Genomic DNA, 286,513 nt, shown 5'->3' with positions numbered 1-286,513 from the left:
TTTGCTCTCGCTGGGTCTGTGAGATGGTCAAGCTGATCCGGGGGTGTGGGATAGTCAGGCTGATGGCAGTGCCTTTCCCAAGTGCTCCCTATCAATTTGCTCTCTCTGTTTTTCTGCCTTTCAGTCTGTGGTGACATTCACGGTCAGTTCTTTGACCTAATGAAGCTGTTTGATGTGGGTGGACCACCTAGCAGCACTCAGTATCTCTTCCTTGGAGACTACGTGGATCGTGGCTACTTCAGCATTGAGGTGAGTTACGGAGTCTGTGTGCCTGGCCGCCGAGCAGCTGGCGAGAGGCTGTAGACCATCCTGTTCAAAATCTGAATGGGTATTGATCTTGCATTCGACCATAGCCCTGTTATTTCTGTACCTGGGATGGAGCTTTCAATATCAGTTCAAATAGAATGCATACATTGGAGCACTGATTCAGCTCATTGTACTGCAGGCTGGCAGTGACTTGCCGCAATGTCAACTACCCAATGGCTTTATGTTTGGGGACTGAAGGAAAGGGCAGGAGGGTCAAGCTTGGAGCAAAGTTCAGATGCTGGGATCCCGTCAAAGAAGTAATTTATCTTTCCTGCTTCAGATTCTGAGTGACCTGCTGTGTATTTCCAGTATTTTAAAAGAACTGGATGACCTGGATTCAGCAAATGAGTCAGCCTTCAAGATGATCATATTTAACAAAAACTACAAGCTGGTGACTTTGAAGCTGTTGGATTGTCATAAAAAACCCAACTGATGTGTTCATGACCTTTCGGGAAGGAAACCTGCTGTCCCTCCCCGGTCTTGCCTGCACATGACTCCAACGCGACCCGTTGTCTGACTTGGCCCAGCAAGCCCCTCCTTTGTATTCAGTTCATGAAGGCTGATCACCACCACCTTCTCTGGGCCCAATCATGGGGAATAAATCCTGGCCACATCCCGAGAATGAAGAGAAGAAAGTGAGTCTGATGGAGCAATCGGGCTGTTCAATCAGGGTTTGCCAATTAGCAGAACAAGGGCAGTCAAATCAATCAGTATTATATCGGCTCTTTCACATTGGGAGGAATAATTACTCAACACATGATGAACTAGGCAGCGGGAGTGATGGTAGATCTAGCGCTCACCATGTCCAGCCATTGCAGAGTAACAAGGTCAGGCAGCAGACGAAAGAAAGGAAGCAGACAGGTCAGGCAGCAGACGAAAGAAAGGAAGCAGACAGGTCAGGCAGCAGACGGAAGAAAGGAAGCAGACAGGTCAGGCAGCAGACGGAAGGAAGAAAACAAGCAGACGGGTCAGGCAGCAGACGGAAGGAAACAAGCAGACGGGTCAGGCAGCAGACGGAAGAAAACAAGCAGACAGGTCAGGCAACAGACGGAAGAAAACAAGCAGACGGAAGGAAGGAAGCAGACAGGTCAGGCAGCAGACGGAAGAAAACAAGCAGACGGAAGGAAGGAAGCAGACAGGTCAGGCAGCAGACGGAAGGAAAGAAGCAGACAGGTCAGGCAGCAGACGGAAGGAAGGAAACAAGCAGACGGGTCAGGCAGCAGACGGAAGGAAACAAGCAGACGGGTCAGGCAGCAGACGGAAGGAAACAAGCAGACGGGTCAGGCAGCAGACGGAAGGAAACAAGCAGACGGGTCAGGCAGCTGACGGAAGGAAACAAGCAGACAGGTCAGGCAGCAGACGGAAGGAAGGAAGGAGACAGGTCAGACAACAGACGGAAAGAAGGAAGCAGACGGGTCAGGCAGCAGACGGACTGAAACAAGCAGACGGGTCAGGCAACAGACGGAAGGAAACAAGCAGACGGGTCAGGCAGCAGACGGAAGGAAACAAGCAGACGGGTCAGGCAACAGACGGAAAGAAACAAGCAGACACGTCAGGCAACAGACGGAAGAAAACAAGCAGACAGGTCAGGCAACAGACGGAAGAAAACAAGCAGACAGAAGGAAGGAAGCAGACAGGTCAGGCAGCAGATGGATGGAAACAAGCAGACGGGTCAGGCAGCAGACGGAAGGAAACTAGCGGACGGGTCAGGCAGCAGACGGAAGGAAGGAAACAAGCAGACGGGTCAGGCAACAGACGGAAAGAAACAAGCAGACAGGTCAGGCAACAGACGGAAGAAAACAAGCAGACGGAAGGAAGGAAGCAGACAGGTCAGGCAGCAGATGGATGGAAACAAGCAGACGGGTCAGGCAGCAGACGGAAGGAAACTAGCGGACGGGTCAGGCAGAGATGGAAGGAAGGAAGCAGACAGGTCAGGCAGAGACGGAAGGAAGGAAGCAGACAGGTCAGGCAGCAGATGGATGGAAACAAGCAGACGGGTCAGGCAGCAGATGGATGGAAACAAGCAGACGGGTCAGGCAGCAGATGGATGGAAACAAGCAGACGGGTCAGGCAGCAGACGGAAGGAAACTAGCGGACGGGTCAGGCAGAGATGGAAGGAAGGAAGCAGACAGGTCAGGCAGAGACGGAAGGAAGGAAGCAGACAGGTCAGGCAGCAGATGGATGGAAACAAGCAGACGGGTCAGGCAGCAGATGGATGGAAACAAGCAGACGGGTCAGGCAGAGATGGAAGGAAGGAAGCAGACGGGTCAGGCAGCAGATGGATGGAAACAAACAGACGGGTCAGGCAGAGATGGAAGGAAGGAAGCAGACAGGTCAGGCTGAGACGGAAGGAAGGAAGCAGACATGTCAGGCAGAGACGGAAGGAAGGAAGCAGACAGGTCAGGCAGCAGATGGATGGAAACAAGCAGACGGATATTAGAATATTAGATATTAGAATATTACAGCGCAGTACAGGCCCTTCGGCCCTCGATGTTGCTCCGACCTGTGAAACCATCTGACCGACACTATTCCATTTTCATCCATATATCTATCCAATGACCACTTAAATGCCCTTAAAGTTGGCGAATCTACTACTGCTGCAGGCAAGGGCGTTCCACGCCCTTACTACTCTCTGAGTAAAGAAACTACCTCTGACATCTGTCCTATATCTATCACCCCTCAACTTAAAGCTATGTCCCCTCGTGTTTGCCATCACCATCCGAGGAAAAAGACCTCTCACTATCCACCCTATCTAACCCTCTGATTATCTTATATGTCTCTATTAAGTCACCTCTCCTCCTCCTTCTCTCCAACGAAAACAACCTCAAGTCCCTCAGCCTTTCCTCGTAAGACCTTCCTCCATACCAGGCAACATCCTAGTAAATCTCCTCTGCACCCTTTCCATAGCTTCCACATCCTTCCTATAATGCGGTGACCAGAACTGCACGCAATACTCCAGGTGCAGTCTCACCAGAGTTTTGTACAGCTGCAGCATGACCTCTTGGCTCCGAAACTCGATCCCCCTACTAATAAAAGCTAACACACCATATGCCTTCTTAACAGCCCTATTAACCTGGTTAGCAACCTTCAGGGATTTATGCACCTGGACACCAAGATCTCTCTGTTCATCTACACTACCAAGAATCTTCCCATTAGCCCAGCACTCTGCATTCCTGTTACTCCTTCCAAAGTGAATCACCTCACACTTTTCCGCATTAAACTCCATTTGCCATCTCTCAGCCCAGCTCTGCAGCCTATCTATGTCCCTCTGTACCCTACAACATCCTTCGGCACTATCCACAACTCCACCGACCTTAGTGTCATCTGCAAATTTACTAACCCACCCTTCTACACCCTCTTCCAGGTCATTTATAAAATGACAAACAGCAGTGGCTCCAAAACAGATCCTTGCGGTACACCACTAGTAACTAAACTCCAGGATGAACATTTGCCATCAACCACCACCCTCTGTCTTCTTTCAGCTAGCCAATTTCTGATCCAAAGCTCTAAATCACCTTCAACCCCATACTTCCGTATTTTCTGCAATAGCCTACCATGGGGAACCTTATCAAACGCCTTACTGAAATCCATATACACCACATCCACTGCTTTACCCTCATCCACCTGTTTGGTCACCTTCTCGAAAAACTCAATAAGGTTTGTGGAGGCACGACCTACCCGTCACAAAACCGTGCTGACTATCTCTAATGAACTTATTCTTTTCAAGATGATTATAAATCCTGTCCTCTTATAACCTTTTCCAACATTTTACCCACAACCGAAGTAAGGCTCACAGGTCTATAATTACCAGGGCTGTCTCTACTCCCTTCTTGAACAAGGGGACAACATTTGCTATCCTCCAGTCTTCCGGCACTATACCTGTCGACAATGACGACATAAAGATCAAGGACAAAGGCTCTGCAATCTCCTCCCTGGCTTCCCAGAGAATCCTAGGATAAATCCCATCTGGCCCAGGGGACTTATCTATTTTCACACTTTCCAAAATTGCTAACACCTCCTCCTTGTGAACCTCAATCCCATCTAGCCTCGTAGCCTGAATCTCAGTATTCTCAACAACATTTTCTTTCTCTACTGTAAATACTGACGCAAAATATTCATTTAACACTTCCCCTATCTCCTCTGATTCACACACAACTTCCCACTACTATCCTTGATTGGCCCTAATCTAACTCTAGTCATTCTTTTATTCCTGATATACCTATAGACAGCCTTAGGGTTTTCCTTGATCCTATCCGCCAATGACTTCTCGTGTCCTCTCCTTGCTCTTCTTAGCTCTCCCTTTAGATCCTTCCTGGCTAGCTTGTAGCTCTCAAGCGCCCTAACTGAGCCTTCACGTCTCATCCTAACATAAGCCGCCTTCTTCCTCTTGACAAGCGCTTCAACTTCTTTAGTAAACCACGGCTCCCTTGCCCGACAACTTCCTCCCTGCCTGACAGGTACATACTTAACAAGGACACGCAGTAGCTGCTCCTTGAATAAGCTCCACATTTCGATTGTGCCCATCCCCTGCAGTTTCCTTCCCCATCCTACGCATCCTAAATCTTGCCTAATCGCATCATAATTTCCTTTCCCCCAGCTATAATTCTTGCCCTGCGGTATAACCTGTCCCTGCCATCGCTAAGGTAAACCTAACCGAATTGTGATCACTGTCACCAAAGTGCTCACCGACATCTAAATCTAACACCTGGCCGGGTTCATTACCCAGTACCAAATCCAATGTGGCATCGCCCCTGGTTGGCCTGTCTGCATACTGTGTCAGAAAAACCCTCCTGCACACACTGGACAAAAACTGACCCATCTAAAGTACTCGAACTATAGTATTTCCAGTCGATATTTGGAAAGTTAAAGTCCCCCATAACAACTACCCTGTTACTCTCGCCCCTGCAAGTTCCCCTCAGCAGACGGAAGGAAACAAGCAGACGGGTCAGGCAGCAGACGAAGGAAACAAGCAGACAGGTCAGGCAGAGACGGAAGGAAGGAAGCAGACAGGTCAGGCAGCAGATGGATGGAAACAAGCAGACGGGTCAGGCAGCAGATGGATGGAAACAAGCAGACGGGTCAGGCAGCAGACGGAAGGAAACTAGCGGATGGGTCAGGCAGAGATGGAAGGAAGGAAGCAGACAGGTCAGGCAGAGACGGAAGGAAGCAGACAGGTCAGGCAGCAGATGGATGGAAACAAGCAGACGGGTCAGGCAGAGATGGAAGGAAGGAAGCAGACGGGTCAGGCAGAGACGGAAGGAAGGAAGCAGACAGGTCAGGCAGCAGATGGATGGAAACAAGCAGACGGGTCAGGCAGCAGATGGAAGGAAACAAGCAGACGGGTCAGGCAGCAGACGGAAGGAAACTAGTGGACGGGTCAGGCAGAGATGGAAGGAAGGAAGCAGACAGGTCAGGCAGAGACGGAAGGAAGGAAGCAGACAGGTCAGGCAGAGACGGAAGGAAGGAAGCAGACAGGTCAGGCAGAGATGGAAGGAAGGAAGCAGACAGGTCAGGCAGAGACGGAAGGAAGGAAGCAGACAGGTCAGGCAGAGACGGAAGGAAGGAAGCAGACAGGTCAGGCAGAGATGGAAGGAAGGAAGCAGACAGGTCAGGCAGAGATGGAAGGAAGGAAGCAGACAGGTCAGGCAGAGACGGAAGGAAGGAAGCAGACAGGTCAGGCAGCAGATGGATGGAAAGAAGCAGACGGGTCAGGCAGCAGATGGATGGAAACAAGCAGACGGGTCAGGCAGCAGACGGAAGGAAACTAGCGGACGGGTCAGGCAGCAGATGGATGGAAACAAGCAGACGGGTCAGGCAGCAGATGGATGGAAACAAGCAGACGGGTCAGGCAGCAGATGGATGGAAACAAGCAGACGGGTCAGGCAGCAGACGGAAGGAAACTAGCGGACGGGTCAGGCAGCAGACGGAAGGAAACAAGCAGACGGGTCAGGCAGCAGACGAAGGAAGGAAGCAGACGGAAGGAAGGAAGCAGACGGGTCAGGCAGCAGACGGAAGGAAGGAAGCAGACGGGTCAGGCAGCAGACGGAAGGAAGGAAGCAGACGGGTCAGGCAGCAGACGGAAGGAAGGAAGCAGACGGGTCAGGCAGCAGACGGAAGGAAGGAAGCAGACGGGTCAGGCAGCAGACGGAAGGAAGGAAGCAGACGGTGAAATTACAGAGGTGTTACGGATCAAATTTTGAATCTAAAATAAGCTGCTTCTGCCCATTAGGAAATAAAGTATTTCTGTTGTTTGCGACATCAAACTCTGCTCTGTGCCTGTTGTCAGGATAGCAGCATTGAACTGAAGGAGCATGTTCTTCATCTCTCATCAGATCAGTGTTAGTTGTTCACTTTGCCCAATTCACCACTTCCTACTTTCAATGTCGTATCTGTATGTTCATGTATTGAAATTGATGAGATCAATTTGATTTTGGTGATTCAAATGTGTTTTTGGTCAGTTGGGTGTCAAATGTGCAGCAACTATCAACAGGCTGAATAATCTCCAAACCAGACAACTAAGGCATCTGCAGGATTTTTGCTGACCTTGATGTAGAATGTTGGGGTACTGTCCATTTCTGGAGAACCTGGGCACAGGTTTTTAAGTATTTTTTTTCATGGGATGTGAGCATCATTGGCACTGCCACCATTTATTGCCCATCTCTAATTGCTCTTGAGAAGGTGGTGTTAAGCTGCCTTCTTGAACCACCGCAGTCCATTTGGGGTAGGTACACCCACAGTGCTATGAGGAAGGGAGCTCCAGGATTTTGACCCAGTGATAGTGAAAGAACGCCGCTATCGTTCCAAGTCAGGATGGTGTGTGGCTTCGAGGGGAACTTGCAGGTGGTAGTGTTCCCTTGCGTCTGTTGCCCTTGTCCTTCTAGTTGGTAAAGGTCGCGGGTTTGAAGGTGTGGTCCAAGCCTTGGTGCATTGCTGCAGTGCATCTTGCAAATGGTACACACTGCTGCCACTGTGTGTTGGTGGTGGAGGAGTGAATGTTCAAGGTAGTAGCTGGACTGTCGATCAAAGTGGGCTGCACAACAGATTGGCGTGAGGCAAAGCTTTTGTTTATCTCAAGAAGTGGGGGTCATCATTGCCCATCCCTGTTTTGCCCTGCAAAAGTGTTGGTGGGCCTTGATAAATGGCTGTGTGGTTTAATAGTGCAGAAGGGGCTGATTCACACTGTGCTTGGTGGGGGAAAGAGGTGTGATAGCTGCTGGGGTGTTTCCCTCCTGCTTGTCCCAATTTGATCACTTGTAGTTATTGGGAACTGCATGGATCGAAGGGTGAAGGATGCTGATGAGCCAGATCTTGTGGATGAGCTGTGGACATTGACCAGTCATTATCAGTACCTAATATAGGTGTTTGATAGACCCTATCAGCCACTCAGTTTCAATCTTCTATTGCTGGGCAAGCCAGCTCAGCCCAGACAGCCTGCTTATCTTTTGCACTTTGGGAGGTGCTTAAGAATTGTCCACCCAGTACATGGCAATAGCAGGTCAGACTCCTCATTCAGCATTGAAAGGACTCTGGAAGATGTGACAACGAGCATGACCCAGGGGAAAGTCGGGAACGGAGTGCCACGGTCCCCGTGAGCACAGTCATGATCACGATCCGCCAGCAAGTGATCGACCCACCAGCTCGAGGGGCACAACTATAGTGCCTCCTGTCACCTCAACAGTCGGCACTGAACCTGGGACATAAACAGCGAGCATCCTAACTTGCATCTAGTGTCGAATCGAACATCTGAACAAGGCTATATGTATTTCTATGGGACAAAGCAGCAAACTATTGGGGAGAGGGGCTGCAGACTGACAGTGTTAGGGAGCTGTATTAACATCAGCACAGATACAGTCAGTAACACGGGTCTTTCGGGGAGAGAGGGGTTACTGAGAGACAATGTGAGGGAGCTGGATTAACATCAGCACAGATACAGTCAGTAACACAGGTCTTTCGGGGAGAGAGGGGTTACTCAGTGACAATGTGAGGGAGCTGGATTAACATCAGCACAGATACAGTCAGTAACACAGGTCTTTCGGGGAGAGAGGGGTTACTGAGTGACAATGTGAGGGAGCTGGATTAACATCAGCACAGATACAGTCAGTAACACAGGTCTTTCGGGGAGAGAGGGGATACTGAGTGACAATGTGAGGGAGCTGTATTAACATCAGCACAGATACAGTCAGTAACACAGGTCTTTCGGGGAGAGAGGGGTTACTGAGTGACAGTGTTAGGGAGCTGGATTAACATCAGCACAGATACAGTCAGTAACACAGGTCTTTCGGGGAGAGAGGGGTTACTGAGTGACAATGTGAGGGAGCTGGATTAACATCAGCACAGATACAGTCAGTAACACAGGTCTTTCGGGGAGAGAGGGGTTACTCAGTGACAATGTGAGGGAGCTGGATTAACATCAGCACAGATACAGTCAGTAACACAGGTCTTTCGGGGAGAGAGGGGTTACTCAGTGACAATGTGAGGGAGCTGGATTAACATCAGCACAGATACAGTCAGTAACACAGGTCTTTCGGGGAGAGAGGGGTTACTCAGTGACAATGTGAGGGAGCTGGATTAACATCAGCACAGATACAGTCAGTAACACAGGTCTTTCGGGGAGAGAGGGGTTACTGAGTGACAGTGTTAGGGAGCTGGATTAACATCAGTAGAGATACAGTCAGTAACACAGGTCTTTCGGGGAGAGAGGGGTTACTGAGTGACAATGTGAGGGAGCTGTATTAACATCAGTAGAGATACAGTCAGTAACACAGGTCTTTCGGGGAGAGAGGGGTTACTGAGTGACAATGTGAGGGAGCTGGATTAACATCAGCACAGATACAGTCAGTAACACAGGTCTTTCGGGGAGAGAGGGGTTACTGAGTGACAATGTGAGGGAGCTGGATTAACATCAGCACAGATACAGTCAGTAACACAGGTCTTTCGGGGAGAGAGGGGTTACTGAGTGACAATGTGAGGGAGCTGTATTAACATCAGCACAGATACAGTCAGTAACACAGGTCTTTCGGGGAGAGAGGGGTTACTGAGTGACAATGTGAGGGAGCTGGATTAACATCAGCACAGATACAGTCAGTAACACGGGTCTTTCGGGGAGAGAGGGGTTACTGAGTGACAATGTGAGGGAGCTGTATTAACATCAGCACAGATACAGTCAGTAACACGGGTCTTTCGGGGAGAGAGGGGGTTACTGAGTGACAATGTGAGGGAGCTGTATTAACATCAGCACAGATATAGTCAGTAACACAGGTCTTTCGGGGAGAGAGGGGTTACTGAGTGACAGTGTTAGGGAGCTGTATTAACATCAGCACAGATACAGTCAGTAACACGGGTCTTTCGGGAGAGAGGGGTTACTGAGTGACAATGTGAGGGAGCTGGATTAACATCAGCACAGATACAGTCAGTAACACAGGTCTTTCGGGGAGAGAGGGGTTACTGAGTGACAATGTGAGGGAGCTGGATAACATCAGCACAGATACAGTCAGTAACACGGGTCTTTCGGGGAGAGAGGGGTTACTGAGTGACAATGTGAGGGAGCTGTATAACATCAGCACAGATACAGTCAGTAACACGGGTCTTTCGGGGAGAGAGGGGTTACTGAGTGACACTGTGAGGGAGCTGGATTAACATCAGCACAGATACAGTCAGTAACACAGGTCTTTCGGGGAGAGAGAGAGGGGTTACTGAGTGACAATGTGAGGGAGCTGTATTAACATCAGCACAGATACAGTCAGTAACACGGGTCTTTCGGGGAGAGAGGGGTTACTGAGTGACAATGTGAGGGAGCTGTATTAACATCAGCACAGATACAGTCAGTAACACAGGTCTTTCGGGGAGAGAGGGGGTTACTGAGTGACAATGTTGAGGGAGCTGTATTAACATCAGCACAGATACAGTCAGTAACACAGGTCTTTCGGGGAGAGAGGGGTTACTGAGTGACAGTGTTAGGGAGCTGGATTAACATCAGCACAGATACAGTCAGTAACACAGGTCTTTCGGGGAGAGAGGGGTTACTGAGTGACAATGTGAGGGAGCTGTATTAACATCAGCACAGATACAGTCAGTAACACAGGTCTTTCGGGGAGAGAGGGGTTACTGAGTGACAATGTGAGGGAGCTGTATTAACATCAGCACAGATACAGTCAGTAACACAGGTCTTTCGGGGAGAGAGGGGTTACTGAGTGACAATGTGAGGGAGCTGGATTAACATCAGCACAGATACAGTCAGTAACACGGGTCTTTCGGGCAGAGAGGGGTTACTGAGTGACAATGTGAGGGAGCTGTATTAACATCAGCACAGATACAGTCAGTAACACAGGTCTTTCGGGGAGAGAGGGGTTACTGAGTGACAATGTGAGGGAGCTGGATTAACATCAGCACAGATACAGTCAGTAAACACGGGTCTTTCGGGCAGAGAGGGGTTACTGAGTGACAATGTGAGGGAGCTGGATTAACATCAGCACAGATACAGTCAGTAACACAGGTCTTTCGGGGAGAGAGGGGTTACTGAGAGACAATGTGAGGGAGCTGTATTAACATCAGCACAGATACAGTCAGTAACACAGGTCTTTCGGGGAGAGAGGGGTTACTGAGTGGACAATGTGAGGGAGCTGGATTAACATCAGCACAGATACAGTCAGTAACACAGGTCTTTCGGGGAGAGAGGGGTTACTGAGTGACAGTGTTAGGGAGCTGTATTAACATCAGCACAGATACAGTCAGTAACACAGGTCTTTCGGGGAGAGAGGGGTTACTGAGTGACAGTGTTAGGGAGCTGGATTAACATCAGCACAGATACAGTCAGTAACACAGGTCTTTCGGAGAGAGAGGGGTTACTGAGTGACAATGTGAGGGAGCTGGATTAACATCAGCACAGATACAGTCAGTAACACAGGTCTTTCGGGGAGAGAGGGGTTACTGAGTGACAATGTGAGGGAGCTGGATTAACATCAGCACAGATACAGTCAGTAACACAGGTCTTTCGGGGAGAGAGGGGTTACTGAGTGACAATGTGAGGGAGCTGGATTAACATCAGCACAGATACAGTCAGTAACTCAGGTCTTTCGGGGAGAGAGGGGTTACTGAGTGACAATGTGAGGGAGCTGTATTAACATCAGCACAGATACAGTCAGTAACACAGGTCTTTCGGGGAGAGAGGGGTTACTGAGTGACAATGTGAGGGAGCTGGATTAACATCAGCACAGATACAGTCAGTAACACAGGTCTTTCGGGGAGAGAGGGGTTACTGAGTGACAGTGTTAGGGAGCTGGATTAACATCAGCACAGATACAGTCAGTAACACAGGTCTTTTGGGGAGAGAGGGGTTACTGAGTGACAATGTGAGGGAGCTGTATTAACATCAGCACAGATACAGTCAGTAACACAGGTCTTTCGGGGAGAGAGGGGTTACTGAGTGACAATGTGAGGGAGCTGTATTAACATCAGCACAGATACAGTCAGTAACACAGGTCTTTCGGGGAGAGAGGGGGTTACTGAGTGACAATGTGAGGGAGCTGTATTAACATCAGCACAGATACAGTCAGTAACACAGGTCTTTCGGGAGAGAGGGGTTACTGAGTGACAATGTGAGGGAGCTGGATTAACATCAGCACAGATACAGTCAGTAACACAGGTCTTTCGGGAGAGAGGGGTTACTGAGTGACAATGTGAGGGAGCTGTATTAACATCAGCACAGATACAGTCAGTAACACAGGTCTTTCGGGGAGAGAGGGGTTACTGAGTGACAATGTGAGGGAGCTGTATTAACATCAGCACAGATACAGTCAGTAACACAGGTCTTTCGGGGAAGAGGGGTTACTGAGTGACATTGTGAGGGAGCTGTATTAACATCAGCACAGATACAGTCAGTAACACAGGTCTTTCGGGGAGAGAGGGGTTACTGAGTGACAATGTGAGGGAGCTGGATTAACATCAGCACAGATACAGTCAGTAACACGGGTCTTTCGGGGAGAGAGGGGTTACTGAGTGACAATGTGAGGGAGCTGTATTAACATCAGCACAGATACAGTCAGTAACACAGGTCTTTCGGGGAGAGAGGGGTTACTGAGTGACAATGTGAGGGAGCTGTATTAACACAGCACAGATACAGTCAGTAACACAGGTCTTTCGGGGAGAGAGGGGTTACTGAGTGACAATGTGAGGGAGCTGGATTAACATCAGCACAGATACAGTCAGTAACACGGGTCTTTCGGGGAGAGAGGGGTTACTGAGTGACAATGTGAGGGAGCTGTATTAACATCAGCACAGATACAGTCAGTAACACAGGTCTTTCGGGGAGAGAGGGGTTACTGAGTGACAATGTGAGGGAGCTGTATTAACATCAGCACAGATACAGTCAGTAACACGGGTCTTTCGGGGAGAGAGGGGTTACTGAGAGACAATGTGAGGGAGCTGGATTAACATCAGCACAGATACAGTCAGTAACACAGGTCTTTCGGGGAGAGAGGGGTTACTGAGTGACAATGTGAGGGAGCTGCGATTAACATCAGCACAGATACAGTCAGTAACACAGGTCTTTCGGGGAGAGAGGGGTTACTGAGTGACAATGTGAGGGAGCTGTATTAACATCAGCACAGATACAGTCAGTAACACAGGTCTTTCGGGAGAGAGGGGTTACTGAGTGACAATGTGAGGGAGCTGTATTAACATCAGCACAGATACAGTCAGTAACACAGGTCTTTCGGGGAGAGAGGGGTTACTGAGTGACAATGTGAGGGAGCTGGATTAACATCAGCACAGATACAGTCAGTAACACAGGTCTTTCGGGAGAGAGGGGTTACTGAGTGACAATGTGAGGGAGCTGGATTAACATCAGCACAGATACAGTCAGTAACACAGGTCTTTCGGGGAGAGAGGGGTTACTGAGTGACAATGTGAGGGAGCTGGATTAACATCAGCACAGATACAGTCAGTAACACAGGTCTTTCGGGGAGAGAAGGGTTACTGAGTGACAATGTGAGGGAGCTGCATTAACATCAGCACAGATACAGTCAGTAACTCAGGTCTTTCGGGGAGAGGGGTTACTGAGTGACAATGTGAGGAGCTGGATTAACATCAGCACAGATACAGTCAGTAACACAGGTCTTTCGGGGAGAGAGGGGTTACTGAGTGACACTGTGAGGGAGCTGGATTAACATCAGCACAGATACAGTCAGTAACACAGGTCTTTCGGGGAGAGAGGGGTTACTGAGTGACAATGTGAGGGAGCTGGATTAACATCAGCACAGATATAGTCAGTAACACAGGTCTTTCGGGGAGAGAGGGGTTACTGAGTGACAGTGTTAGGGAGCTGTATTAACATCAGCACAGATACAGTCAGTAACACAGGTCTTTCGGGGAGAGAGGGGTTACTGAGTAACAATGTGAGGGAGCTGTATTAACATCAGTAGAGATACAGTCAGTAACACAGGTCTTTCGGGGAGAGAGGGGTTACTGAGTGACAATGTGAGGGAGCTGGATTAACATCAGCACAGATACAGTCAGTAACACGGGTCCTTTCGGGGAGAGAGGGGTTACTGAGTGACAATGTGAGGGAGCTGGATTAACATCAGCACAGATACAGTCAGTGACACAGGTCTTTCGGGGAGAGAGGGGTTACTGAGTGACAGTGTTAGGGAGCTGGATTAACATCAGCACAGATACAGTCAGTAGCACAGGTCTTTCGGGGAGAGAGGGGTTACTGAGTGACAATGTGAGGGAGCTGTATTAACATCAGCACAGATACAGTCAGTGACACAGGTCTTTCGGGGAGAGAGGGGTTACTGAGTGACAATGTGAGGGAGCTGTATTAACATCAGCACAGATACAGTCAGTAACACAGGTCTTTCGGGGAGAGAGGGGTTACTGAGTGACAATGTGAGGAAGCTGGATTAACATCAGCACAGATACAGTCAGTAACACAGGTCTTTCGGGGAGAGAGGGGTTACTGAGTGACAATGTGAGGGAGCTGTATTAACATCAGCACAGATACAGTCAGTAACACAGGTCTTTCGGGGAGAGAGGGGTTACTGAGTGACAATGTGAGGGAGCTGTATTAACGTCAGCACAGATACAGTCAGTAACACAGGTCTTTCGGGGAGAGAGGGGTTACTGAGTGACAATGTGAGGGAGCTGGATTAACATCAGCACAGATACAGTCAGTAACACAGGTCTTTCGGGGAGAGAGGGGTTACTGAGTGACAATGTGAGGGAGCTGTATTAACATCAGCACAGATACAGTCAGTAACACAGGTCTTTCGGGGAGAGAGGGGTTACTGAGTGACAATGTGAGGGAGCTGTATTAACATCAGCACAGATACAGTCAGTAACACAGGTCTTTCGGGGAGAGAGGGGTTACTGAGTGACAATGTGAGGGAGCTGGATTAACATCAGCACAGATACAGTCAGTAACACAGGTCTTTCGGGGAGAGAGGGGTTACTGAGTGACAATGTGAGGGAGCTGTATTAACATCAGCACAGATACAGTCAGTAACACAGGTCTTTCGGGGAGAGAGGGGTTACTGAGTGACAATGTGAGGGAGCTGTATTAACATCAGCACAGATACAGTCAGTAACACGGGTCTTTCGGGGAGAGAGGGTTACTGAGTGACAATGTGAGGGAGCTGGATTAACATCAGCACAGATACAGTCAGTAACACAGGTCTTTCGGGGAGAGAGGGGTTACTGAGTGACAATGTGAGGGAGCTGTATTAACATCAGCACAGATACAGTCAGTAACACAGGTCTTTCGGGGAGAGAGGGGTTACTGAGTGACAATGTGAGGGAGCTGGATTAACATCAGCACAGATACAGTCAGTAACACAGGTCTTTCGGGGAGAGAGGGGTTACTGAGTGACAATGTGAGGGAGCTGTATTAACATCAGCACAGATACAGTCAGTAACACAGGTCTTTCGGGGAGAGAGGGGTTACTGAGTGACAATGTGAGGGAGCTGGATTAACATCAGCACAGATACAGTCAGTAACACAGGTCTTTCGGGGAGAGAGGGGTTACTGAGTGACAATGTGAGGGAGCTGGATTAACATCAGCACAGATACAGTCAGTAACACAGGTCTTTCGGGGAGAGAAGGGTTACTGAGTGACAATGTGAGGGAGCTGCATTAACATCAGCACAGATACAGTCAGTAACTCAGGTCTTTCGGGGAGAGAGGGGTTACTGAGTGACAATGTGAGGGAGCTGGATTAACATCAGCACAGATACAGTCAGTAACACAGGTCTTTCGGGGAGAGAGGGGTTACTGAGTGACAATGTGAGGGAGCTGTATTAACATCAGCACAGATACAGTCAGTAACACAGGTCTTTCGGGGAGAGAGGGGTTACTGAGTGACAATGTGAGGGAGCTGTATTAACATCAGCACAGATACAGTCAGTAACACAGGTCTTTCGGGGAGAGAGGGGTTACTGAGTGACACTGTGAGGGAGCTGGATTAACATCAGCACAGATACAGTCAGTAACACAGGTCTTTCGGGGAGAGAGGGGTTACTGAGTGACAATGTGAGGGAGCTGGATTAACATCAGCACAGATATAGTCAGTAACACAGGTCTTTCGGGGAGAGAGGGGTTACTGAGTGACAGTGTTAGGGAGCTGTATTAACATCAGCACAGATACAGTCAGTAACACAGGTCTTTCGGGGAGAGAGGGGTTACTGAGTGACAATGTGAGGGAGCTGTATTAACATCAGCACAGATACAGTCAGTAACACAGGTCTTTCGGGGAGAGAGGGGTTACTGAGTAACAATGTGAGGGAGCTGTATTAACATCAGTAGAGATACAGTCAGTAACACAGGTCTTTCGGGGAGAGAGGGGTTACTGAGTGACAATGTGAGGGAGCTGGATTAACATCAGCACAGATACAGTCAGTAACACGGGTCTTTCGGGGAGAGAGGGGTTACTGAGTGACAATGTGAGGGAGCTGGATTAACATCAGCACAGATACAGTCAGTAACACAGGTCTTTCGGGGAGAGAGGGGTTACTGAGTGACAATGTGAGGGAGCTGGATTAACATCAGTAGAGATACAGTCAGTAACACAGGTCTTTCGGGGAGAGAGGGGTTACTGAGTGACAATGTGAGGGAGCTGGATTAACATCAGCACAGATACAGTCAGTAACACAGGTCTTTCGGGGAGAGAGGGGTTACTGAGTGACAATGTGAGGGAGCTGTATTAACATCAGCACAGATACAGTCAGTAACACAGGTCTTTCGGGGAGAGAGGGGTTACTGAGTGACAATGTGAGGGAGCTGTATTAACATCAGCACAGATACAGTCAGTAACACAGGTCTTTCGGGGAGAGAGGCGTTACTGAGTGACAATGTGAGGGAGCTGGATTAACATCAGCACAGATACAGTCAGTAACACAGGTCTTTCGGGGAGAGAGGGGTTACTGAGTGACAGTGTTAGGGAGCTGTATTAACATCAGCACAGATACAGTCAGTAACACGGGTCTTTCGGGGAGAGAGGGGTTACTGAGTGACAATGTGAGGGAGCTGGATTAACATCAGCACAGATACAGTCAGTAACACAGGTCTTTCGGGGAGAGAGGGGTTACTGAGTGACAATGTGAGGGAGCTGGATTAACATCAGCACAGATACAGTCAGTAACACAGGACACAGGTTGGGGGAGTTATTGTGAGGGATTGAGAACTCAGCTGGAACAGTGTGATGAGACACCTCCTCCTGTAATGGTGTTTTTCGTTAACAGGATCAAGTAGGAGTATCTTGGATTGCTGCTGTTTATTAGTGATCAGGTTAAACAAGATAAATGAAACGTCGGCTCACAGCTCAGTCACGGTGCACCTGTTCATGGCAACCGGCAAATGTGTGCCACAGAGCAGGTATCACCGCTGCAGCAGCCTGTCACATCCCTCACACTGTCACTCAGTAACCCCTCCCCCCAGCAGCCTGTGCTACTGACTGTATTGTTAGTATCTAATCAGTTCTATTAATGGATGTTAAATACCTAGTAATTGAAGGTAATGGGGTGAATGGGTATTGGGTGTTGATTAATTAATTCGACTCAAATGTCTGTATAAAGAAGAGCCACCCAGCACCGGCGGGGTGATGTTCGGAGTGGTGAAGTCAGCTCGGTGGCAAGCAATGAATAGTCTCCATCGAAGCATCCTAGTCTCAGTATCTTCTTCACAAACAGGCTTGGAAGTTTTTCTAACAGATATCTCTGCTAATGTTAATCCACCTCGCTCACACTGTCACTCAGTAACTCCTCCCCCAGCACCCTGTGTATCTGACTGTATCTCCATGGATGTTAATCGTCCGAATTAGGCGCAGAAGTCCCTCTAGCCTGCTCTGCCGTTCAATAAGATCATGGCTGATCTGTTTGTGTCTCAAATTCCACACTCCCATTTACCTCCGATAACCTTTGATTCCTTTGCATAACAAGAATCTATCTACCTCCACTTGAAAAATATTCAAAGACCCCGCCTCCACCACCTTCTGAGGCTGAGTTCCAAAGTTGCACAAACCTTCTGAGAGAAAAAATTTCTGCTCATCTGTATCCTAAAAGGGTGACCCCTAATTTTCAAACAGTGCCTCCTAATTCTGGACTCACCCACAAGAGGAAAAATCCTCTCCACATCCACCTTGTCAATACCGTTCAGGTCTTTAATCAACTCTCCCCTTACTCTTCTAAACTCCAGTGAAAACAAGCCCAGTTTGTCCAACCTTTCCTCAGAAGACAACCCACTCGTTTCAGCTGTCAATCTCGTAAACCTTCTCTGAACTGCCTCCAATGCATTTACATCATTCCTTAAATAAGGAGACCAAAACTGCACACAGTATTTGAGATGTGGTCTCACCAATGCCCTGTATAACTGAAACATAACATCCTCACTTTTATTTTCAATTCCTCTCGTAATGAGGGATAGCATTCCATTAGCTTTCTTTAATACTTTCTGTACCTGCACACAAACTTTTTGTGACTCATGCACCACAACACCAAGATCCCCCTGCATCTCGGAATTCTGCAGTCGGTTTTCGTTTAAGTAATACTCTGCTTTTTACCGATGCAACTGTTTTCTGCTTCTCCCCCTTCTTGAAGAGAGAGGGGTTATATTTGCTACTTTCCAGTCTGATGGAACCTTTACAGAATCTAGCGAATCTTGAAAGATTAACACCAATGCATCTACTACCTCATTAGCCATCTCTTTTAAGAACCTAGGATGAAGTCCATCAGGACCCGGGGACTTGTCTTCCCGCAGCTCCAACAATTTGCTCAGTACCACTTCCCTGATGATTGTAATTTCTCCAAGTCCCTCTCTTCCTTCCACCTCCTCATTTACAGCTATTACTGGAATGTTTTGTGTATCCCCTATCGTGAAGACAGAAGCAAAGTATTTGTTCATTTCAGCTGCCATTTCCTTATTATCTGCTATTAACTCCCCATTCTCACTCTTTGGAGGACCAACACTCACTTTACTCACTCTTTTCCTTTGTAAATACCTGTAGAAACACTTGCTATTTGTTTTTACATTTCGAGCTAGCTTCCTCTCATACTCTAATTCCTTTCTTCTGATGAACCTTTTCGTCATTCTCTGCTGTTCTTTCTATTCTGAACAATCATCCAATGCAGATCCCTCACACTGTCACTCAGTAACCTCTCTACCCAGCACCCTGTGTTACTGACTGTATCTCTACTGATGTTAATCCAGATCCCTCACACTGTCACTCAATAACCCCTCTCTCCAGCACCCTGTGTATCTGACTGTATCTCTACTGATGTTAATCCAGATCCCTCACACTGTCACTCAGTAACCCCTCTCCCGAGCACCCTGTGTATCTGACTGTATCTCTACTGATGTTAATCCAGATCCCTCACACTGTCACTCAGTAACCCCTCTCTCCCCAGCAGCCTGTGTTACTGACTGTATCTCGACTGATGTTAATCCAGATCTCTCTCACTGTCACTCAGTAACCCCACTCCCCAGCGCCCTGTGTATCTGACTGTATCTCTACTGATGTTAATCCAGATCCCTCACACTGTCACTCAGTAACCCCTCTCACCCAGCGCCCTGTGTTACTGACTGTGTCTCTACTGATGTTAATCCAGATCCCCCTCACTGTCACTCAGTAACCCCTCTCTCTCCAGCACCCTGTGTATCTGACTGTATCTCTACTGATGTTAATCCAGATCCCTCACACTGTCACTCAGTAACCCCTCTCCCCAGCAGCCTGTGTTACTGACTGTATCTCTACTGATGTTGATCCAGATCCCTCACACTGTCACTCAGTAACCCCTCTCCCCAGCAGCCTGTGTTACTGACTGTATCTCTACTGATGTTGATCCAGATCCCTCACACTGTCACTCAGTAACCCCTCTCCCCAGCACCCTGTGTTACTGACTGTATCTCTACTGATGTTAATCAGATCCCTCACACTGTCACTCAGTAACCCCTCTCCCGAGCACCCTGTGTATCTGACTGTATCTCTACTGATGTTAATCCAGATCCCTCACACTGTCACTCAGTAACCTCTCTACCCAGCACCCTGTGTTACTGACTGTATCTCTACTGATGTTAATCCAGATCCCTCACACTGTCACTCAATAACCCCTCTCTCCAGCACCCTGTGTATCTGACTGTATCTCTACTGATGTTAATCCAGATCCCTCACACTGTCACTCAGTAACCCCTCTCCCGAGCACCCTGTGTATCTGACTGTATCTCTACTGATGTTAATCCAGATCCCTCACACTGTCACTCAGTAACCCCTCTCTCCCCAGCAGCCTGTGTTACTGACTGTATCTCGACTGATGTTAATCCAGATCTCTCTCACTGTCACTCAGTAACCCCACTCCCCAGCGCCCTGTGTATCTGACTGTATCTCTACTGATGTTAATCCAGATCCCTCACACTGTCACTCAGTAACCCCTCTCACCCAGCGCCCTGTGTTACTGACTGTGTCTCTACTGATGTTAATCCAGATCCCCCTCACTGTCACTCAGTAACCCCTCTCTCTCCAGCACCCTGTGTATCTGACTGTATCTCTACTGATGTTAATCCAGATCCCTCACACTGTCACTCAGTAACCCCTCTCCCCAGCAGCCTGTGTTACTGACTGTATCTCTACTGATGTTGATCCAGATCCCTCACTGTCACTCAGTAACCCCTCTCCCCAGCACCCTGTGTTACTGACTGTATCTCTACTGATGTTAATCAGATCCCTCACACTGTCACTCAGTAACCCCTCTCCCGAGCACCCTGTGTATCTGACTGTATCTCTACTGATGTTGATCCAGATCCCTCACACTGTCACTCAGTAACCCCTCTCCCCAGCAGCCTGTGTTACTGACTGTATCTCTACTGATGTTGATCCAGATCCCTCACACTGTCACTCAGTAACCCCTCTCCCCAGCACCCTGTGTATCTGACTGTATCTCTACTGATGTTAATCCAGATCCCTCACACTGTCACTCAGTAACCCCTCTCCCGAGCACCCTGTGTATCTGACTGTATCTCTACTGATGTTAATCCAGATCCCTCACACTGTCACTCAGTAACCCCTCTCTCCCCAGCAGCCTGTGTTACTGACTGTATCTCGACTGATGTTAATCCAGATCTCTCTCACTGTCACTCAGTAACCCCACTCCCCAGCGCCCTGTGTATCTGACTGTATCTCTACTGATGTTAATCCAGATCCCTCACACTGTCACTCAGTAACCCCTCTCACCCAGCGCCCTGTGTTACTGACTGTGTCTCTACTGATGTTAATCCAGATCCCCCTCACTGTCACTCAGTAACCCCTCTCTCTCCAGCACCCTGTGTATCTGACTGTATCTCTACTGATGTTAATCCAGATCCCTCACACTGTCACTCAGTAACCCCTCTCCCCAGCAGCCTGTGTTACTGACTGTATCTCTACTGATGTTGATCCAGATCCCTCACACTGTCACTCAGTAACCCCTCTCCCCAGCAGCCTGTGTTACTGACTGTATCTCTACTGATGTTGATCCAGATCCCTCACACTGTCACTCAGTAACCCCTCTCCCCAGCACCCTGTGTTACTGACTGTATCTCTACTGATGTTAATCAGATCCCTCACACTGTCACTCAGTAACCCCTCTCCCGAGCACCCTGTGTATCTGACTGTATCTCTACTGATGTTAATCCAGATCCCTCACACTGTCACTCAGTAACCCCTCTCTCCCCAGCAGCCTGTGTTACTGACTGTATCTCGACTGATGTTAATCCAGATCTCTCTCACTGTCACTCAGTAACCCCACTCCCCAGCGCCCTGTGTATCTGACTGTATCTCTACTGATGTTAATCCAGATCCCTCACACTGTCACTCAGTAACCCCTCTCACCCAGCGCCCTGTGTTACTGACTGTGTCTCTACTGATGTTAATCCAGATCCCCCTCACTGTCACTCAGTAACCCCTCTCTCTCCAGCACCCTGTGTATCTGACTGTATCTCTACTGATGTTAATCCAGATCCCTCACACTGTCACTCAGTAACCCCTCTCCCCAGCAGCCTGTGTTACTGACTGTATCTCTACTGATGTTGATCCAGATCCCTCACACTGTCACTCAGTAACCCCTCTCCCCAGCAGCCTGTGTTACTGACTGTATCTCTACTGATGTTGATCCAGATCCCTCACACTGTCACTCAGTAACCCCTCTCCCCAGCACCCTGTGTTACTGACTGTATCTCTACTGATGTTAATCAGATCCCTCACACTGTCACTCAGTAACCCCTCTCCCGAGCACCCTGTGTATCTGACTGTATCTCTACTGATGTTAATCCAGATCCCTCACACTGTCACTCAGTAACCTCTCTACCCAGCACCCTGTGTTACTGACTGTATCTCTACTGATGTTAATCCAGATCCCTCACACTGTCACTCAATAACCCCTCTCTCCAGCACCCTGTGTATCTGACTGTATCTCTACTGATGTTAATCCAGATCCCTCACACTGTCACTCAGTAACCCCTCTCCCGAGCACCCTGTGTATCTGACTGTATCTCTACTGATGTTAATCCAGATCCCTCACACTGTCACTCAGTAACCCCTCTCTCCCCAGCAGCCTGTGTTACTGACTGTATCTCGACTGATGTTAATCCAGATCTCTCTCACTGTCACTCAGTAACCCCACTCCCCAGCGCCCTGTGTATCTGACTGTATCTCTACTGATGTTAATCCAGATCCCTCACACTGTCACTCAGTAACCCCTCTCACCCAGCGCCCTGTGTTACTGACTGTGTCTCTACTGATGTTAATCCAGATCCCCCTCACTGTCACTCAGTAACCCCTCTCTCTCCAGCACCCTGTGTATCTGACTGTATCTCTACTGATGTTAATCCAGATCCCTCACACTGTCACTCAGTAACCCCTCTCCCCAGCAGCCTGTGTTACTGACTGTATCTCTACTGATGTTGATCCAGATCCCTCACTGTCACTCAGTAACCCCTCTCCCCAGCACCCTGTGTTACTGACTGTATCTCTACTGATGTTAATCAGATCCCTCACACTGTCACTCAGTAACCCCTCTCCCGAGCACCCTGTGTATCTGACTGTATCTCTACTGATGTTGATCCAGATCCCTCACACTGTCACTCAGTAACCCCTCTCCCCAGCAGCCTGTGTTACTGACTGTATCTCTACTGATGTTGATCCAGATCCCTCACACTGTCACTCAGTAACCCCTCTCCCCAGCACCCTGTGTATCTGACTGTATCTCTACTGATGTTAATCCAGATCCCTCACACTGTCACTCAGTAACCCCTCTCCCGAGCACCCTGTGTATCTGACTGTATCTCTACTGATGTTAATCCAGATCCCTCACACTGTCACTCAGTAACCCCTCTCTCCCCAGCAGCCTGTGTTACTGACTGTATCTCGACTGATGTTAATCCAGATCTCTCTCACTGTCACTCAGTAACCCCACTCCCCAGCGCCCTGTGTATCTGACTGTATCTCTACTGATGTTAATCCAGATCCCTCACACTGTCACTCAGTAACCCCTCTCACCCAGCGCCCTGTGTTACTGACTGTGTCTCTACTGATGTTAATCCAGATCCCCCTCACTGTCACTCAGTAACCCCTCTCTCTCCAGCACCCTGTGTATCTGACTGTATCTCTACTGATGTTAATCCAGATCCCTCACACTGTCACTCAGTAACCCCTCTCCCCAGCAGCCTGTGTTACTGACTGTATCTCTACTGATGTTGATCCAGATCCCTCACACTGTCACTCAGTAACCCCTCTCCCCAGCAGCCTGTGTTACTGACTGTATCTCTACTGATGTTGATCCAGATCCCTCACACTGTCACTCAATAACCCCTCTCCCCAGCACCCTGTGTTACTGACTGTATCTCTACTGATGTTAATCCAGATCCCTCACACTGTCACTCAGTAACCCCTCTCCCCAGCACCCTGTGTTACTGACTGTATCTCTACTGATGTTAATCCAGATCCCTCACACTGTCACTCAGTAACCTCTCTCTCCAGCAGCCTGTGTTACTGACTGTATCTCTACTGATGTTAATCCAGATCCCTCACACTGTCACTCAGTAACCCCTCTCCCCAGCACCCTGTGTTACTGACTGTATCTCTACTGATGTTAATCAGATCCCTCACACTGTCACTCAGTAACCTCTCTCTCCAGCAGCCTGTGTTACTGACTGTATCTCTACTGATGTTGATCCAGATCCCTCACACTGTCACTCAATAACCCCTCTCCCCAGCACCCTGTGTATCTGACTGTATCTCTACTGATAATCCAGATCCCTCACAATGTCACTTAGTAACCCCTCTCCCCCCAGCACCCTGTGTATCTGACTGTATCTCTACTGATGTTAATCCAGATCCCTCACACTGTCACTCAGTAACCCCTCTCCCGAGCACCCTGTGTATCTGACTGTATCTCTACTGATGTTAATCCAGATCCCTCACACTGTCACTCAGTAACCCCTCTCTCCCCAGCAGCCTGTGTTACTGACTGTATCTCGACTGATGTTAATCCAGATCTCTCTCACTGTCACTCAGTAACCCCACTCCCCAGCGCCCTGTGTATCTGACTGTATCTCTACTGATGTTAATCCAGATCCCTCACACTGTCACTCAGTAACCCCTCTCCCCCCGGCGCCCTGTGTTACTGACTGTATCTCTACTGATGTTAATCCAGATCCCCCTCACTGTCACTCAGTAACCCCTCTCTCTCCAGCACCCTGTGTATCTGACTGTATCTCTACTGATGTTAATCCAGATCCCTCACACTGTCACTCAGTAACCCCTCTCCCCAGCAGCCTGTGTTACTGACTGTATCTCTACTGATGTTGATCCAGATCCCTCACACTGTCACTCAGTAACCCCTCTCCCCAGCAGCCTGTGTTACTGACTGTATCTCTACTGATGTTGATCCAGATCCCTCACACTGTCACTCAGTAACCCCTCTCCCCAGCACCCTGTGTTACTGACTGTATCTCTACTGATGTTAATCAGATCCCTCACACTGTCACTCAGTAACCTCTCTCTCCAGCAGCCTGTGTTACTGACTGTATCTCTACTGATGTTAATCAGATCCCTCACACTGTCACTCAGTAACCCCTCTCTCCCCAGCACCCTGTGTTACTGACTGTATCTCTACTGATGTTAATCCAGATCCCTCACACTGTCACTCAGTAACCCCTCTCCCCCCAGCACCCTGTGTATCTGACTGTATCTCTACTGATGTTAATCCAGATCCCTCACACTGTCACTCAGTAACCCCTCTCTCCCCAGCAGCCTGTGTTACTGACTGTATCTCGACTGATGTTAATCCAGATCTCTCACACTGTCACTCAGTAACCCCTCTCCCGAGTGCCCTGTGTATCTGACTGTATCTCTACTGATGTTAATCCAGATCCCTCACACTGTCACGCAGTAATCCCTCTCTCCAGCACCCTGTGTTACTGACTGTATCTCTACTGATGTTGATGCAGATCCCTCACACTGTCACTCAGTAACCTCTCTACCCAGCACCCTGTGTTACTGACTGTATCTCTACTGATGTTAATCCAGATCCCTCACACTGTCACTCAGTAACCCCTCTCCTCAGCACCCTGTGTTACTGTCTGTTTCTCTCCTGATGTTGATGCAGATCCCTCACACTGTCACTCAGTAACCCCTCTCCTCAGCACTCTGTGTTACTGTCTGTTTCTCTCCTGATGTTGATGCAGATCCCTCACACTGTCACTCAGTAACCCCTCTCCCCAGCACCCTGTGTTACTGACTGTATCTCTACTGATGTTGATCCAGATCCCTCACACTGTCACTCAGTAACCCCTCTCCCAGCACCCTGTGTATCTGACTGTATCTCTACTGATGTTAATCCAGATCCCTCACACTGTCACTCAATAACCCCTCTCTACCCAGCACCCTGTGTTACTGACTGTATCTCTACTGATGTTGATCCAGATCCCTCACACTGTCACTCAGTAACCCCTCTCCCCAGCACCCTGTGTATCTGACTGTATCTCTACTGATGTTAATCCAGATCCCTCACACTGTCACTCAGTAACCCCTCTCCCCAGCACCCTGTGTTACTGACTATCTCTACTGATGTTGATCCAGATCCCTCACACTGTCACTCAGTAACCCCTCTCCCCAGCACCCTGTGTATCTGACTGTATCTCTACTGATGTTAATCCAGATCCCTCACACTGTCACTCAGTAACCCCTCTCTACCCAGCACCCTGTGTTACTGACTGTATCTCTACTGATGTTAATCCAGATCCCTCACACTGTCACTCAATAACCCCTCTCCCCAGCACCCTGTGTATCTGACTGTATCTCTACTGATGTTAATCCAGATCCCTCACACTGTCACTCAGTAACCCCTCTCCCCAGCACCCTGTGTTACTGACTGTATCTCTACTGATGTTAATCAGATCCTTCACACTGTCACTCAGTAACCTCTCTCTCCAGCAGCCTGTGTATCTGACTGTATCTCTACTGATAATCCAGATCCCTCACAATGTCACTTAGTAACCCCTCTCCCCCCAGCACCCTGTGTATCTGACTGTATCTCTACTGATGTTAATCCAGATCCCTCACACTGTCACTCAGTAACCCCTCTCCCGAGCACCCTGTGTATCTGACTGTATCTCTACTGATGTTAATCCAGATCCCTCACACTGTCACTCAGTAACCCCTCTCTCCCCAGCAGCCTGTGTTACTGACTGTATCTCGACTGATGTTAATCCAGATCTCTCTCACTGTCACTCAGTAACCCCTCTCTCCAGCAGCCTGTGTTACTGACTGTATCTCGACTGATGTTAATCCAGATCTCTCTCACTGTCACTCAGTAACCCCACTCCCCAGCGCCCTGTGTATCTGACTGTATCTCTACTGATGTTAATCCAGATCCCTCACACTGTCACTCAGTAACCCCTCTCCCCCCAGTGCCCTGTGTTACTGACTGTATCTCTACTGATGTTAATCCAGATCCCCCTCACTGTCACTCAGTAACCCCTCTCTCTCCAGCACCCTGTGTATCTGACTGTATCTCTACTGATGTTAATCCAGATCCCTCACACTGTCACTCAGTAACCCCTCTCCCCAGCAGCCTGTGTTACTGACTGTATCTCTACTGATGTTGATCCAGATCCCTCACACTGTCACTCAGTAACCCCTCTCCCCAGCAGCCTGTGTTACTGACTGTATCTCTACTGATGTTGATCCAGATCCCTCACACTGTCACTCAGTAACCCCTCTCCCCAGCACCCTGTGTTACTGACTGTATCTCTACTGATGTTAATCAGATCCCTCACACTGTCACTCAGTAACCTCTCTCTCCAGCAGCCTGTGTTACTGACTGTATCTCTACTGATGTTAATCCAGCTCCCTCACACTGTCACTCAGTAACCCCTCTCTCCCCGAAAGACCTGTGTATCTGACTGTATCTCTACTGATGTTAATCCAGATCCCTCACACTGTCACTCAGTAATCCCTCTCTCCAGCACCCTGTGTATCTGACTGTATCTCTACTGATGTTGATGCAGATCCCTCACACTGTCACTCAGTAACCCCTCTCCTCAGCACTCTGTGTTACTGTCTGTTTCTCTCCTGATGTTGATGCAGATCCCTCACACTGTCACTCAGTAACCCCTCTCCCCAGCACCCTGTGTATCTGACTGTATCTCTCCTGATGTTGATGCAGATCCCTCACACTGTCACTCAGTAACCCCTCTCTCCAGCACCCTGTGTTACTGACTGTATCTCGACTGATGTTAATCCAGATCTCTCACACTGTCACTCAGTAACCCCTCTCTCCCCTGCAGCCTGTGTTACTGACTGTATCTCTACTGATGTTGATCCAGATCTCTCTCACTGTCACTCAGTAACCCCTCTCTCCAGCACCCTGTGTATCTGACTGTATCTCTACTGATGTTAATCCAGATCTCTCACACTGTCACTCAGTAACCCCTCTCCCCAGGACCCTGTGTTACTGTCTGTTTCTCTCCTGATGTTGATCCAGATCTCTCACACTGTCACTCAGTAACCCCTCTCCCCAGCACCCTGTGTTACTGACTGTATCTCTACTGATGTTGATCCAGATCCCTCACACTGTCACTCAGTAACCCCTCTCTCCCCTGCAGCCTGTGTTACTGACTGTATCTCTACTGATGTTGATCCAGATCCCTCACACTCTCACTCAGTAACCCCTCTCCTCAGCACCCTGTGTTACTGACTGTATCTCTCCTGATGTTGATGCAGATCCCTCACACTGTCACTCAGTAACCCCTCTCCCCAGCACCCTGTGTTACTGACTGTATCTCTACTGATGTTGATGCAGATCCCTCACACTCTCACTCAGTAACCCCTCTCCTCAGCACCCTGTGTTACTGACTGTATCTCTCCTGATGTTGATGCAGATCCCTCACACTGTCACTCAGTAACCCCTCTCCCCAGCACCCTGTGTTTCTGACTGTATCTCTACTGATGTTAATCCAGATCCCTCACACTGTCACTCAGTAACCCCTCTCCCCAGCACCCTGTGTATCTGACTGTATCTCTCCTGATGTTGATGCAGATCCCTCACACTGTCACTCAGTAACCCCTCTCCCCAGCACCCTGTGTTACTGTCTGTTTCTCTCCTGATGTTGATGCAGATCCCTCACACTGTCACTCAGTAACCCCTCTCCCCAGCACCCTGTGTTACTGACTGTATCTCTACTGATGTTAATCCAGATCCCTCACACTGTCACTCAGTAACCCCTCTCCCCAGCACCCTGTGTATCTGACTGTATCTCTCCTGATGTTGATGCAGATCCCTCACACTGTCACTCAGTAACCCCTCTCCCCCCTGCAGCCTGTGTTACTGACTGTATCTCTCCTGATGTTGATGCAGATCCCTCACACTGTCACTCAGTAACCCCTCTCCCCAGCACCCTGTGTATCTGACTGTATCTCTACTGATGTTAATCCAGATCCCTCACACTGTCACTCAGTAACCCCTCTCCCCAGCACCCTGTGTATCTGACTGTATCTCTCCTGATGTTGATGCAGATCCCTCACACTGTCACTCAGTAACCCCTCTCCCCAGCACCCTGTGTTACTGACTGTATCTCTACTGATAATCCAGCTTGTTCCCTGCCACCCGTGATATTATTCCCCTCATGCTTATCTGATTGCTTCTGCATTGTGACTCTCCCTGCTTCACTTGTGAATGGTTTCTTTCCTGCAGTGTGTGCTGATCCTCTGGGTTCTGAAGATTCACCACGCGAGCACGATGTTCCTGTTGCGGGGAAATCACGAGTGCAGACATCTCACTGAGTACTTTACGTTCAAGCAGGAATGTGAGTATATTCTGTGTGCAGACTCTGCACTTATCTAGCGCCTAAGCTCCTCTATCAGAGGCACGTCAGCACACGGCCTAATGCTTTAAGCTGAGGTGGTAGTGTTTGCGAGGGAAAGCCCCAGTTCTCCTACCTGGCAACAGTGAGGACTGGAAGTGGATTGGACTCTGTTCAGACCATTCACAACCCTTTGTAAATGACTGTTTCCTTTGTGTTCATTCTCCTCTTCCTCCCACTCCTCTTCCCCCACTCTTTTTCTCTGCGCCGGTTGCAGACTGAATTAAGAGAGAGCTGAAACTCAGTTCTTTTTCTTTGCTGTCTGTAATCAGGGTGTTTTTGGCACAGAAGATGTGTGTGTTTCTTAACCCCTGAGTGTATGGCAATTTGAACAACCAGCAGCACACTTTCCGTGCGTTAAAATAAAGAGGATTATTTTTCTTCACACATTCACCCTGAAAGTCTCATGCTGCGTCACTCACCCACCTCTCACCCAGCACTCACTCACCCACCCACCATTCACTCACTCACTCACTCACCCACCCACCATTCACTCACCACTCACTCACCCACCATTCACTCACTCACTCACTCACTCACCCACCCACCACTCACTCCTCACTCACTCACTCACTCACCACTCACTCACCCACCTCTCACCCACCACTCACTCACTCACTCCAACCACTCACCACTCTCTCACCCACCACTCACTCACCCACTCACCCACCCACCACTCACTCACTCACCCACCTCTCACCCACCACTCACTCACTCACTCCAACCACTCACCACTCACTCACCCACCACTCACTCCTCACTCACTCACTCACTCACCACTCACTCACCCACCTCTCACCCACCACTCACTCACTCACTCCAACCACTCACTCACCCACCCACTCACCCACCTCTCACCCAGCACTCACTCACTCACCCACTCACACCCACCCACCACTCACCCACCACTCACTCACTCACTCATTAACCACTCACCACTCACTCACCCACCACTCACTCACCCACCACTCACTCACTCACTCATTCACCACTCACTCACCCACCACTCACTCACCCACCCACTCACCCACCTCTCACCCACCACTCACCCACCCACCCACTCACTCACTCACTCAGCCACTCACTCACTCAGCCACTCACTCACTCAGCCACTCACACACTCACTCACTCACCCACCCATCCACTCACCCATCCACTCACCCACTCACTCACCCACTCACTCACTCACTCACTCACTCACCCACTCACTCACTCACTCACTCACTCACACACCCACCCACCCACTCACCCACTCACCCACTCACTCACTCACTCACTCAGCCACTCACTCACTCAGCCACTCACTCACTCAGCCACTCACTCACTCAGCCACTCACTCACTCACTCACTCACTCACTCACTCACTCACTCACTCACTCACTCACCCACCCACCCACCCACCCACTCACCCACCCACCCACCCACTCACCCACCCACCCACTCACCCACCTCTCACCCACCACTCACTCACCCACCCACTCACCCACCTCTCACCCACCACTCACTCACCCACCTCTCACCCACCACTCACTCACCCACCCACCCACTCACCCACCCACTCACTCACCCACCTCTCACCCACCACTCACCCACCCACTCACTCACCCACCTCTCACCCACCACTCACTCACTCACCCACCCACTCACTCACCCACCTCTCACCCACCACTCACTCACCCACCCACTCACCCACCTCTCACCCACCACTCACTCACTCACCCACCCACTCACTCACCCACCTCTCACCCACCACTCACCCACCCACCCACTCACCCACCTCTCACCCACCACCCACTCACCCACCTCTCACCCACCACTCACTCACTCACCCACCCACTCACTCACCCACCTCTCACCCACCACTCACCCACCCACCCACTCACCCACCTCTCACCCACCACTCACTCACCCACCTCTCACCCACCCACTCACCCACCCACTCACCCACCACTCACCCACCCACCCACTCACCCACCTGTCACCCACCACTCACTCACCCACCCACTCACCCACCTCCCACCCACCCACCCACCACTCACCCACCCACCACTCACCCACCCACCACTCACCCACCCACCCACTCACTCACTCACTCAGCCACTCACTCACTCAGCCACTCACTCACTCACTCACTCACTCACTCACCCACCCATCCACTCACCCATCCACTCACCCATCCACTCACCCATCCACTCACCCATCCACTCACCCATCCACTCACCCATCCACTCACCCACTCACTCACTCACTCACCCACTCACTCACTCACTCACCCACTCACTCACTCACTCACTCACTCACCCACCCACCCACTCACCCACCCACCCACTCACTCACTCACTCACTCACTCACCCACTCACTCACTCACCCACTCACTCACTCACTCACTCACCCACCCACCCACTCACCCACTCACTCACTCACTCACTCACTCACTCACTCACTCACTCACTCACTCACTCACTCACCCACTCACTCACTCAGCCACTCACTCACTAACCCACCCACCCACCCACCCACCCACCCACTCACCCACCCACTCACCCACCCACTCACCCACTCACCCACTCACCCACTCACTCACTCACTCACTCACTCACTCACTCACTCACTCACCCACCCACTCACTCACTCACTCACTCACTCACTCACTCACTCACTCACTCACTCACTCACTCACTCACTCACTCACTCACTCAGCCACTCACTCACTCAGCCACTCACTCACTCAGCCACTCACTCACTCAGCCACTCACTCACTCACTCACTCACTCACTCACCCACCCATCCACTCACCCACCTCTCACCCACCACTCACTCACCCACCCACCCACCCACCACTCACCCACCCACCCACCACTCACCCACCACTCACCCACCCACCCACTCACTCACTCACTCACTCAGCCACTCACTCACTCAGCCACTCACTCACTCAGCCACTCACTCACTCAGCCACTCACTCACTCAGCCACTCACTCACTCACTCACACACTCACCCACCCACCCACCCACCCACTCACCCACTCACTCACTCACTCACTCACTCAGCCACTCACTCACTCAGCCACTCACTCACTCACTCACTCACCCACCCATCCACTCACCCACTCACCCACCCACTCACTCACTCACTCACTCACTCACTCACCCACCCACTCACTCACTCACCCACTCACTCACTCACCCACCCACTCACTCACCCACCCACTCACTCACTCACTCACTCACTCACTCACTCACTCACTCACTCACTCACTCACTCACTCACACTCACCCACTCACTCAGCCACTCACTCACTCAGCCACTCACTCACTCACTCACTCACTCACTCACTCACTCACTCACTCACCCACCCATCCACTCACCCATCCACTCACCCACTCACCCACCCACTCACTCACTCACCCACCCACTCACTCACTCACTCACTCACTCACTCACTCACTCACTCACTCACTCACTCACCCACCCACCCACCCACCCACCCACTCACTCACTCACTCACTCACCCAACCACTCACTCACTCACTCACTCACTCACCCATCCACTCACCCATCCACTCACCCACCCACTCACTCACTCACTCACTCACTCACTCACTCACTCACTCACTCACTCACCCACCCACTCACTCACTCACTCACTCACTCACTCACTCACTCACTCACTCACTCACTCACTCACTCACTCACCCACCCACCCATCCACTCACCCATCCACTCACCCACTCACCCACCCACTCACTCACTCACCCACCCACTCACTCACCCACTCACTCACTCACTCAGTCACCCACCCATCCACTCACCCATCCACTCACCCACTCACCCACCCACTCACCCACCCACCCACCCACCCACCCACCCACCCACCCACTCACTCACTCACTCACTCACTCAGCCACTCACTCACTCACTCACTCACTCACTCACTCACTCACTCACTCACCCACTCACTCAGCCACTCACTCACTCACCCACTCACACTCACTCACTCACTCACTCACTCACTCACTCACTCACTCACCCACCCACCCACCCACCCACCCACTCACTCACTCACCCACTCACTCACCCACTCACCCACTCACTCACCCACTCACTCACTCACTCACCCACTCACCCACCCACCCACCCACCCACTCACCCACCCACCCACCCACTCACCCACTCACTCACTCACTCACTCAGCCACTCACTCACTCAGCCACTCACTCACTCACTCACTCACTCACTCACTCTCCCACCCATCCACTCACCCACTCACCCACCCACTCACTCACTCACTCACTCACTCACTCACTCACTCACTCACTCACCCACCCACCCACTCACTCACCCACCCACTCACCCACCCACCCACCCACTCACTCACTCACTCACTCACTCACTCACTCACTCACTCTCACTCACTCACTCACTCACTCACTCACTCACTCACTCACTCACTCACCCACCCACCCACCCACCCACCCACCCACCCACTCACTCAGTCACCCACCCACTCACCCACCCACTCACCCACCCACTCACCCACCCACTCACCCACCCACTCACCCACTCACCCACCCACTCACCCACCCACTCACTCACCCACCCACTCACTCACCCACCCACTCACTCACCCACCCACTCACCCACCCACCCACTCACCCACCCACCCACTCACCCACCCACCCACTCACTCACTCACTCACTCACTCACTCACTCACCCACCCACCCACCCACTCACTCACTCACTCACCCACCCACCCACCCACTCACTCACTCACCCACCCACCCACCCACCCACTCACTCACTCACCCACCCACCCACCCACCCACTCACTCACTCACTCACTCACCCACCCACCCACCCACTCACTCACTCACTCACTCACTCACTCACTCACTCACTCACTCACCCACCCACCCACCCACCCACTCACCCACTCACCCACTCACCCACTCACCCACCCACCCACCCACTCACTCACTCACTCACTCACTCACTCACCCACCCACCCACCCACTCACTCACTCACTCACTCACTCACTCACTCACTCACTCACTCACTCACCCACTCACTCACTCACCCACTCACCCACCCACTCACTCACTCACCCACTCACACCCACTCACTCACTCACTCACTCACTCACTCACCCACTCACTCACTCACCCACTCACTCACTCACTCACTCACTCACTCACTCACTCACTCACTCACCCACCCACCCACCCACCCACCCACCCACTCACTCACTCACTCACTCACTCACTCACTCACCCACCCCACCCACTCACCCACCCACCCACCCACCCACCCACCCACCCACCCACCCACCCACTCACTCACTCACCCACCCCCCCACCCACCCACTCACTCACTCACCCACCCCACCCACTCACCCACCCACTCACTCACCCACCCACCCACTCACTCACTGAGTGAGAGCAGTCTGATGACATCTGTTGTCAGGAGTCACTTTGATGCTTAATGTAGTCCATGTTTAAAGTTATGAATCGGGCATGTCTATACTGAGTATGACAATCCCCTCTTGATCACCACTTCCCTGTCGCCCCAAAACCACCCTTGCAGCCTATTTATTTTCCTTTCATTGCTGCTCTTGTCAGCTTGTTTGGAGTCTTTCTTGTTGACCGTTGGCAAAAGCTTTGTGGAAACCACCCTTTTGAGATATTCCACAGTTCATTTGGGTGCCCCTGTATTGAGTTCAAGGCTCGTCCCTTTTCGTGTCTGTGCTGTCTGATTTTTAGGAGATCATTACACAGATGATCCTCGAGGCTTAATTCTGATAGCTGACTCCAAAGGTTTATCCTGTATTATTGCAAAGCTGATGACTGCATCTGTTTATCATCTTGTTTGAAAATGAACCATGGCAGCTTGTTTGCAATGTAGTGACACCTTCCTCCTGTTGGAGTCCCTCATAATTACCACTGAAATTATGGTTTGGAACAGAATTTTAATAACACTGTGCCTGTGCTGGTTCCCTAGGAGGACAGCACTTTCCCTGCCTGAAAGCAATCTAAAGCTCAATATTTAGACAGCATCTTTGGTGACCCCAGGATGTTGCAAATCATTTCACAGCCCATGAGTCATTGCTGTAATGTAGGAAAGGTGGCAGTCTATTTACACAGCTAGATCCCACAAAATGCAATTGAAGAAATGACTGGATCATCTGTTGTTCGTGATGTTGGCTGGAGGAAAGATATTCTCCCAGGCGCCAGTGAGAGCTTCCCTGCTCTTCTTTGAAGTAGTGCCATCTCCAGTTACGTGAGGCTCCTTTATGCGCACTGGTTCCCTGACCCTGTTCTCTCCTGTTGTGTTACAGCAAAGGACAACAAGGTTTCATCAGGTTTTTCCATGCATGTGTTGATGGAGTTGTTCAAAAATCAGCTTGTACCTAATTCAGGCCTTGCTCTGAAACCCAGCACAGTCACAGTCCGAAGGATCGCAGGGAGTTAAACGCAAGCTGGCTTCTGAAAGGGGAATCGCAAGGCAGCAGTAACATTCTGCTGTCGCCCCTTGGCTCACCACTGGACAACAAGGTGTTAGCTGTGACTCAGTGGGTAGCACTCTCGCTTCTGAGCCCCACTTCAGAGACTTGAACACAGAATACAGGCTGACACTCCCATGCAGTATTAAGATTATGGAAGGTGCTGTTTAAATGCAAGTCTTTGGTTGTTAACGTAGACCAAATAAAGTCCACATTCTGTTCTAACTGGGCTCGGGCTTTGGATCCTGATTGGAGGCCAGCTTGCTGGCTGTGAAATATCCTGCAGCAGATGGCATGGGAGCCCTTCAACCTGCAACAGCTGGGATAGTGTACTTGCCAAAGCTTTGTGCAGGAGCTATTGAGATGTGAAACCGGAGAAGTGAAGCATTGTGCTTTCTGGAAGGGAGTCAATGTGTATTACTATAAGCCGCTATCAGTATGCTGCACATCAGCTATTGCATCAAAAAGGGCTGTGAAATGTGGCCTTCGTGGCCTGTTTGGAATGCAGCTATTTGCTCTTGGTATTTTTAGACACTCATTGACGGCAGCTGACCTGTTGGTCGATGCAAGAGGTGTTCACTGTCACTTTACTCAATGTCTCCAATGGCAAATAAAGGATTTCAGTCCAATTGGCCAGATTATTTCAGTCTCCTTCTGTCACTTCTCGAACAGGATGCACCCTTTTTATTTTTCAAAACACAAATCTGTCATACTCCTCTGATACTGCATTCGGTCATGATGGAGTGTAGCCTTCTGGTGTAACGATACCAACAACAACTTTCATTTATATAGAACATGAACACTGCGAAGTAGCCCAAGGCAGTGAGTGCACTGGAGTGTAATTCAACAAAATATGACACTGAGCCACTAAAGATATTCGGACAGATGAGCAAGAGCTTGGTCAAAGAGGCAGATGTTTTGGAGATCTTCAAGGTAGAGAGATAGGGATGTGGAGAGGTTGAGGGAAAAGAATCACAGAGCTTAGGGCCTTGGCAGCTGAAGGCCAATTGTCATAGAATCATTGATAGCACAGAAGAGGCTCTTTGGCCCATCGGGTCCGTGCTGGCTCTCCACGGAGCTCTGCAAGTCTATTTCTCTAAGGTGGTCATCCAACTTCCTCTTGAAGTCATTGATCTTCTCCGCTTCCACCACCCTTGTGGGCAGCGGGCTCCGGGTATTGCCACCCGCTGCGTAAAAAAGTTCTTCCTCATATTTCCCCCTGCATCTTTTGCCCAAAACTTTCAATCTGTGTACCCTAGTCCTTCTACCATTTGTTAATGGGAACAGCTTTTCATTGTCTATAAGCCTGTCAGTATCTTGTACACTTCTATTAAATCTCCCCTCAATCTCCTTTGCTCCAAAGAGAACAAATCCAGCTTTTCCAGCCTAACCTTGTAGCTAAAATCCTCCATCCCTGGAACCATTCTGGTAAATCTCCTCTGCACCCTCTCAAGGACCCTCACATCCTTCCGAAAGTGTGGTGACCAGAACTGGATACAATACTCCAGTTAGAACCGAGCCAGAGCTTTAGAAACCTTCAGCACAGTTTCCCTTCTTTTGTACTCAGGGCCTCTATTTATGAAACCCAAGATCCCATAAGCTTTGCTAAACACTCACCTAATATGTCCTGCCACCTTCAAAGATCTATGTACATGCACCCCCAGATCCCTCTGTTCCTGCACACTCTTTAGAAATGTGCCATTCAGTATATATTACCTCTCCCTATTACTTCTGCCAAAATGCATCACTTCACACGTCAGTTTTAAACTCCATCTACCACCTCTCTGCCCGCTCCGATAGCCTATCTATATCCTGTTTCAGGCGATTCATATCAGCCTCACTGTTTGCTGCACCTCCAAGTTTGGTGTCATCTGCAAATTTTGAGATTCTACTCTGGATCCCAAGATCCAAGTCATTTATATATTGCAAAGAAAAATGCTGGTGCCAGCACTGACCCTTGGTGAACACCACTGTCTACCATCCTCCAGCCTGAAAAACAACCCTTTATTACAACTCATTGTTTTCTGTCCTTGAGCCAGTTTTTTTATTCATTTGTTTGCTGACCCTCCTATTCCATGAGCCTCAATTTTGTTAACCAGCTTTTTATTTGGTACCTTATCAAATGCTTTCTTAAAATCCATATAAACAACATCCACCACATTCCCTTCATCAAGCTTCTCTGTTACTACTTCCAAAAATTCATTTAGCTTTGTCAAGCATAGTGTGCCTTTTACAAATCCATGCTGGCTATCCTTAATTAACGCGAACCTCTCTCCAAGTATCTGTTGATATTTTCTCTGATTATTGTTTCCAAAACCTTATCCATCACTGATACACTAACTGACCTGCAGTTGCTAGGACTGTGCTTACACCCTTTCTTGAATAAGGGTGTCACATTTACCACACTCTTCATCTTGTGTTACCGTCCCCATATCTAGGGAAGATTGGCCGATTATGGCATGCCCTTCCGCTATCTGCATCCCCGCTTCTTTTCTCCACTTAGGATGCAAACCGTCTGGACCAGGTGACTTATCTACCCAAAGCATAGCCAGCCTTTTCAGTAATCTCCACCCCACCCCCCCCCACGACCTCTCAATTTTTATCCCATCCATTGCCTTTACACTCTCTGCTACTGATATTTGGTCAGCTTCCATTTCTGTAAGAACACTGGTAAGTACTCATTAAGTATATTAGCTTTGCCCTGCGCCTCTAAGCATATATTATTCTCTCTGTCCCTTATAGGCCTCATCCACCTATGAGTACTTACTTCCTATTTACATGCCGGTAGAAGATCTTTGGATTCCCTTTTATGTTGCCTGCCATTCTCTTCTCCTCCTCTCTCTTTGCCAGTCTTATTTTCCTTTTCACCTCCCCTCTCAGCTTACTGTATAAGGTCTGGTTCTCACTTCATGAGTTGACTTGACATACATCATTTACCCTCTCTTTTTGTTTCATCATAACCTCTATCTGCCTCACCATCCAAGGAGCCCTTTTATTGGTTCTTTTACCTTGCACCCTTGTTGGAATGTTCCTGTCCTGTACCTGAAGCATCTCTTCCTTTAAGATAACCCATTGTTCTGATACAGCTTTTCCTGTCAGTCTTTGGTTCCATTTTACCCTGGCAAGATCCCTTCTCGTCTTGATGAAATTCACCCTCTTCCCATTTAGACATACTACCTTATTTTGTTCTTTGCTTTTCTGCATTATGAGTCTAAACCTTATGATACGGTGATCATTCTTTGACACTTGGTCCATCTCTTTTCCTATCACCAGATCCAGAAACGCCTCTCTTCCAGTTGGGTTGAGAACATACTGATCAAGGAAATTGTCCTGGTCACATTTCTGAAATTCCTTCCCCCTCCTTACCCTTTACTCTAAATTTATTCGAATCGATATTTGGGTAATTCACGTCCCCCAATATCACCACTCTATAGTTCTTGTCCATCTCTCTGATTTGCCTGTAGATTTGCTCCTCTAGCTCTATCCATAGTCGTGTGATCATCCGCTTTTTGCTCTCATCTCTAACCAAATGGATTCTGTCCTTGATCATTCAAGGGCATCCTCCCTTTCCAACACACAATGTCTGCCCTAATCAGGGCTGCCACCCAACCTATGTTTTCTCCTTCTCCATCTTTTCTGAACATTTTATATCGTGGAATCATCGAAGGTTTAAGGCACAGAAAGAGGCCACTTGGCCTATCGTGTCTGTGCCGGCCGAAAAACAATCCCACCTATTCGAATCCCACCTTCCAGAATTTGGTCCGGAGCCCTGCAGCTTCCAGCACTTGAGATGCATATCCAGACTCCTTGTGAATGAGTTGAGGGTTGCTGCCTCAACTATTCTTTCAGGCAGTGAGTTCCAGACCCCCACCACCCTCTGGATGAAAAAGTTTTTCCTCATCTCCCCTCTAATATTTCTAAAATAGTCTCTTTAAATCTATGCCCCTACGTCACTGACCTCTCTGAGGTGAAAAGACCCTTCACTCTATCCAGGCCCCTCACAATTTTGTACATTTCAATCAGATCTCCCCTCAGCCTTCTCTGTTGCAAGGAAAACAACCCCAGCCTATCCAATCTTTCTTCTTGGCTGCATTTTTCCAGTCCTGGCAACATCCTCATAAATCTCCTCTGTACCCTCTCGAGTGCAATTACATCATTTCTGTAATGAGGTGACCAGAACTGCACACAGTACTCAAGTTGTGGCCTAACCAATGAGTTATACAGTTCCAGTATAACCTTGCTGCTGTTGTATTCTAAACGTCAGCTAATAAATCGGTTACCAATATATCCTTGCATATGAAGTGTCCAGTCCTTGCCATTTTTAAGCCATGTTTCCATTATTGCCACTACATCATATCCCTGTACTACTATTTGTGCTTGTAGCTCACCAACTTTATTCACCACACTTTGAACGTTTACGCATTTGCATAGTAATCCTGAATTTGTGTTCCTCATAGTCCTTCTCAGAATCCCTTCTCCAATACTGTCTGATACTCTCACTCTGACATCACCTAACACTTTGATATTTCCTAATCTAGTGCGATCTGTCTCTTCCAATTCTCTGTGCACCTTGCTGTTCCTCTCTTGTATTATCTCCTGGTTCTCACATCCCTGCCAAGTTGTTTAAACCCTCCCCAACAGCACTAGCAAATCGCCCCACAACAAAATTTGTCCCAGCTCTGTTCAGGTGCAACCCGTCCGGCCTGTGTAGGTCCCACCTACCTTCTGCAGCACTTGTCCCAAAATCTAAAGCCCTCCCTTCTGTACCTTCTTTCCAGCCACACATTCATCTGTACTATCCTCCTATTTCTGTACTCACTTGAGCATTTTACTGCACAGTGGCAGCAGTGTGTACCATTTTCTAGATGCACTGCAGCAATGCACCAAGGGTCCTTTGACCACACCTTCCAAACCCGCGACCTTTCCCACCTAGAAGGACAAGGGCAGCAGATGCATGGGAACACCACCATTTGCAAGTTCCCCTCCATGTCACACACCATCCTGACTTGGAACTATACCACCGTTCCTTCACTGTCGCCGGGTCAAAATCCGAGAGCTCCCTTCCCAACAGCACTGTTGGTGTACCCACACCACATGGACTGCAGCGGTTCAAGAAGGCAGCTCACCACCACCACCTTCTCAAGGGCAATTAGGGATTGGTAATAAATGCTGGCCTAGCCAGCGATGCCCACATCCCATGAATGAATAAATGAAAAATTGGGAAATTACAACTTTTGAGGTCTTGCTTGCTCATTTCTTGCCGAGCTCACTAAACACTTTCTGCAGGACCACATCCCTCTTCCTACAAATGCCATTGGTACCAATGTGGACCACAACTGCTGCTGTTGACAATCCCTCCTCAGGGTGCTCTGCAGCCGTTCGGAGACATCATTGACCCTGGCACGAGGGAGGTAACCCACCATTCTGGATTCGCGTTTGTGGCCACAGAAACCCCTTTCTGTTCAGCTGATTATTGAATCTCTCATGACTATTGCTCTTCAAGTATTCCTTGTGCTCCACCCCGTGCAGCTGAGGCACCTGTAGTGCCATGGCCTTGACTCTGGCTGCACTCCCCAGATGAACCATCATTTTCCACAGCATTCAGAACTGAAAACTATTTGAAGAGGGATGCACTCAGGTGTCTCCTGTACCTGCCTGCTGCTTCTTGACTGTCTGGTGGTCACCCATTCCCTCTCTCCCTGCATACTCTTGAGCTGCATTGAAGCCAGCTGTTGTTCAAGTTCCAAAACCTGGAGCTTGAGCTGCTGCAACTGGCAACACTAACTTGCACAAATGGTTATCCAGGACACGAGAAATATCCTGGAACTCCCACATAGCACAGGATGTGAACTCCAGAGGTTGGAGCAGTCATGCCATTTCTCTATCTGGAAGATAATAAACCTCGGTACGACAAATAAACTCTGTTACTCATAAACCTGCTACTGTTAATACTAATAAACCCTACTAATAGTAATAAACCTTAATAATAGTAATAATTGTTGAGTGATTAAAATTGGGGATGCACAATAGGTCAGAATTGGAGGAGAGCATAAATCTTGGTGTATTAGAGGAGTTTGCAGAAATAGGGATGGTGAGGAGGGCGTGGAGGATTTGAAAATGAGTGAGAATTGTTAAATTGAGGCATTGCTAGGCCAGGAGCCAGTACAGGTTCGCAAGCACATGGATGATGGATGAATGGGACGAGGTGTGAGTTAGGATCCAGGAAGCAGAGTTTTGAGTTCTAGTACACTGGTATTAGAAAGTGGGGAAAATTGCATCAGACCCAAGGGAGAAGGAAGACAGAGGAGCATGAAAGGAGTAGAGCCATAGTGAAAATTGTAATTTTAATATATTGACCCTGTAAAGTCTTGAGCAAGTATCCCTCCGATAAACAATGTTATCGATTGAGGGAAGAATCATGAAGGAGTGAGCTAGCTGCCTAATGGTTGTTCTGGAGCCATGTGGTGCTGTGGAGGGCAAGAAGGTTAGACAAGGTTTTGTCAAGACTGCATGGGAGCCATGAGACAATCCTGGCACCAATCCCGGCTGCAGCAAAGAGGGACTTGCAGAAGGAAACCTGAATGTTCAATTGGGAGCCAGTGTGCTGAGTTTGGGTTCGAGTCCCTCGTCAGAAACCTGAGCACAAAATCAAGACGGGCCCTTCTGGTGCAGGACTGAGAGAGTGTTGCACTGTCAGAGGTGGCATCTTTCAACTGAGATTTGAAACCAAGACCATGCCTGCTCCCTCAGGTGGGTGTGAAAGATCCCATGGAAGAGGAGCAGGGGATTTCCTGCCAGTGTTCTGGCAAATATGTATGCCCCCCAAACAACATCACTCAGTCAGGTGTTCTCATTTATCTTCCTGCTGTTTGTGGGATCTTGCTGTGCTTAAATTAGCTGCCACATTTCCTACATCACAACAGTGACTGCATTTCAAAAGCACTTTGAAGTGGCTTGAGAGGTTTTTTAAAAAGTTACAGCTGTCACTTCATTGTCACCTGACTGTTGAAAATATGGAACCTTCTGGAAGCTGTGAAGAGTTTGGGGGATAGCGTGAGGTGGAGTGGGTGGCAGGGTGTGCATTCAGGAAGCATGTTGCCCGTTAACTTTGTTGCTTGATCTGGCTTTTGTTTTGTTCCTCTCCCCAGGCAGAATCAAGTACTCAGACCATCTGTACGATGTCTGCATGGGAGCGTTTGACTGTCTGCCCCTGGCCGCCGTCGTAAATCGTCAGTTCCTCTGTCTGCACGGGGGCCTGTCACCTGATGTCCAAAGTCTGGACGACATTAGGAGAGTAAGTCTGATCCTTCCTACAGCTGAGGTAGGACAGTGACGAAGGAAGGAATGAATTCGCAAGAAGTCCTCCTGCTTGCCAAGTACCTCCTCTCTCTGTCCTGCTGCCACTCACCATGCTGCTGCTGCACCCACTCTGTGCTCTGCAGCAATTGCCCACCCCATTCTCCAGTCCTCTTTCCTTCCCCACCCTTGATCTCCCAAAGGCCCCAGGCCCGGTTTGTGGCATCTTGTGATACACAAATTGGTTGCTGCGTTTCCTACCTTACATCAGGAACTGTACCCGAAATGAAAACTTGATTGGCTGTGAAGTGCTTTGGGACATACTGAGATCGTGCAAGGTGTTCTAGAAATGCAACTTCTTCCTTTTCTTTTCATGCTTTATCTCCTGTCTTTCAGTTAGACAGATTTAAAGAGCCGCCAGCCTTTGGGCCCATGTGTGACTTGCTGTGGTCGGACCCAACAGAGGACTATGGCAGCGAGAAGATTCAGGATCACTTCAGTCATAACACTGTACGAGGCTGCTCCTACTTCTTTAGGTTTGTGTTAGTGAGTATATTTGGGGCATGAAGGGTGCGTGTGCCAATCCCAGTCACCAAAGACAGTATTGGATCATCCAGGGAACTGTGATGAATATTCCCAATCATCTACCTCTCGAGGCTGGAGCCCATCGGTCTCTTCTGCCACATATTTGTACATGATACTTCTTTGTCATCCTCGGTGCCCTCTTTTTCTCTCTTTGCTTTCTTCCTTTTCCACCTCAGTTGATTCTGCGACTCTGCTCATCTCAGGCTTGTGTGTTTGTGAAAGGGGAATCATGTTTGACTCATTTATTCAAGTTCTTTGAGGAAGTAACAAGCAGCGTGGATAAAGGAGAACCTGTACATCTGAACATATGAATTTGGAATAGAGTGGGCCACATGGCCCCTGGAGCCTGCTCTGTCAATTAACAAGTTCATGACTGATCAGAGTGTAACCTCAATTCCTGTCGATGTGTTGTACTTGCATTTCCAAAAAGCATTTGATGAGGTGCCACATCAAAGGTTACTACACAAAATAAGAGTTCATGGTGTCGGGGAAAAAATATTCGCATGGATAGAGGATTGGGTAGCTAACAGGAAGCAGAGAGTCAGGATAAATAGGTCAGTTTCAGGTTGGCAGGAAGTGACTAGTGGTGTGCCACAGGGTTTGGTGCTGGGGCCTCCAATGACTTGGATGAAGAGACCAAATGTATCGTAGCTAAATTTGCTGATGACTCAAAGGAAGGTCAGAGAGTAAGTTGTGATGAAGTCGTAAAGAGTGTACTAAGGGATATAGATAGGTTATGTGAGTGGGCAAAAATGTGGCAGATGGAGTTTCATGTGGGCAAATGTGAACTTCTCAACTTTGGCAAGAAGAATAGAAAATCAGCATTTCATTGAAATGGAGAGAGCCTGCAGAACTTGATGGTACAGAGGGATCTGGGTGTTCTGGTACATGAATCACAAGAAGTTGGTCAAAGTGATTTGGAAGGCAAATGGAATGTTGGCCTTTATTGCAAGGGGACGGAATAGAAATGTCAGGAAGTTTTGCTACTGTTCTACTGGGCATTGGTGAGAACACATCTGGAGGACTGCGTACAGTGTTGGTCTCCTTCCTTAAGAAAGGATATAGTTGCATCAGAAGCAGTTCAAAGAAGGTTCACTAGACTGATATAAAACCAAGAAATGCTGGAAACACTCTGCAGGTCTGGCAGCATCTGTGAAAAGAGAAGCAGAGTTAATGTTTCGGGTCAGTGACCCTTCTTCGGAACTGACAAATATTAGAAAAGTCACAGGTTATAAGCAAGTGAGGTGGGGGTGGGGCAAGAGATAACAAAGGAGGTCTAGATTGGACCAGGCCACATAGCTGACCAAAAGGTCACGGAGCAAAGGCAAACAATATGTTAATGGTGTGTTGAAAGACAAAGCATTCACTAGACTGATTCCTGGGATGAAGGGGTTATCTTATGAGCAAAGAGGAGGAGAATCTTTTTCTCTAAGGGTCACTAGTCTGTGAAATTCTCTTCCCCAGGGAGCAGTGGAGGCAGGGCCATTGAATATTTTTAAGGCTGATTGACAAGAGAGTCAGAGGGATCAAGGATAGACAGGAAGGTGGAGTTGAAACCATAGTCAGAACAGCCATGATCTTATTAAATGGCTGCATAGCCTACTCCTGCTCCTAATTCCTACATCCCCAACCCTCTGCAGAAAGTTATTTTACTAGAATGACTTTTAAGTGGTTCATTATTAATCCTCATGGGCTATTCCCCCCTCATTGCAGATACTGCTACTACCGGGTAGAATCCTTCGAGCCACCCTTGTTATTTTAAACCTCTCAATCAGATCGCCCTATAACCTCCTCATGTCCAGAGAACGTATCCCAGATTTACCCAGTCTCTCAGCACAGCTCAATCCCTTCATCCCAGGATTGTCCATGATCTTGGAACAGAAGGAGGCTATTCAGCCCCTCAAACCTGTTCACCCATTCATTTCGATCATGGCTGATCATGATGTTAACTCCATTTTACTCACTTTGGTCCCATAACCCTCAATGCCCGTAACTCGACCAAAGTCGATCAGTTTTGGCATTTTCATTTGACCCCTAGCTTTTTGTGGGAGAGGGTTCCAGATTTTTCTCTTGTCTACCTTATCAACTCCTTTAATTATCTGAAACAGTTCAATTTGATCACTGCTGAATCTACTACTCGAAGGAATACAAGCCGCCTCGGAATGGGGAGGGAGAGTTGAGAAATGACAGCACTGCTGGTGCCTCGCTCTCCAGTGTAGCCAGTTGGCTGCTGAATTTTAGTAATATTGTGATAGTAAACCTGTTCTCTCTGTTTCCCTCTTAATTTATATGTAAGATAAGGGAGGGGAATGGGTGTCGAAATGATCTAAATGTATATTTTAGCAAATTTCTTTTCTTTTCCCTCCACACCCCCACCTCCCTCCACCAGGCACCAGCCACCTGCCAGTACCTTAGCTGGTGATCAGCTCGTGTAAGCTGTTCAACTGTGGAGGGCCTCACCCTTCTCCTTTCCTGATGTTAAATGCACATGCCCTCACTGTCCAGCTGGCGACTGGTAAGGAGCAGGAAACGTAGTAGACGATTTCTTTCTTTCTGCCTCTCTAACCTGGGGCACTGACACGAATGTTGTTCCCAGCTGCCATCTGAGCAGGCTGGATAATTGCAGGATCGTACCTGGGCTTTCCTATCTCTATGGCTCAGAATGCGGCTTTTCTTACTTGGAGCAGGGTGGGGTCCATTCAACAGTTATCAAACCCAGTCCTGGTGGTTCAGGAAGTCATCCTTGGCTGCATTCTGCTGAAGGATTTTTAATGTTAAATTATTGTCTATTTGCAGCACTTTCCCCTTCCTCTTGTCTCTGCTCAGGATCCCTGTTTGAACTGCATCAGCTGTGTCTTGCACCGTGAGGAATGAGATTGAATAAACCTTTTATATGGATTGTAGTAGAATTGATTTGGAGACAGATTTGGAGTGTGTTGGGAAGGAATTGGGGATTCCCAATGGCTTAGCTGTCTTCACATCCTAACCCTACTTTTCTCTCCTTTGCAGTTATGCCGCAGTTTGTGGATTTTTGCAACACAACAACTTGTTATCAGTAATCCGTGCACACGAGGCTCAGGACTCTGGGTAAGTATTGACCTATAATGGGAGACACAGTTCCCAACAACTTGGATTTACTTGTTATCTGTTTTCCTGCCCGAGTTGCACTGTCACTGTGGAGCAGAGAAACAAAGTGTGGTCCGCAGCCCCTCTCAGCACCCCCCCACTTTCTGGAGAAGCTCAGCTTCCCAGCAGCAGACTGAGACACATCCAGCCTCATGGCAGGAGATGAGCCTTTAACGCATTACCGAGCTGCTGTCTTTCGGATGAAATGTTAAAAGTAGGTTCTGTCTGCCCTCTCAGGTCGATATAAAAGATCACACAGCACCATTCGAAAACACGCAGGGAGTTCTCTGTGGTGTCCTGGCCAACCAACATCACGAAAACAGATAAAATAAATTCAAAAACTGCAGATGCTGGAAATCTGAAATAAAACCAAAAAGTGCTAGAAATACTCAGCAGGTCTGGCAGCATCGGTGGAGAGAGAAGCAAAGTTAACGTTTCAGGTCTTGACCTTTCATCAGAACTGGCAAAGGTTAAAAATGTCATAGGTTTTAAGCAAAAATTAATCTGTGTGTTATTGATTGTGTCGTGTCTGTGGTTATATGAGCTGAGGGTGTTTGTGTTTATTTTTCATCTCCTTATTTTGACAGATATCGAATGTACAGGAAAAACCAGGCAACTGGCTTCCCATCCCTAATAACCATATTCTCAGCACCCAATTATCTCGATGTTTATAATAACAAAGGTATGAAAAGTTGCTTGATTTATCATACTATTCTCATCGTAACCAATGATTTGTATGTTGAACATGACTGTAGTAATGGAATGATGAACTCAGTTGCAGCATTGGATCTGTGCTGAATTATTGATGGTGTCTTTCCATTCTCCTTCCCACAGCTGCTATATTGAAATATGAAAATAATGTCATGAATATTAGGCAATTTAACTGCTCCCCACACCCTTACTGGCTTCCCAACTTCATGGATGTCTTCTCCTGGTCTCTGCCCTTTGTCGGCGAGAAAGGCAAGTGATGAAGCTTTTTGTATTATTCAGATTCGGTTTCGGTGCGTGAGAGCAGCATGGTTCTGAGGAAGGGCCAAGGCCCACAGAGCATGAGTGTGTGGGTGTGGTGGGCAAGGGGATGCGTCATGGGGCATGTGTTGCCTGTAGGCAGTGGAACGTCAGCTTGATCTGGTGCTCAGGTTGTATCCAGGATAAAGCTTCATTCACTGAGTCTGGGATATGTACTGTGGATGGCTGTGAGCTGTGCACTGTGAGATGGTATTTCCTGGACTGACATGTGTCTGGTCTCTCTTGCAGTTACAGATATGTTGGTCAACATCCTCAGCATCTGTTCTGACGACGAGCTTGTGGAGGATGATGATGGTAAGTGTATGTTGACACAACACTCAACATGGCACTCGTAAGATATTCCAATACCTTTGGACCTATGCACATTTCTGGATAATGCAAGGTTACAAGCATCATTGGTCAGTTGGTACTTTCTCACTCTTGTTACCTGCTGCAGTTTGACATAACTCATGGGTGAAAAACAAATTTGCATTTGTATTATGCTTTTCCTGAGCTCAGGACATCCCTAACCACTTTACAGCCAATGAAGTATTTTTGCAGAGTAGTCGCTGATGTCGTGCAGGAAACACGGAGGCCAGTTTGTGCACAGCAAGCTCCCATTATCAGCAGTGTGATAAATGATCAGTTACTTTGCTTTGATGGTTGAAATTTCAGGAGATTACGATTGGCTTTCTTGCAATCACTGTATCCTTGGATTCACAGTGAGAGGCAAGAGAGACAGAAGGATTTTGACAAATTAATATATTGCAATGGGTGTCTGTTTTCTGCAAATGTTAAGGGTTCAGTTGAGCTTGAAATATTCATTGGATAGGTCTCAGCTGATCTCTTCTGCCTTTAACTTCTTGTTGGGAGTTGGAATCGGTGTTGAGTTTGTACAGGAATTCACAGTGTGTCAATTCTGATCGTGCTGGCTTGTATTTTGACCCGTGTGCAGCACCGGGATTGTGCATGGCCACCTTGGGCTGACTGGCTTTGTAATGCAGTTGGTGCTCTGTGTCCTATTGATATCTTGATGCACCTCTCTATCTCAGCTGCTCAGCACGATCGCAAGGAAGTCATCAAGAACAAGATCCGTGCAATCGGCAAGATGGCCAGGGTCTTCACAGTTCTCAGGTAGGTAGTGGATGTTCAGTATTTGTCCGGGAGTAGAAAGCACCGAATTCTTTGCTTTGTGACTGTGCTTGACAAGGAGCATTTGTGTGCTATGTCCTTTCGTTAGATGTTCTGGCAGCTGTGCCAGTTAATGCGTCTCTTCTTTTGTTCTCTTCACAGAGAGGAACATGAGAATGTACTGACGTTAAAAGGCTTGACTCCGACTGGCAACCTGCCCCTTGGTGCCCTGGCAGGAGGGAAATCAGCCATAGAGAAAGGTTAGTAAAACTGGACTGTGAACCACTGGGTCCCACGTTGGGTACTGTACCTCGGGAGCATGGGGTTGAGGCACCCAATATCTCATCTCGGACAGCAGTGCCACAGAGTAACACCTTGTTTTTGCTTTGTGTGTATATGGAGTATATGAATAAACTAAATAACCCCATTTCCCCTGCTCCGACACAGCCACCTTTCCCCCATTCCCGCCCAACCCTCCTGGGCCCCACTCCCTGTTTTGCGCCCGTGCGGTGAAGATGTGGGATAGCTTGTATAATTCCATGGTTCTGTGGCTCGCACTGCTGCTTTCCACATAATCACCACAATAGATTGATCTTTCCGTTATTCCTTGCTGAATTTACTTTGTGGAATCCCAGTTTGAAATGTGCTGCAGACACATGCTCTTGTTTGATAAACTGACACACTTCTGTGAAATGTGCTCGTAACTTTCTTTAAGTTGGGGAGTGGGCTGCTTCTCTGGCCTGTCGGGTTTGTTAAGTGATCCAGTGATTGGTCCATCAACCCACTCGTTGAGAAAGGAAACCATACGCCGAATCCAGCCGGGAGGAATCAGAGCGCCGAATCCAGCCGGGAGGAATCAGAGCGCCGAATCCAGCCGGGAGGAATCAGAGCGCCGAATCCAGCCGGGAGGAATCAGAGCGCCGAATCCAGCCGGGAGGAATCAGAGCGCCGAATCCAGCCGGGAGGAATCAGAGCGCCGAATCCAGCCGGGAGGAATCAGAGCGCCGAATCCAGCCGGGAGGAATCAGAGCGCCGAATCCAGCCGGGAGGAATCAGAGCGCCGAATCCAGCCGGGAGGAATCAGAGCGCCGAATCCAGCCGGGAGGAATCAGAGCGCCGAATCCAGCCGGGAGGAATCAGAGCGCCGAATCCAGCCGGGAGGAATCAGAGCGCCGAATCCAGCCAGGAGGCTCTGGGTGTTAGATTTACAACTTGAATGCATCCTTTGGGAGGTTGGCTGTGCTGTCACTGATATTCATGTTGTCTCGGTGCTGAGTAGAAATGTACTGTATGTTTGTGCGGGTTGCAAAAATTTGATCTCAGGTGAGCCAAGACCACTTGATCATTTTGAACTGATTGATCATTCACCAAATAGTGTGTCAGTTACACAAAATTGGATGGGTAAGAGAATGGCTTGTGACTGCAAACTCTGGGCGAGTTAGTGTTTAGCCCCTGAGTTGCTGTTCGTTGCCTCCTCATTCTGCCCAGTATCTTTGAATTGAACTTGTAATTTGTGTTGTGAGGCTTCCTTGTTGGATAACATTATTGACTCTCTCTCTTTCTCTGTCTCTTTCTCTCATCTTACCCCCTCCCCATTTACAGCCATGACTGATGCAACATTGTCTGATAAAGGTATGTGTATGCTTGTTGTTAATGGTGTGTCATTGATCTGTGTTTTCACCCAGATCCCAGACCAGCCTCTCATTCTGGTGTCTAAGCTTGTCAGCCAGCCATGCTCAACTGACAAGTGCCTGACAACAGGAGTGTCTGTGTTCATGCCTGCCTCTGGCTTCTGAGCAACATGCAGTTAATGTTTCAATGCTTGTTAAAAGTTAGAGGAATAGACTCCTCGTCCACAGACAAGTGGGTAGTCCTTCTGGGGTCTTTTGTTTGAATCCAGGTGAGACTGATGCTCTCTTTCCTGGCTGCAGATGCCCGAAATCTCCATTCTCCTTGAACTTTGCAGAGGTCCAAGGCAGCAATTGGAGAAAGCAGACTGTTGCAGGCGAGTGCTGAGGTTCTCCTTTTATTTCCTCTCTTGGGTTCTGGGCAAGGCAGTATTTACTGTTCTTCCCTTCTTGCCCTGAGGACATTAAAGAGCCAGTGGGGTCATGTAGAACTGGAGAGGTACATAGGCCCAACCCAGTTAGTGGTGGAAGGTTCCCATTGGCTTCAAGGTGGCAATGAGCAGCTGACTGGATATCAGTGTCGGGGACGGGGGACACTCCAGACTGGACCAGAAGAGCAAGCCCTGACCACTGGATAGTCAGCTCTGCTGGACTGGCACTAACTGGGTGAGTGCCTGGCACCTCCCTGCACTGCACAGTCTCAGATTATTACCCCCTACGCATAACTCAACAACACCAACTTTAAGGAAACCTGACACGAGCCCGAATTCCGGAGCCGGAAGTCAGACCCCACCTGAACCGAACCGGGCACATGTCGGGACCCGTCGGGGTCGGGTCAGGTGGCAGGCCTTTACATCAGTACATGGGTAAAGGCCTGCTACCCGACCTGACCCCGACGGCATGCGTCAGGTTCGGGTTCGGGTCGTGTCGGGCTTCCGGGTCCAGCATTCGGGTTTCCTTTGCATACCTCTATCCCACCTACCCCCTCTCCCCACCAAAAATACATTGCTCATTTCCTTGGCATAACTACGCCAACCGCATTTAATACTTGAACTAAGTGTCTTTTTAAAGTTACAAGCACTTTTCTGACCGTGGTTGGTCAGATGATGTCGGGGCACTGTTCCCCTCTGGTTTCTCTGATTCTGGTGCAAACATTTGACAGTTCAGGAGATTGTTTCACCATTTGGTGTTTGAATCACGGAGGTCAGGCCTGCTTTGCTTTAAAAGTAGAGCTGCTGGGGTTGTTAAGTGTTGTATGAAAGCACTTTGATATCTTAATCCTGGTGCCACTAAAGTCCCAATTTGAGGGGGAAAACCTTCAGGTCTCCCTCTGGTTGCAATAAAGTAATAGTGTGTGGGAGTTGTGATTGCACTCACTTCATGTCTGATCATGTCGGTTGTTGCTTCTTGTACTTGCTGTGTTTTTTTGATTTGATTTCCTGGATAATTCAGGCTGGTCTAATTAGGCAGTATGTCTAAAGTTATCCAGCTTTGTTTTCACTTTGTAGTAAACAGCGAGCTAACTCTGGGTAAACATCAGCTTGAATTATTTCCTTTTTATGGGAATGTTACTGAGACATAAGTAACAATGGTTATCTTCTAAAAATTGATTTCCTGGTTGGATTTGCTTCATGTTCAAGTTGGAATCAATTAATATCCATTAAAAATCTTGTGTCTATGCACACTTGGCCCGTCAACTATTCCCATGTAGTACTTGTAATGGGAATTGCCTTTGCTGGGATTATCTGCTACATGGAGTGATACCAGAAATTTGGTGAGTGGGATTTCAGTACTAAGTGCCTTAAACAAAGGGACAAGTCAATATGTTAAAAAATCAGAGGAGCCAGTTGGGGATTTTCTTGCAGTGAAAGTTTGGGCAACTTAGACCCGTAGCCTACAACTTCTGTGCCAAGTGGGAACTCCAGGATGCTTCATGTATAAGAAATGTCTCCAGCTGCTGAAACTCAAGCTCAGGGGTTCTGAGCTTAAGGAGGGGCTGGAATCCCTACAGGGCATACAGAGGCTGTGAATTTCCTGGAGTGCATGTTCCAGGAGGTGGTCACCCCCTAGCCACTGGGATTTAAGGAAGAGAGTATGTGGATGGCCATCAAGCAGGGTAGAAAGAGGCAGGCAGTACAGGAACACTCAAAGTGTGACACTCTTCAACAAAGAATACCAATGAGGATGATGACACCTTGGGGGAATGCAGAGCACATCCATGGCACTGTGTGGCAAATAAGTGCAGAAGAGGACACAGCAAAGTCTAGAAATGCAGTGGCCGGAGGGGATTTGGTAGTCTGCAGGATAAACATGTGTTTCTCCAATTATCCTATTATAGACTAAGATATTAACAGTGTCAAGAGTATGCTGGGCAGGCAGGGCAATGGTAGAGATATTCCTGAAAAGTATACAAGGGAACTTGCTTGATGGATGTGTTTCCAGCCCGAGCAAGCAAGGAAACACTGCTGGATCTAATTTTGGGGGATGAAGGGGCAAGTGGGTCATGTTTCTGTGGGGGAGTATTTGGGGAACAGTAATCACAACATCAGATTTCGAAGAGTTCTCGAAAAGGACAAGGACAATCACATGTGAAAATACTTAAGTGAAGGAGGGCTAACTTCATGGAGTTGAAAAGGGATCTGACCTAGGTGAATTAGAATCACAAACTGGCAGACAGCAGTAATTAAACAATTCAAAGCCTTCAAAGAGGAGGTGTCTTCAGTACAGAATAGACACATTCCCCTGAGGGGTAAAGGAAAGACATTATAGGATGGAGCTCCCTGGATGGTTAAACATACAGAGGTTCAAATGAGACAGTAAAGGGAAGCTTATGCCAATTGTAAGGTTAATAATATCGAGAACCAAACTTAACATGGACACTGCAGAGAAGCTTGAGGAAAGGGAATGAGGGGTAAAGAGAGGGTTTGAGAATTGATCAGCATCTAACAAAAGGGAGTCTTTTGTAAACACAAATGGTAAAATGATAGTCAAAGTAAGTGTGGGGCCAATAAGGAGCCAGAAGGATGAGCTCATGGAGGCAGAGGGCATGGCCGCCTTCAGCTGCTGAGGCACTATTGTCTGAGATTTCCTCCTGAAACCTCTCTGCCTCTTGACCTCTCTCCTCCTTTAAGATGCTGCGTAAAACCTACCTCTTTGACCCAAATTTTTGGTCATCGCCCCTACTATCATCTTATGTGACTCAGTGATCAATTTTCATGAGTAACACTCCTGTGAAGCACCTTGGGGCATTTTACTGTGTTAAAGTCCCTAGATAATACCACTTGTTAGCCTGGGACAGGTTGTATGGGAAGAGATTGCTAACACAGGCAATAAGATCAGCAGTGGACCAGTCATGCAGCCCATCAGCAAGGCAATGGCTAATTTGAGAGCAGATTCCTTAACTCCATGAATAGTCAGAAGGGCAAGAGGGACCTGACTCTTCAGAGGTCGAGCGAGTGGTGGGAGCTGGAGAGCCTGAAGACATGCCAACAATGTTCAGAGGAAGACTAAGCTGGCTCGAATCATGTACAAAGAAAGCATTTAGTATGTGAGAATCTGATGGGAACTCAGCTGAATATGCTAGAGGCAGAGAAGTTGGTTTGACTGCATTGATGAAAGGAGGAAGGGAGGTTCCTGTGCTATTGCTGCATCAGTTAGTTAAAGCCAACAATTCATCAGATCGACGACCGAGAGTATGTGAAGCACAGGTGATCCGTGTTTCCAGCAGTTGCTACTTTCCTTCCTACTTATGGTAAGGAAAGAAAAATTCTTGCAACTCTCTCGTGCCTTTCACAACCTCAGAACGTCCCAAAGCACTTTACGGCCAATGAAGTACTTTTAAAGTATAGTCACTGGTGTAATGTAGGAAACGCAGTAGCCAGTTAGTGCACAGCAAGCTCCCACAAAAAGCAGTAGGCCATGAAACCAGGTAGAAACTCCCCTCCTCTTCAAAACAGTACCTTGGGATCTTTTACATCCACCTAAGAGGGCAGACAGAGCTTCGTTTTCATGGTTCTTTGGACCATACAGCACTCCCTCACTTGTATGATTGAGACTTGAACCATTGCCTGACCTGGAGGCATGAGTGCTCCCCACTGATCCATGGCCAACACGAGGTGTTGGCACTGGGGGAGGAGCAGATGGGGGGTGTCGGGGAAGCTCCCAGGTATGTCTGACTTGGAGCTGGGAATGATCAGGGTAAATTCTCACTTGAACAGACAATTGTGTTTATCAGTAAACCCCACTGCCCAGTCTCAGGCTTGCCCAAGCCTTTTTATACTAAAGGAGCATGGGGACCGGAGGAGGCCATTCAGCCCCTTGAGCCTGTTCATAGAATGTTTAAGGCACAGAAAGATGCCACTTAGCCCATCATGTCTGTGGCGGCTGAAAAACAATCCACCCTTTCTAATCCACCATTCATTTAGATCATGGCTGGCCTGCAGTTTAATTCCATGTACTCACCTTGGTTTCACAACCCTTAATATCCGAACCCAACAAAACTCGATCAATCTCAGTTTTGACATTTTCAATTGAGCCAGCATCAAGAGCTTTTTGGTGGAGAGAGTTCCAGATTTCCACTACCTTTTGTGTCAAGAGGTGCTTCCTGAATGGCCTAGGTCTAATTTGAAGATAGTGGCCCCTTGTCCTGGCCTCTTCGCCTGACTAGAGGAAAGTGCTGGAAATATTCAGCAGGTCAGGCAGCATCTGTACAGAGAGAAACTGTACTAATGTTTCAGGTCTGTGACCTTTCATCAGAGGAAATAGTTTCCCTCTGTCTATCCTATTGAATTTTTAATCATTTTCAACACCTTGATTCAATCACTCGAAGCCTCATCTATGCATCCTGTCCTCTGAATTTAACCCTTTTATCCCTGCTATCACTCTGGTGAACCTCCGGTAATTGCTCAGACATGAATGCTGTGTTGCTGATAGAGACTGGTCAAAGCTCTGGACAACTGCAAAGGAACTGAAGCTCCTTGAACTGTGTAAATATTGATCGAGAATTCACCACCCTTACATGACTCTTGGGTGAGATGTGTTAATTATCCAATTTATAATATCAGTCCTCAGGGGTTAACTGGAAACCCTTCTGTTGCAGTATTAGGTGAGTGAGTGCCTTACATGTTGATTTGTCTCTGTGTCTGTCTCCAAGGGAAAGCTTCACTGCAGAAGATCAGCTTTGAACAGGCCAGGGGTCTGGACCGGGTAAACGAGAGGATGCCTCCGCGCCATCAGCAGACGAGTAACGAGGCTCCGGCTCCAGCTCCAACTCAGGCCCAGGCTCGGGCTCAGGCTCAGTCCCAGGGTCGGGCCCAGGCTCGAGCCTCGGCCCCGTCTTGGGGCCAGGTGAAACGGACCCCCCCAGGTTACCAAGCCACCCATGGACAGCAAAACACTTCTCCACAGCAGCAGCCGCCTGGTCGCTCCCAGTACGGCGCCAACATGTATGCTGACCTCCGACAGCAAGCTAATGTCCAAAACCCTGAAACCAGGCCGCGTCCCACGCCCGCACAGCCAGCTGCCAAGGGAGGCAAATCAAAAGATAAGATGGCACACTAACAGCTCGCCCCCACCTCACAGGTGCAATTAGGTCCTATTTATTTGTTTGTAATTGCTTGCGAGATGGAAGTGTCTTGGGAACCATAGCCCCCACCCCCTAGCCTCAATTCTCTTGTTCAGCGGCGATCGGTGCTCACTTTAGGTGGTACGTCCAGAAATTGTAGCCCTTACATTTGAGAAGCCAGCCTCTGTCCGACTGTAGTGATGTGATTGGGGAGCACCCGACTAAAGTAGCTCTTGGTTTTTCTTGGGCCTTGCTAAGTCTCGGAAGGACTTGGAGTATCACTTCCAGTTCTCCGGCCTGGAATATCCTTCCCCAGGGAGGGTTGGGTGGACTTGGGAGGTGTGTGCCATCCCAATACCCTCTGTGAGCCATCGCTCCTTTCACAGAGTGACCGTTAGACGCCCTGGAGCATTGAAGTTAAAGGTGCTGGGGGCAGGAGGAGTGCAGTCTTCACTCGAGAAGTGTTGCAGTGCAACGGGTGATGACCAGCCCAAAATCCTGTAGGGAGGCAGTGCGGTCAAGAAGGCAGCCTTCCTGCTGACTGCTGGGCTACCTGCTTTCCCCACCCACCCCCCTTCCCCTCTACAACCAATGCCTTTGGAGCCTTCCGAAGAATGATTGGACCTTTATTGCTGGTGAGGCTCAGTGCGTCCCCACTCCGCTGCTGGGCTCTCCTGTGTTTCCACATACTGGCACTGAAACAATCCCACTTAAACAATTCAGCACCCGATCTCAGAGGCACTTGGTTCCCCATTGGAATGTTTTACCAATTCTAACTCCAATCTTTTGAAGCCGAGAGTTTGGAACTGAGAGCTCATGCAAAATTTTTGGAGAAATGAAAATGTCGAAACAAACGTGTTTCATTATGAGTTTTTTCTTGAAAAATATATCTTTTTTAAAAAACCGTCTGCGTTACATAGCACAAGTCCCGAATTCATTCCTGCACCTTCAATTTGAAATGAGTGAACCCATTGAATGTGCTTGACTTGTACTCTTCTGACTTGGAACGTCAGCTGCAGAGTGAAGTTTGGGGTAAAATTCTCACACTGCCCTGGGGATGTGTTTCTGACCTAATGTCGGCAGGAGAGGGGGGTTGCCCAAATGCCACTCCCCTGCATCTCTTTATTCCCACCGCCCCTCCCCCCTCTCTCCCCCTGCCCCCTCCGCTCTGCCCCATCTGTCCCCCCTGCCCCTCTCTCTCTCCCCCCTGCCCCTCTCTCTCTCCCCCCTGCCCCTCTCTCTCTCCCCCCTGCCCCTCTCCCTCTGCCCCCTGCCCCTCTCTCTCTCCTCCCTGCTCCTCTCTCCCGCCTGCCCCTACCTATCTCTCTCCCCCTGCCCCTCTCTCTGTCTCTCTCTCTCTCTCCCTCCCCTGCCCCTCTCTCTCTCTCCCCTGCCCCCCTCGCTCGCTCTCCACTGCTTCTCTCTCTCTCTCCTATGATCCATGTCTCTCCCGTGCCCCCTCTCTCTCCCGTGCCCCCTCTCTCTCCCGTGCCCCCTCTCTCTCCCGTGCCCCCACTCTCTCCCATGCCCCCACTCTTTCCCGTGCCCCCTCTCTCTTCACCTGCCCTCCTCTCTCCCCCGGCCCCCTCTGTCCCCCGCCCTCTCTCTCTCCCCCCGCCCTCTCTCTCTCCCCCCGCCCTCTCTCTCTCCCCCTGCCCTCTCTCTCTCCCCCTGCCCTCTCTCTCTCCCCCTGCCCTCTCTCTCTCCCCCTGCCCACGTGTCCCTCTCCCCCTGCACACGTCTCCCTCTCCCCCTGCACACGTCTCCCTCTCCCCCTGCACACGTCTCCCTCTCCCCCTGCACACGTCTCCATCTCCCCCTGCACACGTCTCCCTCTCCCCCTGCACACGTCTCCCTCTCCCCCTGCACACGTCTCCCTCTCCCCCTGCACACGTCTCCCTCTCCCCCTGCACACGTCTCCCTCTCCCCCTGCACACGTCTCCGTCTCCCCCTGCCCACGTCTCCGTCTCCCCCTGCCCACGTCTCCGTCTCCCCCTGCCCACGTCTCCCTCTCCCCCTGCCCACGTCTCCCTCTCCCCCTGCCCACGTCTCCCTCTCCCACTGCCCACGTCTCCCTCTCCCCCTGCCAACGTCTCCCTCCCCCTGCCAACGTCTCCCTCTCCCCCTGCCAACGTCTCTCTCTCCCCCTGCCCACGTCCCTCTCTCCCCCGCCCACGTCCCTCTCTCCCCCTGCCCACGTCTCTCTCTCCCCCTGCCCACGTCTCTCTCTCTCCCTGCCCACGTCTCTCTCTCCCCCTGCCCACGTCTCTCTCACCCCTGCCCACGTCTCTCTCACCCCTGCCCACGTCTCTCTCCCCCCTGCCCACGTCTCTCTCTCTCCCCCTGCCCACGTCTCTCTCCCTCTCCCCCTGCCCACGTCTCTCTCTCTCTCCTCCTGCCCACGTCTCTCTCTCTCTCCACCTGCCCACGTCTCTCTCTCCCCCTGCCCACGTCTCTCTCTCCCCCTGCCCACGTCCCTCTCTCTCCCTGCCCACGTCCCTCTCTCTCCCTGCCCACGTCCCTCTCTCTCCCTGCCCACGTCCCTCTCTCTCCCTGCCCACGTCCCTCTCTCTCCCTGCCCACGTCCCTCTCTCTCCCTGCCCACGTCCCTCTCTCTCCCTGCCCACGTCCCTCTCTCCCCCTGCCCACGTCCCTCTCTCTCCCTGCCCACGTCCCTCTCTCTCCCTGCCCACGTCCCTCTCTCTCCCTGCCCACGTCCCTCTCTCTCCCTGCCCACGTCCCTCTCTCTCCCTGCCCACGTCCCTCTCTCTCCCTGCCCACGTCCCTCTCTCTCCCTGCCCACGTCCCTCTCTCTCCCTGCCCACGTCTCTCTCTCTCCCCCTGCCCACGTCTCTCTCTCTCCCCCTGCCCACGTCTCTCTCTCTCCCCCTGCCCACGTCTCTCTCTCTCCCCCTGCCCAAGTCTTTCTCTCTCCCCCTGCCCAAGTCTTTCTCTCCCCCTGGCCACGTCTCTCTCGCTCTCTCTCCCTGCCCACGTCTCTCTCTCTCCCTGCCCACGTCTCTCTCTCTCCCTGCCCACGTCTCTCTCTCTCCCTGCCCACGTCTCTCTCTCTCCCTGCCCACGTCTCTCTCTCTCCCTGCCCACGTCTCTCTCTCTCCCTGCCCACGTCTCTCTCTCTCTCTCTCTCCCTGCCCACGTCTCTCTCTCTCTCTCTCTCTCCCTGCCCACGTCTCTCTCTCTCCCTCTCCCTGCCCACGTCCCTCTCTCTCCCTGCCCACGTCCCTCTCTCTCCCTGCCCACGTCCCTCTCTCTCCCTGCCCACGTCCCTCTCTCTCTCCTGCCCACGTCTCTCTCTCTCCCTGCCCACGTCTCTCTCTCTCCCTGCCCACGTCTCTCTCTCTCCCTGCCCACGTCTCTCTCTCTCCCTGCCCACGTCTCTCTCTCTCTCTCCCTGCCCACGTCTCTCTCTCTCTCTCTCCCTGCCCACGTCTCTCTCTCTCCCTGCCCACGTCTCTCTCTCTCCCTGCCCACGTCTCTCTCTCTCTCTCTCCCTGCCCACGTCTCTCTCTCTCTCTCTCTCCCTGCCCACGTCTCTCTCTCTCCCTCTCCCTGCCCACGTCCCTCTCTCTCCCTGCCCACGTCCCTCTCTCTCCCTGCCCACGTCCCTCTCTCTCCCTGCCCACGTCTCTCTCTCTCCCTGCCCACGTCTCTCTCTCTCCCTGCCCACGTCTCTCTCTCTCCCTGCCCACGTCTCTCTCTCTCCCTGCCCACGTCTCTCTCTCTCTCTCTCCCTGCACACGTCTCTCTCTCTCTCTCTCTCCCTGCCCACGTCCCTCTCTCTCCCTCTCCCTGCCCACGTCCCTCTCTCTCCCTGCCCACGTCCCTCTCTCCCCCTGCCCACGTCCCTCTCTCCCCCTGCCCACGTCCCTCTCTCCCCCTGCCCACGTCCCTCTCTCCCCCTGCCCACGTCCCTCTCTCCCCCTGCCCACGTCCCTCTCTCCCCCTGCCCACGTCTCTCTCTCTCCCCCTGCCCACGTCTCTCTCTCTCCCCCTGCCCAAGTCTCTCTCTCTCTCCCCCTGCCCAAGTCTTTCTCTCTTCCCCTGCCCAAGTCTTTCTCTCCCCCGGCCACGTCTCTCTCGCGCTCGCTCCCTGCCCACGTCTCTCTCTCTCCCTGCCCACGTCTCTCTCTCTCCCTGCCCACGTTTCTCTCTCTCCCTGCCAACGTTTCTCTCTCTCCCTGCCAACGTTTCTCTCTCTCCCTGCCCACGTCTCTCTCTCTCTCTCCCTGCCCACGTCTCTTTCTCTCTAACCCTGCCCACGTCTCTCTCTCTCTCTCCCTGCCCACGTCTCTCTCTCTCTCTCCCTGCCCACGTCTCTCTCTCTTTCTCTCCCTGCCCACGTCTCTCTCTCTCTCTCTCCCTGCCCATGTCTCTCTCTCTCCTTGCCCATGTCCCTCTCTCTCCCTGCCCACGTCCCTCTCTCTCCCTGCCCACGTCCCTCTCTCTCCCTGCCCACGTCCCTCTCTCTCCCTGCCCACGTCCCTCTCTCTCCCTGCCCACGTCCCTCTCTCTCCCTGCCCACGTCCCTCTCTCTCCCTGCCCACGTCCCTCTCTCTCCCTGCCCACGTCCCTCTCTCTCCCTGCCCACGTCCCTCTCTCTCCCTGCCCACGTCCCTCTCTCTCCCTGCCCACGTCCCTCTCTCTCCCTGCCCACGTCCCTCTCTCTCCCTGCCCACGTCCCTCTCTCTCCCTGCCCACGTCCCTCTCTCTCCCTGCCCACGTCCCTCTCTCTCCCTGCCCACGTCCCTCTCTCTCCCTGCCCACGTCCCTCTCTCTCCCTGCCCACGTCCCTCTCTCTCCCTGCCCACCTCTCCCTCTCTCTCCCTGCCCACGTCCCTCTCTCTCCCTGCCCACGTCCCCCTCTCTCCCTGCCCACGTCCCCCTCTCTCTCCCTCTGCCCTCCCTCTCTCCCCCTGCCCTCCCTCTCTCCCCCTGCCCTCTCTCTCTCCCCCTGCCCTCTCTCTCTCCCCCTGCCCACGTCTCCCTCTCCCCCTGCCCACGTGTCCCTCTCCCCCTGCACACGTCTCCCTCTCCCCCTGCACACGTCTCCCTCTCCCCCTGCCCACGTCTCCGTCTCCCCCTGCCCACGTCTCCGTCTCCCCCTGCCCACGTCTCCGTCTCCCCCTGCCCACGTCTCCGTCTCCCCCTGCCCACGTCTCCCTCTCCCCCTGCCAACGTCTCCCTCTCCCCCTGCCAACGTCTCTCTCTTCCCCCTGCCAACGTTTCATTCTCCCCCGCCAACGTCTCTCTCTCCCCCTGCCCACGTCTCTCTCTCCCCCTGCCCACATCTCTCTCTGCCCCTGCCTACGTCTCCCTCTCCCCCTGCACGAGTCTCTCTCCCCCTGCTCACGTCTCTCTCTCCCCCTGCCCACGTCTCTCTCTCCTCCTGCCCACGTCTCTCTCTCTCTCCACCTGCCCACGTCTCTCTCTCCCCCTGCCCACGTCTCTCTCATCCCCCTGCCCACGTCTCTCTCTCCCCCTGCCCACGTCTCTCTCTCCCCCTGCACACGTCTCTCTCTCCCCCTGCCCACGTCCCTCTCTCTCCCTGCCCACGTCCCTCTGTCTCCCTGCCCACGTCCCCCTCTCTCCCTGCCCACGTCCCCCTCTCTCCCTGCCCACGTCCCCCTCTCTCCCTGCCCACGTCCCCCTCTCTCCCTGCCCACGTCCCCCTCTCTCCCTGCCCACGTCCCCCTCTCTCCCTGCCCACGTCCCCCTCTCTCCCTGCCCACGTCCCCCTCTCTCCCTGCCCACGTCCCCCTCTCTCCCTGCCCACGTCCCTCTCTCTCCCTGCCCACGTCCCTCTCTCTCCCTGCCCACGTCCCTCTCTCTCCCTGCCCACGTCCCTCTCTCTCCCTGCCCACGTCCCTCTCTCCCCCTGCCCACGTCTCTCTCTCTCCCCCTGCCCACGTCTCTCTCTCTCCCCCTGCCCACGTCTCTCTCTCTCCCCCTGCCCAAGTCTTTCTCTCTCCCCCTGCCCAAGTCTTTCTCTCTCCCCCTGCCCAAGTCTTTCTCTCTCCCCCTGCCCAAGTCTTTCTCTCTCCCCCTGCCCAAGTCTTTCTCTCTCCCCCTGCCCAAGTCTTTCTCTCTCTCCCTGCCCAAGTCTTTCTCTCTCCCCCTGCCCAAGTCTTTCTCTCCCCCGGCCACGTCTCTCTCGCGCTCGCTCCCTGCCCACGTCTCTCTCTCTCCCTGCCCACGTCTCTCTCTCTCTCTCCCTGCCCACGTCTCTCTCTCTCCCTGCCCACGTCTCTCTCTCTCCCTGCCCACGTCTCTCTCTCTCCCTGCCCATGTCTCTCTCTCTCTCTCCCTGCCCACGTCTCTCTCTCTCTCTAACCCTGCCCACGTCTCTCTCTCTCTCTCCCTGCCCATGTCTCTCTCTCTTTCTCTCCCTGCCCACGTCTCTCTCTCTCTCTCTCCCTGCCCACATCCCTCTCTCTCCCTGCCCACGTCCCTCTCTCTCCCTGCCCACGTCCCTCTCTCTCCCTGCCCACGTCCCTCTCTCTCCCTGCCCACGTCCCTCTCTCTCCCTGCCCACGTCCCTCTCTCTCCCTGCCCACGTCCCTCTCTCTCCCTGCCCACATCCCTCTCTCTCCCTGCCCACGTCCCTCTCTCTCCCTGCCCACGTCCCTCTCTCTCCCTGCCCACCTCTCCCTCTCTCTCCCTGCCCACGTCCCTCTCTCTCCCTGCCCACGTCCCTCTCTCTCCCAGCCCACGTCTCTCTCTCCCCCTGCACAAGTCTCTCTCTCCCTGCCCACGTCTCTCTCTCTCCCTGACCCCTACTCTCTCCCCGCCCCTCTCTCTTTCTCTCTCCCTCGCCCCTCTCTCTTTCTCTCTCCCTCGCCCCTCTCTCTTTCTCTCTCCCTGCCCACGTCCCTCTCTCTCCCTGCCCACGTCCCTCTCTCTCCCTGCCCACGTCCCTCTCTCTCCCTGCCCACCTCTCCCTCTCTCTCCCTGCCCACGTCCCCCTCTCTCCCTGCCCACGTCCCTCTCTCTCCCTGCCCACGTCCCTCTCTCTCCATGCCCACGTCCCTTTCTCTCCCAGCCCACGTCTCTCTCTCCCCCTGCACAAGTCTCTCTCTCCCTGCCCACGTCTCTCTCTCTCCCTGACCCCTACTCTCTCCCCGCCCCTCTCTCTTTCTCTCTCCCTCGCCCCTCTCTCTTTCTCTCTCCCTCGCCCCTCTCTCTTTCTCTCTCCCTCGCCCCTCTTTCTTTCTCCCTCCCTCGCCCCTCTCTTTTTCCCTCTCCCTCGCCCCTCTCTCTTTCTCTCTCCCTCGCCCCTCTCTCTTTCTCTCTCCCTCGCCCCTCTCTCTTTCTCTCTCCCTCGCCCCTCTCTCTTTCTCTCTCCCCGCCCCTCTCTCGTTCTCTCTCCCCGCCCCTCTCTCTTTCTCTCTCCCTTGCCCCTCTCTCTCCCCCGCCCCCCCCTCTCTCTCCCCCCCGTCCCCCCTCTCTCTCCCCCCCGTCCCCCCTGTCTCTCCCCCCCGCCCCCCACCTTTCTCTCTCTCCCCCGTTCCCCCTCTCTCATTCTCTCTCCCCGCCCCTTTCTCGTTCTCTCTCCCCGCCCCTCTCTCTTTCTCTTTCCCTTGCCCCTCTCTCTCCCCCGCCCCCCTCTCTCTCTCTCCCCGCCCCCCACCTCTCTCTCCCCCCCGCCCTCCCTCTCTCTCCCCCCCGCCCCCCCTCTCTCTCTCCCCCCCGCCCCCCACCTCTCTCTCTCTCCCCCGCCCCCCCCTCTCTCCCCCGCCCCCCCCTCTCTCTCTCCCCCCCGCCCCCCACCTCTCTCTCTCTCCCCCGCCCCCCCCTCTCTCCCCCGCCCCCCCCTCTCTCTCTCCCCCGCCCCCCCTCTCTCTCTCCCCCGCCCCCCCTCTCTCTCTCCCCCGCCCCCCCACCTCTCTCTCTCTCCCCCGCCCCCCCTCTCTCTCCCCCCCGCCCTCCCTCTCTCTCTCTCCCCCGCCCCCCCTCTCTCTCTCCCCCGCCCCCCCTCTCTCTCTCCCCCGCCCCCCGTCTCTCTCTCTCCCCCGCCCCCCACCTCTCTCTCTCTCCCCCACCCCCCCTCTCTCCCCCGCCCCCCCTCTCTCTCTCCCCCGCCCCCCCCTCTCTCTCTCCCCCGCCCCCCCTCTCTCTCTCCCCCGCCCCCCCACCTCTCTCTCTCTCCCCCGCCCCCCCTCTCTCTCCCCCCCGCCCTCCCTCTCTCTCTCTCCCCCGCCCCCCCTCTCTCTCTCCCCCGCCCCCCGTCTCTCTCTCTCCCCCGCCCCCCACCTCTCTCTCTCTCCCCCACCCCCCCTCTCTCCCCCGCCCCCCCTCTCTCTCTCCCCCGCCCCCCCTCTCTCTCTCCCCCGCCCCCCCTCTCTCTCTCCCCCGCCCCCCACCTCTCTCTCCCCCGCCCCCCACCTCTCTTTCTCTCCCCCGCCCCCCCTCTCTCTTATTCTCTCTCCCCCGCCCCTCCCCTTTTCTTTCCAACTCCCTGACACGATGAAAACTAATCCAGGAGATCTCACTGGCCCAGGTCATCTGGGTCTTTATCCAAATGTTATCTGACCCACTGAGAGTTTACAAAAAGTTTCCTTTTGCTTTAGTGTTCCTGATGGCTGCTCCCTCAAGTGCAATGGCCTGTCGCTCTGAAGTGTTTCGGCATTTCTGGTCCTGGATTACCTTTCCCAAGTTGCACTTTGAGAACATCATTCTCGACCGACCATGTCTGCTTGCGGAATTCCTCACAGATACTGGGTGGCCTTAATGCAGGCCACTGAATTATGATCTTTTTATTGCCCTCTTTACAAAGAGTCCCAAATAACGTCAGTTGAAAGGAATCTTGTTGTGATGGTGACGCACTTCTGTTTACTGCTCTTATTTTTTATTGGGACAGAAATCACTTGGACATGAGTATTAACCCACCCTGAACAGTTAGCATCAGTCAGTATATTGCAATTTGAATTAGGAGCCAGTGGGGTGAGTGACCTGGAAGAGAAGTGTTGGATTTGTTGCAGCTGTTGAATCGGGGAACCTCTCCAGATTGAAGAATCTGTCTTCTCATGTCCAGCAGCTTCCAGCACTGACCAGTTAAAAGAAATGCATGAACTCCCGCAACTCAGTGTAAAGTCGTGAGCAGATGTGGTCAGGCCCTGCACCAACTTCGTAGCCCTCCCCTCTCTAGAACCATGACCTGCAGTTGGGCACACGTTGCTTTTGGGAAAGGTAGCTGGTTTGTAGAACTGAGAGAGGGCAGGGGTGTAACAGGATGCGAGGAGCCACTGGTCAGGGAAAGGGCGTGTTGTTGGCGGAGGCTGCCACAAGACCAGCAACCTGGTGCTTGTACAAGAGGTGCTCAGAAGAATGTCCCAGAGTCAGGTTGTTGTGGCTGAGTTTGTTTCACAGATTATCCCTCCTGTTGCTGCTCTTAGGCAAGGATCACTGGTACTCCTGACTTTCCAGATGACAGTGGTGGTTTCCTCTGGTGGAAGGGAGTGAGTACCAGCAGCTGATTAGGTAGGCTCTTGAGGTGTTTTCATTGTTGAATCCAAGTTTGCTGAGTCTTGGTGAGGACGTAACTGTCAACTCCTTGCTCCTTACCTCAGGTCAGCTGCTGGCTCAAAGGCACCCAAACTGCTTTTAAAGAGCCGCAGAGTCCCACTGCAGCTGCCTGATGCCAAGAGCAGCGACTGTCCAAACTGATAGACCAATGGGTTGCGAGGGCTGCTAGTTTGTTTCTTGAGAGAACTCCAAACTACAGCAGCAGCGTTCGTTCTGGTTTAGTTGATTCCTTCAAGGCAGAGGTGATCAAACATGGGCCTTAGTGGAGCACTTGGCTCAGTCTTTGCCTGGAAACAGGGAGAAATATTGACCTCTGAGCCTCCTCTGCGACATTCCCGACTAAGCTAGTGTCAGCAAATTCACATCAAAAGCATCCTCACCACCCAACCCCTCCCCCCCACAAAGAAAACTGAAGACCTAGTGCCTAAAATAGGCTTCTGATCCAATTGGATATGGCAAATGAAATCTGTCACTAGGATTTTAGGGTCTGTTTAGCTGGGGATGGTAGACTGAAAGGTGGAAACTTATACATTTCAGTTATATTGGTGAGAAAGGACTCTTGAGAGATACTGACTTCCTCCCTGTTTTAACCACTTGGCTTCCAATTCACCAGGAACACCATCATATGTTGGTGCGTTTTTTTAAAAGTAAGAGTTCTCTTTTTTGCAGAATCTTTAAAAGTGTGCTGTAACCGTCCCTGGTGTCCTTTTAAGAAAAGGACAGCTCTCTTCATGAGAGAAATTCTGCATTGATACTGTTGGTTAAAAAGAGTTTCATGAACTTGTGTTTTTTGTAAGTGCACTGAGAAAAGCGTTGCAGTTTCTAATTTAACACAGCGATGAGATGACAGCGAATTTTTCTTGTAGCAAAATTTGCATTAAAAATATAAGTTTGGTTTCATTGGCTGCTGCTCCAGATGTGTGTTCCTGTTCTGCCCTTCGAATCTGAACTTGGGATGTGTGAAGTGTTGCCATAAACACGGAGCAGGATGCTTGCTTCACCAGCCTATATGGTGGGCCATTCGTGCTCTGATAATATTTGGCAGCCAGCCAGCCTCCAGGGTTTCTGAGCTTGTATCGCCAGGTATTGTGTATTTTAATCGACTGGGCTCAGTAATGCAGATCCAGCCTCCCTCACAAACTCTGAAGATAAGTGTCTGATATTCATTCTTAGGATAAAAGCAAAATACTGCGGATGCTGGAAATCTGAAACAAAAACAAGAAATGCTGGATTCACTCAGCAGGTCTGGCAGCATCTGTGGAAAGAGAAGCAGAGTTAACGTTTCGGGTCAGTGACCCTTCTTCGGGTCACTGACCCGAAACGTTAACTCTGCTTCTCTTTCCACAGATGCTGCCAGACCTGCTGAGTGAATCCAGCATTTCTTATTTTTGATTCATTCTTAGGATGTAGGTGTCACTGGCAAGGCTGGTACTTAGTACCCATCCTTGACTTTGGGACAGTTGTGTGTCTTGCTGCAGGGGCAGTTAAGGGTCACCCATATTGGTGTGTTACTGGCACTTAGAGGCCCAGACTGGGCAAGGACAACAGGTTTCCATCCCCAAAGGACATTTTGTTTTACTCGTCGTGGGATGTGGGCGTCGCTGGCTATGCCAGCGTTTTATTGCCCATCCCTAATTGCCCTTGGAAGGAGCTGGTGAGCTGCCTTTTTGAACCGCTGCAATCCTTGGGCTGTAGGTCCAACAACAGTACTGTGAGCAAAGGAGTTCCAGTTTGTGAACCAGTTCGGTTTTTACAACAATTCGACAGTTTCATGGTCACTTTACTGAGACCAGATGTTTATTTCCAATTTTTCACGCTGATTTCAAATTCTCAAACTGCAACAGTGCAGGTGTGTGTGCGTGAGATGGGGGTTTGTGTTTGTGTGTATTTTGTTAGTTGTCTGCTGATTACTGGAGTCTCCTTTTCAGACGTCTGCACCGAGTACACTGATGTGTGTCAGTTGATGATTCGAATGGTTATTTTTCTGTGTGAAAATGGTGATGGATTTGGGTTTGGGGGCTCGAGAGGGCGAGGTTTCGGAAACTGGCTCCACTCTGCTATCCAGTGACCAGAGCCTGCAATTACATCGTGACAGTTGACATAGCAAAATGAAATTGTGTCTGTTGGTGGACTAATTCACTGCAGTAAATGTTGATTGGAAAATGTGACCACAGGAAATATGGTTTGTGCACAGGAATGGTGTTCCCCATCCAAGATTTTTAACTGATTTGTGGCGTTAATTTGAAGGAAAGTTTCTGCATGTTTGCATTTTTCATGGAAAAATGAATTTGCAGGATATGATTTCCCAAAGACACCAGGCAGAATGGGATTGCGTTTTAAAACACTGATGGTGTCAAAGAACAACAAAGATAATTACAGCACAGGAACAGGCCCTTCGGCCCTCCAAGCCTGCGCCGATCCAGATCCTCTCTCTAAACATGTCGCCTATTTTCTAAGGTTCTGTATCTCTTTTCTTCCTGCCCATTCATGTATCTGTCTAGATACATCTTAAAAGAATCCATCGTGCCCGCATCTACCACCTCCGCTGGCAATGCGTTCCAGGTGCCCACCACCCTCTGCGTAAAGAACTTTCCACGCATATCCCCCCTAAACTTTTCCCCTTTCACTTTGAACTCGTGTCCTCTAGTAATTGAAACCCCCACTCTGGGAAAAAGCCTCTTGCTATCCACCCTGTCTATACCTCTCATGCTTTTGTACACCTCAATCAGGTCCCCCCTCAACCTCTGTCTTTCTAATGAAAATAATCCTAATCTGCTCAACCTCTCTTCATAGCTAGCGCCCTTCATACCAGGCAACATCCTTGTGAACCTCCTCTGCACCCTCTCCAAAGCATCCACATCCTTTTGATAATGTGGCGACCAGAACTGTACGCAGTATTCCAAATGTGGCCGAACCAAAGTCCTATACAACTGTAACATGACCTGCCAACTCTTGTACTCAATGCCCCGTCCGATGAAGGAAAGCATGCCGTATGCCTTCTTGACCACTCTATTTACCTGCGTTGCCACCTTCAGGGAACAGTGGACCTGAACACCCAAATCTCTCTGGACATCAATTTTCCCCAGGACTTTTCCATTTACTGTATAGTTCACTCTTGAATTGGATCTTCCAAAATGCATCACCTCGCATTTGCCCTGATTGAACTCCATCTGCCATTTCTCTGCCCAACTCTCCAATCTATCTATATTCTGCTGTATTCTCTGACAGTCCCCTTCACTATCTGCTACTCCACCAATCTTAGTGTCGTCTGCAAATTTGCTAATCAGTCCACCTATACTTTCCTCCAAATCATTAATGTATATCACAAACAACAGTGGTCCCAGCACGGATCCCTGTGGAACACCACTGGTCACACGTCTCCATTTTGAGAAACTCCCTTCTACTGCTACTCTCTGTCTCCTGTTGCCCAGCCAGTTCTTTATCCATCGAGCTAGTACACCTTGGACCCCAAGCGCCTTCACTTTCTCCATCAGCCTGCCATGGGGAACCTTATCAAACGCCTTACTGAAGTCCATGTATATGACATCGACAGCCCTTCCCTCATCAATCAACTTTGTCACTTCCTCAAAGAATTCTATTAAGTTGGTAAGACATGACCTTCCCTGCACAAAACCATGTTGCCTATCACTGATGAGCCCATTTTCTTCCAAATGGGAATTGATCCTATCCCTCAGTATCTTCTCCAGCAGCTTCCCTACCACTGACGTCAGGCTCACCGGTCTATAATTACCTGGATTATCCCTACTACCCTTCTTAAACAAGGGGACAACATTAGCAATTCTCCAGTCCTCCGGGACCTCACCCGTGTTTAAGGATGCTGCAAAGATATCTGTTAAGGCCCCAGCTATTTCCTCTCTCGCTTCCCTCAGTAACCTGGGATAGATCCCATCCGGACCTGGGGACTTGTCCACCTTAATGCCCTTTAGAATACCCAACACTTCCTCCCTCCTTATGCCGACTTGACCTAGAGTAATCAAACATCTGTTCCTAACCTCAACATCCGTCATGTCCCTCTCCTCGGTGAATACCGATGCAAAGTACTCGTTTAGAATCTCACCCATTTTCTCTGAGTCCAAGCATAACATTCCTCCTTTGTCCTTTAGTGGGCCAATCCTTTCTCTAGTTACCCTCTTTCTCCTTATATATGAATAAAAGGCTTTGGGATTTTCCTTAACCCTGTTTGCTAAAGATATTTCATGACCCCTTTTAGCCCTCTTAATTCCTCGTTTCAGATTGGTCCTACATTCCCGATATTCTTTCAAAGCTTCGTCTTTCATCAGCCGCCTAGACCTTATGTATGCTTCCTTTTTCCTCTTAGCTAGTCTCACAATTTCACCTGTCATCCATGGTTCCCTAATCTTGCCATTTCTATCCCTCATTTTCACAGGAACATGTCTCTCCTGCACGCTAATCAACCTCTCTTTAAAAGCCTCCCACATATCACATGTAGATTTACCTTCAAACAGCTGCTCCCAATCTACATTTCCCAGCTCCTGCCGAATTTTGGTATAGTTGGCCTTCCCCCAATTTAGCACTCTTCCTTTAGGACCACTCTCGTCTTTGTCCATGAGTATTTTAAAGCTTACGGAATTGTGATCACTATTCCCAAAGTAGTCCCCTACTGAAACTTCAACAACCTGGCCGGGCTCATTCCCCAACACCAGGTCCAGTATGGCCCCTTCCCGAGTTGGACTATTTACATACTGCTCTAGAAAACCCTCCTGGATGCTCCTTACAAATTCTGCTCCATCTGGACCTCTAACACTAAGCGAATCCCAGTCAATGTTGGGAAAATTAAAATCTCCTATCACCACCACCCTGTTGCTCCTACATCTTTCCATAATCTGTTTACATATTTGTACCTCTATCTCACGCTCGCTGTTGGGAGGCCTGTAGTACAGCCCCAACATTGTTACCGCACCCTTCCTATTTCTGAGTTCTGTCCATATTGCCTCACTGCTCGAGTCCTCCATAGTGCCCTCCTTCAGCACAGCTGTGATATCCTCTTTGACCAGTAATGCAACTCCTCCACCCCTTTTACCTCCCTCTCTATCCCGCCTGAAGCATCGATATCCTGGGATATTTAGTTGCCAATCATGCCCTTCCCTCAACCAAGTCTCAGTAATAGCAATAACATCATACTCCCAGGTACCAATCCAAGCCCTAAGTTCATCTGCCTTACCAACTACACTTCTTGCATTAAAACAAATGCACCTCAGACCACCAGTCCCTTTATATTCATCATCTGCTCCCTGCCTGCTCTTCCCCTTAGTCACACTGACTTCATTATCTAGTTCCTTACAGGCTTTTGTTACTACCTCCTTACTGTCAACTGACCTCAATTGGTTCCCATCCCCCTGCCACATTAGTTTAAACCCTCCCCAACAGCGTTAGCAAAAGCACCTCCAAGGACATTGGTTCCAGTCCGGCCCAGGTGTAGACCGTCCAATTTGTAATAGTCCCACCTCCCCCAGAACCGGTCCCAATGTCCCAAAAATCTGAACCCCTCCTTCCTGCACCATCTCTCAAGCCACGCATTCATCCTGACTATTCTTTCATTTTTACTCTGACTATCACGTGGCACTGGTAGTAATCCTGAGATTACTACCTTTGAGGTCCTACTTTTTAACTTGGCTCCTAACTCCCTAAACTCTGCTTGTAGGACCTCATCCCGTTTTTTACCTATATCATTAGTGCCTATGTGCACAATGACAACTGGCTGTTCACCCTCCCCTTTCAGAATGTTCTGCAGCCTATCTGAGACATCCCTGACCCGTGCACCTGGGAGGCAACATACCATTCGGGAGCCTCGTTTTCGACCACAGAACCGCCTATCTACTCCCCTTACAATCGAATCCCCTACGACTATAGCCCTTCCACTCTTTTTCCCGCCCTTCGGAACAGCAGAGCCAGCCACGGTGCCATGGACCTGGCTACTGCTGCCTTCCCCTGGTGAGCCATCTCCCTCAACAGTATCCAAAACGGTATACTTGTTTTGGAGGGAGATGACCGCAGGGGACTCCTGCGCTGCCTTCCTGCTCTTTCTCTGCCTTTTGGTCACCCATTCCCTTTCTCCCTCAGCAATCCTAATCTGCGGTGTGACCAATTCACTAAACGTGCTATCCACTACCTCCTCAGCATCGCGCATGCTCCAAAGTGAGTCCATCCGCAGCTCCAGAGCCGTCATGCGGTCTAACAAGAGCTGCAGCTGGACACACTTCCTGCACGTGAAGGAGCCAGGGTCATCAGCCATGTCCCTGAGCTCCCACATTGAGCAAGAGGAGCATGATACGGGTCTGAGATCTCCTGCCATTTTTAATCTTAAGTTTAAACTTAGTTAAATGAAAAAGGAACGAAAAGTTTTTACCAATCACAATAAAACCAGAGAAATCGAAAAAGCCTTACCTTATAAACACCCCACCAAGTCCTTTTTTTTGGTTAGAGGAGGAGGGCGGGTGGGAGACACTACAAGTGTGGTGTCTCGGGTTCAGAAACCGCCCAGGCTGGTTCCAGTGGAGTATGTTTTCACAGGACTCCCCGCTGTTGTAAGCCTAAATGGGAGCTGGTCATTGACAATTTTTTGATTGCTGCTTCAGACGTCCAGATCACAGCACTCTCGGTGCATAGACTTGAACGCAGTAATCACAATGAGACTGATATTCCAGTGCAGTACTGTGGGAGCACTGCACAGTCCGAGGGTCAGTACTGAGGGAGCGCAGTGATGTCGGAAGGTCAGTACTGAGGGAGCACAGCAATGTCGGAGAGTCACTACTGAAGGAGCGCAGCGATGTCGGAGAGTCACTACTGAGGGAGCGCAGCGATGTCGGAGAGTCACTACTGAGGGAGCACAGCGATAGCGGAGGGTCTGTTCTGAGGGAGCACAGCGATGTTGCAGGGTCAGTACTGAGGGAGCGCAGCGATGTCGGAGAGTCAGTACTGAGGGAGCACAGCGATAGCGAAGGGTCTGTACTGAGGGAGCGCAGCGATGTTGGAGGGTCAGTACTGAGGGAGCGCAGCGATGTCGGAGAGTCAGTACTGAGGGAGCACAGCGATAGCGAAGGGTCTGTTCTGAGGGAGCGCAGCGATGTTGGAGGGTCAGTACTGAGGGAGCACAGCGATAGCGGAGGGTCTGTTCTGAGGGAGCGCAGCGATGTTGGAGGGTCAGTACTGAGGGAGCGCAGCAATGTCGGAGAGTCAGTACTGAGGGAGCACAGCGATAGCGAAGGGTCTGTAACTGAGGGAGCGCAGCGATGTTGGAGGGTCAACACTGAGGGAGCGCAGCGATGTCGGAGAGTCAGTATTGAGGGAGCGCAGCGATGTCGGAGAGTCAGTACTGAGGGAGCACAGCGATAGCGAAGGGTCTGTACTGAGGGAGCGCAGCGATGTTGGAGGGTCAGTACTGAGGGAGCGCAGCGATGTCGGAGGGTCAGTATTGAGGGAGCACAGCGATGTGGAACAGCTAGTCAAGATGATGGTTTGAAGTGTGTCTATTTTAACGCAAGAAGTGTCAGGAATAAGGGTGATGAACTTAGAGCATGGATCAGTACTTGGAGCTACGATGTTGTGGCCATTACGGAGACTTGGATATCACAGGGGCAGGAATGGATGTTGGATGTTCCGGGGTTTAGATGTTTCAAAAGGAATAGGGAGGGAGGTAAAAGAGGTGGGGGAGTGGCATTGTTAATCAGGGATAGTATCACAGCTGCAGAAAGGAAGGTCGTCGAGGAGGGTTTGTCTACTGAATCATTATGGGTGGAAGTCAGAAACAGGAAAGGAGCAGTCACTTTGTTGGGAGTTTTCTATAGACCCCCCAATAGCAACAGAGACACGGAGGAACAGATTGGGAGGCAGATTTTGGAAAGGTGCAGAAGTAACAGGTTTGTTGTCGTGGGTGACTTCAACTTCCCTAATATTGATTGGAACCTCCTTAGTGCAAATAGTTTGGATGGAGCAGTTTTTGTCAGGTGTGTCCAGGAAGGTTTCCTGACTCAATATGTAGATAGGCCGACTAGAGGGGAGGCTATGTTGGACTTGGTGCTTGGCAACGAACCAGGCCAGGTGGCAGATCTCTCGGTGGGAGAGCATTTCGGTGATAGTGATCACAACTCCCTGACCTTTACTATAGTCATGGAGAGGGACAGGAGCAGACGGGATGGGAAAATATTTAATTGGGGGAGGGGGAATTACAATGCTATTAGGCAGGAACTGGGGAGCATAAATTGGGAACAGATGTTCTCAGGGAAATGCACGACAGAAATGTGGAGGTTGTTGAGGGAGCACTTGCTGCGACTGCTGGATAGGTTTGTCCCGATGAGGCAAGGAAGGGATGGTAGGGTGAAGGAACCTTGGATGACAAGAGATGTGGAACAGCTAGTCAAGAGAAAGAAGGAAGCTTACTTAAGGTTGAGGAAGCAAGGATCAGACAGGGCTCTAGAGGGTTACAAGGTAGCCAGGAAGGAATTGGAGAATGGACTTAGGAGAGCTAGAAGGGGACATGAAAAAGTAGGATTAAGGAAAATCCCAAGGCGTTCTACACTTATGTGAGGAACAAGAGGATGGCCAGAGTGAGGGTAGGGCCGATCAGGGATAGTGGAGGGAACTTGTGCCTGGAGTCGGAGGAGGTAGGGGAGGTCCGAAATGAATACTTTGCTTCAGTATTCACTAGTGAGAGGGACCTGGTCGTTTGTGAGGACAGTGTGGAACAGGCTGATATGCTCGAACAGGTTGATGTTAAGAGGGAGGATATGCTGGAAATTTTGAAAGACATGAGGACAGATAAGTCCCCGGGGCCAGACGGGATATACCCAAGGATATTACGGGAAGCGAGGGAAGAGATTGCCGCGCCTTTGGCGATGATCTTTGCGTCCTCACTGTCCACTGGAGTAGTACCAGATGATTGGAGGGTGGCAAATGTTATTCCCTTGTTCAAGAAAGGGAATAGGGATAACCCTGGGAATTATAGACCAGTCAGTCTTACGTCGGTAGTGGGCAAATTATTGGAGAGGATTCTGAGAGACAGGATTTATGATTATTTGGAAAAGCATAGTTTGATTAGAGACAGTCAGCATGGCTTTGTGAGGGGCAGGTCATGCCTCACAAGCCTTATTGAATTCTTTGAAGATGTGACAAAACACATTGATGAAGGAAGAGCAGTGGATGTGGTGTATATGGATTTTAGCAAGGCGTTTGATAAGGTTCCCCATGGTAGGCTCATTCAGAAAGTAAGGAGGCATGGGATACAGGGAAAGTTGGCTGTCTGGATACAGAATTGGCTGGCCCATAGAAGACAGAGGGTGGTAGTAGATGGAAAGTATTCAGCCTGGAGCTCGGTGACCAGTGGTGTTCCGCAGGGATCTGTTCTGGGACCTCTGCTCTTTGTGATTTTTGTAAATGACTTGGATGAGGAAGTGGAAGGCTGGGTTAGCAAGTTTGCCGATGACACGAAGGTTGCTGGAGTTGTGGATAGTGTGAAAGGCTGTTGTAGGTTGCAACGGGACATTGACAGGATGCAGAGCTGGGCTGAGAAGTGGCAGATGGAGTTCAGCCTGGAAAAGTGTGAAGTGATTCATTTTGGAAGGTCGAATTTGAATGCAGAATACAGGCTTAAAGACAGGATTCTTGGTAGTGTGGAGGAACAGAGGGATCTTGGGGTCCATGTCCATAGATCGCTCAAAGTTGCCACCCAAGTTGATAGGGTTGTTAAGAAGGCGTATGGTGTGTTGGCTTTCATTAACAGGGGGATTGAGTTTAAGAGCCACGAGGTTATGCTGCAGCTCTATAAGGCCCTGGTTTGACCACACTTGGAATATTGTGTTCAGTTCTGGTCGCCTCATTATTGGAAGGACGTGGAAGCTTTAGAGAAGGTGCAGAGGAGATTTACCAGGATGCTGCCTGGACTGGAGGGCATGTCTTTCGAAGAAAGATTGAGGGAGCTAGGGCTTTTCTCATTGGAGCGAAGAAGGATGAGAGGTGACTTGATAGAGGGGTACAAGATGATGAGATGCATAGATAGAGTGGATAGTCAGAGACTTTTTCCCAGGATGGAAAGGGCTATCACCAGGGGGCATAATTTTAAGGTGATTGGAGGAAGGTTTTGGGGAGATGTCAGAGGTAGGTTCTTTACACAGAGAGTGGTGGGTGCGTGGAATGCACTGCCAGCGGTGGTAGTAGAAGCAGATACATTAGGGACATTTAAGCGACTCTTGGATAGGTACATGGATGATAGTAGAATGAAGGGTATGTAGGTAGTTTGATCTTAGAGTAGGTTAAAGGTTCGGCACAACATGGTGGGCCGAAGGGCCTGGACTGTGCTGTACTGTTCTATGTTTCTGACATCTTGCTCTTTGCAAGCTTAACCCTAACGTGTTGCTCTTTGCAAGCTGACTGCCGTGTTTCCTACATTGGCAAGTGGTTCCTACATCCCATGGCAAGTGGTTTTGTGTCTCCGTTCTCTTCTCTTGGAGAATATTGTGAATTAGTGGAAGATTTCACAGGCTGTTGGGCGTCAGTCCGGTGCAGCAGGAGAGTTTTAAGGGCTCCCACAATGAGGGATGAGGGACATCCCCTCGCCCATGAGGCGTGCTTATCCGTGCCAGAGCTCCGGTCTCGACTTGGCAGGACTGTACGTCCTGGACTTCGAGGGGGGAATGCTACCACTGAGTGAAAGTGCGGAGAGAGTGACATGTTGCTCTTTGTATTTGCTGTGATTCTTGGTGAGGATGATAGTTCACGTCACTGTGCGGATGGCCAACAGAGCGCGCTGTTGCCCAGGATATCCAACAGTCACTAGTGTTGGAAAATGAAGTCAGCCTCAAATTGATTCTGTGTCCACAAGCCACGTGTTCCAGCTGCAAACTGCAGAACTGCAGCCGGCTGGAGTCAGTAAAATCCAGGATAATGCCAAGGTTGAAGTGGCTGGTGCTTATTCTGGGAACGTGCTCGAGAACAGGTTATCAGTCTGTGGGCTGCAGGTCACTTGGTATTTGGTAACCAGTACACCTGCTCAGAGAAGAGACCCTCAAAGCGGCAGGTGTCGATTTCGTGACGCACCAAAACTTAACTCGTTTTTGAATGAGATGTTGAACTGAGGCCCTGTCTGCCATTTCAGGTGGCTGGCTCTATTTCAGCAACAGCAATGGACATCTCCCCAGTAATCTGCCAATACGTAGCCTTCGACCCAACATCAGTGAAGTGAAATGATCTGGTTACTGTCACATTGCAGTTTGTGGGAGCTTGCTGTGCACAAATGGGGTACAGCTCCAGTTTTATGCACAATGCATCTGAAGTTCTCCACAGCACTACACCACACACTCTACATCTGTTACACACCCTGCGTTTTACACTTTCCAGGTTCTTTCATGTTCCTTTACTGCGCCCCATCCCCCAGTCTAAAGAACTTGCAGCTTCTGAACTGTAAATCAGGCTCAGCACAGAAACAAAAAAACAAAGGGCTGCAGTAGATGGGATTTCAATGCGGACGATCTGGGTCCTGTGCCAACATCTGGGAACCAAAGTAGAAGTTTGGGACCACCCACAGGAAGCTTTTGTAATCTGTTTTTCTCTCCCAACATTCAGTGAAGTTTTGTTCACTTTCACAAGTCAAAGCCGGTGGTGGGAGGTGAGCAAGTGGAGTTGCAGTGGACTCTGGGCATTGGCAGGGTCAGCTGTGCCCTCTGACTGGGGCATGGGCTGTGCCAATTGCTGCCTAGTAATGTTGGGGAGTGTGTGACAGTCACAAACACAACGCAGAGGAGTGCTGGGAAGCTCAGGGTCTGTGGAAGCTGTATACCTGGCTTCAGCAGGGAGGGGAGAGAAAACAAATCCCAAATATCACTTGATGCAGCGTTTGAGGAAATTAAATCATGATCTCAGAACATGACACAGCCAGACATTGTGAACTTATGTAATGTTGGAAACACAATAACCAATTGGTTGCATGGCAAGCTCCCACAAACAACATTATGATATTTTAGTGACGGTTGAGTGTTAAATATAAGCTCGGACACGGGACAGAACTTAACTGCTGTCATTTGAATCGTACAATAGGATTGTTTACATCTGCCTAAGAGGGCAGAAAGGGATTGGGTTTAATGTCACATCTGAAAGACGGTGCTTCCAACGTACAATGGCCCCTCAGTACTGACTCTCCAACAGTGCAGCACTCCCTCAGTACTGATCCTCCAACAGTGCATTACTCACTCGGTACTGACTCTCCGACAGTGCGGCGCTCACTTGGTACTGACTCTCCGACAGTGCAGCACTCCCTCAGTACTGATCCTCCGACAGTGCATTACTCACTCGGTACTGACTCTCCGACAGTGCGGCGCTCACTTGGTACTGACTCTCCGACAGTGCGGCACTCCCTCAGTACTGACGCTCCGAAAGTGCAGCTCTCCCTTTATATTCCCGCTCGGTCAGTGCAGTGCTCCCTCAGTATCGCCCCTTGGTCAGTGCAGTGCTCCCTCAATGCTGCCCTTCAGCCAATGCAGCACTCCTTCAGTACCGCCCCTCCAACAGTGTATTTGTCAAATAAACAGACCGTGATAGGTTTTCTTGCAGGTTTAATACAGCAGTTTAACTATTTACTGAGCGATACTCCTGAAATGTTCACACCACACACGCATTCACTTGCATGCTCACACACGAAAAGTGATAGAGAAGAAAAGCAGTAAGTGTTTTGAGGTGAGGTAGATGTTCGGGGTTCACGATAACCTGTTGAATCTTCTCAGAGGTGAATTTCTTCTTTAAAGTTGCAGGCCTGGATTATTAGTAGATTTCTCGGTTGGTTGAAATTCCAGTCTGAAGACAGGGGATCACTTCCAGTTCTCTGATGCACAAGTTGAAGTGTAGAATTCATTGCATGGCACCTTATTGCTGGATTTTCCTCCAGCTCTAAGCTGGACAGGCTTTGGTGATCTTTGTCCTGGTTGTCTGTCTGTCTGTCTATCTCCCCAATGAGCTACTTTTAAGGTCAAAATGGTCTCACATCTTGCCTCTGATGGGAGACATAGATCTTCCTCCCTGTGGTGTCCGACAATGGCCCAGGATGTGGCAACTTCAAATCTTCTTTGTTTCAGAAGAACCCATTCAATTCAGGAATGTCTCTTGATGGGATCAGGATGGTGTAATTGTAACCTCTTAGCTTGGAATGTATCCTCTTGTCCTTAACAGACATTAATACAGTTTGAATATACACTTTGAACTTCAGTGGCCATTTTTGAAACTCATTGTCCATCTTTTGAAAAGAAAAGTCTATTTTTAGAACTCTTCAGTTTGAGTTCTTGTATTTTCAGTCGCGACACTTCACATGAGCGTTAACAGCTGTAAGAGGAACACTGACACCAAATAAATAAAAGCAAACTCCTTCCACTGAGTGGATCCATTGCTTGTTCTTTAGCCCAGACCCAGCTGACTTATCAGACACGCAATAATTCTCAACATTACCCTGCTGAGAAAACAGCAAGTCTGCACAGTGAGACAGTGAGTGATCCTCGCCCTGAATAAACAGTGACTCTGTACAGTGAGACAGTGAGTGATCCTTACCCTGAGTAAAGTGACTCTGTACAGTTACACGGTGGGCGACCATCGCCCTGAATAAACAGTGACTCTGTACAGTTACACAGTGAGTGATCTTCGCCCTGAATAAACAGTGACTCTGTACAGTTACACAGTGAGTGATCTTCGCCCTGAATAAACAGTGACTCTGTACAGTTACACAGTGAGTGATCCTCGCCCTGAATAAACAGTGACTCTGTACAGTGAGACAGTGAGTGATCCTTACCCTGAATAAACAGTGACTCTGTACAGTTACACAGTGAGTGATCCTCGCCCTGAATAAACAGTGACTCTGTACAGTTACACAGTGAGTGAACCTCGCCCTGAATAAACAGTGACTCTGTACAGTTACACAGTGAGTGACCCTCGCCCTGAATAAACAGTGACTCTGTACAGTTACACAGTGAGTGACCCTCGCCCTGAATAAACAGTGACTCTGTACAGTTACACAGTGAGTGATCCTCGCCCTGAATAAACAGTGACTCTGTACAGTTACACAGTGAGTGATCCTCGCCCTGAATAAACAGTGACTCTGTACAGTGAGACAGTGAGTGACCCTCACCCTGAATAAACAGTGACTCTGTACAGTTACACAGTGAGTGAACCTCGCCCTGAATAAACAGTGACTCTGTACAGTGAGACAGTGAGTGATCCTTACCCTGAATAAACAGTGACTCTGTACAGTTACACGGTGGGCGACCATCGCCCTGAATAAACAGTGACTCTGTACAGTTACACAGTGAGTGACCCTCACCCTGAATAAACAGTGACTCTGTACAGTTACACAGTGAGTGATCCTCACCCTGAATAAACAGTGACTCTGTACAGTTACACAGTGAGTGACCCTCACCCTGAATAAACAGTGACTCTGTACAGTTACACAGTGAGTGATCCTCACCCTGAATAAACAGTGACTCTGTACAGTTACACAGTGAGTGATCCTCACACTGAATAAACAGTGACTCTGTACAGTTACGCAGTGAGTGACCCTCACCCTGAATAAACAGTGACTCTGTACAGTTACACAGTGAGTGATCTTCGCCCTGAATAAACAGTGACTCTGTACAGTGAGACAGTGAGTGATCCTCACCCTGAATAAACAGTGACTCTGTACAGTTACACAGTGAGTGACCCTCACCCTGAATAAACAGTGACTCTGTACAGTTACACAGTGAATGATCCTCGCCCTGAATAAACAGTGACTCTGTACAGTGAGACAGTGAGTGATCCTCGCCCTGAATAAACAGTGACTCTGTACAGTGAGACAGTGAGTGATCTTCGCCCTGAATAAACAGTGACTCTGTACAGTTACACAGTGAGTGATCCTCGCCCTGAGTAAACAGTGACTCTGTACAGTTACACGGTGAGCGACCCTCGCCCTGAATAAACAGTGACTCTGTACAGTTACGCAGTGAGTGACCCTCGCCCTGAATAAACAGTGACTCTGTACAGTGAGACAGTGAGTGATCTTCGCCCTGAATAAACAGTGACTCTGTACAGTTACACAGTGAGTGATCCTCGCCCTGAGTAAACAGTGACTCTGTACAGTTACACGGTGAGCGACCCTCGCCCTGAATAAACAGTGACTCTGTACAGTTACGCAGTGAGTGACCCTCGCCCTGAATAAACAGTGACTCTGTACAGTTACACAGTGAGTGATCCTCGCCCTGAATAAACAGTGACTCTGTACAGTGAGACAGTGAGTGATCCTCACCCTGAATAAACAGTGACTCTGTACAGTTACACGGTGAGCGACCATCGCCCTGAATAAACAGTGACTCTGTACAGTGAGACAGTGAGTGATCCTCGCCCTGAATAAACAGTGACTCTGTACAGTGAGACAGTGAGTGATCTTCGCCCTGAATAAACAGTGACTCTGTACAGTTACACAGTGAGTGATCCTCGCCCTGAATAAACAGTGACTCTGTACAGTTACACGGTGAGCGACCATCGCCCTGAATAAACAGTGACTCTGTACAGTTACGCAGTGAGTGACCCTCGCCCTGAATAAACAGTGACTCTGTACAGTTACACAGTGAGTGATCCTCGCCCTGAATAAACAGTGACTCTGTACAGTTACACAGTGAGTGACCCTCGCCCTGAATAAACAGTGACTCTGTACAGTTACACAGTGAGTGACCCTCACCCTGAATAAACAGTGACTCTGTACAGTTACACAGTGAGTGATCCTCACCCTGAATAAACAGTGACTCTGTACAGTTACACAGTGAGTGACCCTCACCCTGAATAAACAGTGACTCTGTACAGTTACACAGTGAGTGATCCTCACCCTGAATAAACAGTGACTCTGTACAGTTACACAGTGAGTGACCCTCGCCCTGAATAAACAGTGACTCTGCACAGTTACACAGTGAGTGACCCTCGCCCTGAATAAACAGTGACTCTGTACAGTTACACAGTGAGTGACCCTCGCCCTGAATAACCAGTGACTATGTACAGTTACACAGTGAGTGATCCTCACACTGAATAAACAGTGACTCTGTACAGTTACGCAGTGAGTGACCCTCACCCTGAATAAACAGTGACTCTGTACAGTTACACAGTGAGTGATCTTCGCCCTGAATAAACAGTGACTCTGTACAGTGAGACAGTGAGTGATCCTCACCCTGAATAAACAGTGACTCTGTACAGTTACACAGTGAGTGACCCTCACCCTGAATAAACAGTGACTCTGTACAGTTACACAGTGAATGATCCTCGCCCTGAATAAACAGTGACTCTGTACAGTGAGACAGTGAGTGATCCTCGCCCTGAATAAACAGTGACTCTGTACAGTGAGACAGTGAGTGATCTTCGCCCTGAATAAACAGTGACTCTGTACAGTTACACAGTGAGTGATCCTCGCCCTGAGTAAACAGTGACTCTGTACAGTTACACGGTGAGCGACCCTCGCCCTGAATAAACAGTGACTCTGTACAGTTACGCAGTGAGTGACCCTCGCCCTGAATAAACAGTGACTCTGTACAGTGAGACAGTGAGTGATCTTCGCCCTGAATAAACAGTGACTCTGTACAGTTACACAGTGAGTGATCCTCGCCCTGAGTAAACAGTGACTCTGTACAGTTACACGGTGAGCGACCCTCGCCCTGAATAAACAGTGACTCTGTACAGTTACGCAGTGAGTGACCCTCGCCCTGAATAAACAGTGACTCTGTACAGTTACACAGTGAGTGATCCTCGCCCTGAATAAGCAGTGACTCTGTACAGTGAGACAGTGAGTGATCCTCACCCTGAATAAACAGTGACTCTGTACAGTTACACGGTGAGCGACCATCGCCCTGAATAAACAGTGACTCTGTACAGTGAGACAGTGAGTGATCCTCGCCCTGAATAAACAGTGACTCTGTACAGTGAGACAGTGAGTGATCTTCGCCCTGAATAAACAGTGACTCTGTACAGTTACACAGTGAGTGATCCTCGCCCTGAATAAACAGTGACTCTGTACAGTTACACGGTGAGCGACCATCGCCCTGAATAAACAGTGACTCTGTACAGTTACGCAGTGAGTGACCCTCGCCCTGAATAAACAGTGACTCTGTACAGTTACACAGTGAGTGATCCTCGCCCTGAATAAACAGTGACTCTGTACAGTTACACAGTGAGTGACCCTCGCCCTGAATAAACAGTGACTCTGTACAGTTACACAGTGAGTGACCCTCACCCTGAATAAACAGTGACTCTGTACAGTTACACAGTGAGTGACCCTCGCCCTGAATAAACAGTGACTCTGTACAGTTACACAGTGAGTGACCCTCGCCCTGAATAAACAGTGACTCTGTACAGTTAAACAGTGAGTGACCCTCGCCCTGAATAAACAGTGACTCTGTACAGTTACACAGTGAGTGACCTTCGCCCTGAATAAACAGTGACTCTGTACAGTTACACAGTGAGTGACCCTCGCCCTGAATAAACAGTGACTCTGTACAGTTACACAGTGAGTGACCCTCGCCCTGAATAAACAGTGACTCTGTACAGTTACACAGTGAGTGACCCTCGCCCTGAATAAACAGTGACTCTGTACAGTGAGACAGTGAGTGACCCTCGCCCTGAATAAACAGTGACTCTGTACAGTTACACAGTGAGTGACCCTCACCCTGAATAAACAGTGACTCTGTACAGTTACACAGTGAGTGATCCTCACCCTGAATAAACAGTGTCTCTGTACAGTTACACAGTGAGTGACCCTCGCCCTGAATATACAGTGACTCTGTACAGTTACACAGTGAGTGACCCTCGCCCTGAATAAACAGTGACTCTGTACAGTTACACAGTGAGTGACCCTCGCCCTGAATAAACAGTGACTCTGTACAGTTACACAGTGAGTGACCCTCGCCCTGAATAAACAGTTACACGGTGAGCGACCCTCGCCCTGAATAAACAGTGACTCTGTACAGTTACACAGTGAGTGACCCTCGCCCTGAATATACAGTGACTCTGTACAGTTACACAGTGAGTGACCCTCGCCCTGAATAAACAATGACTCTGTACAGTTACACAGTGAGTGATCCTCGCCCTGAATAAACAGTGTCTCTGTACAGTGAGACAGTGAGTGATCCTTACCCTGAATAAACAGTGACTCTGTACAGTTACACAGTGAGTGATCCTTGCCCTGAATAAACAGTGCATCTGTACAGTGAGACAGTGAGTGATCCTCACCCTGAATAAACAGTGACTCTGTACAGTTACACAGTGAGTGATCCTTACCCTGAATAAACAGTGACTCTGTACAGTTACACAGTGAGTGACCCTCACCCTGAATAAACAGTGACTCTGTACAGTTACACAGTGAGTGATCCTCACCCTGAATAAACAGTGACTGTGTACAGTTACACAGTGAGTGATCCTCGCCCTGAATAAACAGTGACTCTGTACAGTTACACAGTGAGTGATCCTCACCCTGAATAAACAGTGACTCTGGACAGTGAGTGTCCCTCACCCTGAATAACCAGTGACTATGTACAATTACACAGTGAGTGATCCTTACCCTGAGTACACAGTGACTCTGTACAGTGAGACAGTGAGTGATCCTCACCCTGAATAAACAGTGACTCTGTACAGTGAGACAGTGAGTGATCCTCACCCTGAATAAACAGTGACTCTGTACAGTGTGACAGTGAGTGATCCTCACCCTGAATAAACAGTGACTCTGTACAGTTACACAGTGAGTGATCCTCGGCCTGAATAAACAGTGACTCTGTACAGTTACACAGTGAGTGACCCTCACCCTGAATAAGCAGTGACTTTGTACAGTGAGACAGTGAGTGATCCTTACCCTGAATAAACAGTGACTCTGTACAGTTACACGGTGAGCGACCATCGCCCTGAATAAACAATGACTCTGTACAGTTACGCAGTGAGTGACCCTCGCCCTGAATAAACAGTGACTCTGTACAGTTACACAGTGAGTGATCCTCGCCCTGAATAAACAGTGACTCTGTACAGTTACACAGTGAGTGATCCTTGCCCTGAATAAACAGTGACTCTGTACAGTTACACAGTGAGTGACCCTCGCCCTGAATAAACAGTGACTCTGTACAGTAACACAGTGAGTGACCCTCGCCCTGAATAAACAGTGACTCTGTACAGTTACACAGTGAGTGACCCTCGCCCTGAATAAACAGTGACTCTGTACAGTTACACAGTGAGTGACCCTCGTCCTGAATAAACAGTGACTCTGTACAGTTACACAGTGAGTGATCCTCACCCTGAATAAACAGTGACTCTGTACAGTTACACAGTGAGTGATCCTCGCCCTGAATAAACAGTGACTCTGTACAGTTACACAGTGAGTGACCCTCGCCCTGAATAAACAGTGACTCTGTACAGTTACACAGTGAGTGATCCTCGCCCTGAATAAACAGTGACTCTGTACAGTGAGACAGTGAGTGATCCTCACCCTGAATAAACAGTGACTCTGTACAGTTACACAGTGAGTGATCCTCACCCTGAATAAACAGTGACTCTGTACAGTGAGACAGTGAGTGATCCTCACCCTGAATAAACAGTGACTCTGTACAGTTACACAGTGAGTGATCCTCACCCTGAATAAACAGTGACTCTGTACAGTGAGACAGTGAGTGATCCTCACCCTGAATAAACAGTGACTCTGTACAGTGAGACAGTGAGTGATCCTCACCCTGAATAAACAGTGACTCTGTACAGTTACACAGTGAGTGACCCTGACCCTGAATAAACAGTGACTGTACAGTGAGACAGTGAGTGATCCTCACCCTGAATAAACAGTGACTCTGTACAGTGAGACAGTGAGTGATCCTCACCCTGAATAAACAGTGACTCTGCACAGTTACACAGTGAGTGATCCTCACCCTGAATAAACAGTGACTCGGTACAGTTACACAGTGAGTGACCCTCACCCTGAATAAACAGTGACTCTGTACAGTTACACAGTGAGTGATCCTCACCCTGAATAAACAGTGACTCTGTACAGTTACACAGTGAGTGACCCTCGCCCTGAATAAACAGTGACTCTGTACAGTTACACAGTGAGTGACCCTCGCCCTGAATAAACAGTGACTCTGTACAGTTACACAGTGAGTGATCCTCGCCCTGAATAAACAGTGACTCTGTACAGTTACACAGTGAGTGATCCTCGCCCTGAATAAACAGTGACTCTGTACAGTTACACAGTGAGTGATCCTCGCCCTGAATAAACAGTGACTCTGTACAGTTACACAGTGAGTGATCCTCATCCTGAATAAACAGTGACTGTGTACAGTTACACAGTGAGTGATCCTTGCCCTGAATAAACAGTGACTCTGTACAGTGAGACAGTGAGTGATCCTTGCCCTGAATAAACAGTGACTCTGTACAGTTACACAGTGAGTGATCCTCACCCTGAATAAACAGTGACTCTGTACAGTGAGACAGTGAGTGATCCTCACCCTGAATAAACAGTGACTCTGTACAGTTACACAGTGAGTGATCCTCACCCTGAATAAACAGTGACTCTGTACAGTTACACAGTGAGTGACCCTCGCCCTGAATAAACAGTGACTCTGTACAGTTACACAGTGAGTGACCCTCGCCCTGAATAAACAGTGACTCTGTACAGTTACACAGTGAGTGATCCTCGCCCTGAATAAACAGTGACTCTGTACAGTTACACAGTGAGTGATCCTCGCCCTGAATAAACAGTGACTCTGTACAGTGAGACAGTGAGTGATCCTCGCCCTGAATAAACAGTGACTCTGTACAGTTACACAGTGAGTGATCCTCGCCCTGAATAAACAGTGACTCTGTACAGTTACACAGTGAGTGATCCTCACCCTGAATAAACAGTGACTCTGTACAGTGAGACAGTGAGTGATCCTCGCCCTGAATAAACAGTGACTCTGTACAGTTACACAGTGAGTGATCCTCGCCCTGAATAAACAGTGACTCTGTACAGTTACACAGTGAGTGATCCTCGCCCTGAATAAACAGTGACTCTGTACAGTTACACAGTGAGTGATCCTCGCCCTGAATAAACAGTGACTCTGTACAGTTACACAGTGAGTGATCCTCATCCTGAATAAACAGTGACTGTGTACAGTGAGACAGTGAGTGATCCTTACCCTGAATAAACAGTGACTCTGTACAGTTACACAGTGAGTGATCCTTGCCCTGAATAAACAGTGACTCTGTACAGTGAGACAGTGAGTGATCCTTGCCCTGAATAAACAGTGACTCTGTACAGTTACACAGTGAGTGATCCTCACCCTGAATAAACAGTGACTCTGTACAGTGAGACAGTGAGTGATCCTCACCCTGAATAAACAGTGACTCTGTACAGTGAGACAGTGAGTGATCCTCGCCCTGAATAAACAGTGACTCTGTACAGTTACACAGTGAGTGACCCTCACCCTGAATAAACAGTGACTCTGTACAGTGAGACAGTGAGTGATCCTCGCCCTGAATAAACAGTGACTCTGTACAGTGAGACAGTGAGTGATCTTCGCCCTGAATAAACAGTGACTCTGTACAGTTACACAGTGAGTGACCGTCACCCTGAATAAACAGTGACTCTGTACAGTGAGACAGTGAGTGATCCTCACCCTGAATAAACAGTGACTCTGTACAGTGAGACAGTGAGTGATCCTCACCCTGAATATACAGTGACTCTGTACAGTGAGACAGTGAGTGATCCTCGCCCTGAATAAACAGTGACTCTGTACAGTGAGACAGTGAGTGATCCTCGCCCTGAATAAACAGTGACTCTGTACAGTTACACAGTGAGTGACCCTCACCCTGAATAAACAGTGACTCTGTACAGTTACACAGTGAGTGATCCTCATCCTGAATAAACAGTGTCTCTGTACAGTTACACAGTGAGTGATCCTCACCCTGAATAAACAGTGACTCTGTACAGTTACACAGTGAGTGATCCTCACCCTGAATAAACAGTGACTCTGTACAGTTACGCTTTGAGTGATCCTCACCCTGAATAAACAGTGACTCTGGACAGTTACACAGTGAGAGATCCTCACCCTGAATAAACAGTGACTCTGTACAGTTACACAGTGAGTGGATCCTCGCCCTGAGTAAACAGTGACTCTGTACAGTGAGACAGTGAGTGATCCTCATCCTGAATAAACAGTGACTCTGTACAGTTACACAGTGAGTGATCCTCACCCTGAATAAACAGTGACTCTGTACAGTTACCCAGTGAGTGGATCCTCGCCCTGAGTAAACAGTGACTCTGTACAGTTACACAGTGAGTGATCCTCATCCTGAATAAACAGTGTCTCTGTACAGTGAGTGAGCCTTACCCTGAATAAACAGTGACTCTGTACAGTTACACAGTGAGTGATCCTTACCCTGAATAAACAGTGACTCTGTACAGTTACACAGTGAGTGACCCTCGCCCTGAATAAACAGTGTCTCTGTACAGATACACAGTGAGTGACCCTCACCCTGAATAAACAGTGACTCTGCACAGTTACACAGTGAGTGACCCTCGCCCTGAATAAACAGTGTCTCTGTACAGATACACAGTGAGTGACCCTCACCCTGAATAAACAGTGTCTCTGTACAGTTACACAGTGAGTGATCCTCACCCTGAATAAACAGTGTCTCTGTACAGTTACACAGTGAGTGACCCTCACCCTGAATAAACAGTGACTCTGTACAGTTACACAGTGAGTGATCCTCACCCTGAATAAACAGTGACTCTGTACAATTACACAGTGAGTGACCCTCACCCTGAATAAACAGTGACTCTGTACAGTTACACAGTGAGTGACCCTCGCCCTGAATAAACAGTGACTCTGTACAATTACACAGTGAGTGACCCTCACCCTGAATAAACAGTGACTCTGTACAGTTACACAGTGAGTGATCCTCACCCTGAATAAACAGTGACTCTGTACAGTTACACAGTGAGTGACCCTCGCCCTGAATAAACAGTGACTCTGTACAGTTACACAGTGAGTGATCCTCACCCTGAATAAACAGTGACTCTGTACAGTTACACAGTGAGTGATCCTCACCCTGAATAAACAGTGACTCTGTACAGTTACACAGTGAGTGACCCTCGCCCTGAATAAACAGTGTCTCTGTACAATTACACAGTGAGTGACCCTCGCCCTGAATAAACAGCGACTCTGTACAGTTACACAGTGAGTGATCCTCACCCTGAATAAACAGTGACTCTGTACAGTTACACAGTGAGTGATCCTCACCCTGAATAAACAGTGACTCTGTACAGTTACACAGTGAGTGACCCTCGCCCTGAATAAACAGTGACTCTGTACAGTTACACAGTGAGTGATCCTCACCCTGAATAAACAGTGTCTCTGTACAGTTACACAGTGAGTGATCCTCACCCTGAATAAACAGTGACTCTGTACAGTGAGACAGTGAGTGTTCCTCATCATGAATAAACAGTGACTCTGTACAGTTACACAGTGAGTGATCCTCGCCCTGAGTAAACAGTGACTCTGTACAGTTACACAGTGAGTGATCCTCATCCTGAATAAACAGTGTCTCTGTACAGTGAGTGAGCCTTACCCTGAATAAACAGTGACTCTGTACAGTTACACAGTGAGTAATCCTTACCCTGAATAAACAGTGACTCTGTACAGTTACACAGTGAGTGATCCTTACCCTGAATAAACAGTGACTCTGTACAGTTACACAGTGAGTGATCCTTGCCCTGAATAAACAGTGACTCTGTACAGTGAGACAGTGAGTGATCCTTACCCTGAATAAACAGTGACTCTGTACAGTTACACAGTGAGTGACCCTCACCCTGAATAAACAGTGTCTCTGTACAGTTACACAGTGAGTGATCCTTGCCCTGAATAAACAGTGACTCTGTACAGTGAGACAGTGAGTGATCCTCATAATGAATAAACAGTGACTCTGTACAGTTACATAGTGAGTGATCCTCACCCTGAATAAACAGTGTCTCTGTACAGTGAGTAATCCATACCCTGAATAAACAGTGACTCTGTACAGTTACACAGTGAGTAATCCTTACCCTGAATAAACAGTGACTCTGTACAGTTACACAGTGAGTGATCCTTACCCTGAATAAACAGTGACTCTGTACAGTTACACAGTGAGTGATCTTCGCCCTGAATAAACAGTGTCTCTGTACAGTTACACAGTGAGTGATCCTCACCCTGAATAAACAGTGACTCTGTACAGTTACACAGTGAGTGATCCTCGCCCTGAATAAACAGTGACTCTGTACAGTTACACAGTGAGTGATCTTCGCCCTGAATAAACAGTGTCTCTGTACAGTTACACAGTGAGTGATCCTTACCCTGAATAAACAGTGTCTCTGTACAGTTACACAGTGAGTGATCCTTGCCCTGAATAAACAGTGTCTCTGTACAGTGAGTAATCCTCACCCTGAATAAACAGTGTCTCTGTACAGTGAGTAATCCATACCCTGAATAAACAGTGACTGTGTCCAGTGAGACAGAGTGCTCCTTCTGAATAAACATGTCTCTACAGTTAGAGTGTGTAATAGTTGGATGCCGACCTGAGACGTGGGCAGTTGAGTTCAACCTACTGTGCCCTAAAAATAGTCGTTTCCATGGACTGTACACAATGGCAATTGGAAGGCTTGGACAGGGAGCAAGATTTTTCGGTTCAAGTGGGTTCAGCTCACTTCCTTGGGACAGAGACTTGAAGGAGATCTGTTTGAAGTTTTCAAGGTGTAAAGAAAGACTTGCATTTCTGTAGCACCTTTCATGATCTCAGGACGTCCCAGAGCGCTTTACAGCCAATTCAGTACTTTTGAAGCCTACTCGCTTTTGTAGTGTAAGAAACATGCCAGCCAGTTTGCACACAGCAAGATCCCACAAACAGCAATGAGATAATGACTATTTATTTATTTAGAGATACAGCACTGAAACACGCCCTTCGGCCCACCGAGTCTGTGCCGACCATCAACCACCCATTTATACTTCTCTTCTTTGGCCTCCTTATCTCGATAGACAATGGATAAGCGCCTGGAGGTGGTCAGTGGTTTGTGAAGCAGCGCCTGGAGTGGCTATAAAGGCCAATTCTAGAGTGACAGACTCTTCCACAGGTGCTGCAGAGAAATTTGTTTGTCGGGGCTGTTACACAGTTGGCTCTCCCCTTGCGCCTCTGTCTTTTTTCCTGCTAACTACTAAGTCTCTTCGACTCGCCACACTTTAGCCCCGTCTTTATGGCTGCCCGCCAGCTCTGGCGATCGCTGGCAACTGACTCCCACGACTTGTGATCAATGTCACAGGATTTCATGTCGCGTTTGCAGACGTCTTTAAAGCGGAGACATGGACGGCCGGTGGGTCTGATACCAGTGGCGAGCTCGCTGTACAATGTGTCTTTGGGGATCCTGCCATCTTCCATGCGGCTCACATGGCCAAGCCATCTCAACTGCCACTGACTCAGTAGTGTGTATAAGCTGGGGATGTTGGCCGCCTCGAGGACTTCTGTGTTGGAGATACGGTCCTGCCACCTGATGCCAAGTATTCTCCGGAGGCAGCGAAGATGGAATGAATTGAGACGTCGCTCTTGGCTGACATACGTTGTCCAGGCCTCGCTGCCGTAGAGCAAGGTACTGAGGACACAGGCTTGATACACTCGGACTTTTGTGTTCCGTGTCAGTGCGCCATTTTCCCACACTCTCTTGGCCAGTCTGGACATAGCAGTGGAAGCCTTTCCCATGCGCTTGTTGATTTCTGCATCTAGAGACAGGTTACTGGTGATAGTTGAGCCTAGGTAGGTGAACTCTTGAACCACTTCCAGAGCGTGGTCGCCAATACTGATGGATGGAGCATTTCTGACGTCCTGCCCCATGATGTTCGTTTTCTTGAGGCTGATGGTTAGGCCAAATTCATTGCAGGCAGCCGCAAACCTGTCGATGAGACTCTGCAGGCACTCTTCAGTGTGAGATGTTAAAGCAGCATCGTCAGCAAAGTGGAGTTCCCTGATGATTTATACTAATCCTACACTAATCCCCTATTCCCTACCACCTACCTATACTAGGAGCAATTTATAATGGCCAATTTACCTATCAACCTGCAAGTCTTTGGCTGTGGGAGGAAACCGGAGCACCCGGCGAAAACCCTCGCAGACACATGGAGAACTTGCAAACTCCACACAGGCAGTACCCAGAATTGAACCCGGGTCTCTGGAGCTGTGAGGCTGCAGTGCTAACCACTGTGCCACCCCTACATAATCTTTTTTTAAGTGATGTTGGTTGAGGGAATAAATATTGGCCCCAGGTCCTGGGATCTTTTACATTCACCTGAGAGGGCAGGCAGGCCTCAGTTTAATATCTCTGACAGTGCAGCACTCCCTCAGCACTGCACTGGGAGTGTCAGCCTGGATTATATCGTCAGAAGTGAAAGTGATGACCTGCCCCGGAGGTGAAAGTAACTCCCCACTGAGCCACAGTTCCAGTTTTTTCTGTTCATGAGTCATGATAATTGTGCTTTGCTATTGTGTCTCCACCCTTTCCTTTCTCAATTCCTCCTCAAAGATTGACAATTCTTGTCATTATTATCACGGGGATATGATGCCAACATTTTCTATTTGAATCAATGACTCCACTTCTCCAATCTTGTTGCTTCACCCTGTTTATTAATACACAGACATTTTAGTTTTGCTTTCCTTCACTGACAATGTTTTTCCATTTCTGGCTGCTGCATCATTCTTCCTTATTCTGCTCTGCTCCTGTTGACTACTTTCAACCCATTTACCGACTGATCCCCTCTCCACCTAAAACTCACTTCCCTTCCTTTTCCCATCTGGCTGGCACATTAGTTCAAATCCTGCTGTGCAGAGATATTGATCCCTCTTCAGTTGACCACACCATCCTTCTCCAGTGCTTCTCCTCCGTCGTCCATCTGGGTAGGACTGCTCTCGTCTAATCATAGCCAGAGATTCACTTGCACTGGCTTCTCTTCCTGCTCCCACACTGATTTCTCTGGTGTCCCCCAAGGGTCTATCCTTGGCCCCCTCCGCTTTCTCATCTACATGCTGCCCTTCAGCCATGTCATCTGAAAGCGCAGGTTTAGTTTGCACATGTACCCTGACGACACTCAGCTCTAACTCACCACCACCTCTCACGATGACTCCACTGCTTGGAAATTGTCAAACTGCTTATCCGACATCCAGTGCTGGATGAGCAGAAATTTCATCCAATTAAATATTACAAAGATGCAATCCACTATGTTCGGTCCCTGTCACAAACTCTGTTCCCTAGCTAGTGACAACCGTCCCCCCCACCACCATCCCTCTCTTTGGCTACGATTTGAGTCTAAACCAGACTGTTGGCAACCTTGCTGCCATATTTGACCCTGAGATGAGAATATATGCACAGTATGTGCTGGGACACGCAGTCCTCTTAAACACACAGTTAGTGCTGGAACAGACATAACCATGAGGGATATCTGCTAGCAGACTACCTGTCAAATGCCAGTCTGTGTTTGCATGAACTACTACACAATGTTTGGGAAGCTCTGTCCCGAGGAGCGCTGACAAGCCCCTCGCACTTTTCTCATTCAGTGACGTCTGATTTACACTTTGCTCCTGGATCCAAAGCCACAGTCTGGGTTCAATTTACAATCACTCACTGGGAAGAAACAGGCCTTGTTTGAATTAAGAGTAGTTTATGTATTTGAGTTTAACTGTTTGCTGAACAAACAGGTCAGCCGTAATGTCCAAGAGTTTGATGTATAAATGTGATGCATGTTAAAGGACTTAGCGTCAGAGACCAGGAGAGCCCTGCCCGGTGTGGGCCTGAGCCCTGCCCGGTGTGGGACTGAGCCCTGCCCGGTGTGGGACTGAGCCCTGCCCGGTGTGGGACTGAGCCCTGCCCGGTGTGGGCCTGAGCCCTGCCTGGTGTGGGACTGAGAGCAGGAGAGCCCTGCCCAGTGTGGGACTGAGAGCAGGAGAGCCCTGCCCGGTGTGGGCCTGAGCCCTGCCCGGTGTGGGCCTGAGCCCTGCCCGGTGTGGGCCTGAGAGCAGGAGAGCCCTGCCCGGTGTGGGCCTGAGCCCTGCCCGGTGTGGGCCTGAGCCCTGCCTGGTGTGGGACTGAGAGCAGGAGAGCCCTGCCTGGTGTGGGCCTGAGCCCTGCCCGGTGTGGGCCTGAGCCCTGCCCGGTGTGGGCCTGAGCCCTGCCCGGTGTGGGACTGAGAGCAGGAGAGCCCTGCCCGGTATGGGCCTGAGCCCTGCCCGGTGTGGGCCTGAGCCCTGCCCGGTGTGGGCCTGAGCCCTGCCTGGTGTGGGACTGAGCCCTGCCCGGTGTGGGCCTGAGCCCTGCCCGGTGTGGGCCTGAGCCCTGCCCGGTGTGGGACTGAGCCCTGCCCGGTGTGGGCCTGAGCCCTGCCCGGTGTGGGACTGAGAGCAGGAGAGCCCTGCCCGGTGTGGGACTGAGCCCTGCCCGGTGTGGGCCTTAGCCCTGCCCGGTGTGGGACTGAGAGCAGGAGAGCCCTGCCCGATGTGGGACTGAGCCCTGCCCGGTGTGGGCCTGAGAGCAGGAGAGCCCTGCCCGGTGTGGGCCTGAGCCCTGCCCGGTGTGGGCCTGAGAGCAGGAGAGCCCTGCCCGGTATGGGCCTGAGCCCTGCCCGGTGTGGGGCAGAGCCCTGCCCGGTGTGGGACTGAGAGCAGGAGAGCCCTGCCCGGTGTGGGCCTGAGCCCTGCCCGGTGTGGGACTGAGAGCAGGAGAGCCCTGCCCGGTGTGGGCCTGAGCCCTACCCGGTGTGGGACTGAGAGCAGGAGAGCCCTGCCCGGTGTGGGCCTGAGCCCTGCCCGGTGTGGGCCTGAGCCCTGCCCAGTGTGGGTCTGAGCCCTGCCCGGTGTGGGCCTGAGCCCTGCCTGGTGTGGGACTGAGAGCAGGAGAGCCCTGCCCGGTGTGGGCCTGAGCCCTGCCCAGTGTGGGCCTGAGCCCTGCCCGGTGTGGGCCTGAGCCCTGCCCGGTGTGGGACTGAGCCCTGCCCGGTGTGGGCCTGAGCCCTGCCCGGTGTGGGCCTGAGCCCTGCCTGGTGTGGGACTGAGAGCAGGAGAGCCCTGCCCGGTGTGGGACTGAGCCCTGCCTGGTGCGGGACTGAGAGCAGGAGAGCCCTGCCCGGTGTGGGCCTGAGCCCTGCCTGGTGTGGGACTGAGCCCTGCCCGGTGTGGGACTGAGAGCAGGAGAGCCCTGCCCGGTGTGGGACTGAGCCCTGCCCGGTGTGGGCCTGAGCCCTGCCCGGTGTGGGCCTGAGAGCAGGAGAGCCCTGCCCGGTATGGGCCTGAGCCCTGCCCGGTGTGGGCCTGAGCCCTGCCCGGTGTGGGCCTGAGCCCTGCCCGGTGTGGGACTGAGCCCTGCCCGGTGTGGGCCTGAGCCCTGCCCGGTGTGGGCCTGAGCCCTGCCCGGTGTGGGACTGAGCCCTGCCCGGTGTGGGCCTGAGCCCTGCCCGGTGTGGGACTGAGCCCTGCCCGGTGTGGGACTGAGCCCTGCCCGGTGTGGGACTGAGCCCTGCCCGGTGTGGGCCTGAGAGCAGAAGAGCCCTGCCCGGTGTGGGCCTGAGCCCTGCCCGGTGTGGGACTGAGCCCTGCCCGGTGTGGGCCTGAGAGCAGAAGAGCCCTGCCCGGTGTGGGCCTGAGAGCAGAAGAGCCCTGCCCGGTGTGGGACTGAGCCCTGCCCGGTGTGGGCCTGAGAGCAGAAGAGCCCTGCCCGGTGTGGGCCTGAGCCCTGCCCGGTGTGGGACTGAGCCCTGCCTGGTGTGGGACTGAGAGCAGGAGAGCCCTGCCTGGTGTGGGCCTGAGCCCTGCCCGGTGTGGGACTGAGCCCTGCCCGGTGTGGGACTGAGAGCAGGAGAGCCCTGCCCGGTGTGGGACTGAGCCCTGCCTGGTGCGGGACTGAGAGCAGGAGAGCCCTGCCCGGTGTGGGCCTGAGCCCTGCCCGGTGTGGGCCTGAGCCCTGCCCGGTGTGGGCCTGAGCCCTGCCCGGTGTGGGACTGAGAGCAGGAGAGCCCTGCCCGGTGTGGGCCTGAGCCCTGCCTGGTGTGGGCCTGAGAGCAGGAGAGCCCTGCCTGGTGTGGGCCTGAGCCCTGCCTGGTGTGGGCCTGAGCCCTGCCCGGTGTGGGACTGAGAGCAGGAGAGCCCTGCCCGGTGTGGGCCTGAGCCCTGCCTGGTGTGGGCCTGAGAGCAGGAGAGCCCTGCCCGGTGTGGGCCTGAGCCCTGCCTGGTGCGGGACTGAGAGCAGGAGAGCCCTGCCCGGTGTGGGCCTGAGCCCTGCCTGGTGCGGGACTGAGAGCAGGAGAGCCCTGCCCGGTGTGGGCCTGAGCCCTGCCCGGTGTGGGCCTGAGAGCAGGAGAGCCCTGCCCGGTGTGGGCCTGAGCCCTGCCTGGTGCGGGACTGAGAGCAGGAGAGCCCTGCCCGGTGTGGGCCTGAGCCCTGCCTGGTGTGGGCCTGAGCCCTGCCCGGTGTGGGCCTGAGAGCAGGAGAGCCCTGCCCGGTGTGGGACTGAGCCCTGCCTGGTGCAGGACTGAGAGCAGGAGAGCCCTGCCCGGTGTGGGCCTGAGCCCTGCCCGGTGTGGGACTGAGAGCAGGAGAGCCCTGCCCGGTGTGGGACTGAGCCCTGCCCGGTGTGGGACTGAGCCCTGCCCGGTGTGGGACTGAGAGCAGGAGAGCCCTGCCCGGTGTGGGCCTGAGCCCTGCCCGGTGTGGGACTGAGAGCAGGAGAGCCCTGCCCGGTGTGGGCCTGAGCACTGCCCGGTGTGGGACTGAGCCCTGCCCGGTGTGGGACTGAGAGCAGGAGAGCCCTGCCTGGTGCGGGACTGAGAGCAGGAGAGCCCTGCCCGGTGTGGGCCTGAGCCCTGCCCGGTGTGGGACTGAGCCCTGCCCGGTGTGGGACTGAGAGCAGGAGAGCCCTGCCCGGTGTGGGCCTGAGCCCTGCCCGGTGTGGGACTGAGAGCAGGAGAGCCCTGCCCGGTGTGGGCCTGAGCCCTGCCCGGTGTGGGACTGAGAGCAGGAGAGCCCTGCCCGGTGTGGGACTGAGAGCAGGAGAGCCCTGCCCGGTGTGGGACTGAGCCCTCCCCGGTGTGGGCCTGAGCCCTGCCCGGTGTGGGCCTGAGCCCTGCCCAGTGTGGGTCTGAGCCCTGCCCGGTGTGGGCCTGAGCCCTGCCTGGTGTGGGACTGAGAGCAGGAGAGCCCTGCCCGGTGTGGGCCTGAGCCCTGCCCAGTGTGGGCCTGAGCCCTGCCCGGTGTGGGCCTGAGCCCTGCCCGGTGTGGGACTGAGCCCTGCCCGGTGTGGGCCTGAGCCCTGCCCGGTGTGGGCCTGAGCCCTGCCTGGTGTGGGACTGAGAGCAGGAGAGCCCTGCCCGGTGTGGGACTGAGCCCTGCCTGGTGCGGGACTGAGAGCAGGAGAGCCCTGCCCGGTGTGGGCCTGAGCCCTGCCTGGTGTGGGACTGAGCCCTGCCCGGTGTGGGACTGAGAGCAGGAGAGCCCTGCCCGGTGTGGGACTGAGCCCTGCCCGGTGTGGGCCTGAGCCCTGCCCGGTGTGGGACTGAGAGCAGGAGAGCCCTGCCCGGTATGGGCCTGAGCCCTGCCCGGTGTGGGCCTGAGCCCTGCCCGGTGTGGGACTGAGCCCTGCCCGGTGTGGGACTGAGCCCTGCCCGGTGTGGGACTGAGCCCTGCCCGGTGTGGGCCTGAGCCCTGCCCGGTGTGGGCCTGAGCCCTGCCCGGTGTGGGACTGAGCCCTGCCCGGTGTGGGCCTGAGAGCAGAAGGGCCCTGCCCGGTGTGGGCCTGAGCCCTGCCCGGTGTGGGACTGAGCCCTGCCCGGTGTGGGCCTGAGAGCAGAAGAGCCCTGCCCGGTGTGGGCCTGAGAGCAGAAGAGCCCTGCCCGGTGTGGGACTGAGCCCTGCCCGGTGTGGGCCTGAGAGCAGAAGAGCCCTGCCCGGTGTGGGCCTGAGCCCTGCCCGGTGTGGGACTGAGCCCTGCCTGGTGTGGGACTGAGAGCAGGAGAGCCCTGCCCGGTGTGGGACTGAGCCCTGCCCGGTGTGGGACTGAGAGCAGGAGAGCCCTGCCCGGTGTGGGACTGAGCCCTGCCTGGTGTGGGACTGAGAGCAGGAGAGCCTTGCCCGGTGTGGGCCTGAGCCCTGCCTGGTGCGGGACTGAGAGCAGGAGAGCCCTGCCCGGTGTGGGCCTGAGCCCTGCCCGGTGTGGGACTGAGCCCTGCCCGGTGTGGGCCTGAGCCCTGCCCGGTGTGGGACTGAGAGCAGGAGAGCCCTGCCCGGTGTGGGCCTGAGCCCTGCCTGGTGTGGGCCTGAGAGCAGGAGAGCCCTGCCTGGTGTGGGCCTGAGCCCTGCCTGGTGTGGGCCTGAGCCCTGCCCGGTGTGGGCCTGAGAGCAGGAGAGCCCTGCCCGGTGTGGGCCTGAGCCCTGCCTGGTGCGGGACTGAGAGCAGGAGAGCCCTGCCCGGTGTGGGCCTGAGCCCTGCCCGGTGTGGGACTGAGAGCAGGAGAGCCCTGCCCGGTGTGGGACTGAGCCCTGCCTGGTGCGGGACTGAGAGCAGGAGAGCCCTGCCCGGTGTGGGCCTGAGCCCTGCCCGGTGTGGGACTGAGAGCAGGAGAGCCCTGCCCGGTGTGGGACTGAGCCCTGCCCGGTGTGGGACTGAGCCCTGCCCGGTGTGGGACTGAGAGCAGGAGAGCCCTGCCCGGTGTGGGCCTGAGCCCTGCCCGGTGCGGGACTGAGAGCAGGAGAGCCCTGCCCGGTGTGGGCCTGAGCCCTGCCCGGTGTGGGACTGAGCCCTGCCCGGTGTGGGACTGAGAGCAGGAGAGCCCTGCCCGGTGTGGGCCTGAGCCCTGCCCGGTGTGGGACTGAGAGCAGGAGAGCCCTGCCCGGTGTGGGACTGAGAGCAGGAGAGCCCTGCCCGGTGTGGGACTGAGCCCTGCCCGGTGTGGGCCTGAGCCCTGCCCGGTGTGGGCCTGAGAGCAGGAGAGCCCTGCCCGGTGTGGGCCTGAGCCCTGCCCGGTGTGGGCCTGAGCCCTGCCCGGTGTGGACCTGAGCCCTGCCCGGTGTGGGCCTGAGCCCTGCCCGGTGTGGGACTGAGAGCAGGAGAGCCCTGCCCGGTATGGGCCTGAGCCCTGCCCGGTGTGGGCCTGAGCCCTGCCCGGTGTGGGCCTGAGCCCTGCCCGGTGTGGGACTGAGCCCTGCCCGGTGTGGGCCTGAGCCCTGCCCGGTGTGGGCCTGAGCCCTGCCCGGTGTGGGACTGAGCCCTGCCCGGTGTGGGCCTGAGCCCTGCCCGGTGTGGGACTGAGAGCAGGAGAGCCCTGCCCGGTGTGGGCCTGAGCCCTGCCCGGTGTGGGGCTGAGCCCTGCCCAGTGTGGGCCTGAGCCCTGCCCGGTGTGGGCCTGAGCCCTGCCCGGTGTGGGACTGAGCCCTGCCCGGTGTGGGCCTGAGCCCTGCCCGGTGTGGGACTGAGCCCTGCCCGGTGTGGGCCTGAGCCCTGCCCGGTGTGGGCCTGAGCCCTGCCCGGTGTGGGACTGAGCCCTGCCCGGTGTGGGCCTGAGCCCTGCCCAGTGTGGGCCTGAGCCCTGCCCGGTGTGGGACTGAGCCCTGCCCAGTGTGGGCCTGAGCCCTGCCCGGTGTGGGACTGAGCCCTGCCCGGTGTGGGCCTGAGCCCTGCCCGGTGTGGGACTGAGAGCAGGAGAGCCCTGCCCGGTGTGGGCCTGAGCCCTGCCCGGTGTGGGCCTGAGCCCTGCCCGGTGTGGGGCAGAGCCCTGCCCGGTGTGGGACTGAGAGCAGGAGAGCCCTGCTCAGTGTGGGCCTGAGCCGTGCCCGGTGTGGGACTGAGCCCTGCCCGGTGTGGGCCTGAGAGCAGGAGAGCCCTGCCCGGTGTGGGCCTGAGAGCAGGAGAGCCCTGCCCGGTGTGGGGCAGAGCCCTGCCCGGTGTGGGACTGAGCCGTGCCCGGTGTGGGACTGAGCCCTACCCGGTGTGGGACTGAGTGCAGGAGAGCCCTGCCCGGTGTGGGCCTGAGAGCAGGAGAGCCCTGCCCGGTGTGGGGCAGAGCCCTGCCCGGTGTGGGCCTGAGAGCAGGAGAGCCCTGCCCGGTGTGGGGCAGAGCCCTGCCCGGTGTGGGACTGAGAGCAGGAGAGCCCTGCTCAGTGTGGGCCTGAGCCGTGCCCGGTGTGGGACTGAGCCCTGCCCGGTGTGGGCCTGAGAGCAGGAGAGCCCTGCCCGGTGTGGGCCTGAGCCCTGCCCGGTGTGGGCCTGAGCCCTGCCTGGTGTGGGCCTGAGCCCTGCCCGTCGTGGGGCAGAGCCCTACCCGGTGTGGGGCAGAGCCCTGCGGAACATTACACCCAGGGTCATTCCTGCCTGCAGATTTACTCGATATCAGGTGGAAAGGCTGGTGTGAGTTCACATTTGAATTCCAATCTTGCTTCGCTCTTTGTTTGTGGGCAAAGGAGTAAAGATGTCTGCTGTGATTTGCTCACCCGGCAAGATGATGCCCTCCTTGCTGATTGTGGCAACTCTCACAGGGATTAGAGAGTTCCGTAATGTAGAAGACAACTGGCTAAATCCTAACGCAGTCAAGAGTCAGTACCTGAAGCAAGGAGAAGCAGATTATAAGGAACTGCCCTTGTCAGCAGGACCCAGAGAGGCACAGAGTGAGTTAATGTCCAACTCATTGCCCTGAACATGGGCCAGATTTTATGCAAATAACTCCCCGAACCTCGGTGTCTGCTCCAGCTCGGTTCTGTGGATGGGAAGTGTTTTAGACACACAAACACACACACACACACAAACACACACACACACACACAAACACACGCACACACACACTGTCTCACTGACCTTCACAGGTAACAGGAAATAGCTCCAGTGGAAACGTGAACTTGAAAAGAGGACTTCAGCCCAGCTGGTGACGAGAGAGAGGGCGAGTCACAGAAGCACCAACTGCAGAGCAGCTCGACTGAGGCACAGCCACATCAACTGTAAGTCCATTTTTAAACTGAGTTCATTGCCCAAAGGAAATGTCTTTATAGTTTCCATGGCTGGTTTGGGATAGACTGTGTTTGTCAGGAGCCACTTCTGTGCAGCTTCCAGTAGGTCTGTGTGAGTCTAGTGAACAAACAGTGTCTGTTCGGATTATCAAGCTTCTTTGTGGCTGACAGTGTGTGTGTGTGTCTTCGTGTCAGTGTGTCTGAAAGTGTCTGTCACTGTGTGTTGATCAATCTGTTTGTGTGTGTATCTCAGTGGGTGTGAGAGTATCAGTCTGTGTATATAGATGTGTAAGCATGTGAGTATGTCAATCTGTGCATGCATATGTTTGTGTGTTGTGTGCGCATCTGTGTACGTGTGTGTTTTTGCATGTTTGTGTGTGTGCGCATGTGTGTTTGTGCTTGTGTGGATGTTTGAGCAAGTGCGTGTTTATGTTGGTGCGTGCATGTGTGTTTGTGCATGCCGATTTCTGCATGTGTGTGCCTGTGTCTGTGTGCACATTTGTGTGTGGATGTGTGATTGTGTATGTGTGTTTGTACGTCTGTGCATGTTAATGTTTGTGCGTGACTTGTGTGCATGTGTGTCTGCATGTGTATGTGTGTTTGTGCGTCTGCCTGTTGGTATGTGTGCATGTGTGTCTGCGTGTGTTTGCACGTTGTCATGGGTGTATGTGCATGCTCCAAGGTGCCCATTTAACTGTGTCCCATACTCCACATTGGCTGGTTGTCTTTCTCTGAGATTGGTGGTTTGGGGTGTTGCTGCCTCACTGGTGGATAGATCTCAGTCTGTTAGCTTCTGAGCAGTTTTGGGGTGTCAACAGGGTTTGTGCCACTTGTGAGCCTGTGTGTAACCCAACACTCTCCGAGCATCCTGAGCTAAACGAGACCCAGTGTTTGGTGGAGAGAGAAGAGCGAGTAGACTTTTGCATAAATTAAATATTTATAGAGCGTTTTTGCAAACTGGGGATGGCAAAGGTTGCATTGATCAGCCACTGAACGTGTGTGGACTTTCATTGGACAGAATTCTGATTCAAGCTCGTAGATTTTAAAGAAAGAGGAAACTGTATTTATATAGCACCTTTCACAACGTCCCAGAGCCCTCCACTGACATTGAAGTACTTTTGAAGTGTAGTCACTGTTGTAGTGTTGGAAATGCAGCAGCCAATTTACAAACAGCAAGATCCCACAAAGAACATGGCCAGAGGATCAGTTCTAGTGATGGTTGAGAGATAAATATTGACCAGGACACTGGGAGAACTCCCCTGCTCCTCTTCAAAATACTGGGATCTTATACATCACCTGAGAGGGCAGGCGAGGCTTGATTTCAGGTCTCATCCAACAGACAGCACCTCCAACAATGCAGCACGCCCTCAGTACTGCCCCTCCGACGGTGCGGAGCTCCCTCGGTACTGCCCCTCCGACAACGCAGCACTCCCTCAGTACTGACCCTCAACTGCTCGCCATTCGTCTCCCCCCATTCGCTGGCCCTCTCCCCACGCTCGCTATCCCTCGCCACCCCCATACCCGTCTCTCGCCACCTCCATCCCCATCCATCACCTCTCCCTGTCCCTCTTCCCCCATTTCCCATGCTTCTTCCCTCCACTCCCCGTCCTTCTTCCCCCACTCCCCGTCCTTCTTTCCCCACTCCCCGTCCTTCTTCACTCCCCCCCCCAGTCCCCATGCCTCTCCCCTCCATACCACCCACATCCCACTCCATCCATCCTGCCATCTCCCTGCCCTGTCTGATAGCACGTAGACAGACACACAGTGGAGAGAGAGCTGTGGAAATATTAAGCCCAGTGTCACTTGCATGCAGCTCACGTGAGTCCCAAACAATAAACCCAATGAAACAGCTACAAACGTTACATGAATTACATTCCTGCCCTTTGCCCAATTCTCACCGGCTCTTCTCCCCCACCCACCAGTTGCTGTGAATAACAGTGCCAGGAACTGAGGGACCAAGTGCAAGAGGATCTGCCTTATTCCCAATCCCAATCCTGGCCCCCATTCTCTACTTCAAAGAGGTGACTTTACTCTTTGTGAAGTTTAACTGGAGTTGATGCCAGGAACACCACTGAGAGCAGCACAGGAACTGAGAGTGAGTCACCCATCCCTCGAGCTATATCAGCACAACACTGAGTGGACACACTCATCTGACTGTAAACTGGCATCTCACTTTTAACCCTCAACCAGCAAGAGTAAATAGAGAGTTTGGGAGCAAGTGATAGGCTGGACTCTAATCAAGGGGTTCAGGGAGTTTATATATAGAATCACAGATACCTAGGAGTGAGTTACAGACTGGAATCTAATCGAGGGGTTCAGGGAGTTAATGAATAGAATCACAGATACCCAGGAGTGAGTTACAGACTGGAATCTAATCGAGGGGTTCAGGGAGTTTATGAATAGAATCACAGATAGCCGGGAGTGAGTTACAGAATGGAATCTAATCGAGGGATTCAGGGAGTTTATATATAGAATCACAGATACCTGGGAGTGAGTTACAGACTGGAATCTAATCGAGGGGTTCAGGGAGTTTATATATAGAATCACAGATACCCGGGAGTGAGTTACAGACTGATATCTAATCGAGGGATTCAGGGACTTTATATATAGAATCACAGATTCCCGGGAGTGAGTTACAGACTGGAATCTAATCGAGGGGTTCAGGGAGTTTATATATAGAATCACAGATACCCGGGAGTGAGTTACAGACTGATATCTAATCGAGGGATTCAGGGACTTTATATATAGAATCACAGATTCCCGGGAGTGAGTTACAGACTGGAATCTATTCGAGGGGTTCAGGGAGTGTATATATAGAATCACAGATACCCGGGATTGAGTTAAAGAATGGAATCTAATCGTGGGGTTCAGGGAGTTTATATACAGAATCACAGATACCCGGGAGTGAGTTACAGACTGGAATCGAATCGAGGGGTTCAGGGAGTTTATATATAGAATCACAGATACCCAGTAGTGAGTTACAGGCTGGAATCTAATCGTGGGGTTCAGGGAGTTTATATCTGGAATCACAGATACCCGGGAGTGAGTTACAGACTGGAATCGAATCGAGGGGTTCAGGGAATTTATAAATAGAATCACAGATACCCAGGAGTGAGTTACAGACTGGAATCTAATCGAGGGGTTCAGGGAGTTTATGAATAGAATCACAGATAGCCGGGAGTGAGTTACAGACTGGAATCTGATCGAGGGGTTCAGGGAGTTTATATATAGAATAACAGATACCCGGGAGTGAGTTACAGACTGGAATCCAATCGAGGGCGACAGGGCGTTTATATATAGAATCACAGATACCCGGGAGTGAGTTACAGACTGGAATCTAATCTTGGGGTTCAGGGAGTTTATATATAGAATCACAGATACCCGGGAGTGAGTTACAGACTGATATCTAATCGAGGGATTCAGGGACTTTATATATAGAATCACAGATACCCGGGAGTGAGTTACAGACTGGAATCTAATCGAGGGGATCAGGGAGTTTATATATAGAATCACAGATACCCGGGAGTGAGTTACAGACTGGAATCTAATCGAGGGGTTCAGGGAGTTTATATGTAGAATCACAGATACCTAGGAGTGAGTTACAGACTGGAATCTAATCGAGGGGTTCAGGGAGTTTATATATAGAATAACAGATACCCGGGAGTGAGTTACAGACTGGAATCGAATCGAGGGGTTCAGGGAGTTTATAAATAGAATCACAGATACCCGGGAGTGAGTTACAGACTGGAATCTAATCGAGGGGTTCAGGGAGTTTATATATAGAATCACAGATACCCAGGAGTGAGTTACAGACTGGAATCTAATCGAGGGGTTCAGGGAGTTTATATATAGAATCACAGATACCCGGGAGTGAGTTACAGACTGGAATCTAATCGAGGGGTTCAGGGAGTTTATATATAGAATCACAGATACCCGGGAGTGAGTTACAGACTGGAATCTAATCGAGGGGTTCAGGGAGTTGAGATATAGAATCACAGATACCCGGGAGTGAGTTACAGACTGGAATCGAATCGAGGGGTTCAGGGAGTTTATATATAGAATAACAGATACCCAGGAGTGAGGTAAAGAATGGAATCTAATCGAGGGGTTCAGGGAGTTTATATATAGAATCATAGATACCCAGGAGTGAGTTACAGACTGGAATCTAATCGAGGGGTTCAGGGACTTTATATATAGAATCACAGATACCCAGGAGTGAGTTACAGACTGGAATCTAATCGTGGGCTACAGGGAGTTTATATATAGAATCACAGATACCCAGGAGTGAGTTACAGACTGGAATCTAATCGAGGGCTTCAGGGAGTTTATGAATAGAATCACAGATAGCCGGGAGTGAGTTACAGAATGGAATCTAATCGAGGGATTCAGGGAGTTTATATATAGAATCACAGATACCTGGGAGTGAGTTACAGACTGGAATCTAATCGAGGGGTTCAGGGAGTTTATATATAGAATCACAGATACCCGGGAGTGAGTTACAGACTGATATCTAATCGAGGGATTCAGGGACTTTATATATAGAATCACAGATTCCCGGGAGTGAGTTACAGACTGGAATCGAATCGAGGGGTTCAGGGAATTTATAAATAGAATCACAGATACCCAGGAGTGAGTTACAGACTGGAATCTAATCGAGGGGTTCAGGGACTTTATATATAGAATCACAGATACCCAGGAGTGAGTTACAGACTGGAATCTAATCGTGGGCTACAGGGAGTTTATATATAGAATCACAGATACCCAGGAGTGAGTTACAGACTGGAATCTAATCGAGGGGTTCAGGGAGTTTATGAATAGAATCACAGATAGCCGGGAGTGAGTTACAGAATGGAATCTAATCGAGGGATTCAGGGAGTTTATATATAGAATCACAGATATCTGGGAGTGAGTTACAGACTGGAATCTAATCGAGGGGTTCAGGGAGTTTATATATAGAATCACAGATACCCGGGAGTGAGTTACAGACTGATATCTAATCGAGGGATTCAGGGACTTTATATATAGAATCACAGATTCCCGGGAGTGAGTTACAGACTGGAATCTAATCGAGGGGTTCAGGGAGTTTATATATAGAATCACAGATACCCGGGAGTGAGTTACAGACTGATATCTAATCGAGGGATTCAGGGACTTTATATATAGAATCACAGATTCCCGGGAGTGAGTTACAGACTGGAATCTATTCGAGGGGTTCAGGGAGTGTATATATAGAATCACAGATACCCGGGATTGAGTTAAAGAATGGAATCTAATCGTGGGGTTCAGGGAGTTTATATACAGAATCACAGATACCCGGGAGTGAGTTACAGACTGGAATCGAATCGAGGGGTTCAGGGAGTTTATATATAGAATCACAGATACCCAGTAGTGAGTTACAGGCTGGAATCTAATCGTGGGGTTCAGGGAGTTTATATCTGGAATCACAGATACCCGGGAGTGAGTTACAGACTGGAATCGAATCGAGGGGTTCAGGGAATTTATAAATAGAATCACAGATACCCAGGAGTGAGTTACAGACTGGAATCTAATCGAGGGGTTCAGGGAGTTTATGAATAGAATCACAGATAGCCGGGAGTGAGTTACAGACTGGAATCTGATCGAGGGGTTCAGGGAGTTTATATATAGAATAACAGATACCCGGGAGTGAGTTACAGACTGGAATCCAATCGAGGGCGACAGAGCGTTTATATATAGAATCACAGATACCCGGGAGTGAGTTACAGACTGGAATCTAATCTTGGGGTTCAGGGAGTTTATATATAGAATCACAGATACCCGGGAGTGAGTTACAGACTGATATCTAATCGAGGGATTCAGGGACTTTATATATAGAATCACAGATACCCGGGAGTGAGTTACAGACTGGAATCTAATCGAGGGGATCAGGGAGTTTATATATAGAATCACAGATACCCGGGAGTGAGTTACAGACTGGAATCTAATCGAGGGGTTCAGGGAGTTTATATATAGAATCACAGATACCCGGGAGTGAGTTACAGACTGGAATCTAATCGTGGGGTTCAGGGAGTTCATATACAGAATCACAGATACCCGGGAGTGAGTTACAGACTGGAATCTAATCGTGGGGTTCAGGGAGTTTATATACAGAATCACAGATACCCGGGAGTGAGTTACAGACTGGAATCTAATCGAGTGGTTCAGGGAGTTTATATATAGAATCACAGATACCCAGGAGTGAGTTACAGACTGGAATCTAATCGAGGGGTTCAGGGAGTTAATGAATAGAATCACAGATAGCCGGGAGTGAGTTACAGACTGGAATCTAATCGAGGGGTTCAGGGAGTTTATATATAGAATCACAGATACCCAGGAGTGAGTTACAGACTGGAATCCTATCGAGGGCTACAGGGCGTTTAAATATAGAATCACAGATACCCGGGAGTGAGTTACAGACTGGAATCTAATCTTGGGGTTCAGGGAGTTTATATATAGAATCACAGATACCCGGGAGTGAGTTACAGACTGGAATCTAATCGTGGGCTTCAGGGAGTTTAAATATAGAATCACAGATAGCCGTGAGTGCGTTACAGACTGGAATCTAATCGAGGGGTTCAGGGAGTTTTTATATAGAATCACAGATACCCGGGAGTGCGTTACAGACTGCAATCTAATAGTGGGGTTCAGGGAGTTTATATATAGAATCACAGATACCCGGGAGTGAGTTACAGACTGGAATCTAATCGTGGGCTACAGGGAGTTTATATATAGAATCACAGATACCCAGGAGTGAGTTACAGACTGGAATCTAATTGAGGGGTTCAGGTAGTTTATATGTAGAATCACAGATACCCGGGAGTGAGTTACAGACTGGAATCTAATCGAGGGTTTCAGGGAGTTTATATATCGAATCACAGATACCCGGGAGTGAGTTACAGACTGGAATCTAATCGAGGGGTTCGGGGTGGTTTATATATAGAATCATAGATACCCGGGAGTGAGTTACAGACTGAAATCTAATCGAGGGGTTCGGGTGGTCTATATATAGAATAACAGATACCCGGGAGTGAGTTACGGACTGGAATCTAATCGAGGGGTTCAGGGAGTTTATAAATAGAATCACAGATACCCGGGAGTGAGTTACAGACTGGAATCTAATCGAGGGGTTCGGGGGGTTTAAATACAGAATCACAGATACCCGGGAGTGTGTTACAGACTGGAATCTAATCGAGGGGTTCGGGGTGGTTTATATATAGAATCACAGATACCCGGGTGTGAGTTACAGACTGGAATCTAATCGAGGGGTTCGGGGTGGTTTATATATAGAATCACAGATACCCGGGAGTGAGTTACAGACTGGAATCTAATCGAGGGGTTCGGGGTGGTTTATATATCGAATCACAGATACCCGGGAGTGAGTTACAGACTGGAATCTAATCGAGGGGTTCGGGGGGTTTATATATAGAATCACAGATACCCGGGAGTGAGTTACAGACTGGAATCTAATCGAGGGGTTCAGGGAGTTTATATATAGAATCACAGATACCCAGGAGTGAGTTGCAGACTGGAATCTAATCGAGGGGTTCAGGGAGTTAATGAATAGAATCACAGATACCCGGGAGTGAGTTACAGACTGGAATCGAATCGAGGGGTTCAGGGAGTTTATAAATAGAATCACAGATACCCAGGAGTGAGTTACAGACTGGAATCTAATCGTGGGGTTCAGGGAGTTTATATATAGAATCACAGATACCCGGGAGTGAGTTACAGACTGGAATCTAATTGAGGGGTTCAGGGAGTTTATATATAGAATCACAGATACCCAGGAGTGAGTTACAGACTGGAATCTAATCGAGGGGTTCAGGGAGTTTATGAATAGAATCACAGATAGCCGGGAGTGAGTTACAGACTGGAATCTAATCGAGGGGTTCAGGGAGTTTATATATAGAATAACAGATACCCAGGAGTGAGTTACAGACTGGAATCCTATCGAGGGCTACAGGGCGTTTATATATAGAATCACAGATACCCGGGAGTGAGTTACAGACTGGAATCCAATCTTGGGGTTCAGGGAGTTTATATATAGAATCACAGATACCCGGGAGTGAGTTACAGACTGGAATCTAATCGTGGGCTTCAGGGAGTTTATATATAGAATAACAGATACCCGGGAGTGAGTTACAGACTGGAATCTAATCGTGGGGTTCAGGGAGATTATATATAGAATCACAGATACCCGGGAGTGAGTTACAGACTGGAATCTAATCGTGGGGTTCAGGGAGATTATATATAGAATCACAGATACCCAGGAGTGAGTTACAGACTGGAATCTAATCGTGGGGTTCAGGGAGATTATATATAGAATCACAGATACCCCGGGATTGAGTTAAAGAATGGAATCTAATCGAGGGGTTCGGGGTGGATTATGTATAGAATAACAGATACCCGGGAGTGAGTTACAGACTGGAATCTAATCGAGGGGTTCAGGGAGTTTATATATAGAATCACAGATACCCGGGAGTGAGTTACAGACTGGAATCTAATCGTGGGCTTCAGGGAGTTTATATATAGAATCACAGATACCCAGGAGTGAGTTACTGACTGGAATCTAATCGTGGGGTTCAGGGAGATTATATATAGAATCACAGATACCCCGGGATTGAGTTAAAGAATGGAATCTAATCGAGGGGTTCGGGGTGGATTATGTATAGAATAACAGATACCCGGGAGTGAGTTACAGACTGGAATCTAATCGAGGGGTTCAGGGAGTTTATATATAGAATCACAGATACCCGGGAGTGAGTTACAGACTGGAATCGATTCGAGGGGTTCAGGGAGTTTATAAATAGAATCACAGATACCCAGGAGTGAGTTACAGCCTACAATCTAATCGAGGGGTTCAGGGAGTTTATATATAGAATAACAGATACCCGGGAGTGCGTTACAGACTGGAATATAATCGAGGGGTTCAGGGAGTTTATATATGGAATCACAGATACCCGGGAGTGCGTTACAGACTGGAATCTAATCGAGGGGTTCAGGGAGTTTATATATGGAATCACAGATACCCGGGAGTGCGTTACAGACTGGAATCTAATTGTGGGGTTCAGGGAGTTTATATTAAGAATCACAGATACCCGGGAGTGAGTGACAGACTGGAATTTAAAAAAGGGGGTCGGGGTGGTTTATATATAGAATAACAGATACCCGGGAGTGAGTTACAGGCTGGAATATAATCGAGGGGTTCAGGGAATTTCTATATAGAATAACAGATACCCGGGAGTGCGTTACAGGCTGGAATATAATCGAGGGGTTCGGGGTGGTTTATATATAGAATCACAGATACCCGGGAGTGAGTTACAGACTGGAATCTAATCGTGGGGTTCAGGGAGTTTATATATGGAATCACAGACACCCGGGAGTGCGTTACAGACTGGAATCTAATTGTGGGGTTCAGGGAGTTTATATATAGAATCACAGATACCCGGGAGTGAGTTACAGACTGGAATTTAATCAAGGGGGTCGGGGTGGTTTATATATAGAATCACAGATACCTGGGAGTGAGTTACAGGCTGGAATCTAATCGAGGGGTTCAGGGAGTTTATATATAGAATCACAGATACCCGGGATTGAGTTAAAGAATGGAATCTAATCGTGGGCTTCAGGGAGTTCATATATAGAATCACAGATACCTGGGAGTGAGTTACAGGCTGGAATCTAATCGAGGGGTTCAGGGAGTTTATAAAAAGAATCACAGATACCCGGGAGTGAGTTAAAGAATGGAATCTAATCGAGGGGTTCAGGGAGTTTATATATAGAATCACAGATAGCCGTGAGTGCGTTACAGACTGGAATCTAATCGAGGGGTTCAGGGAGTTTGTATATAGAATCACAGATACCCGGGAGTGCGTTGCAGACTGCAATCTAATAGTGGGGTTCAGGGAGTTTATATATAGAATCACAGATACCCGGGATTGAGTTACAGACTGGAATCTAATCGTGGGCTTCAGGGAGTTCATGTATAGAATCACAGATACCCGGGAGTGCGTTACAGACTGCAATCTAATAGTGGGGTTCAGGGAGTTTATATATAGAATCACAGATACCCGGGAGTGAGTTACAGACTGGAATCTAATCGAGGGGTTCAGGGAGTTTTTATATAGAATCACACATACCTGGGAGTGAGTTAAAGAATGGAATCTAATCGAGGGGTTCAGGGAGTTTATATATTGAATCACAGATACCCAGGAGTGAGTTAAAGAATGGAATCTAATCGAGGGGTTCAGGGAGTTTATATGTAGAATCACAGATACCCGGGAGTGAGTTACAGACTGGAATCTAATCGTGGGCTACAGGGCGTTTATATATAGAATCACAGATACCCAGGAGTGAGTTACAGACTGGAATCTAATCGTGGGCTACAGGGAGTTTATATATAGAATCACAGATACCCAGGAGTGAGTTACAGACTGGAATCTAATTGAGGGGTTCAGGTAGTTTATATGTAGAATCACAGATACCCGGGAGTGAGTTACAGACTGGAATCGAATCGAGGGGTTCAGGGAGTTTATAAATAGAATCACAGATACCCAGGAGTGAGTTACAGACTGGAATCTAATCGTGGGGTTCAGGGAGTTTATATATAGAATCACAGATACCCGGGAGTGAGTTACAGACTGGAATCTAATTGAGGGGTTCAAGTTGTTTATATGTAGAATCACAGATACCCGGGAGTGAGTTACAGACTGGAATCTAATCGTGGGCTACAGGGAGTTTATAAATAGAATCACAGATACCCAGGAGTGAGTTACAGACTGGAATCTAATCGAGGGGGTCGGGGAGTTGATGAATAGAATCACAGATACCCGGGAGTGAGTTACAGATTGGAATCGAATCGAGGGGTTCAGGGAGTTTATAAATAGAATCACAGATACCCAGGAGTGAGTTACAGACTGGAATCTAATCGAGGGGGTCGGGGAGTTGATGAATAGAATCACAGATAGCCGGGAGTGAGTTACAGACTGGAATCTAATCGAGGGGTTCAGGGAGTTTATATATAGAATCACAGATACCCGGGAGTGAGTTACAGACTGGAATCTAATCGAGGGGTTCAGGGAGTTTATATATCGAATCACAGATACACAGGAGTGAGTTGCAGACTGGAAACTAATCGAGGGGTTCGGGGTGGTTTATATATAGAATCACAGATACCAGCGAGTGAGTTACAGACTGGAATCTAATCGAGGGGTTCGGGGTGGTTTATATATCGAATCACAGATACCCGGGAGTGAGTTACAGACTGGAATCTAATCGAGGGGTTCAGGGAGTTTATATATAGAATCACAGATAGCCGGGAGTGAGTTACAGACTGGAATCTAATCGAGGGTTTCAGGGAGTTTATATATAGAATCACAGATACCCGGGAGTGAGTTACAGACTGAAATCTAATCGAGGGGTTCGGGTGGTTTATATATAGAATAACAGATACCCGGGAGTGAGTTACGGACTGGAATCTAATCGAGGGGTTCAGGGAGTTGAGATATAGAATCACAGATACCCGGGAGTGAGTTACAGACTGGAATCGAATCGAGGGGTTCAGGGAGTTTATGAATAGAATCACAGATAGCCGGGAGTGAGTTACAGAATGGAATCTAATCGAGGGATTCAGGGAGTTTATATATAGAATCACAGATATCTGGGAGTGAGTTACAGACTGGAATCTAATCGAGGGGTTCAGGGAGTTTATATATAGAATCACAGATACCCGGGAGTGAGTTACAGACTGATATCTAATCGAGGGATTCAGGGACTTTATATATAGAATCACAGATTCCCGGGAGTGAGTTACAGACTGGAATCTAATCGAGGGGTTCAGGGAGTTTATATATAGAATCACAGATACCCGGGAGTGAGTTACAGACTGATATCTAATCGAGGGATTCAGGGACTTTATATATAGAATCACAGATTCCCGGGAGTGAGTTACAGACTGGAATCTATTCGAGGGGTTCAGGGAGTGTATATATAGAATCACAGATACCCGGGATTGAGTTAAAGAATGGAATCTAATCGTGGGGTTCAGGGAGTTTATATACAGAATCACAGATACCCGGGAGTGAGTTACAGACTGGAATCGAATCGAGGGGTTCAGGGAGTTTATATATAGAATCACAGATACCCAGTAGTGAGTTACAGGCTGGAATCTAATCGTGGGGTTCAGGGAGTTTATATCTGGAATCACAGATACCCGGGAGTGAGTTACAGACTGGAATCGAATCGAGGGGTTCAGGGAATTTATAAATAGAATCACAGATACCCAGGAGTGAGTTACAGACTGGAATCTAATCGAGGGGTTCAGGGAGTTTATGAATAGAATCACAGATAGCCGGGAGTGAGTTACAGACTGGAATCTGATCGAGGGGTTCAGGGAGTTTATATATAGAATAACAGATACCCGGGAGTGAGTTACAGACTGGAATCCAATCGAGGGCGACAGGGCGTTTATATATAGAATCACAGATACCCGGGAGTGAGTTACAGACTGGAATCTAATCTTGGGGTTCAGGGAGTTTATATATAGAATCACAGATACCCGGGAGTGAGTTACAGACTGATATCTAATCGAGGGATTCAGGGACTTTATATATAGAATCACAGATACCCGGGAGTGAGTTACAGACTGGAATCTAATCGAGGGGATCAGGGAGTTTATATATAGAATCACAGATACCCGGGAGTGAGTTACAGACTGGAATCTAATCGAGGGGTTCAGGGAGTTTATATATAGAATCACAGATACCCGGGAGTGAGTTACAGACTGGAATCTAATCGTGGGGTTCAGGGAGTTCATATACAGAATCACAGATACCCGGGAGTGAGTTACAGACTGGAATCTAATCGTGGGGTTCAGGGAGTTTATATACAGAATCACAGATACCCGGGAGTGAGTTACAGACTGGAATCTAATCGAGTGGTTCAGGGAGTTTATATATAGAATCACAGATACCCAGGAGTGAGTTACAGACTGGAATCTAATCGAGGGGTTCAGGGAGTTAATGAATAGAATCACAGATAGCCGGGAGTGAGTTACAGACTGGAATCTAATCGAGGGGTTCAGGGAGTTTATATATAGAATCACAGATACCCAGGAGTGAGTTACAGACTGGAATCCTATCGAGGGCTACAGGGCGTTTAAATATAGAATCACAGATACCCGGGAGTGAGTTACAGACTGGAATCTAATCTTGGGGTTCAGGGAGTTTATATATAGAATCACAGATACCCGGGAGTGAGTTACAGACTGGAATCTAATCGTGGGCTTCAGGGAGTTTAAATATAGAATCACAGATAGCCGTGAGTGCGTTACAGACTGGAATCTAATCGAGGGGTTCAGGGAGTTTTTATATAGAATCACAGATACCCGGGAGTGCGTTACAGACTGCAATCTAATAGTGGGGTTCAGGGAGTTTATATATAGAATCACAGATACCCGGGAGTGAGTTACAGACTGGAATCTAATCGTGGGCTACAGGGAGTTTATATATAGAATCACAGATACCCAGGAGTGAGTTACAGACTGGAATCTAATTGAGGGGTTCAGGTAGTTTATATGTAGAATCACAGATACCCGGGAGTGAGTTACAGACTGGAATCTAATCGAGGGTTTCAGGGAGTTTATATATCGAATCACAGATACCCGGGAGTGAGTTACAGACTGGAATCTAATCGAGGGGTTCGGGGTGGTTTATATATAGAATCATAGATACCCGGGAGTGAGTTACAGACTGAAATCTAATCGAGGGGTTCGGGTGGTCTATATATAGAATAACAGATACCCGGGAGTGAGTTACGGACTGGAATCTAATCGAGGGGTTCAGGGAGTTTATAAATAGAATCACAGATACCCGGGAGTGAGTTACAGACTGGAATCTAATCGAGGGGTTCGGGGGGTTTAAATACAGAATCACAGATACCCGGGAGTGTGTTACAGACTGGAATCTAATCGAGGGGTTCGGGGTGGTTTATATATAGAATCACAGATACCCGGGTGTGAGTTACAGACTGGAATCTAATCGAGGGGTTCGGGGTGGTTTATATATAGAATCACAGATACCCGGGAGTGAGTTACAGACTGGAATCTAATCGAGGGGTTCGGGGTGGTTTATATATCGAATCACAGATACCCGGGAGTGAGTTACAGACTGGAATCTAATCGAGGGGTTCGGGGGGTTTATATATAGAATCACAGATACCCGGGAGTGAGTTACAGACTGGAATCTAATCGAGGGGTTCAGGGAGTTTATATATAGAATCACAGATACCCAGGAGTGAGTTGCAGACTGGAATCTAATCGAGGGGTTCAGGGAGTTAATGAATAGAATCACAGATACCCGGGAGTGAGTTACAGACTGGAATCGAATCGAGGGGTTCAGGGAGTTTATAAATAGAATCACAGATACCCAGGAGTGAGTTACAGACTGGAATCTAATCGTGGGGTTCAGGGAGTTTATATATAGAATCACAGATACCCGGGAGTGAGTTACAGACTGGAATCTAATTGAGGGGTTCAGGGAGTTTATATATAGAATCACAGATACCCAGGAGTGAGTTACAGACTGGAATCTAATCGAGGGGTTCAGGGAGTTTATGAATAGAATCACAGATAGCCGGGAGTGAGTTACAGACTGGAATCTAATCGAGGGGTTCAGGGAGTTTATATATAGAATAACAGATACCCAGGAGTGAGTTACAGACTGGAATCCTATCGAGGGCTACAGGGCGTTTATATATAGAATCACAGATACCCGGGAGTGAGTTACAGACTGGAATCCAATCTTGGGGTTCAGGGAGTTTATATATAGAATCACAGATACCCGGGAGTGAGTTACAGACTGGAATCTAATCGTGGGCTTCAGGGAGTTTATATATAGAATAACAGATACCCGGGAGTGAGTTACAGACTGGAATCTAATCGTGGGGTTCAGGGAGATTATATATAGAATCACAGATACCCGGGAGTGAGTTACAGACTGGAATCTAATCGTGGGGTTCAGGGAGATTATATATAGAATCACAGATACCCAGGAGTGAGTTACAGACTGGAATCTAATCGTGGGGTTCAGGGAGATTATATATAGAATCACAGATACCCCGGGATTGAGTTAAAGAATGGAATCTAATCGAGGGGTTCGGGGTGGATTATGTATAGAATAACAGATACCCGGGAGTGAGTTACAGACTGGAATCTAATCGAGGGGTTCAGGGAGTTTATATATAGAATCACAGATACCCGGGAGTGAGTTACAGACTGGAATCTAATCGTGGGCTTCAGGGAGTTTATATATAGAATCACAGATACCCAGGAGTGAGTTACTGACTGGAATCTAATCGTGGGGTTCAGGGAGATTATATATAGAATCACAGATACCCCGGGATTGAGTTAAAGAATGGAATCTAATCGAGGGGTTCGGGGTGGATTATGTATAGAATAACAGATACCCGGGAGTGAGTTACAGACTGGAATCTAATCGAGGGGTTCAGGGAGTTTATATATAGAATCACAGATACCCGGGAGTGAGTTACAGACTGGAATCGATTCGAGGGGTTCAGGGAGTTTATAAATAGAATCACAGATACCCAGGAGTGAGTTACAGCCTACAATCTAATCGAGGGGTTCAGGGAGTTTATATATAGAATAACAGATACCCGGGAGTGCGTTACAGACTGGAATATAATCGAGGGGTTCAGGGAGTTTATATATGGAATCACAGATACCCGGGAGTGCGTTACAGACTGGAATCTAATCGAGGGGTTCAGGGAGTTTATATATGGAATCACAGATACCCGGGAGTGCGTTACAGACTGGAATCTAATTGTGGGGTTCAGGGAGTTTATATTAAGAATCACAGATACCCGGGAGTGAGTGACAGACTGGAATTTAAAAAAGGGGGTCGGGGTGGTTTATATATAGAATAACAGATACCCGGGAGTGAGTTACAGGCTGGAATATAATCGAGGGGTTCAGGGAATTTCTATATAGAATAACAGATACCCGGGAGTGCGTTACAGGCTGGAATATAATCGAGGGGTTCGGGGTGGTTTATATATAGAATCACAGATACCCGGGAGTGAGTTACAGACTGGAATCTAATCGTGGGGTTCAGGGAGTTTATATATGGAATCACAGACACCCGGGAGTGCGTTACAGACTGGAATCTAATTGTGGGGTTCAGGGAGTTTATATATAGAATCACAGATACCCGGGAGTGAGTTACAGACTGGAATTTAATCAAGGGGGTCGGGGTGGTTTATATATAGAATCACAGATACCTGGGAGTGAGTTACAGGCTGGAATCTAATCGAGGGGTTCAGGGAGTTTATATATAGAATCACAGATACCCGGGATTGAGTTAAAGAATGGAATCTAATCGTGGGCTTCAGGGAGTTCATATATAGAATCACAGATACCTGGGAGTGAGTTACAGGCTGGAATCTAATCGAGGGGTTCAGGGAGTTTATAAAAAGAATCACAGATACCCGGGAGTGAGTTAAAGAATGGAATCTAATCGAGGGGTTCAGGGAGTTTATATATAGAATCACAGATAGCCGTGAGTGCGTTACAGACTGGAATCTAATCGAGGGGTTCAGGGAGTTTGTATATAGAATCACAGATACCCGGGAGTGCGTTGCAGACTGCAATCTAATAGTGGGGTTCAGGGAGTTTATATATAGAATCACAGATACCCGGGATTGAGTTACAGACTGGAATCTAATCGTGGGCTTCAGGGAGTTCATGTATAGAATCACAGATACCCGGGAGTGCGTTACAGACTGCAATCTAATAGTGGGGTTCAGGGAGTTTATATATAGAATCACAGATACCCGGGAGTGAGTTACAGACTGGAATCTAATCGAGGGGTTCAGGGAGTTTTTATATAGAATCACACATACCTGGGAGTGAGTTAAAGAATGGAATCTAATCGAGGGGTTCAGGGAGTTTATATATTGAATCACAGATACCCAGGAGTGAGTTAAAGAATGGAATCTAATCGAGGGGTTCAGGGAGTTTATATGTAGAATCACAGATACCCGGGAGTGAGTTACAGACTGGAATCTAATCGTGGGCTACAGGGCGTTTATATATAGAATCACAGATACCCAGGAGTGAGTTACAGACTGGAATCTAATCGTGGGCTACAGGGAGTTTATATATAGAATCACAGATACCCAGGAGTGAGTTACAGACTGGAATCTAATTGAGGGGTTCAGGTAGTTTATATGTAGAATCACAGATACCCGGGAGTGAGTTACAGACTGGAATCGAATCGAGGGGTTCAGGGAGTTTATAAATAGAATCACAGATACCCAGGAGTGAGTTACAGACTGGAATCTAATCGTGGGGTTCAGGGAGTTTATATATAGAATCACAGATACCCGGGAGTGAGTTACAGACTGGAATCTAATTGAGGGGTTCAAGTTGTTTATATGTAGAATCACAGATACCCGGGAGTGAGTTACAGACTGGAATCTAATCGTGGGCTACAGGGAGTTTATAAATAGAATCACAGATACCCAGGAGTGAGTTACAGACTGGAATCTAATCGAGGGGGTCGGGGAGTTGATGAATAGAATCACAGATACCCGGGAGTGAGTTACAGATTGGAATCGAATCGAGGGGTTCAGGGAGTTTATAAATAGAATCACAGATACCCAGGAGTGAGTTACAGACTGGAATCTAATCGAGGGGGTCGGGGAGTTGATGAATAGAATCACAGATAGCCGGGAGTGAGTTACAGACTGGAATCTAATCGAGGGGTTCAGGGAGTTTATATATAGAATCACAGATACCCGGGAGTGAGTTACAGACTGGAATCTAATCGAGGGGTTCAGGGAGTTTATATATCGAATCACAGATACACAGGAGTGAGTTGCAGACTGGAAACTAATCGAGGGGTTCGGGGTGGTTTATATATAGAATCACAGATACCAGCGAGTGAGTTACAGACTGGAATCTAATCGAGGGGTTCGGGGTGGTTTATATATCGAATCACAGATACCCGGGAGTGAGTTACAGACTGGAATCTAATCGAGGGGTTCAGGGAGTTTATATATAGAATCACAGATAGCCGGGAGTGAGTTACAGACTGGAATCTAATCGAGGGTTTCAGGGAGTTTATATATAGAATCACAGATACCCGGGAGTGAGTTACAGACTGAAATCTAATCGAGGGGTTCGGGTGGTTTATATATAGAATAACAGATACCCGGGAGTGAGTTACGGACTGGAATCTAATCGAGGGGTTCAGGGAGTTGAGATATAGAATCACAGATACCCGGGAGTGAGTTACAGACTGGAATCGAATCGAGGGGTTCAGGGAGTTTATGAATAGAATCACAGATACCCGGGAGTGAGTTACGGACTGGAATCTAATCGAGGGGTTCAGGGAGTTGAGATATAGAATCACAGATACCCGGGAGTGAGTTACAGACTGGAATCTAATCGTGGGGTTCAGGGAGTTTATATATGGAATCACAGACACCCGGGAGTGCGTTACAGACTGGAATCTAATTGTGGGGTTCAGGGAGTTTATATATAGAATCACAGATACCCGGGAGTGAGTTACAGACTGGAATTTAATCAAGGGGGTCGGGGTGGTTTATATATAGAATCACAGATACCTGGGAGTGAGTTACAGGCTGGAATCTAATCGAGGGGTTCAGGGAGTTTATATATAGAATCACAGATACCCGGGATTGAGTTAAAGAATGGAATCTAATCGTGGGCTTCAGGGAGTTCATATATAGAATCACAGATACCTGGGAGTGAGTTACAGGCTGGAATCTAATCGAGGGGTTCAGGGAGTTTATAAAAAGAATCACAGATACCCGGGAGTGAGTTAAAGAATGGAATCTAATCGAGGGGTTCAGGGAGTTTATATATAGAATCACAGATAGCCGTGAGTGCGTTACAGACTGGAATCTAATCGAGGGGTTCAGGGAGTTTGTATATAGAATCACAGATACCCGGGAGTGCGTTGCAGACTGCAATCTAATAGTGGGGTTCAGGGAGTTTATATATAGAATCACAGATACCCGGGATTGAGTTACAGACTGGAATCTAATCGTGGGCTTCAGGGAGTTCATGTATAGAATCACAGATACCCGGGAGTGCGTTACAGACTGCAATCTAATAGTGGGGTTCAGGGAGTTTATATATAGAATCACAGATACCCGGGAGTGAGTTACAGACTGGAATCTAATCGAGGGGTTCAGGGAGTTTTTATATAGAATCACACATACCTGGGAGTGAGTTAAAGAATGGAATCTAATCGAGGGGTTCAGGGAGTTTATATATTGAATCACAGATACCCAGGAGTGAGTTAAAGAATGGAATCTAATCGAGGGGTTCAGGGAGTTTATATGTAGAATCACAGATACCCGGGAGTGAGTTACAGACTGGAATCTAATCGTGGGCTACAGGGCGTTTATATATAGAATCACAGATACCCAGGAGTGAGTTACAGACTGGAATCTAATCGTGGGCTACAGGGAGTTTATATATAGAATCACAGATACCCAGGAGTGAGTTACAGACTGGAATCTAATTGAGGGGTTCAGGTAGTTTATATGTAGAATCACAGATACCCGGGAGTGAGTTACAGACTGGAATCGAATCGAGGGGTTCAGGGAGTTTATAAATAGAATCACAGATACCCAGGAGTGAGTTACAGACTGGAATCTAATCGTGGGGTTCAGGGAGTTTATATATAGAATCACAGATACCCGGGAGTGAGTTACAGACTGGAATCTAATTGAGGGGTTCAAGTTGTTTATATGTAGAATCACAGATACCCGGGAGTGAGTTACAGACTGGAATCTAATCGTGGGCTACAGGGAGTTTATAAATAGAATCACAGATACCCAGGAGTGAGTTACAGACTGGAATCTAATCGAGGGGGTCGGGGAGTTGATGAATAGAATCACAGATACCCGGGAGTGAGTTACAGATTGGAATCGAATCGAGGGGTTCAGGGAGTTTATAAATAGAATCACAGATACCCAGGAGTGAGTTACAGACTGGAATCTAATCGAGGGGGTCGGGGAGTTGATGAATAGAATCACAGATAGCCGGGAGTGAGTTACAGACTGGAATCTAATCGAGGGGTTCAGGGAGTTTATATATAGAATCACAGATACCCGGGAGTGAGTTACAGACTGGAATCTAATCGAGGGGTTCAGGGAGTTTATATATCGAATCACAGATACACAGGAGTGAGTTGCAGACTGGAAACTAATCGAGGGGTTCGGGGTGGTTTATATATAGAATCACAGATACCAGCGAGTGAGTTACAGACTGGAATCTAATCGAGGGGTTCGGGGTGGTTTATATATCGAATCACAGATACCCGGGAGTGAGTTACAGACTGGAATCTAATCGAGGGGTTCAGGGAGTTTATATATAGAATCACAGATAGCCGGGAGTGAGTTACAGACTGGAATCTAATCGAGGGTTTCAGGGAGTTTATATATAGAATCACAGATACCCGGGAGTGAGTTACAGACTGAAATCTAATCGAGGGGTTCGGGTGGTTTATATATAGAATAACAGATACCCGGGAGTGAGTTACGGACTGGAATCTAATCGAGGGGTTCAGGGAGTTTATATATCGAATCACAGATACCAGGGAGTGAGTTACAGACTGGAATCTAATCGAGGGGTCAGCGAGTTTATATATAGAATCACAGATACCCGGGAGTGAGTTACAGACTGGAATCTAATCGAGGGGTTCGGGGGGTTTAAATACAGAATCACAGATACCCGGGAGTGTGTTACAGACTGGAATCTAATCGAGGGGTTCGGGGTGGTTTATATATAGAATCACAGATACCCGGGTGTGAGTTACAGACTGGAATCTAATCGAGGGGTTCGGGGTGGTTTATATATAGAATCACAGATACCCGGGAGTGAGTAACAGACTGGAATCTAATCGAGGGGTTCGGGGTGGTTTATATATCGAATCACAGATACCCGGGAGTGAGTTACAGACTGGAATCTAATCGAGGGGTTCGGGGGGTTTATATATAGAATCACAGATACCCGGGAGTGAGTTACAGACTGGAATCTAATCGAGGGGTTCGGGCGGTTTATATATAGAATAACAGATACCCGGGAGTGAGTTACAGACTGGAATCTAATCGAGGGGTTCGGGGGGTTTATATATATAACAGATACCCAGGAATGAGTTACAGACTGGAATCTAATCGAGGGGTTCAGGGAGTTTATATATAGAATAACAGATACCCGGGAGTGAGTTACAGACTGGAATCTAATCGAGGGGTTCAGGGAGTTTATATATAGAATAACAGATACCCGGGAGTGTGTTACAGACTGGAATCTAATCGAGGGGTTCGGGGGGTTTATATATATAACAGATACCCGGGAGTGAGTTACAGACTGGAATCTAATCGAGGGGTTCGGGGGGTTTACATATAGAATAACAGATACCCGGGAGTGAGTTACAGACTGGAATCTAATCGAGGGGTTCGGGGGGTTTATATATAGAATAACAGATACCCGGGAGTGAGTTACAGACTGGAATCTAATCGAGGGGTTCGGGGGGTTTATATATAGAATAACAGATACCCAGGAGTGAGTTACAGACTGGAATCTAATCGAGGGGTTCGGGGGGTTTATATATAGAATAACAGATACCCGGGAGTGAGTTACAGACTGGAATCTAATCGAGGGGTTTGGGGTGGTTTATATATAGAATAACAGATACCCGGGAGTGAATTACAGACTGGAATCTAATCGAGGGGTTCAGGGAGTTTATATATAGAATCACAGATACCCGGGAGTGAGTTACAGACTGGAATCTAATCGAGGGGTTCGGGGGGTTTATATATGGAATCACAGATACCCGGGAGTGAGTTACAGACTGGAATCTAATCGAGGGGTTCGGGGGGTTTATATATAGAATAACAGATACCCGGGAGTGAGTTACAGACTGGAATCTAATCGAGGGGTTTGGGGTGGTTTATATATAGAATCACAGATACCCGGGAGTGAGTTACAGACTGGAATCTAATCGAGGGGTTCGGGGTGGTTTATATATAGAATAATGGATACCCGGGAGTGAGTTACAGACTGGAATCTAATTGAGGGGTTCAGGGAGTTTATATATAGAATAATGGATACCCGGGAGTGAGTTACAGACTGGAATCTAATCGAGGGGTTCAGGGAGTTTATATATAGAATAATGGATACCCGGGAGTGTGTTACAGACTGGAATCTAATCGTTGGGTTCAGGGAGTTTATATATAGAATAATGGATACCTGGGAGTGAGTTACAGACTGGAATCTAATCGAGGGGTTCGGGGTGGTTTATATATAGAATCACAGATACCCGGGAGTGAATTACAGACTGGAATCTAATCGAGGGGTTCGGGGTGGTTTATATATAGAATCACAGATACCCGGCAGTGAATTACAGACTGGAATCTAATCGAGGGGTTCAGGGAGTTTATATATAGAATAATGGATACCCGGGAGTGTGTTACAGACTGGAATCTAATCGTTGGGTTCAGGGAGTTTATATATAGAATCACAGATACCCGGGAGTGAGTTACAGACTGGAATCTAATCGAGGGGTTCAGGGTGGTTTATGTATAGAATAACAGATACTCGGGAGTGAATTACAGACTGGAATCTAATCGAGGGGTTCGGGGGGTTTATATATATAACAGATACCCAGGAGTGAGTTACAGACTGGAATCTAATCGAGGGGTTCGGGGGGTTTATATATAGAATAACAGATACCCGGGAGTGAGTTACAGACTGGAATCTAATCGTTGGGTTCAGGGAGTTTATATATAGAATAATGGATACCCGGGAGTGTGTTACAGACTGGAATCTAATCGAGGGGTTCGGGGGGTTTATATATAGAATAACAGATACCCGGGAGTGAGTTACAGACTGGAATCTAATCGAGGGGTTCGGGGGGTTTATATATGGAATAACAGATATCCAGGTGTGAGTTAAAGAATGGAATCTAATCGAGGGGTTCAGGGAGTTTATATATAGAATCACAGATACCCGGGAGTGAGTTACAGACTGGAATCTAATCGTGGGCTACAGGGAGTTTATATATAGAATCACAGATACCCAGGAGTGAGTTACAGACTGGAATCTAATCGAGGGGTTCAGGGAGTTTATATATAGAATAACAGATACCCGGGAGTGAGTTACAGACTGGAATCTAATCGAGGGGTTCGGGTGGTTTATATATAGAATCACAGATACCCAGGAGTGAGTTACAGACTGGAATCTAATCGTGGGCGACAGGGAGTTTATATATAGAATCACAGATACCCAGGAGTGAGTTACAGACTGGAATCTAATCGTGGGGTTCAGGGAGTTTATATATAGAATCACAGATACCCGGGAGTGAGTTACAGACTGGAATCTAATCGAGGGGTTCAGGGAGTTTATATATAGAATAACAGATACCCGGGAGTGAGTTACAGACTGGAATCTAATCGTGGGCTACAGGGAGTTTATATATAGAATCACAGATACCCGGGAGTGAGTTACAGACTGGAATCTAATCGAGGGGTTCAGGGAGTTTATATATAGAATCACAGATACCCGGGAGTGTGTTACAGACTGGAATCTAATCGAGGGGTTCAGGGAGTTTATATATAGAATAACAGATACCCGGGAGTGAGTTACAGACTGGAATCTAATCGTGGGGTTAAGGGAGTTTATATTTAGAATCACAGATACCCAGGAGTGAGTTACAGACTGGAATCTAATCGAGGGGTTCAGGGAGTTTATATTTAGAATAACAGATACCCGGGAGTGAGTTACAGACTGGAATCTAATCGAGGGGTTCAGGGAGTTTATATATAGAATCACAGATACCCGGGAGTGAGTTACAGACTGGAATCTAATCGAGGGGTTCAGGGAGTTTATATATAGAATAACAGATACCCGGGAGTGAGTTACAGACTGGAATCTAATCGTGGGCTACAGGGAGTTTATATATAGAATCACAGATACCCGGGAGTGAGTTACAGACTGGAATCTAATCGAGGGGTTCAGGGAGTTTATATATAGAATAACAGATACCCGGGAGTGAGTTACAGACTGGAATCTAATCGTGGGGTTCAGGGAGTTTATAAATAGAATCACAGATACCCGGGAGTGAGTTACAGACTGGAATCTAATCGTGGGGTTCAGGGAGTTTATATTTAGAATCACAGATACCCAGGAGTGAGTTACAGACTGGAATCTAATCGAGGGGTTCAGGGAGTTTATATTTAGAATAACAGATACCCGGGAGTGAGTTACAGACTGGAATCTAATCGAGGGGTTCAGGGAGTTTATATATAGAATCACAGATACCCGGGAGTGAGTTACAGACTGGAATCTAATCGAGGGGTTCGGGGGGGTTTATATATAGAATCACAGATACCCGGGAGTGAGTTACAGACTGGAATCTAATCGTGGGGTTCAGTAAGTTTATATATAGAATCACAGATACCCGGGAGTGAGTTACAGACTGGAATCTAATCGTGGGGTTCAGGAAGTTTATATATAGAATCACAGATACCCGGGAGTGAGTTACAGACTGGAATCTAATCGAGGGGTTCAGGGAGTTTATATTTAGAATAACAGATACCCGGGAGTGAGTTACAGACTGGAATCTAATTGAGGGGTTCAGGTAGTTTATATGTAGAATCACAGATACCTGGGAGTGAGTTACAGACTGGAATCTAATCGTGGGCTACAGGGAGTTTATATATAGAATCACAGATACCCAGGAGTGAGTTACAGACTGGATACTAATCGTGGGGTTCAGGGAGTTTATATATAGAATCACAGATACCCGGGAGTGAGTTACAGACTGGAATCTAATCGAGGGGTTCAGGGAGTTTATATATAGAATAACAGATACCCGGGAGTGAGTTACAGACTGGAATCGAATCGAGGGGTTCAGGGAGTTTATAAATAGAATCACAGATACCCAGGAGTGAGTTACAGACTGGAATCTAATCGTGGGGTTCAGGGAGTTTATATATAGAATCACAGATACCCTGGAGTGAGTTACAGACTGGAATCTAATTGAGGGGTTCAGGTAGTTTATATGTAGAATCACAGATACCCGGGAGTGAGTTACAGACTGGAATCTAATCGTGGGCTACAGGGAGTTTGTATATAGAATCACAGATACCCGGGAGTGAGTTACAGATTGGAATCGAATCGAGGGGTTCAGGGAGTTTATAAATAGAATCACAGATACCCAGGAGTGAGTTACAGACTGGAATCTAATCGAGGGGGTCGGGGAGTTGATGAATAGAATCACAGATAGCCGGGAGTGAGTTACAGACTGGAATCTAATCGAGGGGTTCAGGGAGTTTATATATAGAATCACAGATACCCGGGAGTGAGTTACAGACTGGAATCTAATCGAGGGGTTTGGGGTGGTTTATATATAGAATCACAGATACCCGGGAGTGAGTTACAGACTGGAATCTAATCGAGGGGTTCGGGGTGGTTTATATATAGAATAATGGATACCCGGGAGTGAGTTACAGACTGGAATCTAATCGAGGGGTTCAGGGAGTTTATATATAGAATAATGGATACCCGGGAGTGAGTTACAGACTGGAATCTAATCGAGGGGTTCAGGGAGTTTATATATAGAATAATGGATACCCGGGAGTGAGTTACAGACTGGAATCTAATCGAGGGGTTCAGGGAGTTTATATATAGAATCACAGATACCCGGGAGTGAGTTACAGACTGGAATCTAATCGTTGGGTTCAGGGAGTTTATATATAGAATAATGGATACCCGGGAGTGAGTTACAGACTGGAATCTAATCGAGGGGTTCGGGGTGGTTTATATACAGAATCACAGATACCCGGGAGTGAATTACAGACTGGAATCTAATCGAGGGGTTCGGGGTGGTTTATATATAGAATAATGGATACCCGGGAGTGAGTTACAGACTGGAATCTAATCGAGGGGTTCAGGGAGTTTATATATAGAATAATGGATACCCGGGAGTGAGTTACAGACTGGAATCTAATCGTGGGGTTAAGGGAGTTTATATTTAGAATCACAGATACCCAGGAGTGAGTTACAGACTGGAATCTAATCGAGGGGTTCAGGGAGTTTATATATAGAATCACAGATACCCGGGAGTGTGTTACAGACTGGAATCTAATCAAGGGGTTCAGGGAGTTTATATATAGAATAACAGATACCCGGGAGTGAGTTACAGACTGGAATCTAATCGTGGGGTTAAGGGAGTTTATATTTAGAATCACAGATACCCGGGAGTGAGTTACAGACTGGAATCTAATCGAGGGGTTCAGGGAGTTTATATATAGAATAACAGATACCCGGGAGTGAGTTACAGACTGGAATCTAATCGTGGGGTTCAGGGAGTTTATAAATAGAATCACAGATACCCGGGAGTGAGTTACAGACTGGAATCTAATCGTGGGGTTCAGGGAGTTTATATTTAGAATCACAGATACCCAGGAGTGAGTTACAGACTGGAATCTAATCGAGGGGTTCAGGGAGTTTATATTTAGAATAACAGATACCCGGGAGTGAGTTACAGACTGGAATCTAATCGAGGGGTTCAGGGAGTTTATATATAGAATCACAGATACCCGGGAGTGAGTTACAGACTGGAATCTAATCGAGGGGTTCGGGGGGGTTTATATATAGAATCACAGATACCCGGGAGTGAGTTACAGACTGGAATCTAATCGTGGGGTTCAGGAAGTTTATATATAGAATCACAGATACCCGGGAGTGAGTTACAGACTGGAATCTAATCGTGGGGTTCAGGAAGTTTATATATAGAATCACAGATACCCGGGAGTGAGTTACAGACTGGAATCTAATCGAGGGGTTCAGGGAGTTTATATTTAGAATAACAGATACCCGGGAGTGAGTTACAGACTGGAATCTAATTGAGGGGTTCAGGTAGTTTATATGTAGAATCACAGATACCTGGGAGTGAGTTACAGACTGGAATCTAATCGTGGGCTACAGGGAGTTTATATATAGAATCACAGATACCCAGGAGTGAGTTACAGACTGGATACTAATCGTGGGGTTCAGGGAGTTTATATATAGAATCACAGATACCCGGGAGTGAGTTACAGACTGGAATCTAATCGAGGGGTTCAGGGAGTTTATATATAGAATAACAGATACCCGGGAGTGAGTTACAGACTGGAATCGAATCGAGGGGTTCAGGGAGTTTATAAATAGAATCACAGATACCCAGGAGTGAGTTACAGACTGGAATCTAATCGTGGGGTTCAGGGAGTTTATATATAGAATCACAGATACCCTGGAGTGAGTTACAGACTGGAATCTAATTGAGGGGTTCAGGTAGTTTATATGTAGAATCACAGATACCCGGGAGTGAGTTACAGACTGGAATCTAATCGTGGGCTACAGGGAGTTTGTATATAGAATCACAGATACCCGGGAGTGAGTTACAGATTGGAATCGAATCGAGGGGTTCAGGGAGTTTATAAATAGAATCACAGATACCCAGGAGTGAGTTACAGACTGGAATCTAATCGAGGGGGTCGGGGAGTTGATGAATAGAATCACAGATAGCCGGGAGTGAGTTACAGACTGGAATCTAATCGAGGGGTTCAGGGAGTTTATATATAGAATCACAGATACCCGGGAGTGAGTTACAGACTGGAATCTAATCGAGGGGTTTGGGGTGGTTTATATATAGAATCACAGATACCCGGGAGTGAGTTACAGACTGGAATCTAATCGAGGGGTTCGGAGTGGTTTATATATAGAATAATGGATACCCGGGAGTGAGTTACAGACTGGAATCTAATCGAGGGGTTCAGGGAGTTTATATATAGAATAATGGATACCCGGGAGTGAGTTACAGACTGGAATCTAATCGAGGGGTTCGGGGTGGTTTATATACAGAATCACAGATACCCGGGAGTGAATTACAGACTGGAATCTAATCGAGGGGTTCGGGGTGGTTTATATATAGAATAATGGATACCCGGGAGTGAGTTACAGACTGGAATCTAATCGAGGGGTTCAGGGAGTTTATATATAGAATAATGGATACCCGGGAGTGAGTTACAGACTGGAATCTAATCGTGGGGTTAAGGGAGTTTATATTTAGAATCACAGATACCCAGGAGTGAGTTACAGACTGGAATCTAATCGAGGGGTTCAGGGAGTTTATATATAGAATCACAGATACCCGGGAGTGTGTTACAGACTGGAATCTAATCAAGGGGTTCAGGGAGTTTATATATAGAATAACAGATACCCGGGAGTGAGTTACAGACTGGAATCTAATCGTGGGGTTAAGGGAGTTTATATTTAGAATCACAGATACCCGGGAGTGAGTTACAGACTGGAATCTAATCGAGGGGTTCAGGGAGTTTATATATAGAATAACAGATACCCGGGAGTGAGTTACAGACTGGAATCTAATCGTGGGGTTCAGGGAGTTTATAAATAGAATCACAGATACCCGGGAGTGAGTTACAGACTGGAATCTAATCGTGGGGTTCAGGGAGTTTATATTTAGAATCACAGATACCCAGGAGTGAGTTACAGACTGGAATCTAATCGAGGGGTTCAGGGAGTTTATATTTAGAATAACAGATACCCGGGAGTGAGTTACAGACTGGAATCTAATCGAGGGGTTCAGGGAGTTTATATATAGAATCACAGATACCCGGGAGTGAGTTACAGACTGGAATCTAATCGAGGGGTTCGGGGGGGTTTATATATAGAATCACAGATACCCGGGAGTGAGTTACAGACTGGAATCTAATCGTGGGGTTCAGGAAGTTTATATATAGAATCACAGATACCCGGGAGTGAGTTACAGACTGGAATCTAATCGTGGGGTTCAGGAAGTTTATATATAGAATCACAGATACCCGGGAGTGAGTTACAGACTGGAATCTAATCGAGGGGTTCAGGGAGTTTATATTTAGAATAACAGATACCCGGGAGTGAGTTACAGACTGGAATCTAATTGAGGGGTTCAGGTAGTTTATATGTAGAATCACAGATACCTGGGAGTGAGTTACAGACTGGAATCTAATCGTGGGCTACAGGGAGTTTATATATAGAATCACAGATACCCAGGAGTGAGTTACAGACTGGATACTAATCGTGGGGTTCAGGGAGTTTATATATAGAATCACAGATACCCGGGAGTGAGTTACAGACTGGAATCTAATCGAGGGGTTCAGGGAGTTTATATATAGAATAACAGATACCCGGGAGTGAGTTACAGACTGGAATCGAATCGAGGGGTTCAGGGAGTTTATAAATAGAATCACAGATACCCAGGAGTGAGTTACAGACTGGAATCTAATCGTGGGGTTCAGGGAGTTTATATATAGAATCACAGATACCCTGGAGTGAGTTACAGACTGGAATCTAATTGAGGGGTTCAGGTAGTTTATATGTAGAATCACAGATACCCGGGAGTGAGTTACAGACTGGAATCTAATCGTGGGCTACAGGGAGTTTGTATATAGAATCACAGATACCCGGGAGTGAGTTACAGATTGGAATCGAATCGAGGGGTTCAGGGAGTTTATAAATAGAATCACAGATACCCAGGAGTGAGTTACAGACTGGAATCTAATCGAGGGGGTCGGGGAGTTGATGAATAGAATCACAGATAGCCGGGAGTGAGTTACAGACTGGAATCTAATCGAGGGGTTCAGGGAGTTTATATATAGAATCACAGATACCCGGGAGTGAGTTACAGACTGGAATCTAATCGAGGGGTTTGGGGTGGTTTATATATAGAATCACAGATACCCGGGAGTGAGTTACAGACTGGAATCTAATCGAGGGGTTCGGAGTGGTTTATATATAGAATAATGGATACCCGGGAGTGAGTTACAGACTGGAATCTAATCGAGGGGTTCAGGGAGTTTATATATAGAATAATGGATACCCGGGAGTGAGTTACAGACTGGAATCTAATCGAGGGGTTCAGATAGTTTATATATAGAATAATGGATACCCGGGAGTGAGTTACAGACTGGAATCTAATCGAGGGGTTCAGATGGTTTATATATAGAATAATGGATACCCGGGAGTGAGTTACAGACTGGAATCTAATCGAGGGGTTCAGGGAGTTTATATATAGAATAATGGATACCCGGGAGTGTGTTACAGACTGGAATCTAATCGTTGGGTTCAGGGAGTTTATATATAGAATAATGGATACCCGGGAGTGAGTTACAGACTGGAATCTAATCGAGGGGTTCGGGGTGGTTTATATACAGAATCACAGATACCCGGGAGTGAATTACAGACTGGAATCTAATCGAGGGGTTCGGGGTGGTTTATATATAGAATCACAGATACCCGGGAGTGAATTACAGACTGGAATCTAATCGAGGGGTTCAGGGAGTTTATATATAGAATAATGGATACCCGGGAGTGTGTTACAGACTGGAATCTAATCGTTGGGTTCAGGGAGTTTATATATAGAATCACAGATACCCGGGAGTGAGTTACAGACTGGAATCTAATCGAGGGGTTCAGGGTGGTTTATGTATAGAATAACAGATACTCGGGAGTGAATTACAGACTGGAATCTAATCGTTGGGTTCAGGGAGTTTATATATAGAATAATGGATACCCGGGAGTGAGTTACAGACTGGAATCTAATCGAGGGGTTTGGGGTGGTTTATATATAGAATCACAGATACCCGGGAGTGAGTTACAGACTGGAATCTAATCGGGGGGTTTGGGGTTCTTTATATATAGAATCACAGATACCCGGGAGTGAGTTACAGACTGGAATCTAATCGAGGGGTTCGGGGTGGTTTATATATAGAATAACAGATACCCGGGAGTGAGTTATAGACTGGAATCTAATAGATGGGTTCGGGGGGTTTATATATAGAATAATGGATACCCGGGAGTGAGTTACAGACTGGAATCTAATCGAGGGGTTCAGGGAGTTTATATATAGAATAATGGATACCCGGGAGTGAGTTACAGACTGGAATCTAATCGAGGGGTTCAGGGAGTTTATATATAGAATAATGGAAACCCGGGAGTGAGTTACAGACTGGAATCTAATCGAGGGGTTCAGAGAGTTTATATATAGAATAATGGATACCCGGGAGTGTGTTACAGACTGGAATCTAATCGTTGGGTTCAGGGAGTTTATATATAGAATAATGGATACCCGGGAGTGAGTTACAGACTGGAATCTAATCGAGGGGTTCGGGGTGGTTTATATATAGAATCACAGATACCCGGGAGTGAATTGCAGACTGGAATCTAATCGAGGGGTTCGGGGTGGTTTATATATAGAATCACAGATACCCGGGAGTGAATTACAGACTGGAATCTAATCGAGGGGTTCAGGGAGTTTATATATAGAATAATGGATACCCGGGAGTGTGTTACAGACTGGAATCTAATCGTTGGGTTCAGGGAGTTTATATATAGAATCACAGATACCCGGGAGTGAGTTACAGACTGGAATCTAATCGAGGGGTTCGGGGGGTTTATATATAGAATCACAGATACCCGGGAGTGAGTTACAGACTGGAATCTAATCGAGGGGTTCGGGGTGGTTTATATATAGAATCACAGATACCCGGGAGTGAATTACAGACTGGAATCTAATCGAGGGGTTCAGGGAGTTTATATATAGAATAATGGATACCCGGGAGTGTGTTACAGACTGGAATCTAATCGTTGGGTTCAGGGAGTTAATATATAGAATCACAGATACCCGGGAGTGAGTTACAGACTGGAATCTAATCGAGGGGTTCGGGGGGTTTATATATAGAATCACAGATACCCGGGAGTGAGTTACAGACTGGAATCTAATCGAGGGGTTCGGGGTGGTTTATGTATAGAATAACAGATACTCGGGAGTGAATTACAGACTGGAATCTAATCGTTGGGTTCAGGGAGTTTATATATAGAATAATGGATACCCGGGAGTGTGTTACAGACTGGAATCTAATTGAGGGGTTCGGGGGGTTTATATATAGAATAACAGATACCCGGGAGTGAGTTACAGACTGGAATCTAATCGAGGGGTTCGGGGTGGTTTATATATAGAATAACAGATACCCGGGAGTGAATTACAGACTGGAATCTAATCGAGGGGTTCGGGGGGTTTATATATAGAATAACAGATACCCGGGAGTGAGTTACAGACTGGAATCTAATCGAGGGGTTTGGGGTGGTTTATATATAGAATAACAGATACCCGGGAGTGAGTTACAGACTGCAATCTAATCGAGGGGTTTGGGGGGGTTTATATATAGAATCACAGATACCCGGGAGTGAGTTACAGACTGGAATCTCATCGAGGGGTTCGGGGTGGTTTATGTCTAGAATAACAGATACTCGGGAGTGAATTACAGACTGGAATCTAATCGTTGGGTTCAGGGAGTTTATATATAGAATAATGGATACCCGGGAGTGTGTTACAGACTGGAATCTAATCGAGGGGTTCGGGGGGTTTATATATAGAATAACAGATACCCGGGAGTGCGTTACAGACTGGAATCTAATCGTTGGGTTCAGGGAGTTTATATATAGAATAACAGATACCCGGGAGTGAGTTACAGACTGGAATCTAATCGAGGGGTTCGGGGTGGTTTATATATAGAATCACAGATACCCGGGAGTGTGTTACAGACTGGAATCTAATCGAGGGGTTCGGGGGGGTTTATATATAGAATCACAGATACCCGGGAGTGTGTTACAGACTGGAATCTAATCGAGGGGTTCGGGGGGTTTATATATAGAATAACAGATACCCGGGAGTGAGTTACAGACTGGAATCTAATCGTTGGGTTCAGGGAGTTTATATATAGAATAACAGATACCCGGGAGTGAGTTACAGACTGGAATCTAATCGAGGGGTTCGGGGGGGTTTATATATCGAATCACAGATACCCGAGAGTGAGTTACAGACTGGAATCTAATCGAGGGGTTCGGGGAATTTGATTGTATATTTTTCACTGTGGAAGTGTGCAAGTTGCCAAAGCATTTGTGAGAGATTTGCCGTTAAGTGGGTAACGCCGTCCTCTTATATGAATAGGTTAAGTCGTAGCAAGTTTGCAAACAATAATTTTGTTGTTCTGGCCTGTGATGTAAGGACACTCCTTGATTAACTGTCCCAGAAACTTGACCTGAAAATCAGATTGCTGCAGTGCTGAGAATTGTTCGAAGTGTGGCAGGCCAGCTAAGTGTAGCATCGCACTGGCTGGTTGATGCATCTCCCAACACAATATCTGGGTTGTAGACAGTCGACAGCAATTCGTCTATGTCAGGCATCATGACCAAGAGCAGTCCTCTCCTCACCCCAAGGTTGTGGGTTCAAGTCTCACTCAAGAAACTTGATGCTGACACTCCCAGTGCAACACAAAGGGAGTGCCGCACTGCCAGAGGGACAGGACTGAGGGAGTGTCACTCTGCTGAAGAAGCTGTCTTTCTGGTGAGATGTTAAACTGAGGCCACGTCTGCCCTCTCAGGTGGATGTGAAAGATCCTATGGTAATATTTTGAAAAAGAGCAGGGGAGTTCCCCCCGGTGTCCTGGAGCCAATATTTATCCCTCTCCCAGTATCACTCAAACAGATTATTAGGTCATTATCACATTGTTATTTGTGGGAGCTTGCTGTGCACAAACTGGCTGTTGTGTTTCCTCCAAACAAGAGAGAGCTTGTGAAAGGCGCAATAGAAATGCAGGTTCTTTCTCTGTGGTTCTTCACACTCTCCCTCTCTGGAGAGAGGACGAGGTACACAGTAATGTAACTCAGTACTGACTCGATCCAACTCCTCCCCTTCCAACCCTTGGGTCACCCACAACCTGTCTCCAAAGCAGAAAATCCCTTAACTACAAAGGACTGAGTGGTTTGGCTCAGTGCTATGGAAAAGAATGAGTAATATTGGCCTTTTGGAAAGCTGGATACAATTCCCGGATCCAAGCACTGGCAGCTCATGGGAATGAGTGAGGCTCAGAGATTAACAGAACCAGAACACATTTAACACAGTTTATTACACTCTATCTACACATGGTAACCTGCGATAATTCGTATTACCCCTCAAATACACAGCATTAAACTGAAATACACAGTATTAACCATGTAATACAAAGTATTAAAAAAATTGTCATATGCAGTATTAACCTTGAAATACACAGTATTAGAACAAAAGGAAAAGGCGCAGGAGAAGGCCATTTGGCCCCTCGAGCCTGCTCCACCATTCAATAAGGTCATGGCTGATCTGACTGTGGCCTTAACTCCACTTTCTTGCCAGCCCCCATAACCCTTGTACATCAAAAATCTGTCTAACTTGGCCTTGAATATACTCAATGACTCATGTGGCATTGCTTGCTGGGGCAGAGAATTCCAAACATTAACCATCCTTTGAGAGAAGAAATTCCTCCTCATTTCCATCTTCAGTGACAGACTCCTTAACTTAAAACTGTGCCCCATAGTTCTAGATTCCCCCACAAGAGAAAACATCCTCTCAACCCAGTGAAGCCCCCTCAAAATCTTTTCCATGAAAACTGAAATGCACAGTATTATTCCTGAAATACAGTTTTAATCCTCTAATTACCACTCATCCACAATATTACCCTTGATGTTCAGAGCATTAACCCTGTAATAAAAGCATTCACCCTGCAAGACAAGCAATAACCCTGTAAATCACAGTGGACAAAATGAAGTTCTCAGTATTAACCCTCTCCGACACAGTATTAAAACTGAGATACACCGTATTACCCCGAAATACTCAGCAGTAACCCTGTAATACATAGTATTACCCCTAAAGTGCACATGTTAAGACTGAAATTCACAGTATTAACCCTGTAATACACAGTATTAACCCCCTAAACAATATTAACCTTGTCATAATCAGTATTATCCCTGTAAAATTCAGAGACAACCCTGTCATATGCAGGAAGATATCTGCATATACAGTATGAACTGCTTAATAGGCAGTATTAACTCTGCAATGTCAAGTATTAACCCTGTAATATACTGTCAGCTGACAGTGCAGTCTTTCTGTGATGACCTCAAGGGGTTGTGTCCCCTCCTGGATCTTGAGCGATGTTAACTAACTTGATCAAGCTCAGCTTCCCAGTTCAAATCCCAGTTTATCAGGGTATAGCTGATGTATAATGAGCAGGAAAGACTCAGCTTCCATCCACGCTCTGTGTTTAACTGGCTGATTTGTGTGATACTACAGGATAAGAAAGAACACTTTGAGTTATATCTGGTCTCTACTTCACAAGTACTTCACAAACAATCAGTTCCTTTTGAAGTGAAGTACAGTCACTGCTGCTATGTGGCCAGAACTAGCAATGAGATGGACAGTCTGTAGATTTGTGTTCTGTGTTGTCACATCAGGTACACTCCTTCAGAAGTTTATATAAAGTCCGAGAAAGTCTCACCAACAGAAATCTTACAAATTTCAAATATGATTTTAAAGCAAGTAAATGATATTTCCACTAACATGACTAAACTTAACGATCGAATCATCTTTGCATCTTGTAATATGTTCATTTAAGTTTTTCTTTCAAGGCCTCAGCTTCACCCAAAAGCCTGGGTCTTGACTGGCTACTTTTACCGCACAACAGTTTATATTTAACTACTTTCAGAAGAATAACTTGCATTTATATAGCGCCTTGAATGTGGTAAAATGTCCCAAGGTGCTTCACAAGAGTGGTATCAAACAAAATTTGACACTGAATCACATGAGGAGATATTAAGGTTAATGACCAAAAGCTTGGTCTAAGGGTATCATGGAGTTTGGGACTTGCAAACAGCCTTGTTTCAGTCGCATGTTGGAGACACTGTTTGGAAGTCCAGCCTGAGGGGGCTCCTGGCAGCTGAACTTGGGTCCAGTTCCAGGGACTATTATGATGAGACAAAGTTCATCTCCCACAGCATTGTCCATGCACCCGCTAACATGAGCTTTATAATTCTGGGTCCATTTTAACACAGTTCAGGTTATTAATTTATCAGCTGAAGCACTTTATCATTATTGTCATACAGCACTGAAACACGCCCTTTGGCCCTCCGAGTCTGTGCCAACCGTCAACCACCCATTTATACTAATCCTACATTAATCCCATATTCCCTACCACCTACCTACACTCGGGGCAATTTATAATGGCTAATTTACCTATCAACCTGCAAGTCTTTTGGTGGTGGGAGGAAACCGGAGCACCCGGCGAAAACTCACGCAGACACAGGGAGAACTTGCAAACTCCACACAAGCAGTACCCAGAATTGAACCACTGTGCTGCACTGAGCAGCTCTGTGATTTCCACCATACAATAAATTAATTTTCCAATTCCTTTTTGCAAAGAAATTGGAAAGAGATTAATGACTAAATTGAAACAGTAGCTTCATTCATGACTAAATTCAGTCGGTAATCATTGTATTTTCAGTCAGTCACTAACTCAATAATTACAGTAATTTAATTATAAACTTCTTTCAGTGGAGCAAAGTAAAAATAACCTCTCAGTCCTGATGTATCACATCCAACCCTTGTGATCACCACACATCTTACTTAATGTCTACATCAGTTCCTCCTCAATGATAAATCGATTAATTAAGTTAATCACAGGGCTGATGGATTTTTAAATGACTGTAATCTACAAAGGTCATATGTTCCGTGCTCTTTACAGAGCAGCTTTGGTGGAATATGTCCAAGAAATGTCGAGTGCACATCTTCATTGAATACATCTGGAAATTGCACACCTCCATAGACTGATTGTGGAATATATATTCCATTAACTAATAGGGAGAAGTGTTAGAAGAACTGGATGATAGAATGAGCAATTTCAGTGATTTTCTAATGTTCAGAATTGTTGGATCTCCCATCAAGGAGGGTTTGAAAGTCAAGCGAAAGACTGTCTCCTCCTGGGTGCCCCACTGCCCTGCGCCGGCATGCCCAGTGCAGAGAAACCCAAATGTCTGGATGCAAGCCCTACATCATTGGAAGTTGATCCTGCAGAATCTGTGCAGGGTCTAAAGTTACTCATTCTCACATTGGTAACAGAAGTTGGTAAGCTGACTGAGTGAGAGAGTTAGTATCCACAGTCTCTTCAAGAGTGAGTTAATGTTCTGGAAACAATCATTACTACAATAAGCCAACTCAGTTAGGAAGATCCATCACTTCTGGTGGGTGAACTTCAGGTCAATGCCAAATGGTGGAACAAATCCTCCCCTCCCCCACGCCCCCATCACATCCCTCTTTTTTCACCACAAACTCTCAAACATGCTATTCTCAAATTTAACGCTCCGACAGACTCAGTCAGACACACCAAGCTTGCATTATCAAAGCCAATCAGAGTAAAGGGAGACTGAAGGAGATTGTTTTGAAGAACAGAAACTTGGAGTTTTTGAAATTGATTCTTGGGATGCGGATATTGCTAGCAAAGCCCTGGCGATAACTGAGTGGGTTGCTCGGCCTTTTCAGAGGGCAATTAGGAGTCACATGCAGTCCAGACAGGTAAGGACAGGAGTTTTCCTTCCTTAAAAGACACCAGTCACCTGGTTGGATTTGACAACAATCTAATTGATGGTCAATCTGACTGAGGCCAGCTTTATTAACTGAATTCAAATGATCAAACTGCCTTGTTGGATTCAAACTCATACTCTCTGGATTCCCGGTCACTGGATTGTTAGTCCCGGTCTCTGGAATACTGGTCCCGGTCACTGTATTCCTGGTCCTGGTCACTGGAATACTAGTCCCGTCTCTGGATTGTTCGTCCCAATCACTGGATATACTGGCCTCAGTCACTGAATTATTGGTCCCAGTCACTGGATTGTTAATCCTGGTCTCTGGGTAACTGGTCCCAGTCTCTGGATTGCTGGTGCCGGTCACTGGATTGTTAGTTCTGGTCTGTAGAATACTGGTCCCAGTTACTGGATTGTTCGTCCCAGTCACTGGATTGTTGGTTCCAGTCTCTGGATTGTGAGTCCGGGTCACTGGATTGTTAGCCACAGTCACTAGATTATGGGTCCCAGTCTCTGGATCGTTAATCCCGGTCACTGGATTGTTAGTCCCGGTCTCTAGAATACTGGTCCCAGTCACTGGATGACTGGTCCTGGTCTCTGGATTGTTAGTCCCGGACACTGGATAACTGGTCTCAGTCTATGGATTGAGAAGAGTGGGTCTAAGACTAGTATTTTAAGCTTGAATAAGGGCAACTATGTGGCCATGAAAGCTGAGCTCACTGAAATGAACTGGGTTACTAGGCTAGGAGATAGATCAATAGAGAAGCAGTGGGAGACACTTAAGGGGATAATTCGGCATACTCAGAATAAATATATTCCTACTAGAAAGAAAAATTCGAAGGCGAGAACCCACCATCCATGGTTCACTAAATATGTTAAGAAAAGCATCAAACTTAAGGAAAAGGCATACAATTGCGCAAAGATGAGTGGCAGTTCAGGTGATTAGTCAGAATAGGAAGAATGGCAGAGAATGTCTGAAAGGTCAATGATGAGAAAGGAATTAGAGTATGAGAGGAAGCTAGCTAGAAATGTCAAAACGGATAATGAGTTTCTCCAGGTATTTCAAAGGAAAAGAGTAAGTAAAATGAGTGTTGGTCCTCTAAAGAGTGAGAATATGGAATTAATAATAGATAATAAGGAAATGGCAGATGAAATGTTCAAATACTTTGCTTCTGTCTTCACCAAGGAGGATACACAAAACATTCCAGTAATAGCTGTAAATGAGGAGGTGGAGGAAGAGAGGGACTTGGAGAAATTACAATCATCAGGGAAGTGGTACTGAGCAAACTGATGGAGCTGCGGGAAGACAAGTCCCCGGGTCCTGATAGGCTTCATCCTAGAATCCTAAAAGAGGTGGCTAATGAGGTAGTAGATGCATTGGTGTTAATCTTTCAAAATGTTCTAGATTCTGGAAGGTTCCATCAGACTGGAAAGTAGCAAATATAACCCATCTATTCAAGAAGGCGGGGGGAGGCAAAAAGCAGTTAACTGTAGGCCAGTCAGCTTGACGTCTGTCATGGGGAAGGTATTCGAATCGATCATGAAGGAGGCTGTAGCTGGACACTTTGAAAAACTCAAGATAATCAGGAATTGTTATCATGGCTTTGTGAAAGTGAAATCATGTTTAACCAATTTATTGGAGTTCTTTGAAGGGGTGACACGTGCTGTGGATAAAGGGGAGCCCGATGACGTACTTGGATTTTCAGAAGGCATTTAACAAGGTGCTGCATAAAAGGTTATTGCGCAAAGTAGGAGCTCATGGTGTAGGGGGTAACATATTAGTATAGATAGAAGATCGGCTGGCTGGCAGAAAACAGAAAGTATCTATTATAGCTCTTGGGTCTAAAGGGATCAAAGACTATGTGGGGAAAGCAGGAACAGGTTACTGAGTTGGATGATCAGCCATGATCATAATGAATGGTGGAGCAGGCTCGAAGGGCCGAATGGCCTACTCCTGCTCCTATTTTCTATGTATTTTTCTATGTAGCAGGCATAAATGGGTCCTTTTCTGATTGGCAGGATGTGATGAGTGGAGTCCCGCAGGGGTCTGTGCCGGGGCCTCAACTCTTTACAATTTATATCAATGTCTTAGATGAGGGGACCGATGGCATGGTAGCTCAATTTGCAGATGACACAAAGATAGGTAGGAAAGTATGTTGTGAAGAGGACATAGGGGGTTTGCAGACCGACATAGATAGGTTGAATGAGTGGGCAAAAATCTGGCAGATGGAATATAATGTGGGAAGATGTGAAGTTGTTCACTTTGGCAGGAAGAATAAAAGCAGAGGATTACTTCAACGAAAACCGACTGCAGAATTCCGAGATGCAGGGGGATCTTGGTGTTGTGGTGCATGAGTCACAAAAAGTTTGTGTGCAGGTACAGAAAGTATTAAAGAAAGCTAATGGAATGCTATCCCTCATTACGAGAGGAATTGAAAATAAAAGTGAGGATGTTATGTTTCAGTTATACAGGGCATTGGTGAGACCACATCTCGAATACTGTGTGCAGTTTTGGTCTCCTTATTTAAGGAATGATGTAAATGCATTGGAGGCAGTTCAGAGAAGGTTTACGAGATTGACAGCTGAAACGAGTGGGTTGTCTTCTGAGGAAAGGTTGGACAAACTGGGCTTGTTTTCACTGGAGTTTAGAAGAGTGAGGGGAGAGTTGATTAAAGACCTGAACGGTATTGACAAGGTGGATGTGGAGAGGATTTTTCCTCTTGTGGGTGAGTCCAGAATTAGGAGGCACTGTTTGAAAATTAGGGGTCACCCTTTTAGGATACAGATGAGCAGAAATTTTTTCTCTCAGAAGGTTTGTGCAACTTTGGAACTCAGCCTCAGAAGGTGGTGGAGGCGGGGTCTTTGAATATTTTTCAAGTGGAGGTAAATAGATTCTTGTTATGCAAAGGAATCAAAGGTTATCGGAGGTAAATGGGAGTGTGGAATTTGAGACACAAACAGATCAGCCATGATCTTATTGAACGGCAGAGCAGGCTAGAGGGACTTCTGCGCCTAATTCGGACGATTAACATCCATAGAGATACAGTCAGATACACAGGGTGCTGGGGGAGGAGTTACTGAGTGACAGTGTGAGCGAGGTGGATTAACATTAGCAGAGATATCTGTTAGAAAAACTTCCAAGCCTGTTTGTGAAGAAGATACTGAGACTAGGATGCTTCGATGGAGACTATTCATTGCTTGCCACCGAGCTGACTTCTCCACTCCGAACATCACCCCGCCGGTGCTGGGTGGCTCTTCTTTATACAGACATTTGAGTCGAATTAATTAATCAACACCCAATACCCATTCACCCCATTACCTTCAACTACTAGGTATTTAACATCCATTAATAGAACTGATTAGATACTAACAATACAGTCAGTAGCACAGGCTGCTGGGAGAGGGGTTACTGAGTGACAGTGTGAGGGATGTGACAGGCTGCTGCAGCGGTGATACCTGCTCTGTGGCACACATTTGCCGGTTGCCATGAACAGGTGCACCGTGACTGAGCTGTGAGCCGACGTTTCATTTATCTTGTTTAACATGATCACTAATAAACAGCAGCAATCCAAGATACTCCTACTTGATCCTGTTAACGAAAAACACCATTACAGGAGGAGGTGTCTCATCACACTGTTCCAGCTGAGTTCTCAATCCCTCACAATAACTCCCCCAACCTGTGTCCTGTGTTACTGACTGTATCTGTGCTGATGTTAATACAGCTCCCTCACATTGTCACTCAGTAACCCCTCTCTCCCCGAAAGACCTGTGTTACTGACTGTATCTGTGCTGATGTTAATCCAGCTCCCTCACATTGTCACTCAGTAACCCCTCTCTCCCCGAAAGACCTGTGTTACTGACTGTATCTGTGCTGATGTTAATCCAGCTCCCTCACATTGTCACTCAGTAACCCCTCTCTCCCCGAAAGACCTGTGTTACTGACTGTATCTGTGCTGATGTTAATCCAGCTCCCTCACATTGTCACTGAGTAACCCCTCTCTCCCCGAAAGACCTGTGTTACTGACTGTATCTGTGCTGATGTTAATCCAGCTCCCTCACATTGTTACTCAGTAACCCCTCTCTCCCCGAAAGACCTGTGTTACTGACTGTATCTGTGCTGATGTTAATCCAGCTCCCTCACATTGTCACTCAGTAACCCCTCTCTCCCCGAAAGACCCGTGTTACTGACTGTATCTGTGCTGATGTTAATCCAGCTCCCTCACATTGTCACTCAGTAACCCCTCTCTCCCCGAAAGACCCGTGTTACTGACTGTATCTGTGCTGATGTTAATACAGCTCCCTCACATTGTCACTCAGTAACCCCTCTCTCCCCGCAAGACCTGTGTTACTGACTGTATCTGTGCTGATGTTAATACAGCTCCCTCACATTGTCACTCAGTAACCCCTCTCTCCCCGAAAGACCTGTGTTACTGACTGTATCTGTGCTGATGTTAATACAGCTCCCTCACATTGTCACTCAGTAACCCCTCTCTCCCCGAAAGACCTGTGTTACTGACTGTATCTGTGCTGATGTTAATACAGCTCCCTCACATTGTCACTCAGTAACCCCTCTCTCCCCGAAAGACCTGTGTTACTGACTGTATCTGTGCTGATGTTAATCCAGCTCCCTCACATTGTTACTCAGTAACCCCTCTCTCCCCGAAAGACCCGTGTTACTGACTGTATCTGTGCTGATGTTAATACAGCTCCCTCACATTGTCACTCAGTAACCCCTCTCTCCCCGAAAGACCTGTGTTACTGACTGTATCTGTGCTGATGTTAATCCAGCTCCCTCACATTGTTACTCAGTAACCCCTCTCTCCCCGAAAGACCCGTGTTACTGACTGTATCTGTGCTGATGTTAATACAGCTCCCTCACATTGTCACTCAGTAACCCCTCTCTCCCCGAAAGACCCGTGTTACTGACTGTATCTGTGCTGATGTTAATCCAGCTCCCTCACATTGTCACTCAGTAACCCCTCTCTCCCCGAAAGACCTGTGTTACTGACTGTATCTGTGCTGATGTTAATCCAGCTCCCTCACATTGTCACTCAGTAACCCCTCTCTCCCCGAAAGACCTGTGTTACTGACTGTATCTGTGCTGATGTTAATCCAGCTCCCTCACATTGTCACTCAGTAACCCCTCTCTCCCCGAAAGACCTGTGTTACTGACTGTATCTGTGCTGATGTTAATACAGCTCCCTCACATTGTCACTCAGTAACCCCTCTCTCCCCGAAAGACCTGTGTTACTGACTGTATCTGTGCTGATGTTAATCCAGCTCCCTCACATTGTCACTCAGTAACCCCTCTCTCCCCGAAAGACCTGTGTTACTGACTGTATCTGTGCTGATGTTAATACAGCTCCCTCACATTGTCACTCAGTAACCCCTCTCTCCCCGAAAGACCTGTGTTACTGACTGTATCTGTGCTGATGTTAATCCAGCTCCCTCACATTGTCACTCAGTAACCCCTCTCTCCCCGAAAGACCTGTGTTACTGACTGTATCTGTGCTGATGTTAATACAGCTCCCTCACATTGTCACTCAGTAACCCCTCTCTCCCCGAAAGACCTGAGTTACTGACTGTATCTGTGCTGATGTTAATCCAGCTCCCTCACATTGTCACTCAGTAACCCCTCTCTCCCCGAAAGACCTGTGTTACTGACTGTATCTGTGCTGATGTTAATCCAGCTCCCTCACATTGTTACTCAGTAACCCCTCTCTCCCCGAAAGACCCGTGTTACTGACTGTATCTGTGCTGATGTTAATACAGCTCCCTCACATTGTCACTCAGTAACCCCTCTCTCCCCGAAAGACCCGTGTTACTGACTGTATCTGTGCTGATGTTAATACAGCTCCCTAACACTGTCACTCAGTAACCCCTCTCTCCCCGAAAGACCCGTGTTACTGACTGTATCTGTGCTGATGTTAATCCAGCTCCCTCACATTGTCACTCAGTAACCCCTCGCTCCCCGAAAGACCTGTGTTACTGACTGTATCTGTGCTGATGTTAATACAGCTCCCTCACATTGTCACTCAGTAACCTCTCTCTCCCCGAAAGACCTGTGTTACTGACTGTATCTGTGCTGATGTTAATCCAGCTCCCTCACATTGTCACTCAGTAACCCCTCTCTCCCCGAAAGACCTGTGTTACTGACTGTATCTGTGCTGATGTTAATCCAGCTCCCTCACATTGTCACTCAGTAACCCCTCTCTCCCCGAAAGACCTGTGTTACTGACTGTATCTGTGCTGATGTTAATCCAGCTCCCTCACATTGTCACTCAGTAACCCCTCTCTCCCCGAAAGACCTGTGTTACTGACTGTATCTGTGCTGATGTTAATACAGCTCCCTCACATTGTCACTCAGTAACCCCTCTCTCCCCGAAAGACCCGTGTTACTGACTGTATCTGTGCTGATGTTAATACAGCTCCCTCACATTGTCACTCAGTAACCCCTCTCTCCCCGAAAGACCCGTGTTACTGACTGTATCTGTGCTGATGTTAATCCAGCTCCCTCACATTGTCACTCAGTAACCCCTCTCTCCCCGAAAGACCTGTGTTACTGACTGTATCTGTGCTGATGTTAATACAGCTCCCTCACATTGTCACTCAGTAACCCCTCTCTCCCCGAAAGACCCGTGTTACTGACTGTATCTGTGCTGATGTTAATCCAGCTCCCTCACATTGTCACTCAGTAACCCCTCTCTCCCCGAAAGACCTGTGTTACTGACTGTATCTGTGCTGATGTTAATCCAGCTCCCTCACATTGTCACTCAGTAACCCCTCTCTCCCCGAAAGACCTGTGTTACTGACTGTATCTGTGCTGATGTTAATACAGCTCCCTCACATTGTCACTCAGTGACCCCTCTCTCCCCGAAAGACCTGTGTTACTGACTGTATCTGTGCTGATGTTAATCCAGCTCCCTCACATTGTCACTCAGTAACCCCTCTCTCCCCGAAAGACCCGTGTTACTGACTGTATCTGTGCTGATGTTAATACAGCTCCCTCACATTGTCACTCAGTAACCCCTCTCTCCCCGAAAGACCCGTGTTACTGACTGTATCTGTGCTGATGTTAATCCAGCTCCCTCACATTGTCACTCAGTAACCCCTCTCTCCCCGAAAGACCTGTGTTACTGACTGTATCTGTGCTGATGTTAATCCAGCTCCCTCACATTGTCACTCAGTAACCCCTCTCTCCCCGAAAGACCTGTGTTACTGACTGTATCTGTGCTGATGTTAATACAGCTCCCTCACATTGTCACTCAGTAACCCCTCTCTCCCCGAAAGACCTGTGTTACTGACTGTATCTGTGCTGATGTTAATCCAGCTCCCTCACATTGTCACTCAGTAACCCCTCTCTCCCCGAAAGACCAGTGTTACTGACTGTATCTGTGCTGATGTTAATACAGCTCCCTCACATTGTCACTCAGTAACCCCTCTCTCCCCGAAAGACCTGTGTTACTGACTGTATCTGTGCTGATGTTAATACAGCTCCCTCACATTGTCACTCAGTAACCCCTCTCTCCCGAAAGACCTGTGTTACTGACTGTATCTGTGCTGATGTTAATACAGCTCCCTCACATTGTCACTCAGTAACCCCTCTCTCCCCGAAAGACCTGTGTTACTGACTGTATCTGTGCTGATGTTAATCCAGCTCCCTCACAGTGTCACTCAGTAACCCCTCTCTCCCCGAAAGACCTGTGTTACTGACTGTATCTGTGCTGATGTTAATACAGCACCCTCACACTGTCACTCAGTAACCCCTCTCTCCCCGAAAGACCTGTGTTACTGACTGTATCTCTACTGATGTTAATACAGCTCCCTCACATTGTCACTCAGTAACCCCTCTCTCCCCGAAAGACCTGTGTTACTGACTGTATCTGTGCTGATGTTAATACAGCTCCCTCACATTGTCACTCAGTAACCCCTCTCTCCCCGAAAGACCTGTGTTACTGACTGTATCTGTGCTGATGTTAATACAGCTCCCTCACATTGTCACTCAGTAACCCCTCTCTCCCCGAAAGACCTGTGTTACTGACTGTATCTGTGCTGATGTTAATACAGCTCCCTCACATTGTCACTCAGTAACCCCTCTCTCCCCGAAAGACCTGTGTTACTGACTGTATCTGTGCTGATGTTAATACAGCTCCCTCACATTGTCACTCAGTAACCCCTCTCTCCCCGAAAGACCAGTGTTACTGACTGTATCTGTGCTGATGTTAATCCAGCTCCCTCACACTGTCACTCAGTAATCCCTCTCTCCCCGAAAGACCTGTGTTACTGACTGTATCTGTGCTGATGTTAATCCAGCTCCCTCACATTGTCACTCAGTAACCCCTCTCTCCCCGAAAGACCTGTGTTACTGACTGTATCTGTGCTGATGTTAATACAGCTCCCTCACATTGTCACTCAGTAACCCCTCTCTCCCCGAAAGACCTGTGTTACTGACTGTATCTGTGCTGATGTTAATACAGCTCCCTCACATTGTCACTCAGTAACCCCTCTCTCCCCGAAAGACCTGTGTTACTGACTGTATCTGTGCTGATGTTAATACAGCTCCCTCACATTGTCACTCAGTAACCCCTCTCTCCCCGAAAGACCTGTGTTACTGACTGTATCTGTGCTGATGTTAATACAGCTCCCTCACATTGTCACTCAGTAACCCCTCTCTCCCCGAAAGACCTGTGTTACTGACTGTATCTGTGCTGATGTTAATACAGCTCCCTCACATTGTCACTCAGTAACCCCTCTCTCCCCGAAAGACCAGTGTTACTGACTGTATCTGTGCTGATGTTAATACAGCTCCCTCACATTGTCACTCAGTAACCCCTCTCTCCCCGAAAGACCCGTGTTACTGACTGTATCTGTGCTGATGTTAATACAGCTCCCTCACATTGTCACTCAGTAACCCCTCTCTCCCCGAAAGACCCGTGTTACTGACTGTATCTGTGCTGATGTTAATCCAGCTCCCTCACATTGTCACTCAGTAACCCCTCTCTCCCCGAAAGACCTGTGTTACTGACTGTATCTGTGCTGATGTTAATACAGCTCCCTCACATTGTCACTCAGTAACCCCTCTCTCCCCGAAAGACCTGAGTTACTGACTGTATCTGTGCTGATGTTAATCCAGCTCCCTCACATTGTCACTCAGTAACCCCTCTCTCCCCGAAAGACCTGAGTTACTGACTGTATCTGTGCTGATGTTAATCCAGCTCCCTCACATTGTCACTCAGTAACCCCTCTCTCCCCGAAAGACCTGTGTTACTGACTGTATCTGTGCTGATGTTAATACAGCTCCCTCACATTGTCACTCAGTAACCCCTCTCTCCCCGAAAGACCAGTGTTACTGACTGTATCTGTGCTGATGTTAATACAGCTCCCTCACATTGTCACTCAGTAACCCCTCTCTCCCCGAAAGACCCGTGTTACTGACTGTATCTGTGCTGATGTTAATACAGCTCCCTCACATTGTCACTCAGTAACCCCTCTCTCCCCGAAAGACCCGTGTTACTGACTGTATCTGTGCTGATGTTAATCCAGCTCCCTCACATTGTCACTCAGTAACCCCTCTCTCCCCGAAAGACCTGTGTTACTGACTGTATCTGTGCTGATGTTAATACAGCTCCCTCACATTGTCACTCAGTAACCCCTCTCTCCCCGAAAGACCTGAGTTACTGACTGTATCTGTGCTGATGTTAATCCAGCTCCCTCACATTGTCACTCAGTAACCCCTCTCTCCCCGAAAGACCCGTGTTACTGACTGTATCTGTGCTGATGTTAATCCAGCTCCCTCACATTGTCACTCAGTAACCCCTCTCTCCCCGAAAGACCTGTGTTACTGACTGTATCTGTGCTGATGTTAATCCAGCTCCCTCACATTGTCACTCAGTAACCCCTCTCTCCCCGAAAGACCTGTGTTACTGACTGTATCTGTGCTGATGTTAATCCAGCTCCCTCACATTGTCACTCAGTAACCCCTCTCTCCCCGAAAGACCCGTGTTACTGACTGTATCTGTGCTGATGTTAATACAGCTCCCTCACATTGTCACTCAGTAACCCCTCTCTCCCCGAAAGACCCGTGTTACTGACTGTATCTGTGCTGATGTTAATCCAGCTCCCTCACATTGTCACTCAGTAACCCCTCTCTCCCCGAAAGACCTGTGTTACTGACTGTATCTGTGCTGATGTTAATCCAGCTCCCTCACATTGTCACTCAGTAACCCCTCTCTCCCCGAAAGACCTGTGTTACTGACTGTATCTGTGCTGATGTTAATCCAGCTCCCTCACATTGTCACTCAGTAACCCCTCTCTCCCCGAAAGACCCGTGTTACTGACTGTATCTGTGCTGATGTTAATACAGCTCCCTCGCATTGTCACTCAGTAACCCCTCTCTCCCCGAAAGACCTGTGTTACTGACTGTATCTGTGCTGATGTTAATCCAGCTCCCTCACATTGTCACTCAGTAACCCCTCTCTCCCCGAAAGACCTGTGTTACTGACTGTATCTGTGCTGATGTTAATCCAGCTCCCTCACATTGTCACTCAGTAACCCCTCTCTCCCCGAAAGACCTGTGTTACTGACTGTATCTGTGCTGATGTTAATCCAGCTCCCTCACATTGTCACTCAGTAACCCCTCTCTCCCCGAAAGACCTGTGTTACTGACTGTATCTGTGCTGATGTTAATCCAGCTCCCTCACATTGTCACTCAGTAACCCCTCTCTCCCCGAAAGACCTGTGTTACTGACTGTATCTGTGCTGATGTTAATCCAGCTCCCTCACATTGTCACTCAGTAACCCCTCTCTCCCCGAAAGACCTGTGTTACTGACTGTATCTGTGCTGATGTTAATCCAGCTCCCTAACACTGTCACTCAGTAACCCTTCTCTCCCCGAAAGACCTGTGTTACTGACTGTATCTGTGCTGATGTTAATCCAGCTCCCTCACATTGTCACTCAGTAACCCCTCTCTCCCCGAAAGACCTGTGTTACTGACTGTATCTGTGCTGATGTTAATCCAGCTCCCTAACACTGTCACTCAGTAACCCTTCTCTCCCCGAAAGACCTGTGTTACTGACTATATCTGTGCTGATGTTAATCCAGCTCCCTCACATTGTCACTCAGTAACCCCTCTCTCCCCGAAAGACCTGTGTTACTGACTGTATCTGTGCTGATGTTAATCCAGCTCCCTCACATTGTTACTCAGTAACCCCTCTCTCCCCGAAAGACCTGTGTTACTGACTGTATCTGTGCTGATGTTAATACAGCTCCCTCACATTGTCACTCAGTAACCCCTCTCTCCCCGAAAGACCTGTGTTACTGACTGTATCTGTGCTGATGTTAATCCAGCTCCCTCACATTGTCACTCAGTAACCCCTCTCTCCCCGAAAGACCTGTGTTACTGACTGTATCTGTGCTGATGTTAATCCAGCTCCCTAACACTGTCACTCAGTAACCCCTCTCTCCCCGAAAGACCTGTGTTACTGACTGTATCTGTGCTGATGTTAATCCAGCTCCCTCACATTGTCACTCAGTAACCCCTCTCTCCCCGAAAGACCTGTGTTACTGACTGTATCTGTGCTGATGTTAATCCAGCTCCCTAACACTGTCACTCAGTAACCCTTCTCTCCCCGAAAGACCTGTGTTACTGACTATATCTGTGCTGATGTTAATCCAGCTCCCTCACATTGTCACTCAGTAACCCCTCTCTCCCCGAAAGACCTGTGTTACTGACTGTATCTGTGCTGATGTTAATCCAGCTCCCTCACATTGTTACTCAGTAACCCCTCTCTCCCCGAAAGACCTGTGTTACTGACTGTATCTGTGCTGATGTTAATACAGCTCCCTCACATTGTCACTCAGTAACCCCTCTCTCCCCGAAAGACCAGTGTTACTGACTGTATCTGTGCTGATGTTAATACAGCTCCCTCACATTGTCACTCAGTAACCCCTCTCTCCCCGAAAGACCCGTGTTACTGACTGTATCTGTGCTGATGTTAATACAGCTCCCTCACATTGTCACTCAGTAACCCCTCTCTCCCCGAAAGACCCGTGTTACTGACTGTATCTGTGCTGATGTTAATACAGCTCCCTCACATTGTCACTCAGTAACCCCTCTCTCCCCGAAAGACCTGAGTTACTGACTGTATCTGTGCTGATGTTAATCCAGCTCCCTCACATTGTCACTCAGTAACCCCTCTCTCCCCGAAAGACCTGTGTTACTGACTGTATCTGTGCTGATGTTAATCCAGCTCCCTCACATTGTCACTCAGTAACCCCTCTCTCCCCGAAAGACCTGTGTTACTGACTGTATCTGTGCTGATGTTAATCCAGCTCCCTCACATTGTTACTCAGTAACCCCTCTCTCCCCGAAAGACCCGTGTTACTGACTGTATCTGTGCTGATGTTAATACAGCTCCCTCACATTGTCACTCAGTAACCCCTCTCTCCCCGAAAGACCCGTGTTACTGACTGTATCTGTGCTGATGTTAATACAGCTCCCTCACATTGTCACTCAGTAACCCCTCTCTCCCCGAAAGACCCGTGTTACTGACTGTATCTGTGCTGATGTTAATCCAGCTCCCTCACATTGTCACTCAGTAACCCCTCTCTCCCCGAAAGACCCGTGTTACTGACTGTATCTGTGCTGATGTTAATCCAGCTCCCTCACATTGTCACTCAGTAACCCCTCTCTCCCCGAAAGACCTGTGTTACTGACTGTATCTGTGCTGATGTTAATCCAGCTCCCTCACATTGTCACTCAGTAACCCCTCTCTCCCCGAAAGACCTGTGTTACTGACTGTATCTGTGCTGATGTTAATCCAGCTCCCTCACATTGTCACTCAGTAACACCTCTCTCCCCGAAAGACCCGTGTTACTGACTGTATCTGTGCTGATGTTAATACAGCTCCCTAACACTGTCACTCAGTAACCCCTCTCTCCCCGAAAGACCTGTGTTACTGACTGTATCTGTGCTGATGTTAATCCAGCTCCCTCACATTGTCACTCAGTAACCCCTCTCTCCCCGAAAGACCTGTGTTACTGACTGTATCTGTGCTGATGTTAATCCAGCTCCCTCACATTGTCACTCAGTAACCCCTCGCTCCCCGAAAGACCCGTGTTACTGACTGTATCTGTGCTGATGTTAATCCAGCTCCCTCACATTGTCACTCAGTAACCCCTCTCTCCCCGAAAGACCTGTGTTACTGACTGTATCTGTGCTGATGTTAATCCAGCTCCCTAACACTGTCACTCAGTAACCCCTCTCTCCCCGAAAGACCTGTGTTACTGACTGTATCTGTGCTGATGTTAATACAGCTCCCTAACACTGTCACTCAGTAACCCCTCTCTCCCCGAAAGACCTGGGTTACTGACTGTATCTGTGCTGATGTTAATACAGCTCCCTCACATTGTCACTCAGTAACCCCTCTCTCCCCGAAAGACCTGTGTTACTGACTGTATCTGTGCTGATGTTAATACAGCTCCCTCACATTGTCACTCAGTAACCCCTCTCTCCCCGAAAGACCTGTGTTACTGACTGTATCTGTGCTGATGTTAATCCAGCTCCCTAACACTGTCACTCAGTAACCCCTCTCTCCCCGAAAGACCTGTGTTACTGACTGTATCTGTGCTGATGTTAATACAGCTCCCTCACATTGTCACTCAGTAACCCCTCTCTCCCCGAAAGACCTGTGTTACTGACTGTATCTGTGCTGATGTTAATCCAGCTCCCTCACATTGTCACTCAGTAACCCCTCTCTCCCCGAAAGACCTGTGTTACTGACTGTATCTGTGCTGATGTTAGTACAGCTCCCTCACATTGTCTCTCAGTAACCCCTCTCTCCCCGAAAGACCTGTGTTACTGACTGTATCTGTGCTGATGTTAATCCAGCTCCCTCACATTGTCACTCAGTAACCCCTCTCTCCCCGAAAGACCTGTGTTACTGACTGTATCTGTGCTGATGTTAATCCAGCTCCCTCACATTGTCACTCAGTAACCGCTCTCTCCCCGAAAGACCTGTGTTACTGACTGTATCTGTGCTGATGTTAATCCAGCTCCCTCACATTGTCACTCAGTAACCCCTCTCTCCCCGAAAGACCTGTGTTACTGACTGTATCTGTGCTGATGTTAATACAGCTCCCTCACATTGTCACTCAGTAACCCCTCTCTCCCCGAAAGACCTGTGTTACTGACTGTATCTGTGCTGATGTTAATCCAGCTCCCTCACATTGTCACTCAGTAACCCCTCTCTCCCCGAAAGACCTGTGTTACTGACTGTATCTGTGCTGATGTTAATACAGCTCCCTCACATTGTCACTCAGTAACCCCTCTCTCCCCGAAAGACCTGTGTTACTGACTGTATCTGTGCTGATGTTAATACAGCTCCCTCACATTGTCACTCAGTAACCCCTCTCTCCCCGAAAGACCTGTGTTACTGACTGTATCTGTGCTGATGTTAATACAGCTCCCTCACATTGTCACTCAGTAACCCCTCTCTCCCCGAAAGACCTGTGTTACTGACTGTATCTGTGCTGATGTTAATCCAGCTCCCTCACATTGTCACTCAGTAACCCCTCTCTCCCCGAAAGACCTGTGTTACTGACTGTATCTGTGCTGATGTTAATACAGCTCCCTCACATTGTCACTCAGTAACCCCTCTCTCCCCGAAAGACCTGTGTTACTGACTGTATCTGTGCTGATGTTAATACAGCTCCCTCACATTGTCACTCAGTAACCCCTCTCTCCCCGAAAGACCTGTGTTACTGACTGTATCTGTGCTGATGTTAATACAGCTCCCTAACACTGTCACTCAGTAACCCCTCTCTCCCCGAAAGACCTGTGTTACTGACTGTATCTGTGCTGATGTTAATCCAGCTCCCTCACACTGTCACTCAGTAACCCCTCTCTCCCCGAAAGACCTGTGTTACTGACTGTATCTGTGCTGATGTTAATCCAGCTCCCTCACATTGTCACTCAGTAACCCCTCTCCCCCCGAAAGACCCGTGTTACTAACTGTATCTGTGTTGATGTTAATACAGCTCCCTAACACTGTCACTCAGTAACCCCTCTCTCCCCGAAAGACCCGTGTTACTGACTGTATCTGTGCTGATGTTAATACAGCTCCCTCACATTGTCACTCAGTAACCCCTCTCTCCCCGAAAGACCTGTGTTACTGACTGTATCTGTGCTGATGTTAATCCAGCTCCCTCACACTGTCACTCAGTAACCCCTCTCTCCCCGAAAGACCTGTGTTACTGACTGTATCTGTGCTGATGTTAATCCAGCTCCCTCACATTGTCACTCAGTAACCCCTCTCTCCCCGAAAGACCTGTGTTACTGACTGTATCTGTGCTGATGTTAATCCAGCTCCCTAACACTGTCACTCAGTAATCCCTCTCTCCCCGAAAGACCTGTGTTACTGACTGTATCTGTGCTGATGTTAATACAGCTCCCTCACATTGTCACTCAGTAACCCCTCTCTCCCTGAAAGACCTGTGTTACTGACTGTATCTGTGCTGATGTTAATCCAGCTCCCTCACACTGTCACTCAGTAACCCGTCTCTCCCCGAAAGACCCGTGTTACTGACTGTATCTGTGCTGATGTTAATACAGCTCCCTCACATTGTCACTCAGTAACCCCACTCTCCCCGAAAGACCTGTGTTACTGACTGTATCTGTGCTGATGTTAATCCAGCCCCCTCACATTGTCACTCAGTAACCCCTCTCTCCCCGAAAGACCTGTGTTACTGACTGTATCTGTGCTGATGTTAATACAGCTCCCTCACATTGTCACTGAGTAACCCCTCTCTCCCCGAAAGACCTGTGTTACTGACTGTATCTGTGCTGATGTTAATACAGCTCCCTAACACTGTCACTCAGTAACCCCTCTCTCCCCGAAAGACCTGTGTTACTGACTGTATCTCTACTGATGTTAATCCAGCTCCCTCACATTGTCACTCAGTAACCCCTCTCTCCCCGAAAGACCTGTGTTACTGACTGTATCTGTGCTGATGTTAATCCAGCTCCCTCACATTGTCACTCAGTAACCCCTCTCTCCCTGAAAGACCTGTGTTACTGACTGTATCTGTGCTGATGTTAATACAGCTCCCTCACATTGTCACTCAGTAACCCCTCTCTCCCCGAAAGACCTGTGTTACTGACTGTATCTGTGCTGATGTTAATCCAGCTCCCTCACACTGTCACTCAGTAACCCCTCTCTCCCCGAAAGACTTGTGTTACTGACTGTATCTGTGCTGATGTTAATCCAGCTCCCTAACACTGTCACTCAGTAACCCCTCTCTCCCCGAAAGACCTGTGTTACTGACTGTATCTGTGCTGATGTTAATACAGCTCCCTCACATTGTCACTCAGTAACCCCTCTCTCCCTGAAAGACCTGTGTTACTGACTGTATCTGTGCTGATGTTAATCCAGCTCCCTCACACTGTCACTCAGTAACCCGTCTCTCCCCGAAAGACCCGTGTTACTGACTGTATCTGTGCTGATGTTAATACAGCTCCCTCACATTGTCACTCAGTAACCCCTCTCTCCCCGAAAGACCTGTGTTACTGACTGTATCTGTGCTGATGTTAATCCAGCTCCCTCACATTGTCACTCAGTAACCCCACTCTCCCCGAAAGACCTGTGTTACTGACTGTATCTGTGCTGATGTTAATCCAGCCCCCTCACATTGTCACTCAGTAACCCCTCTCTCCCCGAAAGACCCGTGTTACTGACTGTATCTGTGCTGATGTTAATACAGCTCCCTCACATTGTCACTGAGTAACCCCTCTCTCCCCGAAAGACCTGTGTTACTGACTGTATCTGTGCTGATGTTAATACAGCTCCCTCACATTGTCACTCAGTAACCCCTCTCTCCCCGAAAGACCTGTGTTACTGACTGTATCTGTGCTGATGTTAATACAGCTCCCTCACATTGTCACTCAGTAACCCCTCTCTCCCCGAAAGACCTGTGTTACTGACTGTATCTGTGCTGATGTTAATACAGCTCCCTAACACTGTCACTCAGTAACCCCTCTCTCCCCGAAAGACCTGTGTTACTGACTGTATCTGTGCTGATGTTAATACAGCTCCCTCACATTGTCACTCAGTAACCCCTCTCTCCCCGAAAGACCCGTGTTACTGACTGTATCTGTGCTGATGTTAATCCAGCTCCCTAACACTGTCACTCAGTAACCCCTCTCTCCCCGAAAGACCTGTGTTACTGACTGTATCTGTGCTGATGTTAATACAGCTCCCTAACACTGTCACTCAGTAACCCCTCTCTCCCCGAAAGACCTGTGTTACTGACTGTATCTGTGCTGATGTTAATCCAGCTCCCTAACACTGTCACTCAGTAACCCCTCTCTCCCCGAAAGACCTGTGTTACTGACTGTATCTGTGCTGATGTTAATCCAGCTCCCTCACATTGTCACTCAGTAACCCCTCTCTCCCCGAAAGACCCGTGTTACTGACTGTATCTGTGCTGATGTTAATACAGCTCCCTCACATTGTCACTCAGTAACCCCTCTCTCCCCGAAAGACCTGTGTTACTGACTGTATCTGTGCTGATGTTAATACAGCTCTCTCACATTGTCACTCAGTAACCCCTCTCTCCCCGAAAGACCTGTGTTACTGACTGTATCTGTGCTGATGTTAATACAGCTCCCTCACATTGTCACTCAGTAACCCCTCTCTCCCCGAAAGACCTGTGTTACTGACTGTATCTGTGCTGATGTTAATACAGCTCCCTAACACTGTCACTCAGTAACCCCTCTCTCCCCGAAAGACCTGTGTTACTGACTGTATCTGTGCTGATGTTAATCCAGCTCCCTCACATTGTCACTCAGTAACCCCTCTCTCCCCGAAAGACCTGTGTTACTGACTGTATCTGTGCTGATGTTAATCCAGCTCCCTCACATTGTCACTGAGTAACCCCTCTCTCCCCGAAAGACCTGTGTTACTGACTGTATCTGTGCTGATGTTAATACAGCTCCCTCACATTGTCACTCAGTAACCCCTCTCTCCCCGAAAGACCTGTGTTACTGACTGTATCTGTGCTGATGTTAATACAGCTCCCTCACATTGTCACTCAGTAACCCCTCTCTCCCCGAAAGACCTGTGTTACTGACTGTATCTGTGCTGATGTTAATACAGCTCCCTCACATTGTCACTCATTAACCCCTCTCTCCCCGAAAGACCCGTGTTACTGACTGTATCTGTGCTGATGTTAATCCAGCTCCCTCACATTGTCACTCAGTAACCCCTCTCTCCCCGAAAGACCTGTGTTACTGACTGTATCTGTGCTGATGTTAATCCAGCTCCCTCACATTGTCACTCAGTAACCCCTCTCTCCCCGAAAGACCTGTGTTACTGACTGTATCTGTGCTGATGTTAATACAGCTCCCTCACATTGTCACTCAGTAACCCCTCTCTCCCCGAAAGACCCGTGTTACTGACTGTATCTGTGCTGATGTTAATCCAGCTCCCTCACATTGTCACTCAGTAACCCCTCTCTCCCCGAAAGACCTGTGTTACTGACTGTATCTGTGCTGATGTTAATACAGCTCCCTCACATTGTCACTGAGTAACCCCTCTCTCCCCGAAAGACCTGTGTTACTGACTGTATCTGTGCTGATGTTAATCCAGCTCCCTCACACTGTCACTCAGTAACCCCTCTCTCCCCGAAAGACCTGTGTTACTGACTGTATCTGTGCTGATGTTAATACAGCTCCCTCACATTGTCACTCAGTAACCCCTCTCTCCCCGAAAGACCTGTGTTACTGACTGTATCTCTACTGATGTTAATCCAGCTCCCTCACATTGTCACTCAGTAACCCCTCTCTCCCCGAAAGACCTGTGTTACTGACTGTATCTGTGCTGATGTTAATACAGCTCCCTCACATTGTCACTCAGTAACCCCTCTCTCCCTGAAAGACCTGTGTTACTGACTGTATCTGTGCTGATGTTAATCCAGCTCCCTCACATTGTCACTCAGTAACCCCTCTCTCCCCGAAAGACCTGTGTTACTGACTGTATCTGTGCTGATGTTAATACAGCTCCCTCACATTGTCACTCAGTAACCCCTCTCTCCCCGAAAGACCCGTGTTACTGACTGTATCTGTGCTGATGTTAATACAGCTCCCTCACATTGTCACTCAGTAACCCCTCTCTCCCCGAAAGACCTGTGTTACTGACTGTATCTGTGCTGATGTTAATCCAGCTCCCTAACACTGTCACTCAGTAACCCCTCTCTCCCCGAAAGACCTGTGTTACTGACTGTATCTGTGCTGATGTTAATCCAGCTCCCTCACATTGTCACTCAGTAACCCCTCTCTCCCCGAAAGACCCGTGTTACTGACTGTATCTCTACTGATGTTAATACAGCTCCCTCACATTGTCACTCAGTAACCCCTCTCTCCCCGAAAGACCTCTGTTACTGACTGTATCTGTGCTGATGTTAATACAGCTCCCTCACATTGTCACTCAGTAACCCCTCTCTCCCCGAAAGACCTGTGTTACTGACTGTATCTGTGCTGATGTTAATACAGCTCCCTCACATTGTCACTCAGTAACCTCTCTCTCCCCGAAAGACCCGTGTTACTGACTGTATCTGTGCTGATGTTAATACAGCTCCCTAACACTGTCACTCAGTAACCCCTCTCTCCCCGAAAGACCCGTGTTACTGACTGTATCTGTGCTGATGTTAATACAGCTCCCTCACATTGTCACTCAGTAACCCCTCTCTCCCCGAAAGACCTGTGTTACTGACTGTATCTGTGCTGATGTTAATACAGCTCCCTCACATTGTCACTCAGTAACCCCTCTCTCCCCGAAAGACCCGTGTTACTGACTGTATCTGTGCTGATGTTAATCCAGCTCCCTCACATTGTCACTCAGTGACCCCTCTCTCCCCGAAAGACCTGTGTTACTGACTGTATCTGTGCTGATGTTAATACAGCTCCCTCACATTGTCTCTCAGTAACCCCACTCTCCCCCCGCGCCCTGTGTTACTGACTGTATCTGTGCTGATGTTAATCCAGCTCCCTCACATTGTCACTCAGTGACCCCTCTCTCCCCGAAAGACCTGTGTTACTGACTGTATCTGTGCTGATGTTAATACAGCTCCCTCACATTGTCACTCAGTAACCCCTCTCTCCCCGAAAGACCTGTGTTACTGACTGTATCTGTGCTGATGTTAATACAGCTCCCTAACACTGTCACTCAGTAACCCCTCTCTCCCCGAAAGACCCGTGTTACTGACTGTATCTGTGCTGATGTTAATACAGCTCCCTCACATTGTCACTCAGTAACCCCTCTCTCCCCGAAAGACCTGTGTTACTGACTGTATCTGTGCTGATGTTAATCCAGCTCCCTCACATTGTCACTCAGTAACCCCTCTCTCCCCGAAAGACCTGTGTTACTGACTGTATCTGTGCTGATGTTATTCCAGCTCCCTAACACTGTCACTCAGTAACCCCTCTCTCCCCGAAAGACCTGTGTTACTGACTGTATCTGTGCTGATGTTAATCCAGCCCCCTCACATTGTCACTCAGTAACCCCTCTCTCCCCGAAAGACCTGTGTTACTGACTGTATCTGTGCTGATGTTAGTACAGCTCCCTCGCATTGTCACTCAGTAACCCCTCTCTCCCCGAAAGACCTGTGTTACTGACTGTATCTGTGCTGATGTTAATCCAGCTCCCTCACATTGTCACTCAGTAACCCCTCTCTCCCCGAAAGACCCGTGTTACTGACTGTATCTGTGCTGATGTTAATACAGCTCCCTCACATTGTCACTCAGTAACCCCTCTCTCCCCGAAAGACCTGTGTTACTGACTGTATCTGTGCTGATGTTAATCCAGCTCCCTCACATTGTCACTCAGTGACCCCTCTCTCCCCGAAAGACCTGTGTTACTGACTGTATCTGTGCTGATGTTAATACAGCTCCCTCACATTGTCACTCAGTAACCCCTCTCTCCCCGAAAGACCCGTGTTACTGACTGTATCTCTACTGATGTTAATACAGCTCCCTCACATTGTCACTCAGTAACCCCTCTCTCCCCGAAAGACCTGTGTTACTGACTGTATCTGTGCTGATGTTAATCCAGCTCCCTCACATTGTCACTCAGTAACCCCTCTCTCCCCGAAAGACCCGTGTTACAGACTGTATCTGTGCTGATGTTAATCCAGCTCCCTCACATAGTCACTCAGTAACCCCTCTCTCCCCGAAAGACCTGTGTTACTGACTGTATCTGTGCTGATGTTAATCCAGCTCCCTCACATTGTCACTCAGTGACCCCTCTCTCCCCGAAAGACCTGTGTTACTGACTGTATCTGTGCTGATGTTAATCCAGCTCCCTCACATTGTCACTCAGTAACCCCTCTCTCCCCGAAAGACCTGTGTTACTGACTGTATCTGTGCTGATGTTAATCCAGCTCCCTCACATTGTCACTGAGTAACCCCTCTCTCCCCGAAAGACCTGTGTTACTGACTGTATCTGTGCTGATGTTAATACAGCTCCCTCACATTGTCACTCAGTAACCCCTCTCTCCCCGAAAGACCTGTGTTACTGACTGTATCTGTGCTGATGTTAATACAGCTCCCTCACATTGTCACTCAGTAACCCCTCTCTCCCCGAAAGACCTGTGTTACTGACTGTATCTGTGCTGATGTTAATACAGCTCCCTCACATTGTCACTCAGTAACCCCTCTCTCCCCGAAAGACCCGTGTTACTGACTGTATCTGTGCTGATGTTAATACAGCTCCCTCACATTGTCACTCAGTAACCCCTCTCTCCCCGAAAGACCCGTGTTACTGACTGTATCTGTGCTGATGTTAATCCAGCTCCCTCACATTGTCACTCAGTAACCCCTCTCTCCCCGAAAGACCTGTGTTACTGACTGTATCTGTGCTGATGTTAATCCAGCTCCCTAACACTGTCACTCAGTAACCCCTCTCTCCCCGAAAGACCTGTGTTACTGACTGTATCTGTGCTGATGTTAATCCAGCTCCCTCACATTGTCACTCAGTAACCCCTCTCTCCCCGAAAGACCCGTGTTACTGACTGTATCTCTACTGATGTTAATACAGCTCCCTCACATTGTCACTCAGTAACCCCTCTCTCCCCGAAAGTCCTCTGTTACTGACTGTATCTGTGCTGATGTTAATACAGCTCCCTCACATTGTCACTCAGTAACCCCTCTCTCCCCGAAAGACCTGTGTTACTGACTGTATCTGTGCTGATGTTAATCCAGCTCCCTCACATTGTCACTGAGTAACCCCTCTCTCCCCGAAAGACCTGTGTTACTGACTGTATCTGTGCTGATGTTAATACAGCTCCCTCACATTGTCACTCAGTAACCCCTCTCTCCCCGAAAGACCTGTGTTACTGACTGTATCTGTGCTGATGTTAATACAGCTCCCTCACATTGTCACTCAGTAACCCCTCTCTCCCCGAAAGACCTGTGTTACTGACTGTATCTGTGCTGATGTTAATACAGCTCCCTCACATTGTCACTCAGTAACCCCTCTCTCCCCGAAAGACCTGTGTTACTGACTGTATCTGTGCTGATGTTAATACAGCTCCCTCACATTGTCACTCAGTAACCCCTCTCTCCCCGAAAGACCTGTGTTACTGACTGTATCTGTGCTGATGTTAATACAGCTCCCTCACATTGTCACTCAGTAACCCCTCTCTCCCCGAAAGACCTGTGTTACTGACTGTATCTGTGCTGATGTTAATCCAGCTCCCTCACATTGTCACTCAGTAACCCCTCTCTCCCCGAAAGACCTGTGTTACTGACTGTATCTGTGCTGATGTTAATACAGCTCCCTCACATTGTCACTCAGTAACCCCTCTCTCCCCGAAAGACCTGTGTTACTGACTGTATCTGTGCTGATGTTAATACAGCTCCCTCACATTGTCACTCAGTAACCTCTCTCTCCCCGAAAGACCTGTGTTACTGACTGTATCTGTGCTGATGTTAATACAGCTCCCTCACATTGTCACTCAGTAACCCCTCTCTCCCCGAAAGACCTGTGTTACTGACTGTATCTGTGCTGATGTTAATACAGCTCCCTCACATTGTCACTCAGTAACCCCTCTCTCCCCGAAAGACCTGTGTTACTGACTGTATCTGTGCTGATGTTAATACAGCTCCCTCACATTGTCACTCAGTAACCTCTCTCTCCCCGAAAGACCCGTGTTACTGACTGTATCTGTGCTGATGTTAATACAGCTCCCTAACACTGTCACTCAGTAACCCCTCTCTCCCCGAAAGACCTGTGTTACTGACTGTATCTGTGCTGATGTTAATACAGCTCCCTCACATTGTCACTCAGTAACCCCTCTCTCCCCGAAAGACCTGTGTTACTGACTGTATCTGTGCTGATGTTAATACAGCTCCCTCACATTGTCACTCAGTAACCCCTCTCTCCCCGAAAGACCCGTGTTACTGACTGTATCTGTGCTGATGTTAATCCAGCTCCCTCACATTGTCACTCAGTGACCCCTCTCTCCCCGAAAGACCTGTGTTACTGACTGTATCTGTGCTGATGTTAATACAGCTCCCTCACATTGTCTCTCAGTAACCCCACTCTCCCCCCGCGCCCTGTGTTACTGACTGTATCTGTGCTGATGTTAATCCAGCTCCCTCACATTGTCACTCAGTAACCCCTCTCTCCCCGAAAGACCTGTGTTACTGACTGTATCTGTGCTGATGTTAATACAGCTCCCTCACATTGTCACTCAGTAACCTCTCTCTCCCCGAAAGACCTGTGTTACTGACTGTATCTGTGCTGATGTTAATACAGCTCCCTCACATTGTCACTCAGTAACCCCTCTCTCCCCGAAAGACCTGTGTTACTGACTGTATCTGTGCTGATGTTAATCCAGCTCCCTCACATTGTCACTCAGTGACCCCTCTCTCCCCGAAAGACCTGTGTTACTGACTGTATCTGTGCTGATGTTAATACAGCTCCCTCACATTGTCACTCAGTAACCCCTCTCTCCCCGAAAGACCTGTGTTACTGACTGTATCTGTGCTGATGTTAATACAGCTCCCTAACACTGTCACTCAGTAACCCCTCTCTCCCCGAAAGACCCGTGTTACTGACTGTATCTGTGCTGATGTTAATACAGCTCCCTCACATTGTCACTCAGTAACCCCTCTCTCCCCGAAAGACCTGTGTTACTGACTGTATCTGTGCTGATGTTAATCCAGCTCCCTCACATTGTCACTCAGTAACCCCTCTCTCCCCGAAAGACCTGTGTTACTGACTGTATCTGTGCTGATGTTATTCCAGCTCCCTAACACTGTCACTCAGTAACCCCTCTCTCCCCGAAAGACCTGTGTTACTGACTGTATCTGTGCTGATGTTAATCCAGCCCCCTCACATTGTCACTCAGTAACCCCTCTCTCCCCGAAAGACCTGTGTTACTGACTGTATCTGTGCTGATGTTAGTACAGCTCCCTCGCATTGTCACTCAGTAACCCCTCTCTCCCCGAAAGACCTGTGTTACTGACTGTATCTGTGCTGATGTTAATACAGCTCCCTAACACTGTCACTCAGTAACCCCTCTCTCCCCGAAAGACCCGTGTTACTGACTGTATCTGTGCTGATGTTAATACAGCTCCCTAACACTGTCACTCAGTAACCCCTCTCTCCCCGAAAGACCTGTGTTACTGACTGTATCTGTGCTGATGTTAATCCAGCTCCCTCACATTGTCACTCAGTAACCCCTCTCTCCCCGAAAGACCTGTGTTACTGACTGTATCTGTGCTGATGTTAATCCAGCTCCCTCACATTGTCACTCAGTAACCCCTCTCTCCCCGAAAGACCTGTGTTACTGACTGTATCTGTGCTGATGTTAATCCAGCTCCCTCACATTGTCACTCAGTAACCCCTCTCTCCCCGAAAGACCTGTGTTACTGACTGTATCTGTGCTGATGTTAATACAGCTCCCTCACATTGTCACTCAGTAACCCCTCTCTCCCCGAAAGACCCGTGTTACTGACTGTATCTGTGCTGATGTTAATCCAGCTCCCTCACATTGTCACTCAGTAACCCCTCTCTCCCCGAAAGACCTGTGTTACTGACTGTATCTGTGCTGATGTTAATACAGCTCCCTCACATTGTCACTCAGTAACCCCTCTCTCCCCAAAAGACCCGTGTTACTGACTGTATCTGTGCTGATGTTAATCCAGCTCCCTCACATTGTCACTCAGTAACCCCTCTCTCCCCAAAAGACCCGTGTTACTGACTGTATCTGTGCTGATGTTAATCCAGCTCCCTAACACTGTCACTCAGTAACCCCTCTCTCCCCGAAAGACCCGTGTTACTGACTGTATCTGTGCTGATGTTAATACAGCTCCCTCACATTGTCACTCAGTAACCCCTCTCTCCCCGAAAGACCTGTGTTACTGACTGTATCTGTGCTGATGTTAATCCAGCTCCCTCACATTGTCACTCAGTAACCCCTCTCTCCCCGAAAGACCTGTGTTACTGACTGTATCTGTGCTGATGTTAATCCAGCTCCCTCACATTGTCACTCAGTAACCCCTCTCTCCCCGAAAGACCTGTGTTACTGACTGTATCTGTGCTGATGTTAATCCAGCTCCCTCACATTGTCACTCAGTAACCCCTCTCTCCCCGAAAGACCTGTGTTACTGACTGTATCTGTGCTGATGTTAATACAGCTCCCTCACATTGTCACTCAGTAACCCCTCTCTCCCCAAAAGACCTGAGTTACTGACTGTATCTGTGCTGATGTTAATCCAGCTCCCTCACATTGTCACTCAGTAACCCCTCTCTCCCCGAAAGACCCGTGTTACTGACTGTATCTGTGCTGATGTTAATACAGCTCCCTCACATTGTCACTCAGTAACCCCTCTCTCCCCGAAAGACCCGTGTTACTGACTGTATCTGTGCTGATGTTAATCCAGCTCCCTCACATTGTCACTCAGTAACCCCTCTCTCCCCGAAAGACCTGTGTTACTGACTGTATCTGTGCTGATGTTAATACAGCTCCCTCACATTGTCTCTCAGTAACCCCTCTCTCCCCGAAAGACCTGTGTTACTGACTGTATCTGTGCTGATGTTAATCCAGCTCCCTCACATTGTCACTCAGTAACCCCTCGCTCCCCGAAAGACCTGTGTTACTGACTGTATCTGTGCTGATGTTAATACAGCTCCCTCACATTGTCACTCAGTAACCCCTCTCTCCCCGAAAGACCTGTGTTACTGACTGTATCTGTGCTGATGTTAATCCAGCTCCCTCACATTGTCACTCAGTAACCCCTCTCTCCCCGAAAGACCTGTGTTACTGACTGTATCTGTGCTGATGTTAATCCAGCTCCCTCACATTGTCACTCAGTAACCCCTCTCTCCCCGAAAGACCTGTGTTACTGACTGTATCTGTGCTGATGTTAATCCAGCTCCCTCACATTGTCACTCAGTAACCCCTCTCTCCCCGAAAGACCTGTGTTACTGACTGTATCTGTGCTGATGTTAATCCAGCTCCCTCACATTGTCACTCAGTAACCCCTCTCTCCCCGAAAGACCTGTGTTACTGACTGTATCTGTGCTGATGTTAATACAGCTCCCTCACATTGTCACTCAGTAACCCCTCTCTCCCCGAAAGACCTGTGTTACTGACTGTATCTGTGCTGATGTTAATCCAGCTCCCTAACACTGTCACTCAGTAACCCCTCTCTCCCCGAAAGACCTGTGTTACTGACTGTATCTGTGCTGATGTTAATCCAGCTCCCTCACATTGTCACTCAGTAACCCCTCGCTCCCCGAAAGACCTGTGTTACTGACTGTATCTGTGCTGATGTTAATACAGCTCCCTCACATTGTCACTCAGTAACCCCTCTCTCCCCGAAAGACCTGTGTTACTGACTGTATCTGTGCTGATGTTAATACAGCTCCCTCACATTGTCACTGAGTAACCCCTCTCTCCCCGAAAGACCTGTGTTACTGACTGTATCTGTGCTGATGTTAATCCAGCTCCCTCACATTGTCACTCAGTAACCCCTCTCTCCCCGAAAGACCTGTGTTACTGACTGTATCTGTGCTGATGTTAATACAGCTCCCTCACATTGTCACTCAGTAACCCCTCTCTCCCCGAAAGACCTGTGTTACTGACTGTATCTGTGCTGATGTTAATCCAGCTCCCTCACATTGTCACTCAGTAACCCCTCTCTCCCCGAAAGACCTGTGTTACTGACTGTATCTGTGCTGATGTTAATCCAGCTCCCTCACATTGTCACTCAGTAACCCCTCTCTCCCCGAAAGACCTGTGTTACTGACTGTATCTGTGCTGATGTTAATCCAGCTCCCTCACATTGTCACTCAGTAACCCCTCTCTCCCCGAAAGACCCGTGTTACTGACTGTATCTGTGCTGATGTTAATACAGCTCCCTCACATTGTCACTGAGTAACCCCTCTCTCCCCGAAAGACCTGTGTTACTGACTGTATCTGTGCTGATGTTAATCCAGCTCCCTCACATTGTCACTCAGTAACCCCTCTCTCCCCGAAAGACCTGTGTTACTGACTGTATCTGTGCTGATGTTAATACAGCTCCCTAACACTGTCACTCAGTAACCCCTCTCTCCCCGAAAGACCCGTGTTACTGACTGTATCTGTGCTGATGTTAATCCAGCTCCCTCACATTGTCACTGAGTAACCCCTCTCTCCCCGAAAGACCTGTGTTACTGACTGTATCTGTGCTGATGTTAATCCAGCTCCCTCACATTGTCACTCAGTAACCCCTCTCTCCCCGAAAGACCTGTGTTACTGACTGTATCTGTGCTGATGTTAATACAGCTCCCTAACACTGTCACTCAGTAACCCCTCTCTCCCCGAAAGACCCGTGTTACTGACTGTATCTGTGCTGATGTTAATCCAGCTCCCTCACATTGTCACTCAGTAACCCCTCTCTCCCCGAAAGACCTGTGTTACTGACTGTATCTGTGCTGATGTTAATACAGCTCCCTAACACTGTCACTCAGTAACCCCTCTCTCCCCGAAAGACCCGTGTTACTGACTGTATCTGTGCTGATGTTAATACAGCTCCCTAACACTGTCAGTCTGCAGCCCCTCTCCCCAATAGTTTGCTGCTTTGTCCCATAGAAATACATATAGCCTTGTTCAGATGTTCGATTCGACACTAGATGCAAGTTAGGATGCTCGCTGTTTATGTCCCAGATTCAGTGCCGACTGTTGAGGTGACAGGAGGCACTAGTTACTGTTTACTGTTCCCGTTCTCTGGATTACCTGTCCTGGGCTCCAGATTTGCAGTCACAGTCTCTGTATTCCTGGTCCCCGGGTCTTTGGATTCCTGGTCTCTGGGTTCCCAGTGCCGGGGCTTTGGGTTCCCGGTCTGATACTTTCTCCAACTCAAGCAGGTGCTGTGTATAAAGTGGGGTGGGTCTATATCTTTACATGCCCAGTCCTTTTGATAATGAGCCTAGCTTCCGGAATCTCTTTATCACACAAAGTTTCTCGGGCTTGTCTGTGTTTACACTTGGACATTGATCAGGACAAATTTTCCTGTGTTGGTATTTCACGAACAAACAGCAGGAGGCAAAGAATAAGGCAGAGAGCATATGTGTCTGGGTGTGTGTGTGAGAGAGAGTCTCTGTGTATGTTTGTGTGTGTGAGTCTCTGTGTATGTGTGCGTGTGTGTGTGTGTCTGTGTGTGTGAGTCTCTGTGTGTGTCTGTGTGTTTGTGTGTGTGTGTGTGAGTCTCTGTGGATGTGTGCGTGTGTGTGTGTCTCTGTGTGTGTCTGTGTGTGTCTCTGTGTGTGTGTGAGTCTCTGTGGATGTGTGCGTGTGTGTGTGTCTCTGTGTGTGTCTCTGTGTGTGTGTGAGTCTCTGTGGATGTGTGCGTGTGTGTGTGTCTCTGTGTGTGTCTCTGTGTGTGTGTGAGTCTCTGTGGATGTGTGCGTGTGTGTGTGTCTCTGTGTGTGTCTGTATGTTTGTGTGTGTGTGTGTGAGTCTCTGTGGATGTGTGTGTCTCTGTGTGTGTCTCTGTGTGTGTCTGTGTGTTTGTGTGTGTGTGTGTGAGTCTCTGTGGATGTGTGCGTGTGTGTGAGTCTCTGTGTGTGTCTGTGTGTTTGTGTGTGTGTGTGTGAGTCTCTGTGGATGTGTGTGTGTGTGTCTGTGTGTGTCTGTGTGTGGCTGTGTGTGAGTCTGTGTGTGTGTCTGTGTGTGAGTCTCTGTGGATGTCTGAGCCTCTGTGGCCTCACTTCTAGCTCATTGAGATTGATTTTGACTCCACTCTGCAGGATTTAAATCTGGCGGCTTGCTGGATTGAGGCCTCCAGCAAGTCAATAACTGGGACTTGGAGTTTGCGATCATCAGAAGTGGGGGTTTCGGGGCAGCAGATTATTTTTCAGGTTCACTTCTGCTGTTCCTCTGGGGTCTATAAATATTTTCCAGCACTGACGTTTAACTCGGCCTCTTCAGTACCATCGCCAAGCAAAGGGAGTCAAAATGGAACAAATGTGTCTGTCCACAAGCTCTTATTTGTGTGTGTGCTTAGCCTCAACTGTGCACACTTGGATGTGTGTGTGTGTGTCTTGCACTTGCACACTGGTAGCTGCTGCATTCGTCAGAGAGTCCTGGACGGCACAGTGGCGCAGTGGTTAGCACCGCAACCTCACAGCTCCAGTGACCCGGGTTCAATTCTGGGTACTGTCTGTGTGGAGTTTGCAAGTTCTCCCTGTGTCTGCGTGGGTTTCCTCCGGGTGCTCCGGTTTCCTCCCACCACCAAAGACTTGCAGGTTGGTAGGTAAATTGGCCATTATAAATTGCCCCTAGTATAGGTAGGTGGTAGGGGAATATAGGGACAGGTGGGGATGTGATAGAAATACGGGATAAGTGTAGGATTAGTATAAATGGGTGGTTGATGTTCGGCACAGACTCGGTGGGCCGAAGGGCCTGTTTCAGTGCTGTATCTCTCAATAAAAGAAATAAAATACAAAATATCTGTGCACATTCATAGTGTGAACACATAGATACTAGCCTGTGTTGGTGTGACACTGATGTTGGTTAGTGTGAGACTTGCATGTGTGTCGGTGCGACACGAACATGCATGTTGACATGACACTGATAACGGGCAGAGAGTTACAGGGTAACAGCGTCAGTTGGATTTGCAAATAACCTTTGTTAATTCTCTGACCCACTTTGTGGGATTAACTAACTCAGCAGAGGCTTGAGTTGACCCATGGGACCTTCTGCATAGTGTGTGTCTGAATGCTTTAGTTTTTCTGCTATTTGTTTTCTTTATCGTGTCTCATTTATCCTTTATGCTGGGTGGCAACACAAGTTCATGTGCATGAGACAAGTGACTGGCTGACATGTTCTTACAATTAACCCTTCACTGCCCCTCTGTACAGGTCTGCAAAGGTACCTGGGGTCTGGAGCGGAAGCAAATCCCCACGCCTTACAGCATGGAGTCAACGGTAGGTGCACCACTCCTGTCCAAGGCTTGTCCACTGCTATTCCATGCTAATGCAGACAAGGGCTTGTGTTACCCCTCTGCTGAGTAAATGCTGCCTCTTCCTGTCCCAGTATTGAATGTTGTTAGTTGCTGCTGGAGCTAGGTCCTGTGATAATTGTCATCCAAGGAGGCCATTCGGCCCATCGACTCCCTTTCAGATCTCTGCAGGGCAATCTCCCATTCCCTCGCTCAATCCCCGTAGCCCTGCAAGTTTATTTTCTTCAGGTGGTCATCCACTTTCTTTCTGAAATCATTGATTGTCTCTGCTTCCACCACTCTCGTGGGCCGTGAGTTCCAGATCATTACCACTCTGAGTGAAGAAGTTCTTCCTCATAGTGCCCCTGCATCTCTTGCCCAAAAGTTTAAATCTGTATCTCTTAGTCCTTGCAACATCAGCGAATGGGAACAGTTTTTCTTTGTCTACCCTATCCAAATCTGCCATAACCTTGTACATAACCTTGCCATCAAATCATCCTTCAAGCTCCTTTGCTCCAAGGAAAATAACCTCAGCTGCTCCAACCTACCTTGCTGGGTAAAATCTCTCATCCCTGGAACCATTCTGGTAAATCTCCTCTGTACCCTCTCAAGGACCCTCACATCCTTCCTAAAGCGTGGTGACCAGAACAGGACACAGTACGGTAGTTGCAGCCTCACCAGAGCTTCATAAAGGTTCAGCATAACTTCCCTGCTTTTGTACTCAATACCACTATTTATGAAGCCCAAGATCCCATCTGCTTTGCTAACTACTCTCTCAATCTGTCCTGTCAGCTTCCAAGATCGATGCACATGCACCCGCAGGTCCTCTGTACCTGCACGCTATTTAAAACTGGGACTTTCGACCTTGATTGCCTCTCCCTATCCCTTCTGCCAAAAGCTGTCTGTATTTAATTCGATCGGCCACTTGTCTGCTGATTGTGTGAGCCTATTTATGTCCTGTTGCACGAGGTTCGTATCATCCTCACTCATTGCCACTTCTCCGAATTTGGTATCATCAGCAAATCTGGAAATGTAACTCTTTCTTCCAATATCCAAGTATTTTGTATAGATCCAAAAAATCAGTGGTCCCAGCTCTGCAGCTTGGGGAACACCACTGTCTACCATCCTCCAGTCTGAAAAACAACCATTTACCACCACTCACTGTTTGCTGTCCAGAAGCCAATTTTTGTATCCAACTATTCCATGAGCCTCAATTTTGTTATTTTATGCAGTACTTTGTCAAAATCCATTTAGTCAACATCTCCGTGTCTTGATCAAAAAATGAAATTTGATTAATCGAGCATAATCAGCTATGAGTGAGAGACACACGTGTCCTGAGAGAGACTGGGGTCAGTGAGAGACTCACATGTACTGAGAGAGACTGGGGTCAGTGAGAGACACGCATGTACTGAGAGAGACCAGGGTCAGTGTGAGACACACATGTACTGAGAGAGACCGGGGTCAGTGAGAGACACACATGTCCTGAGAGAGACCGGGGTCAGTGAGAGACACACATGTAACGGAGGGACCGGATTCGATGCCTGCTCTCCATGGAATTATGCTGTCAGTCCCACTCCCTGGCTCAACCCCCATAGCCCTGCAAGTCTATTTCTCTCAAGAGGTGATCAAACATCCTATTGAAGTCAGTGATTGTATCCTCTTCTGTGCTTCGAGGCCCACGGCAAGGCTGCAACTCTTATTGACTACTTTGTATTCGTGTTCACTAAGGAAAAGGATGCTGACAAATTATTAGTAGAAGCAGAGATGGTAGTGGTAATGGATTGGGTGAACATTGAGAGGCCGGATGTACTGGAAAGCCTGGCTATGCTTAGATTGGATAAGTCAGCTGGTCCGGATGGCTTGCACCCAAGATTGCTAAAGGAAGAGGGCATGGAGATAGCGGAAGGAATTCCCATAATCTTCCAATCTTCTCTGGACACGGCGGAGGTTCCAGAGGATTGGACAGTGGCAAATGTGACATCCTTAGTCAAGAAAGGGTATATGGACATTCCTAGTAACTACAGGCCAGTTAGTTTAACATCAGTCATGGACAAGGCTAGAGAAACAATAATCAGGGAAAATATCAACAGATACTTGGAGAGGTTTGAGTTAATTAAGGATAGCCAGCATGACCCCGGTCTTGCTCAGTACATGTGTGTCTCATACTGACCCCGGTCTTGCTCAGTACATGTGTGTCTCATACTGACCCTGGTCTTGCTCAGTACATGTGTGTCTCACACTGACCGCGGTCTCTCTCAGCACATGTGTGTCTCACACTGACCCTGGTCTTGCTCAGTACATGTGTGTCTCACACTGACCCCGGTCTCTCTCAGTACATGTGTGTCTCTCACTGACCCCGGTCTCTCTCAGTACATGTGTGTCTCTCACTGACCCCGGTCTCTCTCAGGACATGTGTGTCTCACACTGACCCCGGTCTCGCTCAGTACATGTGTGTCTCTCACTGACCCTGGTCTCTCTCAGTACATGTGTGTCTCTCACTGACCCCGGTCTCTCTCAGTACATGTGTGTCTCACACTGACCCCGGTCTCTCTCAGTACATGTGTGTCTCACACTGACCCTGGTCTCGCTCAGTACATGTGTGTCTCACACTGACCCCGGTCTCTCTCAGTACATGTGTGTCTCACACTGACCCTGGTCTTGCTCAGTACACGTGTGTCTCTCACTGACCCCGGTCTCTCTCAGTACATGTGTGTCTCACACTGACCCTGGTCTCGCTCAGTACATGTGTGTCTCTCACTGACCCCGGTCTCTCTCAGTACATGTGTGTCTCACACTGACCCCGGTCTCTCTCAGGACATGTGTGTCTCACACTGACCCTGGTCTCTCTCAGTACATGTGTGTTTCTCACTGACCCCGGTCTCTCTCAGTACACGTGTGTCTCTCACTGACCCCGGTCTCTCTCAGTACATGTGTGTCTCACACTGACCCCGGTCTCTCTCAGTACATGTGTGTCTCTCACTGACCCCGGTCTCTCTCAGTACACGTGTGTCTCTCACTGACCCCGGTCTCTCTCAGGACATGTGTGTCTCACACTGACCCCGGTCTTGCTCAGTACATGTGTGTCTCATACTGACCCCGGTCTTGCTCAGTACATGTGTGTCTCATACTGACCCTGGTCTTGCTCAGTACATGTGTGTCTCACACTGACCCCGGTCTCTCTCAGCACATGTGTGTCTCACACTGACCCTGGTCTTGCTCAGTACATGTGTGTCTCACACTGACCCCGGTCTCTCTCAGTACATGTGTGTCTCTCACTGACCCCGGTCTCTCTCAGTACATGTGTGTCTCTCACTGACCCCGGTCTCTCTCAGGACATGTGTGTCTCACACTGACCCCGGTCTCGCTCAGTACATGTGTGTCTCTCACTGACCCTGGTCTCTCTCAGTACATGTGTGTCTCTCACTGACCCCGGTCTCTCTCAGTACATGTGTGTCTCACACTGACCCCGGTCTCTCTCAGTACATGTGTGTCTCACACTGACCCTGGTCTCGCTCAGTACATGTGTGTCTCACACTGACCCCGGTCTCTCTCAGTACATGTGTGTCTCACACTGACCCTGGTCTTGCTCAGTACACGTGTGTCTCTCACTGACCCCGGTCTCTCTCAGTACATGTGTGTCTCACACTGACCCTGGTCTCGCTCAGTACATGTGTGTCTCTCACTGACCCCGGTCTCTCTCAGTACATGTGTGTCTCACACTGACCCCGGTCTCTCTCAGGACATGTGTGTCTCACACTGACCCTGGTCTCTCTCAGTACATGTGTGTTTCTCAGTGACCCCGGTCTCTCTCAGTACACGTGTGTCTCTCACTGACCCCGGTCTCTCTCAGTACATGTGTGTCTCACACTGACCCCGGTCTCTCTCAGTACATGTGTGTCTCTCACTGACCCCGGTCTCTCTCAGTACACGTGTGTCTCTCACTGACCCCGGTCTCTCTCAGGACATGTGTGTCTCACACTGACCCCGGTCTCGCTCAGTACATGTGTGTCTCTCACTGACCCTGGTCTCTCTCAGTGCATGTGTGTCTCTCACTGACCCCGGTCTCTCTCAGTGCATGTGTGTCTCACACTGACCCCGGTCTCTCTCAGGACATGTGTGTCTCACACTGACCCTGGTCTTGCTCAGTACATGTGTGTCTCACACTGACCCTGGTCTCTCTCAGTACATGTGTGTCTCACACTGACCCTGGTCTCGCTCAGTACATGTGTGTCTCTCACTGACCCCGGTCTCTCTCAGCACATGTGTGTCTCACACTGACCCTGGTCTTGCTCAGTACATGTGTGTCTCACACTGACCCCGGTCTCTCTCAGTACATGTGTGTCTCTCACTGACCCCGGTCTCTCTCAGTACATGTGTGTCTCTCACTGACCCCGGTCTCGCTCAGGACATGTGTGTCTCACACTGACCCCGGTCTCGCTCAGTACATGTGTGTCTCTCACTGACCCTGGTCTCTCTCAGTACATGTGTGTCTCTCACTGACCCCGGTCTCTCTCAGTACATGTGTGTCTCACACTGACCCCGGTCTCTCTCAGGACATGTGTGTCTCACACTGACCCTGGTCTCGCTCAGTACATGTGTGTCTCACACTGACCCCGGTCTCTCTCAGTACATGTGTGTCTCACACTGACCCTGGTCTTGCTCAGTACACGTGTGTCTCTCACTGACCCCGGTCTCTCTCAGTACATGTGTGTCTCACACTGACCCTGGTCTCGCTCAGTACATGTGTGTCTCTCACTGACCCCGGTCTCTCTCAGTACATGTGTGTCTCACACTGACCCCGGTCTCTCTCAGGACATGTGTGTCTCACACTGACCCTGGTCTCTCTCAGTACATGTGTGTTTCTCACTGACCCCGGTCTCTCTCAGTACACGTGTGTCTCTCACTGACCCCGGTCTCTCTCAGTACATGTGTGTCTCACACTGACCCCGGTCTCTCTCAGTACATGTGTGTCTCTCACTGACCCCGGTCTCTCTCAGTACACGTGTGTCTCTCACTGACCCCGGTCTCTCTCAGGACATGTGTGTCTCACACTGACCCCGGTCTCGCTCAGTACATGTGTGTCTCTCACTGACCCTGGTCTCTCTCAGTGCATGTGTGTCTCTCACTGACCCCGGTCTCTCTCAGTGCATGTGTGTCTCACACTGACCCCGGTCTCTCTCAGGACATGTGTGTCTCACACTGACCCTGGTCTTGCTGAGTACATGTGTGTCTCACACTGACCCTGGTCTCTCTCAGTACATGTGTGTCTCACACTGACCCTGGTCTCGCTCAGTACATGTGTGTCTCTCACTGACCCCGGTCTCTCTCAGTACATGTGTGTCTCACACTGACCCCGGTCTCTCTCAGGACATGTGTGTCTCACACTGACCCTGGTCTTGCTCAGTACATGTGTGTTTCTCACTGACCCCGGTCTCTCTCAGTACACGTGTGTCTCTCACTGACCCCGGTCTCTCTCAGTACATGTGTGTCTCACACTGACCCCGGTCTCTCTCAGGACATGTGTGTCTCACACTGACCCTGGTCTTGCTCAGTACATGTGTGTCTCTCACTGACCCCGGTCTCTCTCAGTACATGTGTGTCTCTCACTGACCCCTGTCTCTCTCAGTACACGTGTGTCTCTCACTGACCCCGGTCTCTCTCAGTACATGTGTGTCTCTCACTGACCCCTGTCTCTCTCAGTACACGTGTGTCTCTCACTGACCCCGGTCTCTCTCAGTACATGTGTGTCTCTCACTGACCCCGGTCTCTCTCAGTACATGTGTGTCTCTCACTGACCCCGGTCTCTCTCAGTACACGTGTGTCTCTCACTGACCCCGGTCTCTCTCAGTACATGTGTGTCTCTCACTGTCCCCGGTCTCTCTCAGTACATGTGTGTCTCTCACTGACCCCTGTCTCTCTCAGTACATGTGTGTCTCTCACTGACCCCGGTCTCTCTCAGTACACGTGTGTCTGTCACTGACCCCGGTCTCTCTCAGTACATGTGTGTCTCTCACTGTCCCCGGTCTCTCTCAGTACATGTGTGTCTCACACTGACCCCGGTCTCTCTCAGTACATGTGTGTCTCTCACTGACCCTGGTCTCTCTCAGTACATGTGTGTCTCTCACTGTCCCCGGTCTCTCTCAGTACATGTGTGTCTCTCACTGACCCCGGTCTCTCTCAGTTCACGTGTGTCTCTCACTGACCCCGGTCTCTCTCAGGACATGTGTGTCTCACACTGACCCCGGTCTCTCTCAGGACATGTGTGTCTCACACTGACCCTGGTCTTGCTCAGTACATGTGTGTCTCTCACTGACCCCGGTCTCTCTCAGTACATGTGTGTCTCACACTGACCCCGGTCTCTCTCAGGACATGTGTGTCTCACACTGACCCTGGTCTTGCTCAGTACATGTGTGTCTCTCACTGACCCCGGTCTCTCTCAGTACATGTGTGTCTCTCACTGACCCCTGTCTCTCTCAGTACATGTGTGTCTCTCACTGACCCCGGTCTCTCTCAGTACACGTGTGTCTCTCACTGACCCCGGTCTCTCTCAGTACATGTGTGTCTCTCACTGACCCCTGTCTCTCTCAGTACATGTGTGTCTCTCACTGACCCCGGTCTCTCTCAGTACACGTGTGTGTCTCACTGACCCCGGTCTCTCTCAGGACATGTGTGTCTCACACTGACCCCGGTCTCGCTCAGTACATGTGTGTCTCACACTGACCCTGGTCTTGCTCAGTACATGTGTGTCTCTCACTGTCCCCGGTCTCTCTCAGTACATGTGTGTCTCTCACTGACCCCGGTCTCTCTCAGTACACGTGTGTCTCTCACTGACCCCGGTCTCTCTCAGTACATGTGTGTCTCTCACTGTCCCCGGTCTCTCTCAGTACATGTGTGTCTCTCACTGACCCCGGTCTCTCTCAGTTCACGTGTGTCTCTCACTGACCCCGGTCTCGCTCAGTACACGTGTGTCTCTCACTGACCCCGGTCTCTCTCAGTTCACGTGTGTCTCTCACTGACCCCGGTCTCGCTCAGTACACGTGTGTCTCTCACTGACCCCGGTCTCTCTCAGTTCACGTGTGTCTCTCACTGACCCCGGTCTCTCTCAGTACACGTGTGTCTCTCACTGACCCCGGTCTCTCTCAGTACATGTGTGTCTCTCACTGACCCCGGTCTCTCTCAGTACATGTGTGTCTCTCACTGACCCCGGTCTCTCTCAGTACATGTGTGTCTCTCACTGACCCCGGTCTCTCTCAGTTCACGTGTGTCTCTCACTGACCCCGGTCTCTCTCAGTACACGTGTGTCTCTCACTGACCCCGGTCTCTCTCAGGACATGTGTGTCTCACACTGACCCCGGTCTCGCTCAGTACATGTGTGTCTCACACTGACCCTGGTCTTGCTCAGTACATGTGTGTCTCTCACTGTCCCCGGTCTCTCTCAGTACATGTGTGTCTCTCACTGACCCCGGTCTCTCTCAGTACACGTGTGTCTCTCACTGACCCCGGTCTCTCTCAGTACATGTGTGTCTCTCACTGACCCCTGTCTCTCTCAGTACACGTGTGTCTCTCACTGACCCCGGTCTCTCTCAGTACATGTGTGTCTCTCACTGACCCCGGTCTCTCAGTACACGTGTGTCTCTCACTGACCCCGGTCTCTCTCAGTACATGTGTGTCTCTCACTGTCCCCGGTCTCTCTCAGTACATGTGTGTCTCTCACTGACCCCGGTCTCTCTCAGTACACGTGTGTCTCTCACTGACCCCGGTCTCTCTCAGTACATGTGTGTCTCTCACTGTCCCCGGTCTCTCTCAGTACATGTGTGTCTCACACTGACCCCGGTCTCTCTCAGTACATGTGTGTCTCTCACTGACCCCGGTCTCTCTCAGTACATGTGTGTCTCTCACTGACCCCGGTCTCTCTCAGTACATGTGTGTCTCTCACTGACCCCGGTCTCTCTCAGTACACGTGTGTCTCACACTGACCCCGGTCTCTCTCAGTACATGTGTGTCTCTCACTGACCCTGGTCTCTCTCAGTACATGTGTGTCTCTCACTGACCCCGGTCTCTCTCAGTACATGTGTGTCTCTCACTGTCCCCGGTCTCTCTCAGTACATGTGTGTCTCTCACTGACCCCGGTCTCTCTCAGTTCACGTGTGTCTCTCACTGACCCCGGTCTCTCTCAGGACATGTGTGTCTCACACTGACCCCGGTCTCTCTCAGGACATGTGTGTCTCACACTGACCCTGGTCTTGCTCAGTACATGTGTGTCTCTCACTGACCCCGGTCTCTCTCAGTACATGTGTGTCTCACACTGACCCTGGTCTTGCTCAGTACACGTGTGTCTCTCACTGACCCCGGTCTCTCTCAGTACATGTGTGTCTCTCACTGACCCCGGTCTCTCTCAGTACATGTGTGTCTCTCACTGACCCCGGTCTCTCTCAGTACATGTGTGTCTCTCACTGACCCCGGTCTCTCTCAGTACACGTGTGTCTCTCACTGACCCCGGTCTCTCTCAGGACATGTGTGTCTCACACTGACCCCGGTCTCGCTCAGTACATGTGTGTCTCTCACTGACCCTGGTCTCTCTCAGTGCATGTGTGTCTCTCACTGACCCCGGTCTCTCTCAGTGCATGTGTGTCTCACACTGACCCCGGTCTCTCTCAGGACATGTGTGTCTCACACTGACCCTGGTCTTGCTCAGTACATGTGTGTCTCACACTGACCCTGGTCTCTCTCAGTACATGTGTGTCTCACACTGACCCTGGTCTCGCTCAGTACATGTGTGTCTCTCACTGACCCCGGTCTCTCTCAGCACATGTGTGTCTCACACTGACCCTGGTCTTGCTCAGTACATGTGTGTCTCACACTGACCCCGGTCTCTCTCAGTACATGTGTGTCTCTCACTGACCCCGGTCTCTCTCAGTACATGTGTGTCTCTCACTGACCCCGGTCTCTCTCAGGACATGTGTGTCTCACACTGACCCCGGTCTCGCTCAGTACATGTGTGTCTCTCACTGACCCTGGTCTCTCTCAGTACATGTGTGTCTCTCACTGACCCCGGTCTCTCTCAGTACATGTGTGTCTCACACTGACCCCGGTCTCTCTCAGGACATGTGTGTCTCACACTGACCCTGGTCTCGCTCAGTACATGTGTGTCTCACACTGACCCCGGTCTCTCTCAGTACATGTGTGTCTCACACTGACCCTGGTCTTGCTCAGTACACGTGTGTCTCTCACTGACCCCGGTCTCTCTCAGTACATGTGTGTCTCACACTGACCCCGGTCTCTCTCAGGACATGTGTGTCTCACACTGACCCTGGTCTCGCTCAGTACATGTGTGTCTCACACTGACCCCGGTCTCTCTCAGTACATGTGTGTCTCACACTGACCCTGGTCTTGCTCAGTACACGTGTGTCTCTCACTGACCCCGGTCTCTCTCAGTACATGTGTGTCTCACACTGACCCTGGTCTCGCTCAGTACATGTGTGTCTCTCACTGACCCCGGTCTCTCTCAGTACATGTGTGTCTCACACTGACCCCGGTCTCTCTCAGGACATGTGTGTCTCACACTGACCCTGGTCTCTCTCAGTACATGTGTGTTTCTCACTGACCCCGGTCTCTCTCAGTACACGTGTGTCTCTCACTGACCCCGGTCTCTCTCAGTACATGTGTGTCTCACACTGACCCCGGTCTCTCTCAGTACATGTGTGTCTCTCACTGACCCCGGTCTCTCTCAGTACACGTGTGTCTCTCACTGACCCCGGTCTCTCTCAGGACATGTGTGTCTCACACTGACCCCGGTCTCGCTCAGTACATGTGTGTCTCTCACTGACCCTGGTCTCTCTCAGTGCATGTGTGTCTCTCACTGACCCCGGTCTCTCTCAGTGCATGTGTGTCTCACACTGACCCCGGTCTCTCTCAGGACATGTGTGTCTCACACTGACCCTGGTCTTGCTGAGTACATGTGTGTCTCACACTGACCCTGGTCTCTCTCAGTACATGTGTGTCTCACACTGACCCTGGTCTCGCTCAGTACATGTGTGTCTCTCACTGACCCCGGTCTCTCTCAGTACATGTGTGTCTCACACTGACCCCGGTCTCTCTCAGGACATGTGTGTCTCACACTGACCCTGGTCTTGCTCAGTACATGTGTGTTTCTCACTGACCCCGGTCTCTCTCAGTACACGTGTGTCTCTCACTGACCCCGGTCTCTCTCAGTACATGTGTGTCTCACACTGACCCCGGTCTCTCTCAGGACATGTGTGTCTCACACTGACCCTGGTCTTGCTCAGTACATGTGTGTCTCTCACTGACCCCGGTCTCTCTCAGTACATGTGTGTCTCTCACTGACCCCTGTCTCTCTCAGTACACGTGTGTCTCTCACTGACCCCGGTCTCTCTCAGTACATGTGTGTCTCTCACTGACCCCTGTCTCTCTCAGTACACGTGTGTCTCTCACTGACCCCGGTCTCTCTCAGTACATGTGTGTCTCTCACTGACCCCGGTCTCTCTCAGTACATGTGTGTCTCTCACTGACCCCGGTCTCTCTCAGTACACGTGTGTCTCTCACTGACCCCGGTCTCTCTCAGTACATGTGTGTCTCTCACTGTCCCCGGTCTCTCTCAGTACATGTGTGTCTCTCACTGACCCCTGTCTCTCTCAGTACATGTGTGTCTCTCACTGACCCCGGTCTCTCTCAGTACACGTGTGTCTGTCACTGACCCCGGTCTCTCTCAGTACATGTGTGTCTCTCACTGTCCCCGGTCTCTCTCAGTACATGTGTGTCTCACACTGACCCCGGTCTCTCTCAGTACATGTGTGTCTCTCACTGACCCTGGTCTCTCTCAGTACATGTGTGTCTCTCACTGTCCCCGGTCTCTCTCAGTACATGTGTGTCTCTCACTGACCCCGGTCTCTCTCAGTTCACGTGTGTCTCTCACTGACCCCGGTCTCTCTCAGGACATGTGTGTCTCACACTGACCCCGGTCTCTCTCAGGACATGTGTGTCTCACACTGACCCTGGTCTTGCTCAGTACATGTGTGTCTCTCACTGACCCCGGTCTCTCTCAGTACATGTGTGTCTCACACTGACCCTGGTCTCTCTCAGGACATGTGTGTCTCACACTGACCCTGGTCTTGCTCAGTACATGTGTGTCTCTCACTGACCCCGGTCTCTCTCAGTACATGTGTGTCTCTCACTGACCCCTGTCTCTCTCAGTACATGTGTGTCTCTCACTGACCCCGGTCTCTCTCAGTACACGTGTGTCTCTCACTGACCCCGGTCTCTCTCAGTACATGTGTGTCTCTCACTGACCCCTGTCTCTCTCAGTACATGTGTGTCTCTCACTGACCCCGGTCTCTCTCAGTACACGTGTGTGTCTCACTGACCCCGGTCTCTCTCAGGACATGTGTGTCTCACACTGACCCCGGTCTCGCTCAGTACATGTGTGTCTCACACTGACCCTGGTCTTGCTCAGTACATGTGTGTCTCTCACTGTCCCCGGTCTCTCTCAGTACATGTGTGTCTCTCACTGACCCCGGTCTCTCTCAGTACACGTGTGTCTCTCACTGACCCCGGTCTCTCTCAGTACATGTGTGTCTCTCACTGTCCCCGGTCTCTCTCAGTACATGTGTGTCTCTCACTGACCCCGGTCTCTCTCAGTTCACGTGTGTCTCTCACTGACCCCGGTCTCGCTCAGTACACGTGTGTCTCTCACTGACCCCGGTCTCTCTCAGTTCACGTGTGTCTCTCACTGACCCCGGTCTCGCTCAGTACACGTGTGTCTCTCACTGACCCCGGTCTCTCTCAGTTCACGTGTGTCTCTCACTGACCCCGGTCTCTCTCAGTACACGTGTGTCTCTCACTGACCCCGGTCTCTCTCAGTACATGTGTGTCTCTCACTGACCCCGGTCTCTCTCAGTACATGTGTGTCTCTCACTGACCCCGGTCTCTCTCAGTACATGTGTGTCTCTCACTGACCCCGGTCTCTCTCAGTTCACGTGTGTCTCTCACTGACCCCGGTCTCTCTCAGTACACGTGTGTCTCTCACTGACCCCGGTCTCTCTCAGGACATGTGTGTCTCACACTGACCCCGGTCTCGCTCAGTACATGTGTGTCTCACACTGACCCTGGTCTTGCTCAGTACATGTGTGTCTCTCACTGTCCCCGGTCTCTCTCAGTACATGTGTGTCTCTCACTGACCCCGGTCTCTCTCAGTACACGTGTGTCTCTCACTGACCCCGGTCTCTCTCAGTACATGTGTGTCTCTCACTGACCCCTGTCTCTCTCAGTACACGTGTGTCTCTCACTGACCCCGGTCTCTCTCAGTACATGTGTGTCTCTCACTGACCCCGGTCTCTCAGTACACGTGTGTCTCTCACTGACCCCGGTCTCTCTCAGTACATGTGTGTCTCTCACTGTCCCCGGTCTCTCTCAGTACATGTGTGTCTCTCACTGACCCCGGTCTCTCTCAGTACACGTGTGTCTCTCACTGACCCCGGTCTCTCTCAGTACATGTGTGTCTCTCACTGTCCCCGGTCTCTCTCAGTACATGTGTGTCTCACACTGACCCCGGTCTCTCTCAGTACATGTGTGTCTCTCACTGACCCCGGTCTCTCTCAGTACATGTGTGTCTCTCACTGACCCCGGTCTCTCTCAGTACATGTGTGTCTCTCACTGACCCCGGTCTCTCTCAGTACACGTGTGTCTCACACTGACCCCGGTCTCTCTCAGTACATGTGTGTCTCTCACTGACCCTGGTCTCTCTCAGTACATGTGTGTCTCTCACTGACCCCGGTCTCTCTCAGTACATGTGTGTCTCTCACTGTCCCCGGTCTCTCTCAGTACATGTGTGTCTCTCACTGACCCCGGTCTCTCTCAGTTCACGTGTGTCTCTCACTGACCCCGGTCTCTCTCAGGACATGTGTGTCTCACACTGACCCCGGTCTCTCTCAGGACATGTGTGTCTCACACTGACCCTGGTCTTGCTCAGTACATGTGTGTCTCTCACTGACCCCGGTCTCTCTCAGTACATGTGTGTCTCACACTGACCCCGGTCTCTCTCAGGACATGTGTGTCTCACACTGACCCTGGTCTTGCTCAGTACACGTGTGTCTCTCACTGACCCCGGTCTCTCTCAGTACATGTGTGTCTCTCACTGACCCCGGTCTCTCTCAGTACATGTGTGTCTCTCACTGACCCCGGTCTCTCTCAGTACACGTGTGTCTCTCACTGACCCCGGTCTCTCTCAGTACATGTGTGTCTCTCACTGACCCCGGTCTCTCTCAGTACACGTGTGTGTCTCACTGACCCCGGTCTCTCTCAGGACATGTGTGTCTCACACTGACCCCGGTCTCGCTCAGTACATGTGTGTCTCACACTGACCCTGGTCTTGCTCAGTACATGTGTGTCTCTCACTGTCCCCGGTCTCTCTCAGTACATGTGTGTCTCACACTGACCCTGGTCTTGCTCAGTACATGTGTGTCTCTCACTGACCCCGGTCTCTCTCAGTACATGTGTGTCTCTCACTGACCCCTGTCTCTCTCAGTACATGTGTGTCTCTCACTGACCCCGGTCTCTCTCAGTACACGTGTGTCTCTCACTGACCCCGGTCTCTCTCAGTACATGTGTGTCTCTCACTGACCCCTGTCTCTCTCAGTACATGTGTGTCTCTCACTGACCCCGGTCTCTCTCAGTACACGTGTGTGTCTCACTGACCCCGGTCTCTCTCAGGACATGTGTGTCTCACACTGACCCCGGTCTCGCTCAGTACATGTGTGTCTCACACTGACCCTGGTCTTGCTCAGTACATGTGTGTCTCTCACTGTCCCCGGTCTCTCTCAGTACATGTGTGTCTCTCACTGACCCCGGTCTCTCTCAGTACACGTGTGTCTCTCACTGACCCCGGTCTCTCTCAGTACATGTGTGTCTCTCACTGTCCCCGGTCTCTCTCAGTACATGTGTGTCTCTCACTGACCCCGGTCTCTCTCAGTACACGTGTGTCTCTCACTGACCCCGGTCTCTCTCAGTACACGTGTGTCTGTCACTGACCCCGGTCTCTCTCAGGACATGTGTGTCTCACACTGACCCCGGTCTCGCTCATTACATGTGTGTCTCACACTGACCCCTGTCTCTCTCAGTACACGTGTGTCTCTCACTGACCCCGGTCTCTCTCAGTACATGTGTGTCTCTCACTGACCCCGGTCTCTCTCAGTACACGTGTGTCTCTCACTGACCCCGGTCTCTCTCAGTACATGTGTGTCTCTCACTGTCCCCGGTCTCTCTCAGTACATGTGTGTCTCTCACTGACCCCGGTCTCTCTCAGTACACGTGTGTCTCTCACTGACCCCGGTCTCTCTCAGTACATGTGTGTCTCTCACTGTCCCCGGTCTCTCTCAGTACATGTGTGTCTCACACTGACCCCGGTCTCTCTCAGTACATGTGTGTCTCTCACTGACCCCGGTCTCTCTCAGTACACGTGTGTCTCTCACTGACCCCGGTCTCTCTCAGTACATGTGTGTCTCACACTGACCCCGGTCTCTCTCAGTACATGTGTGTCTCTCACTGACCCCGGTCTCTCTCAGTACATGTGTGTCTCTCACTGACCCCGGTCTCTCTCAGTACATGTGTGTCTCTCACTGACCCCGGTCTCTCTCAGTACACGTGTGTCTCACACTGACCCCGGTCTCTCTCAGTACATGTGTGTCTCTCACTGACCCTGGTCTCTCTCAGTACATGTGTGTCTCTCACTGACCCCGGTCTCTCTCAGTACATGTGTGTCTCTCACTGTCCCCGGTCTCTCTCAGTACATGTGTGTCTCTCACTGACCCCGGTCTCTCTCAGTTCACGTGTGTCTCTCACTGACCCCGGTCTCTCTCAGGACATGTGTGTCTCACACTGACCCCGGTCTCTCTCAGGACATGTGTGTCTCACACTGACCCTGGTCTTGCTCAGTACATGTGTGTCTCTCACTGACCCCGGTCTCTCTCAGTACATGTGTGTCTCACACTGACCCCGGTCTCTCTCAGGACATGTGTGTCTCACACTGACCCTGGTCTTGCTCAGTACATGTGTGTCTCTCACTGACCCCGGTCTCTCTCAGTACATGTGTGTCTCTCACTGACCCCGGTCTCTCTCAGTACACGTGTGTCTCTCACTGACCCCGGTCTCGCTCAGTACATGTGTGTCTCTCACTGACCCCGGTCTCTCTCAGTACACGTGTGTCTCTCACTGACCCCGGTCTCTCTCAGTACATGTGTGTCTCTCACTGACCCCTGTCTCTCTCAGTACATGTGTGTCTCTCACTGACCCCGGTCTCTCTCAGTACACGTGTGTGTCTCACTGACCCCGGTCTCTCTCAGGACATGTGTGTCTCACACTGACCCCGGTCTCGCTCAGTACATGTGTGTCTCACACTGACCCTGGTCTTGCTCAGTACATGTGTGTCTCTCACTGTCCCCGGTCTCTCTCAGTACATGTGTGTCTCTCACTGACCCCGGTCTCTCTCAGTACATGTGTGTCTCTCACTGTCCCCGGTCTCTCTCAGTACATGTGTGTCTCACACTGATCCCGGTCTCTCTCAGTACATGTGTGTCTCTCACTGACCCCGGTCTCTCTCAGTTCACGTGTGTCTCTCACTGACCCCGGTCTCTCTCAGTTCACGTGTGTCTCTCACTGTCCCCGGTCTCTCTCAGTACATGTGTGTCTCACACTGACCCCGGTCTCTCTCAGTACATGTGTGTCTCTCACTGACCCCGGTCTCTCTCAGTTCACGTGTGTCTCTCACTGACCCCTGTCTCTCTCAGTTCACGTGTGTCTCTCACTGACCCCTGTCTCTCTCAGTACATGTGTGTCTCTCACTGACCCCGGTCTCTCTCAGTACACGTGTGTCTCTCACTGACCCCGGTCTCTCTCAGTACATGTGTGTCTCTCACTGTCCCCGGTCTCTCTCAGTACATGTGTGTCTCTCACTGACCCCGGTCTCTCTCAGTACACGTGTGTCTCTCACTGACCCCGGTCTCTCTCAGTACATGTGTGTCTCTCACTGTCCCCGGTCTCTCTCAGTACATGTGTGTCTCACACTGACCCCGGTCTCTCTCAGTACATGTGTGTCTCTCACTGACCCCGGTCTCTCTCAGTACATGTGTGTCTCTCACTGACCCCGGTCTCTCTCAGTACATGTGTGTCTCTCACTGACCCCGGTCTCTCTCAGTACACGTGTGTCTCACACTGACCCCGGTCTCTCTCAGTACATGTGTGTCTCTCACTGACCCTGGTCTCTCTCAGTACATGTGTGTCTCTCACTGACCCCGGTCTCTCTCAGTACATGTGTGTCTCTCACTGTCCCCGGTCTCTCTCAGTACATGTGTGTCTCTCACTGACCCCGGTCTCTCTCAGTTCACGTGTGTCTCTCACTGACCCCGGTCTCTCTCAGGACATGTGTGTCTCACACTGACCCCGGTCTCTCTCAGGACATGTGTGTCTCACACTGACCCTGGTCTTGCTCAGTACATGTGTGTCTCTCACTGACCCCGGTCTCTCTCAGTACATGTGTGTCTCACACTGACCCCGGTCTCTCTCAGGACATGTGTGTCTCACACTGACCCTGGTCTTGCTCAGTACATGTGTGTCTCTCACTGACCCCGGTCTCTCTCAGTACATGTGTGTCTCTCACTGACCCCGGTCTCTCTCAGTACACGTGTGTCTCTCACTGACCCCGGTCTCTCTCAGTACACGTGTGTCTCTCACTGACCCCGGTCTCTCTCAGTACATGTGTGTCTCTCACTGACCCCTGTCTCTCTCAGTACATGTGTGTCTCTCACTGACCCCGGTCTCTCTCAGTACACGTGTGTGTCTCACTGACCCCGGTCTCTCTCAGGACATGTGTGTCTCACACTGACCCCGGTCTCGCTCAGTACATGTGTGTCTCACACTGACCCTGGTCTTGCTCAGTACATGTGTGTCTCTCACTGTCCCCGGTCTCTCTCAGTACATGTGTGTCTCACACTGACCCTGGTCTTGCTCAGTACATGTGTGTCTCTCACTGACCCCGGTCTCTCTCAGTACATGTGTGTCTCTCACTGACCCCTGTCTCTCTCAGTACATGTGTGTCTCTCACTGACCCCGGTCTCTCTCAGTACACGTGTGTCTCTCACTGACCCCGGTCTCTCTCAGTACATGTGTGTCTCTCACTGACCCCTGTCTCTCTCAGTACATGTGTGTCTCTCACTGACCCCGGTCTCTCTCAGTACACGTGTGTGTCTCACTGACCCCGGTCTCTCTCAGGACATGTGTGTCTCACACTGACCCCGGTCTCGCTCAGTACATGTGTGTCTCACACTGACCCTGGTCTTGCTCAGTATAGAACATATAGAACATAGAACATACAGCACAGAACAGGCCCTTCGGCCCACAATGTTGTGCCGATCCTTTGTCCTCTGTCAAGGACAATTTAATCTATACCCCATCATTCTCCTTTATCCATATACCTATCCAAAAGCCTTTTGAAAGTCCCTAAAGTTTCTGACTCAACAACTTCCCCGGGCAAGGCATTCCATGCCTCGACCACTCTCTGGGTAAAGAACCTTCCCCTGACATCCCCCTTATATCTCCCACCCTTCACCTTAAATTTATGACCCCTTGTAACGCTTTGCTCCACCCGGGGAAAAAGTTTCTGACTGTCTACCCTATCTATTCCCCTGATCATCTTATAAACCTCTATCATGTCACCCCTCATCCTTCTCCTTTCTAATGAGAAGAGGCCTAGAATGTTCAGCCTTTCCTCGTAAGACTTATTCTCCATTCCAGGCAACATCCTGGTAAATCTCCTCTGCACCCTCTCCAAGGCTTCCACATCCTTCCTAAAATGAGGCGACCAGAACTGCACACAGTACTCCAAATGAGGCCTTACCAAGGTCCTGTACAGCTGCATCATCACCTCACGGCTCTTAAATTCAATCCCTCTGCTAATGAACGCTAACACCCCATATGCCTTCTTCACAGCCCTATCCACTTGAGTTGCAACTTTCAATGATCTATGCACATAGACCCCAAGGTCTCTCTGCTCCTCCACATGCCCAAGAACCCTACCGTTAACCCAGTATTTTGCATTCATGTTTGTCCTTCCAAAATGGACGACCTCACACTTTTCAGGGTTAAACTCCATCTGCCACTTTTCAGCCCAGCACTGCAACCTATCCAAGTCCCTTTGCAGACGACAATAGCCCTCCTCGGTATCCACAACTCCACCAACCTTTGTATCATCTGCAAATTTACTGACCCACCCTTCGACTTCCTCATCCAAGTCGTTAATAAAAATCACAAACAGGAGAGGACCCAGAACTGATCCCTGCGGCACGCCACTGGTAACTGGGCTCCAGGCTGAGTATTTACCATCTAAGACCACTCTCTGCCTTCTATCAGTTAGCCAATTCTTAATCCAACTGGCCACATTCCCCACTATCCCATGCCTCCTGACTTTCTCCATAAGTCTACCATGGGGGACCTTATCAAATGCCTTACTAAAATCCATGTACACCACATCCACTGGTTTACCCTCATCCACTTGCTTGGTCACCTGCTCAAAGAATTCAATCAGGCTTGTGAGGCAAGACCTACCCCTCACAAAACCGTGCTGACTGTCCCGAATCAAGCAGTGTCTTTCCAGATGCTCAGAAATCCTATCCCTCAGTACCTTTTCCATCAACTTGCCTACCACTGAAGTAAGACTAACTGGCCTGTAATTCCCAGGGTTGTTCCTATTCCCTTTCTTGAACAGGGGCACAACATTTGCCACCCTCCAATCACCTGGTACCACCCCCGTCAGCAGAGAAGATGAAAAGATCATTGCCAGCGGCTCTGCAATTTCATCCCTTGCTTCCCATAACATCCTTGGATATACCCCGTCAGGCCCGGGAGACTTGTCTATCTTCAAGTTATTCAAAAACCCCAACACATCTTCCCTCCTAACGAGCACTTCCTCGAGCTTACCAGTCTGCTTCCCACCGTCCTCTTCAGTAATACACCCCTTCTCATTCGTAAATACCGAAGAGAAGTACTCATTCAAAACCTCACTTATCTCTTCCGGCTCAACACACAGTCTCCCGCTATTGTCCTTGACCGGACCTACGGTCCCCCTAGTCATCCTCATATTTCTGACATACGCGTAAAAGGCCTTGGGGTTTTCTTTTATCCTACCCGCCAAGCATTTTTCATGCCCTCTCTTAGCTCTCCTAATCCCTTTCTTCAGATCCTTCCTGGCCATCTTGTATCCCTCCAGAGCTATGCCTGTGCCCTTTTTCCTCAACTTTATATACGCATCCTTCTTCTTCCTAACAAGACTCTCAACCTCTCTTGTCAACCACGGTTCCCTCACATGACCATCCCTTCCCTGTCTGACAGGGACATGCTTATCAATGGCCCCTACTATCTGCTCCTTGAAAAAGTTCCACATTTCGACCGTGCCCTTCCCTGCCAGCATATGCTCCCAACTTATGCTCCTCAGTTCCTGCCTGACAGCATCATATCTACCCTTCCCCCAATTGTAAACCTTGCCCTGTTGCACATACCTATCCCTCTCCATTACCACAGTGAATGCTACAGAATTGTGATCACTATCTCCAAAGTGCTCGCCCACCAACAGCTCTATCACTTGCCCTGGTTCATTACCTAGTACCAAATCCAATATTGCCTCCCCTCTGGTCGGGCAGTCTACATACTGAGTCAGAAAAGCTTCCTGGACATACTGCACAAACCCTACCCCATCCAAACTATTCGATCTAAAGAGTTGCCAATCAATATTTGGGAAGTTGAAATCCCCCATAATTACTACCCTGTGACTTCTGCTCCTTTCCAAAATCTGTTTCCCAATCTGCTCTTCCACCTCCCTGCTGCTATTGGGGGGCCTATAGAAAACTCCCATCAAGGTGACTGCTCCTTTCCTGTTCCTGACCTCAACCCACAGTGCCTCAGTCGGCAGATCCTCCTCGAAAATTCTTTCAGCAGTTGTTACACTATTTCTAACTAACAATGCCACCCCCCCACCTCTTTTACCACCATTCCTAATCTTATGAAAACATCTATAACCAGGTACCTCCAAAAACCATTCCTCCCCCTCACCTATCCACGTTTCAGTGATGGCCACAACATCGTAGTCCCAAGTGCCCATCCACGCCTTCAATTCACTCACCTTATTCCTGATGCTTCTTGCGTTGAAGTATACGCACTTTAACCCTTCTCCGTGCCCATCTGTCCTCTGTGACAGTGCTACCTTCCCCAATACCTCACTACACTCTTTGTCTTTCTGAGTGGACCCACTGGTCCCTGGATTACAAGTCCGGTTCCCATCCCCCTCCCAAACTAGTTTAAACCCTCCCGAACAGTACTAGCAAACCTCCCTCCCAGGATATTGGTGCCCCTCTGGTTCAGATGCAGCCCGTCCTGTTTGAACAGGTCCCATCTTCCCCAGAATGCAGTCCAATTATCCAAGAACTGGAAGCCCTCCCTCCTACACCATTCCTGCAGCCACGTGTTCAGCTGTGCTCTCTCCCTATTCCTAGCCTCACTATCACGTGGCGCCGGCAACAAACCAGAGATAACAACTCTGTCCGTCCGAGCTTTCAGCTTCCAGCCTAACTCCCTAAACTCACTTCTAACATCTGTGCCACCCTTCCTTCCTACGTCGTTGGTGCCAATGTGCACCACGACCTCTGGCTGCTCCCCCTCCCCTTTAAGGATCCTGAAGACGCGATCACAAACATCACGGACCCTGGCACCAGGGAGGCAACAAACCATCCGTGCGTCTCGCCTGCGCCCACAGAACCGCCTGTCCGTACTCCTCACCATCGAGTCCCCGATGACTAGTGCTCTCCCATTCTCCCTCCTTCCCTTCTGAGCCACAGTGCAGGACCCCGTGCCAGAGGCCCGGTCACTGCAGCCTGCCCCCGATAGGCCGTCCCCCCCAACAGTATCTAAAACTGTATACTTGTTGTTGAGGGGAACGACCACAGGAGATCCCTGCACTGACCTCTTCCCACCTCTAACTGTTACCCAGCTGCCTTTGATTTGTGGAGTAACGACCTCCGTGTAGCTTCTATCTATCAACCCCTCAGCTTCCCGAATGATCCTCAGTTCATCCAGCTCCAGCTCCAATTCCCTAACACGGTCTGATAGGAGCTGGAGACGGATGCACTTCCAGCAGGTGAAGTCGGCAGGGCCACCGGAGGTTTCCCTCACCTCGAACATTCTGCAGGAGGAGCAAGACACTACACTGGCTGCCATTTCTTTTATTCAATTACCCCTTAGTTAAGTACAACTATAGATATTAACAAAAACAGTAAATAGCTTACCTGTTCAGTCCTTTTTGGCTAGAGGAGGAGGGTAAAAAGGGTCTTATTATTAGGTTAGAGGAGGAGGATGGGTGGGAGACACTACATGTGTAGTGGCTCGGGTTTACTCAGCTCCGCACCTTTAAGGAAAATACCCACCCAGGAGTCCTCGCTGCCGACCAGCTTCCGGTTCCTCCGGCGCCAAAAGAAACTCAAAGACAAGGAAAACAGTAAGTAAAACAGTAAGTACTTACTTTTAAAACACAGCTCCTGATGCCTTCACTCACCCACCGAAGAGTCGCTACCTTCTCCTGCTGCTCCGCCGGGAAATGAGGCCGAGTCCACGGAGCTCCGCACCTTTAAGGAAAATACCCACCCAGGAGTCCTCGCTGCCGACCAGCTTCCGGTTCCTCCGGCGCCAAAAGAAACTCAAAGACAAGGAAAACAGTAAGTAAAACAGTAAGTACTTACTTTTAAAACACAGCTCCTGATGCCTTCACTCACCCACCGAAGAGTCGCTACCTTCTCCTGCTGCTCCGCCGGGAAATGAGGCCGAGTCCACGGAGCTCCGCACCTTTAAGGAAAATACCCACCCAGGAGTCCTCGCTGCCGACCAGCTTCCGGTTCCTCCGGCGCCAAAAGAAACTCAAAGACAAGGAAAACAGTAAGTAAAACAGTAAGTACTTACTTTTAAAACACAGCTCCTGATGCCTTCACTCACCCACCGAAGAGTCGCTACCTTCTCCTGCTGCTCCGCCGGGAAATGAGGCCGAGTCCACGGAGCTCCGCACCTTTAAGGAAAATACCCACCCAGGAGTCCTCGCTGCCGACCAGCTTCCGGTTCCTCCGGCGCCAAAAGAAACTCAAAGACAAGGAAAACAGTAAGTAAAACAGTAAGTACTTACTTTTAAAACACAGCTCCTGATGCCTTCACTCACCCACCGAAGAGTCGCTACCTTCTCCTGCTGCTCCGCCGGGAAATGAGGCCGAGTCCACGGAGCTCCGCACCTTTAAGGAAAATACCCACCCAGGAGTCCTCGCTGCCGACCAGCTTCCGGTTCCTCCGGCGCCAAAAGAAACTCAAAGACAAGGAAAACAGTAAGTAAAACAGTAAGTACTTACTTTTAAAACACAGCTCCTGATGCCTTCACTCACCCACCGAAGAGTCGCTACCTTCTCCTGCTGCTCCGCCGGGAAATGAGGCCGAGTCCACGGAGCTCCGCACCTTTAAGGAAAATACCCACCCAGGAGTCCTCGCTGCCGACCAGCTTCCGGTTCCTCCGGCGCCAAAAGAAACTCAAAGACAAGGAAAACAGTAAGTAAAACAGTAAGTACTTACTTTTAAAACACAGCTCCTGATGCCTTCACTCACCCACCGAAGAGTCGCTACCTTCTCCTGCTGCTCCGCCGGGAAATGAGTACATGTGTGTCTCTCACTGTCCCCGGTCTCTCTCAGTACATGTGTGTCTCTCACTGACCCCGGTCTCTCTCAGTACACGTGTGTCTCTCACTGACCCCGGTCTCTCTCAGTACATGTGTGTCTCTCACTGTCCCCGGTCTCTCTCAGTACATGTGTGTCTCTCACTGACCCCGGTCTCTCTCAGTACACGTGTGTCTCTCACTGACCCCGGTCTCTCTCAGTACACGTGTGTCTCTCACTGACCCCGGTCTCTCTCAGGACATGTGTGTCTCACACTGACCCCGGTCTCGCTCAGTACATGTGTGTCTCACACTGACCCTGGTCTTGCTCAGTACATGTGTGTCTCTCACTGTCCCCGGTCTCTCTCAGTACATGTGTGTCTCTCACGACCCCGGTCTCTCTCAGTACACGTGTGTCTCTCACTGACCCCGGTCTCTCTCAGTACATGTGTGTCTCTCACTGACCCCTGTCTCTCTCAGTACACGTGTGTCTCTCACTGACCCCGGTCTCTCTCAGTACATGTGTGTCTCTCACTGACCCCGGTCTCTCTCAGTACACGTGTGTCTCTCACTGACCCCGGTCTCTCTCAGTACATGTGTGTCTCTCACTGTCCCCGGTCTCTCTCAGTACATGTGTGTCTCTCACTGACCCCGGTCTCTCTCAGTACACGTGTGTCTCTCACTGACCCCGGTCTCTCTCAGTACATGTGTGTCTCTCACTGTCCCCGGTCTCTCTCAGTACATGTGTGTCTCACACTGACCCCGGTCTCTCTCAGTACATGTGTGTCTCTCACTGACCCCGGTCTCTCTCAGTACATGTGTGTCTCTCACTGACCCCGGTCTCTCTCAGTACATGTGTGTCTCTCACTGACCCCGGTCTCTCTCAGTACACGTGTGTCTCACACTGACCCCGGTCTCTCTCAGTACATGTGTGTCTCTCACTGACCCTGGTCTCTCTCAGTACATGTGTGTCTCTCACTGACCCCGGTCTCTCTCAGTACATGTGTGTCTCTCACTGTCCCCGGTCTCTCTCAGTACATGTGTGTCTCTCACTGACCCCGGTCTCTCTCAGTTCACGTGTGTCTCTCACTGACCCCGGTCTCTCTCAGGACATGTGTGTCTCACACTGACCCCGGTCTCTCTCAGGACATGTGTGTCTCACACTGACCCTGGTCTTGCTCAGTACATGTGTGTCTCTCACTGACCCCGGTCTCTCTCAGTACATGTGTGTCTCACACTGACCCCGGTCTCTCTCAGGACATGTGTGTCTCACACTGACCCTGGTCTTGCTCAGTACATGTGTGTCTCTCACTGACCCCGGTCTCTCTCAGTACATGTGTGTCTCTCACTGACCCCGGTCTCTCTCAGTACACGTGTGTCTCTCACTGACCCCGGTCTCGCTCAGTACATGTGTGTCTCTCACTGACCCCGGTCTCTCTCAGTACACGTGTGTCTCTCACTGACCCCGGTCTCTCTCAGTACATGTGTGTCTCTCACTGACCCCTGTCTCTCTCAGTACATGTGTGTCTCTCACTGACCCCGGTCTCTCTCAGTACACGTGTGTGTCTCACTGACCCCGGTCTCTCTCAGGACATGTGTGTCTCACACTGACCCCGGTCTCGCTCAGTACATGTGTGTCTCACACTGACCCTGGTCTTGCTCAGTACATGTGTGTCTCTCACTGTCCCCGGTCTCTCTCAGTACATGTGTGTCTCTCACTGACCCCGGTCTCTCTCAGTACATGTGTGTCTCTCACTGTCCCCGGTCTCTCTCAGTACATGTGTGTCTCACACTGATCCCGGTCTCTCTCAGTACATGTGTGTCTCTCACTGACCCCGGTCTCTCTCAGTTCACGTGTGTCTCTCACTGACCCCGGTCTCTCTCAGTTCACGTGTGTCTCTCACTGTCCCCGGTCTCTCTCAGTACATGTGTGTCTCACACTGACCCCGGTCTCTCTCAGTACATGTGTGTCTCTCACTGACCCCGGTCTCTCTCAGTTCACGTGTGTCTCTCACTGACCCCTGTCTCTCTCAGTACATGTGTGTCTCTCACTGACCCCGGTCTCTCTCAGTACACGTGTGTCTCTCACTGACCCCTGTCTCTCTCAGTACATGTGTGTCTCTCACTGACCCCGGTCTCTCTCAGTACACGTGTGTGTCTCACTGACCCCGGTCTCTCTCAGGACATGTGTGTCTCACACTGACCCCGGTCTCGCTCAGTACATGTGTGTCTCTCACTGACCCCGGTCTCTCTCAGTACATGTGTGTCTCACACTGACCCCGGTCTCTCTCAGGACATGTGTGTCTCACACTGACCCTGGTCTTGCTCAGTACATGTGTGTCTCTCACTGACCCCGGTCTCTCTCAGTACACGTGTGTCTCTCACTGACCCCGGTCTCTCTCAGTACATGTGTGTCTCTCACTGACCCCTGTCTCTCTCAGTACATGTGTGTCTCTCACTGACCCCGGTCTCTCTCAGTACACGTGTGTCTCTCACTGACCCCGGTCTCGCTCAGTACATGTGTGTCTCACACTGACCCTGGTCTCGCTCAGTACATGTGTGTCTCTCACTGACCCTGGGAGATCTGAGTAGCAGTGTGTCTCCCCTTGCTGACACAGAGTTTTACCCCTTTGACAGTGTGGCAGCTTTCTTCTGTGTCATTACTTCAGCGTCCATGTTATTGGTCTGAATTTCCCAAACCCTGTCCAACACACGAATGCTCTCCCGTCAACCGCACTGTGTTGAAATTTAGACTCACTGCCCACTCTCCTTCCCAGTGCCTCAAGCTGTGCATTTCCTCTTCACTCTTTCTATCCTTATAATCAGCACTCTTTGAAAACACAAGCTTCGAGTTTGTGAAATCTCTCCCGGACTCATCTCGGAACGGAAAGGAGGAGGCCATTCAGTCCCTCGGGTCTGTTAGACAGGAACAGGAGGAGGCCATTCAGCCTTTCGAGCCTGTTAGACAGGAATTGTAGGAGCCCCTTTAACTGTGCTTGGACATATTCTGGAATATTTCCTCACTTGCTGTCCCAGCTGGAACCACGCTCAAGTTCCCTCCTCGTTGTCCAAAATGGTGGATAATTTATGTTAAGTTAATTTATGGCAAATAAAAGGAAAAAACTGTTAAGCTCTTCATGATTTTAGACTTTGGTTACTCATCCCATGGTCTGCGAAAGAAAGGCGTGCATTTATATTGCACCCTACACAGCCTCAGCTAATGTCAGAGCATTTAAGATCAATGAAATAAGTTTTGAAATGTAGTCACTGTTGCAGGGTAAGAAATACAGCAGTAAACCTGAGCACAGCAAGCTCCCACAAGCAGCAATATAACAGAGCTCTGAGAAGAAATCCCCTGCTCTCCTTCAAAGTATTGCCATGGGATCTTTTACATCCATCTGAGAGGACAGCCAGGACTTCAGTTTAATGTCTCACTCAAAAGACAGCACCTCCAACAGTGTAGCTCTCCCTCATTACTGCCCCTCCAACAGTGCTCTGTTCCCTCAGCATTGCCACTGGGATCATTGGCCTGGATTCGGAGCTCAGTCACCTTGAATTCTTGGGCCTCCAGGGCAATCCTGTGTGGATGTCAACCTTTGTGAGTAGTTGGGTAGACGGGTCGGTGGCGACTCTCTCCCATTGTTAATGGTATGTTGAGAGCTGCAGATTCTCATTGACGTTCATCCTGTCCAGACGCCTTGACAGTTCTGTATGTTCCCATCTTCCAGCCCAAAATTTTTCTGGTTTCAAAGCATACTAGCGTCCAGCTGGCGGGGCAACCAAGTGGAACCTTCCGGAAGAGCACACCTCCACCACTGGAACCAGTCACACCCAGCCACACCAACACACTGGATCCTCCCACCCTCAATGATTTTATCCCTCCTGACCTGCAGAAAGAGCTGAGCACTCAGCTTGACCGAACCCCAGTAACAGCTGTCAACGGTTGGAATAAATACTCAGAGCCTGATCAGGTAATGAATAATGAACATGTATTCAGCATACTGTCCAGTTAGGGACATATCTGTCATTGTATAACACTGGGGTACAGTTCTGGTGGGTACAGGTCTGTCACTGTCTCACACTGGGGTACAGTACTGGTGGGTACAGGTCTGTCACTGTATAACACTGGGGTACAGTACTGGTGGGTACAGGTCTGTCAATGTATAACACTGGGGTACAGTACTGGTGGGGACATATCTGTCACTGTATAACACTGGGGTACAGTACTGGTGGGTACAGGTCTGTCACTGTCTAACAATGGGGTACAGTACTGGTGGGGACATATCTGTCACTGTATAACACTGGGGTACAGTACTGGTGGGTACAGGTCTGTCACTGTCTAACACTGGGGTACAGTACTGGTGGGTACAGGTCTGTCACTGAATAACACTGGGGTACAGTACTGGTGGGTACAGGTCTGTCACTGTATAACACTGGGGTACAGTACTGGTGGGTACAGGTCTGTCACTGTATAATAATGGGGTGCAGTACTGGTGGGTACAGGTCTGTCACTGTCTAACACTGGGGTACAGTACTGGTGGGTACAGGTCTGTCACTGTCTAACACTGGGGTACAGTACTGGTGGGTACAGGTCTGTCACTGTATAATAATGGGGTACAGTACTGGTGGGTACAGGTCTGTCACTGTCTAACAGTGGGGTACAGTACTGGTGAGTACAGGTTTGTCACTGTGCAACACTGGGGTACAGTACTGGTGAGTACAGGTCTGTCACTGTATAACACTGGGGTACAGTACTGGTGGGTACAGGTCTGTCACTGTCTAACAGTGGGGTACAGTACTGGTGAGTACAGGTTTGTCACTGTGCAACACTGGGGTACAGTACTGGTGAGTACAGGTCTGTCACTGTATAACACTGGGGTACAGTACTGGTGGGTACAGGTCTGTCACTGTATAACACTGGGGTACAGTACTGGTGGGTACAGGTCTGTCACTGTATAACACTGGGGTACAGTACTGGAGGGTACAGGTCTGTCACTGTCTAACAATGGGGTACAGTACTGGTGGGTACAGGTCTGTCACTGTATAACACTGGGGTACAGTACTGGTGGGGACAGGTCTGTCACTGTATAACACTGGGGTACAGTACTGGTGGGTACAGGTCTGTCATTGTATAACACTGGGGTACAGTACTGGTGGGTACAGGTCTGTCACTGTCTAACACTGGGGTACAGTACTGGTGGGTACAGGTCTGTCAATGTATAACACTGGGGTACAGTACTGGTGGGTACAGGTCTGTCAATGTATAACACGGGGGTACAGTACTGGTGGGTACAGGTCTGTCACTGAATAACACTGGGGTACAGTACTGGTGGGTACAGGTCTGTCAATGTATAACACTGGGGTACAGTACTGGTGGGTACAGGTCTGTCAATGTCTAACAATGGGGTACAGTACTGGTGGGTACAAGTCTGTCACTGTATAACACTGGGGTACAGTAGTGGTGGGTACAGGTCTGTCACTGTCTTACACGGGGGTATAGTACTGGTGGGTACAGGTCTGTCACTGTCTAACAGTGGGGTACAGTACTGGTGGATACAGGTCTGTCACTGTATAACACTGGGGTACAGTACTGGTGGGTACAGGTCTGTCACTGTCTTACACGGGGGTATAGTACTGGTGGGTACAGGTCTGTCACTGTCTAACAGTGGGGTACAGTACTGGTGGGTACAGGTCTGTCACTGTATAACACTGGGGTACAGTACTGGTGGGTACAGGTCTGTCACTGTATAACACTGGGGTACAGTACTGGTGGATACAGGTCTGTCACTGTCTAACAGTGGGGTACAGTACTGGTGGGTACAGGTCTGTCACTGTCTAACAGTGGGGTACAGTACTGGTGGGTACAGGTCTGTCACTGTATAACACTAGGGTACAGTACTGGTGGGTACAGGTCTGTCACTGTCTAACAGTGGGGTACAGTACTGGTGGGTACAGGTCTGTCACTGTATAACACTAGGGTACAGTACTGGTGGGTACAGGTCTGTCACTGTCTAACAGTGGGGTACAGTACTGGTGGGTACAGGTCTGTCACTGTATAACACTAGGGTACAGTACTGGTGGGTACAGGTCTGTCACTGTCTAACACTGGGGTACAGTACTGGTGGGTACAGGTCTGTCACTGTATAACACTGGGGTACAGTACTGGTGGGTACAGGTCTGTCACTGTCTTACACGGGGGTATAGTACTGGTGGGTACAGGTCTGTCACTGTCTAACAGTGGGGTACAGTACTGGTGGGTACAGGTCTGTCACTGTATAACACTGGGGTACAGTACTGGTGGGTACAGGTCTGTCACTGTATAACACTGGGGTACAGTACTGGTGGGTACAGGTCTGTCACTGTCTAACACTGGGGTACAGTACTGGTGGGTACAGGTCTGTCACTGAATAACACTGGGGTACAGTACTGGTGGGTACAGGTCTGTCACTGTATAACAATGGGGTACAGTACTGGTGGGTACAGGTCTGTCAATGTATAACACTGGGGTACAGTACTGGTGGGTACAGGTCTGTCACTGTATAACACTGGGGTACAGTACTGGTGGGTACAGGACTGTCACTGTCTAACACTGGGGTACAGTACTGGTGGGTACAGGTCTGTCACTGAATAACACTGGGGTACAGTACTGGTGGGTACAGGTCTGTCAATGTATAACAATGGGGTACAGTACAGGTGGGTACAGGTCTGTCACTGTCTAACAATGGGGTACAGTACTGGTGGGAACAGGTCTGTCACTGTCTAACAATGGGGTACAGCACTGGTGGGTACAGGTCTGTCACTGTCTAACAATGGGGTACAGTACTGGTGGGTACAGGTCTGTCAATGTATAACACTGGGGTACAGTACTGGTGGGTACAGGTCTGTCACTGTCTAACAGTGGGGTACAGTACTGGTGGGTACAGGTCTGTCACTGTATAACACTGGGGTACAGTACTGGTGGGTACAGGTCTGTCACTGTCTAACAGTGGGGTACAGTACTGGTGGGTACAGGTCTGTCACTGTATAACACTGGGGTACAGTACTGGTGGGTACAGGTCTGTCACTGTCTAACAGTGGGGTACAGTACTGGTGGGTACAGGTCTGTCACTGTCTAACAATGGGGTACAGTACTGGTGGGTACAGGTCTGTCAATGTATAACACTGGGGTACAGTACTGGTGGGTACAGGTCTGTCACTGTCTAACAGTGGGGTACAGTACTGGTGGGTACAGGTCTGTCACTGTCTAACAATGGGGTACAGTACTGGTGGGTACAGGTCTGTCAATGTATAACACTGGGGTACAGTACTGGTGGGTACAGGTCTGTCAATGTCTAACAATGGGGTACAGTACTGGTGGGTACAAGTCTGTCACTGTATAACAATGGGGTACAGTAGTGGTGGGTACAGGTCTGTCACTGTCTAACAGTGGGGTACAGTACTGGTGGGTACAGGTCTGTCACTGTCTAACAATGGGGTACAGTACTGGTGGGTACAGGTCTGTCAATGTATAACACTGGGGTACAGTACTGGTGGGTACAGGTCTGTCAATGTCTAACAATGGGGTACAGTACTGGTGGGTACAAGTCTGTCAATGTATAACACTGGGGTACAGTACTGGTGGGTACAGGTCTGTCAATGTCTAACAATGGGGTACAGTACTGGTGGGTACAAGTCTGTCACTGTCTAACACTGGGGTACAGTACTGGTGGGTACAGGTCTGTCACTGTCTTACACGGGGGTATAGTACTGGTGGGTACAGGTCTGTCACTGTCTAACACTGGGGTACAGTACTGGTGGGTACAGGTCTGTCACTGAATAACACTGGGGTACAGTACTGGTGGGTACAGGTCTGTCACTGTATAACAATGGGGTACAGTACTGGTGGGTACAGGTCTGTCACTGTATAACACTGGGGTATAGTACTGGTGGGTACAGGTCTGTCACTGTATAACACTAGGGTACAGTACTGGTGGGTACAGGTCTGTCACTGTATAACACTAGGGTACAGTACTGGTGGGTACAGGTCTGTCAATGTATAACACTGGGGTATAGTACTGGTGGGTACAGGTCTGTCACGGTATAACACTAGGGTACAGTACTGGTGGGTACAGGTCTGTCACTGTCTAACAATGGGGTACAGTACTGGTGGGTACAGGTCTGTCACTGTATAACACTAGGGTACAGTACTGGTGAGTACAGGTTTGTCACTGTGCAACACTGGGGTACAGTACTGGTGGGTACAGGTCTGTCACTGTATAACAATGGGGTACAGTACTGGTGGGTACCGGTCTGTCACTGTATAACACTGGGGTACAGTACTGGTGGGTACAGGTCTGTCAATGTCTAACAATGGGGTACAGTACTGGTGGGTACAGGTCTGTCACTGTATAACACTGGGCTACAGTACTGGTGGGTACAGGTCTGTCACTGTATAACAATGGGGTACAGTACTGGTGGGTACAAGTCTGTCACTGTCTAACACTGGGGTACAGTACTGGTGGGTACAGGTCTGTCACTGTCTTACACGGGGGTATAGTACTGGTGGGTACAGGTCTGTCACTGTCTAACAGTGGGGTACAGTACTGGTGGGTACAGGTCTGTCACTGTATAACACTGGGGTACAGTACTGGTGGGGACAGGTCTGTCACTGTATAACACTGGGGTACAGTACTGGTGGGTACAGGTCTGTCACTGTCTAACACTGGGGTACAGTACTGGTGGGTACAGGTCTGTCACTGAATAACACTGGGGTACAGTACTGGTGGGTACAGGTCTGTCACTGTATAACAATGGGGTACAGTACTGGTGGGTACAGGTCTGTCACTGTATAACACTGGGGTATAGTACTGGTGGGTACAGGTCTGTCACTGTATAACACTAGGGTACAGTACTGGTGGGTACAGGTCTGTCACTGTATAACACTAGGGTACAGTACTGGTGGGTACAGGTCTGTCAATGTATAACACTGGGGTATAGTACTGGTGGGTACAGGTCTGTCACTGTATAACACTAGGGTACAGTACTGGTGGGTACAGGTCTGTCACTGTCTAACAATGGGGTACAGTACTGGTGGGTACAGGTCTGTCACTGTATAACACTAGGGTACAGTACTGGTGAGTACAGGTTTGTCACTGTGCAACACTGGGGTACAGTACTGGTGGGTACAGGTCTGTCACTGTATAACAATGGGGTACAGTACTGGTGGGTACCGGTCTGTCACTGTATAACACTGGGGTACAGTACTGGTGGGTACAGGTCTGTCAATGTCTAACAATGGGGTACAGTACTGGTGGGTACAGGTCTGTCACTGTATAACACTGGGCTACAGTACTGGTGGGTACAGGTCTGTCACTGTATAACACTGGTGTACAGTACTGGTGGGTACAGGTCTGTCACTGTCTAACAATGGGGTACAGTACTGGTGGGTACAGGTCTGTCACTGTATAACACTGGGGTACAGTACTGGTGGGTACAGGTCTGTCACTGTATAACACTGGGGTACAGTACTGGTGGGTACAGGTCTGTCACTGTGCAACAATGGGGTACAGTACTGGTGGGTACAGGTCTGTCACTGTCTAACAGTGGGGTACAGTACTGGTGGGTACAGGTCTGTCACTGTCTAACAGTGGGGTACAGTACTGGTGGGTACAGGTCTGTCACTGTCTAACACTGGGGTATAGTACTGGTGGGTACAGGTCTGTCACTGTATAACACTGGGGTACAGTACTGGTGGGTACAGGTCTGTCAATGTATAACACTGGGGTACAGTACTGGTGGGTACAGGTCTGTCACTGTCTAACAATGGGGTACAGTACTGGTGGGTACAGGTCTGTCAATGTATAACAATGGGGTACAGTACTGGTGGGTACAGGTCTGTCACTGTATAACACTGGGGTACAGTACTGGTGGGTACAGGTCTGTCACTGTCTAACACTGGGAACAGTACTGCTGGGTACAGGTCTGTCACTGTATAACAATGGGGTACAGTACTGGTGGGTACAGGTCTGTCACTGTCTAACACTGGGAACAGTACTGCTGGGTACAGGTCTGTCACTGTATAACAATGGGGTACAGTACTGGTGAGTACAGGTCTGTCAATGTATAACACTGGGGTACAGTACTGGTGGGTACAGGTCTGTCACTGAATAACACTGGGGTACAGTACTGGTGGGTACCGGTCTGTCACTGTATAACACTGGGGTACAGTACTGGTGGGTACAGGTCTGTCACTGTATAACACTGGGGTACAGTACTGGTGGGTACAGGTCTGTCAATGTATAACACTGGGGTATAGTACTGGTGGGTACAGGTCTGTCACTGTATAACACTGGGGTACAGTACTGGTGGGTACAGGTCTGTCACTGTGCAACAATGGGGTACAGTACTGGTGGGTACAGGTCTGTCACTGTATAACACTGGGGTACAGTACTGGTGGGTACAGGTCTGTCAATGTATAACACTGGGAACAGTACTGCTGGGTACAGGTCTGTCACTGTGCAACAATGGGGTACAGTACTGGTGGGTACAGGTCTGTCACTGTATAACACTGGGGTACAGTACTGGTGGGTACAGGTCTGTCAATGTATAACACTGGGGTACAGTACTGGTGGGTACAGGTCTGTCACTATCTGACACTGGGGTACAGTACTGGTGGGTACAGGTCTGTCACTGTCTAACACGGGTGTACAGTACTGGTGGGTACAGGTCTGTCACTGTGCAACAATGGGGTACAGTACTGGTGGGTACAGGTCTGTCACTGTATAACACTGGGGTACAGTACTGGTGGGTACAGGTCTGTCAATGTATAACACTGGGAACAGTACTGCTGGGTACAGGTCTGTCACTGTGCAACAATGGGGTACAGTACTGGTGGGTACAGGTCTGTCACTGTATAACACTGGGGTACAGTACTGGTGGGTACAGGTCTGTCAATGTATAACACTGGGGTACAGTACTGGTGGGTACAGGTCTGTCACTATCTGACACTGGGGTACAGTACTGGTGGGTACAGGTCTGTCACTGTCTAACACGGGTGTACAGTACTGGTGGGTACAGGTCTGTCAATGTATAACAATGGGGTACAGTACTGGTGGGTACAGGTCTTTCAGTGTGTAACAATTGGGTACAGTCCTCTGGGCTGCGATCTCCCTGCGGTTGAATGTGTTCCTCTCCATGTTCCTTTCTTCCATGCTGTTATTGGAGTCGCAAGGAACTGAGGAGAATTTCTGTGGAAGTTGGGAGCCAGGAGACAATGTTTGTCAATTGTGAATTATCCTCATTATCTGTCTCACGTTCTCTTTATCTGTTTTGTTTCTCTTCCTTCTGTCTGCATGTCAAACTCACTCTCTCCTTTTCTGTACCTGTTTTTCCTTTTCTCGTCTGTCCTTCCTTTCTCCTCCTTGCTCTTGCTGTCTCTCCCACTATCCTCTGTCCCTTTGCCTTTCGTCAGTTCATGTGCATCTCCCTCTGTTTCTGTTATCTCTTTCCCTCTTCCGCCCCATCTCCCTCCTGCTCCCCCTCTCCCTCTCCCTCTCCCTTTCACCTTCCCTCTCCCTCTCCCCCTCTCCCCCTCACCCCGTCCCCCTCCCCCTCTCCCGCCCCGTCTCTCTCATCGTCTCTCTTCCCCCACCTTGCCCCCTCCCCTCCCCACTCCCCCTTCTCCCTCCTCGCCCCCACTCGTCCCTTCTCGCCCCCACTCTTCCCTTCTCGCCCCCTCTCTGTCTCTCGCCCCCTCTCACTCTCGCCCCCTCTCTCTCTCTCTCGCCCCCTCTCGCGTCCCCCTCTCATTCTCTCCCGCGCTCTCTTCCCTGTTTCTCTCTATCTCTCCCCTTTCTCTCTCCCCCCTCCCCCCTCTCGCTCTCCCTCACTCTATCTTTCCTCTCTCTCTCTCTCTCTCTGCCCTTCACTCACCCTTTATTCTTTTACTCTCCTCCCTCAGGCTCCAGTGATCAATGGGATTGACAGATACTCTGGACACACAGATGCACAAGTCTCCTGTCATACCACGGGTAAGTGAGAATTTGATACATCAAGGGCAGATCATAAGAAACAAGTGGTGGGGTAGAATACAGTGCCAACACACAACACAGTGCTATCAGACACTGCACTGAACTCTTCAGATAGTGTCGAGGGAGTTTTACTCTGTATCTAACCCTGTGCTGTACCTGTCCTGGGAGTGTTTGATGGGTCGGTGTGGAGGATGCTTTACTGTGTTTCTGAGCAGGTTGTCTTGTCGCTGTAAGGTACTGTGCTCATTGGTTGCCATCCAAACTCTATTGCAGTGGATAGCGGAACAGCTCAGGATGAAAACAGAGATTCATGGGAAAAGATCTGGGTAAAGTACGATGGCGTTGGTCCAATGGATGAAGTGGGAATGCCAATTGCCTCCAGGCCAGTAAGTAAAGATGCCAAAACAGATTAACTGACTCACTACGGCTCTGCGTCCTTAGTGGATGGGTATTTTTATTCATTTGTGGGATGTGGGCATCGCTGACAAGGCCGGCATTTATTACCCATCCCTAATTGCCCTTGAGAAGGGGATGGTGAGCTGCCTTCTTGAACCGTTGCAGTCCATGTGGGGTAGGTACACCCACAGTGCTTTTTGGAAGGGAGTTCCAGGATTTTGACCCAGTAGCAGTGAAGGAACAGTGATATAGTTCCAAGTCAGGATGGTGTGTGACTTGGAGGGGAACTTGCAGGTGGTGGTGTTCCCATGCATCTGCTGCCCTTGTCCTTCTAGTTGGTAGAGGTCACGGGTTTGGAAGGTGCTGTCGAAGAAGCCTTAGTGCATTGCTGCAGTGCATCTTGTAGATGGTACACACTGCTGCCACTGTGCGTCAGTGGTAGAGGGAGTGAATGTTTGCGGATGGGGTTCCAATCAAGCAGGCTGCTTTGTCCTGGATATTGTCGAGCTTCTTGAGTGTTGTTGGAGCTTCAACCATCCAGGCAAGTGGAGAGTATTCCATCACACTCCTGACTTGTGCCTTGTAGATGGTGGGCAGGTTTTGGGGAGACAGGAGATGAGTTACTTGCCACGGGATTCCTAACCGCTGACTTGCTCTTGTAGCCACATCATTTATGTGGCTGATCCAGTTCAGTTTCTGGTCAATGGGGCCCTGCAGGATGTTGATAGTGGGGAATTCAGCAATAGTAGTGCCATTGAATGTCAAGGGAAGATGGTCAGTTTCTCTTTTGCTTGAGATCGTTATTGCCTGGCACTTGTGTGGGGAAAATGTTACCTGCCACATATCAGCCCAAGCCTGGATGTTGTCCAGGTCTTGCTGCATATCGACATGGGCTGCTTCAGTATCTGAGGAGTCGCGAATGGTGCTGAACACTGTGCAATCATCAGCGAACATCCCCACTTCTGACCTTATGATTGAAGGAAGGTCATTGATGAAGCAGCTGAAGATGGTTGGGCCAAGGACACTACCCTGAGGAACTCCTGTCGTGATGTCTGAGACTGGTCAGATACAGTTCACAAGGCAAGTGTACAGTATTTTAGCACATTCAGAGAGAGGTTATGCAGCCGAAACACTGAACACAAATTCTTTCCAAGTCTGGATTACTGCCTGTTCCCACTCGCCCGGACTCCAGATTCCTGCCCGTTCCCACTCCCCCGGACTCCAGATTCCTGCCCGTTCCCACTCCCCCGGACTCCAGATTCCTGCCCGTTCCCACTCCCCCGGACTCCAGATTCCTGCCCGTTCCCACTCCCCCGGACTCCAGATTCCTGCCCGTTCCCACTCCCCCGGACTCCAGATCCCTGCCCGTTCCCACTCCCCCGGATTCCAGATTCCTGCCCGTTCCCACTCCCCCGGACTCCAGATTCCTGCCTGTTCCCACTCCCCCGGACTCTAGATTCCTGCCCGTTCCCACTCCCCAGGACTCCAGATCCCTGCCCGTTCCCACTCCCCCGGACTCCAGATTCCTGCCCGTTCCCACTCCCCCGGACTCCAGATTCCTGCCCGTTCCCACTCCCCCGTACTCTAGATTCCTGCCCGTTCCCACTCCCCCGGACTCCAGATCCCTGCCCATTCCCACTCCCCCGGATTCCAGATTCCTGCCCGTTCCCACTCCCCCGGACTCCAGATTCCTGCCCGTTCCCACACCCCCGGACTCCAGATTCCTGCCCGTTCCCACTCCCCCGGACTCCAGATTCCTGCCCGTTCCCACACCCCCGGACTCCAGATTCCTGCCCGTTCCCACTCCCCCGGACTCCAGATTCCTGCCCGTTCCCACTCCCCCGGACTCTAGATTCCTGCCCGTTCCCACTCCCCCGGACTCCAGATTCCTGCCCGTTCCCACTCCCCCGGACTCCAGATTCCTGCCCGTTCCCACTCCCCCGGACTCCAGATTCCTGCCCGTTCCCACTCCCCTGGACTCCAGATCCCTGCCCGATCCCACTCCCCCGAACTCCAGATTCCTGCCCGTTCCCACTCCCCCGGATTCAAGATTCCTGCCCGTTCCCACTCCCCCGGACTCCAGATTCCTGCCCGTTCCCACTCCCCCGGACTCCAGATTCCTGCCCGTTCCCACTCCCCCGGACTCCAGATTCCTGCCCGTTCCCACTCCCCCGGACTCCAGATTCCTGCCCGTTCCCACTCCTTCGGACTCCAAATCCCTGCCCGTTCCCACTCCCCCGGACTCCAGATTCCTGCCCGTTCCCACTCCCCCGGACTCCAGATTCCTGCCCGTTCCCACTCCCCCGGACTCCAGATTCCTGCCCGTTCCCACTCCCCCGGACTCCAGAATCCTGCCCGTTCCCACTCCCCCGGACTCCAGATCCCTGCCCGTTCCCACTCCCCCGGATTCCAGATTCCTGCCCGTTCCCACTCCCCCGGACTCCAGATTCCTGCCTGTTCCCACTCCCCCGGACTCTAGATTCCTGCCCGTTCCCACTCCCCCGGACTCCAGATCCCTGCCCGTTCCCACTCCCCCGGACTCCAGATTCCTGCCCGTTCCCACTCCCCCGGACTCCAGATTCCTGCCTGTTCCCACTCCCCCGGACTCTAGATTCCTGCCCGTTCCCACTCCCCCGGACTCCAGATCCCTGCCCGTTCCCACTCCCCCGGATTCCAGATTCCTGCCCGTTCCCACTCCCCCGGACTCCAGATTCCTGCCCGTTCCCACACCCCCGGACTCCAGATTCCTGCCCGTTCCCACTCCCCCGGACTCCAGATTCCTGCCCGTTCCCACACCCCCGGACTCCAGATTCCTGCCCGTTCCCACTCCCCCGGACTCCAGATTCCTGCCCGTTCCCACTCCCCCGGACTCCAGATTCCTGCCCGTTCCCACTCCCCCGGACTCCAGATTCCTGCCCGTTCCCACTCCCCCGGACTCCAGATTCCTGCCCGTTCCCACTCCCCCGGACTCCAGATTCCTGCCCGTTCCCACTCCCCTGGACTCCAGATCCCTGCCTGATCCCACTCCCCCGAACTCCAGATTCCTGCCCGTTCCCACTCCCCCGGATTCCAGATTCCTGCCCGTTCCCACTCCCCCGGACTCCAGATTCCTGCCCGTTCCCACTCCCCCGGACTCCAGATTCCTGCCCGTTCCCACTCCCCCGGACTCCAGATTCCTGCCCGTTCCCACTCCTTTGGACTCCAAATCCCTGCCCGTTCCCACTCCCCCGGACTCCAGATTCCTGCCCGTTCCCACTCCCCCGGACTCCAGATTCCTGCCCGTTCCCACTCCCCCGGACTCCAGATTCCTGCCCGTTCCCACTCCCCCGGACTCCAGATTCCTGCCCGTTCCCACTCCCCCGGACTCCAGATCCCTGCCCGTTCCCACTCCCCCGGATTCCAGATTCCTGCCCGTTCCCACTCCCCCGGACTCCAGATTCCTGCCTGTTCCCACTCCCCCGGACTCTAGATTCCTGCCCGTTCCCACTCCCCCGGACTCCAGATCCCTGCCCGTTCCCACTCCCCCGGACTCCAGATTCCTGCCCGTTCCCACTCCCCCGGACTCCAGATTCCTGCCTGTTCCCACTCCCCCGGACTCTATATTCCTGCCCGTTCCCACTCCCCCGGACTCCAGATCCCTGCCCGTTCCCACTCCCCCGGATTCCAGATTCCTGCCCGTTCCCACTCCCCCGGACTCCAGATTCCTGCCCGTTCCCACACCCCCGGACTCCAGATTCCTGCCCGTTCCCACTCCCCCGGACGCCAGATTCCTGCCCGTTCCCACTCCCCCGGACTCCAGATTCCTGCCCGTTCCCACTCCCCCGGACTCCAGATTCCTGCCCGTTCCCACTCCCCCGGACTCCAGATTCCTGCCTGTTCCCACTCCCCCGGACTCTAGATTCCTGCCCGTTCCCACTCCCCCGGACTCCAGATCCCTGCCCGTTCCCACTCCCCCGGATTCCAGATTCCTGCCCGTTCTCACTCCCCCGGACTCCAGATTCCTGCCCGTTTCCACACCCCCGGACTCCAGATTCCTGCCCGTTCCCACTCCCCCGGACTCCAGATTCCTGCCCGTTCCCACTCCCCCGGACTCCAGATTCCTGCCCGTTCCCACTCCCCCGGACTCCAGATTCCTGCCCGTTCCCACTCCCCCGGACTCCAGATTCCTGCCCGTTCCCACTCCCCCGGACTCCAGATTCCTGCCCGTTCCCACTCCCCCGGACTCCAGAATCCTGCCCGTTCCCACTCCTTCGGACTCCAAATCCCTGCCCGTTCCCACTCCCCCGGACTCCAGATTCCTGCCCGTTCCCACTCCCCCGGACTCCAGATTCCTGCCTGTTCCCACTCCCCCGGACTCTAGATTCCTGCCCGTTCCCACTCCCCCGGACTCCAGATCCCTGCCCGTTCCCACTCCCCCGGATTCCAGATTCCTGCCCGTTCCCACTCCCCCGGACTCCAGATTCCTGCCCGTTCCCACACCCCCGGACTCCAGATTCCTTACCGTTCCCACTCCCCCGGACTCCAGATTCCTGCCCGTTCCCACACCCCCGGACTCCAGATTCCTGCCCGTTCTCACTCCCCCGGACTCCAGATTCCTGCCCGTTCCCACTCCCCCGGACTCCAGATTCCTGCCCGTTCCCACTCCCCCGGACTCCAGATTCCTGCCCGTTCCCACTCCCCTGGACTCCAGATCCCTGCCTGATCCCACTCCCCCGAACTCCAGATTCCTGCCCGTTCCCACTCCCCCGGATTCCAGATTCCTGCCCGTTCCCACTCCCCCGGACTCCAGATTCCTGCCCGTTCCCACTCCCCCGGACTCCAGATTCCTGCCCGTTCCCACTCCCCTGGACTCCAGATCCCTGCCTGATCCCACTCCCCCGAACTCCAGATTCCTGCCCGTTCCCACTCCCCCGGATTCCAGATTCCTGCCCGTTCCCACTCCCCCGGACTCCAGATTCCTGCCCGTTCCCACTCCCCCGGACTCCAGATTCCTGCCCGTTCCCACTCCCCCGGACTCCAGATTCCTGCCCGTTCCCACTCCCCCGGACTCCAGATTCCTGCCCGTTCCCACTCCTTCGGACTCCAAATCCCTGCCCGTTCCCACTCCCCCGGACTCCAGATTCCTGCCCGTTCCCACTCCCCCGGACTCCAGATTCCTGCCCGTTCCCACTCCCCCGGACTCCAGATTCCTGCCCGTTCCCACTCCCCCGGACTCCAGATCCCTGCCCGTTCCCACTCCCCCGGATTCCAGATTCCTGCCCGTTCCCACTCCCCCGGACTCCAGATTCCTGCCTGTTCCCACTCCCCCGGACTCTAGATTCCTGCCCGTTCCCACTCCCCCGGACTCCAGATCCCTGCCCGTTCCCACTCCCCCGGACTCCAGATTCCTGCCCGTTCCCACTCCCCCGGACTCCAGATTCCTGCCTGTTCCCACTCCCCCGGACTCTATATTCCTGCCTGTTCCCACTCCCCCGGACTACAGATCCCTGCCCGTTCCCACTCCCCCGGATTCCAGATTCCTGCCCGTTCCCACTCCCCCGGACTCCAGATTCCTGCCCGTTCCCACACCCCCGGACTCCAGATTCCTGCCCGTTCCCACTCCCCCGGACGCCAGATTCCTGCCCGTTCCCACTCCCCCGGACTCCAGATTCCTGCCCGTTCCCACTCCCCCGGACTCCAGATTCCTGCCCGTTCCCACTCCCCCGGACTCCAGATTCCTGCCTGTTCCCACTCCCCCGGACTCTAGATTCCTGCCCGTTCCCACTCCCCCGGACTCCAGATCCCTGCCCGTTCCCACTCCCCCGGATTCCAGATTCCTGCCCGTTCCCACTCCCCCGGACTCCAGATTCCTGCCCGTTCCCACACCCCCGGACTCCAGATTCCTGCCCGTTCCCACTCCCCCGGACTCCAGATTCCTGCCCGTTCCCACACCCCCGGACTCCAGATTCCTGCCCGTTCCCACTCCCCCGGACTCCAGATTCCTGCCCGTTCCCACTCCCCCGGACTCTAGATTCCTGCCCGTTCCCACTCCCCCGGACTCCAGATTCCTGCCCGTTCCCACTCCCCCGGACTCCAGATTCCTGCCCGTTCCCACTCCCCCGGACTCCAGATTCCTGCCCGTTCCCACTCCCCTGGACTCCAGATCCCTGCCTGATCCCACTCCCCCGAACTCCAGATTCCTGCCCGTTCCCACTCCCCCGGATTCCAGATTCCTGCCCGTTCCCACTCCCCCGGACTCCAGATTCCTGCCCGTTCCCACTCCCCCGGACTCCAGATTCCTGCCCGTTCCCACTCCCCCGGACTCCAGATTCCTGCCCGTTCCCACTCCTTTGGACTCCAAATCCCTGCCCGTTCCCACTCCCCCGGACTCCAGATTCCTGCCCGTTCCCACTCCCCCGGACTCCAGATTCCTGCCCGTTCCCACTCCCCCGGACTCCAGATTCCTGCCCGTTCCCACTCCCCCGGACTCCAGATTCCTGCCCGTTCCCACTCCCCCGGACTCCAGATCCCTGCCCGTTCCCACTCCCCCGGATTCCAGATTCCTGCCCGTTCCCACTCCCCCGGACTCCAGATTCCTGCCTGTTCCCACTCCCCCGGACTCTAGATTCCTGCCCGTTCCCACTCCCCCGGACTCCAGATCCCTGCCCGTTCCCACTCCCCCGGACTCCAGATTCCTGCCCGTTCCCACTCCCCCGGACTCCAGATTCCTGCCCGTTCCCACTCCCCCGGACTCCAGATTCCTGCCTGTTCCCACTCCCCCGGACTCTATATTCCTGCCCGTTCCCACTCCCCCGGACTCCAGATCCCTGCCCGTTCCCACTCCCCCGGATTCCAGATTCCTGCCCGTTCCCTCTCCCCCGGACTCCAGATTCCTGCCCGTTCCCACACCCCCGGACTCCAGATTCCTGCCCGTTCCCACTCCCCCGGACGCCAGATTCCTGCCCGTTCCCACTCCCCCGGACTCCAGATTCCTGCCCGTTCCCACTCCCCCGGACTCCAGATTCCTGCCCGTTCCCACTCCCCCGGACTCCAGATTCCTGCCTGTTCCCACTCCCCCGGACTCTAGATTCCTGCCCGTTCCCACTCCCCCGGACTCCAGATCCCTGCCCGTTCCCACTCCCCCGGATTCCAGATTCCTGCCCGTTCTCACTCCCCCGGACTCCAGATTCCTGCCCGTTCCCACACCCCCGGACTCCAGATTCCTGCCCGTTCCCACTCCCCCGGACTCCAGATTCCTGCCCGTTCCCACTCCCCCGGACTCCAGATTCCTGCCCGTTCCCACTCCCCCGGACTCCAGATTCCTGCCCGTTCCCACTCCCCCGGACTCCAGATTCCTGCCCGTTCCCACTCCCCCGGACTCCAGATTCCTGCCCGTTCCCACTCCCCCGGACTCCAGAATCCTGCCCGTTCCCACTCCTTCGGACTCCAAATCCCTGCCCGTTCCCACTCCCCCGGACTCCAGATTCCTGCCCGTTCCCACTCCCCCGGACTCTAGATTCCTGCCCGTTCCCACTCCCCCGGACTCCAGATCCCTGCCCGTTCCCACTCCCCCGGACTCCAGATTCCTGCCCGTTCCCACTCCCCCGGACTCCAGATTCCTGCCTGTTCCCACTCCCCCGGACTCTAGATTCCTGCCCGTTCCCACTCCCCCGGACTCCAGATCCCTGCCCGTTCCCACTCCCCCGGATTCCAGATTCCTGCCCGTTCCCACTCCCCCGGACTCCAGATTCCTGCCCGTTCCCACACCCCCGGACTCCAGATTCCTGCCCGTTCCCACTCCCCCGGACTCCAGATTCCTGCCCGTTCCCACACCCCCGGACTCTAGATTCCTGCCCGTTCCCACTCCCCCGGACTCTAGATTCCTGCCTGTTCCCACTCCCCCGGACTCTAGATTCCTGCCCGTTCCCACTCCCCCGGACTCCAGATCCCTGCCCGTTCCCACTCCCCCGGATTCCAGATTCCTGCCCGTTCCCACTCCCCCGGACTCCAGATTCCTGCCCGTTCCCACACCCCCGGACTCCAGATTCCTGCCCGTTCCCACTCCCCCGGACTCCAGATTCCTGCCCGTTCCCACACCCCCGGACTCCAGATTCCTGCCCGTTCCCACTCCCCCGGACTCCAGATTCCTGCCTGTTCCCACTCCCCCGGACTCTAGATTCCTGCCCGTTCCCACTCCCCCGGACTCCAGATCCCTGCCCGTTCCCACTCCCCCGGACTCCAGATTCCTGCCCGTTCCCACTCCCCCGGTCTCCAGATTCCTGCCCGTTCCCACTCCCCCGGACTCCAGATTCCTGCCTGTTCCCACTCCCCCGGACTCTATATTCCTGCCCGTTCCCACTCCCCCGGACTCCAGATCCCTGCCCGTTCCCACTCCCCCGGATTCCAGATTCCTGCCCGTTCCCACTCCCCCGGACTCCAGATTCCTGCCCGTTCCCACACCCCCGGACTCCAGATTCCTGCCCGTTCCCACTCCCCCGGACGCCAGATTCCTGCCCGTTCCCACTCCCCCGGACTCCAGATTCCTGCCCGTTCCCACTCCCCCGGACTCCAGATTCCTGCCCGTTCCCACTCCCCCGGACTCCAGATTCCTGCCTGTTCCCACTCCCCCGGACTCTAGATTCCTGCCCGTTCCCACTCCCCCGGACTCCAGATCCCTGCCCGTTCCCACTCCCCCGGATTCCAGATTCCTGCCCGTTCTCACTCCCCCGGACTCCAGATTCCTGCCCGTTCCCACACCCCCGGACTCCAGATTCCTGCCCGTTCCCACTCCCCCGGACTCCAGATTCCTGCCCGTTCCCACTCCCCCGGACTCCAGATTCCTGCCCGTTCCCACTCCCCCGGACTCCAGATTCCTGCCAGTTCCCACTCCCCCGGACTCCAGATTCCTGCCCGTTCCCACTCCCCCGGACTCCAGATTCCTGCCCGTTCCCACTCCCCCGGACTCCAGAATCCTGCCCGTTCCCACTCCTTCGGACTCCAAATCCCTGCCCGTTCCCACTCCCCCGGACTCCAGATTCCTGCCCGTTCCCACTCCCCCGGACTCTAGATTCCTGCCCGTTCCCACTCCCCCGGACTCCAGATCCCTGCCCGTTCCCACTCCCCCGGACTCCAGATTCCTGCCCGTTCCCACTCCCCCGGACTCCAGATTCCTGCCTGTTCCCACTCCCCCGGACTCTAGATTCCTGCCCGTTCCCACTCCCCCGGACTCCAGATCCCTGCCCGTTCCCACTCCCCCGGATTCCAGATTCCTGCCCGTTCCCACTCCCCCGGACTCCAGATTCCTGCCCGTTCCCACACCCCCGGACTCCAGATTCCTGCCCGTTCCCACTCCCCCGGACTCCAGATTCCTGCCCGTTCCCACACCCCCGGACTCCAGATTCCTGCCCGTTCTCACTCCCCCGGACTCCAGATTCCTGCCCGTTCCCACTCCCCCGGACTCTAGATTCCTGCCCGTTCCCACTCCCCCGGACTCCAGATTCCTGCCCGTTCCCACTCCCCCGGACTCCAGATTCCTGCCCGTTCCCACTCCCCCGGACTCCAGATTCCTGCCCGTTCCCACTCCCCTGGACTCCAGATCCCTGCCTGATCCCACTCCCCCGAACTCCAGATTCCTGCCCGTTGCCACTCCCCCGGATTCCAGATTCCTGCCCGTTCCCACTCCCCCGGACTCCAGATTCCTGCCCGTTCCCACTCCCCCGGACTCCAGATTCCTGCCCGTTCCCACTCCCCCGGACTCCAGATTCCTGCCCGTTCCCACTCCCCCGGACTCCAGATTCCTGCCCGTTCCCACTCCTTCGGACTCCAAATCCCTGCCCGTTCCCACTCCCCCGGACTCCAGATTCCTGCCCGTTCCCACTCCCCCGGACTCCAGATTCCTGCCCGTTCCCACTCCCCCGGACTCCAGATTCCTGCCCGTTCCCACTCCCCCGGACTCCAGAATCCTGCCCGTTCCCACTCCTTCGGACTCCAAATCCCTGCCCGTTCCCACTCCCCCGGACTCCAGATTCCTGCCCGTTCCCACTCCCCCGGACTCTAGATTCCTGCCCGTTCCCACTCCCCCGGACTCCAGATCCCTGCCCGTTCCCACTCCCCCGGACTCCAGATTCCTGCCCGTTCCCACTCCCCCGGACTCCAGATTCCTGCCTGTTCCCACTCCCCCGGACTCTAGATTCCTGCCCGTTCCCACTCCCCCGGACTCCAGATCCCTGCCCGTTCCCACTCCCCCGGATTCCAGATTCCTGCCCGTTCCCACTCCCCCGGACTCCAGATTCCTGCCCGTTCCCACACCCCCGGACTCCAGATTCCTGCCCGTTCCCACTCCCCCGGACTCCAGATTCCTGCCCGTTCCCACACCCCCGGACTCTAGATTCCTGCCCGTTCCCACTCCCCCGGACTCTAGATTCCTGCCTGTTCCCACTCCCCCGGACTCTAGATTCCTGCCCGTTCCCACTCCCCCGGACTCCAGATCCCTGCCCGTTCCCACTCCCCCGGATTCCAGATTCCTGCCCGTTCCCACTCCCCCGGACTCCAGATTCCTGCCCGTTCCCACACCCCCGGACTCCAGATTCCTGCCCGTTCCCACTCCCCCGGACTCCAGATTCCTGCCCGTTCCCACACCCCCGGACTCCAGATTCCTGCCCGTTCCCACTCCCCCGGACTCCAGATTCCTGCCTGTTCCCACTCCCCCGGACTCTAGATTCCTGCCCGTTCCCACTCCCCCGGACTCCAGATCCCTGCCCGTTCCCACTCCCCCGGACTCCAGATTCCTGCCCGTTCCCACTCCCCCGGTCTCCAGATTCCTGCCCGTTCCCACTCCCCCGGACTCCAGATTCCTGCCTGTTCCCACTCCCCCGGACTCTATATTCCTGCCCGTTCCCACTCCCCCGGACTCCAGATCCCTGCCCGTTCCCACTCCCCCGGATTCCAGATTCCTGCCCGTTCCCACTCCCCCGGACTCCAGATTCCTGCCCGTTCCCACACCCCCGGACTCCAGATTCCTGCCCGTTCCCACTCCCCCGGACGCCAGATTCCTGCCCGTTCCCACTCCCCCGGACTCCAGATTCCTGCCCGTTCCCACTCCCCCGGACTCCAGATTCCTGCCCGTTCCCACTCCCCCGGACTCCAGATTCCTGCCTGTTCCCACTCCCCCGGACTCTAGATTCCTGCCCGTTCCCACTCCCCCGGACTCCAGATCCCTGCCCGTTCCCACTCCCCCGGATTCCAGATTCCTGCCCGTTCTCACTCCCCCGGACTCCAGATTCCTGCCCGTTCCCACACCCCCGGACTCCAGATTCCTGCCCGTTCCCACTCCCCCGGACTCCAGATTCCTGCCCGTTCCCACTCCCCCGGACTCCAGATTCCTGCCCGTTCCCACTCCCCCGGACTCCAGATTCCTGCCAGTTCCCACTCCCCCGGACTCCAGATTCCTGCCCGTTCCCACTCCCCCGGACTCCAGATTCCTGCCCGTTCCCACTCCCCCGGACTCCAGAATCCTGCCCGTTCCCACTCCTTCGGACTCCAAATCCCTGCCCGTTCCCACTCCCCCGGACTCCAGATTCCTGCCCGTTCCCACTCCCCCGGACTCTAGATTCCTGCCCGTTCCCACTCCCCCGGACTCCAGATCCCTGCCCGTTCCCACTCCCCCGGACTCCAGATTCCTGCCCGTTCCCACTCCCCCGGACTCCAGATTCCTGCCTGTTCCCACTCCCCCGGACTCTAGATTCCTGCCCGTTCCCACTCCCCCGGACTCCAGATCCCTGCCCGTTCCCACTCCCCCGGATTCCAGATTCCTGCCCGTTCCCACTCCCCCGGACTCCAGATTCCTGCCCGTTCCCACACCCCCGGACTCCAGATTCCTGCCCGTTCCCACTCCCCCGGACTCCAGATTCCTGCCCGTTCCCACACCCCCGGACTCCAGATTCCTGCCCGTTCTCACTCCCCCGGACTCCAGATTCCTGCCCGTTCCCACTCCCCCGGACTCTAGATTCCTGCCCGTTCCCACTCCCCCGGACTCCAGATTCCTGCCCGTTCCCACTCCCCCGGACTCCAGATTCCTGCCCGTTCCCACTCCCCCGGACTCCAGATTCCTGCCCGTTCCCACTCCCCTGGACTCCAGATCCCTGCCTGATCCCACTCCCCCGAACTCCAGATTCCTGCCCGTTCCCACTCCCCCGGATTCCAGATTCCTGCCCGTTCCCACTCCCCCGGACTCCAGATTCCTGCCCGTTCCCACTCCCCCGGACTCCAGATTCCTGCCCGTTCCCACTCCCCCGGACTCCAGATTCCTGCCCGTTCCCACTCCCCCGGACTCCAGATTCCTGCCCGTTCCCACTCCTTCGGACTCCAAATCCCTGCCCGTTCCCACTCCCCCGGACTCCAGATTCCTGCCCGTTCCCACTCCCCCGGACTCCAGATTCCTGCCCGTTCCCACTCCCCCGGACTCCAGATTCCTGCCCGTTCCCACTCCCCCGGACTCCAGATCCCTGCCCGTTCCCACTCCCCCGGATTCCAGATTCCTGCCCGTTCCCACTCCCCCGGACTCCAGATTCCTGCCTGTTCCCACTCCCCCGGACTCTAGATTCCTGCCCGTTCCCACTCCCCCGGACTCCAGATCCCTGCCCGTTCCCACTCCCCCGGACTCCAGATTCCTGCCCGTTCCCACTCCCCCGGACTCCAGATTCCTGCCTGTTCCCACTCCCCCGGACTCTATATTCCTGCCTGTTCCCACTCCCCCGGACTACAGATCCCTGCCCGTTCCCACTCCCCCGGATTCCAGATTCCTGCCCGTTCCCACTCCCCCGGACTCCAGATTCCTGCCCGTTCCCACACCCCCGGACTCCAGATTCCTGCCCGTTCCCACTCCCCCGGACGCCAGATTCCTGCCCGTTCCCACTCCCCCGGACTCCAGATTCCTGCCCGTTCCCACTCCCCCGGACTCCAGATTCCTGCCCGTTCCCACTCCCCCGGACTCCAGATTCCTGCCTGTTCCCACTCCCCCGGACTCTAGATTCCTGCCCGTTCCCACTCCCCCGGACTCCAGATCCCTGCCCGTTCCCACTCCCCCGGATTCCAGATTCCTGCCCGTTCCCACTCCCCCGGACTCCAGATTCCTGCCCGTTCCCACTCCCCCGGACTCCAGATTCCTGCCCGTTCCCACTCCCCCGGACTCCAGATTCCTGCCCGTTCCCACTCCCCCGGACTCCAGATTCCTGCCCGTTCCCACTCCCCCGGACTCCAGAATCCTGCCCGTTCCCACTCCTTCGGACTCCAAATCCCTGCCCGTTCCCACTCCCCCGGACTCCAGATTCCTGCCCGTTCCCACTCCCCCGGACTCCAGATTCCTGCCCGTTCCCACTCCCCCGGACTCCAGATTCCTGCCCGTTCCCACTCCCCCGGACTCCAGATTCCTGCCCGTTCCCACTCCCCCGGACTCCAGATCCCTGCCCGTTCCCACTCCCCCGGATTCCAGATTCCTGCCCGTTCCCACTCCCCCGGACTCCAGATTCCTGCCTGTTCCCACTCCCCCGGACTCTAGATTCCTGCCCGTTCCCACTCCCCCAGACTCCAGATCCCTGCCCGTTCCCACTCCCCCGGACTCCAGATTCCTGCCCGTTCCCACTCCCCCGGACTCCAGATTCCTGCCTGTTCCCACTCCCCCGGACTCTAGATTCCTGCCCGTTCCCACTCCCCCGGACTCCAGATCCCTGCCCGTTCCCACTCCCCCGGATTCCAGATTCCTGCCCGTTCCCACTCCCCCGGACTCCAGATTCCTGCCCGTTCCCACACCCCCGGACTCCAGATTCCTGCCCGTTCCCACTCCCCCGGACTCCAGATCCCTGCCCGTTCCCACTCCCCCGGATTCCAGATCCCTGCCCGTTCCCACTCCCCCGGACTCCAGATTCCTGCCCGTTCCCACACCCCCGGACTCCAGATTCCTGCCCGTTCCCACTCCCCCGGACTCCAGATTCCTGCCCGTTCCCACTCCCCCGGACTCCAGATTCCTGCCCGTTCCCACTCCCCCGGACTCCAGATTCCTGCCCGTTCCCACTCCCCCGGATTCCAGATTCCTGCCCGTTCCCACTCCCCTGGATTCCAGATTCCTGCCCCTTCCCACTCCCCCGGACTCCAGATTCCTGCCCGTTCCCACACCCCCGGACTCCAGATTCCTGCCCGTTCCCACACCCCCGGACTCCAGATTCCTGCCCGTTCCCACACCCCCGGACTCCAGATTCCTGCCCGTTCCCACACCCCCGGACTCCAGATTCCTGCCCGTTCCCACACCCCCGGACTCCAGATTCCTGCCCGTTCCCACTCCCCCGGACTCCAGATTCCTGCCCGTTCCCACTCCCCCGGACTCCAGATTCCTGCCCGTTCCCACACCCCCGGACTCCAGATTCCTGCCCGTTCCCACTCCCCCGGACTCCAGATCCCTGCCCGTTCCCACTCCCCCGGATTCCAGATTCCTGCCCGTTCCCACTCCCCCGGACTCCGGATTCCTGCCCGTTCCCACACCCCCGGACTCCAGATTCCTGCCCGTTCCCACTCCCCCGGACTCCAGATTCCTGCCCGTTCCCACTCCCCCGGACTCCAGATTCCTGCCTGTTCCCACTCCCCCGGACTCCAGATTCCTGCCCGTTCCCACACCCCCGGACTCCAGATTCCTGCCCGTTCCCACACCCCCGGACTCCAGATTCCTGCCCGTTCCCACTCCCCCGGACTCCAGATTCCTGCCCGTTCCCACTCCCCCGGACTCCAGATTCCTGCCCTTTCCCACTCCCCCGGACTCCAGATTCCTGCCTGCTCCCACTCGTCTCAAAATGGTTTGGGGTTGAAGCTGCCTCCCAATCCCCAAACTATTTTGATGTGGAATGGCTTTGATTTTGGATAAGATTTCGTGTGATCTCTCTTGGTTAGGTTTGAGCAGCAAACCTTGTTAACAATCCTGAGTGAAAGAGAAATGTGTTTGACAGAAGCTCATTCCCACATCCCATGTTGTGAATGAAGTTACTGTTCCTTTTATTGGGGACGGGCCTGATTTCAAAGTCCAGAGATCAGGTTAGATCCTCACTGAGGGGTGTGATGACAGTCGCTGCTTGATGGAGCTGACTCTCTCTCCAGTCTCTCCTTTCTCTCTCTCTGACCCTTTCTGTGTTTTGGACAGAGTGTAAACAAGCCGAGGGAGTGGTACAAGAGGATGTTCAGACAGATTCACACCAGACCCACAGGTAACTGTTCATCATGGCCCACAAGGACCTGTGAGACGCTTGGTGGGTGAGGAGGGTGGAGGAGAGGGAATGGGAGGAGGAGGGTGCAATAGGGGAGAAGCGGGAGGGGAAGGGAGAGAGGAGTGCAGCGGATGAGGGGAATTAGGCAGGGGGAAGGGGGTGAGGTCTGAAAGTAGAAAGGAAGATTTGCATTTCCACAGCACCTTTTAAGAACATAAGAAATAGGAGCAGGAGTTGGCCATTCAGACCCTCAAGCCTGCCCCGCCATTCAGTAAGATCATGGCTGATCTGTCCCAGTCCTCAGCTTCTTTTTCGGGCCTGCTCTGCCTAACCCTCGACTCCCTGAGATTTCAAAAACCTATCTACCTCCTTCTTAAATACATTTAGTGACCTAGCCTCCACAACTCTCTGAGACAGAGAATTCCAGAGAGTCACTCCCCTCTGAGGGAAGAAATTCCTTTGCATCTCAGTTTTAAATGTGTGCCCCCTTATTCTGTAACTATGTCCCCAAGTTTGAGATTCCCCCACTCGTGGAAACATCTTCTCAACATCTACCCTGTCGAGCCCTCTTAAAATCTTATATGTTTCTATAAGATCACCCCTCATTCTTCTAAACTCCAATGAATAATGGCCTAACCTGTTTCGCCATTCTTGATAAGACAGTCCTTTCATCCCAGGAATCAGCCTAGTGAACCTTTTCTGAACTGCCTCCAATGCTAGTATATCCTTCTTTAAATACGGGGACCAAAACTGTACACAGTACTCCAGGTGTGGCCTCACTAACACACGTACAGTTGTAACAAGACTTTCCTCTTTTTAAACTCGAACCCCCTAGCAATAAAAACCAAAATTCCATTTGCCTTCCTAATTACTTGCTGCACCTGCATGCTAACTTTTTGTGTTTCATGTACAAGAACACCCAGATCCCTCTGTACTGCAGTATTCTGTAGTCTTTCACCATCTAAATAATAATCTGCCTTTTTATTCTTCCTACCAACGTGGATTACCTCACACTTTCCCACATTGAACACCATCTGCCAAATTTTTGCCCATTCACTTTATCTATGTCCCTTTGCAGATTCTTTGTGTCCTCATCACAACATGCCTTCCCATCTATTTTTGTATCGTCAGCAAATTTGGATACACTGCACTCTGTCCCTTCCTCTCAGTCATTAATATAAAGAGTAAATAGTTGAGGCCCTAGGACGGATCCTTGTGGCACCCCACTAGTTACAGCTTTCCAACCTGAAAAAGACCCATTGATCCCAACTCTCTATCTTCTGTGTGTTAGCCAATCCTCAATCCATGCCAACACATTACCCCCAATACCCTGAGCTCCTGTTTTGTGCAATAATCTTTTATGTGGCACCTTATCAAACGCCTTCTGAAAATCTAAATACACAACATCTACTGGTTCCCCTTTATCCACTCTAATAAATTTGTCAAACATGATTTCCCTTTCATAAAACCATGTTGACTCTGTTTGATTGCATTATGTTTTTCTAAATGTCCTTCTATTTCTTCCTTAATAATCGACTCAAGCATTTTCCCAATGACTGATGTTAAGCTAACTGCTCTATAGTTTCCTGCTTTCTGCCTCCCTCCTTTCTTGAATAGGGGGTGTCATATCAGCGGTTTTCCAATCTGCTGGTACCCTACCGGAATCCAGTGAGTTTTGGTATATTATGACCAATGCCTCCACTATCTCTGCAGCCACACTTTTTTAAAACCCTTGGGTGCAGGCCATCAGGTCCTGGCGACTTGTCTGCCTTTAGTCCCATCAGTTTGTCCAGAACCTTTTCCCTCGTGATAGAGATTGTTACAAGTTCCTCCCTCCCATTTACACCTTGTTCATCTATGATTGTTGGGATGTTTATAGTGTCATCTACCGTGAAGACCGATGCAAAATATTGGTTGAAATTATCTGCCATTTCCCTGTTATTAATTCCCCATCCTCTAATGGTCCCACAATTACTTTAGCTACTCTCTTCCTTTTTATATACCCATAGAAGCTCTTCCTGTTTATTTTTATATTTCTTGCCAATTTACTCTCAATCAATTTTCTCCCTCTTTATTAGTTTTTTAGTCATCTGCTGCTGGTTTCTAAAAACTTCCCAATCCTCTGACCTACCACTCGTTTTCACCGCATTGTACAGTTAGTTTTGATTTGATACTCAATCTCATGACATCCCACAATGCTTCACAATCAATTTGCACGCAGCAGGCTCCCAAAAACAAGTGAAAAATGACCAGTTCATCTGCTTTAATGATGTTGGTTCAGAGATAAATATTGTCCAGGATGCCAGAGAGAACCTCCTTGCCCTCGTGTGTTTTTACATCCACTTGAGAGAGCAGACGGGGCCTCGATTTACATATGAACATGCGAATTAGGAGCAGGAGTAGGCCACTTGGCCCTTCGAGCCTGCTCCGCCATTCTAAAAGTTCATGGCTGAACTGATTACTCCAGATTTCCACCTACCCCCGATAACCTTCCATCCCCTTTGCTTATCAAGAATCTATCTACCTCTGCCTTCAAAATATTCAAAGACTCTGCTTCCACTGCCTTTTGAGGAAGAGAATTCCGAAGACTCACGACCCTCTGAGAGAAAATATTTCTCCTCATCTCTGTCTTAAATGGGGGACCCCTTATTTTTAAACAGTCGCTCCTAGTTGTAGATTCCCCCACAAGGGGAAACATTCTTTCCACATCCACCCTGTCAAGACCCCTCAGGATCTTTTATGTTTCAATCAGGTCACCTGTTACTCTTCTGAATTCCAGAGGATACAAGCCGAGCCTGTCCAACCTTTCTTCATAATACAGCCCACCCATTCCAGGTATTAGTCTAGTAAACCTTCTCTGAACTGCCTCCAACGCGCTTACATCCTTCCTTAAGTAAGGAGACCAGTACTGTACACAGTACTCCAGATGTGGTCTCACCAATGCCTTGTGTAGCTGAAGCATAACCTCCCTACTTTTGTATTCAATTCCCCTCTTGATAAACGATAACATTCTATTAGCTTTCCTAATTACGTTCTGTAGCTGTAGGCTCATCTTTTGTGATTCATGCACTAGGACACCCAGATCCCTCTGCATCTCAGAGCTCTGCAATCTCTCACCATTTAGATAATATGCTTCTTTATCCTTCTTGCCAAAGTGGACAATTTCCCACTTTCCCACATTACACTCCATTTGTCAGGTCTTTGCCCACTCACTTAACCGATCTCTGTCCCTTTGTAGCCTCCTTATGTCCTCTTCACAACTTACTTTCCTACCTCTCCTTGTGTCATCAGCAAATTTAGCAACCGTACCTTCGGTCCGTTCATTTAAGTCATTTATATAAATTGTAAAAAGTTGAGGCCCCAGCACAGACCCCTGTGGCACACCACTCGTTACATTTTGCCAACCACAAAATGACCCATTTATGCCTGCACTTTGTTTCCTGTCAGCTAGCCAATCTTCTATCCATGCCAATATGTTACCCCCTACACCGTGAGCTTTTATTTTCCGCAATAACCTTTGATGTGGCACCTTAGAAAATCCCTTCTGGAAATCTAAGTACAGTACATCCACTGGTTCCCCTTTATCTACAGCACATGTAACTCCCTCAAATAACTCCAATAAATAGGTTAAACATGATTTCCCTTTCACATAACCATGTTGACTCTGCCTGATTACCTTGAATTTTTCTAAATGCCCTGCTATAACATCTTTAATAATAGCTTCTAACATTTTCCCTTAGACAGATGTTAAGCTAACTGGCCTGTAGTTTCCTGCTTTCTGTCTCCACCCCTTTTTGAATAAAGGAGTTACATTCGCTATTTTCCAATCTAACAGAACCTTCCACGAATCTAGGGAATTTTGGAAAATTAAAACTAACGCATCAACTATCTCACCAGCCACTTCATTTAACACCCGAGGATGAAGTCCATCAGGACCCGGGGATTTGTCAGCCTGCAGCTCCAACAATTTGTTCAGTACCACTTGGCTGGTGATTGTAATTTTCTTGAGTTCCTCCCTCCCTTCCATTTCCTGACTTCCAGCTAATACTGGGATGTTACTTGTATCCTCAATAATATCTGATACGAAAGACAGCACCTCTGTCGGTGCAGCACTCCTTTTGTACTGCATTGGGAGTGTCAGCCTTGATCTTGTGATCAAACCTCTGGCGTGGGACTTGAACCCACAAGCTTCGGACTCGGAGGAGAACACTACCACTGAGATAAAGTCATCTGGGAGCATGAAAATCCATAGACTTTCTATTAAACAGCTGAATTTGGACTGTGGGCTTTGTTGATTGCTTGGTTACTGAGAGTCCTTCTTACATTGAGTATTGAGGGACAACTTGTGGACTTGCCCTTTCAGTGAATATTCTTTTGCCGTACATGTTACTTATTTAGCAGAAGTTGCAACATTTAACAGTTGTTTGTGAGAATTCACACCAATAATTGGCTGTTTGTTCATGATCTCTGTTTGGGTCACATTGACTCCAATACTCCTGAACTCACATTTCCCCTGACCCACTCTCCAGTCTGCCCCAGACTCTGCGGGATCGTACTGCTCTCACTGGGAGGGGGCCATGTTCCTGAAAGGCTAACTCGGGGAGGTGTGTAGTGCGAAGCGGCAGTTGGCTGTTTTAGCAGCAAGAACCTCTAACTTCTCAACTCTAATGTCTCTCATTCTCAATCACAACCTTCCTTGTCTCCATATTTGGGTTTTCCAGAGGAGGGGCTTGATGGAGGAGTGTGGGGGAGGTGGGGTGGGAGTGGGGGCGGTGGGTGGGTTTGGAGGTCAGACTTGAGGGGGAAGCTGTAAAGCACTTTGGGATGTCTTGAGGATGTGCAAGTCACTGTATAAATTTGAGTTCTTTCTTTCTATGTTGAGCTACCATTTTGCTCGCTGCACAATAAAATTCCTGATTGTTCTGTTATATGTTTTATTACAGAAGATGAATTTGAAGCCAATCATGTCGCAGACCCATCAGACAGTACGTTTCTCCATCACTTAAACCTTCTCATTCCTTTAACCGGATGACGATCAGCCATTTCACACTCACCAGCCTTACTGCAGCATTCAAGACTGAGATCGATAGATTTCTTGGGGTGGGGGGTGGGGGAAGGACATGAAGGAATATGGAATAAAATCAGGTCATTGATGTTGAGGTACAGATCAAGCATGATTTGATTGAATGGTGAAATAGGCTCGAGGGGCTGAATGGCCTCCTCCTGTTCCTGTGTAACAGGGTCGAGAGGCTGAATGGCCTCCTCCTGTTCCTGTGTAACAGGGTCGAGGGGCTGAATGGCCTCCTCCTGTTCCTGTGTTCCTACCCATTGTATTTGATGAGTTGAAATGACAAATGATTTTGTGCGCATTTTAGCTCAGTGTTGTCATGTTTAATTTTATTTGTTTTGGGGATGTGGGCGTCACTGGCAAGCCCAGCATTTATTACCCAACTCGTGTCTTAGATTTAGGACAGAAAGCTGGAGAAGGATTTTGACACAGAGGGTTGTGAGTGTGTGGAATTCCCTCCTGGAGTTAGTGATTGAAGCAGAGACCAGGACAACATTGAAGAGCAGGTTGGAGAGATGGCTGAAGGATATGGGAACTGGGCGGGTAGCTGGGGTGAGGATACTGCTTGTGTGGAAGGACAAACAACAGTGCGGACTGGATGAGCTGAATATTGTTGTATGCTCCTTGAGCAGCTGATGGGTCTTCTTGAGCAAAGGCAGTCAGTGAAGGTGAAGGTGCTCCCACAGTGTTATCAGGGAGGGAGTTGCAGGATTTTGGCCCAGTGACAATGAAGAATTGCCCGATATATGTCCACATCCTGGTGGTGTGTGACTGGTATCCAGCTAGCGATGGCTCCCCATGAGGCCAGCCACTGTGGGGGCACAGTGGCTCCATCGTTGTCAATGCAAGTTTGGGATCTCGTTGATTCCCTGTGTCAGAGACAGGAACAATATACCTGGTGCAGCAAGGTCTTTGTGCCCCTGCGTCAGACATCTTGCTGGCCAGTGTGCTGTACGTTCATCTTCGGCCTTCCTTCACTTCTTAATCCAAGTAAAAACAAAAGGACTTTCATTCCGACAGCACTTTTCACCGTCCCGGGATGTCCCAAAGGACTTTCAACCAACCAAGTACTTTTTGAAGCCTAGTGACTGTTGTTTTATTCTTATATTTTATTTTTCTTGTTGTAACATAGGAACATGGGAGCAGGAGTAGGCCATTCAATACGATCAGGGCTGATCATCCACTTCAATGCTTTTTTTCCACACTATTCCCATATCTAGGAACAATGTAATGTAGGAAACATGGCACAGCAGGATCCCACAAACAGCAGTGTGATCATCATCATTTCATTTGTTTTAATGATGTTGCTTCAGGGATCAATATGGCACAGGACGTGGGGATAACCCCGCACTCTCCTCTGCAGAATAACGGCATGGAATCTTTTACATCCGCCCGGGACCTCAGTTTAACGTTCCCTCCAAAAAACAGCACCTCTGACAGTGCTGCACTCTGAGTGTTCTGTTGTTGGGAATTCTTCGAGTCGACAATTAAAGATAGGGTGACTGAGCATCTTGAAAATTTTCAGAGAGCCAGCATGGATTTGTAAAAGGTATGTCATGCCTGACAAATCTGTAGGAAGTTTTTGAAGAGGTTGACTGAAACAGTGGACGGGGGAATGTCTATGAATGTTTTTTTCTATGGACTCCAGAAGGCAGTTGATAAAATCCCTCCTGAGAGTCTGTGAGCTAAAGTTGAAGCTCATGGAATTGAAGGTAAATTATTGACTTGGTTTGGAGATTGGCAGAGTAGCAAGAGACAGAGAGTAGGGTTACAGGGCAGGTTCTTCATTTGGCAGGATGGGACGAGTCGTGTCCTGCAAGGATTTTGGAGCCTCATATATTCACTTTCTTTATTAATGGCTTTGATAATGGGATAGAAAGCCACAAATCCAAATGTGCTGATAACAGAACGAAGGGCGGCATTGTAAGAGTGCACATGGAAGTGTAACATTACAAAGAGATATTAATAGATTAAGTGAATGGGCAAAACAGTAGCAACTGGAGTTCAAGGTAAGCAAATGTGAGGTCGTCCACTTTGGAACTAAAAAGAATCGAGTAGGGTACTTCGTAATTCATGAAAAGCTAGAAACAGCAGAGACTGCAAAGGGATCGAGATACGTGAAGAGAGTGGAGAAAAATTTGTCAAATGGAGAGTAATGTGGGAAAATGTGAGGTTGTCCACTTTGGCTGGAAGAGTAGAAAAGCAGTATACTATTTAAGTGGAGAGGGACTGCAGAATGCTGCAGTACAGAGGGATCTGGGTGTCCTTGTACATGTATCACAAAAACTTAGCATGCAGGTACAGCAAGTAATTTGGAAGGCAAACGGAATGTTGGCCTTTATTGTAAGGGAGGTGGAATATAAAAGTAGGGAAGTCTTGCTACAGCTGTACAGGGCATTGTTGAGATCGCACCGAGTACTGCATACAGTTTTGGTCACCGAGTTTAAGAAGGGGCATACTTGCATTGGAAGCAGTTCAGAGAAGGTTCACTCGGCTGATTCCTGGGATGAAGGGGTTGTTTTATAAGGAAAGGTTGAGCAGGTTAGGCCTATACTCATTGGAGTTTAGAAGAATGAGAGGTGATCTTATTGAATCATGTAAGATTCTGTCGGGGTTTGACAGGGTAGATGCTGAGAGGATGTTTCCCCTCGTGGGGGAATCTAGAACTAGAGGGCACAATCACAAATGAAGTGATCTCCCTTTTAAGACGGAAATGAGGAGGAATTTCTTCTTGCAGAGAGTTGTTGATCTTTGGAACTCACTTTCCCAGAGAGCAGTGGAGGCTGGGTCATTGAACATATTCAAGGCTGAGTCAGATTTTTGATCTACAAGGGAGTCGAGGGTTATGGGGGGCAGGAAGGAAAGTGGAGTTTAGCCCACAGTCAGATCATCCATATCTTGTTGAATGGTCGAGCAGCCTCGTGGGGCTGAATGGCCTGCTCCTGCTCCGAAGTCATATGTTCGTATGTAGGGGAATAGAAGAGAAGGATAGACATCATGCATCATCTGTACAAAGCCCTGGTTAGATAACATCTGAATTACTGTGAACAGTTCAGGGCACCAGACCTTAGGAAGGACATACTGGCCTTGGAACGAATGCAGTGTAGTTTTACCAGAATGATATTTGGATTCCAAGGGTTCATCTATGAGGAGAGATTAAAGAAACTCGGGTTGTATTCCCTGGAATTTAGAAGTTTAAGGGATTGAGTCATCAAGTCATAATGTGCCCCTGTGTTCGAGATTCCCTGACCAGTGGAAACAATCTCTCAGTGTCTATCCTGTCAAGCCCCTTCAGAATCTTGTATGTTTCAATGAGATCATCTCTTATTCTTCGAAAGTCCAGAGATAATAGGCCCAGTTTACTCAGCCTCTCATCACAGGACAAGTCTGTCATCCTCGGGACCAATCGAGTGAACCTTCACTGTACCACTTCCGATGCGAGTATATCTTTCCTTAAATATAGAGACTAAAACTGCGCACAGTATTCCAGATGTGGTCTCACCAAAACCCTGTACAATTGCAGCAAGATTTCTTGATTCCTGGACTCCAATCCCCTTGCAATAAAAGCTAACATGCCAATTGCTTTCTGAATTGCTTGCTGCACCTGCATGCGAACTGTTTGTGTTCCTTACACAAGTACACCCAAGTCTGTCTGAAGATTAAGATTTATAAGTTTCACGCCTGTTAAAAAATATTCTGCTTTTCTATTCTTATGATCACAGTGACTAACCTCAGACTTGCCGACATGATACTCCACCTACCAGCTTGTTGTTCACTCACTTAACCTGTCTCTATCTCTTTGCAGCCTCTCTGTATCCTCCTCATAGATTCCATTCCCACGGAGTCATCGAGTTATTCAGCACAGAAACAGGCCCTTCAGCCCATCGTGTCTGTGCCAGCCATCAAGCACCTACCTATTCTAATCCCATTTTCCAGCACTTGGCCCGTAGCCTTGTATGCTATGGCTTTTCAAGTGCTCATCTAAATACTTCGGAGCTTTGTATCATCAGCAACCTTAGATTCCCCCTGCATCCTGTGTCCAAAACCTTAAACCTGTGTCCCTCGTCCTTATACCATCAACTAATGGGAATATCTTTTCTTGATCTCCCTAAAGAGGAGATAGATAGATTTTTGGAATATCGGGGATTTGAGGGCTATGAGGAGCTGGCACGAAAGAGGAGATAGATAGATTTTTGGAATATCGGGGATTTGAGGGCTATGAGGAGCTGGCACGAAAGAGGAGTTGAGGTCTGGGGCAGATCAGCCATGATCTTATTGAATGGTGGGGCAGGCTTGAGGGGCCAAATGGCCTACTCCTGCTCCTACTTCTTCTGTTCTTATCTAAACTTGTTAGAATCTTGTACACTGTAATCCAATATCCCCTCAATCTCCTTTGCTCCGAGGAGAATAACCCCAGCTTCCCCGTTTGTCCTTGCAGCTAAAATCCGTCATCCCTGGAACCATTCCTAAAGTGTGGTGACCAGAACTGGACACAGTACGATAGTTGTTGCCAAACCAGAGCTTTATAAGTTTCAGCATAACCTCCCTGTTCTTGTACTCAATGCCGCGATTTATCGAGCTCAAGATCTCATTTGTAGTTTGATCAAAGTTTGCAAGATATCAAGGGGAACAGAGAGGGTAGATAGAGAGTAATTATTTCCACTGGCTGGCAGGACTGGAACTAGGGGGGATAGTCTGAAGATTAGAGCCAGACCTTTCAGCAGTGAAATTTAGAAAGACTTATTCACATTAATGGTGGTAGAAGTTTGTAATTCTCTTCGACAAATGGCAGTTTATGCTCCATTAATGGTTAATTTTAAATCTGCGAGGATTTTCGTTCACCAGAGATATTCAGGGATCGGAGACAAAGGCTGGTATGTGGAATTGGCTCCCAGATCAGCCACAATGTCACTGAATGTCAGAACAGGGGCTGTGTTGTGTCCTGGCTTCCTCTCTTCCTGGAGTGGGCTTGAACCCATCACCTTGTGACTGAGAGGAGAGGGTGTTAAACACTGACACAGCTGACACCTCCCCGCCCTCCCCTGCCGCCACCCCGCTGGTCTAAAGGCACATGGCTAAGGAGTTTGCAGCACTTGATGATGGATTTGAAAGGTCCTTATTGCAATCTCTTCTCTTTCAGTGGAGTCCCAGTTCAGCGACCTGGCCCATGGTTTGACAGAAGGAGCTGACATTGTGCAGCCAGATTTCACCCTCAATCACTGGTAGGTAGAATGGGAAAGTTTGATATCACTGGAGGTTCAGAACAGCCAAGGGTTAATTTCTCCACCCTTTAGCCGACACAAATTCCTTTTCAATGACACCAGCTGTATTTCTCACATTTGGAATTATCTTGCGTGTTGTGGAATGCATGTTGCTGGAAAGACCAGACACAAGGGAGAATTTTGCTTCTGATGAGAGTCACAGGCAGTGGAAGGGTTAAATTCCGATTCCAGGCGAATGCACCTTTTCTCAGTAGGTGAAGCTCCAAGCATTCCTTTAATAGCACGGTGCCCAATTCGGGGACGAGACCCCGGACCCTGCAGCTGACTGAGATCATGGCATCCCCTCATCCCCTCCCATTCTCCCCCTCGCCCTCCCTATACCCTGTTCCTCACTCTTGCCCCTCTCCCCTTCCACTCCCCATATCCCTCCTGCTGCTCCCTTCTGAGCAGGCAGAGAGCTGAATGGCTTCCTGCTGTTCCCAGAAAGAGGAGGGATAGAGGCTGAAGTCCCTTTATGACAGCAGGCAAAGCTGCAGAGAATAGAGAGCGCTGGAGGAAGCTGAAAGATTCTTTACTCTGAGCGAACGATGAAACACTGACTGTGGAATGCCAGCGATGTGTTTGTATTCACTTCAGCCCCAGACTGGAGTCTCAACATGTTGGGAAATGTGGAGTTTCACCAACTAACGCTCAGACTCAGCACTCATCTCCCTGAGCAACCATAAGACATTATTTGGCATTTCCTCTTTGGGCTGCAGGAGGGAGCTGGAACTCGGAGGGCTGGAGAGTGAAGGCCACAGACTGCAGGCACAACACAGGAGTATCTTCGAGTATGAGCCAAGAGAGGTGACAGTCCTGGGGCCCGAGCAACAGGTCAGTTCCCCTCTCTGTGTCTCTGTTATTCATCCTCTTTCTCCTCCCACTTTCTTTATCTCTCTCTCCCTCTATCTCTCTCTGCCTCTCTCGATCACAATCCCTCTCTGTCTCTCTCTCTCCCTCTCTCTCTATTCCCCCCTCTCTGCTCTCTGTCTCTATCCCTCTGTATCCCTCCCTGTATCCCACTCATTAACCCACTCTCTACTCAACTCTTGGCCCCACTCACAACCCCGCTCGCTACTTCACTCTCTACCCCACTCTCTATCACTATATCTCTCCCCCGCTCTCTCTCCCCCCTCTCTCCCCCCTCTCTCTCCCCCTCTCTCTCCCTCTCTCTCCCCCTCCCTCTCTCTCCCCCTCCCTCTCTCTTTCCCCTCTCTCTCTCCCCCTCTCTCTATCCCCCTCTCTCTATCCCCCTCTCTCTCTATCCCTCTGTCTCTATCCTTCTGTGTCCCTCCCTGACCCATGCCCTGCCCCTCTCCCCCCCTCTCTCCTCCCCCTTCCTCTCTCCCCCCTCCCTCTCTCCCCCCTCCCTCTCTCCCCCCCTCTCTCTCGCCCCCTCTCTCTCTCCCCCTCTCTCTCTCCACCTCTCTCTATCCCCCTCTCTCTCTATCCCTCTGTCTCTATCCTGTGTCCCTCCCTGACCCATGCCCCACCCCTCTCCCCCAACCGCTCCCCCAACCGCTCCCCCACTCTCCATCCCTTTCTCTATCCCTCCCTCTCTCTATCCCACTCTATCCCTATCTCCTCCCAATCCCCCCTCTCTCTATCCCCCCTTTATGCCCCTCACTCTCTATGCCCCTCTTGCTCTCTCCCACTCTCTCTGTATTCCCCCCTCTCTCTATTCCCCTCTCTCGCTATTCCCCTCTATGCCCCTCTCTCTCTATCCCCCTCTCACTGCCCTCTCTCTCTGCCCTCTCTCTCTATCCCCCTCTCTCTGTCCTCTCTCTCTAACCCCCTCTCTCTGCCCTCTCTCTCTATCTCCCCCTCTCTCTCTGTGTCCTCCTCTCTGTTTCCCCCTCTCTGCATCCTCTTGATGCCACTCTCTCTACCCCTCCACTCTCTCTACCCCTCCACTCTCTCTACCCCTCCTCTCTCTCTACCCCTCCACTCTCTCTAACCCCCCTCTCGCCCTGAGCCCCCTCGCTCTGCCCCCTCTCGCCCTGCCCCCTTTTGCCCTGCCCCCCTTCGCCCTGCTCCCCTCTCGCTCTGCTCCCCCTCGCCCTGCCCCCCCTCACCCTGCTCGCCCTGGCCCCCCCTCGCCCTGCCCCCCCTCGCCCTGGCCCCCTCTCGCCCTGGCCCCCTCTCGCCCTGGCCCCCCCTCTCGCCCTGGCCCCCCCCCCCCTCTCTCTGGCCCCCCCCTCACCCTGCCCCCCCCTCTCTCTGTAGTGTTCGATGAGGAGCTTTCTCACTGTTAGTAATCTGTGCTGCACCTCGAGACGTGAGTTTCTCCAGAAGGGGATCAGTGTGTGAGGCTGTGACTCCTCACTTGCTCTCTGCCATATGGCAGCCTCTTGATAGAAGCTTCCGTTCTGCACTGGGTCACATGAAGCTTGTGTAGTTTCACACTTTCAGAGCCTTTCCCGACATGAGCCAGTTTGACCACTGGACCCTGAACCTTGAAAGGTCAAGGATCTGTGGGGCTTTGCAGAGTCTAAGATACAGGGCGCTGGGGAGAGGGGTCACTCGGTGGCTACTGTTTGTTGACCCCCACTGCTTCCAGTAACGGTGCTCCATTTTTCTGTAAACTCAGGCCGAGTCATCAGTTCTGAACTCTACGGTCCGGCGACTGTCCAACTCGGTTGAGGTAAGAGACTGCTGAATATTTTCACTCCCTGTCCACCCCGTCTCCTCTCTCAGTCTAGAAGCTTTTCTCAGACGAGTGTTTGGTTCTACCCTGATACTTGGGTGGTGCAGCACAGTCAGCCAGTGACAGTGGTGATGGTCGACAGTGAGGTGAGGTGAGGTGAGGACTCAGCCGGGAGTCTGTTCTAATTGACTCCTGGAAGGCTGCTCTCTGGATACAAACCCGTCCTCTGGAGCTTCCACTCCGCTGTGCCGCACACAGCATTGGGGTCCTCACTTGCGCTGAATTCCTGGTGCCACTTTTTGCCACTGAAGGTGCCAACATACCTACATGGCCCCTGCACTGGACAAAATGGCTCTTGGCAACTCCTGCTCTGTTGCCACTGCAGGCAGAAATCTCCCTGGCAGCTCATAACAAAAAAACGGAGTAGGGAGCTCAGGCTGGGGGAGTGCAGAGGGAGGAGGAGAGGTGACAGGGAGTTGGTCAAAGGCAGGGGTGGGGTAGGTCAGAGGGAGGGAAGGGTGGTGTGGTGGGAGAGGGGAGGGGTGGGGTGGTGGGATGGAGGGAGAGTTCGGGTCGGGGTGGAGGGAGAGTTCGGGTCGGGGTGGAGGGAGAGTTCAGGTCGGGGTGGGATGAAGGGATGGAGGGAGAGTTCGGGTCAGGGTGGGATGGAGGGATGGAGGGAGAGTTCGGGTCGGAGTGGAGGGAGAGTTCGGGTCGGGGTGGGGTGGAGGGATGGAGGGAGAGTTCGGGTCGGGGTGGAGGGAGAGTTCGGGTCGGGGTGGAGGGAGAGTGCGGGTCGGGGTGGGATGGAGGGATGGAGGGAGAGTTCGGGTCAGGGTGGGATGGAGAGATGGAGGGAGAGTTTGGGTCGGGGTGGAGGGAGAGTTCGAGTCGGGGTGGGGTGGAGGGATGGAGGGAGAGTTCGGGTCAGGGTGGGATGGAGGGATGGAGGGAGAGTTCGGGTCGAAGTGGAGGGAGAGTTCGGGTCGGGGTGGGGTGGAGGGATGGAGGGAGAGTTCGGGTCGGGGTGCAGGGAGAGTGCGGGTCGGGGTGGGATGGAGGGATGGAGGGAGAGTTCGGGTCAGGGTGGGATGGAGAGATGGAGGGAGAGTTCGGGTCGGGGTGGAGGGAGAGTTCGAGTCGGGGTGGGGTGGAGGGATGGAGGGAGAGTTCGGGTCGGGGTGGGGTGGATGGAGATCCGAGCCCACTGTGGCTGCACCAGTGACAGGAATATTTTCCAGAGAGACAGGAAGGCAGATGGAGTCAGAGATAGAGATTATCGACGGAGAAACAGGTGGAGAGAGGAAGTAAGAACTGGCATGAAAGAGATTGAGTGAAAGAGAAAAAGGGTGAGAAGCAGGGTTAGAGGGATTTGGAGAGGGACTGATGGAGAGAGAGAGTTAGGGATAGACAGATGAATGGAGAGAAGGGCGGAGAGAGAGATGCAGAGAGTGAGATGGGAAAGAGAGTTGGAGAGAGACAGACGGAGAGCGAGAGATAGAGAGAGAGAGACAGGGTTAGAGATAGCTGGAGAGAGAGGCAGAGAGAAATGGGGCAAAATAGAGAGAGAGAATCAATCCCAGACAGAAATGCCAGCGTATCCTAGAGGCAGTGGGATTGCCAGCTGATGGCCGAGCAGCAGGGGTTAGGCAAATCACCTACACGACTGCTCAGTGTCTGGGACATCTGAGAGTGCCCACTGCCTTGTCCCTATGTTAGCATCGGGAGTCAGTGTCATTTAAGTTGGTTCTTGCCCAGCCTGTAGCATTTCCTAACCATACCTGTCCTTCTGGTGCCCTCTTTTTATTGGTCCAGACCTCACTTGAGAAAGAGCTGAGCCAATTGGAAGCAGAGTTAGATTCCGATCTGCAGGACATCAAGCTGCGCCTGGCAAAGGAAAACAGGACACAGCAGGTACTGACTTGGCTGCCAATCAGCAGGAGTGCAGGCAGCATCGCACCGAATCCTTAACATGACTTCAGCTGATCAGCTTCGTGCTTCCAACACTCTCCTGGCTAGTCTGCTATCTTCTACCCTGCAGAAACTTCAGCTCATGCAAAAATACCAGAACTCAGACCAAGTCCTTTTTACCCATCACCCTGCTGTGCTCGCTGACCTACATTGGCTCCTGGTTAAACAACACCTCAATTTTAAAATTCTCATTCTTCTTCTGAAATTGCTGCATGGCTTCACCCCTGCCTGTCAGTGTAACCTGGTACAGCCCACCGAGATCTCCGTGCTCCTCCAATTCTGGCTTCTTCTGCATCCCTCATATTCATCAATCCAGCATTGGCTGCCTGGGCCCGAAGCCCGAAAGAAAAAAAAGAATAAAAAACAGGTTAGATACAAAGTAAAGCTTCCTCGACACTATCTGATCAGACGCTGCCAGGACAGCTTGAGAATGGGTTAGGAGGTGACTGAGGGACTTGACTGGCAACTTTTCATGAAACAATTCGACTGGTTTAGAAAAGATGAAACCAGGTGGAGTTTAGGACCCAGTGTCGACTTGCTGAGTCAAAGTCTCATGAACTGACAGCTTCCAAGAATTCCCCATTCCGATCATTCCATCTTGTCTCCCCTGGGTTCCAGGCTTAGATCTTTCAACACGTCTCCGTCTGCTCTTTTTCAGGAAAGCTCGGGAAGCGGGCAGGTGGAAGGGCAGCCTCAGACTGTCAGGTGAGTGGGAACAGGTATAGTGTGGGCATGGAGAGGGAGAGCACAGTGTGAATCCTGGTCAATGATTCACGAGATTTCTGCTGGAAGTCTTGCAGCCACTGCCTTACGTAAAGATGTCTCTTCAACTTTTCGATAGTCTCAGTCTCTCACTGTGCCAAGAGATCGAGGGAGAGATGGTGTGCTGCAACATTACCTCCCATTAAATTCCAGTCTGTATGTAGATTGTGCTGACATCACACCACTAAGAGGAACTGGGCAATTGATTACAAACAGGATGGCAGTGAGGGATGTGGGAGAGATCAGAGTTACAGTGAGGGGTGTGGGTTATATCAGCTTGTTAGAGTGAGGGGTGTGGGTTATATCAGAGTGTTACAGTGAGGGGTGTGGGTTATATCAGCGTGTGAGAGTGAGGGGTGTGGGTTATATCAGAGTGTTAGAGTGAGGGGTGTGGGTTATATCAGAGTGTTACAGTGAGGGGTGTGGGTTATATCAGAGTGTTACAGTGAGGGGTGTGGGTTATATCAGCATGTTAGAGTGAGGGGTGTGGGTTATATCAGCATGTTAGAGTGAGGGGTGTGGGTTATATCAGCATGTTAGAGTGAGGGGTGTGGGTTATATCAGAGTGTTAGAGTGAGGGGTGTGGGTTATATCAGAGTGTTAGAGTGAGGGGTGTGGGTTATATCAGAGTGTTACAGTGAGGGGTGTGGGTTATATCAGAGTGTTAGAGTGAGGGGTGTGGGTTATATCAGAGTGTTACAGTGAGGGGTGTGGGTTATATCAGAGTGTTAGAGTGAGGGGTGTGGGTTATATCAGCATGTTAGAGTGAGGGGTGTGGGTTATATCAGCATGTTAGAGTGAGGGGTGTGGGTTATATCAGAGTGTTAGAGTGAGGGGTGTGGGTTATATCAGAGTGTTAGAGTGAGGGGTGTGGGTTATATCAGAGTGTTACAGTGAGGGGTGTGGGTTATATCAGAGTGTTAGAGTGAGGGGTGTGGGTTATATCAGCATGTTAGAGTGAGGGGTGTGGGTTATATCAGCATGTTAGAGTGAGGGGTGTGGGTTATATCAGAGTGTTACAGTGAGGGGTGTGGGTTATATCAGAGTGTTAGAGTGAGGGGTGTGGGTTATATCAGCATGTTAGAGTGAGGGGTGTGGGTTATATCAGAGTGTTAGAGTGAGGGGTGTGGGTTATATCAGCATGTTAGAGTGAGGGGTGTGGGTTATATCAGAGTGTTACAGTGAGGGGTGTGGGTTATATCAGCGTGTGAGAGTGAGGGGTGTGGGTTATATCAGCATGTTAGAGTGAGGGGTGTGGGTTATATCAGAGTGTTACAGTGAGGGGTGTGGGTTATATCAGAGTGTTACAGTGAGGGGTGTGGGTTATATCAGCATGTTAGAGTGAGGGGTGTGGGTTATATCAGCATGTTAGAGTGAGGGGTGTGGGTTATATCAGCATGTTAGAGTGAGGGGTGTGGGTTATATCAGATTGTTAGAGTGAGGGGTGTGGGTTATATCAGAGTGTTAGAGTGAGGGGTGTGGGTTATATCAGAGTGTTACAGTGAGGGGTGTGGGTTATATCAGAGTGTTAGAGTGAGGGGTGTGGGTTATATCAGCATGTTAGAGTGAGGGGTGTGGGTTATATCAGCATGTTAGAGTGAGGGGTGTGGGTTATATCAGAGTGTTAGAGTGAGGGGTGTGGGTTATATCAGAGTGTTAGAGTGAGGGGTGTGGGTTATATCAGAGTGTTACAGTGAGGGGTGTGGGTTATATCAGAGTGTTAGAGTGAGGGGTGTGGGTTATATCAGCATGTTAGAGTGAGGGGTGTGGGTTATATCAGCATGTTAGAGTGAGGGGTGTGGGTTATATCAGAGTGTTACAGTGAGGGGTGTGGGTTATATCAGAGTGTTAGAGTGAGGGGTGTGGGTTATATCAGCATGTTAGAGTGAGGGGTGTGGGTTATATCAGAGTGTTAGAGTGAGGGGTGTGGGTTATATCAGCATGTTAGAGTGAGGGGTGTGGGTTATATCAGCATGTTAGAGTGAGGGGTGTGGGTTATATCAGAGTGTTACAGTGAGGGGTGTGGGTTATATCAGAGTGTTAGAGTGAGGGGTGTGGGTTATATCAGCATGTTAGAGTGAGGGGTGTGGGTTATATCAGAGTGTTACAGTGAGGGGTGTGGGTTATATCAGAGTGTTACAGTGAGGGGTGTGGGTTATATCAGCATGTTAGAGTGAGGGGTGTGGGTTATATCAGCATGTTAGAGTGAGGGGTGTGGGTTATATCAGCATGTTAGAGTGAGGGGTGTGGGTTATATCAGCATGTTAGAGTGAGGGGTGTGGGTTATATCAGAGTGTTAGAGTGAGGGGTGTGGGTTATATCAGAGTGTTAGAGTGAGGGGTGTGGGTTATATCAGAGTGTTACAGTGAGGGGTGTGGGTTATATCAGAGTGTTAGAGTGAGGGGTGTGGGTTATATCAGAGTGTTACAGTGAGGGGTGTGGGTTATATCAGCATGTTAGAGTGAGGGGTGTGGGTTATATCAGAGTGTTACAGTGAGGGGTGTGGGTTATATCAGAGTGTTAGAGTGAGGGGTGTGGGTTATATCAGAGTGTTACAGTGAGGGGTGTGGGTTATATCAGCATGTTAGAGTGAGGGGTGTGGGTTATATCAGCATGTTAGAGTGAGGGGTGTGGGTTACATCAGAGTGTTACAGTGAGGGGTGTGGGTTATATCAGAGTGTTAGAGTGAGGGGTGTGGGTTATATCAGAGTGTTAGAGTGAGGGGTGTGGGTTATATCAGAGTGTTAGAGTGAGGGGTGTGGGTTATATCAGAGTGTTAGAGTGAGGGGTGTGGGTTATATCAGAGTGTTAGAGTGAGGGGTGTGGGTTATATCAGAGTGTTACAGTGAGGGGTGTGGGTTATATCAGCATGTTAGAGTGAGGGGTGTGGGTTATATCAGCATGTTAGAGTGAGGGGTGTGGGTTATATCAGCATGTTAGAGTGAGGGGTGTGGGTTATATCAGAGTGTTAGAGTGAGGGGTGTGGGTTATATCAGCATGTTAGAGTGAGGGGTGTGGGTTATATCAGAGTGTTACAGTGAGGGGTGTGGGTTATATCAGAGTGTTACAGTGAGGGGTGTGGGTTATATCAGAGTGTTACAGTGAGGGGTGTGGGTTATATCAGCATGTTAGAGTGAGGGGTGTGGGTTATATCAGAGTGTTACAGTGAGGGGTGTGGGTTATATCAGCATGTTAGAGTGAGGGGTGTGGGTTATATCAGCATGTTAGAGTGAGGGGTGTGGGTTACATCAGAGTGTTAGAGTGAGGGGTGTGGGTTATATCAGAGTGTTAGAGTGAGGGGTGTGGGTTATATCAGCGTGTTACAGTGAGGGGTGTGGGTTATATCAGAGTGTTAGAGTGAGGGGTGTGGGTTATATCAGAGTGTTAGAGTGAGGGGTGTGGGTTATATCAGAGTGTTAGAGTGAGGGGTGTGGGTTATATCAGAGTGTTAGAGTGAGGGGTGTGGGTTATATCAGAGTGTTACAGTGAGGGGTGTGGGTTATATCAGAGTGTTACAGTGAGGGGTGTGGGTTATATCAGGGTGTTAGAGTGAGGGGTGTGGGTTATATCAGCATGTTAGAGTGAGGGGTGTGGGTTATATCAGAGTGTTAGAGTGAGGGGTGTGGGTTATATCAGAGTGTTACAGTGAGGGGTGTGGGTTATATCAGCATGTTAGAGTGAGGGGTGTGGGTTATATCAGCATGTTAGAGTGAGGGGTGTGGGTTATATCAGAGTGTTAGAGTGAGGGGTGTGGGTTATATCTGAGTGTTAGAGTGAGGGGTGTGGGTTATATCAGAGTGTTACAGTGAGGGGTGTGGGTTATATCAGCATGTTAGAGTGAGGGGTGTGGGTTATATCAGAGTGTTAGAGTGAGGCGTGTGGGTTATATCAGCATGTTAGAGTGAGGGGTGTGGGTTATATCAGAGTGTTACAGTGAGGGGTGTGGGTTATATCAGAGTGTTAGAGTGAGGGGTGTGGGTTATATCAGAGTGTTACAGTGAGGGGTGTGGGTTATATCAGAGTGTTAGAGTGAGGCGTGTGGGTTATATCAGAGTGTTAGAGTGAGGGGTGTGGGTTATATCAGAGTGTTACAGTGAGGGGTGTGGGTTATATCAGAGTGTTACAGTGATGGGTGTGGGTTATATCTAAGTGTTACAGTGAGGGGTGTGGGTTATATCAGAGTGTTACAGTGAAGGGTGTGGGTTATATCAGAGTGTTACAGTGATGGGTGTGGGTTACATCAGAGTGTTAGAGTGAGGGGTGTGGGTTATATCAGAGTGTTACAGTGAGGGGTGTGGGTTATATCAGAGTGTTACAGTGAGGGGTGTGGGTTATATCAGAGTGTTACAGTGAGGGGTGTGAGTTATATCAGAGTGTTACAGTGAGGGGTGTGGGTTATATCAGCATGTTAGAGTGAGGGGTGTGGGTTATATCAGAGTATTACAGTGAGGGGTGTGGGTTATATCAGAGTGTTACAGTGAGGGGTGTGGGATATATCAGAGTGTTACAGTGAGGGGTGTGGGTTATATCAGAGTGTTACAGTGAGGGGTGTGGGTTATATCAGAGTGTTACAGTGAGGGGTGTGGGTTATATCAGAGTGTTACAGTGAGGGGTGTGGGTTATATCAGAGTGTTACAGTGAGGGGTGTGGGTTATATCAGAGTGTTAGAGTGAGGGGTGTGGGTTATATCAGCATGTTAGAGTGAGGGGTGTGGGTTATATCAGAGTGTTACAGTGAGGGGTGTGGGTTATATCAGAGTGTTACAGTGATGGGTGTGGGTTATATCAGAGTGTTAGAGTGAGGGGTGTGGGTTATATCAGAGTGTTACAGTGAGGGGTGTGGGTTATATCAGCATGTTAGAGTGAGGGGTGTGGGTTATATCAGCGTGTTACAGTGAGGGGTGTGGGTTATATCAGAGTGTTACAGTGAGGGGTGTGGGTTATATCAGAGTGTTACAGTGAGGGGTGTGGGTTATATCAGAGTGTTACAGTGAGGGGTGTGGGTTATATCAGAGTGTTACAGTGAGGGGTGTGGGTTATATCAGCATGTTAGAGTGAGGGGTGTGGGTTATATCAGAGTGTTAGAGTGAGGGGTGTGGGTTATATCAGAGTGTTACAGTGAGGGGTGTGGGTTATATCAGAGTGTTACAGTGAGGGGTGTGGGTTATATCAGAGTGTTACAGTGAGGGGTGTGGGTTATATCAGAGTGTTACAGTGAGGGGTGTGGGTTATATCAGCATGTTAGAGTGAGGGGTGTGGGTTATATCAGAGTGTTAGAGTGAGGGGTGTGGGTTATATCAGAGTGTTACAGTGAGGGGTGTGGGTTATATCAGAGTGTTAGAGTGATGGGTGTGGGTTATTTCAGAGTGTTACAGTGAGGGGTGTGGGTTATATCAGAGTGTTAGAGTGAGGGGTGTGGGTTATATCAGAGTGTTAGAGTGATGGGTGTGGGTTATTTCAGAGTGTTACAGTGAGGGGTGTGGGTTATATCAGTGTGTTACAGTGAGGGGTGTGGGTTATATCAGAGTGTTACAGTGAGGGGTGTGGGTTATATCAGAGTGTTACAGTGAGGGGTGTGGGTTATATCAGAGTGTTACAGTGAGGGGTGTGGGTTATATCAGAGTGTTACAGTGAGGGGTGTGGGGTATATCAGAGTGTTACAGTGAGGGGTGTGGGTTATATCAGAGTGTTACAGTGAGGGGTGTGGGTTATATCAGAGTGTTACAGTGAGGGGTGTGGGTTATATCAGAGTGTTACAGTGAGGGGTGTGGGTTATATCAGAGTGTTAGAGTGAGGGGTGTGGGTTATATCAGAGTGTTACAGTGATGGGTGTGGGTTATATCAGAGTGTTACAGTGAGGGGTGTGGGTTATATCAGAGTGTTACAGTGAGGGGTGTGGGTTATATCAGAGTGTTACAGTGAGGGGTGTGGGTTATATCAGAGTGTTAGAGTGAGGGGTGTGGGTTATATCAGAGTGTTAGAGTGAGGGGTGTGGGTTATATCAGAGTGTTACAGTGAGGGGTGTGGGTTATATCAGAGTGTTAGAGTGAGGGGTGTGGGTTATATCAGAGTGTTACAGTGAGGGGTGTGGGTTATATCAGCGTGTTACAGTGAGGGGTGTGGGTTATATCAGAGTGTTACAGTGAGGGGTGTGGGTTATATCAGAGTGTTACAGTGAGGGGTGTGGGTTATATCAGAGTGTTACAGTGAGGGGTGTGGGTTATATCAGAGTGTTACAGTGATGGGTGTGGGTTATAACAGCGTGTTACAGTGATGGGTGTGGGTTATATCAGAGTGTTAGAGTGAGGGGTGTGGGTTATATCAGAGTGTTACAGTGAGGGGTGTGGGTTATATCAGCATGTTAGAGTGAGGGGTGTGGGTTATATCAGCATGTTAGAGTGAGGGGTGTGGGTTATATCAGCATGTTAGAGTGAGGGGTGTGGGTTATATCAGAGTGTTACAGTGAGGGGTGTGGGTTATATCAGAGTGTTACAGTGAGGGGTGTGGGTTATATCAGAGTGTTACAGTGAGGGGTGTGGGTTATATCAGCGTGTTACAGTGAGGGGTGTGGGTTATATCAGAGTGTTAGAGTGAGGGGTGTGGGTTATATCAGCGTGTTACAGTGATGGGTGTGGGTTATATCAGAGTGTTACAGTGAGGGGTGTGGGTTATATCTAAGTGTTACAGTGAAGGGTGTGGGTTATATCAGCGTATTACAGTGAGGGGTGTGGGTTATGTCTAAATGTTACAGTGAGGGGTGTGGGATATATCAGAGTGTTACAGTGAGGGGTGTGGGTTATATCAGAGTGTTACAGTGAGGGGTGTGGGTTATATCAGCGTGTTACAGTGATGGGTGTGGGTTATATCAGAGTGTTACTGTTCGTGGTTTGAGAGTGTACAGACAAGCCCTGATCTCAAGTTCCCACATCTTCCGAATTTCACCCCGTTCCATCGCTTTAAAAAGCCTGTGACCTGTAGATATCAGAGACAGGGGTTAGGAGTGTCCATATGTCTGCTACAATTGGGACATCAATCGAGCCCATAACACTCGAACGCTGCTCCTTGTTGTGGGCTCTGTTTACCCTCCTCGCTGTTTTGCTGGTATGTGACACCCTACTGAGCATTGAGGGACAGAGTACGTCATGCGAGAAGCTGTAAATCTCAGTTCCAAGGTGCACAGGTGAATGTGACAGCGAGTGAGCCCAGAGTAGTGGATCGGCTGCATCTGGGAAGAAATGGGGACAAAGTCCAGCGGCTCAGAAGGAATTTATCTCATTTGTGCACGTCAGCAGATTGGGAGGACTGTGTTAATATTTAACTGCATGCATCTTAGGCAGCGTTACAGTGGAATACTCATGCACAGAGCGTGGAGTCCGGTCACCCGGGAGAGAGACCTGCAGCTTCCAGGCTTGAGGCCAACACATTGAGTTCCTTCCTACCCCTACACTTTGAGTGTCTCATGTGGAGAGTGGGACAGAGCAGATTCCTGAAATCTCAACCTCTCCCTCAATTGCATTCATTCTAAAATCCTTGTATTCTAGTCTCCCTTTATCCTAACTCCAATTCCAAAGCATGGCCACTTCTACCTCTGCTGCAGTGAAGTGTAACTTGATGAATTTTTATTCAGATTTACAAGGATGGTCGTGGAACTGAGAGATTATAACTATTAGAAAAGGCTGAACAGGTTGGGGCCTGTTTCTCCGGACGACTGAGGGGTGACCTGATAAAGGTCTTCAATATTATGAAATAGTTTGACAGGGTAGATGTGGAGAATGTTTCCACGTGTGGGAGAGACTAAAACTAGGGGCAATAAATGTAAGATAGTCCTTGATAAATTCATTCGGGAATTGAGGAGAAACATCTGTACCCAGAGAGTGCTGAGAATATAGAACTTGCTCCCATCGGGAAGGCTTGAGGTGAGTACAAGGAACAAAGAACAGTACAGCACAGGAACAGGCCATTCGGCCCTCCAAGCCTGCGCCGATCTTGATGCCTGCCCAAACTATAACCTTCTGCACTTCCGGGGCCCATATCCCTCTATTCCCATCCTATTCATGTATTTGTCAAGATGCCTCTTAAACATCTCTGTGGTACCTGCTTCCACCACCTCCCCCGGCAACAAGTTCCAGGCACTCACCACCCTCTGTGTAAAGAACTTGCCTCGCACATCCCCTCTAAACTTTGCCCCTCACACCTTAAACTTATGTCCCCTAGTGACTGACTCTTCCACCCTGGGAAAAAGCTTCTGACTATCCACTCTGTCCATGCCGCTCATAACTTTGTAAACCTCTATCATGTCACCCCTCCACCTCCGTCGTTCCAGTGAAAACAATCCGAGTTTATCCAACCTCTCCTGGAGGCTAATGCCCTCCAGACCAGGCAACATCCTGGTAAACCTCTTCTGTACCCTCTCCAAAGCCTCCACGTCCTTCTGGTAGTGTGGCGACCAGAATTGCACGCAATATTCTAAGTGTGGCCTAACTTAAGGTTCTGTACAGCTGCAACATGACTTGCAAATTTTTATACTCTATGCCCCGACCGATGAAGGCAAGCATGCCGTATGCCTTCTTAACTACCTTATCCACCTGCGTTGCCACTTTCAGTGACCTGTGGACCTGTACGCCCAGATCTCTCTACCTGTCAATACTCCTAAGGGATCTGCCATTTACTGTATACTTCCCACCTGCATTAGACCTTCCAAAATGCATTACCTCACATTTGTCCAGATTAAACTCCATCTGCCATTTCTCCGCCCAAGTCTCCAACCGATCTATATCCTGCTGTATCCTCTGACAATCCTCATCACTCTCCGCAACTCCACCAACCTTTGTGTCGTCCACAAACTTACTAATCAGACCAGCTATATTTTCTTCCAAATCATTTATATATACTACAAACAGCAAAGATCCCAGCACTGATCCCTGCGGAACACCACCAGTCACATCCCTCCATTCAGAAAAGCCCCCTTCCACTGCTACCCTTTATCTTCTATGACCAAGCCAGTTCTGTATCCATCTTGCCAGCTCCCCTCTGATCCCATGTGACTTCACCTTTTGTACCAGTCTGCCATGAGGGACCTTGTCAAAGGCTTTACTGAAGTCCAGATAGATAACATCCACTGCCCTTCCTTCATCAATCATCTTTGTCACTTCCTCAAAAAACTCGATCAAGTTAGTAAGACACGACCTCCCCTTCACAAAACCATGCTGCCTCTCGCTAATAAGTTTGTTTGTTTCCAAATGGGAGTAAATCCTGTCCCGAAGAATCCTCTCTAATAATTTCCCTCCCACTGACGTAAGGCTCACCAGCCTATAATTTCCTGGATTATCCTTGCCACCCTTCTTAAACAAAGGCACAGCATTGGCTATTCTCCAGTCCTCTGGGACCTCACCTGTAGCCAATGAGGATGCAAAGATTTCTGTCAAGGCCCCAGCAATTTCTTCCCTTGCCTCCCTCAGTATTCTAGGGTAGATCCCATCAGGCCCTAGGGACATATCTACCTTAATGCTTTGTAAGACACCCAACACCTCCTCCTTTTTGATAATGAGATGACTGAGACTATCTGCGCTCCCTTCCCTGGGCTCATCAGGTATTTAACAGGATAAACACAGGAGGGAGAAAGGGAGAGAAGGATTTGCTGATAGGATGAGATGAAAAGGGGTGGGTTCAGGCTTGTGTGGAGCAGAAACACCAGCATGGACTGTTGGGGCTGAATGGCCTGTTTGGTGTAGATACTATAATTCTCAGTTTGTGGCATCAGTGGCAAGATCAGCATTTACTGTCTCTCCTGAGGTCTCCTGAGATTGTGCTAATGGCTTTCTCGATCAGTTTCATAGAACTGAGTGTCTTGTTGGGCGACTTTGGAGAGCAACTCAGAGTCAGCCATGTTAGTGTGGGACAGGAGTCCCATCTCGGCCAGACCCAGGAAGGATAACAGGTTTCTTTCCCTGAACGCTAATGACTGAACCAATTGGGTTTTTACAACAATCTGACAGCATCAAGATCAAACAACCACAGTGGGACTGAAACCTGCTGCTCTCTGGATTATTATTCCAAACTTCAGGATTATTGATCCAGTAACATAGTCACTGCCATCGTTGTGTATCCCTGCATTAGACTGTCAGTTTATCCTGTTTTATGTTCAGCAGCCAGAAACAGCAAAACCATTGCTGCATGCTGAAAACTCACTGGACATACATCAGAGAGCTAGAGGGGTGGAGTGAGAGAGAGAGGGAGAGGCGCAGTGGGGGAGAGAGGGAGAGGCGGAGTTGGGGAGAGAGAGAAAGGTGGAGTGGGGGAGCGAGAGAGAGGCGGAGTGGGGGGCTGAGAGAGAAAGAGAGGGCAGCAGAGAGAGACAAAATGGGAGAAATGGACTAAGGCAGAGAGAGGACAGGAATTGGAAATGTTATGCATGTGCAGTTTCGAATCTTAAATAAGCAGGTCAGTGAGTGGAATGCAGGAAGGCTCATGAATATGCAGGAAGGCTCATGAATATGCAGGACATGTTTATTGCTGTGTAGGACAGGTTCACAGCCATGCACGGGTGAGGCTTGTTAAAGGATGGATGGCTGTTTATGAGAGAATCGCATTCGAATGTTGAGCTGGAAGGGATAAAGTCAGTCCAGCAACTGCTGATAGTGGTATTGTACTGCCCAGTTTGGGAGATGTGGGGGAGCAGGTTCACAGTTCATGAAGAGCAGCACCTTTGGTCTAAAAGCTTGTTCACTACTGGGTTTACAGTCAGCCTATGAAAGTGAATGTCCACTAAACTCTGAGACACCACAGTTGGAGACTATGTGAAGTTTTGGGCTCCACACTCTCACTGAATGTTAAGGTTAATCGCGAGGGAACACTGCGCATTCACTGGGATCCTGTCTGGTCTGAACAAGTACAAATTGTTGTGTCTATTTATACATTTTGTCCAATTCATTCTGTAATTTCGGATTCCATTGTTCCTCCCTGTTTGGGATCAGGTACAGACTTGCCTGTTTTGCATTGAGTTTCTGAAAAGAAATTTGTTGAATAAATTTGGAGCAAAGTCCTTCATTTTGCCTGAGTTATCAGTGTTTGGAGAGGTCCAGTGAATCGAGACTTGCCTTTGGATATGGAATCTCAGATTGAAGAGGATGTTTGAGGCTTAAGGCTTCTGTGATGAAGCTTGACAATGGCTGTAAACTGAGTGAATCCTGTATTTTAAACTGAAATAGAAAATGATTCACAGTTTTAAAACTGCCTTTCTCGCTCTTGACCTCAGTGCAATGACCTCAGCTCCCGGGTGGGACCAGTCACCTATCAATCAGCAACCCAACGGCCAACACAGCGAGTTGCCCGGCAACAGGAGCATCCGGGGGGACGTGAGTGGGAGAGATTCTCCAGCATCCTCGGGAGGCAAGGAATAAAGACTTGCATTTCTGTAACGCCCTTCACACCTTCAGGATGTCCCAAAGCACTTTACAGCCAATGAAATGTACTTGCTGTTGCAATGCAGGAAACACAGCAGCTTGTTTGTTCACAGCAAGATTCCACAAAGAACAAACTGATAATGACCAGATAATTTGTTATCGTGATGTTGGCCCCGGGACACTGGGGAGAACTTTTTTTGTTATTCATTTGTAGGATGTGGGCATCGCTGACAAGGCCAGCATTTATTGTCCATCCCAAATTGCCCTTGATCTGACTGACTTGCTTGGCCATTTAAGATGGCATTGAATAAGAGTCAGCCACATTGCTGTGGGTCTGGAGTTGCGTGTAGGCCAGACCAGGTAAGGATGGCAGATTTCCTTCCCTAAAGGACGTCAGTGAACCAGACTCCCCTGCTCTTTGAAATGTCGCTATGAGATCTCTTACATCTACCTGAGAGGATAGACAATTTATTGGAACATGTGATCCTGGCTGACACTCACAGTGCCAATGCTGAGGGAATGTTGCACTGTCAGAGATGCTATCTTTAATATGAGTTGATAAACTGAGGCCCCGTCTGCTCTCTCTGGTGGACATTAAAAGATCTCATGGCACCTATTTTGAAGAAGAACAGAGCCTTTCTGCCTGGTGTCCCGGGAACAGTATTTCTCCCTTGATCGACAACTGTAAAACAAATGATCAGGTCAAGATCACATTGCAGTTTGTTCGAGCTTGCTGTGTGCAAATTGGCTGCTGCATTTCCCACATAGCAACTTCAACAAAGTACTTCATTGACTGTAAAGTGCTTTGGCACAAACAGAAATTCAAGCCTTTCCTTTCCTTTTCTTTTCTTTCTTAGCAGATCCTTGGAACTCTGGCAATAACGGGAGCAGTCCTGATGGGAGACGGCTGCACAACTCGGAAATGGAGAAGGTAAACACGGAAACCAGGCTGTGTGGAAGGGCTATGTCGGTGAGCATGTGGGTTTTATTCCCGACACAGCGTGTGGTCCCGTGGCTGGCAGCTACAGTAGTGAGTGGTGATGTTGCAGGACTGGCTACTCTCAGCTCCTGAGTTCAAATCCAGCCACAGCAAACTGGGAAGTTGATTTCTGGTAATCCGTGGGCTGGCACTGGGCAAACCATTGCCCTTCAGGGAAGGAAACCTGCTCACCAACATTGCCCCTCAGCTGTGTGCACACAGAATCAATGTTCCCTTTAAGATGTGTGGTTGTGCAGTAATCTTAAAGGGACTCCACAGTGCAGCAAACAGGCCATGCACAGCACAGAGAAATTCGAGGCACGGTTACTGCCAACCCTTTCTGCTCTGGACCTGTATATGACTTCAGTTCCATCTAACATCGCCGACTCTAAAAGGTACCTAGGAACGGGCAATAAATATTCCTGTCCAAACACAAAGAACAAATTAGAAACACGTTTAGCCCATCCAATTCGTGTTGGTGTTTATCCTACAGATAAGCTGTATCCAAGTACCCACCCCTATCCCTTTACCACCCTCTTTTCTCTCTAACGTGTGCTGAAATATTGCCCTTGATCCCCGCTTCAGTCACTAAATCCGGGAGTGAATTCCACAGACTCCCAACCCTCTGTGGAAACGGGTTTCTCCTCCGCTCTGTCCGAAATCTCTCACATTTAAACTTGAGTAGCCTTGAATCAGTGGGTAGCAAACTCACCTCAGTTATAAGGTTCAGTTCCCACTGCAGAGTCATGAGCACATAATCCAGGCTGATGATCCCAGGGCAGGACTGAGGAAGTGCTGCACTGTCTCGGAGGTGCTGTCTTTCAGATCAACGGTTAAACTCAGACCCCACCTGCCTTGTCAGTTGGAAATTTAAAAAATCCCATGGAACTATTGCGAAAAAGAGCAGGACAGTGTAGAGGGAGCTTTACTTTGTATCTCACCGTGTACCTGCCCTGGGAGTGTTTAATGGGACAGTGGAAGGGGGAGACCTCCACCGGGGTTTCCCCTCGCCGCCAGGTGGCAACACGGAACGCCACGGCATGTCTGGGCAGCAGACAAGGGCAAGGAAATGGAGAGTCTATAGGAGCAGCCTGAACAGGAAACCCCTCTGCGCAATGTGGAATGGCATGGATGGCATTTCCGAGAGGCAGCTCAGGTTGTATGGGACTGGCTCCCGAGGAGGGTTTTGGGGCCTGGATCCAATGAGCAGTTCCAGCTGAGCGGTGATCACCTCAGCCGGGAGCGCTCCACAATCCCAAGCCCCCTCATCACCCGCAGTTAGGGGCATCTCAGGGGCTTTGGCTACTTGCTGTACCTGTCCTGGGAGTGTTTGATGGGGGACAGTCTGTTCCCAGGAGCTGAATGGATTTACTCAGGTCTGTTCTGTTGATTCCAGTCATTGGGAAGCAGTCTGGGATTGCCATCCCTGAGGAGACAGCTCTCTTTTCCTGATGAGTTCTTATTCTTTCCACAGATGAAGGCTGCACGGGCAAAATTTGATTTCCAGGCTCAGTCCCCCAAGTAAGTAGAGCACGCAGGAATGTGGGACACGGAGGGGTGGGGAGGGAATCTAGCAGACAGGAAAAGGCCAGCTGCTCCATCAAGGCAGCCCCACATCCCATGTCAGCTGGGACTTTGTAAAGGACATTACTTCCTCCGCGGACCATGAAATGTTTCAGGATCGATGCCTGGGCTGTGCTGAATTAGCTCCTGTACATCTCGGCACAAACCAGGATGAAACCAGCATCTGCACCCCTGGGTCAGGAAGTGGAATTCGTCTCAAATTCGTGCTTTTGATCCATTTGCCATTGACTCCTGTTGAGAAACTCCCCACCCTCTGCCTGTGCCTGGATTAGGGTGATTGATGGCTGTGATAATCTGTGGTTGAATAGTTTATGCTCATAAGTCTTCAACAGGTCACTGGGTCGGGGACTGGAGGGCGCACAGACCCTGTGCAACTGGACCCAACGCGAGTCAATGCTTTTAGGAGTCATGAGGGATGTCTCTGAGGATCCCACTCTCTCCCACAAGGACCCCAGTCTCGGTCTCCCTCCGAGGACCCCACTCTCTAAGGACACTCTGTCACCTCCCTGGGGAGCGTATTGATGCTTTGCTTATAACAGCCTGCTGCAGAGGATAAGACTTCAACATGTTGGCTTCAGTCATTCCTATTGACACAAAAGGGTTTACTGTGACCTTTGACCATTCCTTTGAACCTTTGCCTATGTTTCCCTCCAGAGAGCTCACTCTTCAGAAAGGAGATGTCGTTTACATCCACAAAGAGCTCGACCAGAACTGGCTGAAAGGGGAGCACCATGGGAGGCTTGGAATCTTCCCCACATCTTATGTCGAGGTAGGAGTCTCCTCCTCAGTTTAGCAACTACTCGGTGTCCTTCGTTCCACAAGGAGAGACCTGGAGATAACTGGGAACTCTAGTACAGTGCTGGATTTTTGGTGGGAGTACAGGATACCCCCAGTACACTGTTAGGCCCTTGCTCGAAGGACTGGGATCGCCCCAGTTGAGTGTTGGGCTCTTGCTGGGAGGGCAGGGACTTCCCCAGTGGACTATTGATTTCTTGCTGGGAGGTCTGAATCTCCCCACTAGAAAGCTGAACTCTTGCTGGGAGGACTCGGATCTCCCTAGTAGAATGTTGAACTCTTGCTGGGAGGTCTGAATCTCCTCAGTAGAAAGCTGAACTCTATCTGGGAGGACTGGTATCTCCCCAGTAGAATGCTGAACTCTTGCTGGGAGGACTGGGATCTCCCCAGTAGAATGCTGAACTCTTGCTGGGAGGTCTGAATCTCCCCAGTAGAAAGCAGAATTCTTGCTGGGAGGACTGGGATCTCCCCAGTAGAATGCTGAACTCTTGCTGGGAGGACTGGGATCTCCCCAGTAGAATGCTGAACTCTTGCTGGGAGGACTGGGATCTCCCCAGTAGAATGCTGAACTCTTGCTGGGAGGTCTGAATCTCCCCAGTAGAAAGCAGAATTCTTGCTGGGAGGACTGGGATCTCCCCAGTAGAATGCTGAACTCTTGCTGGGAGGACTGGGATCTCCCCAGTAGAATGCTGAACTCTTGCTGGGAGGTCTGAATCTCCCCAGTAGAAAGCAGAATTCTTGCTGGGAGGACTGGGATCTCCCTAGTAGAATGTTGAACTCTTGCTGGGAGGTCTGAATCTCCTCAGTAGAAAGCTGAACTCTATCTGGGAGGACTGGTATCTCCCCAGTAGAATGCTGAACTCTTGCTGGGAGGACTGGGATCTCCCCAGTAGAATGCTGAACTCTTGCTGGGAGGTCTGAATCTCCCCAGTAGAAAGCAGAATTCTTGCTGGGAGGACTGGGATCTCCCCAGTAGAATGCTGAACTCTTGCTGGGAGGACTGGGATCTCCCCAGTAGAATGCTGAACTCTTGCTGGGAGGACTGGGATCTCCCCAGTAGAATGCTGAACTCTTGCTGGGAGGTCTGAATCTCCCCAGTAGAAAGCAGAATTCTTGCTGGGAGGACTGGGATCTCCCCAGTAGAATGCTGAACTCTTGCTGGGAGGACTGGGATCTCCCCAGTAGAATGCTGAACTCTTGCTGGGAGGTCTGAATCTCCCCAGTAGAAAGCAGAATTCTTGCTGGGAGGACTGGGATCTCCCCAGTAGAATGCTGAACTCTTGCTGGGAGGACTTTGATCTCCCCAGTAGAATGCTGAACTCTTGCTGGGTACAGTATTAAGCAGTCAGAGAATTGTGTTATGGATATGATAAATCGGGACTCGGGAGACTTGACTAGACTCTCTCAGCCCCCAAACCGACTGCTGTTCTCATCTGTTGTTTTCCTCTTCCAGTTTATTCCTGCTACTGAGAGACCAACTCCGATCAAAATCCAACCCTTCCAGCTTCTGGAGTATGGAGAAGCTCTTGCCATATTCAGCTTTAAAGGAGACTTAAGTGTGGAGCTTTCCTTTCGCAAGGTGTGTGTGAGAACAGGTTCAATTTAACTAAAGCACAGCACATCAGTAAATCTCACTGGTTAGCAAGATTCAATTACATGGGATTCAAGTGACAAGTGTCACTGTTGATATGAAAATTGGCGAAGAGACAGAAAGCAGAGGGTTTGCACAGGCTTGATGGGCTGAAAGTCCTTGTGTACTGTATCATTCGCGAATTCTCTTTGAATCACTGTGCCTCTGTCTCTGTTTCTCCCTCTGTGTCCCTTTTTGTCACTTTGTCTCGCTCACTCTGTCTCTGTCTCCCTCTCTCTGTCTCTTTCTCCCTCTCTCTGTCTCTCCCTCTCTATCTGTCACACTCACTCTCTCCCTCTCTCTCACACTCTGTCTCTCTCTCTCCCTCTCTCTCACCCTCTCTCTCACCCTCTCTCTCTGTCTCTCCCTCTCACACTCACTCTCTCCCTCTCTCTCTCACTCTCTCTCTGTCTCTCTCTCTCACTCTCTCACTCACACTCTGTCTCTCTCTCTCACCCTCTCTCTCTCTCTCTCTCTGTCTCTCTCTCTCCCTCTCTGTCTCTCTCTCTCACTCTCTCACTCATACTCTCTCTGTCTCTCTCTCTCTCCTGACCTTATCCTGGCCTGGGTTTCAGCACCATCTTGTGGAAATGTGGAAATTTGCAGGGGACTCAGATTTGGAGAGTGAGCAGAGCAATCTTACATTCACTTTACCGTGCCAATTCATTCAGTATTTTTCCATTTTCCACATTATCATTCAGTACTAAATCTCTACAGTGAGCACTATCCAGTGTGGGACTGAGCCCCAGGGAGCCATAGAGCCCTGCCCGGTGTGGGCCTGAGAGCAGGAGAGCCGTGCGCGGTGTGGGACTGAGAGCAGGAGAGCCCTGCCCGGTGTGGGCCTGAGCCCTGCCCGGTGTGGGGCAGAGCCCTGCCCGGTGTGGGACTGAGAGCAGGAGAGCCCTGCCCGGTGTGGGACTGAGAGCAGGAGAGCCCTGCCCGGTGTGGGCCTGAGCCCTGCCCGGTGTGGGCCTGAGCCCTGCCCGGTGTGGGCCTGAGCCCTGCCCGGTGTGGGCCTGAGCCCTGCCCGGTGTGGGGCAGAGCCCTGCCCGGTGTGGGACTGAGAGCAGGAGAGCCCTGCCCGGTGTGGGCCTGAGCCCTGCCCGGTGTGGGCCTGAGCCCTGCCCGGTGTGGGCCTGAGCCCTGCCCAGTGTGGGACTGAGAGCAGGAGAGCCCTGCCCGGTGTGGGCCTGAGCCCTGCCCGGTGTGGGACTGAGAGCAGGAGAGCCCTGCCCGGTGTGGGACTGAGCCCTGCCCGGTGTGGGCCTGAGCCCTGCCCGGTGTGGGCCTGAGCCCTGCCCGGTGTGGGACTGAGAGCAGGAGAGCACTGCCCGGTGTGGGACTGAGAGCAGGAGAGCCCTGCCCGGTGTGGGACTGAGCCCTGCCCGGTGTGGGCCTGAGAGCAGGAGAGCCCTGCCCGGTGTGGGACTGAGAGCAGGAGAGCCCTGCCCGGTGTGGGACTGAGCCCTGCCCGGTGTGGGCCTGAGCCCTGCCTGGTGTGGGCCTGAGAGCAGGAGAGCCCTGCCCGGTGTGGGACTGAGCCCTGCCCAGTGTGGGCCTGAGGGCAGGAGAGCCCTGCCCGATGTGGGCCTGAGCCCTGCCCGGTGTGGGCCTGAGGGCAGGAGAGCCCTGCCCGGTGTGGGCCTGAGCCCTGCCCGGTGTGGGACTGAGCCCTGCCGGTGTGGGACTGAGCCCTGCCCGGTGTGGGCCTGAGAGCAGGAGAGCCCTGCCCGGTGTGGGACTGAGAGCAGGAGAGCCCTGCCCGGTGTGGGACTGAGCCCTGCCCGGTGTGGGCCTGAGCCCTGCCTGGTGTGGGCCTGAGAGCAGGAGAGCCCTGCCCGGTGTGGGACTGAGCCCTGCCCAGTGTGGGCCTGAGGGCAGGAGAGCCCTGCCCGATGTGGGCCTGAGCCCTGCCCGGTGTGGGCCTGAGGGCAGGAGAGCCCTGCCCGGTGTGGGCCTGAGCCCTGCCCAGTGTGGGACTGAGAGCAGGAGAGCCCTGCCCGGTGTGGGACTGAGCCCTGCCCGGTGTGGGACTGAGCCCTGCCCGGTGTGGGACTGAGCCCTGCCCAGTGTGGGACTGAGAGCAGGAGAGCCCTGCCCAGTGTGGGACTGAGCCCTGCCCGGTGTGGGACTGAGCCCTGCCCGGTGTGGGACTGAGAGCAGGAGAGCCCTGCCCGATGTGGGCCTGAGCCCTGCCGGTGTGGGCCTGAGCCCTGCCCGGTGTGGGACTGAGCCCTGCCCGGTGTGGGCCTGAGCCCTGCCTGGTGTGGGCCTGAGAGCAGGAGAGCCCTGCCCGGTGTGCGACTGAGCCCTGCCCGGTGTGGGCCTGAGGGCAGGAGAGCCCTGCCCGGTGTGGGCCTGAGCCCTGCCCGGTGTGGGACTGAGCCCTGCCCAGTGTGGGCCTGAGGGCAGGAGAGCCCTGCCCGGTGTGGGCCTGAGCCCTGCCCGGTGTGGGCCTGAGGGCAGGAGAGCCCTGCCCGGTGTGGGCCTGAGCCCTGCCCGGTGTGGGCCTGAGAGCAGGAGAGCCCTGCCCGGTGTGGGACTGAGAGCAGGAGAGCCCTGCCCGGTGTGGGACTGAGCCCTGCCGGTGTGGGACTGAGCCCTGCCTGGTGTGGGCCTGAGAGCAGGAGAGCCCTGCCCGGTGTGGGACTGAGCCCTGCCCGGTGTGGGCCTGAGCCCTGCCCGGTGTGGGACTGAGCCCTGCCCGGTGTGGGACTGAGAGCAGGAGAGCCCTGCCCGATGTGGGACTGAGCCATGCCGGTGTGGGACTGAGCCCTGCCTGGTGTGGGCCTGAGAGCAGGAGAGCCCTGCCCGGTGTGGGACTGAGAGCAGGAGAGCCCTGCCCGGTGTGGGACTGAGCCCTGCCCGGTGTGGGCCTGAGCCCTGCCCGGTGTGGGCCTGAGGGCAGGAGAGCCCTGCCCGGTGTGGGACTGAGCCCTGCCCGGTGTGGGCCTGAGCCCTGCCCGGTGTGGGACTGAGCCCTGCCCGGTGTGGGACTGAGCCCTGCCCGGTGTGGGACTGAGAGCAGGAGAGCCCTGCCCGGTGTGGGCCTGAGCCCTGCCCGGTGTGGGACTGAGCCCTGCCAGGTGTGGGCCTAAGGGCAGGAGAGCCCTGCCCGGTGTGGGCCTGAGCCCTGCCCGGTGTGGGCCTAAGGGCAGGAGAGCCCTGCCCGGTGTGGGCCTGAGCCCTGCCCGGTGTGGGACTGAGCCCTGCCGGTGTGGGACTGAGCCCTGCCCGGTGTGGGCCTGAGCCCTGCCCGGTGTGGGCCTGAGCCCTGCCCAGTGTGGGACTGAGAGCAGGAGAGCCCTGCCCGGTGTGGGCCTTAGCCCTGCCCGGCGTGGGCCTTAGCCCTGCCCGGTGTGGGACTGAGAGCAGGAGAGCCCTGCCCGATGTGGGACTGAGCCCTGCCGGTGTGGGACTGAGCCCTGCCCGGTGTGGGACTGAGCCCTGCCTGGTGTGGGCCTGAGCCCTGCCCGGTGTGGGCCTGAGCCCTGCCCGGTGTGGGCCTGAGGGCAGGAGAGCCCTGCCCGGTGTGGGAATGAGCCCTGCCCGGTGTGGGCCTGAGCCCTGCCCGGTGTGGGACTGAGCCCTGCCCGGTGTGGGACTGAGCCCTGCCCGGTGTGGGCCTGAGCCCTACCCGGTGTGGGACTGAGAGCAGGAGAGCCCTGCCCGGTGTGGGCCTGAGCCCTGCTCGGTATGGGACTGAGCCCTGCCGGTGTGGGACTGAGCCCTGCCCGGTGTGGGACTGAGCCCTGCCAGGTGTGGGCCTAAGGGCAGGAGAGCCCTGCCCGGTGTGGGCCTGAGCCCTGCCCGGTGTGGGCCTAAGGGCAGGAGAGCCCTGCCCGGTGTGGGCCTGAGCCCTGCCCGGTGTGGGACTGAGCCCTGCCGGTGTGGGACTGAGCCCTGCCCGGTGTGGGCCTGAGCCCTGCCCGGTGTGGGCCTGAGCCCTGCCCAGTGTGGGACTGAGAGCAGGAGAGCCCTGCCCGGTGTGGGCCTTAGCCCTGCCCGGCGTGGGCCTTAGCCCTGCCCGGTGTGGGACTGAGAGCAGGAGAGCCCTGCCCGATGTGGGACTGAGCCCTGCCGGTGTGGGACTGAGCCCTGCCCGGTGTGGGACTGAGCCCTGCCCGGTGTGGGCCTGAGCCCTGCCCGGTGTGGGCCTGAGCCCTGCCCGGTGTGGGCCTGAGGGCAGGAGAGCCCTGCCCGGTGTGGGACTGAGCCCTGCCCGGTGTGGGCCTGAGCCCTGCCCGGTGTGGGACTGAGCCCTGCCCGGTGTGGGACTGAGCCCTGCCCGGTGTGGGACTGAGAGCAGGAGAGCCCTGCCCGGTGTGGGCCTGAGCCCTGCTCGGTATGGGACTGAGCCCTGCCGGTGTGGGACTGAGCCCTGCCCGGTGTGGGACTGAGCCCTGCCAGGTGTGGGCCTAAGGGCAGGAGAGCCCTGCCCGGTGTGGGCCTGAGCCCTGCCCGGTGTGGGCCTAAGGGCAGGAGAGCCCTGCCCGGTGTGGGCCTGAGCCCTGCCCGGTGTGGGACTGAGCCCTGCCGGTGTGGGACTGAGCCCTGCCCGGTGTGGGCCTGAGCCCTGCCCGGTGTGGGCCTGAGCCCTGCCCGGTGTGGGCCTGAGCCCTGCCCAGTGTGGGACTGAGAGCAGGAGAGCCCTGCCCGATGTGGGACTGAGAGCAGGAGAGCCCTGCCCGGTGTGGGACTGAGCCCTGCCCACTGTGGGACTGAGAGCAGGAGAGCCCTGCCCGATGTGGGACTGAGCCCTGCCCGGTGTGGGCCTGAGCCCTGCCCGGTGTGGGACTGAGCCCTGCCAGGTGTGGGACTGAGAGCAGGAGAGCCCTGCCCGGTGTGGGACTGAGCCCTGCCCGGTGTGGGCCTGAGCCCTGCCCGGTGTGGGCCTGAGCCCTGCCCGGTGTGGGACTGAGCCCTGCCCGGTGTGGGACTGAAAGCATGAGAGCCCTGCCCGGTGTGGGCCTGAGCCCTGCCCGGTGTGGGCCTGAGCCCTGCCCAGTGTGGGACTGAGAGCAGGAGAGCCCTGCCCGGTGTGGGCCTGAGCCCTGCCCGATGTGGGACTGAGCCCTGCCGGTGTGGGCCTGAGCCCTGCCCGGTGTGGGCCTGAGCCCTGCTCGGTATGGGACTGAGCCCTGCCCAGTGTGGGCCTGAGCCCTGCCTGGTGTGGGCCTGAGCCCTGCCCGGTGTGGGCCTGAGCCCTGCCCGGTGTGGGACTGAGAGCAGGAGAGCCCTGCCCGGTGTGGGCCTGAGCCCTGCCCGGTGTGGGCCTGAGCCCTGCCCGGTGTGGGCCTGAGCCCTGCCCGGTGTGGGCCTGAGCCCTGCCCGGTGTGGGACTGAGCCCTGCCCGGTGTGGGCCTGAGCCCTGCCCGGTGTGGGACTGAGCCCTGCCCAGTGTGGGACTGAGCCCTGCCTGGTGTGGGCCTGAGCCCTGCCTGGTGTGGGCCTGAGCCCTGCCCGGTGTGGGCCTGAGCCCTGCCCGGTGTGGGACTGAGCCCTGCCCGGTGTGGGCCTGAGCCCTGCCCGGTGTGGGCCTGAGCCCTGCCCGGTGTGGGACTGAGAGCAGGAGAGCCCTGCCCGATGTGGGACTGAGCCCTGCCGGTGTGGGACTGAGCCCTGCCCGGTGTGGGACTGAGCCCTGCCGGTGTGGGACTGAGCCCTGCCCGGTGTGGGACTGAGAGCAGGAGAGCCCTGCCCGGTGTGGGCCTGAGCCCTGCCCGGTGTGGGACTGAGAGCAGGAGAGCCCTGCCCGGTGTGGGCCTGAGCCCTGCTCGGTATGGGACTGAGCCCTGCCGGTGTGGGACTGAGCCCTGCCCGGTGTGGGACTGAGCCCTGCCAGGTGTGGGCCTAAGGGCAGGAGAGCCCTGCCCGGTGTGGGCCTGAGCCCTGCCCGGTGTGGGCCTAAGGGCAGGAGAGCCCTGCCCGGTGTGGGCCTGAGCCCTGCCCGGTGTGGGACTGAGCCCTGCCGGTGTGGGACTGAGCCCTGCCCGGTGTGGGCCTGAGCCCTGCCCGGTGTGGGCCTGAGCCCTGCCCGGTGTGGGCCTGAGCCCTGCCCAGTGTGGGACTGAGAGCAGGAGAGCCCTGCCCGATGTGGGACTGAGAGCAGGAGAGCCCTGCCCGGTGTGGGACTGAGCCCTGCCCACTGTGGGACTGAGAGCAGGAGAGCCCTGCCCGATGTGGGACTGAGCCCTGCCCGGTGTGGGCCTGAGCCCTGCCCGGTGTGGGACTGAGCCCTGCCAGGTGTGGGACTGAGAGCAGGAGAGCCCTGCCCGGTGTGGGACTGAGCCCTGCCCGGTGTGGGCCTGAGCCCTGCCCGGTGTGGGCCTGAGCCCTGCCCGGTGTGGGACTGAGCCCTGCCCGGTGTGGGACTGAAAGCATGAGAGCCCTGCCCGGTGTGGGCCTGAGCCCTGCCCGGTGTGGGCCTGAGCCCTGCCCAGTGTGGGACTGAGAGCAGGAGAGCCCTGCCCGGTGTGGGCCTGAGCCCTGCCCGATGTGGGACTGAGCCCTGCCGGTGTGGGCCTGAGCCCTGCCCGGTGTGGGCCTGAGCCCTGCTCGGTATGGGACTGAGCCCTGCCCAGTGTGGGCCTGAGCCCTGCCTGGTGTGGGCCTGAGCCCTGCCCGGTGTGGGCCTGAGCCCTGCCCGGTGTGGGACTGAGAGCAGGAGAGCCCTGCCCGGTGTGGGCCTGAGCCCTGCCCGGTGTGGGCCTGAGCCCTGCCCGGTGTGGGCCTGAGCCCTGCCCGGTGTGGGCCTGAGCCCTGCCCGGTGTGGGACTGAGCCCTGCCCGGTGTGGGCCTGAGCCCTGCCCGGTGTGGGACTGAGCCCTGCCCAGTGTGGGACTGAGCCCTGCCTGGTGTGGGCCTGAGCCCTGCCTGGTGTGGGCCTGAGCCCTGCCCGGTGTGGGCCTGAGCCCTGCCCGGTGTGGGACTGAGCCCTGCCCGGTGTGGGCCTGAGCCCTGCCCGGTGTGGGCCTGAGCCCTGCCCGGTGTGGGACTGAGAGCAGGAGAGCCCTGCCCGATGTGGGACTGAGCCCTGCCGGTGTGGGACTGAGCCCTGCCCGGTGTGGGACTGAGCCCTGCCGGTGTGGGACTGAGCCCTGCCCGGTGTGGGACTGAGAGCAGGAGAGCCCTGCCCGGTGTGGGCCTGAGCCCTGCCCGGTGTGGGACTGAGAGCAGGAGAGCCCTGCCCCATGTGGGACTGAGCCCTGCCGGTGTGGGACTGAGCCCTGCCCGGTGTGGGACTGAGCCCTGCCCGGTGTGGGCCTGAGAGCAGGAGAGCCCTGCCCGGTGTGGGCCTGAGCCCTGCCCGGTGTGGGACTGAGAGCAGGAGAGCCTTGCCCGGTGTGGGACTGAGAGCAGGAGAGCCCTGCCCGATGTGGGACTGAGCCCTGCCGGTGTGGGACTGAGAGCAGGAGAGCCTTGCCCGGTGTGGGACTGAGCCCTGCCCGGTGTGGGACTGAGAGCATGTGAGCCCTGCCCGGTGTGGGCCTGAGCCCTGCCCGGTGTGGGACTGAGAGCAGGAGAGCCTTGCCCGGTGTGGGACTGAGAGCAGGAGAGCCCTGCCCGATGTGGGACTGAGCCCTGCCGGTGTGGGACTGAGAGCAGGAGAGCCTTGCCCGGTGTGGGACTGAGCCCTGCCCGGTGTGGGACTGAGAGCATGTGAGCCCTGCCCGGTGTGGGCCTGAGCCCTGCCCGGTGTGGGCCTAAGGGCAGGAGAGCCCTGCCCGGTGTGGGACTGAGAGCAGGAGAGCCCTGCCCGGTGTGGGACTGAGCCCTGCCCGGTGTGGGACTGAGCCCTGCCGGTGTGGGACTGAGCCCTGCCCGGTGTGGGACTGAGCCCTGCCCAGTGTGGGACTGAGAGCAGGAGAGCCCTGCCCGGTGTGGGACTGAGAGCAGGAGAGCCCTGCCCGGTGTGGGACTGAGCCCTGCCCGGTGTGGGCCTGAGCCCTGCCCGGTGTGGGCCTGAGCCCTGCCCGGTGTGGGCCTGAGCCCTGCCCAGTGTGGGACTGAGAGCAGAAGAGCCCTGCCCGGTGTGGGACTGAGCCCTGCCCAGTGTGGGACTGAGAGCAGGAGAGCCCTGCCCGGTGTGGGACTGAGCCCTGCCAGGTGTGGGACTGAGAGCAGGAGAGCCCTGCCCGGTGTGGGACTGAGCCCTGCCCAGTGTGGGACTGAGAGCAGGAGAGCCCTGCCCGGTGTGGGACTGAGCCCTGCCAGGTGTGGGACTGAGAGCAGGAGAGCCCTGCCCGGTGTGGGACTGAGAGCAGGAGAGCCCTGCCCGGTGTGGGACTGAGCCCTGCCCGGTGTGGGACTGAGAGCAGGAGAGCCCTGCCCGGTGTGGGCCTGAGAGCAGGAGAGCCCTGCCCGGTGTGGGACTGAGCCCTGCCCGGTGTGGGACTGAGCCCTGCCCGGTGTGGGCCTGAGCCCTGCCCGGTGTGGGCCTGAGAGCAGGAGAGCCCTGCCCGGTGTGGGACTGAGCCCTGCCCGGTGTGGGCCTGAGCCCTGCCCGGTGTGGGCCTGAGCCCTGCCCGGTGTGGGCCTGAGCCCTGCCCGGTGTGGGACTGAGAGCAGGAGAGCCCTGCCCGGTGTGGGACTGAGCCCTGCCCGGTGTGGGCCTGAGCCCTGCCCGGTGTGGGCCTGAGCCCTGCCCGGTGTGGGACTGAGCCCTGCCCAGTGTGGGACTGAGAGCATGAGAGCCCTGCCCGGTGTGGGACTGAGCCCTGCCCGGTGTGGGACTGAGCCCTGCCCGGTGTGGGCCTGAGGGCAGGAGAGCCCTGCCCGGTGTGGGCCTGAGCCCTGCCCGGTGTGGGCCTGAGCCCTGCCCAGTGTGGGACTGAGAGCAGGAGAGCCCTGCCTGGTGTGGGCCTGAGAGCAGGAGAGCCCTGCCCGGTGTGGGACTGAGCCCTGCCCGGTGTGGGCCTTAGCCCTGCCCGGTGTGGGCCTTAGACCTACCCGGTGTGGGACTGCGGCGGGCGGGGGGGGTGCAGTGGTCACAGAATGGTGTGGTGTAAGGGTAGTAATGCAGAAGTGCACGGAGGCACTGTTGGTGCCTCTCATGAGCTTTGGGTGGAAATCTCAGGTTGGCACAGAATGCTGAGGTACCCATTTCAGGTTCACCCTGGGGAGCTGCCAGGGTGGGACAGTGATCTCCACTGGGTAGTTATGGTTTGGGTGCTGTTGTGTTGACAGAACCTTTGATTTCTCCCAAACTTGATTTGAGGGAGGAGTGGGTGCCACCGTAGAATTAGTATTCATGGCACAGAAAGAGGCCATTTGGCCCACCTGCTCCGTGCCAGTGTTTATGCTGCATATGAGCCTCCCCCACTCACTCTTCATCTCCCCCTATCAGCTTATCCTTCTATTCCTTTCTGCCTCATGTCTTTATCCCCTTAAATGTATCGATACTATTTGCCTCATCCACTGTCTGTGGTAGTGGGTTCCACATTCTTCCTAAGGAGTTTCTCCTGAATTCCCAATTGGATTTATTTGTGACTCACTTCTATTTATGGCCTCTAGTTTTGATCGCCACAATAAATGGAAACATTTTCTCTATGTCTACCCTATCAAACCCTTTCATAACTTTAACCACCTCTGTTAGGTCGCCCCTAAGTTTTCCCCTTTCTAGAGAAAAGAGTCCCAGTCTGTTCAGCCTTTCCTGATGGGTATAACCTCTCAGTTCTGGTACTGTTCGACTCAATCTTTTTTTGCACTTTCTCCAGTGCCTCGATATCCTTTATAGAATATGGAGACCAGAAGTGTGCCCAATATTCCAAGTGTAGTTTAACCAATGTTCTATAGAAATCATTGCATCATTTATCACACAGAAGGAGGCCATTCAGCCCATCGTATCTGTACCAGCTCTCCACAGAGCAATCCAGTCAGTCCCACTCCTCCGCTCAATCCCTGTAGCCCTGCAAGTTTGTTTCCTTCAAGTACCCATCCAATTTCCTTTTCATGTCATTGATGTCTCCGCTTCCACCATCCTCGTCAGCGGTGAGTTCCAGCTCATTACCACTCACTGTGTAAAAAAGTTCTTCCTCACATTCCCCTTGCATCTCTTGCCCAAAACCTTAAAGCTGTGCCCCCTAGTCCTTGTAGCGTCAGCTAATGGGAACAGCTTTTCCTTGTCTAATTTAACTAAGCCTGTCAGTATCTTGTACACTTCTATTAAATCTCCCCTCAATCTCCTTTGTTCAAAGGAGAACAAACCCAGCTTTTCCATCTTAACCTTGTAGCTAAAACCCCCATCCCTGGAACCATTCTGGTAAATTTCCTCTGCATCCTCTCAAGGACCCTCACATCCTTCCTGAAGTGTGGTGACCAGAACTGGATACAATACTCTGGTTGGGGCCGAACTAGAGCTTTATCAAAGTTCAGCATTACTTGCCTGCTTTTGTTCTCAATACTTCTATTTATGAAGCCCACGATCCCATATACTTTACGAACCACTCTCTCAATATATCCTGCAACCTTCAAAGATCTATGTACATGCACCCCCAGGTCCCTCTGTTCCTGCACACTCTTTGGAACTGTGCCATTAAGTCTATATTGGCCTACCCCATCCTTTCTGCCAAAATGCATCACCTCACATTAAATTCTATCTGCCACTTGTCTGCGCACTCTGCGAGCCTCCCTGTGTCCTGTTGCAGTCGATTTCAATCATTCTCATTGTCTGCTACACTTTCAAGTTTGGGATCGGCAAATTTTGAAATGTTACTCTCTCTTCCAATATCCGAGTGATTTTTATATATATATATCAAAAAAAGCAGTGGTCCCAGCACTGACCCTTGGTGAAGACCATTGCTTACCATCCTGCAGTTTGAGAAATAACCATTTACCAGGACTCACTGTTCTCTGTCCTTAAGCAAATGTTTTATTAAAGCTGACACTGATCCTTCTATTCCATAAGCATGATCCTAAATTTTGTTAACCATCCTATTTTGTGGTTCTAGATTGAACGGTTGCTTAAAATCCAGATAGACAACATCCATTGCATTCCCTTCATCAACCTTCTCTGTTACTTGGTCAAAAAATTCAATCAGATTAGTCAAGCATTATCTGACTTACAAATCCATGCTGGCTCTCCTTGTTTGGCTCAAACCTCGCCAAGTCCCTGTTTATTTTTTCCTTCACTGCTGTTTCTAAAACATTGCCCATCACTAGTGTTAAACTGTGGTTACTTGGACTGTCCTGACACCCTTTTCTGAATCAGGATGTCACATTTGCCACTGTCCAATCCTCTGGCACAAGTCCTTGTGCTATCTCCACCCCAACTTCCTTTAGCAACCTGGGCTGCAAGCCATCTGGACCAGGTGACTTATCCACTCTAAACACAGCCAGCCTTTTCCAGGACCTCCTGCCTCTTAACTTTCACCCCATCCATTACCTCTACCATCTCTACTTCTACCGATAATTTGTAAGCATTCTCTTCCTTAGTGAACTCCGATACTAAGTACTCATTAAGCATTCTAGCCTTGCCTTGCACCTCTTAGCACATGTTACCCTCTTTGTCCCTAATAGGACCTCTTGGTACTCGCTTACTGTTTATATGCCGGTCGAAGATTTTTGGGTTCCCTTTTATGTTGACTGGCATTCTATTCTCATATTCTCTCTTTGCCAGTCTGATTTTCCTCTTCACCTCCCCTCTCGACTTAATGTAATGGACCTGGGCCTCAGTTGAAGAAGTCACCTGACATGCATCATACACCCTCTTTTTTTGTTTCTTCATATTCTCTCTCTCTCTCCCTGGCTTTGGTTCCCAACCTTTCACCCTTGTTGAAATGTACTGAGCCTGGACCAGAAGAATCTCCTCCTTAAAGATCACCCATTGTTCCGTTACAGATTTTCTGTCAAGCTTTGGTTCCATTTAACTCTGGCTAGATCCCTTCTCATCCCATTGAAATTAGCCCTCTTGCAAATTAGACGTTCTACTTTTGATTGTTCCTTGCTCTTGTCCATTGCTAATCTGAATTTTATGATACAATGATCACTCTTACCCAAGTGTTTCCCTACAGACACTTGGTCCACTTGATCCACCTCATTCTCCAGCACCAGATCCAGCAATGTCCCCTTCCTAATTGGACCGAGAACGTACTGGTCAAGGAATTCCTCCCCCTCCTTTCTTTTTACTCTCATATTATCCCAATCGATATCTGGGTAATTCAAGTCCCCCTGGATCATCACTGTGATTTCCCTGCAGATTTGCTCCTCTATCTCTCTCTCACTAATTGGAGGAGGCCTACAGAATATAGAAATATAGAAAAATAGGAGCAGGAGTAGGCCATTCAGCCCTTTGAGCCTGCTCTGCCATTCAATACGATCATGGCTGATCATCCAAACTCAGTACCCTGTTCCCGATTTCTCCCGTATCCCTTGATCCCATTAGCCCTAAGAACTATAACTAAATCTTTCTTGAATAGATTTAATGATTTGTCCTCAACTGCTTTCTGTGGTGGAGAATTCCACAGGTTCACCACTCTCTGGGTGAAGAAATCTCTCCTTATCTCAGTCCTAAATGGCTTACCCTTCATTTTTAGACTGTGACCCCTGGTTCTGGACTCCCCCGCCATCGGGAATATCCTTCCTGCATCTAGTCTGTCCAGTCCTGTTAGAATTTTGTAGGTTTCTATGAGATCCCCTCTCATTCTTCTAGAATCTAGCGAATACAAGCCTAATCGACTCAATCTCTCCTCATACGTCAGTCCTGCCATCCCAGGAATCAGTCTGGTAAACCTTCGCTGCACTCCCTCCATAGCAAGAACATCCTTCCTCAGATAAGGAGACCAAAACTGCACACAATACTCCAGATGTGGTCTCACCAAGGCCCTGTATAATTGCGGTAAGACATCCCTGCTTCTGTACTCGAATCCTCTCGCTATGAAGGCCAACATCCCATTTGCCTTCTTAACTGCCTGCTGCACCTGTATGCTCACTTTCAGCGACTGGTGCAACAAGGACACCCAGGTCTCGCTGCATCTCCCCCTTTCCCAATCTATCACCGTTCAAATAATCTGCCTTTCTGTTTTTGCCACCAAAGTGGATAACCTCACATTTATCCACATTATATTGCATCTGCCATGTATTTGTCCACTCACTCAACCTGTCCAAATCACATAGGAACTTCTCTGCATCCTCCAGTAATGTGATCATTCCCTTTCTGCTTCTCAACTCTAACTGAATGGATTCTGTCCTTGCCCCACAAGGACATGTGCTTTCCAACACCACAGTGTCTTCCCTGATCAGTTCGTATGTTCGGATGTATGTTTGTACTACCACCCCACCTCTTTTTTTCTTTTCCTATCTTTTCTGAAAGCTTTGTATGATTGAATATTAAGTGCCCAGTCCTGACCACTTTTAGCCACATTTCTGTTGTTGCCACGACATCATATTCCCATATGGCTGTTTGTACTCGGAGATCACCAATCTTATTCACCACACTTTGTGCATTTACATACATGCATTGTATTCCTGTCTTTGTATTCCGAGTAGTCCTTCTTAATCTGTTCCTATATAATCTGCTACTAGTTCCTTCTCTAGTAGTTTCCAACACTCTCACTCCTTTATATACCTTATTCCTCTTCTACATCTGTATGTTGTTTTTCAACCCCCTGTCATACTCAGCCTGATTAAAGTTTTTAATTTCTCAGCTCAAAATTTCTATGAGCTCCCAAGTTTAGAGAGAGAAAGAGAAATACTCACCAACTAATCACTTGATGCTTTTTTTCCAAACTCAGTTGATTCACTCTGAGGCCCCCGAGCTCTTTTATCCTCCACGCCAGTCTTGCTGCGCTCTCACTCTCTCTGTTGCTGCTCATTTATCCTTCCTGCAGGTCTCACTGTGTTCTCACTCTCTGTTGTTGCTCTTTTATCCTCCTCACCGGTCTCACCTACTCGCTCTCCAGCTCTTTAACTTCCCTCCTTTTCAAATGTATCGCTCTCGAAATGAACCCCAGTGCTTTGCTGTCTTTTGAGGATCTGAGTAAATCTGCGACACTACTTTTAATAGTTTGTGTATCTGTACTCTCGGCCTAGATGTAGAGTCCATTCCCATGAGGGCATGTTAGTGGTGGAGGAGTCATTGATGTAGTTTTACAATCTGGCTGGATTGTGGCGAGTTCCAGTTTGAGGATGGATCTGTTTAGATCGATGAAGGTGTTAATGATGTCGTGTGGAAGCATCAGCAGTTACAACAACATTTGTATTTATATTGCGCCTTTCACACGATGCAACGTCCCAAGGCACTTCACAGGAGCAGTTGTCAATAAAATGTTGTGGCACTGTGTGACTATCGGAGATATCAGAACAGATGAGCAAAGGTTTGGTCCAAGAGAGAGGTTTTAACGCATGTCTTAAAGGAGAAGCTTAGGGAGAGAATTCCAGAGTTTGGGGACCAGGCAACTTTAGGAACGGCCGCCAACGGTGGAGCGATCAAAATCAGGGTTATGCACAAGGCTAGAATTGGAGCAATGCCCATTTCTCAGGGGGCTGTAGGGTTGGAGGAAATTACAGTGATAGGGGTGAAGCCATTGAGGAGTTTGAATACAAGGATGAGAATTGTTAAAATTGAGACGTTTCTTCACCTCGAACCAATATGGGTCAGCATGCACAGGAGTGATGGGTGAACAGAACTTGTTGTGAGTTAGGATATGGGCAGCAGAGTTTTGGATGAGCTGAAGTTTGTGGAGGGTGGAATGTGAGAGGCCAGTGAGGAGAGCACTGGAATAGTGGTAACAAAGGCACAGCTCAGGGTTTCAGCAGCAGATGAGCTGAGGCAGGGTTGGAGTCGGACCATGTTGAAGAGACAGACATCGGTGATCTTGATGGTGCATTTATGTGATTGGAAGCTCATCACAGGGTCAAATATGATATAAGGTTACCTCAGCTAATTCTTTGTTTGTGTCTCAGGGTGAAACAATCTCCTTAATCCGAAGAGTTGATGACAACTGGTTCGAAGGGAGAATAACTGGCACAAATCGGCAAGGGATCTTTCCAGCCAATTACGTGCAGGTGGTGAAAAGACCAAAGGTCAAAAATGCCAGTGAATTTGCCATTGGCTCAGTCCCAATCTCCCAAAGCCACCACTACGCCAGCACTTCAGCAACCCTCCCAAACCAGCAATACTCGAACACTTCACCAACCCTGCCAAGCCAACAGTACCCCAAAACTTCAGCAACCATGCCAACCCAGCAATATCCCAAAACTTCAACCCTGCCAACCCAGCAATACCCCAATAACTCACCAACTCTGCAACACCTGAAAACGTCACCAAACCCCCCGACCCACCAACACCTAAAAATATCAGCAACCCTCCCAACCCAGCAATATTCGAACACTTCGCCAACCCAGCAATACCCCAAATCTTCAACCTTGCCATCCCAGCAATACCCCAAATCTTCAACCTTGCCATCCCAGCAATACCCCAAATCTTCAACCTTGCCATCCCAGCAATACCCCAATAACTCACCAGCCCTGCCAACCCAGCAATACCCCAATAACTCACCAGCCATGCCAACCCAGCAATACCCCAATAACTCACCAGCCATGCCAACCCAGCAATACCCCAATAACTCACCAGCCATGCCAACCCAGCAATACCCCAATAACTCACCAGCCCTGCCAACCCAGCAATACCCCAATAACTCACCAGCCCTTCCAACCCAGCAATACCCCAGTAACTCACCAGCCCTGCCATCCCAGCAATACCCCAATAACTCACCAGCCATGCCAACCCAGCAATACCCCAATAACTCACCAGCCATGCCAACCCAGCAGTACCCCAATAACTCACCAGCCATGCCAACCCAACAATACCCCAATAACTCACCAGCCCTGCCATCCCAGCAATACCCCAATAACTCACCAGCCCTGCCATCCCAGCAATACCCCAATAACTCACCAGCCCTGCCATCCCAGCAATACCCCAATAACTCACCAGCCCTGCCAACCCAGCAATACCCCAATAACTCACCAATCTCTGCAAAAAGGGAGCCCTCAGATTCATTGGCAAGACTACCAGCCCATCAGTACTCAGTTGATGCATCCTTCCCCAACCAGCATTCAGCACTAATGCTATCCACCAATCAGCACGCTGTTCCAACATCAGCCACCAATCAGCACTCAGCACCAGCTTTGGCGACCTATCAGCATGGAGATGCTTCAGCTGCCCCTCTCAGCAGGGTCCTGCAGTCGCCAGCTCCACGGCCGAGCCTGGGCTCAGTAAGCATGGCTACTGCATCCTCTGCTCAGCAGCCAGCTCTGCCTCCCCAGGTAAGGGGTTTGACTGAAAGGAATTCAAGGAAAATTCCATTAATTACTAAGTACATCCAAAAAAGCTTCTGAGGATGATGAGGAATGTCAGCTTTGCCAGTGATGCCCACAGCCCAAGAATAAATCATAAAAATTGTCCAACATCTGAGTTCAATCTAAAATGTTCCAGAATCTTAGAGCAGTAAGTGCAGTGAAAGGAAGTTCATAGCGAGCCTCCAGTCATGGGCACACACACTTTCTTTCAATTGTATCTGGTGTGGACAAAGCCATGGTTACAGGAATCGTCATATTGTTCACTCTTTTTTGTGAATTGCCATTGAGGGTGACAATTGACATCAAAAATAAGAACTCAAAAGTTGCTCCTTTTTCAAGGAGTGCCAATAATAAATGTAAATTATCAGTGGAACAGAGGAAAATTCAAGATGTAGTTGGTGTTACGACTGTGGCAGGAGCAACACACTGTTAATTCAGTCCCGTCACTCCACAGGTCGCAGCATATTATAAAGCTTTTACATCCAGTCGGAAAATAGCCAAGTTAAACACTCTAGTAATCCTAGAATGAAAAAGACCAAACCAGGTATCTTTGGACAACAGCAAATTAACTATTTATTAAAAAACTAAATCTTAAACACTATCAAGACAAACCTGTGTCGAAAGACCTTATAACTTCTTAATTTAATCTAATTCCCGTATTCTCACATATACATTCAAAAACTAACAGTCAACTGGTTTTAAAAGTGGAGTTTTTAAAATTAGCTGTCTCTTGAGAACAAATAAAATAAGGAAGTTTTATGAAGGTTACGTTCCTGATAGATGAGGTCTTCCAATGTGGAAATGGTCATAAGTCAGTCCAAGTCTTCATCCGGATTTGATGAAAATATTCCTTCAGAAGACAGGCTGCAGTAGCATTAAACGTTTCTTTGAACGATGAGAACAGCAATAGAAATAATTTCTTGAAAAAGAAAAGCTTTTCTTTTTAACTCAGGGAATTAACTTGGCCTGCAGCTCGTTGTAGAATTTTCTGCTAAGAGAGAATAAACAGCTCCTTTTCTTCAGTTCGCCTCACTGGGAAGTCTCTCAGACCTAACTGGTTTCAGCCAGTTTCTGCAAGTTCCACACAGAGTCAAAGTGGAAACATCACCATGTGACCTCCATGTCTCCTGCCGTTGCCCAGGTGAACAAAATGGCAACTGCTGCACACTGTGTCTCAGGAATTCCAGAACCTTCTGTCCCTTAAAGGTGCATTGTTTTTAACAGTGTCTTAAAGGCACACACACTGTTTTTAATCCGTGGAGAAAAATAATTACAGGTCCGTGACATTGGCCATGACAGAGAAGCTCCATTCCCTCCAGCCCTCAGCTCACACTGCTTGCTCCCTCTCCAAGCACACGGGCTGTGGGACAAAGGAGGCCAGTCAGGCTGAACGTCCCCCTCAGCCGCTTGCCGCCTGGACCTAATGATGGTTCAGGAACAGTCCCAACAGGAGGTCTCTGATCTTCCTGCTCCCTCCATACCGAGTCAGCAAAGATTGAGGATGAGGGGCTGCAGCCTCTCCCACTCCGCGTACACGTCAAACACGGAGTCCTCCAGGCAGCCCGGGAATTCCTGAATCTATTTAAAAACCGATTACACAGGATCACCTTGAGCAACATCCTCCATCCCAGATCCCACACAGAGAAGGAGAGGATGTGTGCATAGACAGCCCTCCATGGGGACCCCAGCCTTGTCCAACCACTGAGACAAGACGCCAGGCCATGGGCAGACGGGGAGTCAAAATGTTGGGCGGTGTCCAGACGGCAGACTAAGTGGAGACTGCAGACGAGCAGCCTGTATGGGAAGCTCTCTCTCTGTGCTGGGCAGAAAGACAAGGGCACTGGGGAATTTCAGAGCGATAGCTCAGTTTGTAAGGCTCCGGCTTCAGACGGAGTATTCGGGGCCTCGGTCTGATGATACATTTGGCCCCATGAGGGATCCAACTATGCTGGGATCACTTGGCAGTGCGCAACTTGTTATGAAGTCTCCTCCCTATGTAACTAAACTCTCTCCCCTCTGCCCATTGGACAGTGCCGGATACCCACTCACCCCAGCCTGCAGTCACGCAAAATTTACACCGAACCAATAGGATCCCAGATGGTGGCTTCAGGAACTGTGATTGGTGCTGACTGGAGTCCGTGAGTTACAGTTCCATTCACTGATCTCGTGCTCCCAACACTACCAAGGGGATGTAGAAAGGTCAGGGGCCAGGATGAGGGCAGGAAGCAGGGGGTCAGATGGGATCACTCAGTTTATCCCAGGAGCATCCGGAATAAGGTGGGTGAGCTTGCAGCATGGGTTTGTACCTGGGATCTCGATGTTGTGGCCATTTCGGAGACATGGGTCGAGCAGGGACAGGAATGGATGTTGCAGGTTCCGGGATTTAGATGTTTCAGTAAGAACAGAGAAGATGGTAAAAGAGGGGGGGGGGTGTGGCATTGTTAATCAAGGAGAGTATTACGGCGGCAGAAAGGACGTTTGAGGACTCGTCTACTGAGGTAGTATGGGCCGAGGTTAGAAACAGGAGAGGAGAGGTCACCCTGTTGGGAGTTTTCTATGGACCTCCGAATAGTTCCAGAGATGTAGAGGAAAGGATAGCAAAGATGATTCTCGACAGGAGCGAGAGTAACAGGGTAGTTGTTATGGGGGACTTTAACTTTCCAAATATCGACTGGAAATACTATAGTTCGAGTACTTTAGATGGGTCAGTTTTTGTCCAGTGTGTGCAGGATGGTTTTCTGACACAGTATGTAGACAGGCCAACCAGGGACGATGCCACATTGGATTTGGTACTGGGTAATGAACCCGGCCAGGTGTTAGATTTAGATGTCGGTGAGCACTTTGGTGATAGTGATCACAATTCGGTTAGGTTTACCTTAGCGATGGGCAGGGACAGGTATATACCGCAGGGCAAGAATTATAGCTGGGGGAAAGGAAATTATGATGCGATTAGGCAAGATTTAGGATGCGTAGGATGGGGAAGGAAACTGCAGGGGATGGGCACAATCGAAATGTGGAGCTTATTCAAGGAGCAGCTACTGTGTGTCCTTGATAAGTATGTACCTGTCAGGCAGGGAGGAAGTTGTCGAGCGAGGGAGCCGTGGTTTACTAAAGAAGTTGAAGCGCTTGTCAAGAGGAAGAAGAAGGCTGATGTTAGGATGAGACGTGAAGGCTCAGTTAGGGCACTTGAGAGTTACAAGCTAGCCAGGAAGGACCTAAAGGGAGAGCTTAGAAGAGCGAGGAGAGGACACGAGAAGTCATTGGCGGATAGGATCAAGGAAAACCCTAAGGCTTTCTATAGCTATATCAGGAATAAAAGAATGACTAGAGTTAGATTAGGGCCAATCAAGGATAGTAGTGGGAATCAGAGGAGATAGGAGAAGCGTTAAATGAATATTTGTCGTCAGTATTTGCAGTGGAGAAAGAAAATGTTGTCGAGGAGAATACTGAGATACAGACTACTAGGCTAGATGGGATTGAGGTTCACAAGGAGGAGGTGTTAGCAATTTTGGAAAGTGTGAAAATAGATAAGTCCCCTGGGCCAGATGGGATTTATCCTAGGATTCTCTGGGAAGCCAGGGAGGAGATTGCAGAGCCTTTGTCCTTGATCTTTATGTCGTCATTGTCGACAGGAATAGTGCCGGAAGACTGGAGGATAGCAAATGCTGTCCCCTTGTTCAAGAAGGGGAGAAGAGACAGCCCTGGTAATTATAGACCTGTGAGCCTTACTTCGGTTATGGGTAAAATGTTGGAAAAGGTTATAAGAGATAGGATTTATAATCATCTTGAAAAGAATAAGTTCATTAGCGATAGTCAGCACGGTTTTGTGCCGGGTAGGTCGTGCCTCACAAACCTTATTGAGTTTTTCGAGAAGGTGACCAAATAGGTGGATGAGGGTAAAGCAGTGGATGTGGTGTATATGGATTTCAGTAAGGCGTTTGATAAGGTTCCCCACGGTAGGCTATTGCAGAAAATACGGAAGTATGGGGTTGAAGGTGATTTAGAGCTTTGGATCAGAAATTGGCTAGCTGAAAGAAGACAGAGGGTGGTGGTTGATGGCAAATGTTCATCCTGGAGTTTAGTTACTAGTGGTGTACCGCAAGGATCTGTTTTGGAGCCACTGCTGTTTGTCATTTTTATAAATGACCTGGAAGAGGGTGTAGAAGGGTGGGTTAGTAAATTTGCAGATGACACTAAGGTCGGTGGAGTTGTGGATAGTGCCGAAGGATGTTGTAGGGTACAGAAGGACATAGATAGGCTGCAGAGCTGGGCTGAGAGATGGCAAATGGAGTTTAATGCGGAAAAGTGTGAGGTGATTCACTTTGGAAGGAGTAACAGGAATGCAGAGTACTGGGCTAATGGGAAGATTCTTGGTAGTGTAGATGAACAGAGAGATCTTGGTGTCCAGGTGCATAAATCCCTGAAGGTTGTTAACCAGGTTAATAGGGCTGTTAAGAAGGCATATGGTGTGTTAGCTTTTATTAGTAGGGGGATCGAGTTTCGGAGCCAAGAGGTCATGCTGCAGCTGTACAAAACTCTGGTGAGACTGCACCTGGAGTATTGCGTGCAGTTCTGGTCACCGCATTATAGGAAGGATGTGGAAGCTTTGGAAAGGGTGCAGAGGAGATTTACCAGGATGTTGCCTGGTATGGAGGGGAGGTCTTAAGAGGAAAGGCTGAGGGACTTGAGGTTGTTTTCGTTCGAGAGAAGGAGGAGGAGAGGTGACTTAATAGAGACATATAAGATAATCAGAGGGTTAGATAGGGTGGATAGTGAGAGTCTTTTTCCTCGGATGTTGATGGCAAACACAAGGGGACATAGCTTTAAGTTGAGGGGTGATAGATATAGGACAGATGTTCGAGGTAGTTTCTTTACTCAGAGAGTAGTAGGGGTGTGGAACGCCCTGCCTGCAACAGTAGTAGACTCGCCAACTTTAAGGGCATTTAAGTGGTCATTGGATAGACATATGGATGAAAATGGAATAGTGTAGATCAGATGGTTTCACAGGTCGGCGCAACATCGAGGGCCGAAGGGCCTGTACTGCGCTGTAATGTTCTATGTTCTATGTTCAAGGGAGTTGGGATCATTCAGTTTATTCCAGGGGATCGGGGGAGTTAGGATCACTCAGTTTATCCCGGGGGATCGGGGGAGTTGGGATCACTCAGTTTACTCCGGGGGATCGGAGGAGTTGGGATCATTCAGTTTACTCCGGGGGATCGGGGGAGTTGGGATCTCTCAGTTAATCCCGGGGTATCGGGGGAGTTGGGATCACTCAGTTTACTCAGGGGGATCGGAGGAGTTGGGATCATTCAGTTTACTCCGGGGGATCGGGGGAGTTGGGATCACTCAGTTTACTCCAGGGGATCGAGGGAGTTGGGATCATTCAGTTTACTCCGGGGGATCGGGGGAGTTGGGATCACTCAGTTTACTCCAGGGGATCGAGGGAGTTGGGATCATTCAGTTTACTCCAGGGGATCGAGGGAGTTGGGATCATTCAGTTTACTCCGGGGGATCGGGGGAGTTGGGATCATTCAGTTTACTCCGGGGGATCGGGGGAGTTGGGATCACTCAGTTTACTCCAGGGGATCGAGGGAGTTGGGATCATTCAGTTTACTCCAGGGGATCGAGGGAGTTGGGATCATTCAGTTTACTCCGGGGGATCGGGGGAGTTGGGATCACTCAGTTTACTCCAGGGGATCGAGGGAGTTGGGATCATTCAGTTTACTCCGGGGGATCGGGGGAGTTGGGATCATTCAGTTTACTCCATGGGATCGGGGGAGTTGGGATCACTCAGTTTACTCTGGGGGATCGGGGGAGTTGGGATCATTCAGTTTACTCCATGGGATCGGGGGAGTTGGGATCACTCAGTTTACTCTTGGGGATCGGGGGAGTTGGGATCACTCAGTTTACTCTGGGGGATCGGGGGAGTTGGGATCATTCAGTTTACTCAGGGGGATCGGGGGAGTTGGGATCACTCAGTTTACTCCGGGGGATCGGGGGAGTTGGGATCACTCAGTTTACTCCAGGGGATCGAGGGAGTTGGGATCATTCAGTTTACTCCGGGGGATCGGGGGAGTTGGGATCACTCAGTTTACTCCGGGGGATCGGCGGAGTTGGGATCATTCAGTTTACTCCGGGGGATCGGGGGAGTTGGGATCATTCAGTTTACTTTGGGGGATCGGGGGAGTTGGGATCATTCAGTTTACTCCATGGGATCGGGGGAGTTGGGATCACTCAGTTTACTCTGGGGGATCGGGGGAGTTGGGATCATTCAGTTTACTCCATGGGATCGGGGGAGTTGGGATCACTCAGTTTACTCTGGGGGATCGGGGGAGTTGGGATCACTCAGTTTACTCTGGGGGATCGGGGGAGTTGGGATCATTCAGTTTACTCTGGGGGATCGGGGGAGTTGGGATCATTCAGTTTACTCCGGGGGATCAGGGGAGTTGGGATCATTCAGTTTACTCTGGGGGATCGGGGGAGTTGGGATCATTCAGTTTACTCTGGGGGATCGGGGGAGTTGGGATCTCTCAGTTAATCCTGGGAGATCGGGGGAGTTGGGATCACTCAGTTTACTCTGGGGGATCGGGGGAGTTGGGATCATTCAGTTTACTCTGGGGGATCGGAGGAGTTGGGATCACTCAGTTTACTCCGGGGGATCGGGGGAGTTGGGTTCACTCAGTTTACTCTGGGGGATCGGGGGAGTTGGGATCACTCAGTTTACTCTGGGGGATCGGGGGAGTTGGGATCACTCAGTTTACTCCGGGGGATCAGGGGAGTTGGGATCACTCAGTTTACTCCGGGGGATCGGGGGAGTTGGGATCACTCAGTTTACTCCGGGGGATCAGGGGAGTTGGGATCATTCAGTTTACTCCGGGGGATCGGGGGAGTTGGGATCATTCAGTTTACTCCGGGGGATCGGGGGAGTTGGGATCACTCAGTTTACTCCAGGGGATCGGGGGAGTTGGGATCATTCAGTTTACTCTGGGGGATCGGGGGAGTTGGGATCACTCAGTTTACTCAGGGGGATCGGGGGAGTTGGGATCACTCAGTTTACTATGGGGGATCGGGGGAGTTGGGATCATTCAGTTTACTCTGGGGGATCGGGGGAGTTGGGATCATTCAGTTTACTCTGGGGGATCGGGGGAGTTGGGATCACTCAGTTTACTCTGGGGGATCGGGGGAGTTGGGATCACTCAGTTTACTCTGGGGGATCGGGGGAGTTGGGATCACTCAGTTTACTCTGGGGGATCGGGGGAATTAGGATCTCTCAGTTAATCCTGGGGGATCGGGGGAGTTGGGATCAGTCAGTTTACTCTGGGGGATCGGGGGAGTTGGGATCACTCAGTTTACTCTGGGGGATCGGGGGAGTTGGGATCTCTCAGTTTACTCCGGAGGGTACGGGGGAGTTGGGTTCACTCAGTTTACTCCAGGGGATCAGGGGAGTTGGGATCATTCAGTTTACTCTGGGGGATCGGGGGAGTTGGGATCACTCAGTTTACTCCGGTGGGATCGGGGGAGTTGGGATCACTCAGTTTACTCTGGGGGATCGGCGGAGTTGGGATCATTCAGTTTACTCTGGGGGATCGGGGGAGTTGGGATCACTCAGTTTACTCCGGGGGATCGGGGGAGTTGTGATCATTCAGTTTACTCTGGGGGATCGGGGGAGTTGGGATCACTCAGTTTACTCCGGGGGATCGGCGGAGATGGGATCATTCAGTTTACTCTGGGGGATCGGGGGAGTTGGGATCACTCAGTTTACTCCGGGGGATCGGGGGAGTTGGGATCATTCAGTTTACTCCGGGGGATCGGCAGAGTTGGGATCACTCAGTTTACTCCGGGGGATCGGGGGAGTTGGGATCACTCAGTTTACTCCGGGGGATCGGAGGAGTTGGGATCATTCAGTTTACTCTGGGGGATCGGGGGAGTTGGGATCATTCAGTTTACTCTGGGGGATCGGGGGAGTTGGGATCATTCAGTTTACTCTGGGGGATCGGGGGAGTTGGGATCACTCAGTTTACTCCAGGGGATCGGGGGAGTTGGGATCATTCAGTTTTCTCTGGGATGATCCCTGCTGCGGAGGGTGCGCGGAGAGGGGTTGATCCCCATTCCAGGGGGTCCAGGAAGGTTTGTTTGCATTGTTTGGATCACGGGGTGACCCCATCACCAGGATTACTGGGATAGTGGGATTGCCAATCATTTAAAAATGGAGGAAAGGTTTAAGAATTCTAAATGAATAACTACTTTCTCAAGTGTTTTGCCTGTGTTTTGTTCTCATTGAATTCTGTGTCTCTTTCAGGTATCGAGCACTGTATAATTATCATCCTGTTAACCGTGATGAATTGGAGTTGAGAGAAGGTGACCTGGTGGATGTCATGGAGAAATGTGATGATGGCTGGTTTGTAGGTAAGGGTTGTGCTGCCAAACATCAGGGTAAAAGTCCATCGTGCTGGGCACAGGCGAGCCAGATTGGACAATTAGGGCAACGTCATGGACCCTGTTTTTACTTTGTTCACTCAGCCACTCTCTCTTTTTATCCCTTGTAGGTGCATCTCGACGGACCAACAATTTTGGAACATTCCCTGGGAACTATGTGCGACCAGCATAACATTCCATCACTAGCAAGGAGGGCTTCAATCAGTTACCCAGACCTGAGTCCTCTCTCTCTCTCTCCGTCTCTCTCTCTGTTTCGTCTCACGCCCTGTCTTTCTCTGTCTCTTTCTCTCTCGCTATCTCTCTCTCTCTCTGTCTCTCTCGTTATCCCTCTCTCTCTCTGTCTCTTTCTCACTCGCTCCCTTTCTCTGTCTCTTTCTCTCTTTATGTCTCTCGCTCATTCTCTGTCTCATTTTCTCTCATTATATCTCACTCTTTCTCTTTCTCTCTCGTTATGTCTCTCTCTCTCTCTCTCTCTCTGCCTCTTTCCCTCTGTCTCTTTCTCTCTCGCTCTGTCTCTCTCTCCCGCTGTGTCTCTTTCTCTCATTGTCTCTCGCTCGCTTTCTGTTTCTTTCTCTCTTGCTCTGTCTCTGGCTCTCTATCGTTATGTCTTTCGCTCTCTCTCTCTTTCTCTCTTGCTCTGTCTGTCACTCTCTCTGTGTCTCTTTCTCTCTCTCTTTTTCCTTTCCTGAGCAGCAAGCTGTCCTCCCATGGTGAACTGTGATTTCTGCCCAGACTGTGCCTTGTACCGCAGTGTGAACTCAAACCTGGAGCAGAGCTAAACACACTGGATCAGCTGGTGGGACTGCAAAATCCAACTGCAAATCCATGCTGAGTGCGAGTGGGGCTCAGTCCTGGGGGGTTTAGGAAGGAGCGGATTTGGGGAGGGGGCAGAAATCCAAGATGCTCCCAATTACCAGTGTAACCCTGCTGCTGGGGACCTGGTGAGTGTGTGGTTGGGACAGGACTCAGCATCCTGACATGGATTGACCACTGGGAGGGGGTGGGATGAGCGGGGGTGGGGCGATAAGGGGTGGGTGCTGCAGCAAGCCCATCACACAGTGGGACTGTCACATATCAGGTGGGAGGGGGGCCATTCCATTCTGTTCACACACTCCTAGCTCAGCTCCATCAGGAACTGATAGCCTCTGCAAAGGTTTGAAGCTTGGGTAGACTTGGGAAGCCAGTACAATCTGAACTGCTGGAGTGGACACAGGCCAGTTTGTGAGGTGGGGAGCGAAGGGTGCCGTTCTGGGGCTGGCTCTGTGACACTGCCTCTAGGGTGGAGTGGGAGGGCAATGAGAGGCGGTGACCAGCAGTGCTGAGTCAAACAGCATCACACTGAGGAGAGGCACAGGATGATCCCAGCCTGTTGGAGCAGGTGCCTCTCAGTGTTCAAGAGTGACTGTCTGCAGCCTTTGGATAGATCCTGCATCTGAGATTTTCAGCTGAGTTTCCACACTGTGTTTCTGAGCTGTGTACCAGGGACATGGTTAAATCAGCCTATTACCTGTGTCACTGTTCACCAGCCAAACATCTGTGTAAATGTCCATTTCCTTCAAATAAAAAGCTATCATAGACGCAGTCCTTTCTCTTATCAGTCCTGTGACCAGCTAATCCAGTTCATGGGAACTCTTCACATCTCTGTGTAAACAGTCAGGCACCAACTCCATCACTGCCTCAGCATCTAACACACACCTACTTGCATTTATATAGCAATTTTCACAGTCCTACGGCGTTGCACAGCAGTGTTATCAAACATAATTTAACACCAAGCCACATAAGGTGATATTAGAACAGGTGACCAAAAGCTTGCTCAAAGAGGTAGGTTTAATGGAGGAGAGAGGGGTGGAGAGGTTTAGAGAGGGGATTCCAGAGCTCAGGCCCCAGGCAGCTGAAGGCACGGCTGCCAATGGTGGAGTGATTAAAACGGGATGAGCAAGCAGCACAGAGATCTCGGAGGGCTGTTGGGACTGGAGGAGGTAACAGAGATAGGGAGGGATGAGGCCATGCAGGGATTTGAACACAAGGATAAGAAATTTAAAAAGGAGCCATTGCCAGACTTGGGAGCCAGTGGAAATCAGCGAGCACAGGAGTGCTGGGTGAAAGGGACTTGGTGCGAGATAGGAGATGGATCGCAAAGACAGGACCAGGAGGGGGCGGTAAAGCCTGTGTCCGTAAAGTGAGACCATCGATCAATTGCAGCGTTACTGCAGGATCTCTACCCCCCCACCCCAAGTCCAACACACACATTGCTTCCCTCCCAATAACGGGAGAGTCCCCCCACCCCCACCCCCACCCCCACCCCGATAGTGAGAGATTCCCATCAAGATCCAGGGACAGCTGCATAATAGCAGCACAGAGGGTCACACAGCCCTTTCCCTGGGGCCTTGTTCCTCTCCCAGCTCTCTGCTCAGCTTTACACCTTCTGATGATTTACAACCAGTTCATGATAGCTGAAGATGGAGAATCCCAGTGTTCAAACCAGAAATAATCCCCCAAAAAGCTGGTTCAAATGCTCACGAAGCTGATGCAAACAACAACAACCTTTCCTGTCATTGCTATCGTCTGATCTCACAGCACAGAAGGAGGCCATTCGGCCCATCAAGCATGTGCTGGCTCTTTGCTGAGCTATCCAATCAGTCCCACTCCCCTCCTCTCTCCCCAAATCCCCGCAAATGTTTCCCCTTCCAGTATTTCTCCAATTCTCCTTTTGAAAGTTACTGTTGAATCTGCTTCCACTGCCCTTTCAGGCAACGCGTTCCACAGCACAACAACTCACTGCGTTAAAAAAAAATTCTTCTCAGCTCCCCTCTGGTTCTTTTCCCAATTATTTGATATCTCTTTTCTCTGGTTACCAACCCTTATGTCAGTGGAAACAATTTCTCCTTATTTACTCTATCAAAACCCTTCATGAATTTGAACACCTCTATTAAATTGCTCCCTCAACATTCTCTGCTGCAGGGGTAAGAACATCTGCTCCTCCAGACTCCCGATTGTCACCTTCAATGTGCACAGACATTCCCAGCTTTCTCTCTTCCTGCACCCGCTTGAAAACTGTACTATTTAGTTGATATCACCTTATGCTGAGATTTAGTGATATTCAGTTTTAACCCAATACCTTCTGACATACTCAGGGAGAGAGTGAGCTCCCAACTGAGTCACATCTGCTGGCAGACTCCAGAAGGAAGGATGGGGCAGGTTAGAGATCAGGCTAGAAATCCAAACATTCGATTCACTTTCCCCGTGGAATCTCACATGAGCTTGGTGAGTTAACATTGTCCGTCTGTGAGTGTGTGTGAGATGAGCTAGGTTCCCACGTCAGTCACAATGATCTGAGACACCGACTGCGGTCAAAGTCTCCACTCAGGAGAAGAGCATAAATAAAAACAGGAAGGGCTGGAAATACTCCGGAGGTCAGGCAGCATCTGTAGAGAGAGAAACAGAGTTCACGTTTCAGGTCTGTGACCTTTCATCAGAACTGGCAAACGTTAGAAATGTAATAGGTTTCAAGCAAGCGGAAATGGGGAGGGGCGAAGAACAAAAGGGAAAGGCAGAGGGCAGGAGGGATTAAATGACTCAAAGGGAGTGCTAATAGTTGCAGTAAAAGACAAAAAGCATGAATCCACAGAGAGTGTTAATGGCAAATTAAGGAGCAGCTCAAATCCAAAAGCAAAAACCTGAAAAACAAGTTCAAGACAGGCCCATGGTTAAAAAATACAAGAAACAAAACAAAAAGGTCAGTCATGCTCCGAAATTGTTTTACTCAGTGTTGAGTCCTGAAGGCTGTAGAGTGCCTAATGGGATGATGAGGTGCTGTTTCTCGAGCTTACCTTGAGGTTCACTGAAACACCGCAGCAGGCCGAGGACCCAAACGTTGGTTAGCATGGGAGCAGGGTGGTGAATTAAAATGGCCAATGACCAGAAGCTCAGGGACATGCTCATGCAGTCCTCCCCCGAGCTGGCCGGCAGACAGCTCCCTTCCCATCGCACAATGGAACAATGAACCAGCTGTGCCGTGATTCACCTGCCCGACACTCTGTGAACATGATGGGATTTCCACAGTCTGATGTTGGATGCTCCTTTTCATTGTAACCGGAAGGATGCTCCAAATCGCTAGATTCGCTCAGTGACCTGACAGTGTCAGCTGTGCGTCCTCTGAGGGAGAAGGTTATAGATTCAAGCCCCACACTCGAAATTTGAGCACATAATCCAGGATAATAGTCCCAGTGCAGTAGTGAGGGTATCCTGCACTGTCTTTTGGTTAAACCAAAGCCCCGTTTGCACTCTCAGGTTGATGTAAAATATCCCATGGCCCTATCGGAAGAAGAGCTGGGGAGTTCCCCGTGTGTCCCTGTCAATATTTATCTCTCAACCAATAACAAGAAAATACATATTGCAGCTATTTTCACATTGCTGGTTGTGGGAGCTTGCTGTGTGCAAATTGCAACATTTCTGAAATTACAACAGTGAGTTCACAACATAAATACTTCACTGGCATAAAACCAGAGGTTGTGAAAGGCGCTACAGAAATGCAAGTCTTTCTTTTCACTTTCAGCAGAAGGTAGAGACCCCAGGGCCATCTCAATCTCAGCTCCCGATATCCTGTTCACACTCCATCTCAAACCCAATTTCCTGTTCACACTCGATCTCGAACCTGGTTTCATGTTCACACTCAGGAAGTTAATGTGCAGGTACAACAAGCAATTAGGAATGCAAATAATAGGTTAGCTTTTGTCACAAAGGGTTAGAAGTAGAATAGTAAAGAAGTCTTACTACAATTACACCGGCACTGGTGAGGCCAAACCTGGAATCGAGTCTGCAATTTTGGTCTCCTTACCTATGTCAGAACATAGTTGCCCGAGAGGGAGTGCAGCAAAGGTTCACAAGACTGGTTCGTCGGATGAGGGGATTGTTCTCTGAGCAGAAATTGAATAAACTAGGCTTCTATTCTCGAGTTTAAAAGAATGAGGGGTGAACGAATTGAAACATATAAAATTCTTAAGGGACTTGACAGGGTAGATGCTGGGAAAATGTTTGCCCTGGCTGGGGAATGTAGAATTAGGGGGCATACTTACAACATGAGGGGTTGGCCATTTAACACCGAGATGAGGAGAAATTGTGAATCTTTGGAATTCTCTACTCCGGAGGGCTCTGGATGCTCAGTCGTTGAGTACATTCAAGACAGAGGTCAATAGATTTTTGGGCACGAAGGGATATGGGGATAGTGCAGGATGATAGAAGATCAGCCTCAATTGTACTGAATGGCAAAGCTGGCTTGAAGGATCAAATGGTCTCATCCTGCTCCAGTTTTTTATGATCTTATGCGATGTTCAAGTCCCACTATGATCCTTGGAGAATTTGAATTCAGTTGGAAAAAAAAATCAGGAAATTACCAGCTCGTCCCATTAAAAGTGACCATGAAACTGTTGGATTGTCATTAAATCCCAACTGGCTCACCAGTGTCCTTTCGGCAATGAAACCTGCCGTCCTTACCCGCTCTGGGCTTGTATGTAACTCCAGTCCCACGCCAACAGTGCTGCCTTTTACCTGCCCTCTTAAGTGGCCAATCGGTTGTATCAAACCCTCCATCAGCAGTTCAAAAATCTGCACCACCAACTTTACAGAAAGACTAGGGATGGGCAACAAATGCCAGCGATGCTCACATCCCAAGAATGAATAATAAAACAAAAAGATAGGAATTCAGCAGCCCCCGCCCCCCCTCCCCTCAGTTCTATCACGAGAAAAAGTGTCAGGATTAACTGCTTCTTCCCATCTGGAATCAACACGTGAAAAAGCATAATCTGAGAGAGATTCTCTCTCACTCATTGCACAGTCAGGGGAGCGGAAACCTGACTGAGTGTACTTCGAGAGGATGTGGTCACACTGCAATGACAGGGTTGTGGTGTTAATGGTTGAGAGTCTTCAGCTTCTTCCGAAGACACAATGTGGCAGCTCAATCGATTGGCCTCTCTGTTCTGCCCCCGATTCCGTCCTTCTGCTTCTTTGCCTTAACATTGCAGCAGGAGGGAGGAGCAACAATCGTAAGACAAAGAAACTTGGATTTACGCCATACCTTTCACCACCTCCGGATGTGCCCAAGCGCTTAACAACCAATGAAGTATTGTTGTAATATTGGAAACACAGCGTCAGTTTGTTCAGAACAAGATCCCACAAACAGCAATGTGATAATGACCAGATCATTTGTTTTGGAAGGACTGGTTGAGAGATGCTCTGTCAGCTTGTATCAGAGGAAGTTGACCTCACCTCCCACCTAAGGTTCTTCATCCCATCATCAGACCACATTTTATGCAAAACTCTTCCACTATAAGAGCATTTTACACATACTTTGTAGAACCATAGAACCAGATAGCACAGAAGGAGGCCATTTGGTCCATTGCACCTGTGCTAGCTCTTGGAAAGAGCAATCCAATTCGCCTGTCTCCAACTCTTTCCCCATAGCTCTGCAAATGTCTCCCTCTAAGTATTTATCCAGTTCCCTTTTGAATCTTATTATTGAATCTGCTTCAACTGCCCTTTCAGGCAGCGCATTCCAGGTCACAACAAGTCGCTGGGAGAAAAAATTCTCCTCATCTCCCCCTCGACTTCTTTTACCAGTCGTCTTCAAACTGTGTCCTCTGGTTACTGACCCTCCTGCAACTGGACCCTCTGACCCTCCTTATTTACTTACTCTATTAAAACCTTTCCTGATTTTGAACACCTCGATTAAATCTCACTTTAATGTCCTGTGCTTGAAGAAGAAGACTCTCATTCTCCAGTCTCTCTACACTTTGCTGTAAATCTGGTTTCTCAAGGATCCACATTCCTGGTGCCCTGAGTCCAACCATCTGAAGCTGGCAAAGGTTCTGAACAAATTTCTTGTTCTCCCATTTGAACAATTTCCCATTTGACTGCACTCACTTCCAACAAGAACAACAATGACTTGTATTTATATAGCACCCTTAACATAATCAAGCGTCACAAAGCATTTTACAAGGAGCATTAGAAAGCACAATTTGAAACTGAGCCACATAGGCAGATATTCAGGCAGGTGACCGAAAGCTTGATCGAAGAGGCAGACTTAAAGGAGGAAAGAGAGGTGGAGAGGTTTAGAGAGGGAATTCCTGAACTTATCTGGAATGGGCAAGCGGCATTCCTGCAGCATCTGCACAAACTTCTCTGTCTCTGTGGGATGGAGGGGGGAATGTCTCTGAATATGCAGGATCCAAAGATTGTGACCTCATACAAGAACAGTGATGACTGTAGTGACTGCAAGAACTATCGAGGCAGCTTCCTGCTGAGCATCCTTGAAAAGTATTTTCCAGTGTTGCCCTTGTCAGACTGCAGATCCTGGCTGAACACATCTATCCCAAATCCCAGTGTGGTTTCAGAACTGGAAGATCCGCAATCAAAATGATCTTCTCAATCCATCAGCTGCAAGAGAAATGCCATGAACAAAGAAGATCACAAAATATCGCCTTCTTCAACCTCACCAAGGCATTCCAGCAGGTTAGCAGAGGTGGTCTAGTTAAGCTTCTAAAGAAAATTGAGTGTCTGCCAAAGCTGCTCAGTGTGATCTGCTCCTTCCATAGTAACAGGATGGCGAAGGTCAGTTCTGATGGGTCAATATCGGAACCCTTTGAGAGCCGGAGTGGGGTCAAACAGGGTTGTGTTCTGGTGCTGACTCTCTGGCATATTCTTCTCTTTGCTGCTGTCATTTGCCTGCAATTCCTCTACAGAGAGTGTCTACCTGTAAAGCAGAACCAATGACAAGCTGTTCAGCCTTGGCCGCCTGAGATTCAAGACAGAAATGCACCAAGTCCTCACCAGAGAGTTACTCCATACCGATGACACTGCACTAGCATTTAGCCCGAGAAACACCTCCGGCAGCAAATGGACAGACTCTCTCACGCCTCTAAAGAGTTTGGTTTGACTATCAGCATCAGGAAGATGAATGTCATGGTCCAGGACATTGCCATAACACCATCAGTCAGCATTAATAATGTGACCCTGGAGGTCATTGATAGCTTCATGTATCTCGGCTCTACAATCACCAGCAATCTCTCACTTGATGCTGATATCAGCATCTGCATTGCAAAAGCCACAGCTGTTCTGTCCCAGCTGAATAAGAGAGTGTGGAACAACAGCAACCCAGCAGAGAACACCAAACTGTGAGTCTACTAAGCCTGTTTCCTCACTGCATTCCTCGACAGTAATGAGACCTGGACAACATATGCGAGGCAGGAGAAAAGGTTGAACAGTTTCCACCTTCACTGTTTCAGACGTATCCTCAGCATCTCTTAGTGAGTCAAGGTCACCAACGCAGAGGTCCTGGAGCCTGCGAATTCCATCAGCACACACTCATTACTAAGCCAATGATGTCTGATAGCCCGGCCACATTCATCAGATGGATGACAGTCGTATACTGAAAGACCTTCTGTGCAGTGAACTAGCCACTGGGTCACAACCTGCTAGACATCCATACTTTCACTACAAGGAAACCTGCAGGCGAGTTATCAAGAAACAACTGAAAGCACTGGATACTGCAAAGACTATGGGCCCTGACAATCTTCTGATAATAGTACTGAAGACTTGTGCTCCAGAACTAGCCCTGCCCCTAGCCAAGCTGTTAAAGTACAGCTACAACACTGGCATCTACCCTGCAATGTGGAAAATTGCCCAGGTATGTCCTGTACACAAAAAGCAGGACAAGTCCAACCCGGACAATTTCCGCCCCATCAGTCTGCTCTCAATCATCAGTAAAGTGATGAAGGTGTTGTAGACAGTGCTATCAAGCAGCACTTGCTCAGCAATAACCTGCTCAGTGACGCTCAGTTTGGGTTCCGCCAGGGCCACTCAGCTCCTGACCTCATTACAGCCTTGGTTCAAACATGGACAAAAGAGCTGAACTCGAGAGGTGAGGTGAGAGTTACTGCCCTTGACATCAAGGCAGCATTTGACTGGGTATGGCATCAAGGAGCCCGAGCAAAGCTGAAGTCAATGGGAATCAGGGGGAATCTCTCCGCTGGTTGGAATCATACCTAGCACAAAGGAAAATGGTTGTGGTTGTTGGAGGTCAATCATCTGAGCTCCAGGACATCACTACAGGAGTTCCTCAGGGTAGTGTCCTAGGCTCAACTATCATCAGCTGCTTCATCAATGACCTTCCTTCAATCATAAGGTCAGAAGTGGGGATGTTCGCTGATGATTGCACAATGTTCAGCACCATTCGTGACTCCTCAGATACTAAAGCAGTCCGTGTAGAAATGCAGCAAGACCTGGACAATATCCAGGCTTGGGCTGATAAGTGGCAAGTAACATTCACGCCACAAGTGCCAGACAATGACCATCTCCAACAAGAAAGAATCTAACCATCTACCCTTGACATTCAACAGCATTACCATCGCTGAATCCCCCACTATCAACATCCCGGGGGTTACCATTGACCAGAAACTGAACTGGAGTAGCCATATAAATACAGTGGCTACAAGAGCAGGTCAGAGGCTAGGAATCCCGCGGCAAGTAACTCAACTGCTGTCTCCCCAAAGCCTGTCCACCATCCACAAGGCACAAGTCAGGAGTGTGATGGAATACTCTCCACTTGCCTGGATGGGTGCAGCTCCAACAATGCTTAAGAAGCTCGACACCATCCAGGACAAAGCAGCCCGCTTGATTGGCACCCCATCAACAAACATTCACTCCCTCCACCACCGACGCACAGTGGCAGCAGTGTGTACCATCTACAAGATGCACTGCAGCAATGCACCAAGACTTCTTAGACAGCACTTTCCAAACCTGCGACCTCTACCACTTAGAAGGACAAGGGCAGCAAATGCATGGGAACACCACCACCTGCAAGTTCCCCTCTAAGCCACACATCATTCTGACTTGGAACTATATTGCCGTTCCTTCACTGTCGCTGAGTCAAAATCCTGGAACTCCCTTCCTAACAGCACTGTGGGTGTACCTACCCCACATGGACTGCAGCGGTTCAAGAAGGCAGCTCACCACCACCTTCTCAAGGGCAATTAGGGATGGGCAATAAATGCTGGCCTGGCCAGTGACACCCACATCACCAGGAATGAATAAAAAAAAATATGAAGATGGTAGACATCTGGGAGACAGCCGCTGACGGCTGGGACGTCTGGAGACTGACTGTTCAGGAAGGGCATCGGGAGAGGTGAGGAGAAATGGAAAGGTCAGCTGGCTGAGAAGAGGGCCTGTGGGAAACAGAGATGAGTGAATCTGCACCTTTTCAGTCCACTGCCTTCATCTGGCAGAATGGGGTTTCAGAGACACACCAGGCAATGCTTAACACGGAGTTGACCAACAAGGCGCAAACCATCGTCTGACGGGACAGAAGGCTGCCACGCAGGGCCTCGGCAGCTGAAGGCTTGGCCCCCACTGGTGGAGCGATTAAAGTCAGTGATGCTCAATAGGAGAAGCACAAATATCTCAGAGTGTTGTGGGGCTGGAAGAGGCAGGGAGGGATTTGTAAAGAAAGATGAGAATTTTTAAATCGAAGCATTGCTGAACCGGAAGCCAGTGCAGGTCAGCGAGCACCGAGTGATGGATGAACTGGACTGGGTGTGAGTGATGACAGGGGCAGCAGACTTGTGGATAAGCTTCAGTTTACAGATGGTAGCAGTTGGGAGACCAGCCAGTTCACTGGAATAGTCAAGCTTCGAGGT

At 50.5% G+C, this 286,513-nt stretch overlaps 2 protein-coding genes across 11 annotated transcripts; both read left to right on the top strand.

The window, feature by feature from the left end:
• The first annotated feature begins 127 nt into the window (after positions 1-127).
• On the top strand, positions 128-66,429 carry LOC137357236 (serine/threonine-protein phosphatase 2B catalytic subunit gamma isoform-like). 2 transcript variants are annotated; one of them, XM_068023416.1, is made up of 13 exons: positions 128-249; positions 29,017-29,128; positions 42,838-42,983; positions 43,382-43,521; positions 46,580-46,657; positions 47,284-47,378; positions 47,531-47,656; positions 47,954-48,019; positions 48,757-48,838; positions 48,998-49,095; positions 50,438-50,467; positions 55,616-56,043; positions 64,615-66,429. In XM_068023416.1, exons 1-12 carry the CDS (start codon positions 160-162, stop codon positions 56,020-56,022), a joined length of 1,470 nt encoding a protein of 489 aa, XP_067879517.1. In that variant the 5' UTR covers positions 128-159; the 3' UTR covers positions 56,023-56,043; positions 64,615-66,429. The 2 variants fall into 2 exon arrangements, with proteins under 2 accessions (XP_067879517.1, XP_067879516.1); XM_068023415.1 differs by lacking the exon at positions 64,615-66,429 and having other exon boundaries at positions 55,616-57,206.
• A 33,920-nt stretch (positions 66,430-100,349) lies between these two features.
• On the top strand, positions 100,350-277,406 carry sorbs3 (sorbin and SH3 domain containing 3). 9 transcript variants are annotated; one of them, XM_068023205.1, is made up of 22 exons: positions 100,350-100,585; positions 168,549-168,614; positions 195,093-195,335; positions 203,303-203,372; positions 203,646-203,758; positions 218,929-218,992; positions 223,936-223,977; positions 229,201-229,282; positions 230,041-230,155; positions 231,912-231,965; positions 233,784-233,882; positions 234,598-234,644; positions 245,955-246,088; positions 246,963-247,033; positions 248,556-248,602; positions 249,320-249,434; positions 250,914-251,039; positions 265,995-267,356; positions 269,421-269,527; positions 271,022-271,093; positions 275,689-275,795; positions 275,936-277,406. In XM_068023205.1, exons 2-22 carry the CDS (start codon positions 168,603-168,605, stop codon positions 275,995-275,997), a joined length of 3,144 nt encoding a protein of 1,047 aa, XP_067879306.1. In that variant the 5' UTR covers positions 100,350-100,585; positions 168,549-168,602; the 3' UTR covers positions 275,998-277,406. The 9 variants fall into 9 exon arrangements, with proteins under 9 accessions (XP_067879306.1, XP_067879312.1, XP_067879305.1 ...); XM_068023204.1 differs by having other exon boundaries at positions 100,351-100,585; positions 246,960-247,033; XM_068023207.1 differs by lacking the exon at positions 233,784-233,882 and having other exon boundaries at positions 100,351-100,585; positions 246,960-247,033.
• The last annotated feature ends 9,107 nt before the right edge of the window (positions 277,407-286,513 follow it).

This window comes from Heterodontus francisci, chromosome 47, assembly GCF_036365525.1.
Source record: "Heterodontus francisci isolate sHetFra1 chromosome 47, sHetFra1.hap1, whole genome shotgun sequence".
NCBI lineage: Eukaryota > Metazoa > Chordata > Chondrichthyes > Heterodontiformes > Heterodontidae > Heterodontus > Heterodontus francisci.
This window is presented reverse-complemented; position numbering and strand designations above follow the sequence as displayed.

Excerpts from the sequence above, each read along its gene's own strand:
- LOC137357236 (XM_068023416.1), top strand. The coding sequence starts at position 160 with ATGAAGCTGTTTGATGTGGGTGGACCACCTAGCAGCACTCAGTATCTC. Across the intron at positions 47,657-47,953 it reads GCCCTTTGTCGGCGAGAAAG|TTACAGATATGTTGGTCAAC; the intron begins GCAAGTGATGAA and ends TCTCTCTTGCAG. Across the intron at positions 50,468-55,615 it reads TGCAACATTGTCTGATAAAG|GGAAAGCTTCACTGCAGAAG; the intron begins GTATGTGTATGC and ends TCTGTCTCCAAG.
- sorbs3 (XM_068023204.1), top strand. Across the intron at positions 247,034-248,555 it reads ACAACTCGGAAATGGAGAAG|ATGAAGGCTGCACGGGCAAA; the intron begins GTAAACACGGAA and ends TTCTTTCCACAG. Across the intron at positions 249,435-250,913 it reads TCCCCACATCTTATGTCGAG|TTTATTCCTGCTACTGAGAG; the intron begins GTAGGAGTCTCC and ends TTCCTCTTCCAG.